A 282,229-nucleotide genomic window follows, 5' to 3' on the forward strand; every position below is an offset into this window, starting at 1 on the left:
ACGTGCCTATAAAAATGTATCAAAAAAAAAAAAAAAAAATTGTATTGATCCCTATGAAACTTGTGCTTTTCTTTCCATCTTAGTCGTATATTTGGGAAAGAACTCTGAAGTAGGCAGCCCACTTTAAAATTTTGAAGAAACCCTTTCCACTGGACTACACGTGGCATTTCTAAGGAGGCGTTTAAATTTTGGCAGGAACATAAGGGCGCAAAATAAATTCAAAACGCCACATATCATATGTAACGAAGAGGGTTTCTTCAAAGTCAGACTTGTATATTTGATACATTGAATCAAATGCAATTTGCAGATTGAAATTTTCATACAATTAAGATAATGATTTTTCTAGGTTCAACGTTGTGGAATAAATGACTGAGATGGGGAGATAATATTTTTTGGACATTTGGAAAGAAATATATTTTTTCCATCTTAGTCGTTTGTTGGACAAACAATGTCTAATTTTGGAACCGTAGAATATTATTCCTAATAAAATGAGAGAGAAGAGAAAGAAAATTAAATAAAGAAGTCAACAACAAAAAAAAGAGAGTCAACAATGTTTGCAACAGTGCATTTGGTACTAGTTACACCAAGTTTATAATTCCTGATTCGAAGATAATTATCCAAACTCATCATCACCAAAGATTCTCCCAATTTCCATCTCTCACTCTCACTTGTTATATATATAACCACATCACCACCTCAATCACCACATACCCAAATATCTTTTCTTTCTTCCTTTCTTTCTAAACTAGCTCACACAAACAACAATGGTGCTGGCCTCTCCTACACCAATTCAAAATAAAAATGAAAAAATCCCGGCCATCGATCTCTCACTAAAGAGGTCTCATGTATCAGAGCTCATTGTGAAAGCTTGTGAAGACTATGGTTTCTTTAAGGTAATTAACCATGGTGTCTCCAAGGAGATAATAGATAGAATGGAAGAAGAAGGGCTTAACTTCTTTGCCAAACCATCTTTAGAGAAGAATAGAGCTGGGCCTCCTAACCCTATTGGCTATGGAACCAAGAACATTGGTTTGAATGGAGATGTTGGTAACGTTGAGTATCTTCTCCTTCACACCAATCCTCAATCTATTTCTCAATTATCCAAAACCCTTTTCAATGACCCAACAAAATTCAAGTACGATCTCTCTCTCTCTCTCCCACACACACGCACACACACATACTATGAACGTATATACCCATATAGAATCAAGACATGAATGTGCATGGGATGTTTTTATACATCTTTCTTTCAAAACTAATTTTATTTGAATTAACTTATTTCTTGTAGTATTCATTGTTGTATAAATTAATAGAAAAATAATTGTGTTCATAATTGATTTGCACCTTTATTTCTAAACTTTTAAGATTGTACATTGATTTATCTCATAGGTTTCTCATGTTCATAAATATTATACTAGAGTTGAAAAGTTGATATTGTTGTGCACTTGGTTCTAGGAAAAAGGTATAAAATTGTGCTATTTGATTGTTTGTTAATTAGATTGATTTAAGTTATGGCTTTTGAAATCCATATTTCTTTCTAAAGTTATTTGGTGATTGAGACTTGCGTACAATTAATTACTTCACAATCAAAGATTTGATGATTAATGGGTCACTACTTGCCCCCCACTGATTAGACTTTATGATTGGGTCTATATTTTATGGCTTAATCTCTTTGTAAATCATCTTTCATTTCATAGTTACCTTGTCATTGTGACATGTGTACAATTAATTACTTTGTGATAGAAAATTCAATGATTGGGTCGATTCTTCTCTCCCATTCACTAGACTATACAAATCGATGTGATCTTAGCAAATATGCTTGGTTACAAACCCAGAGGGGTTGGGTCAAAGGCAATTTTGGACCGATAAATGATTAATGCCAGTAGGTCGTGAGTTCAATACCCAGTATGAGCATTAATTCTTCAGGGGCCACCCGCAATGGCACACCCTTACTTACTTAGTGCGTGTGATGTGTGGGCGTTGCATATGCCCTGGGATTAGTCCTTGGACAAGAATATGGTCTATGGTTTGGGCAAAGCCCAAGTACAGGCCTGGTCCCTGTCTATAGGAATACTCGATTAACCAAAAAAAATACTTGGTTACAGCTTCATCTCTATTGGTTGAAAATTTATCTAGAACAATAAAAATTTTAATTACATATATAATACAGGCATGCACATAATGATCATAATTAATTGATTTAATGATAAACTTACTATAATCTGATTGAGTTGTTTATTCTATTAATGTACACTTTATTACATTGCATCATATTTAATAAACATAAAATAATTCAAATATTTAAAGTCAATCCTACCCAAATAACCAATTTTTTTTTAATTTATGGATAAAACTAAATTTGGTTGAGCTCACCATGTAAACAAAAAGATAAAACCCATAACAATAAAAAAAAAAAAAAAAAAAAAATAGTTCAATTGAATTGTACTTGTAGGAATATTTTTTATTTTTTATTTTTTTAAAGAAAGTTCAGAATGACAAGTGTGAAATCAAGAATGCCCAATCAAATCAAAAGGGAAAAGAAGAAAGAAAGGCAACTCAGATTAGTGGGTTTTTTCTAAATTGAGTAAGGAAAATGGCTGATAAAGTACCAAATTCAGTATAAAAATTTTTGTTGTTCCTTCACTGTGGGCAGCTGCATTGTGAATGATTACATTGAAGCAGTTAGGAATCTTGCATGTGAGATATTAGAGTTGATGGCAGAAGGACTGTGGGTCCATGACAAGTATGTCTTCAGCAAACTCATCACAGACGTTGATAGTGACTCCCTCATCAGGCTCAATCACTATCCACCTTGCAAGGATAGTGACACGTCACCATCACTTCATCAGACCGACAAGATTGGATTTGGAGAACATTCTGACCCTCAGATCTTGACTCTCTTGCGTTCCAACAATGTTGAAGGACTACAAATTTACTTGGAAGATGGGGTGTGGGTCCCAGTTACTCCTGATCCTATGGCCTACTTTGTAAATGTGGGTGATGTTCTACAGGTTAGAATATTAAACTTTTTCTGAAATAATACTAATTGAGTATTTAAATACCCAATCAGATGATCATGATTCAATAGTTGTGGTGATCAGATTTTATGGGTTTTAGATTTTGAAATCTCGATGTGGGGTACCCATCAAGTCGATTAGTCGAGGAGACTATTCTTTTGAGCCCACTGAATATGAATATATCAGCCAACATTTGTGATGCTATGGACCATAGATCAGCTTGATTGGTTTATTTTTACTTTTTATCCATTGAGTTACCAAAATTTTGCATGGATTTTAGCAAATTCTTGTTTATAGTTTACAAAAGTGACTGATATTTTCTGTGTAATTTCATGAAATGGATCAAAATGAGTTAAAAGGACCTCAACAGGAATATCATCACATCTCAGCCGTTCGTTTTGTCATGAGTCATGGAACTTGACCCTTTCCAAAGGTTTAGGTTTTGGTAACTCATAAAAAATGGCACATGGAAAAAATACATAATCCCAAGCTTTTAAACAAAAAAAAAAATCCAATGAAGGAGATTTATCGTTGAGATAAGTATATTCGAGATGTGTATTATTAGGATACATATTAATCCCTACCATTGGATTTCATGTTTACTAGGTGAATCACTGAAACTCGACTCTCTTTGAAAATAGAAACTTAGTTATATTATATTGGAATTTTGCACTAATGTTGTCTTTTTTGTTTATTTTTTGAACTTTATAGGTTTTGACGAATGGGAGGTTGAAGAGTGTGAGGCATAGGGTCTTGGCCAACTCGTCTGTGTCTGTGTCTAGAATATCTACTATATTCTTCGGTGGTCCACCCCTCCATGCATCCATATCTCCTCTTTCCAACATGGTCACACCCTACAAACCTTGTCCCTACAGACCCTTCACTTGGAGCGAATACAAGAAGGCCATGTACTCTCTACGATTGGGAGATAGTCGTCTAGACTTCTTCAAAACACGCACAGAGGAGGACATGTAGCCCAAGAAGCTTGAAAATCAAAATAATCCGTTTTAAGGTTCATGCATCCAAGAGGGAGGGAGAACACAAGCACAAGTACATGAAAGATGGGTTTGATCTTGTTGCTTCCTAGAGGGGATTTTATTTATGTCAAGTGTTTAAAGTATGTTGTTATTGTTAGAATAAAATGCACAAACATGGACAATGATCTCTATTTTTCTTTTTTATAAATGTAAATTTCATTATAAAAAACAAAAGGAACTAAAGAAGGTGGAGGTGACCTACTTAACAAGGAAAAATTGAAACCAAGAAAAAAAAAAACAATCAAAACTAGTAATAAGGCTTCCCAACAAAAATCTTAAAAAATAAAGATTTTGAAACCTTTTAAAAGGTTTGGACCAAAAGAAAATAAGACCTAAAATATTAATGATGACCTTGTGAATCGAACTCTCCTTGCCACTCATCCAAAACCCCTAGTGGTTTGGCTCGGTGGTAAAATTAGCGATAAAGGTTTGCTCCTTTTAGTCATGTGTTCAAAATCGGAAGACTTCCTCTGTTACACAATGGAAAATTTCAGTGGGAATAGGGTGTGGAACTGTAAGGACTAGTCACATACCAAAATGGGGGGGAGGAGAGTTATTTTGTCATATAAAAACAAAACATATTACAAAGATAGTTGTAATGTCTCAGACTCACAATAGTACAATATTATTCATTTTAAGTCAAAGTTTGCATAGTTTTAAAATGTATTATACTTTATAGGATCTGATTTGATGTTATTGATCAAGATCTTAATATTCTCCTGTTCAATTTAGGATTAAGTTTTACACTCTCCCGTCATTCTATCCCACAACATGACAATTTCACTTCGACCACACAATCTTCACAATTCTTTCCACGTCCAGTCAATGACACATTGATGAGGCCGTGACAACAATTCTATTTAATGAATGATTTTATAAATTAGAACCTAGATGATGATGATCATCAACTTTTTTATCATAAACCCACACCTAAAAGATATGTCTGTCATCTTCTATACTAAAAGGGTCCACCACAATGGTTCGGCAAAACTGCATAGCTGTCCAAACTGGATAGTGATGATCATGACATCGAATCAACTACAGGCCCAAAGAGATGGGTGGGGTCGAATTACCTAGATTTTGCCACATTAGGAACGGAAACTCCATAATGTAAGGGGTTCTACAAGGAAATAAGTTAGTAAAGCTTTGTGCATGCTTTGTAAAGAGGTGGCAGGAAGTGAAAGAGGGCAGTAGTAGTACTACAGAAAACAAAGTGAATCTTTTTTTTTTTTTGATTCGTCAAATTCATGAACATTCAAGTACTTTTTAAATGTTTCATGGGGGCTTCCAAAACCAGGGTGCAATTTGATGCTCTCTCCCCTTTTTCTTTCTAGCAATGATTTTGGGTTCTCACTGTTCAGATAAGTAGGACCCCATACTACACCAATCCCTGACCCCCTCAATGTCTATCCATTTCTCTCTTCACTTGTTAGAGCGAAGAAAATTACACTAAAGAAGAACAAACAATGCTACAATCACTCCGGGTGTGGTTGATTGATTTGATAATGTATTCTAAGAAAAATCAATTTTCTAAGAAAATAGTCTTGTGAAAATTGATTTTGTTTATACATTAAAAAAAAAAAAGATTTTCTAACACCTCCCCCCCCTCTTTGACATACACCCCCCATCAAAGAAATGTGGATCATTTGCCTCGGTATACACAGAACCATAAATCTTTTCTTGTGCATCCCGAGACAAATGATATATGATTCTAGAGGGGGGCATCAGATTATCATGACTCAAAAAAAAAAAAAAAAAAATGAATGAATACTCAATCTTTGTCCATGGATGCCTATTTGGACGGTGGACCTTACTACCTTGATTTTCCCTCAAACTCTTTAATCCCCCCTCTCCCTCCTCTCCCATCAATGAAAAAATGAAAAATGAAAACTTCAATCCCTCTTTGACTTTGATTTATTTGGCAAAATTATTTAGAATAAATATTTTGTTTTTTCTCATCATGGATTTAGAATATGAAACAAAAGAGATAATCTAATGATTAATCAAATAGTGAGAACATGTGCTGACTTTTTTAGAGAATATTAAGAGATTTTGGCAAGAGGTTGAAGATAAAGGTATTTGGATTATTTTCTATATAATCGTGTAAATGTTGCATAATTTTAAACATGCAATACAATATAGACATCAAATTAATACGAGCTCAACCAACCAATCAACAAATATAATAATATACTGTAGGGGTGGAGTGGAAAAAAGAACACAAGGGTAACGTTTCTTTTCTTGTTTAAAACGAATCCCCAATCCAACATTTTCAGTTAGAAAATGCTCTTATGTCTCAATATTTTTGTTTACTATATACAGTATTAAAATTAACGTGTGTGACGACGGCCTTTGAAAGATGGGAGTCTCTTCAGACAAGAATTTGCGATCTTGCAGCTAGACGTGAGCACTTAATCCGTCCGGTTTTACTCATCCCACAAATACAGGACTCAAGTAGGATGGGATCCTCCTCCCAGATCAACGAGGAAGCCAACTCTGGATTCTCCAAAAGCATTTTTGAGGTCAGGAAACCAGCGATCGTCCATGTTTGGTATAGTCGTGATTGCTTCCCAATAAACCTCCCATTTCGAGTGTCATAATATTCGGGCCATTGGTCCACTGAAAGCCTCTTCGCAGCCAGTGAGACCGCTTTTTCAGCTAATTCTGGCCTCCCCATTTTAATGCAAGCTAATGTGAACTGAAACATAAACCGAAGAGAAGAAAATGTTAGAGAAGCACAGATATAATGAAAAATAAAGAGAATAGCTTCTATTGCCACACCAATGTTTTGGGGATTTGCATATGAATTGGGGTGGCATTAGCAAAAGTTGGTGAGGCATTAAAATCTCTCAAAATAAATACAAATATTACCTGCCACAGAAGTGTTGGCCAAGATCCACCATTATGATATGACCAAGGGCTGCAAGAATCAATAATTAAAAAGTGAGATTTTCCGTTTATTTCTTCTAATTCAGTATCTTCCCTAATAAATTTTCAACCATTGTCTAACAAATTCTGATGTTACAAATTTCTATCTAAAGTTTTTCCAAGATAGAAGGAAAAATAAAAGACGACACAAAAATGTATTGTGAAGTAGAGATAACTCACGTATTCTTTGGGTCACTGCCAGTGATTATACGCCACTCCTCATACTCCAAAGCAGGGTAACATATCTTGAGCGGCATATGCCCCACGATATCATCCCATTTGGCTTCAATCAAACTCAAAATACCCCGATTCTGACTTGGAGTTCCCAAAGATGAGATTATGGACCAAAGATTGCCCAGTGTGAAGAACCTAAAATCCATGTGAGCAGGTTGTAGGTTGCCGATGAGATAACCGCCTTTCTCCGGAACCCAATCTACTAGCCATGAAGGAATTTGGTCGGGATAAATATTGAATTTGTTTATGGCATTTGTTGAGTATTCTTCTGTCTTGTACCGATATATCTCATTGATCTTCTTCATATCCACCCAATAATACTCTCTGATGTGGAACGACAATGCGCTGAGTCTGTTGTTGATGGCCCGTACCAGATTCCTTGATCCATCATCAATGGTGAGCATCTCACGGGAGCTCCTAAGAGCTGCATAGAACAAAGCCTGTGATAATCAAACTTTGTCAACCAGATGATAATCACAATTTAATGGAGCAAGATTCATGTTTCCAACCCCAAATAGTTTAGATAATTGAGCTGTTATTCTTGTTGAATAATTACCGTAAGGCAAGGCCAATATAAGATGAACATAAACATGCAAGTAAAGGCAAGATCGCTAAGCTACATATAAGATCAACTCAACTTACTTGTATCTCAAGAGGGTGGCCATGAATACCCATCCTTCGGTCTATCATGCAAGAGCCATCAGTGACTAACAGGGATGGGAACATGTCAAAACCATCAGTTAAACACAAATTCAGGATCAGTTTTAAGCCTGTTTGAATATCGATCCTTTCTTGCAATGCATAGTCACCAGTGATCTTTCCGTAAGCTCTCAACAGGATAATCCACCACAATCCTATCAAGGTAAGAGAGATACAAAACAACATTATTCCATGTGCTACCTATGATTTATGCTTATCGTGGGACCAACTATAAAGTGTTAGGCCAAACTAATGGCACCTTATGGAGTGTTGCAAGATGAACATCAAATATGTGACAAATGAACAACTCCTTATGAAATGTTACAAGATAAACATCCAGATATGTGCCCAGTGAAGAACAAACAATGGCCAATAGAACACACTTAACCCCAAAAGAATAGACAATTAGCAGTTGACAATGTATTAGGACTACAGTATACTTACCAGAATCAACAGGGGCAACACGACCAATAGCCGACTCACCGAAATCTGGATCTGAAACTTCTTCGAATGCTTCATTACTACCATCAAGAGGCACAGTTCTAATTTTAAAGCTTGCTGGCATCAACCCTTGCCCTGGGCTGTAGCAGTCCACTGTTTTCTCCCAACTCTGGGTAACGAAGGGGATAATGACATTAAAAAATAAATATTATAAGTGTATAACATTCGAATAAGGCTTAGACCCATAAATCAGTTGGTTTGACACATTGCAAACCAACTTTTAGGTCATGGGTTCAAGTCCCGCTTACCCATAAAAAAAACATTCAAATATATAAAGAATGAAAAAGCTTGAGAAGGACATTCTTAACTGAGTACTCTCTCCTATACACATGATTGGCCCCACTAAAGGAATAAAGTGTTACCGAGGTACTAAATATCAACATGTATCATATCATAAAACCTTCTGAAACATTAGGATACGTAAGACGAACTCATTGAATTTATTCTAATTAATTGTACATTAGGATACAATATTTATTAATAGTTTCATTTTTTAGGGTCACAAATACATTACTATAAAAATACTTAAAGGAGATGATAGCATTTGGGAATTTCTGAATTGCTAAAGATTGACATCGTCTAGGCTAACATAAACAAAAATAAAGCCCCTATACAATTCTCTCTCTCCTCCGTATGTAAGAAAACCATACTAAACCAAAAGAAACACAAAACATCAGCCCCCACAATTAATGGCCATTGAGGAAAATGATTCCATTATCTTCCTATCATGATACCATCACTGCATCACAATATGCAAAAGCATCTCACTTGTTCTTCATAATGCAACAAAATGGACTGCATGGGAGTCTAAATCATCCGATAAATGAGCCCTTCATTCAAAATATAACTTCACAAAAATCACATCAATCAGATGATTCTACCCATCTCATAGGACTTTCTGGCTATAGACCATTTCCACATGTATTTGGGTCAAGGGAATCACCAAGATGGTCCCCTTCAACTCCTGAACATTTTCCTTACAGGTACGCCACTGATCACTAACAACCAAAGACATAACGAACACCAATCGATGGTCCACATGTGCCAAGGCCAGTGAGAACAAATTTATTGTTGGAATGACATGAAAACTTTCCTTATATGTATGCCACTAATCATTTACAAGCAAATACACACAAAAAAATACAATAAAAGTTGCCACTAAATCAGATATACAGAATTGATAATAAAGGGTAAAAGACATTATTCTAAAAAATATGTCAAAACTGAAAGAAAGTTAATCATGCAAATCACCTGCAATTGCAAAGTATGAAGAAGAAAGTTCCTCACAATCTCCCCTTCACCTTTGAGCAAGAAAGCAAGAGCTGACGGGACGAAATCACGAATGAAGACCTGATCGTAATTGAGTGGTTGTTTGTCATTTGGGTTATTCGCCGCAACTGTTCCCACAGGTGTCCCGCAATAATTCACCACCGAATCATGAAGCAATTTCCATGCATCCCTCTCAATACCTGATACCTCTCTTTTAGGGGTCGCAACCTCAACCTCATTCAAACCCACAGAATTCTCTATATTTACACATGGCCCAGTAACTTCTCCAGGTTCTTTTTCATCGTCTTCTTCGTTTTCCCCTAAATCTACTGCAACATTCTCAACCCTATCTACCACCAAAGGTTTCACATTTAAGCCAGCCTGAACGTAAATACTCTCAAAGCTCTTCTCATTTCCATGAGATTCGATAGATGTAGATTGGTGGCGAACATCTGATGCAATATTTGAAATTACAGACACGCCCCTGTTCAATCCAACATGACAACAACCCGAGAAAACCCTAGACTGCCCAAAATTCGAACCGAGTACACGAAAGGGTATCTGGTTTGGATTAGTTACGCGTTTATAACCTAGAATTCGAGGAGAATAGGAGTGGAATTGAAGATTCAGGATTAATTTAGATTGAAAATTTGACATATTATCAATGACTGAATGGTGGGATTTGCAAGGTGGGAATCCAAAAGATGATGAGGATCGGGAACTAATTAGGATTCTCCAATAGGGTTTTATGGTGGAAATTCCCATTGCCCTCTTCGGATTCATACCAGAAAAAATCGAAATTAAGGATGAAAATTCAAATCTTTTTTAGCGAAGAATATGTGAATAACATTTACAACTCTGTTAATTTTGAACATAGAATAACTGAGGTTGAAATAAAGAATCAAAACGAGAATTAGAGAGAGAGAGAGAGAATGAAAATTATAACTTTCTTCACTTACAACTTACAGTAACAGAGGATCTGGTTTCGAGGAGAGAGAGAGAGAGAGACGCGAGGGCTTTCTTATAGCGGAGAAATTGAAATTTCTTATTTCTGTGAAGGAGAAAGGATGTCTTAAAATGCCAATTTAAAATTTGAAATTACAAAAACACCCCTTTAGATGTTCGGAACTTTATAAATAGTCATAGGTTTCCTAGGCAAAATGCAAAAAGCACCCCTTGAGATGTTAGGGATTCCTTTGATCTCTAGAATACTTACCCAATTAACCCCTCCGCTTAATTTTCGGAGTCATTTTAAGGACAAATTAAGAATGGGATCTCCATTAGGTAAATGGGTAAAAAGAGTATTTTTAATATTTTAAATTATTTAAGTGGATGTTTATATTTATTATTTATTAGTATAATTAATTATTAATAATCTAGACTGTCAATGGATACGAATCAAATCTGCCTATATTCGAATTTGAATCTGAAAAAAAAATTCAACATTTGAATTCGAGTTGGAGATCTGACAGATATTGAAAATTAAACTCCAAATTTGAATCTGATTAACAAATCGAATATCCGATATTATTCGATTCGAATTTGGATAATAAAAAAATAATAATCTTTGATTTTTGTTTTGTTTTTTAAATCTAATAAATAATGAAAATTAATAAATTAAATTTTTTATTAAGAAAAAAAAAATGGGAGTTTTAACTTATAGAAGAGAAGAGATGGTTGCAAAACTTTTAATTTTTAATCAGATGCAAGTACATTCATTTTCAACCCTAGATTTTCATCTTCGAATCGTATAAAAAATCCCTCAACTTCAACCTCGGTTAATAATCCATATTTTTTCTCAAACTAATTAATCTTCTACATGTCAAAAGATATTCATAATTTTTCATCCTCTTTTTTTAGATTCTATCTACTTTAATAATTGGGGAACGAATTGAAGATGAAGATGGCAACATCTTAACATCTCTAAGCACAGTTCTACTTCCATATCCACATAGAAAACACAATCTCGATGATAATCAAATCCTAAAAATCTCTCACCTTTCTACACCTCCTCATCTTTCTCATCCGATATTGTTTATAAGGGGAGATGAAAAAGAAATAGGGGAGATGAGACGAAAGGGTTGAACATGGAAATTTTTTTGAAGTGGGCAGCCTGCTTCAAAATTTCGAAACAACCCTCTACATTGGATTACACGTGGCATCTCTAAGGAGGTGTTTCAAATTTTTATGGAAATATTGGTTGTGAAATAAATGTAAAATGCCACGTGTTTGATAACCAGGAGGGTTTCTTCAAAATTGGAAGCGAACTATCCACTTCAAAGTTGGATCGAATCAATCGTTGAACTACGTACAATGCTGAAAAGATGTATAATGATAAATGGGAAAACAGTTGTATTATTTTTAGAATTTTATTTATATATAATATATAATATATAATATGAAAAGATGTCTTACACCTTTTATATATGTAATATAAAAAAGTTGTCTTCCACTATTTATATATTATATAAATTAAAAGTAAAATATAAGTATTTTACATTCGTATCGAATTGGATATTTACAAATCGGATGTATCAACATCCAAATTCGTATCCAAAATTTATTCGAATACTTAGAATATATTTGAATTCGAATTTGATATCCAAAATGTCGAGTACAAATTCGAATCGGATTCAAATTTTTTACTATTCATGGATAGACCTAAAAGTAATTATTAATTATGAAAAGATATTTCAATATTCAATATCTTTTCAAACAAGTAACTTAATTCTCAAGTCTCAATTCTTTCTATTATCTAAACATCCATATTCCCTTCTCTCCTTCTCAAGCTTCAATTTCAAAGAACATAACTACACTCACAAGTTTACAAGTTAGATTTTTCTCATTTTTAAATTTTAATCTTTTAAAGATTAAAACAATACATTCAAAGTTCAAACGGTACAAAGAAATAGAAGAATCCGACTAGCCTTACTAAATTAGTTAGGATTTCCCCATACTAAGGGTCCTTAAGCTCACCTTGTGACATCAAAAAACATGATCCGATGATTCAGGTTTGTTTACAAACCAAATTCTATGAATTTTGAAAAAAAGAATATTAAAAAAAGTTATTTTTCATTGTTCAATTTTTAAAAGTTAGGTAGCCGTCTGTTCTCAAAACCTTGGATCAAGTCACAATTTTTTTTTTTTTTTATCTGAGTTTTTGGATGAAATTTAAAGGACCGTGGAGTTGGATTTGCTAATGTGGTAATTCATTTGAGCAAAACGACCCGTATTAATTAAGTCAAATTAATTTTCTTTTTATCTTAACAGGTTTCCAATGGGTATTGGGTATTTGTTGGATCGGTTGTGGTTCCAAGGGTCTCCTACCTAGAATCGAAATCGATGTTTAAGTTCTGGTCCGGTTTGGGGTATACATGGAACCGACCCATTGACACCCGTATGAGTGATTAGTGACCTATGGGAGTAAAACGGGCTGGGCTGACTTTGCTCTGGCTTCAATAGTATCAGGCCAGTCTGAAGCCCAATTTTAGTTTCTCTGTTTGAGACCAACCCGAAGCCCTATCTATCATAATGTGGGCTTCAAGTTAGGAAAAAAAATTTAAGAAAATCCCAGATTGAAATCCATTGTTTATGGCCTTCTTAATTCGTCGTTTCAGAGGTTTAAAAGGCATGAATTAAAGATAATGGAAGAAACTAAGATATGGGCATCAGTTTTTAAAGTAGATTTGGTGCAATTTAAATGAATTGGGAAAGCGAAATCAAAGATAGAGAGAAAAAGATTGGAAACAGAAATTGAAGATTATAGAGGGAACCCAAAACTAGGAATCTAGAATTTGTAGTGTTCTTGATCCAATTACCTGAAATGGGAAGATAATTACTCCAAAAGAAAAACTTGTGTGGGCTGGTACCTAGTAGATTTGGGCTCAATTCAGTCCAGATTTTAGCACCCCCGGATTGAAGATAGAAGAGCACGAGAACAACATCAAAATGTCAGAGTAGACGATCGTTGTTGATGCCAACTTGTTCTTTTTCATGGGTAATTGTCGATAGTTGCAATTCGTGGCATTTTTATTTTGTGCAAGTATTATGAAGAAAATTTTGATGTGGAAATGTTAATTCCTATTTTAAATGGTGTGCATGAATTTATAGTTGGGAAGTGATAAATATCTTTGTAATTAGGGACTCATAAGTAAAATTTTGGGTGCCAATAAAATTTCTCTTTTACTATCCGTAGCCAAGGTGTAAAATCTCGTTTCGATGTAATATTTTGGTTTAGAAACAAAAATTGAACTGACACCATAAGGAGCCATGTGCAAAGGCACATATATCAAAAGGGCTTATTTGTAATTTTTAAAAAATACTTTTATAATTTAAAAATATACTTTTGTAATTTTGAAAACTAAGCAACTATCGAATGTTTTAGAGGTTTTTTAAACTAAAATAACCCTAATTATATTGAATCTAAGGGTTGCTAAGGGCACACGTTAAAGTGCAATAAATACACCTTGGGAATAAGCATCTGAGGGTATTTTTGAAAAAGAAGTACCATAGAGTTTGAGTTGCTAGTTAGAAAATCATTATTCGTCCAACTTCACTCGACTAGTATCTAATGACTGAGTTAATTAATAAACCAAGTCTACTTAGAAGGCCATTGACATTGAATTGCCTAGGACTGGCCGAAGTTTGGGCTACCAACCAACTATAATAGATGGTCAATGTACCTACCAAGTCAAAGATGAAAGATTTCTACTTATTAATTAATATACACAAAAAGGGGGGGAAAATGGTAATGGAAAATAGTTTGTACTTATACATAGGGGTTCATGAAACATGCAACTTGAAAATTAAGACAATAAAATTTTGCATAAAAACTAAGTCGTACTCAAGAACGGTGTCACGTTCCTATAGAACGTTAGTTGTCTATGTGTCATATTTTTGTTGGAATTCAAACACCTTAGACTGTGTGAACGGTTTGATTAGGAGTCTGAGGTATTTTAAACACCAACTAAAATGTGCCACATAAACACCTATCTTATTTTATAGGAATGGGACACCGCATTGGATCTTGAGTCAAAAACTATAGTTTTGTAAGTTTGTCAAAGAATAAGACCCTCTTAGCCTCTCCAATGTAAGCAATGATTCAATTTGTAAGCCACTTACCCACCACCGTTTGCTTAGGACTTTTAAGAGATAATGATAAAAGTAGGTGATTGACTTATATTAATTAGCTTTTTCAATCTATTTGTTTGTCTCAAATAATGTTACAAATGCAATATAGGCGACCTTTATTCCCACCTCTCATCCCTACCATTATCTCTACTTCCATTATTTGGAGGTAATTTTGTAAATTAAAAGATAACATCTTTTTTATCATCCATAAATTGACTAAATCTACTGTGTAGTATCTACTATGGTACTACATGGTTAGTTTTGTGGGTTTGTGGCAAACAAATCAGATCAAGTATGTGTCTCCCCAACATTTTAGAACCCCATCTTGAATCCATCCCATTGTCGTCAATCTCACGTAGAAAAATTTTGATTTTCCTATCCAAAATTTCATTTTCTACTTCAATAAGAGTTCTTTTCACCCCTCCCTAACGAAATTACTTTGCTATCTCAGTCACCCAAGAGTATTTATCCTTGCAAGGTGATCCCTTGCAAATTCACACAGGCTTCTGTGTGCCTCAAGCTACTCGGGTCTTATTTTATTTTTGGTGGTTTAGGTTTAAAGTATGTAAAAGATAAAATGTTAAGGTCACATAGTTAGAAAAAAATTGCCTAACAAGTTGAAGATGATCTTGGAAAGAAAAAACAAGGTTTTTTTTAGCTAAACGTTCAAGATGAGGCATTTGGGTAATTTTATGATTATCTCTCCATAAAAACCTGAAGTGTTTGGATCCCAAAATCACAATCCAAACTTTAGATTATCCAATGGGTTTTATCAACAATCCTAGGCCTAGACATACTAAGAAAAACAAAGCAGCAAAGAAGTAGTAAAATCACATACAAACACAAAGATTTATGTAGTTCGATGGTGTGCCTACATCCACCGATCAGATAAAAAAATTCAATCACTATATTCTTTGATTTACAGCCCTAGAGGTCTCTTAAAAATAGTGGTCCATGCCAAATTAGAACGAACCAGCATAGGTTGGTTCTACTAAATAAGAACTAGAACTGAACCAAATTCCATTGGAATCAAACCAACCCAAATTGGACTAAAGTTGATTTGGTTCGATTTTATGACTTGCCAATATTCTATAAATTGTAAGTAATATTTTTTAATGAACAAACAAGCGTATAATAAACATAGATTTTCATATAATAAATCACTAATTTATCGATAAAAAGTCATTAGTTTATTCATAAAAGATCATTAATCTATGTCCCAACTTCTTAAATAATTTATAATAATTATTATATATATACATATATATTTATTTGTTACATAAGGGTTCAATTCTCGATTTGGTTTGGTTCGATTCTATACAAGCTTGATCTGAGACTTGAATCAAACCACCCTAAAACTATCAATCTGATTCGATTCTCAATTTTAACCGGATCAAGTTGCACCCTACGTGTAGCCATGTGGTTGCTCAACTTTGCTTAGTTTCAATTGCTTATATAATGTTGTGAAGGTGACCATTACCCTACTCATGTCACCCAAACCCAACCCTAATGTAATATCGTGGGACTCTAACAAGGTCTTATCAAAGTCATCTCAAGTTGATAAGAGAATCCCAATATATACAACACATGTTCTTACCTAAAGTAGAACCTTTACATGCAGATCACCCCATGTTTCTTACGGCTGGGGAAGATCAACTAAACATTTGAAGTCATGACGTACAAATTCAAAGAGTTGAGACTTTGGGTAACCTCTATCGTTCACAAAAGAACATGTGGATACGAAGCTTTAAAGGCAACAATTAAATGTGGACTCTCTTTAGCATCTTTCATTACAACTCTTCACGCAATTGAAAGGAGGGGAAATGCAATAATAAATCAACCACCACCTTAAATTTAAAGAGAAAGATAAAAGTGCAGCTAATTAATGTAGGAGACGGATCATGGGACATATGTAAAAATAATGTAATAATAAAAAAAAATTCAAAATATGGGTTAGAAGTTTTAGATTGATCTGATTTTTTGTGAGGATGATCTTTATGATGAGAAGATCATCTTTAAAAAAAAAATCAGTCTAATCTGAAATTTCTAACCCCATCAAAAGTGATTTAGAATGTGGACCATCGAATTTTTATCAATAATTTGTAAATCACTTTTGATGAACTTACAAGTTTCAGACTGAGTTGATTTTTTGTGAGAATGATCTTGTCATCATAGAGAACATCCTCACAAAAAATCAGCTCAATCCAAAACCTCTAACCCATATTTTGAACAACCATTGTTTTTACATATGCCCCTTGATCCGCCCCCATTAATGTAATGGCATATAAGTATTTTAAAATATTAGTTAATTAAAGATTATATGGTAAAATGTTATTTTTATAATTTTAAAAACTAACCGACGTGATTATATAGTCCTATGATTGTAATTTTATTGATTTTTAATCAAAATGATTATATTAAATTTAAATGTAAAAGCAAGGGTACTTGTAGATTCAAATTTTGGTGTCAACCACTTCTACTAGGCCTTCTATTATTATTTATTAAAATAGTAAAGATAATTATTTTTAGGACAAATTATCAAAATAATAATATATTAATTTAAAATTATTAAAAAAATAATTTTTTTTTTTTAATTTAGCAAAAAGTAATAAATCGGCATTTAGAATATCGATTTTTATTGTTAAATATATAAATTGATCGAAATACTCTTTTGACACGAAATCTGATGCTTTGACTGCCGATTTTCATACCAACCTACTCCCCAATTACGAATCACTTATTTTTAATGAAAATCGACGATTAGAACATCGGTTTTTGTTCTATAGAAAGTGACCCCATGGTCCCCCCCTCTCACTCACTCTCATTTCGACAAAAGATCCTCACTTACTCACTTTCATTTTGATAAAATTGGATAAGAAATATATTTTTGAATTTTTTATATTATTAAAAAAAATTTAATTATTAATTATTTAATAATTATAAAATACTATATTATTTTTGTAACAATTTTCCCTTATTTTTAGGGAAAATTATAATATAATAGTTCTAATTATAATTAAAAAAAATTATTTATAAGTATTAATTACAGTTTTTTTTAGTATAATGATTATAATTATTAAAAATAACAAATAATTTTTATTTCAAGAGTTACAAATAATATATGTAATTATCAATATTATTTATTTTTCAACATTATTTGTAAGTATTAATTCCAAAAAAGTTTAATATAATCAATATAATTATTAATATAATAATAGTTAAAAATAATATATGTAATTATCAATATTATTTGTAAGTATAATAGTTACAAATAATATTAATAATATATGTAATCATCAATATTATTTGTCTTTCAATATTATATTATTAATGTAATCCTAACAAATAATTATTATTAATATAATGATAGTTACAAATAATATATGTAATTATCAATATTATTTGTAAGTATTAATTACATTTTTTAAATATAATAGTTATAATTACTAAAACTAATAATTTGTAGCATTACAAATAAATATTATTTTTAGGATTATATTTATAAGTATGAATTTTAAAAGCTAACCAACATGGTCATAGTCGTGGGATTACAATTTTCTTGGTTTTTACCAAAATAACCTGATACCCGAATTTTGTAATTCTCTCTTTTTCTTAATAAAATTTTGCTTGCTTAGCAAAGAAGAAAAATTATTAAGTTTAAATGTAAAAATAAAGGTAATTGAGAGATCCAAATTTTGGTGTCGAACCACTTCTAATCCAACTCGATAATTATTTTTATTATTTGTTAGAAGGTGTCACGTGCAAAAAACATGTGTTTAAAAAGGGTTTACTTGTACTTAAAACTATCAATTAAAGGGTTTTTGAAGATTAGATAGTAAAAATGATGTTTTAATAACTTTAAAAAGTAACCAACGTGATTACAGGGTCGTAGGATTGTAATTTTATTGATTTTTTACCAAAATAACCCTAATCAATAGTCATAATATATATATATATATATATATGTTTCGTTAGTTATCTTAACCCAAGTACACTATAAATAATGAAGTTAATCTCTCATTGGTCGTAGTATTTTTTTGTAACGCCCCAGATTTTAAAATATGTATCTCGAGGAAATTAGTATGTCAACAAATAGAATATTTGTTTAAGTTAAACTTTTTTGAAATCAATTACACAATTAGATCTGCATCGAAAAATTAATCGACTTTTTATTTAAAATAAAACAAATTGAATAATGACTATTACATCCTTTTAACACTATAAATATTAAAACTCACGAAAATTTAAGAACTAATCTTCTATCTCTCACATTCTCTTCTTCTAAAATAAAATCCTAAAGAAATCTAAGCCTCCACCCATCGTCAACCTAGATTTGCATCTACTTAAAGGACTCGTTAGACTTCAACGTAGAAGAAAAAATCGCTCAATGCCTCCAAGTTTCAAAGGAAATCAAAGAAATAGAGTTTCCGACCACATCCTATACGGAACCTTAGACGCAACTCAATTTTCTATGCTCTTAGAATATTTTTTGTCATAAATTTAAGAAAATCAAGAATACGTAAAATGGAGGAGAAAGAATAGGATTTCATTAGTAGATTTCAATACTGATTAAAGTAGGTTCTCATGATACATCTATTTATATATACGTAATAAATAAAAATTAAGTATATAACATGAATATGTGTTTCTTATGTTCCTATCGATGAATAATGTCTGATAAATTTCGGTGATAAATCTTTAGTTATCATCATAATATTTATGTTGAAACTACATGAAATATTTTTTTTAGAAGATCAATATGAAATTATATAATCATGGACACGTTTTGGAATAATAAATTGAGCAAGTCAGGACTTATGTCCTTAGGTGAAAGACTTTAAAAGCTCTCGAAGAAAGTTTCGTATTTTGGAACAGAGAGTTTATCCAAACTATTGGAAAAATCGGTAATGATGGTTATGACTACGCTGGTGAGAAAATTAGTTATCACTGTATGCATTAATTATTTTAGAATGATTTGGTTACTTGATAATAACATAATCATTTATTTATATTTCTTTTTTATGTATGTATGTGTAGATGCTAGTGTAGTGTTAACTTTCCTACAAATTTTAGCTTTATCGACTTTGTCAAAAAAACTTTTAGAATAATGATCATTGCGATTAGAATTTGGTGATGTAGAATCATCAACGGGGATAGTTTATTTTCTTTTCGTTAGTTGTTTAGGCTATCTAGGATTCAAATTTATAATTATTTTATTTTATTTTATTATATTTTGTTTAAATGTAATAAGTACCCAACATGTATTACTACGCTTGACGTTTTTATTGGATTCTAGGATAATGCTCTCCATATTGATAAGAATTAATTTACATTTATTTTAATTTTTTTCGATATTCAATTGACATAATTCAATGATTCTCATTTCTTCTCATACCCTTAAATTAGGATTTTGAACCAGGTCATAGATTGGGTCAAGATTCAAAATTATTAGAACGTGCATTTTCACATTAGGGTTTTTAGTTATGCTATAACAATTCCATATTCACTCACAATTTGAATATTAGTTATTGGAGAACCTTTCCCATTCTTATTTAACCATCAATATCTGATAGATAATTTTTCAAATAAATTAAATTCGGAACCTTTGAAAGCAATATTATCTGAAATTACAAGTTGATAGATTGTGTCATATATTTTCTACTTGTAAATACAAGACACCTACATGTCACTTGTACATCTAAAAACAAGGGGTGCAAGTAGTTTGAAGTAAAATTGAAACCGAATCGACATATGTTAGTTCCACTAAATAAGAATTAGAATCGAACCAAATTTCATTGGAATCAAACTAACCCAAATCAAATTAAAATTGATTTGGTTTGGTTCAATTCTATGGGTTGCCAATATTCTATAAATTATTAGTAACATTTTTTTAATGAAAAAGTAAATATATAATAAACATAAATTTCCATAGAACAAGTCACTAATCTATAATCTATGTCCTAATTCTTAAAATAATTCATAATAATTATTATACACACACACACACTATATATATATATATACATATATTATATAGGGAAATGTTCAACAACAAACATTTTGACAAACATTTTGGCAAAACATTTTTCAAAACATGGGTTAGTGGTTTTGGAATGGGCTGATTTTTGGTGAGGATGATCTCTACAGTGAGTAGATAATCATCACCAAAAATCAGCCCATTCCAAAACTTCTAACCCCATCAAAAATGGTTTACAAAAAATGGACGGTCCACGATTTTTCTACTTGTAAATTGGGGCTAGAAGTTTATTGTATTAGGATTTGGTTCTCAATTTGATTATCGATTTGATTCGGTTCTTTATTTGCATAACTCGAAATTTAACCACAACTTGTTCCAAATCACCCCAAAGCTCTCGATTTAGTTCGACTCTCGATTTAAACTGGACAAAATTGCGTTCCTACTAAAAACTATGAAAACAGTGTGTCGTTCTGAGCATGAAAGCAAGTATGGCCAGACAAAACTAAGATTAACTTTACATGAACAGAGGTTCATACCAACTTGTTTTTTAATGCCAAATTCTCTTGTGGATCTATTTTATGTATTCAATCCTTACTCCCTATGTTCCACATAGTGGGATTCTCGTTATGGAAAATACTTTTTAGTAATTAAGTCAGTTATAATTAAATAAAAATTTTAATTTCAAAATAGAATGTTGAATGTTTTTTCTTCATTTTTAGACAATTCTCTATCTTTTTTTTATATGTCATGCGGCACCAACATGCCATTGAATCATGGAATTGATTAGAACAAATGGTATCACAACCTCCAATCATCATATTGTGATTTCTCTTTTATAGATTGGCACACGTTAAAGTGGAACAAACATACTTTGGAAATTAGAATTTAAGAGTATTTTGGCAAAAAATAATTTTTTATATAAAATTTAATTTTCAAAGTGTATTTATTCCACTTTAACTTAGAGCACAAGTCAACAAAATCCTTTTAAACCTTGAGATCCAAGAATCAACCTTAGATAGGAAACCGAAACCTTTTAATGCTTGAACCACCACCACCTTCGAATATAATTGAATAGAAGTGATGACAAATTGACTCTTTAAATATAGATAAAATAAAATAAAATAAAAAAACTAAAACTTTCGAACTAGGCATTTGGATTTTAAGTTGCCCACTGAAAATAATAACAAATTAAAATGACAATTACATTCAATGGGTCCCACATTGTAATCCACGTAGGACAAATAATGAGGAAAGTTTGACGGCGTGAAGGCGCTTTAGTAATTTGAGGGTCCCCCCACCTCACCTCACCTCACCTCAGCAAAGTTAAACGAACCGAGGAAGATTGTACAACTGGATAACCGTTAAATGTAAACGTGTTAGAAGCTTAATCGCAATGATTCAAGGGTTGCGGCTGTCAGTGCTTCAGTCTAGGAAACCTTAAAAGAATATATTATTACTTTGAGAATTGCCACGTGTAATCACTTGAACACCTCTTCTTCTGAGGACCACTGAGGAGACTTACTTTACCTTAGGTCACGCTTGGCCAACAAAAATGCCGCCACCACGTTTTCTTTCACATTCTCTCCTCCGCACACAAGGTTCAATTGATCTCATTGTTTAAGTCAATTTCATTAGAGAATCCCTTTCCCCTTACCTAGCCAAGAAAAAGGCCTTACTAAGCCTTATCCATTATCAAGAAGACCTCCAGAAGACCTCGGGATACGTTAAAAAAAATCTCTAACTTTATTATGAATCTCGATGGATTTTTAGACAGTGGATGAGATTTAATAAGATCTTTTTTTCTTATTATCTTGGTAAGGCTAGTCGGACTTATTTCAATATACCATCATGTAATGTGATGATGGAAAGAGGGTAAATTTTTTTTTATTTCTTCTTACATAGGAATTTCGATCTCTTTTTCTACCTTTACCTTTTCTAAATGGTAAGTTAAAATCTAAAGAGCATCTATGATTTAATTTATTAGATGGAAAATGAGTCGGGAAAAAAATATGGTCTAATAATTAAAATATTTATTCTTCAATTAAATATTTTCAAGATATATATTATCTCGATATGTATAAATCTTAATCACTGAACTTTATATTTACACTATTGGGATTGTGTGATTTTTATCTTAATTTATTTTTAATATAATTTTCAAAGAAACACCACGGAGTTGATCTTCAAAGAAAAAATAATTGATCATCAAAATTGGGATTGATTACTCATATTGGAGATGATTATGTGTTGGGTTAAGCTTTCAAATTCTAAATAAACTTAAAGAAGCTTTTTCAGTAGTATAGTGACCAAAGTTGTTAGGCCTCAGCCTGAAAACTTAAAGAAGCTTATGTGTTGGGTTAAGTTTTCAAATTGTAAATAAACTTAAAGAAGCTTTTTCAGTAGTATAGTGACCAAAGTTGTTAGGCCTCAGCCTGAAAACAAAGAAAAAGCTCAGTGTGAACTATGACTGGTCCTTGCTATTATTTGGCAATGCCCACGATGAAAATTCATAGGATATTTATATGTATTTTTTTGTTATGATTTTGTGGTAAAGTGCAAAATCGTATATTTGTGAAGTATTTAATTATCGTTTTCTTCATAACTTAGTGAATTAGTAGCTTCGATTTTTTTCATAAAACTAATATCCCTTTATTTCTGTTCAATAACTCTTTAAAATTTTAAATAAGCATGATCGTGTTGTTAACTCAGTTACAATGTAAAATCATATTTGGATAAGGGATATTTGAACCTATCTCATAAATGTTAAATCAAGAATAATTTGTCTTGGTATCACAGGCGGTCGAATAACTCATGATGCCTTATTTCAAGATGAGACATATCTTTCATATATGAAAAGTCAATTTGTCACTACATAATCTATATATCACGACCAATACACGGATAGAATAATAGATTGGCTTCAATTATTTATTTATTGCTTGAATTGGGCATACCTTTGTGAGCTAATGATGCTAGCTTGTTAAATTGGTTAAAATCTATGAGTATTAATACTGAAATTTGGGATTAAAATTCACCTTCAATTACTAATGTATATCAATTTATAAATAAATGGCATGTTAACATGTGCCCTAAGGGCACACTTTAAGTGCAATAAATACACTTTGAAAATGGATCTTGTATCGAAAATGCCCCTAAGACTTTTATTGTATTTTTACCAAAATACCATCAAATTCCAATTTTCAAAGTATATTTATTGCACTTTAACGTGTGTCCTGGGCACACGTCAACAAAACCCATAAATAAAAGAAAAAGAGACATGAGATGGATTTCTCATTATTGAAACCATTGGATCAAACATGTTGTCAATTGAAACACAGTGTGATTCTATAGTCAATGGGCCAGTGCCATGTGTCCAATGGAGTTTTATTTAGTAGAGCTTTCTTTTGTTTTACAATCTTCGGGTCTAGGATTTTTAAGCTGGTTCAAACCCCATGATCCAATTTCAAAATCCCATGACAAGGATAAAATAGTAAAATATTGAAATAAAGCATAAATTTACAAATTAAGAATAAAATGGTGGTCCAAATAACTATAATTACTCAATTAAAAATATTATATCAACATACATCAATATATTCTAAAGTCGTTTCGTACAAAGTTAATCTTCTAACATTAAAAAAATAAAGAAAATCCAATAATAAATATATTGGAGAGATTATATTGTCTTCCCAACTTTTGCTAACGGCACCCCAATTCATAGGTAAATTATTGAGAATTAACTCACATCTTAAGGTGTCATTAACTTAAGTTGGTGTGGCAATAGAAGTTTTCTTACATTGTCTCAAAAAAAAAACTAATTGAAATCCATAATTACCCTTTTTCCCTTCACAAATTCGCATTGTATCCTTTCTCTCTTTTCCCCTATTTTCACCGTTTTTTTTTTTTCTAGAAAAAAAAAAATTTTGTTCTTTCGTTTACTCCAAGAAAAACATGTCGTCGACATTCCATAAATTGTCCCACGAGCCCTCACCGCCTAACCACGTGTTGTTCTCCTCAGTACCTTGGAACTCTAACCCATGATTAAAGTAACCACAGGGACTAGTTAGGGAATCTGGGTAATTAACGTGGGTAATTTGGGTATTATAAAAAATATTGTTATCAGCATGAAGAGAGTAACAATCTGTGAGGTCTGTAACAGGGGAGACTGATGAAGCATCCGGGCTAGAATTCTCACGTGCGAAACTTGGGTTCACGTGCGAATCCCCAAAGTCGTCGTTGTTTCCACTGCTACTGCTTTCGGGCAGCACCTGACTCGTTTTCAATTCTGGATTGTTGTTGAGATGGTGAGCTGAAGTGTTGCTGCCCGAAGAAGCTGCTGCTGCCCGGATTCTCTCTACCAACCTTGGCATCCATTGATAACGCATGGTATCTTTAAACAATTTGCTGTTAACGTCGCATCGAAGCTGTTTCGCGTGCTTTTGAACCCTTGTTCTCCAGTAGTTCTTAATCTCGTTATCTGTTCTACCTGGTAAGTGTTGAGCGATTTTCGACCACCTAGAGAAGAAATAAAGACAAATTAGACCAAATTAAAGAGACCCAGAGAGAAAATTTTGTGAGAAATAGTTGGAGTTTAGAGAATTTATACCGATTTCCCCAACGAGTATGGAGTTCGAGAATCGTAAGTTGTTCTTCGAGGGTGATATTTCCACGTCGAACATCTGGGCGTAAGTAGTTCAACCATCTTAATCTGCAACTTTTTCCAGTTCGTTTCAGACCTGTTTTGAAGAATTTGGTTAAGATTTGAGATGCAAGTAACCATATTTAGAAAACCCATATTAGAAAATTTGGTAAAGTTTTGGAAACTTTTTTGGTTTTATAGTTTATAACTTGTTCTGTTAATGGGGTTTTCCAAATTGAATTCTTTATGACCAAAGGTAGCTCCTTTTTTTTAATTTCCTAGAAACCCATTTCGAAAATTTCAGATAAATCAATGGAATTCTTTCTTTAATGGTTAATTGAAGAATTAAAATCAGAATTTCTAGATTCAAAATATTTAACAAAAGAAGAAATTAAAGAATTTAAACTCTGAGGATCGATGTTTAATTAATTACCTGCAGAGCGAGCAAGGCAGTTCCATCGACCTTCACCATGGTTGGCAATGTAATTGATAAGTTGAAGGTCTTCTTCAACAGTCCATGGGCCTCTTCTGAGATCCATCTCTTCTTCCATTTGTGTTGGAGAGATGTAATTTAAACCATTAACTTCCATTCTTGTCTTATAAATGGAGAGCTTTTATTGAGAGAGAGAGAGAGAGAGAGAAATGGAGAACTTTTATTGAGAGATAGAGAAAGTTATTTTGAGAAGGATAGAGAAGTGAGGGCTCTTTATAGGGGGATTGAAAGGACAGGATCATAGGACTGAAAAGGTCACATGTGAGAGAATGAAGAGAACACGCCACACGCACGTGGGATTATATTAATTAAACACTTAAACACGGTTTAATTATTTAATTTAAGTTATAAACAGCAGCTAAGAATAAAGATCGTTTGAACTTTGACTCTTTGACCTTTCTCTGGTCAACACTCTTCTGGTTCTCTCCAACTAGTGCGTTTTAATTAATTTATTTATTTCTTTGAGGTTGTTTTTGACTTGCTTCCCTAGTTAATAAACAAAAATTCACATATCTCATTATTTTAAAATGCGTTTTTTTCTTGTTTACTTATGTCTTTGGACTTAATGATCTCATATGGTCGTTGCCAATGGTCATCATCACCTTATTTGGATCACTAAAGACGATTTTCATTCTAATTCTAGAACCCAATTCTAGAGTCTAATTGATTACTTCTTCTTACATTTGATCGTATCTATGGGTCTTAAACCAGGTTTACATTGGTTTGAAATTAATTATCGATAGGTCTTGTATCAGGAATTTTGATGTTAGCGGTATTGGAGACAGTAAAAGAAATTATAATAGAGATTTGGTGGTTGACCATTGTGTTTGTTTAGGCCTGACAACAAATAAGAGTAGGGTCGTAATAATCTGATTACTACAAGTGACATACTCAATCAACTCCCTGACGTCACAAGTTCGAGAAACATATATTTATGTATCTCAAGGAGTATATATCTACGTTTCTTGAATTTGTCGTGTCAAAAGAATTATTGAGTATGTCATGAGAGGTACTCATTTTATCACGATTCATAAAAGTAATGATTTTCTTACTCGCCACATGGCATAATCAAAATACTCTCCTATACTAGAACCATAGATCTTTTTGCCTTAAGATACACAACTACACATATTTATGGGGATGTGTATATGTGTATCCTGAGGCAAAAAATCTATAGTACTAATACATGGCATGTCAGGAGAGTATTTTAAGTATACCATGTGGGAAGTCAAATTATCACGACTCAACAAATAATATGGTAGAAGTCAAAGGTTTATACGAAGGGATTGAATTTTTTCTTAGCCATTGTAATTCTATCCTTGTTTGGACATAATTCTATTTTCATAGATGGTCTAATGGGTCCTCGAAGTTTTAGATTCCCAAAGTTTTAATAGTATATGTATTCTCCCTAAATCTTATAAAATATTTCATACATAAGATGTCTTTACTTGCTTAGCGAAAAAATAGAGATTGATTTATGTTTGGACCGAATTATAAAATGATTCTTTAAGAATATGTTTCTTGTATTTTTATGCTTACGTCGTATTTTGCATCACAAACGCGAAAAAAAAAATGATCAAGTGAACGAGATCTTAAATCTAAATATTTTGAAATAAATTTCAAGATTTGAATTATTAACTTTGAAATTAATGATCCAACCCAAGGGTAAACTATAGGACTTCTATTTCCTGAATTTGAATCCATGTTAACTATAAGGTTTAAGATCATTTTACTTCCAAGGATGTAATTTCATGACAAAAACTTATCATGAACAATGAAGCATATTTGAAATATTTCAGTCAAACAAGTTGTGTTGCCACCTTAGAAGTTAGAACCATAGACTTTAAAGGGTGCAATAGAGAGTTTAGTTCTTGTACACACAAGAGTTGGGTAGTTATTTACTCCCATGTTTTTAGTTTTTACACGCAATGTACGCACACTTGACACTTTAGACCCATTGACTTGGCCCACTCCTTGAGCCTAGGGCTTAAAATGGACCAGGTTCATGTTGATTTAAGTAAATCCATATCTAGATCTAAAAAATTTATTCAAATTTGGATTCACATCCAAATTTGAGTCGGATCCTATTAGCTAAAATCATATCCCAGCCATTATGCTTTCATTAAATCTGGATCTCACTCGATCAAATTAATTGATTCGGATTGGATATTCATATCATTCAATATTTTTTTACTATATTTCTTTTTTAATTATTTTACTATTATAAGTCTTTTATTTTATAAGAATTCAATTATACTAAACTAGTAGAAAAAAGATATTTTGAAAAACATAATAATATAATTTTTAAAGTAATATATCATTCAGATCTAGACGGATATAAGGATTGATCTATATCCAACTCGAATCAAGAGGCATAATTCAACCCATACTTTACTTGGGTCTAATCCAAGAGTCTAAATCCATTAAATTTGAATTCAGATCACTCGAATTTCAAATAAAATCTGACCCATTTTATTCTAAACAAGAAATCAAATTATTTCATCACTTTGAACTTATAACCTAAGGTCTGTCAAAAAAAAAAAAAATGCAACAATATGATGGATAACAGCTACCATCATCAATCAATCAGATTTTGTAGAATCGTGATAATATGACTCATCAGGTGGCATACTCAAATGACTCCATGATGTGATATGTACATCTCGAGATACACTTTTTTATGGGAAAATACAATCGTGTATCCCGAGGCATATAGATCTATTGTATTCGAACTTATCCATGTCACAAAATCATTTGAGTATGCCACCTGGCAAGTCGTATTATCAAGACTCAATTTTTTATTTGTTGGACTGCCTATAAGTGGACGGTGGATCAATTAACATTCATAAAGAAAGTAGTGGCGCCACGTGGGATTAAGAAGAAATAGGGACAACTCTTGAGTGCATAGATTCATCAGTTTGAGACTACTCTTTGGCGATTGTCAAAGGTGCGAGGAGGAGAACAATTTTTTTTGACAAATTCAAAGTAACCTCAAAAGACTCCCGTAAAAAAATATGGGCACGTGATACCTATGACCTTTGGCTTACACCTAAGTCCAATTTGAACTGAGAAGTTACACTTGTTTTTTCACATTTTACTGCTGAGGTTTGCACAGCTGCCATCCCCTAAATAAAATATTTGCTCACCAGCAAATATATGTTCATTTGGCATTGTTAGACTATTAATTGGATGAATTATAATAGACTAATAATGATAAAAGCGAGGTGACACATAGGTGGTTTGTACGCGGCTGACATGGCAGGGGCACAGAACCTTAGATCTTTTCTTTATGTATCCCCAAGAAAAAGATCTATGGTTCTATGTTTTTTTCATGTCAGTCACGTTTATCACGACTCATTATAATAACCAGTATAATTAAAATAATTTGTAAATATCTTTTTGTTTTTTTTTCTCTATTTGATAAAATTTCACCAAAGATTACATCATATATCCCAATTACTTAAGCACTATTACGTAGTGAATCATGAATCGTAGAGAGCTTAAGTGTTAATTTTTAACAAAAAAAACATTAATTTTTTTTTAAATATTGTAGTGGTAAAATCATGGATGTCATCGATTCCTCGAGATTTACCTCTAACAATTGATCTTCATTGTTCTATTTGCATTCAAATGATCAAAAATCATACAAAAAAATAATCAAAGAGAAGGGAAATAGAGAGAAGACAAAAAGCAATATTTGTTTACGAGGTTCGTCAAAAAATCAAACTATGTCTCCAGGTTCCGAAGAGTCATTCTACTATTCTTCAAGCCATTACAAGATTTACAAACATTAGCCTTCTCTCTTCCATTTTTTTTACTCTTAAGAACCCCCTATATAGATAGAGAGATAAACCCTAAAAAAAAAGTTAAAAAAATCATAATTCTCTACAAAATTTATTCTTATCTAGAAATAGATATTCTCTAGTCAATTTATGAGACTTTCTATTTCTAGATAAGATTACAATCTTAATAAAAAATCTAATCAAAGATATAACAATGCCTCGAGATATGCATTAATTATTGTGTGATCAATAATCAATATTCGTCTTAATTACACCACATGTCCAATATCGATTTCACCCTTTACAAGTAGCTCTCATCTTGTCAATGGAGATTGGTGAGGCCGAGATCCACTTACGAGAATATTACATTGCTCACGTGCATTCACTTTGTTTTATGAAAATATTGCCCCTTGTTCTTCCATTGAGGAAACGATGGTCCCTTAGAATCATGTGGTTACTCAAGACACATTGGTTATTCAGCTCCTATTCTCTCATTATAGAATTGTCACTCGGGACATTAGTCATTCGAGACTCTTAAGCTACTCAGAACTACTCTTTCATGCAAGATATCTTGGCCACTCATAACTCAGTTATACTAGGGACCAGGCTCTGCTCTATCTAAATAGCCCCGTTCAATCAACCCAGCTTTACTAGGGATCCAGCTTTGTTCTGTTTGCACAGTCCTACTCAGTCCACCCAACTATAATAGGGACCCAGTTCTGCTTTGTCTACCCTGCTCTACTCTGCATGCACAGTCCTGCTCAGTTCACCAAGCTTTGTTATGTTTACACTGATATGCTCTACATGCATAGCCCTACTCAGTTCACCCAACTATACTAGGGACCCAATTTTGCTCTGTCTAGCATGCTCTACTCTACATGCACAGTCCTACTCAGTCTACCCAGTTGTACTAGGGACTCAGCTCTACTTTGTTTAGTATGTTCTACTCTGCATGCACAATCTTACTTAGCCCACTCAGCTATACTAGGGACCCAGCTATGCTCTATCTATCTTGTTCTATTATGCATGTACAATCCTGCTTAGTCTACCCAACCATACTAGGGACCTAAGTTTATGCTCTACCACTCAAGACATAGCGAGATCATGAAAACCTCTAACCTTCAAAGGAGCCCAACGTAGTATTCTGCCATTCAGGACAAAGCGAGGTCATGAAGATCTTTGACCTCCAAAGAGGCCCAACATAGTGCTCTGCCACTTAAGACAAAACAACGTCATGAAGACCTCTAACCCCCAAAAGGGCTCAATTCATTGCTCTACCATTCAGGACATAATACGGTCATGAAAACCTCTAACCCTCAAAGGGCTCAACTCATTGCTCTACCATTCAGGACATAATATGATCATGAAAACCTCTAACCCTCAAAGGGCTCAATTCATTGCTCTACCATTCAGGACATAATATGATCATGAAAACCTCTAACCCTCAAAGGGGCCCAATCTATTGCTCTGCCACTCAAGATAGAACGGAGTCATGAAAACCTCAGACCCCCCAAAAGGCCCAACTTATTGTTTTGCCACTTAAGACAAAGTGAGGTCATGAAGACTTTTGACCCGCAATGAGGCCCAACTCTGCCCTTGCAACCTATAACTTTTAAACAACACTAAAAAACAATAGCACCTACACAGAATATAACGTGATTATTAGCCCCCAATTTAGTCACGTGATTTGACGTAGTCTCCTGACTTGATCAAATTCTTGAAGATAAGCTCGACTTAGCGGAATCTTGTGACTCATCCAAGTTCATGACTTAAATTAAAACATATCTTATTTTATATCTCCATGTTGTGTATAAACCAATCATCATGAGCAGAAACCGGGAAGGTCTGGGCATACCAAGTCAACTTTTGCTAGTTGGCACTAATCGATTAGAATTGGTGATCTCCCTATGATGTATGTCATCCGAGGAGTATATCCCAATGCCAATTACTCCCACAGAAGCCTAGCCATATCCAAAGTGGTCTGGTGATAACACCCCATAAATTTTTACTCCTTCCTATGAACATTCTCACGTGTAATACATGAATGACACATATACTTGGTCATATCAATAATATCCCTGACTATATTCTCACCCTTAGATGCATTTTACTTTTTCCCTTTCTGTACATCATACATTTCTCATAGTCATGTTAGAATACCTTGGTAGTATCAATAGCATTACCTTTACCTTTTTACCTTATGTATTGATATTTTTTATTCCTTGCAAACTTTATTTCGTAATCTTCACGTTTCTATCTTTCGTGCATCTTCCAATGACTGTTATCCCAGAACAACATTAACGTATCACCTTGTACAACCAATTCATGATAGAGACTCTAAATTGATTATGACTAACCGATCGTCACCACCATAGCGATACAATTCAATCGTTACCTATTATTTCTTGATATGCCACTACTTTTGATCTGATTAAACCCATGCCGACCAAAGAATTTAACAATCAAATCAGAACCCAATAGGGTGTCAAAAATTCCCCCATCGTTCATCGATTTGCCCTACCCGTCAATTTCTTTTAACTATTAAGAGCACATACCATAGTCTTCAATGTAGATTGAGATCATCTTAAAAGCGGTTCTCATTTGATCCCACCTTGTGGTTTTCATGAGTGTTCTTGATTCATTCCCATAGACGACGCTTATTTGTAGAGGTAAAATCACAAATGTCATCGATTTCTCGAGATTTATCCTTAATAATCGATCTTCATTGTTTTGTTTGCACTCTAATGATAAAAAAATCATACAAAAAAATAACCAAAGAGAAGGAAGAGAGAGAGAGAAGACAAGAAGCAAAATTAATTTACGGGGTTTGTTCAAAAATCAAACTACGTCCCTAGGCTCCGAAGAGCCATTACACTATTCTTCAAGCCATTACAAGATTTACAAACCATAACCTCCTCTCATCTTCTTCTTTTGCTCCTAAGAACCCCCTTATATAGATAGAGAGACAAATCCTAAAAGAAAAGTCAAATAAATCAGGATTCTCTATAAAATCTATCCTTATCTAGAAATAGATATTCTTCAGTCAATTTAGGAAACTTTCTATTTTTTTATAAAATTACAATCTTAACCAAAAATCTACTCAAGGATATATCAATGATCGAGATATGCATTAATTATTGTATGATCGATTATCAATATTCGTCTTATTTACACCACGTGTCTAATACTGATTTTACTCTTTACAAATAATTTTTTTTTAGGGAATGTATTTGAACTTTCACAAAATGATCTTTTAACACTAATGTAAATAAAAAGAAATTATTGCATCCCAACCTAATAATTTCCTTCATAGAATAGATGCTTCTTGCAAGACTTTAATTTGTAAACAAATAAAATATTTTCGTTTTTGACTTATCCTTGCGATCGAAATATAATGTGGATGACCTTTGGAATTATAAAATTGAGTTCCTACTTGAATTTTTAATCTTTGTCACAAAAAATCAAAAGGTTTCAATCATCAAATACACTCAAGAATTTTTTGGCAATGGAAAGTGATTACATTAAACAAACAGGACAAGCGAATGCAAATTTAATTTCAAATGTAATAATATATTATTTTTTCATAAAATTATAATAAATCTTTTAATAATAGATTTTTTTTTTATTAGAAGGGTATTTGGGCCAGTTTGCGCACACCAACTATTCCCTCCTCCCCGCACAAGGCTTGCGAAATAGGATTTTTAATCCTGCGATCCGTGGCCATTGATATTAGTAGCCGGTGGGAATAATTTCAAATGTAATAATATATTATTTTTTCATAAAATTATAATAAATCTTATAATAATAGATTTTTTTTTATTAGAAGGGTATTTGGGCCAGTTTGCGCGCACCAACTATTCCCTCCTCCCCGAACAAGGCTTGTGAAATAGGATTTTTAATCCTGCGTTCCGTGGCCACTGATATTAGTAGTCGGTGGGAATTGAACTTGAGATCATAGGAGGAGCACACCCCTTGACCTTGAAGTGCTACCACTCGACCACCCATCTGGTGGTTACAATAGATTTTTCTTGAAAATATTCCATTGAAAATATAATTTACAAAATAAATTTCTAGTATTTTGATTTTTTTTTTTTTTTTTTAAGTTTATGACAAGAGCTTAATTTCAACAACACTGTGTTCTATACTGACTTCCTAGAACATTGCATTCAACACCATTGACATGGTGGTGTGCATGGAACCATAGATGCTTTCACTTGTATCTCAGGGAAAATAATCTATGGCTCCGTATACACCTCCATGTCAGTGTAGCATTGAAGGTAGTGGTGTAGGAAGTGAAAAAAGAAAAAAACTTTGAAGCAACCATCCTACTTCAAAATTTTGGTAGAATTCTCTTAGAAATTCATGTGTCACGTTACGAGGAAGGTTCCTCGAAAATTTTAAAGCGACTCGACCACTTCAAAGTTGGATTCATAGGAAGTCAATTTAGCATTTTTATTTTCCAATGAATCGATTAAATTTCTATCAAAAAACATCATAATTACCATTACTTATGAATTCAAATCTCCAAGTTAATGATTCTGAAAAATGATTACCTAAAAATAAAAGGGTAAGTTCTCAAATAATTATAATTTTTTTTTGATATTTCGTAATGTTGTTAATATTAATAAAGACATCATGTAATATTGACAATTATGTGATAGTTGCGTCAACACATATAACGTTTTTGGTATTTTTAAAAATTTGGAAATTATTTGAGAATTTATCCCAAATAATAAATAAATAGATTGAATGAAGAGTCGCTTAATGGCTTTATTAGTTGAGAGATAAAAGTTTAACTTTAAGCACCATTATTTAGCTGAAATTATTTTAATATAAGGTTTGATTTTTGTGCTTTAGAAAACAAAAAAGTGATTCTAGAAGACTTTTGACCGAGTCCTTACTCCCCAAAAGGAGGCGGAAGGGGTACACTCGAACAAAAACAAAAGTAACTCTTATCTCTTCGGGTCTCCAGACGTAGCCTTGCTTGCCTCATCTCACATTGCTTCGACAACTCAAACTCCACCGCTTATTACCGGTTACACTTCTGTACGGAGGGTATATGACATTATTCTCATCATATCTCTTCAACTTCTCTTCTTTTCGCGAGAAATTTCTTTTTCCACTTGATTTTATCGTCCATTAGATAATTGGGTCTGGGTTACATGTGCCCTAAGGGCACACGTTAAAGTGCAATAAATACACTTTCAAAATTGAATTTTGTACCAAAAATAAAAAAAAATTCGTGCTAAATTATTCGGAACTTAACCACAGCGATTTCTATGGTGCAACTCCATGCTCAATTTCGGGTTGAGTTGGGCTTTGATTGAGCCTATTGGGCTTAGGTTAGTCCACTTACACTTGAATGTTTGACCCACCAATCTGTTTGACCTAAACATGCAAAATCAACTTGATTGGTGATTCTATCTATTGGAATGCAGTATCCAAAGACAAAAAAGAAGTAAGGCAGGACCCAGGCCAGTTATGAGTATATCCATAGTCATATCTAGATCCGAATCCATATTAGATTCTTTCAGAAGAAATCATATCTAAATCATTTTATTTTCATTAAATTGAATCCGAACGTACCCAAATTGTTTGTTATGGATCATGTAAGGTTGGGTTGGGTAATTCCGGATCGTTTAACATTTTTTTTTTTTTCCATTATTTTTTGCTAATTGCTATACTAATCTATTTACCATTAAAATCTTGTTTTATAAGAATTGTGTTCTATTAAAATAATAGAAAATGATAGTTTAAAAAAATTATATAAAATTGTAAAGAGTAATGATTTTTTGCACACCCCCCCCCCATTAACGAACGATAAATCATTTGCCTCGGGATACACATGATCATAAATCTTTTCTTGTGTATCCCGATGCAAATGATCTACAATTTTGTGATGGGGGCGTAGGGGGGCATGTGTCAGAGGGGAGTGTCATATTATCATGATTCAAATGTAAAAACAATATATCATCCGAATATAGGAATGGATCCGCACTCAGATCAAAGGACATCAAATCATATTCTACACATTTTTTATTCAAATCTACTCCAAAAGCCCAAACTTGCTCATTCGGATCTTGGATCACCCGAATTTCGAATAAAATCTTACCCATTTTATACCCTAAAAAGATGAAATATTTAAAAAACAACCTTAAAGGATGACTTTTATTTAGTGGCTCCCTGGTGATCCACTAGTATTTCTTTTATTGGGATCATTCGATGCCGTTAGATTCTTCTTTTTAAGTAAAGATACCAATCTAGACCATAAAATTGATTGGCCCCCACCATGTATGAGGTCCCAGACTAAAATCAGCCTAACCAAGTTGATCCCTGAGCATCAATTAGTGGCATTATATTGGTTGGTCAAAGATGCTAAAGATTAATCAAATAAAATCCAGTCAGCCTCTATCTTACATTCTACCTTACATCATACACATTACATCATTAAATTCAATAAAATCTAATTCTAATCTTCTCACGAGATCAATCAGTGGACGATCGAAGAATCTAATCACCAAAATGAAGGGCCCAAGTTGGTCCACCACACTCACACACCCTTGGTTTTTTTTTTTGTTTCTTAATTCTTTGTCAAAAAGAAGACCCAGCTTTTCCGGGTCCATGTGTACTAGGGGGTATGGACTATATAGATAGAGATATACAGAATGTTCTTAGCTTTATTTATTCATCTAAGCGTCTTTGACCCAAATTTATTCTGTCACTCTTTTTCCACCATTATATACTTTGACCTCTTAATTTATCTAATTTTCTCCTATATAACTATATTTAATGAGGCATTAAATTTGTTTTAAGTAACTAAGTAATTGAAACTAGAAAGTGACGCCCACAAATGTCTCATATCTTAAACGCACGCCTAAGTAATGGTCTTTGTTAAATTTTATAGGGTAAACGTAACTATTTTGGTCTCTAACTCCACTCTATCTTATATATATATATATAAAAGAGATTAAGATGTTAATTTAAGCAACCGTGTCATGATCATCTAACTTATTGCATGATTTGATTGTTCCAAGGAATGGATGGGACCCAAGAGTCTATATTTTCCAAATCCGATTTCACATGGGAGAGATTCCATCGAAAGAGATGGAAAGTGAGGGCCTATGTGATTGTGATGCCTACGTGTCATTTCAACACTTGGCGATAAATAACTGGTGATTTTGACTTTTCGAATGATTGGAAGATGATGTATGAGCCAATCTACCGACTACAACAAAAATCAAAATGATTGAGATGCAATAGTAATAGACTTTGCAGATAATTAATGACCACCAACAAGTACAATTAAATTTTTTTAACCATTAATTAATAATTCATTTCATGAGATCAAATATTGAAGAGTAATGATTTTCATGACAAATTAAAAATACTCTCTTGATGTGGCATGTGCTAGAATCATAAATTTTTCCCCATAGAATACACAACTGTAAATATTTATGAGGATGTGCAAATGTGTATCCTGAGACATAAAATCTATGATTCTGGCACATGCCATGCCATGGGGGAGAGTCAAATTATCACAACTCAATATTGAAATTCTGCATTCTCATTTAAAAAGGATCATGCAATTGCGGAAATGTAATAGAGAGTATGATCGTGTGAAGTAATATAATGTGAAACGTTATTTCTTCTGCATCGATACATGTTGACAAAACAGCTGAGGAGGCTTTTGTCATAATTGGTGGATGATGTGTGAGTAAACCAAACTGGGGTGGCTGATTTGATGGGGTCCAAGTATATTGTGGGTCATAATAATTGGTGATTCATTGATTTAGGTTTAAATAGCTAGGGGAAGCCTAGGCCGTATGGCCTTTAATTTCTTAGTAGGGTTAGGAAGGATATTGTGTTAAAAGTCTTTGAAGAAGTAAATCTCAACAGTGAAGAAGAGAATTTAATCTGAAGAACTACTAACCGTTTAAAGTTGCGTTTTAATGTTGAAAACTGACCATTTAGAGATGGAGCTTTCATGCAAATGTGACATTCCATTGAGGATAGAAAACACGATAAAGGATGTACTCATGAGAAGCCCTTGTCATGTATGCAATGTGCTTGTTTCATCATGGAATAGTACGTAAGAATACCATGTGGTGCACTAATACATCCAATATTGATAATGATGATGATGTGTAATGTTTGTAATGGATGTGTAGCTACAGTGGATACGAAAGCAACCAGCTTCAAGGAATGGATAACATCAAGATGGATAACTACAAATCAGAGTAAGAAATGGAGTAATCCAGATGAACTGGTCTAGATACAATGGTACCGATATGAGTGAACAAAGGCCCACTTTTTTTCTAAAAGTCCCATAGAAAAGTTCTAATTTTAGTCGGTAACAACAAGGCCTATATTTCTCAATATTTGTGATTAATTAGGACACGCTATGGACAGCTATGGACACCAATACACCATATCGTGCCAAGATACCTTCCATAGGACCTGGTTAATCTAATTTCAATTTTTTTTTTCTTCTTAAGAAGTCATTATCATTCGACGTGTCAAATTAACGTGTGGCAAAGTAGTTCTTCCTTTTATATTTTTCAAAAGGAAATTAAATAATTAGTTTTCATGCTTTCTATGTGTTATGCTCCATCTAATGCCATGTGGTTCCATCATTGTCCATCATGCTATAATCCGACCTACCACACAGATTTATTCCACAAAGGTTCATTAATATCTATTCTCTATGCAATTGGAGAATAGAGATATAATTGTTACCAAACACCCCCCTAAAATAATGGATGAAGATATGGGTCGAACTGTCATGCAAATTGTGCAAAACTCATGCAACCTTTGTTCTCATTCCTCACTTTTATACTGTAAAAAATATAGAAAGTTCATAAGCATTTTTTGATGCCTTGAAAAGAATATTACAGCAAGTTCATTGGAAAACCTTTTGTTACTCTAACTACCATCAACATGAGAATTATTTATTTATTTATTTATTTTTACCACACAAGCAACTAAATCTATGTGCTTCTCCATTAACCCAAAGTCTTGAACCCTAGCTAGAACCCTATACTTAAGTCTATAGCACCATGGATTCCTTAATGTTGACAACCAATGACCTTATTTGTCTAAAAGGAAAGCTTGTCACACAAAGATTCCAATTTAAAAATGGCATATAGCTAGCCCCCACAAATCTCGAGAACTGTTCGATGGATCTTGGGATGATCCAAGAAGAGTCTTTCAATGTCAAAGAACTAATCTAGAAATGGAATATGTCCAAAAAGCTACAACAACTATGTCAATGTTGCATGTCAGTTAGCACTAAGACCTGAATTTGTTGACATTAGTGGATATATAGACTTGTAAATTCTAACTAATTTCAATCCATCCCTCTTACCAGTTTGAATCTTTTTAAGTCTTCCCACTTGAATGAAGAAAACCTTTAACAATGAAATGTAGCTAGATTTATAAAACTAACCAAGAAATCCAAATACATTAATTTTCTAGACCGAGAGTTGAGGAAAATTAAGCAAGTTAGTTGCACTCATTGAATTCTGGGTCTTTCATGAGTGCAATTAAACTTATATTAATTAATTACATGTTCTAGAGAACTTTTGTGTATAGTTTAAGTAATAGATCTTGGGTTTAAAATTAATTTGCAGCTTTGAATTATTGATCTTGTTCATTAAAATATGCCTACCATTAGTGTTTGAGTTCTCATTTCTTTGGCTATTAATAATAATTGTAAAGTCATGATAATTTGACTCTTCCTTCCGACATACTCCCCCATACTCTCTTGGCCTAGCATGTGCATAGAACAATAGATTGTTTCATCGGGATACACAATTGCACATCACCATAAATATGTGATGTTATGTATCCCAAGGAAAAAAAATCTATGGCATGCCAAGTCACGAGAGTAGAGGGGAGTCCAAAAATCATTATTCATAATCTTATCATATACACTGCCACCATCATCATTGAAGTCTTATACTAAATATTAATTGAGATCCTCTAAATTAATGAATCTTATTCCTTCATTTAACTTTGTTTAGATATATGTCTTTGCTATTAAAAGTGAGTTCATATAATAAGTCATCACTCCCTCTAACTTACATATTCCTTCTAAAAAGGACTATAATTGACCTTGTTCAAGGTGCTAAAACCATCTTCTTCAATTGATTTTCTACTAGTTTAACACCTATTGAAGTCATTCCTACATTTTTCTCGTATTTTTTTATTTCTAATTTTATCTTTCCTACCATTTCCACTCATTCATTCAACATACTCCTCTCTTTTATTTATTTTCTTGTGTATCGTGGGTATCCCCACCCTTCAGGTGAGTAATCCCACGGTCACACACACCGACCCCTCAAAAAGCCCTAGGTGCAGCTGGTGGAGTCGAGGGTCAATCAAACCCCGGAGAATGGCCCCAAAGGAATTCATTCTTTTGTGGGGTTTGGAACAATTGACCTACCCTTGATGAGGACCTTATCAAGAGCCAACTTGCCACTAGGTCAACTCCTTAGGGTTATATTCATCTCTATTATGCTCAATCTATTAACATGATGTTTCTTGACCACCAACATCCTGCTACATTAACACCAAAGGGTTGGTGAGATGGTTAGGACTATGCCTTAAGGAGCGAGTTCAAACTAAGGGGCAACCCTTGGATTTATCCCAAAAATTAACCAGTGCACGCATGGGGGGAGGGGACAACACATGCCCAAGGATTAATAGTGTGCTCCAAGAGGCCTAGATAATTGGGCCCAAAAAATATAATAATAATAATAATAATAATAATAAATCCATATTTATAAAGCATAGTTGGTCTAATAGTCATCTAGACAACCCAAAAGCGCACTTCTACCTTAACCATCAAGCTTTGATTCTATCAACAACATATTTTTCAATCTCTCCATACTTACACATATAGTACCCAATGTAACAAAAATGACCCTTTAGTATTATTTGTAAAGTATAAATTTTTTGCTGAGCATTCCTCTTTTTGGATCGATGTCAGTGCAAAATTTAAATTCCATGTCCCACAACTTTTCCCTACAATTTTAGTTTTGCCTTGACTTCCTCTCTAATATCATTAATTAATAGAATTTTGTTAATTTGTACCCGAAGGGCACACATTAAGGTGTATTAAATACACCTGGGGAATTTATTTTTCTCATAAAAAATTCTCTCAAATGCCTATTTCCAAGGTGTATTTAATGCACCTTAACATGTGCCCTTAGGGAACATGTTAACAAAACCCTAATTAATACTACACCAACCATGGTTTTAAAACTCATCCGAGATCGAGACGTATCGCCCGAGTTAACTCGGTATCGGAGTTGAATGATACCAACTCGCAAAGTCACTTTTGTGACCAAGATTTACGACTCACGTTCAATTTTTTGATTTTTTGAATGAGACGTCTCAAAAAACTCATCCAAGATGACTCGATATCAGGCCTGGACAAAACAAAATGCGAAACCGAGTTTTAAAACCATGACACCAACACACTTGCTCTTTAATATAAAGCGGTAACTTCAACTATAATTGGATCAAACACAGATTTATTAGGTACATCAGGAAAACATTATTTTTTAGGTAAAATTATTAAAAGAGGGCTCAGTATTTTAATATTTACAAAAAAAAAATCTATTTTTAAAAAAAACTACCAAAACGAATTAAATCGTTAGACAATCCATTGAGTTACTAAAGCGCTAGACCATCCAATAACTTAATTTGTTTTTAGTAAAAAAAAAGAATTAAATAGCTTTTTTATACAAATATCAAAATCTTTAACCCTCTTTGAGTAATTTTCCCTATTTTTTATGGGTCCTTCTAGGATGCAACATTGCTGGATGCTTTCATTTCCAGCCACCAATGAGGTAGGAACGTGTTGGAAGAGAAATATAGGCTACCAAGGCAATCAGTTTCTCATTTTGAAAACTAATGAGGAAAAAGAAAGCAGAACTGGTCCCACATTTTTTGAGATGGATAAGTTTGACTTGAACCAACTACATGAAGGCTGTATTGCAATACAATCAACCAATTTCTATGAGCCCAAGACTTTGGGTCTATTGATCCATAGGGTTGTCAATAAGCCCAAATGGCCTGAATTTGCTTGGTACGGCCCAAAAAGGCTTAGCCTAATAGAAATTTTCAAAAGCTAAGTTTGGGACCGGCCCCTTGACACCCACTAATGACCAATGAATGCATCTCCTAGCCCTTGTTTTTTTTTTTAATGGGGGTATCCGAACCACAGTGAGCTAGAGCCTGGACCAAGGCATATGGGTCCCTCCCATGGGCACATGAAATGCCCACAAATCACACACCAAGTAAACGAGGGCATGCCCTAACGGGTGGCCTCAATGAGCCACTGCTCTACTGGGTATCGAACACACAACCTACGAACTCTCACCACCTATTGGATTCGAAATAACCATTGAGCGAATCCCTCTGGGTTCACCTTACCCCTTGTTGAAACAACACTCTGAAAATCAGACTTTATTTCACCTTGTTAAGTTGATTCCATGGCCTTACCAAACAGCACATTAGGATTTAAACGAAAAGTTGCCAAACCCATATCTCATCACAAATTATTTAGTGGTTAGATTACAACAGATATATCAAATGAAAACAATATTTACAATTGGAAATATAGGTATATATATAAGGGAACGGATCAAGGGATATATGAAAAAACATATGTAAAACCAATGTATTTTTTTTTGCTAACCGAGCATCCGGTCAGCTTGCGTGCACCATGACTAATCTCGGGGAGGACTACCACAGCAACCCACCGATGTAACAATAATAAATTTTCAAAATATGGGTTATAAGTTTCGTATTGAGCTAATTTTATTGAGGATGATCTCTATGATGGGAAGATCATTCGAAAAAAGAAATCAGTCCAATCTGAAACTTCTAACCCCATTAAAAGTGATTTAGAATGTGGACTGTCGATTATTTGGCCAATTTTTACCAATAATTTGTAAATCACTTTTGATGGATTTAGAAGTTTCAGATGGAGCTGATTTTTTGTGAGGATGATCTTCTCATCATAGTGACCATTCTCTTAAAAATCAGCTCAATCCAAAATCTCTAACCCATATTTTGAAAAACCATAGTTTTTTTACATATGTCCCATGAACCGCCCCCCATATATATATGTTGTTTTATATTAAAAATCAACATCATCGCCTTATCCGAAAGATTTGGGTCAGTTTGGAATCCAACTCCTAAATTCCATTGTGCCTAGAGCCATTTCTTTTATTTTTGAATTTGTGTTCACGTTCTTCCCTATCTCTATGACTCCATCCATGTTTTTTTGAATTTTTCTCTCATTCTTTTAAAATCTTCAATTGGAATATTTCTTCTAATTAGAATTGTTATCAACCTTTCTTGAACATGTCCAATCCATCTTAATCAACTTTTCCTTAATTTATTGCATATTGGAGCTAATCATTCATATCCTCTAATGCTTCGCCGTCTGATATCACACCTTGCATGGATTTAGATTGTTTGTGTAATAAAATATAACCATTTTTCATCCTTTCATGCAATTTTCAAGTTGAAATTATATTATTAGAAAATAAACTTGACGATGTTACGAGAAGAAATTAAACAACAAAGAGACCTCGGATCACAGAAAAATAAAATGGATGATTTAGATATACCCCTCTTCATTTTGCTGAATATTTGAGACACCTCTGTGTTTATAAACTGGTGAGATATGCCCCTTGACCTCACTCTACAATGGAAGACGAGTATAAAATTACCTAAGTGCCATCATCTTCAACCCCAAGTCAAATCCCCTTGATTTTTCTCCAAAAAATCTATTATTTTTAGCTCTTAAATCGCTAAGGTAAACTACTTTTAACATATTCCACCTTGTCCTCAATCCATGTTCTTCAACCTGTTATGAAAAACCCTTGATTTTCTACCTAAAAATCCGTCGTATTCTATTATGACCCCAAAGAGACATGGCCTTAAATTTCTACAACACTAAGATCTAGGGACATTGGTTTATTCGTATGGTTTGGCGTTAAAGCCAACACCATGCCTAGAGCTCAAAGTTCAAATTAGAGTGACTTGGAAAAAGAATTATTTTGGGGACCCCAAGAGAAGGATGCTAGGGTAAAAAATCACCACAATGTAGGCACCAAAGGCCTTAGAGGAAGGGGGTGATCTAAGAGTCCAAAAAGAAAAAAAGGATATTAGACTGAAAGTCACTGTAGATTGAACCATCGTGAATAGGAGTGTAACTTGGTCTGGTTCAAATAGAGAAACGAACCAAACCAATAGTTTTAGGTTGGTTTGCTTCGGTTTAGAACATGTTGTGATTCAGTTCTAGGTGAGACTAATCCCACAGTCACACACATCGGCCCTCAAAAAATCCTACGTGCAACTAGTTGAGTCAAGGGTGGCCCTAAGGAATTCATAGCTTTATGGGGTTTCAAACACTTGACCTACCCTTCTTGAGGAGTTTATCATGACTTGGCTTGCAATTAGGCCAAACCCTTTGGGTTTTACATATACATGCGTATGTGTGTGTGTGTGTGTGTGTGTGTGCTGTGTGTGAATTATTTTATCAAGACTTGGCTTGCAACTAGGCCAAACCCTTTGGGTTTTACATATACATATGTATGTGTGTGAATTATTTTAAGAGTTACGACATAAGATTAATAATAAAATTTTATTTTTATTATTTATTTATTTTTATTAAAGATATGTTGTTTCCAAGCAAGTTTATGGGATATAGGCAATGCATTGAATTGAACCAAGCCAACCTTAGTTCAATTTGGATTGGTGCTATTGGCATTTTGGTTCGATTTTTATTCTTATTTAGTGAAATCGACTTACATTGGTTCAGTTTTGATTTGGCTCCAAACAGAATCATGATCCAGCCATAGTCGTGAATGTAATTTGTGTAACATAATGGTATGTTAGGACCCCAAAGAGATGTAGGGTTATCATTCTCCATATCTACTACCTAGGTATTTTTAGTGTATTAGTGGACTGGTCTCATATTCTATTTCCCAAGAGTCATTCTACATTTTTCTTTTTCTTGGCTTAGCCCTCAAAATTCCTATCTTGCGGGGGGGGGGGAGTTTGCTACTTTTCTTGAGGTTGAGGGAGAGGGTGGTGTGATAATCTGTCTCTCCCGCGTGACATACTCAAAATACTCATAGGACGTGGCATGTGTTAGAAGCATAGTCTTATGCCTCGGGATACGCAAGTTACATCTCCATAAATTTGTGCAATTGTGTATCTCGATGAAAGAAAATCTATGGTTTGCGTACATCCCACGTCAAGAGAGTATTTTGAGTATGCCATGTGGGAGAATCAGGAGATTATTACTCAAAAGGAAAAGGTATAGGAATTAGGAAGAGACGTGAGCCGAGAAAAAGTGCGAGGGTTTCTTTTATAAGATAATAGTATTGAGAGAGACGGAGACAGAAACAGAGACAGAGAGAGAGCTAGAGACGGAGAGAGAATGGAGGAAGCGAAGGGAGAGGTGAAACACGTTTTATTGGCGAAGTTCAAGGAAGATATCACAGAGGACAAGATTCACCATCTCATCAACGGCTACGCCAACCTCGTCAACCTCGTCGAACCCATGAAAGCCTTTCACTGGTACCCTCTCTCTCTCTCCTTGTCCCTCATCGAACCCATGAAAGTTGTTCTGTTGTCTTGGTATTAATTTCTATAAATAATGTTAATTTATTTAGGGAATTTTTATTGATCTATAAAGGGTGTTTTACCATTTAAGGATTCTTGTAGCCGACCCCAGATCTTTGGTACAATTTTATGATTTTTAAATGGTTAGGATCTTGAAATAACTGCAATTTTTTGGGATACTTTTAACTCAACCCAAAGCGTAGGAGACTCATTGATGGGATGGTCAAAGATCATGAGCCATATAGTGGACGATGGTCCATATTTTCATGCTTTGGGTACTCTTCCATTTGAGCTACTCTTACTTCAAATTCATTTTCATCAACCACGTGGTTTGTTTACTTTCTCATGTCACAAGAGTTGTCTATAGGAATTTTGTATAAGAGTCAGTGCTGGAGTAACATTGTTTGGGACATTGGTGTGGACAGAACCATACCATAGATGCTTCTCACTCGTATCTAGATGAACATCGCACTCACACACACCAGGTAAGTGAGGGTGCGCTCTCATGGCTGGCCCCTGCCCCTGAGGAATTAATGCTCATAATGGATATCGAACTCACAACCTATGGGCATTAACCGCTTATCAGTCTGAAATTGCCATTAGCGAACCCCTACACTATTATTTGGCACTAAGATTGTTTCTCCTTCTTGGGAGTACTTGGCCAAGTTGGTTTGCGTAGCTTCTGACATGAAGTGATTTCTATTTCATATTCTCGTGTACAAAGCATAACAAGTGGTTGTAATATTAATTGTAGATGCTAACAATTGATGGTCATATGAAAAGATATAGAGGAGTTTAGTTTTGTGACAATCCAAAACAAAGTTTGCCAACTCTTGTCTATGTTTTCCTGCTTAAAAAACTAAAATCTATGTTGGCGTAGGTGTGGAAAATAGAAAAGGGAACTCAAGAAGTTCTACCTACTTAACTGGTTGTACATATACATACAAAATTACAAATAATGACAAAACAACAACTACTAACCTTGCAATCCCTATATGAGTTCATGTATCATACTTAAGCAGTCTAGAAAATAAGGTTTAAAAAAAACCCACAATTGGGGCAAACCTCGTCCTCAGCCACTTTGTCATCAAATGAAACAAGTGTCCATAACTCTATAATATTCAAAACTATCGTTCTTTCAACCAAAAATAAATAAAAATACATGTAAGTGATAAATTTGGGGGTCCAACTCAAAACCAATTGGCTGTGAGTGGAGAAACCCAGGATCTTATAAGGAGAGATACAAGGCACTTTGTGTCCGATGTGGGACTAAACTCAACAGTAAGGACATGCATTTCTTCTTTTTTAGCTAAGTTGGTGTTAGCTAATTATTGACAATAGCATTTTTTTTCTTTTCTACTATTTTCTTTTTATGGAGTGTTTTTCTATAAAGAAAAAAATCGGCATTATTGTTTCATCTATGTAAAATGCGGTCCGTGTTTTTATTCAAATAATAAGATTTGAATTTTTGGCTTGGTACTGTTGAAAACCTATCCTCATCGACCATCTCAAGTTTGATCATCATCTACGCGTTATCCTAATAACTGGGTTCGGCAACACAAATCCTATTTCACTATTACAAGCCATTTTTTATCCTAACTCAAGATCAGTGTAGTGTTCTAGTATGTTTTTTGTGATTTCTAAATCATTGAGCATTTTGATTGAGGTTGTTTATGAAATGGTATTATTTGGTCATGAACATTGCATCAAAGGGATGTAAAACTTATTGGAGAAACCCTTCTTTGAGCTTCTATAGCATATCATACAATTCAAAACGTAAGTCATAGGATTTTAAAATCCTAAGTTAGTGATAAAAACTTGATTTAAAAACAAAAAAGTTAAAAGTTAAAGGAGTTTTCCAATGTACAAAGCTTGCCACTTTTCCCAATTAGACATCAACATCATTGGCATATCTAAGTGCCATCATCATCATCATCTAGGTTGTGTGAACATTCAGTTTGCAAGGCCGATCCAAAGCCCGGGAGGTGCAAAAATAATGTCTATCCCTAAAAAGTTTATCCAAACAAATTCATTAGTGTATCTAAGTGCAAATATACAAAATAACCTTCTTAATGCAGATTTCCATCATTTCAGTTGATCTATGTTTTTTTTAAGATTGCCTAGATATAAGTCAGTTCTTGGATTTTCTTATCGTCAAACTAATTGTAATTGGTTCTCATTTTATTCTGGTTTCTATATATTTTTGTTTCTTGATTATGTGTAATCGGCCAGGGGGAAGGACGTGAGCATAGAGAATCTACATCAAGGCTTCACGCATGTGTTTGAATCCACCTTTGAAAGTGCTGAAGGTGTTGCGGAGTATATCGTGCATCCAGCGCATGTTGAATTTGCAAATGAGTTCCTGCCAACCTTGGAGAAAGTCATTGTTATTGACTACAAGCCCACCATTGTCAAACTTTAAATCCAAGGGTATCGCCCTTGTTTCTACTGTTTTATTATCCGAACAAGAAAAATGGAATGTTAAAAAATAAAAGGGAATATATAATACAATAATACTTCAATGAACAACCTATTGCTTTAAAATCATTTATTATGTATTATAGATTGAATGGATAATAGTCATTAAGTCTACCCCTGATTTTGAGACAAGTCCTTCCGATGATTTTTGACATGTGAGATGGAACTCGCTACTTTCAATTAATAGGTTCTTCTTAGTAGTAGTTCGTTCCTTGTAGACTGAAGATCATCTAAGTTATTGATCTCATTAAAAATAGGCTCTATCCGATGGCAATACAAACATGAAAGCAAGTGATCCATGCCTATTCTTGTGGGTGTAGATGTTGAATGTCCCAACCAAACCCTTCTCCTAAATTTATGAAAAATATTATGATATTTTTTCAATTCTTTAATGAATGAAAATTGGTCTAATAAATCAAATTGAACCAAGTATGTAACTGAACCAATTTTACACTTAAACCTTCAAAACGGTTGGAAATGTCCTCTTTAAGCTTTGAACAAAAATACCTTTTAAGGACATTTTTTTCTAAAAGTATTCTTTTTCCACGGAGAACAGAGTAAACTACACATAAATATTAAAACTCAAATTAAGAAAATAGAATCTCCTTTAATTGAAATTAAAAAAATATATGATACATGATCCAATTTTGCACTTACATAGGCAGTTGTGACTTGTGAGTCAGCTATAAACCTTTCTTCATAGATGTAGAATTGCCAATCAACTTCTGTCTTCCTCACTTCAATCCCATCTTCAAAGATAAGAAAACAGAAGGAATGGCGTCTCTTCTACTTATTGTTAGTCTCATGTTAGTCTCTCTCTCTTCCAAATAATTAGTCAACAAGGTCTTTAGCTATGCAGAGGACTACAAGTTCTGCATTGATACCATCAGCAAAGGTCCACAAACTTTTAACAGAGATGCTTAAGGGTTCACCCATAATGAAGTTGCCCCTCCAGTTTTGTCAGGAGTTACAATGTGGCCTTCTACAAGTTTCAAGAGGCTTAAAGAGCTATGGATTGGAGACCAGATCGTACTGGATTTTATGGATATCATGAGAGATGGGACTAACAAAGGGATTGCTGGTAATAATGTGTTTAGGACCCCACCCATAAAACAATCACCATTGGCCGACGATAATTATAAGTTCATACAAATTGCTGAAATCGCTTTTATTATTACCAATTTACTTCTTTTTATTTTTAAAGAATAAAGATAAATGATTTGGGTGAGGAAATGGGGAGATTGGAATGTTCATCCATCTTAATGGTTGTATAGTTTATGAATGTAATAAATCGTGTCTGTCTCTCGCTAATTCTATATTCCATGATCTATACTCCTTATCTGTAGCCGTGCATGCTTGGATAAACTGACAAACACCAAGATGACCATACCACGATGATCAAGATCGCCAAAATTAAGCTCACTCCAAAAAATTTAAGAGTTTTTTTGTTGTAAACATCTGGGTTTCGGATCCATCTCAAACCACCTGAAAAATAAGCCCCAGGAGGCCTACAAATCATCGGGGGCATAGGTGGTCTACAGTGATGTGATGAATTTGGTGAGGTATGGCATGAAGGCATCTCCTTCAAAGAATCACCCTTGGCAAATGATAATTAGAAGTTTATGCAATTAGGGTCAAAGACAATGACAACAATGGGTTATTGAAGAAAAAACACCTCTTTACAAGAGGTTGAACAGGGCACAGATATCTACATCTATTAAATTTCTACTCAACTCATGTATGGAAAGTGCGACAATAAAAAATTGCGTCGTAACCAAGAAGTTAGCTTTTATATTTGATTTCCTTTCTTGCTATTTTTTCCCTTCCAAAACAATATTGAAAATGCCGTACCATTCATTATCAATCCATAAATCAAACCTCGGAATTTGCATAACTAACACTGTATTAGCCATTCCATACAATCTATGCCATGGCAGTTCAACGCCCCAGCAATGCAACACGATCCTTCTGGATTGCCTGTGAGAGGTTGAGATCGAAGAGTTCACACCGGATTGGCATCTCCATCTCATAGAAGGGGTTTTTCAAGACATAATCCGTGTATAGTTCATAGATGAGTTTCAAAAGAACCTCCATGTGCTGTGTCCCCGGCTCACAGACGACAAAGAACTTTGTTCCTGCAGGAGGAACCCCAAAACAATGATTCCATAAGTTTCTTAAGTAAGGACTATAAGTTTAACTGATTATTTTTATATAAGATCATGATACATAGAGAAAATGTGGCAATTGTAAATATCCATTGAATTACATACTTCATGGAAAATATGAAATTTTGGAGAGAAGAACAAAATGTAACAGAATTGAAGTACCAATTCAATTCTATAACGAAGACGTTTTAAGACTCATCAAGATAACCATACCCATTGAAAATCATGTAACTAGACCCTAGAGATGAGCAAACACTGTTAAAATCGGATTTAGCAGATAAATATCAGCTTTGTATCAGTTAGTTTAACAGTATAGCACAGAATGGGAATGAATATTGAATAGAAGGTAGGTTTAACCACAGATTCATCACGTCATATAACTTCACCACCATGGTTTTAAAACTCATTTTGGCTTCTCGTCTCGTCCATGAACAAGACCGAGTCGTCTCGGACAAGTTTTCCGATACGTTTGAGTCATCTCATTCAACAATGAGATAAATGAACTGTGATTCTAAATCTCGTCCAATACACTTGACTTGTCTATCCGTCTCGTTGGTGGACGATACCGAGACGTATCAGAGGAGTCGTCTCGGTCTCAGACACAAGGAAACTGAGCATAATGTCTTCCTTTGATATCCCCATTGCAATGACACTATTATTAAATTGGTAGCCGGTGGCTGATTTACAGTGAGGGCAATGGGAGCACTTGCCCCCACAACAATTTTTACAAATTAAAAGATTTATATGCTATTGTGACAGATAACAGTGTAGGAAAACAAAATCCGTCACCATTACCCCCACAAAACAAATTTATAACTTATAAGTGTATTAGTTACCCCCATGAAGACAAAATCTCGGCTTCACCCCTGTTGGTGGCACTCAATTTTGTTACCTGTATCAGTGTTGCTAAAATCCTATGAACTACGATTTGAATCATATCTGGCAATTTGAATAAATACAAGAGGCAGATGAAAACAATGACTCCTAAATATATACTTTTGTTGTTTCTAAACATTATATGAAAAATAATGGGTGATTTTTTCTTAATTATAGGGCATTACCTAACACAAATGATGAGAACTAATGTCCATCCTCACGAGCTCAAAATTTAAGAATTAAAAGTATTGTTGAACGGAATTAAGGGAACATAGTCAAATGGGGGATAAGTTGTCATTTTACATTATTAGAATTTTAGGGTTCGTCTTGAGTCTCATCACCACTAATAATCAACTAATCCACCATATATTTCCATGTGAATATTTAATCCAGCAGTGAAAATTGGTTCCTTTGAAACTAAGAAAATAGCAATTATTTTTGTAAACAAATATTTTTCCATAATTTCGACAATTAAAATGAAGAGAATTAAGGGCTACCACTCTCAACCCAAGACTCATTTTTTTCAAAGATGGAAACTTTACTTAATATTAATTAATGAACCCATGAACTAGAAATGATACAAATCATAAAAAACACAATTTTAATTCTATTTTATATAGAGTTTATAATACCTGTAAGTGATTGGAAGCAATTGAGATCGAATGTGTCTGCTTCGAGGAGTTCGATTCCTGAACAACCCACAGTGGGAGAAAGCTGTTGAGAGATGGCGTGCATCGAATGCCATAGACTCGCCAATCTCAAGCTGTCGTTCGTATCCATCCGACCAGCTGATCCATAATCCTAAAGAAATTAAGAAGAAAAATTGGTAAATTTTGTTCAAAAATCTTTTAACACAATAAAGAAGAATAGATCAAGAAAATTAAAAAACCTTGTAGAAAATTAGGCCTCCAGATTTGTTAATGATGAAGAGACTGTAAATCGCAGCCATTGAGAGGGATTTGGAAAATCGAAGGATCCAAAGAGGTTGGGGTTTCTTACGACAGAGATCTGTTTCTGGTGTTACTGAGAAACTCTACAGATTGAGAAATTAGGGATTTTGAATCGGATCGCTTGAAGTAGAAATTGTTTGGTTGATTTAGACATCCCCATACCCCAGTTTTGGTAAATATCAGAGGTACCCTTGTTTTCAAACTGATGACATGCCCTTGACCTAGGTCTTCTATGAGAGATTACAGTAAATTACTCAAATTCTGTTATCATAAATATAAAAAACCAGTCATACTCAACCTTAGAGCATGGTTTTAAATCTCTACTGAGATCGAGACGACTCGTCCGAGATGGATAGACAAGTCAACCTGTCAAATGAGATGTAAATCCACGATTCATTTTTCTCATTGTTGAACAGATAACTCAAACATATTGAAAAACTCATTTGAGATGACTTGGTCCCATTTCTGGATGAGACGAGACGTAAAAACGAGTTGTAAAACCATGCCTTAGAGTAACATGGTTTCAATTTCAAATCTCTGTTTAACATCTTTGTTTCGTTCATGGACGAGACCGAGCTGTCTCGAATGAGATAAATCATTTAACTCGGTAACAATTATTTATATATTTATATGAAAATAGTTACAAAAAAATTTATAATATACGATAGATTAGAAGATGTTTACTCATAGATCATATTTTATTAAGATAATTAATATTTAAATTCTTAAAAAAACAATTATTTTTAATAAAAATTTACAAAATCCTAATTAATTCGGTCAAGATTTTCAAAATATCGTTCTAGTCATCTCATTGTCTCATGAAATGGTATGAACTATGAAGCGTGAGACACACCATGTTAATTCATTTAATTGGTGAACTATAACAAGATGACTTGAACGAGTCATCTCGTTTTCAGACAAGAAAGTGTTTTACCTAGTTTTAACCTAAAGATATTTGTTTAACCTTAATACAGATACACAACTTCGTAGGAGGGATAAATTTTTTCAAAACCAATCATTCTCATCCTCTTAATAAAATATTTTACCCACATTTTCAACTTGAAAATTTTACTTACTTCGTTATAATTGCCCAATTCAATGTGTTGAGTGAGTTTCTTAAATTGAAAAGAGTAGTTTCTTCCTAAGACTCTTTCTAATTTGGTGATGGGGTGAATTAGGAGAGTGATATCTCTATTAATGTGTACTAGAACTACTCCCATCTACTTGTATTGTGTGAGAAATGTTGTTTAATTCTAATCCCTTTTGCAGGTTTTATATTACTTGAAGTTTTTACGTTGTGTTTGGATTGGGAGAAATGGACAGAAAAGAAAAATTGTGAGTTTCTCTTCATTTCTCTTGTTTGAATTGTTAAATGAGGAGTGAAAAGAAAAGTAACAAAGAGAAAAATAGGTCAGTTTTTCCTCTCTTTTTTTCTCTAAAAAAATTGGAGAGAAAAAAGATGCTCATGACTATAAAAAACACAAAAATTACAAACTCTATCATTTTTTTTCTCTCCAAACTTAAGTTTTTCTGTTGTATATATAATAAGATGGAAAGAAACTTTCTTTCTTATCTTTTTTTTTTAATGAATTTCTTTTCTCTTCATTTGTCTCAATCCAAACAAAGCGTTAGAATCATTATTAGAAAAGTTGAGAGTATCTAAAGGAATTCTATTTTATTATTTCTTTATATTTCGTCCTCAAGTTCACAAACCAAACAGTATGTCTTCAAGCCTCAAGAATCTATTATTGTTTTCTTGATTCAATCTATTGGATGTTTGAGAGCTAAATATCTTTGTTAATTGGGTGTTTCATCGAACAGGAAAATCACTTTGGCTGGAAAAAAAAAAGTCTAGAAAAAAAACTCTCAATCATCATATTTCTAATAATCACAATTTCCAGGAGAAATCATTTTCACATCCGAATAAAGACCATTATCTGATGATGGTTTACCTTCCTGATGTTGCACAAGTCTAGATAATTGGGACCCTCCACTTGGTGTATCCCACAAATTTCAAGGCCAATAGTTGATATAAAGCGATGATCATCGTCACCATCAATTTTGGACAATTATAATGATTTGTGATGTAGTGGAGCTTTTATCATAGATAGAGATGATCTTCTAAGTGTAGGTTTATAATCAAACTGATTCAACAAGCAATTAAGGGTGTCGATTTGAGGATCATAGATCTTTCTTTGGAATACTTAGGAAAAAATCTATGGTTTTGTGCACATTGTCGGGCCAATGAGTGTCTTTTGAGTCCATTTAGAATGAATCAAAATTAAATTGAGCCATGCTTAAATTGACTCAAAAAAAAGATGCTCATTGCCGTGGCAATCTGCTTAGAATCACAATTTTTCCTCAAGATACACAAGGAAAAATCAATGGTTCTGGGCACAATGCCAAGTCAATGAGTTTTTTTTTTTTTTTGAGTCAATTTAGTATCATTCAATTAAATTTATAGTTCTTAAGTTGTATTTAATTTTTAAAACTAACCATTTATTATAGAGTAGTTCTAAATTGACTACAATCGACATTGCATTGACATGACAACGTCCCGAGAACCATCAATTTTTTCCTTGAGATATAAGGAAAAAATCTATGATTTTAGAGACACTACCCCATTAGCACAGTATTAAGCACAATCAGTTAAGTATTTTCCTTGGGAACAGTTTGGCAACCCTAAAGTTTGCCAAGTTTCATGCCAAACATTTTTTGTAAATCATTTTTGATGGGATTAGAAGTTTTGGAATAGGCTGATTTTTTGTGAGGACGATCTCTACGGTGAAGAGATCATCCTCACAAAAAATCAGCTCATTCCAAAGTTTCTAACCCATATTTTGAAAAATATTTGACACCAAACTTGGCAAACTTTAGGGCTGCTAAACCGTCCCCATTTTCCTTTATTATAATATTTAAATCATATTTTTGAAAAAGAAAATGTTGAACTCATTTCGTTTGACACTGCATTCAACACTACACCAACATGACAATGCACAGGGGATTGTAATTTTTTTCCCTTTTATCTCGAGGGAAAAAATCGATAGTTCTCTGTGTACTGTCACGTTAGCGCAGTGCCCAATGAAATCAGTTTAGAATGACTTTTTTGAGAATTTGATCCAAAATGTCATCATTATTTTCCTTTATTGTCAGTCTCTTCTTTTGAGAATTTGATCCAAAATGTCATCATTCCTTTCCTTTAACTTTTGATTAATGAAAATTACACTTAAAAATAAATAAAAATAATTGTTTATGTGGTGAGCATTAAAACTTATTGAATAGGGGGGCCAAATACCTTTACATGCAAGTCTTCATATTTAGGGTGACATGGAGTGTTTTTTTATATATATATAAATAGTGTAACATTCATTTCTAATAATAAGAACATTGTTTAAAGCATATTACATAAATAAAATCCCCTCAAGGATGTAATTAAGATCAGCCCATTTCTCTTGTACTTGTGTTTATGTTCTCCCTCTGTGATCCATGAACCTTAAAACCAACCAGATTTTTTTTTCAAGCTAGTTGAGCTATGTCTTCCTCTGCATGTGTTTCGAAGTGGTCGAGCCGATTATCTCCCAATCGTAGAGAATATGTGGTTTTCTTGTATTCGCTCCAAGTGAAAGTTCTGTAGAGACATGGGTTGTTAGGTGTGACCATATGAGGAATTGGAGATATGGACGCATGGAGGGGTGGAGTCCCAAAGAAGATAGTAGATATTCTAGACGAAGATGAATTAGTCAAGGCCCTGTGTCTCACGCTTTTAAACCTCCCATTTGTCAAAACCTAATCAATTACCAACAACAACGACAAAAAGGATATAACATCAGTACAAAGTTCACCTAATTCTGGACCTCTAACACAAATTGATGTAGATTTTCAAAGAAATTTACATATTTGGATATGTTTTGATATTGTTTGTATAAAAAATTGATACCTAATTGATTTAACCAGAATAGATGACCATTGTTTTACTTTAAATTACAAAATTTTCTTTTAGATGCAATAGATAAAACCCCAACAAAACCCATTGTCATAAGGGTACTTTGATAGTTTTAATCGAAATAATGCATTTTTTTTATTTCATTGGACTTCATATTTACATGGTCAGGATCATATGTTCTCTCATGAGTCATTCTTCATGAATCACAGACCCAATCCAAATATATAAACAAATATAAATAATTAATCGAATGTTAACTTTAAATCATTTTTCAATTAGGCTAGATATTTGACTCTTATTTTAATCAACATCTAATACTCCAAATAATTCAAAAAATAAAATACACAAAATTTTTTTTCTTTGTGATGTGTAAAGCTGGGTTTGAACTCACGACTTCAAAGTTGCTTTGCAATATGTGTCTAATCCCTACATGAAAATAATTTTTCATATACAATAATGATTTTTTGATTAAAAAGTCTTCACTTCATCAATACTCGACTGACGTGGCAAGGACAAGAAACCATAGATTCTATCCCCAGGATATACACACCTGTACTCATTCTAAGGATGTGCACTTGTGTATCCCGAAGAAAAAGATCTATGGTTTTATGTTTACCGAGTGTTAACCGAGTGAAGATTTTATAGCAGAAAATCATGACTCTTTCGTATATTATCGGTTAGGTGCAGGTTTGAGCATAACCAACTTACTCTGGATAGGAGTATGGGACTGATTTAGGGTCTAACCCACCTCTTTAGGGTCAGGTTAGGACTCAACCAAACCTGATCCGAAACCACCCATGGAACAACACTTCCTAGTTCCTATACATAACTTGAACAAATTTTATATCCGTTTTTGTAATTTCCAGAGAGATTAATGCTGGAGTGACATCAGCGGAGGACACGCGGGGAACATCTTGACATGTTGGCGCATCCATGTCCGTAGATGGGTCTTCTTGGACGTACGAGTAAAATGTATTTATAAACATACACGCTACCGCATCAAGGTGTCCCCGTGCGTCCCCCACTTAGGTAACTCCAGCACGACTCTTCCAGATAATATTTGGTCAGGAAGGAAAGTATTCAAACCTGCAGAATGTCGCCCACATGTACAAAGAAGGCCATAGGATCAGGAGAGACTGGGACCCACACCCTATCTTCATCTAAGTAGATTTGTAGGCCCTCAACATTGTTTGAACGCAAGACAGTCAAGATTCGAGTATCAGAATGCTCTCCAAATCCAATCCTGTTGTTCTGATTCTCACCATGTAGTGATGATGCTGACGTGTCCCTATTATCTTTGCAAGGTGGATAGTGATTGATCCTGATGAGGGAGTCACTATCAATGTCTGTGACGAGTTTGCTGAAGACGTACTTGTCATGGACCCTGAGACCTTCAGCCATCAACTCTAATATCTCACATGCAAGTTTCCTAACTGCCTCGAGGTACTCATTCACAATGCAGCTGCCCCAGTAAAGTAACAACAACAAAATATTACTAAATTTGACATATATTAACAGCTACTTTCTTTACTACAAAAAACCCATTAGTCAGATTTTTTTTTTTCTATTTTTTTTTTTACTTTTCTCTTTTGATTTGATTGGGTATTCTTGATTTCTCACTTGTCATTCTGAACTTATATTTTTCATAAATTTTCTTACAAGTTCCCCTTAATTGGTCATTTTTCTTTTTTCTTTTTTTTGTTAAATTGTTTATAGAAAAACTTGTGAGTCTTAAATGTGTTTTTAATTAACAATATTCAAAATTTTACAACTGTAGATATCAATGGAAATATCTTAATTTAAAGAGTGTACATCTCAAGCACAATCAAAGTTTTAATTCTATATGGGTATTTTCATAGTGTTTGTATGTGTGTGTGTGTGTGTGAGAGAGAGAGAGAGAGAGTACTTGAAGTTTTCTTACTTGAATTTGATTGGGTCATTTGAGATGACTTTGGATAATTCAGAAATAGATTGAGGATTGGTGTGAAGAAGAAGATACTCAACTTCACCCATATCTCCTTTCAAACCAATAGTCTTGGAGCCATAGCCAATAGGATTAGGAGGCCCAGCTCTTTCCTTCTCCAAAATTGGTTTAGCAAAGAAGTTGATCCCTTCTTCTTCCATCCTATCTATTATCTCCATAGAGACACCATGGTTAACCACCTTAAAGAAACCATAGTCTTCACTTGCTTTCACAATGAGCTCTGATACTTGGGACCGTTTTTGCGAGAGATCGATGATCGGAAGACCGACGGCTAGGATTTTTTCACTTACAATTGGTGTAGGAGAGACTAACACCATAGTTTTTTCTTTGAGCTAATCAAGAAAGGAAAGAGAAGAGAAGAGAAGAGTGGTTTGGGTTTGTGGAGATTGTGGTGGTGAGTTGATGTGAATAAATAAGAAGTGAGAGTGAGAGATAGGAAGTTTGGAGATTCTTGGGAGATTTTTCTGTGGCATATTAAGGAATTGTTGACTACTAGACTTGGGTTTCCTTGTCGGCCAAAATTGTTGACTTTTGCTATTTGGGTTGATTTTTACTGATATTTTTTTTATAGAATTATTGACTTTTTCCTATTTGGGTTGATTTTTACTGATATTTTTTTATATAGAATTATGCGCATTTAGACCCAATTTACTGCACTTAGTCAAAGAGCTGAAATATTCACATATTTTCAATCAACAAAACATTGCACCTATATACATCATTGAATTGTGTGGGCAATACTTTTGATCCTTAACAAATATATGCCACACATGTACAATTATCCAAATGTATTTAAGATATTAAAATAATAAATAAGAAGGGTTTATGGATTTTTATTTCTTTTTTTTTTTTTTTTTCAGACATGCTTACTTCATAACTTGGAAAAAATATTGATTTTTTCATATCCAGGATAATACATGTGTCAGATCGGGTCCAGCCATCCAGGTCTAATAAAGGGTACAAATTTGGTACCACTCCAATCCAAACCCGACCCGATGACAACCATTAATGGACCCATGAGCTGAATAAATTAGGCATTTGGTCTATGGGCCCACCAAGAGGTGAATAAAAAATTATGGCACAAGTGCAGTGTTTTCAAGGGATTATCATAGGAGAAACCCTTACCTTACTAACATAGTGAGGGAAAAGACCTTACTAAACCTCATCAACCATCAAAAAGACATCGAAATGTACAAGACAAGATCTCGAGATTTGTTACCAATCTTAGCATAAAACATTTGGCTGCCCCTTATTAATGAAAACGTCGGTAGCATTCAATGAATTGGGGAAGGGAGTTGGTATGTGTGGTTCATATTTTTTTGACTTTTTATGTCCAACCACCAATGAAGTAGTGAAATGTGGGAAGAAAAATAAAAAGCAATCTAAGGGATCAGTTTCCCTTATTGTTTAAGTTCTTATCAGGTTTCTAAAAAAACACATAGTATAAATATTTTGGTCAAATGTTACACATTATATACAGGTAATTATTTGATATTTTTGTATCCAGCAATAATTTGCAGCAAGGCATTTAATGTGCCAGCTGATTATCACATCATCACTTTCCATTTGATTATTTGGCAAGTAATTCCCATTTGAATTATATAAATATTTTATTTTAGGGTCACGAATTCAGTGACTTGTGGAAAAAACACATGATCCTAACCATTTAAATTTAATATGTAATGCTTGATAGTTAACATCAAGAAAAATATCTCTAAGATGTACTTTTCAAAAACAAAAGAAAAAGTATCTCCGAGATGTGTGTTTTCAAGATACCTATAAATCTCAATCATTGGATTTTGTTCTTACATGGTCAGAATCATGTGTTCTCTCATGAGTCACCGGGTAATCATTTATTTTGATGGATGAATCAATCAATCAATCAATCCTCAATTTTCACCTTAGAATATAGGAAAAATTTACCTATGAACACTCAAGTAGGGATTTCTTTCTGAATACCCCTAATTTTGTGTTGTTTCTTGATGGCTCAATTAGCAAATTTTTTTTTGTTAATTGAAAAAAAAAAACCTTTTTTTTCTTTCTTAATGCCCACTCATCCCTGACGTTCAATTATTGAGATCGACATTATATCACCATCTAGATAAATTATTATAAATTATAATAGTTAATTAATTATCAATTGAAGTGAGGAGGCAAAGAAAGAAAAAGAAAATTACCAATTGATTGTTGAAATTCTGCCCAAAAAACTCGGTGTGCATTTATAAACACATCCCTATCATACGGTCTATTAATTAATTTCTCCTAAAATATGGGATATATATTTGATTTGGATTGGACGGCTTGTTTTGATCAGAAGGAGAGAGTTGGAGAAGAGAATGGCACAAAGTGTTAAACTTGAACTAAATGCAAAAGTGGGATGAGAAAACGAGTTGATAACATAATAAAATTTTGAATACAAATAATAAAATTTTGAATATAATTTGAATATTTTATATAAATAATTAAATAAGTAAAAAAATAAAATTAGATTTTTCAAAAAAAAAATTATTTTTCATTTTTATTTTTATTTTATTTCTCCTAGAATGAGGGGAGAAAAGGGCATTTATGGATTGAGGAGTAAGAGAATCTTAACATGAAAAGTAAGACAAAAAGGGGTTTAAGTGAAGAAAAATGAATAAATTATCTTGAATAAAAATTGGAAATTATTGGAGGTACTACAATGTAACACGGAAATATCACTTTCCCTTCATTGATGTTAGGGACATTTGTGGAGATGACAGCTATGTCTAAGTCTACCTAGAGAAAATGGTTGTTCAGAGTAGGCCCATTTAGAGTTGGGTTTCTTAGGATGTTGTAGGTATGTCAAAGTAAGGAACTCTTTCCAACATGCAAACTCAGCTTCCGCTAATTAGGGGAACTGGTGGGTCACTCAATGCTACTAGTTCACAATTCATGAACGGTTTGTATTACTGCACGTGAAAATGCATGGCAAATGGCATTAAGGCTGGAAATGGGTCAGATGATATCTGCTTGTCTAACTCATCCTACCCAATACCCAAGTTATTTGATATGATTTAAAAAAAAAAAAAAAAATGAACTGTTATTTTTTGACTTGAGCATTTTCACTCATTCTGACATGACAAGGTACAAAACTGTTGATTGGTTTTTTCGAGATGTTTACAAGAAATCAATGAAGGATTTTGTACTTTTGTCCTGTCTAACTGAGTGAAAATACTCGAGTCAAAAAATTATTGACAAAAAAATTTATCTGATTAAAAATTCAAGTAAATTTATCTGTAATTTTGATTCGAATATTTTGAAGGTTGGAAATAGATATGTGTCTTATCCAACAAATATCCAAGTTTAATATGGTAAATTCACTATAAAAATATATATAATCCCAACTTAAGGTTTTTCCATCATCTTCACAATGACGTATATATATTCGACTTGGACATCAATTTGAAATTTGGATACAGACCAGACATGGATACCCTTAAACTTTTTTATTGATTTCATCTTTAGGTAGTCATTTTCGAGACACTTTCAGACAGTCTTTTCTGCTGGTTTCATCTTTAAGTTCCATCATCTTCACAATGATGTATATATATCTGACTTGGATATCCATTTTAAATTTAAATACAAGTTGGATATGGACTAGACATGGATACCCTTAAACTTTTTTATTGATTTCATCTTTAGGTAGTCATTTTCGAGACACTTTCAGATAGTCTTTTCTGATGGCTTCATCTTTAAGTGGTCATTTTCAGGACGATAATCAAGTGTCCGAGCCCATACTCAACTTGATGCCAACTTTGATACGAGTACTATGGGTAGAAGTCACCCTCGAAAATTGATTTGTAAGGAGAGGGAGTCCATGAGCTCGTATACACATTACCCAGGCCCTTACTTGGGCGATGTGACAAATAGATTGTAACATTATGATTGATTGGTAAGAATACCATCTCTATCATATGATGCCTCTAATGCCGAACAAGATTTAAAAATACTATATAGTCAGTCTCTATTTATGGCTGGGAAATTTTGTAGAACCCCGTTGTGTTTTGGTGAAAATTACAAATGCCCTTATATTTTCAAATTGGCATTTTGTCTATGAGTCCACTAAGAGGTGAGTAAAAAAATATGCCACTAGAGAGGCATTTTGAGAGAGATAACATAAAATATTTTATTGATAGAAAAATCAATCCAAGATTTCACAGAATCTCATATTGACTAAAGTGCATGTGTAGTGTATCTCTAATTTACAAAATTATCTTGATTAGACTTCATCATCTAGGATTCTATGAAATCTCGAATTTACTTTTGTGTGAGTAAAAATCTCTTATATATTTTTGTGCCACTCAATAGTAAAATGGTAGGTTGCATTTAATGAATTGGGGGAGGAGAATGAAGGGGAGGTGTGAAGTGGGGGAGGGTTGGATCCAATGTTTTCTTTGTGGGTTTGTGTCCCCAAACACTACCACTGTAGGAGTGAAATGTGAGAAGAAACATAAAGGCTATTTAAGGGGTTAAGTTTCCTTTTTGAATACAATGAGAAATGGATAAGGGGGAGGTGTGAGGTGGGGGAGGGTTGGATCTAATCTTTTTTGTGTCTTGTGTCCCCGAACACCACCACTGTAATAGGAGTGAAATGTTACTAAAATATTTGGTGATGAAAGCTAAACCTTCCTAATGAAACGGTTGCATATGGTCGGTTGAACCTTTTAGAGTTAGGTTTCTTATTAGATGGTGAAGGTTGGCCTAAAAACGGAAACTCATTCCAGCATGACTCACATGCTGACTGGTCCCTATCGTTTGGTTTCAGGACTAGTCCCATTCCACGATAAGAAGTTGGAAATGTAAGGTTTACAGCGAATTTCTTAATTTTGGGGGAGAAATTTTAAATTAGTGACTTGATTTGAGGACAGCTGTACGCTTAACGGATGACACGTGGTTTGTGAGTCCCATTTTGCATTCTGTTTAGCGTTGAAGAGCTTAAAAGATTGATTGATATTTTATGGGTCTTGTTAAGGTGTGCTCTTAGGGCACTCGTTAAAGTACAATAACTACACTTTGAAAATTGGAATCTGAGGGCATTTTGAATATGAAAACAAAATTTTAAGGACATTTTCTAAACAAAATCCAATTCCCAAAGTGTATTTATTGCACACTTTAACGCGTGCCCACCGGCAGGCACAAATCCATATTTTATAGAAAATTTGAACAGGATTTTTTACTAGTAGAAAATGCTGGAACTTTGAGTTCTACAAAAGTTTAATAATAGAGTCGTACTAGGGTGACATTGGGATTTACTGCGATTCTCACATTTCTGATGTGGGGTTCGCACATCAAGGTTACAAAACTCGTCCGAGACCAAGACACATCGCCCCAATCATCTTAGTATCAAGCATGGACGAGATGGATGTACAAGACATTTTTTCAGACAAGATTTAAAACTCCACGTTCTTTTTTCTCATTTTTTAACGATGTCTCAAACATATCGAAAAACTCATCCGAGACGGCTCAGTATCTGGCATGGATGAGATAAGACGCAAAATCAAGTTTTAAAGCCATGGCGCACATAACCGTAAATGTGGTTCCTCGAGATACAAGTAAAATAAGCATCTATGGTTATGTGTACACCTCCACGTCTGTAATGTGAGAATTGCAATAAATCCAATGTCACCCCAGCATTAGTGTTAATAATACTAGGCTGGAAACGATGGATTCAGACTTGCATGAATTAAAAAATTTTATAATGGACGAAAGAGTTTTGGAAGAAAAACTGTGATGATTTTTAGATAGAAAAACAAATGTTTTTGGGCTAAAGGTTGAAGATGACATTTTAGTTATGAACCTTGCTACAATGACTTGAAATAACACCTAATGGTTCTGATTAATTGTATCAATTAGGCGCACAAAACAAAATTTTCCTCTATAAAATTGAGCTGCTCCACCCATGACTCAATTATAAAGTAGCAATTGGGTGTGCAGAGAACTATTGATTGTCCTCAAGAGTCCAACACTACTGTCTCGGGAAAAAGCATCTATGATTTTATGACATATGCACAGGAGTGCTACTTCAAGTGTTATTTCAAATTCACATTAGCATAAAGAGAAAACTGACGTAATAACTGGTGTGGCATGCATGCAAGACTTCACATAAACTTAATTCACCCATTTATTGTACAAAGCCCCTCCCGTGCACCTGTTATATTAATGAAATGGTTGATTGCATTCAATTCGTTGAGGTAGTAAAATGTGGGAAGCAACTTAGGGGAGTTGTATGAGACAATGAGTTTGGAGGTTGTAGGAATGGCAAAGCTAGTTTGCATATGAACCGTCATCAAAGTACTGTCATATATATGGCCCATTAAAAAAAAACTGAAATAAGGGACTATTCTCTTGTATTTAGTGTCATACAACCCATCTAAAAGGTCACTTGCCCTTGTCAAGGAAAATGCGCACTCATACCCAAGGCTTGGATCTGCAATCTAGTAGGTCAAAGGCCTTTTGAGCATTAACATCAGTTCAAATCAAAAACCCTAAAGCCCTTTTATTAATCCTAAGTCACCCTAAAATTATATTTGAATCTAAGCTGTGGTTATTTTAAGAAAATATAAATTTTGATGATATTTATTGCTCATCTTTGCATCTGTGATTTTAAATCTGTCCATTCTAAAGCCGATTCAGGGTGAGTAACCTATTCAGATAAAGATATGATCAGATTTTAACAGAAGTATCAAAGAAGTAGCATTCAACAGCACCATCTGTGTTTAATATTGAAGAAAGATACAAGAATACCTTCTCCCTTCAAATAACAATGGACTGAGACTAACATTGAAATACAATATATTGACCTCTTTGAGGTCGTGTTTCTCTTATATTGACACCCAAGTCGCCTCAGAGAACATGGAAAAGGTTGTCTAATTGCATACCCAAAAAAAATTGACGATCGCAAAAATAACATTTTCCTGCAGTTCTGAAGGATAGAGAACAAGCAAAATTGAATGAGATGTCATGTACCTATGGAGTAGAGCACCCATGCCGCCATGTGTTTAATAGATTTGACTCCAATAGAGCAGAAACAAACGTCATGCTTGCTTTACAGATAATCTCTCTATCAATAGAGCAGAAACAAAACAAAACAAATCAGCTAACAAAATTTAAAATGGCAAATTGAGAATAACTTATACTTTCTGAATCATAAGATGCCAAATGCATGGAAGCTAATTGGATTGTTCAACATCTTTTTTCTTTAAGAAGGATGAATGTGTAAGCCTTGAAGCACAATATCAGAAATTATGGCACACAGACACTGAGTCAATGAGCCTGAATTGCCAGTAACTGTTAGAAGAAACTCAGACTTCTGTGGATAAATCTAGATCCTATAATCCCACACCCTTGGGGAACTTTAAAACATTGTAGGGAATCTGGGTTGTTTTGGGACTATCCAAAATAAGGGAATAAATCAGACGTTAATTTTGAGATGAGAGATTTCTTATTTGGAGATCAATAAATGGTCAATGCCAACCTCGTGTGTGCACCACGTATTCTGATATTGTGCCAACGAACAGTCATTTCTTCTCGATAAAATTCATACTCTACCAGTGTTTAAGGATGAGTTGGGATAGAAACAAATTTGTAAGTAATTCAATCTTAAAAAAGATAACAAAATAAAAACGTACTTATCAGCTCATAAGTAACAATCATAGAGGTCCCATAGAGTGACATATTTAAAAAACGGGGTCCGAACCCTCTATAGAAGCCTCTCCACCCATCTTCACTAATGAGTTTCTTCGTCGTCTTGATAACAGATGGTCTTCCAACACCATAATTATCCATGACCTACAATTTTGAGAGAAAAACAATTGATTATAAAAGATAATTTATTAGCATTGTTTTACACTTGCCACGAGCCAAACCAACAAATAGGAACAGGGTAAAGAACTTAGTTGTGCAGTTTCATTGCGGCCAATAGGCGTAGCAACTCTTGAATTTATTGTAAGAATTAAAAGAAAACTAATAAAAAAGAAGATAATACCAAAATGTCATTCACCTGTAGCCGTGTCTTTATCGTGTCTATAGGGGTAGTAATAACTGAAGAACAAGCACCAGCCACCATTCCCGCCGTAGCCTGAACAATCACCATCTCCATATGAGATGGTCTCTTTTCCACATGATTTTCATACCCCAAGCTCCTAAAATCCCAAAGAAAAAAAATTCACTTATGTGTGTTAGCCTAACAATCCAAGAACATAACAACAAAACTTTTCAGATTACTGGATTGCTTAGCCATACATACCTCCAAATGATGTGTTGAGCAGAACCATAGGCACCCCACCAAAGTGCTGATGCTGGCGTTTGAGTCACTGCTGTTAATCCAAACCCTCTATACAAACCACGAAAACCCTCAACCCTGACCACTTTACGGACTACATCAAATGGCCCATTACAGAACGTAGTCCCCGGTAGGCCTTGGACCATTAGCCTCTGGCAAATCTGAGAAAAAATGCCATACAATTAATAGACTAATAGCATGCACTGCTTGACCTTCTATGGTTCTAAAAATATTGCAACAACTACATTGACTTTAGCAAAGGAAATTTTAATTGCCAGATCGTCGATTGTGGCTCAAGATAGTCTTTTACATTCTCTAATTGAAGAAGAACAAAGAAGCAAGAATAGTGGACTTACCACATCCAAAGGCACATAGTACGCACAAGAGGCTAGATTTGACAGCATGCCTGCCACCCCATTTGCAATACCAATCCGTGTGGTTTCAGGCATACCAAAATCTTCAGTGTACTTTAGCATTGTATCTTTTGATACTTCGAGTGATGTCAAGGCTAAGACCCTACCCGGCAATGACCCAATAGCTGCTGTACCAAAACCTCTGAAAATACCAGGGATACCGTCAGTTTTCAATATATGTCTAAATACTGACATTCCATGCATGTGGGAAATCCCGGATCCATCAACTTGCATTCTTGTCTTTACAACTGCTGTTGGATGTAGTAGGGCCGATTGAGCAGTAAAGAGGAAAGCTCCAATGACATGGAACTTTGTCTTGTCCAACCTTAAGAGGTTCAAGAAAGTAAGAGTTAGTTCCAGCATTAGTTTTAAACAAATAAAAAAGCATACTCGTATTTATAAATCACATACTCAATGCTAAACAATAGATAGAAAAGAAAAAAATGTAATCCAATTATGAAGGAAATTAAAAATAAAATAAAAAAAGCTATTATTAGTAAATTCTATAAAGCAAGGGTTAAGCTAGCGAAATAGTGAAGTGTAGCAATCATCCTCGTCCTATCACATCATCATTCCACTGCCCAAATACAAAGGTGCAAGTCTGAGATACATTTTTATAAATATCCCCATCCATATTAATGTTAAGGGAATGACAGAATCTCAGGAGGAGCACTATATAGAAGGTATTATGACTGCAGGTAACAGGCCCATTAGTCTCACTATGGACAATATTTTCTAGTCATTCTTCCTTAAATAGAGTGCATGTTGCAGAGTGTAATCTTGAACATTCAATATGCTTGCCTCTCCTGAAAACAAAACAACATTTCCCACAAAGCAGGGAAGAAAGCAGTATTGGGTAGAACATAAAAGTATTTCCAGAGTATCATCTTCATTTCTTATTAGAAGTAGTCGACCTACGTGTGAAATCTATGGACCTATCTCTCATTGGATTCAAAAATCAATTGAGTGCTATTTTCGATTCAACAATATCACTTTGTTCTAGGAAAATTAACCCTTCCGATTATCACCAGAAGCCAAGAAAGTTTGGGTGGAAAAAGAATCGACCAAGATTCCAACAGATTCATCAGATGACGGTTTCTCCTAAGTATCTGGGGTGCCCAACATGGTGAGCATCCTTCCTAAGCACAATAGGTGGTGTATTATCGCAGTGGTGCTATTAAAGTAAGATTTGAGATCATGGTTTTAAATCTCGTCCCATACATCTCGGTATCGTCCACCAATGAGACAGATAGACAAGTCAAACATATGGGATGAGATTTAAAACCACGGTTTATGTTTGCCATTGTTGAATGAGACGACTCAAATGTATCAGAAAACTCATCTGAGACGACTCGGTCGTTCATGGAGAAGACAAGACGTCAAAACGAGTTTTAAACCCATGATTGAGATGAATGCTTTAACATCATGGAGAACTAAATAAAGAAGTCAAGAAAATTCAACTTAGTTCCTCCATGGAGTGATTAGGCTATGATCTTCTTGATGTCCTTTAATGAAATTTGACAACTATTTTTCTTGTTTCAATCATGAAGCTTGTGTTCCCAATTTAAATACTTATCCATATTTCTCAATTTCACAAAACCTATAATTTCAAAATTGTAGAGATCATGGTCTTGGTTCATCACACATTGAACCAAGCCCAAGGGCTTGGTGATACAGTGAAAAAATTGCAAAATATATATATACAGAAAGAATATAAACCACAACACGAAATCTTTGAAGATTGATACAAACCCATCATCTTAAAACTGCAAATTTATTGAAAGATCCACTAAACAGATGAAGATCAAAGCAAACATGATGAAACACAAAGCAAAACCAACATGAATAAATATTTCTGGAAATAGTCAACTTAGCAGCTCTGCTCAACAAAATTAAAACTTGTAGAGCAAATGTGCAAGAAAGCCAACCTGTCCCAGTTGATGTCGGTGTCTGATAGAGACAACTGTGGTGTTGGAACCTCAACAGCTTCAACAGCCATCGATTTCCCACCAGTTCTGGCGTTGGATTTCAAAAAATGGTTTTGAATGATTGAGCAGCTCCGCTAAATTTAGCGGCGATTTAGGGGAAAAATGTTCAGAAACGAAGAAGGTTCGAGTTTCAAGTTTCAACCTTTTTGAGTAAATTTAAAAGACAAATGCAACCGCCCGCCCTACTTCTAAGGTCAAGTGGGTTTTGGGCTTTGGACTGTGGGCTGTGGGCAACAACGATGGGATATTGGGATCTCCTCAATTTATCAGCAAATTCTCCATCAAAATCTCGTTCAAAGATCACGTTGTTTTAAAACTCGGAAAGACGACACTCACGCGACGTGTGTCGTATGTCGGCGTGAGCAAGACAAATGAGAGATTCTATTGCCACACCAACTTATGTTAATGCCATCTCAATTCATATGTGAATAGAATTTTTCCCTAAAAGACGCAACTAATGTTCAAATTCCCGTTTAATTCCCAAAACATGTTTTTTTCAGTAAATCCGTCACTTTCATAATCAACGATTTCGTTGATAAATTACTAACGAGATTGTTAATAAGGCAATACTGTTGATATTTTATCAACGAATTTGTAGATTATAAAAGTGACGAATTCATTTTAAAAATATGTTTTGAGAATTAAAATGACCAATCTATCAAAATCAGAATTTCGTCATATTTTGCATGAAATGGGGATTCACCATATGTAAATCACCAAGGATTAGCACACATCTTGGGGTAGTATTGGCAAAAGTTGGTGTGACAATAACAGCTCTCGATCAAATAAACATATTGAATTTATGGAGCTTTTATAAACACACTAACTTTTACTTATAACACTTCCTCAATATGTATTAATATATAAAACCAACGAATTTCAAAATGATTAGTGTGTTGTAAGTAAAAGTTAGTGTCCCCATATGATCTCTAAAAAATATTACAAATTTTAAAATAATATGTTGTTGGGATCCGTTGACCCCTAAGAATGACTCGTGAAAAAAACACATGATCCCAACTCTTAAATACAAAATCAAATGGTCGAGACTTATGAGTATCTTGATAACACAAATCTCGGGGATACTTATCCCAAGGATGAATCTCAACCATTGGATTTTGCATTTGAATAATTGGAATCGTGTTTTTTTTTTTTTCATGAGTCATTCTTAGGAGTCAAAGGGATCCTAACCCTTTTAATAATAAATATATACTTAGTAAGGGTATAAAAATCACATTGTATCTCCATTGTAAACATGACCTCAACATTAATCTTGATGATAATACATGAAGAAATCCAAAAGTAGAAGAAAAATCAATCCCAGCTCCTCTCGTTAGGAAAGCTATCAATCATTGCCCCTATCAACTTCCATTGTAAACTTTCAAAAGCATTCAATTATAAAGAGATTAGAGATCTTTCATCAAATCGTGAATGTTATCATTAATCACCAAAGACAATTTTGAACCACATTGTTATCTGTCATATAGATTTTGTCCATGATCGTGGTTATTAAAAAATGACTATGAACCATGCCACAACTCCAAAAATCAATTATAAAAGAGGGCCCAACGATGGAAATTAACACCTCACGTAAGGAAAAAAATAAAATTGAAAAATAATACTAGAAGAATCACGTAACACAAACCACAGATCTCGTGGTGTGAGAGGAATTTCATCCACAATAACCATTAGAATTCAACCTAGCATATTTTCTTGTAATTTATAGTTTTAGTATGTAGGGATGTCCAGACCCTCACCTTTTAGAGCAACATGTTTGGCCCAAATCCCATGGGAACATGCAACCTCACAAATCATACATACCATGTAAGCAGGGATAAATCCTTGTGGACGACAAACAAGGGGGTTTAAACTTAAGACTTCCCTCTTTTTAGAGGGAGGCCCTGAACACTATGCTTAACACTTGTTGTTTACACGTATAAGCTAGTATTTTTTTTTTTTTATTTTTATTATTTATCTTACTATAGTTTTAAGAGAGGGGTGTCAATACATAGACGAAAATTTGACTTGAATTTGAATTCGTATTTGTATTCAAAAAATTGGATTCAAAACAAATTTAGTATTCAATTTGAGTTAAGATACGAATTCAAATAGCACTACATCCACTCGGATATTTTTCAAATATCTATATTATAAAATGCAATTGTAGGGCCCACCCATGCTATAGGTTTGTGGAGATAAACGATCCCTCATCAACAGTTTTGTATAGTGATAAATCTTCATCCAACCACTTTATGTAAGGTTCACCATTATTTAACCCTTTCAATTTTGTTATATATCCCCCCCCCCCTCTATTTTTCAATAATAACATTCTAACTTTGTTTTATTTTTACTCTTTTGACCCCAAAGAGGATATGGCATGAGTGAACTCTAGTTATATTAAATAAAATAATAAATTGTATTTTTTAAAAGGGCGGTTCATCAGAACACCATATTCCAATTCTTGTTTATTTAATAACTAGAATCTGGTCGTGTAGTCTTCTTTAGAGTTAAAATGGTAAAAGAGAAAAAATATGATAAAATTAGAGGGGTATTACTGAAAAAGGGGGGGAAAGATGAAAGACAAAAAAATTAAAGGAGGAGTGAGAAGAAAGGCCACAAAGTAGGGTTGTGTGGAGCCCACTCCCTTTGTCTCAGTTTCTTACTCTTGTAAAATTGTATCGAAGTGGGGTCCACCGCTATATTTTATTATATAAATTATGTTTAGTAGAAGAGGGTTCATCGAAACGCGTCTTCTCTGATTCTTAGCACAAAATGTATGATTCTATTAATTAGGGTTTGCAAACTCGGTAACTCCGACGATGAATTTATCCGAGTTGACTATGGCGATCGTCTTTTCCGTCCAGGTATTTATCTCTTCTTCTATCTCTCGTTTTCAACATCCAAAAAATCCATTGATTTTTCTATCAAAACCCATCGTGTTCAAGCTCTTTAACATTTGGTGAGGAGATGATTTTTTTTTTTTCCTAAAAAACCTTTGATTTTATCATTAGTACTTTTGGTATGATTTTAGATCTATTTATTTATATTTTTTACTTGCTCAGGAAGGGGATTGATTTTTTAAAAATAGCATCTTCAACCCACCTTTACTCCTAACATTTTTGTAGAAACCTCTCTATTTTTCCACAAAAAACATCATCATTTTCTTCTTCCCGAAATCCCTATCTTAATTTGTAGGAAGAAATAAATTTCTTATTAAGGTTGTATATAACTCGCTTTGATGGTAAAAAAAAAAGATAAAAACTCTAGGGACTTTGACTACAAGGGGTTGAGGATCTAAATATAGATCTATATTCAAACCCTAATTTTTCATATTGATTTGGATTCCTATTTGGTTTGGATCGTACTAACTAAGACCATATCCAGATCCAACTTAGTATGGAACAAATAATTCCGAAACATTTGATTTTTTTTGTTTCTTCTTCTCTATTTTATTTCTTTGCAAGCTTATAATAGTATTATAATTTTCCATTATACCATTTCATTTATAAGTATTCATATTTTAGTAAAACAATATATATATATTTGGATCCGGGTAGACCTAAGAATGAATCAAAATCCATCTCAGATCCGAGTCGGGTCAAACCGATCCATTTTATGCTTGCACGTGCGAAGTCCAGTTTGGTCACACCGTGTAAATGTCCCAACCCAAACGATGGTGGAAACCCTATCACCCGAATATATAGACGAGAAACTCTTTTTTGTTAGTGCGATGGTTCGAATCGAAAGAGATTCGAATTCTTCGTTTTTTTGCTCTCGCTGAGATATCAGGTTCAAAGAAAGACGCCCCTTAGGGTTTGTTGTTCTTTGCACTTCGTATACGCAGAGAAGAGAGAAAGAAAGACGAGGATCTCTGCAAAACCCTAAATCTCGATTTACGGAAGGACCTCTGCGAAACCCTGAATACTAATTTCATCGAAGAAGGTAAACCTCTTTTAAGGTTCTACTGTCCCTTTAAAAAAAAAAAAAAAAAATAATAATTGTCCTTACATGGATACGCAATTATAGAGATAAGCTTCGTTAACACCTTTTAGGATTTTATATATCATGAAAATTTTATCTCCTTTTCATTCATTTAGGGTCTTAGAAATCTTTACTCTGTTTGTCAAGTAATCTCAAGATTTACAGTATAATTTTAATGATTTTCAGTTTTGAGCTCTTGAATTTTAGTCATATTTGGTAATTAAGTTTGGAACTTTAGGAATTCGGCTGGGCTGATGTTTCTTAGGGTACATGAAATGGCGATTTTCATGTAATTTAGTTCACAGGAGCCCGATTTGGACTGGATTTCCATTTTTGTGCTCCTTTGAAGAAACCCGTCCAAAAAAGAGTTCACTTTACATCCTTTTTAGGGTTTTTTAGTCTATTGTTTGCATTTTTTTGGGGGGATGCTTTTTTAGTGGTATTGTATTTGAGGTTAATTCTGTTATATTGCTTGTTGTTTTGGTTCACTGGAAAAGTAGTTCTCGAAAAAAAAAAAACTGAATTTTTTTTTTTTTTTCCATTGGGGTTTGTGGTATAAAAGTATTGAATTATGGTTTTTGTTTTGGCAGTTAGGAATTTTTGTTTATGGCGACTGCAGAGCCAGCCCCAGCTTCACTGGGTCCCCGATATGCCCCGGATGACCCTACTCTTCCAAAACCTTGGAAAGGATTGATTGATGGTAGCACTGGTCTTTTGTACTACTGGAACCCCGAGACTAATATCACTCAATATGAAAGACCGGCCTCTTTGGCTCCTCCTTTGCCACCTGGCCCACCTCCTGGAAATTCTACTCCGAAGCTGGCTCCGATACCCATGGGCCGGACATTGCAATCGAATAGCCAGCAAGTACAGCAAATGAACCAAACCCCACAGCCGCAGGTGCAGCAAATGTCCCAAACTACTCAACCTCATGGCCCACAGGTGCCACCACAGGGTTCACAAATGCCGCAACCTTTACAACAGCAGGGGCAACTAATGCAGCAACAGGCCCGGCAGCAAATGATGCAGCATCCAGGGCAGCAAATGCCACCACAACATCATGGGCAGCAAATGCCATCTCAGCAAGGGCAACAGTTTCCACATCAGCAGTTGCAACAGATGCCGTACCAGCAAACACCCCCTCTTCAGGGGCAACAAATGTCGCAACAGCACGCGCATCAATTTGCACATCAACAGGGACATCAGTTTCCGTCTCAGCTAGGACAGCAGTTTCCACCTCAACAAGTGCAGAAAATGGGATTTCCACAGAGGGATGATGTTGAGTTTCAACCAGGAAAGCAAATTGGAATTTCTCCATCTCATATTCAACAAGATGGGGTTACATCCCTTCACAATATGCCTCCTGGGAGCCATTCTGTTCAGATTCCACAGATGGGTGTTCAATCTGGTAGCTCATCTGTTAATGTTGCACAAACTCAATTGCCACGAACAGGAAATGATCCCATCTATCAACAACAAATGAGTGGACCGATGGTTAAAAATCAGATGGGGCCAGCAATGATGCACTATCAGCAATCTGGTGGGCCTCCTATTGGATTGAATATGGGTAATGAAGAAGATCTGCGTGGAAGAGCAGGAAATGATTTCTTTTACAATGTTAAGAAGGAAAGCCCAGCAATGGTTCCTCAGCAGCCAAAACTTTCGTCTGTTCCCATGGCACGGAATCAACAGGTAAAGCTCCCTTTTCCTTAGTTTATTAGAGGGATTATCTATTCAGGAAACAACAAATGTGAATTAATATTGGTGCACACCTATGTTTGATGTATCACTTCTATTGCTATGTATCAAGTTCCATTAAATTATATTTTGTGTGCTAATAGCACTGCGTCTCATTCTTGTGACATTTGTGGGTTCATTATGATTATTTTTATGTTTATTCTGTGTAGTCCATTACAGTACTGAAATTAATTCCTATGTCAATTATTGATTAGACGAAGTTCAATCTGATTATGTCTAAAACGAAAACTAACAAATACAACTTATCTTGAACTCAAATTAATTAGCTGCAGTGTGGTCAAACATTTGTGTATGCATTTTGCAGGCCACTGCTTTTATTGAAGGGTTCCCCTAGTGCCTGAACCATGTCTCTGGCAGGTGGCATCTGCCGTGGACTTAGTTTTATTCTTAAGTTAATATGTTAGTAAAGTTCTATATAACAAGGGAATTTGTTAAGAAAAATAAAAAAAATTAAAAGAAGTTAAATGTAGCAAGGCTACCCCATGTCCTAAGAATCTGCCTTGTCCGACACATGCCAAAACATACAAGTACAACCAAAGAAAATTTTAATTCATACCTTGGCACCTCTATTTTTTGAATTTTCCCCGTGTTGACAATTGCTGGCACTTGGACACTCCCTATCATGGCATGGCACGGTACAGTACTTCTATACATGTGCAACAAACATAATACGATATCATCAAAGAGTCTTATATTGACACTGTAATTATCAAGGACGTTAGGGGAATTTTCTCTGAGGATTTCCTGGTTAGGTGGGACAGGGTTTGTAATTTAGATATGGGGTAGGTCGGTTCTGTTTTGGGGGCCCTTTTTGATAGGTTGTTATAGTTTCTGTATCTTTTGGCGGTCTCCTCGACCTCTGTTTTTTTCAATGAAATTTTCTTTACCTATAAAAAAGAAAAAGTATCCTTGTACAAAAAAACTATGTAAAGGATCATGTAAATTACCACAACTTATAAGTGAACATTCTTAGATCTTAGCAACTATTTGCATCATATCGAATAATTTAAGTTAGATCTCCTTGTAATTATGCGGGAACTACATTTGACGATTTTGTTTTTAGATGGCACTCCCTTTGTAATTATTAATGTTGTTTTTTTCTTTCTTGCTCTTCCTTGAGGCTTTCTCGGCCTCTTTGTTTCTTGTCTTCCCTTTCTGATCAGTATATTATACTTTTCAAAAAAAAAAATTATGCTTCTAAACAGGTTTCAGTGTAAGAATTTTTATTTGAAAAAAAGGAAACGATTTCAAGCACTTCAAAAGGATTCTAGCCATTGAAAAAACAATAATATTCCAGTTGTTGTTATTATTATTTTTACTTGTTGCCTGAGACGCAGGACTCCTCTCTTTTGAATCATAATTTATTTGGTGCCATGTCTCACTTGTGACTATTTTGGAAGGATGACAAGCTATTTTTTTCCTGTGTTCTCATGCCATTTATTTTACTCAAAAGTAACATGTAAATAATAGTTGGTAAATGGTTGTTATTTTTCACCAGGAATTAAGGGTGAGTGGTGTTCCACCACAAAGTGCTACACCTGGTCATGTTGGTGGATTGAGCTCTGTAGCAGGGCACACAATGCCTAACATGTACCATCACAGTGCTGGTGGTGAAGCATTTTCCAATAACATACCCATGAGACCACCTTCAAGAATGCTCGCCACAGCAGATATTACAAATCTTTCACCTGCTGATGCCTACCGTCGACAGCATGAAGTTACTGCAACGGTTTGTGTTTAACTTATGTTGGTTGATTCCAAAGTACTTGTAACGTAAAATTGTTACATGTCGATTATTTATTTTTAAAATGAAGCAATAACTATGCTTTCTTAGGAATTTACTTATATTTTTGTTGTCGTTTTTTTGTTACCTGTGCGGAACCTTTTGCAATTATGACCCGTTACTACTACTAATTTCATGCATAAGGAACTGTGAAGGTAATGCCAATTATCATCAAAGAAAATATATGGGGACATCAACTTAAATGCAAACAGTTTATGGTGTAGGAACTTCTTTGAGTGAATAAACTCATAGAACACCAAAGAAAACATTCATTGCATAAAAATATCCTTGGAATTACTTACCAATAAAAATCATTGATTTTATTCTCAAAGCTTACTCCCATGGTCTTCAAGTGTCCATTCAAAAGAAGACCATCCAGCTTTGGGGGGTCTTTAGTAGACCCTATTTGAAACAATGGCTTGAGACACTTTTCTCGTGAAGAACTAATCAAGTTTGACCCATAACGAAGACCATTTGATAAACCAACATTCATGGTCTATGTTTATGAAGCCGTTTCTTTCTCCCGTTTTTTGGGTGATAGATAAGCAGGTGCAAGTGGGATTTTGATACCAGGTATTTGGTAGATAACTCCCAGACTTTACTACCTCTCTGAGGTGGCATTTTTATGTTCATGAAGCTGTTAAATCTCACATGGTCTGTTTTAAAAATTCTTGATTCAGCTTCATCTTGAAGTTGGAACATAATTTATGATAAGATTATAACTTGGACATGGAGAAGTGGGATCCAATGGTGTTTGTGTGTGTGCTCCTTTACATCATTCTATTTGTTTTGTTTAGAAAGAAATGCTTAAGACTATTAGTAGAATCCATAACGAAACATGCAAAGTATTGGTGAACAAAACATCAAAATATCATCATTGACAAAGCATTTCCCCAAAAATTTGGGATTGGTTGGGTGTATTATGTTCCTCCAATCAATTCTGTCTAAAGCCATGTCTTATGTTAATTTATGTATGTTTACATGCATCCTCACTGCCTCAATGGACATTTTTTTGGGGTCTTCCTCTCCAATTTTTAGATTTTCCACCCCTATTAAGTTACACTGTTAGGGTTTCATTGCACATGACAAGACCATCTCAAACAACTTCCTCTTGGGGCTACTACATTTTCATGTATTTGTTAATTTTATCCTCAGTTTTTTTTTCATCTATCTTAGCATTCTTATCTATATGATACTCAGTCTTTGAACATCTTTTTTTGAATTACCCAACGTTCAGTTTCATAAAGCATAGCCAGTCTTTTGCAAATTTTCTTGTACTTTGATTAGGATGAGTACGCCACATAACGTTCTTTAATGCACCTGTGCTTTAATTCTCCAGCGCTAATTCTATGGCCAAAAGTCTCCCTGGTCTCTTCATCCTTGTGAATAATTGATGAAAATGGTTGCTTCAAGAAATTTCTTGGCTATCAATCTTATAGCTCCTTCCTCTCTGTTGAATAGATAATAAGTTCAATTTTTCTCTTAGCTTTAGTTTCATAATCAATTGTCTTCAAATAACATACACTTAATCCATCCATAATTAGTGCAAAAGGTATGAACTTGGGGTTGATCCCTGATGCAAGCCAGCTGTTACTGGAAACTCACTAACATCACCAGAAATTGTCTGAACACCAATTAGAATTCCAATATCATCATCAAATCATCCCAAAAATTTAGCTTGGTTAAACAATTGTTCCTCTATTCGATTTTGTATGGTGCCATGTCTTCTATTATTGCAATTGTGTTCGTATCTGCTCTCTCACTACCTAAAAACACTCTCTTTTGGGTCTTCCTCTTGCTCTTTAGAACGTTCAACTGGCACTTTCCTTCCAATGCATATCCTTAATCTATGTATTTTGGGATTTCTCTTTGGACATACCTCTGAATTCTCTCTTTGGAACCTATATGTGTTTTCTAAGTCAACAAAAACACGTATGAATTCTTCTTCTTTTCTTGAAACTTATCCATCAATTGTCCAAGTAAATGATAAGCACAATAGTGGGCATCCATTGCATGAATCCTAACGGGTTATTCGATACTGTTGTTTCTTGATTTAACCTTTTCTCCACCATTCTCGCCCATAATTATACTACGTGATTCATAAGTTTTATCCCATGATGATGAGTGCAATTTTGCACCTTACTCTTTTTTAATAAATTTGTATAATATAACTTCTCCGTTCATGTCATTTTCTTAGTCTCTTAAGTTCTATACAAAATTTAATTAACCAATTTATTCAAACTCCTTCTATGCACTTCCAAGTCTATATTTGAATGCCATCCGGACCTAAGACCTTTCTTATCTTCATCTTAGCCGAAGATTTTCACTTTTATAACTCTAATTCTACTATAATTTAAATGACCTACTTTATGTATAAGATTAATGTTTCCTTGTAGTTCTAAGCTCCTTATATGAACTTTAATCAACAACTTTTTTTTTTGTTGATAAGTAAAACAATTTATGGCATTAGCGCCTCCACCTTTCTTCTTCTCATCCTTTACCAAGATTTTTGGTTTTCACTTTTAATGCACGACTTTGATTTATGTCTTTATGTTTCTGGTCCAAAAAATAACATAAAATTCGTGAATGTCAGCTATAGGCCTATAGCACAATCTTTATGTTATTTATTCATGTATAAATATTTCTCGTACATATTTTTTTTGTTTAAAAAATACACTTCTGCAAACCAAACTTGTTATGGCTTCATTTAAATCACTAAAAAAGTTGCAAATATGCTAGAAATTCAAGTACAATCATCAATAACTGCAAGTATGATTTTAGTTGTGGGATGGCTTCATGCCAACAGTTTAGAATTGCACAACACCCTACTGAAATATGTATCCCAAATGGTGTGTTTATAGAAAAATATCAAATGGAATTTTTCTTATTTTTCGGCTGAACTTTGTGTTGGTGGTTTTATCAGAGTTACACATTATACAATTACTATTGTTATTACATATTAATACTTCATGTTCTTACTGCCGATTTGCACTCCTGCAAGTGGGACCTATATGGATGCCATGTGTTGAGCAGTCCAATTCTATGATGAATTGTTCATGATCGGGATCAACAAAAAGCAGTTTATTCTAGCATTCTCAATCTCATCAAAAGTCGGTTTGTAGTTGCAAATTCCGGACTGTTCAATTAAATTGTTTCATTAGATTAGATTTCCATATAGTTAATAGTATCGGTGTGATCTTGGAGATTTTGGGTCTTGTCTTCTATTGGTGCAAGAGGATTAATGATTTTGCAGGGGTGTTTTTCGTGGATTTTTGGTTTAGATAGGACGTTCTTTGTAATTAGTTGGCACCCTGCTTTATGGGGTGGTGCTCTTTTTCTCTTTTTGTACTCCTGTTTTTTTTTTTTTTTTTTTTAAGGCTTAGCCTTGGTGTATTTTTTTTTCTTTTCTTTTTTAAGGACTTCTCGTCCTCCTTCCTCTTTTGATGAAAATTTGTACTTATAAAAAATAAATAAAATAGTTTTGGAATAATATGATTTTTTTTTGGTAAGTGAAATTATATGATTCGTCATGGTAAGGACATCTGGCTGTATTGTTGCATTGACCAACATGATTTATGGTAATGTTGCAAAATTTCTCTGAAATATTTCCTTTTTTTGCACTGTCATTCTAAATTTAATAATCTTCTATGTCTGATTTATTGAACATTCATATTCCTTGATTATTATGTTGATGAAATTACTGAAGCCTTGCTAGGAAAAGTTTGTTTATTATGGATCTGATTACATTTTAATCAACTTGGGGAATTTTGAAACAAAATTTGCTTAGGGTGACAATGTTCCTGCTCCCTTCATGACATTTGAAGCCACTGGTTTTCCTCCAGAGATTCTCAGAGAGGTAAGTTTACTTGGACCTTGATTAACTTGTTTCAATGGGAAAATTGGTTTTTCAATAATCCTGTAATTAAATACTGGATATGTTTAAAAAGTTTACATTTTTATTCCTTTTTCAATTTCAATTCTTTCTATGGATAATTAAACTCATCCATTGTCGCTTGTCGCAGATGCGATATCTGCTCCAGAAGAGGAGCATATGTCGTAGGCTGCACTGCTATACACACCCAGATGTACAGCAACTGCTCTGCCCTTTGGGGATGAAAAATATATAGTTGGAGCCTTTTCCGTGGACAAGTATTGAGAGGGTTGTCTGCCTTTCTTCAATCATGATGTGGCTGGGGCTTTCCTGCTTCTTGATGCCACCACTTGGTCCAGAATGCCCCCTTTTGCGGCCTCGAGTTGCTTCAGTAAGCAACCGTGCTCATATGGGGTTGTTCTTAGCTATTTCCCCATTATATTTCTGAAATAATAATTGGAAGTAGTGCATGATAATATTTTATGAAATATACATGGGTTTTTCTCTGTAGCTGATACACTTGATGTACCTTGGATCCATAATTATTTTCCTTTTTTTCTTTCTTTTTCAGATACATTTAGCTGGTTTCTCGTCACCCACACCAATACAGGCGCAGACATGGCCAATTGCACTACAAAGTAGGGACATTGTTGCCATTGCCAAAACGGGTTCTGGGAAGACTTTGGGTTATATCATTCCTGCCTTCATTCATCTGAGAAGATGCGGTAATAATTCTCTGAATGGCCCATCAGTTTTGGTTCTGGCTCCCACTCGGGAACTTGCTACGCAAATACAAGATGAAGTTATGAAGTTTGGTCGGTCGTCCAGAGTGTCTTGTACGGTGGGTCCTCTCTCTCTCTCTCTCTGTGCTTGCGTGTGTGTGTGTGTGTGTGTGTTTTGCATCACTTAATTGAATGTTTGATTCTGGTTTTGTGGCTTGATTCCCTGTTCAGTGCTTATATGGTGGGGCTCCTAAGGGTGCTCAGATTCGAGAACTAGATCGGGGAGCAGACATTGTTGTTGCAACCCCTGGCCGGCTCAACGACATTCTCGAGATGAAGAAGATTGACTTCCGTCAAGTGTCTTTTCTTGTGCTTGACGAGGCAGATCGAATGCTTGACATGGGTTTTGAACCTCAGATCCGTAAGATTGTGAATGAGATCCCTCCTCACAGGCAGACCCTCATGTACACAGCAACCTGGCCCAAGGAGGTCAGAAAAATAGCGGGAGATCTACTGGTGAATCCTGTTCAGGTGAACATTGGCAGTGTTGACGAACTAGCTGCAAACAAGTCGATCACGCAGGTAACGTTAATCTTCAAAACCAGACCTTAACCTGTTTGCCTATAGCCTCTAGAAAGGGCATTCTAATTATCTGTGAAAAATAGTTGAATCCTTGAATTCACATGTAGAAATAACATACTTTTTTGTGTTTGAATCTACAGTATGTTGAGGTGGTCCCACAAATGCAAAAGCAAAGGCGCTTGGAGCAGATTCTCAGATCCCAAGAACGTGGATCGAAAGTGATTATCTTCTGTTCAACAAAGAGGTTATGTGACCAGCTTGCACGCAGTATTGGGCGCAGTTTCGGTGCTGCTGCAATTCATGGAGACAAATCTCAGGGGGAGAGGGACTGGGTTTTGAATCAGTTCCGGAGTGGAAAGTCCCCAATTTTAGTTGCCACTGATGTTGCTGCTCGAGGTCTTGACATTAAAGATATTAGGTGAGTTTTCCTTTCATTATTACGTATATGTTGGCAACTAAGGAAGCTTTTCCAAGATTTTTTGGTGTACTAAATCGTTTGTATCACAAGATTACTACTCTCTTATACTTTCCGTTTCTTGTGTTCCAGGGTGGTGATCAACTATGATTTCCCAACAGGAATTGAGGATTATGTACACCGTATTGGAAGAACTGGGAGGGCTGGTGCTACAGGGGTGTCTTATACTTTCTTTTCTGACCAGGACTGGAAATATGCAGCGGATCTGGTTAAAGTCTTGGAGGGGGCAAACCAGCAAGTGCCACCGGAAGTGCGGGATTTGGCAGTGCGTGGTGGCCCAAGTTTTGGTAAGGGTCGGGGAGGGATGAACCGTTTCGATTCTGGTGGTGGACGGTGGGATTCTGGAGGCCGTGGTGGTGAGAGAGATGGTGGATTTGGTGGCCGTGGAGGCGGGAGGGATGGTGGATTCGGTGGCCGAGTTGGTGAGAGAGATGGTGCGTTTGGTGGCCGAGGTGGTGAGAGAGATGGTGGATTTGGTGGCCGTGGTGGGAGAAAGGACTTTTTTGGAGGTCGGGGAAACCGGGGAAGAGGTTTTTCTGGGCCTGGTGGTGGTCCTGTTGGTTGGGGCCGGCATGATCGGTCCCCACAGGACAGGTACAATAACATAGAGAGGCGGGGACGTTATGACAATCGAAGAGGCACTGCAAACAGGAGCAGAGGTAGAAGTTACAGTCCAAGTCCTGATAGGGTTCGGACTTGGGGCTATAGCAGAAGCCGAAGTAGGAGCCGGAGTCGGAGCTGGACCCGCAGCCGAAGTAGGAGCAGGAGCTATAGCCGTAGCCGTAGCCGTAGTCGTAGTCGTAGTCGTAGCCATAGCCGTAGCCGTGATAGATTTGGGAGTTCGGACAGGCGGAACTTTAGCCAGGATCCTATGGTGCCTGGAAATGTGGTGGCTCCAGATTCACGGATGTCTCCTATGTCACCAGGCACGCAAGGTGGTTCATTTCTTGGAGTGGAGTCTCCAGTGCAGCTGCCAATTGCTGAGAGTAGTGGAACTGGAGATCTTGTGGTGGCCGGAGTGGATCTAAGTGTTCAGTCAGTAGCTGATCAGGACTAATTCTTTTTTGGTTTTTTTTTTTTGTCTTCTTTTTAGGCGGTGGACGATAATGGATTGATGTTCAGTTCAGTTCACTTCAATCTGCTCCATTTTGACACCCGAGATGGTTTATTTACTAAAATGGTTGACAACAGATGGTGAAGGATTTTCGTCCATGGTTTCTCTATGTCAGTGAAGGGGACCATGGACTTATTTTAATGTGGGGATCAAAAGACCTAAATGTTTTCATTTTAGTGGGATTAGGGGGCTTCTGCTGGGTTGCGGGGTTTGGATGATTTCCAATTTTTCTTTCTTTCAATGGGGGATATTGATGTATTCATGGGGGTGGAGTTTGAGGATCTTATAGGTAGTTATTTGAGACACTTTACAAGTGATGGGTGGATCATATTTGGTATTTTCTGAAAGATTGGAGGATAATTGTGTGATTTTGTTTTGTTATGTCATGGTAATTAAGAAATATTGGTAAATTTAAATAACTTACAAGGAACTTAATGCTTGTTTGAATGTGCCAATATACATAGAACAACATCAACAAAATTAATATAATAAATTGATGTCCAACATATTTTGGAAACCCTGTTTTAAAAGTTCTTTCTAGCCATCGAGTGTGTAAAAATATATCTATATATTTTAAAAATCCTTTTGAATAATCTATTAGCGACAATAGATAACCAATGTATGCTTTGCATAACAATTATTAATAAAAAAAATATTTTCTCAGTGTAAGAATTTTAAATAATAAAATAATAAAATAATAAAAAAATTAAATGTGCTAATTTGAGATATAACATTATTGGCCATAAAAATTGAAGTTTCTGATGTATTATGAGAAATTTCATATTTGATATTAAATATTAGAATTTTAAGTAATGCTTTTTATTTATTTATTTATTTAGTTTTTGATAACATCAAAATTAAATAACTGAAAAAAAAGAGAGATTGGGTACATGGTTACATACTTGGCTGGAGTAGGTCATGCAACGTACCCACTTATGAGCCCGCTTCATCTCAGATTAATTTTCTGATGTCTCGTTCAAGAATGAGAAAAATGAATTTGAATTTTAAATCTCGTTCACTACATTGACTTATTTATGAGACTGTTTGTCTTGGATTAGTTTTCTGACGTCTCATTCATTCAAGAATATGAGAAAAATGAATGTGGGTTTTAAATCTTGTCCAATACATCGACTTATCTACGTATGAGTAGGATGAGCGGTGGGTATGGTCAGGTCAATGATTGAAGGAGGCAATCCAAATATTTTAAAATTGATGGTGTTATTGCAAATATGCTTATTATCCAGGGATTAAGTCCCAAAATAAAATTATGCTCATTGTCTGCGTGTTAAGGTTAGCACGTCGGTCCAGTCAAGCGGTCTAGCCAGCTTGGACATTACGCATCACCAGCGGTAGGTGTGTGAATGTGACAACAAATAAGTGGCAGTCTCGAAAATTTTAAATTAACAAAACTTCTCCCAAAAAATTCATTTTGAGAATTTTCAAGTAGCGAGAATCGGGAATAGCTTCTCTCTCTCTCTCTCTCTCTCTGCTTCTCTCTTTTACGAAGCTATACTCGTCCCTTCCTTTCACCTAGGGTTAGGGTTTGTGAGGCGTTTCTGCTTCAAAGATGGTGCAGAAATTCCTCTTATCTCTGAAGAGCTCCTCCATTAATCTCAACTTCTCCGTTTCTTGTTCATGCATGACTTGAATTGGTGTTTCTTTTGTACTATTCTCTATCTCTATTTCGTTTGTTTGTATGCTCTTGAAAATTTGAATTCTTTTAGTAATCAAATTTAACTTATTTATGTCTCTTTTTGTTTTGTTTTGTTTGCTTTGGTGTTAGAATTTCCAAGTTCTCGAAGTAATTTTAGAGTTGAATCACTGTTAAATTGGACTTCTTTTAGAAGTTTTTGGAAATTTCTTTGTTTTTCTTCTTTTGGGAATTTCTTCTTGGTTTGACTATGTTTGGTGGTGATTTAAGAGTTTTCTTAATCGCTAAGGATTCACTGAGGATTTAAGAAGACTCTTGCTTGCAGGCGTTGCTATATTTGGTTTGTTTTTATCTATTTGAAAGCGTGTATGGAAAAGTTCCCTTTTTGGGGCAAATAGGTTATTATTTCTTATTTGGCTGGTTTATACTGCTTCTCCTTGATGAGTTTTAATGGATTTGAAAATTTATTTTTCGCATCTTTTGGATGTAAGATAGATGTCACCAGTTAGAGCTGTTTAATACATTTTTTTGTGTGTGTAGAAATTGTTATAAGCAAGGAGTATGATTTGCTCTTTTTTTTGGTTGCAATTATTTTGACAATTTCTTTTTTGCTTGGATATAATTCTTTATGTTATTGTTGTATCTATGGCTTGGCTTGCTCTGAGCTATCTTTGTTTGGCAAGATAATATCTTTTATGAGATTATTTGAAATTGAAATTTCACTTGCCTTGATGGTTTCGTGGGTGTTATTCTATGGACTTAATATCATTTAGTTGAGTTATTGAAGTTGGAGAAAGTAGGATTTTATAATCTATGATACACAGTATTGATTTATTTGTAAATGTAAGGACTGCTCTCATTTTATTCTCTATTCTTCTACAGGGGTGGGAGTCCAGGTATGGAAAATTACAGCGGTTCTGAACGTGGAACTACCGAAACATATTTGGTAATTTTTTTTTTTTTTTGAAATGGTTAATGTTTATTTATGTCATGAACATACTAACGATAGAGATGACTATCAAGAAAGTTAGCTTTCCGGTATACAAACTAAGTCCCATCTGAATAGAGTGTTTCAAAGAAGATTCCCTTAAACTCCTTGAACAATTTAATTCAATTTAATATAATCTCCAAGATGGTGATGTTTAGATCATGGACCAAGTGACCTTTCCCATTGAAGATTAGGTTGGTTCTCGCCTTCTATGGATCCCAGCAAACCGCACAAGAAAGTAAATTCCAATGAATTTCCTCTCTACCCCTAAAGGCCCGACTGTGCCGACTCTAAAGTTACCAAACTGAACGAGGGAAACAACAAAATATACGAAATGGGGGGGGGGGGGGGCATAACTCCACCGAAGAATTGTACAAAATTTATCGGAAATAAAGGCAAGACTTAAAAGGTTGTCAACCCTTAGAATTTTATTCGTAGAGATGCTAACCAGATGGAAAAAGAGACCTTCAAAAGCATTTTTTTTAACTACAAATGGCCACTACAAGATAATTTGACTGACCCAAGATGTGCAATGGGCATTTATAGAAAGATTTGATTAAAAATCTATATCCCTAGTTAAATAATTGATTTTTTTTTTGTCAACTAAGATTTGTATATGTTTCATGAGATTTTAGTTGATTTGGTTAGTGATAAATCTCTAATGGTAGAAATTGCTCCATTTCCATGTCTTTGCTTTTAGTTTCAAGGTACCAAGTCAAGCCATCATTTAACTACAACTCCACCTCTTGAACGAGTTGAAGCAATGGACATTGGAGGTGCCCCTGAGTACATTGTTGACCAGGGTCTATATTATCCTGCTGCCACCAACTACTATGGATATTACTGTACAGGTATCTTTTTAGAGTTTTCTCTATATTTAGAAATGTTCTTCTCATGGTGGCTTAACAATGCCTTTTTCTTTTTTTGATTTATGTGATTAGGATTTGAATCACCTGGCGAATGGGGTGACCACAACAGGTTTTTTGGGTTAGATGGTCAAGATCTCCATTATGCGGTAAGTTGGAATCTCTATTTTTCTTGATCATAGCAGTTGATACTTCTCCACTTATCGTTCCTGTTATTTCCAAATCTCCACACTTCTTTTTCAGGGTACACAAATCGAAAGTTTGCCTTATGCGTATTATACTCCCAGCTATGAATATGCACAGCCACCATACAATTACAATCCATACAATCCATATATTCCAGGTGCTATTATAGGAGTTGATGGCTCGGTTATAGGATCACAACAGTATTACACCGGATCCACTTATGAGCACCCCGCCTCCTCACCTGCTTATGCCCCTCTTGTTGTTCAGCCTAGACCTGATATCATCCCTAACAGTATTCTGACACCTCAGTTGTTGAATACTGGTGCTTCAAATGCTAATAGACCTGATTTCTCAGGCTTAAAACATGGCCCTCCTTCAGTATATGTGGATATAACAAAGGCCCTTCCAAAGCCTCCCTTGGGGGATGTGAGAGCAGAGCCTGTCTATGATGTTTCCAATCTTACTCATTCATCAGCTAAAATATCAGAAAGTTCAAAAGCTAATGTAGTACTGAGTAAGCAGCCTACAGTTCAGACAACTATTACTTCTGGCAATGTTTCCTATTCATCTTCACCGCATGTTACACAGGTATGTAGTTATTATTAAATTGATAAAATTTTACTGGTGTTCTGTATATGTAGCAAAAGATAAATTGGTGGAATCTTTCCTGAATGTCATGAATTGAGTGAAATATCCATGTAAAATATACAATACCATCAACTGCCTAAGGACTATCTTACATGTTTGATTGGTGAGTTGTGGCATTGTGGTAGGTGAAGGTTTTACTTCCGTTGGGAAAATTATGAGAATCTTTTTATCATTTCATTTAGTATTGAGGAGTATATATTTCAGGTGGAGGAATTGGAAGAATCCGTCTTCCATGCCTTTGTTATGTGTGCTGTACTTGCGAGGGGAAACTAGAATCCACCCTTTGAAGGGTCCCACCAAATTTATTTTTTAGTCAAAATTTGACCCAATCTGATGATTGTAATCATCCAATCCACTGGATTTATTTTTATTGTGATGACATGATGGTTTGTACTCCATCATTTCAAAAGAGATGAGGATTTGTGGTCCAGATGAAGGTCTACTGATTGGATTGTTATAATCATCGATGTTTTATGGCATAACCTCCCTTGATGTGACCCATTCTCCTGACAACTCCCAAGTGTGCTTGTACATTTGGCACCTGCTTTTCTTACTCCAATCTTCAAAAACAGGGAATGCTTGGGAATTAGCTCAATAGTTAATGGCTAAGTTTTCTGTACAGATGTTGCTCAGTTCTCGCTGTCATACCTCAGTTGTTTATTTTTGTTGTTTTATTTTTTTAGATCTTCATTTAAATTATGTGTTACAGGGTAGACGTGCCTTTGGCTCCTCTCAGGCTGCAGGTCATTTCACGCTTGGGAGAGATACTTCTCTTCATAAACCATTCAAAGTTTCTCTGCCAGTTGCTAATGGTGTATCTGACTATAAAATGGATGCACGTGGATGGGCTGCGGTTGATAAGCTTAGGCCAAAGATGCACTATAGTGGAGTTACAAATAATGGAAATGGAAGTCTGGAAATGTTGAGTGAGCAGAATCGGGGGCCTAGAACAAACAGGTCAAAAAGTCAATGGATGCCATCCACTTCTGTTAAAGCCTATGGGACTGAGGCAGGAGCTAGTAATGGACAGGGAAACATCATTATTTATTCTGATCAGTATAATAGGGAAGATTTGCGAGTCAACTATGCTGATGCCAAGTTCTTCGTGATCAAGTCTTATAGTGAGGATGATGTGCATAAGAGCATTAAATACAATGTCTGGTCAAGTACTCCCAATGGAAACAAGAGATTGGACAGTGCCTATGAAGACGCACAGAGAATTGCTGCTGGAAAACCAAGTGGCTGTCCCCTCTTCCTGTTCTTCTCTGTGAGTTCCTGTTCTAAATGTTGGATGTTGCATTTTTCATGATTTGGACTTGTTGGTGATCCAAGTGACGTGCCTTGGATCATGTCAAGGCAATAAAAGAATGGGAATATGGTGGCCCATTACATAAATTTTTTTTCCTGCTTGTATTTCGTTTTGCTGATGAAAGTTTATTCAAGTGCAGGTTAATGCAAGCGGGCAGTTCTGTGGTGTTGCAGAGATGATTGGACCTGTTGACTTCTTCAAGGATATGGATTTCTGGCAGCAGGATAAATGGAGTGGTAGTTTTCCTGTTAAGTGGCACATAATAAAAGATGTACCAAACACTAGTTTTCGGCACATCATACTGGAGAACAATGAGAATAAGCCAGTCACTAATAGCAGAGACACACAAGAGGTAGGCCAATTTGGTCTTTGATTTATTGTTTATAATGTCCATTTTCTTGTCTTACAAATATGAGGTGGCTCTGAACTTGGAACTAATACTTTGCTCCCCAGAACGCTGTTTGATCATGCTATGGGTTCAACTGTTTGATTGTCTTTCTTGTGTTAAACTTATTTGACATTTTTCTGGGAAGCATGCCATCATGGTGTGTATATATAGTACATATATACATATAGGTTTAGGTTTCAGTGACTAAAAAAACACATGATCTGTTTGTGGTGGAAGGAACTCATCCTCGGGATTAGTATATTCAAGATTTGTGTTATCAAGATATGTTTAGATCCCTACCTTTGGATTTTGTGTTTATACAAAGTTGGGATCGTTTGTTTACTTATGAGTCGTTCTTCACAAGTTTATGTGTAAATGTTCTCTTATGTGTTTATATATGGTTGGGGATAATGTGTCTTATATATATGATTTTTTTACAAGTACAAAATTTTCTTAGAAACGAAGAAGGGTGTCTCCCTGGACATCTTTTTGTACTAATAAATTTTTTTTTTCATAAAAAAATAGAAAAGAAAAGGTAATATCGAGCATCTATCTGTGGTTGAGTTGTCTATTATTTATTATTGGTATTTCAACGCTGTTTGAGGTTGTGCATTAGTTTGGATTTGGTCTCCTTGCCATGTTGCTTTGAATATGTGATTTTGCATAAAAAGATTGGATTGTATTTATCTTAACTTGAACAGTCTGAACTCTGAAGTGAACTTGGGGATGTTAATGATCTTATTGCTTTCTAAGTCCTAGTTATTGGAACTGATAGTGGAAGTGAGAATCAATGACCCAACTTTGCATGATTGTCAACTTTTGTTGTTTGTTGTGCAGATAAGATCTAGGCAAGGCATGGAGATGTTGAACATTTTTAAGAATTATGCATCAAAAACTTCTATACTTGATGACTTCATGTACTATGAAGAACGGCAGAAGGTTATGCAGGAAGGGAAGGACAGATTACTTGGTAGAAGTTATAACATTATACCTGCATTTGTTCTTCCTGACAAGTCAAATGGTTTGGTCGACCAGTCCCCAAATGCAGATGAGAAACTTATCAAGCAGCATGATCCAAATAGCTCTGGGAGGACAGTAACATCTGTTAACAAGCAATTTCCCTTAAAACCTGAGGTCACCAACTCATCATATAGTGGACAGGACAATACCAAGCACGGCATAGTTGGAAATGCAGACGATCCCACATCTGTCCTTTTAATCGGCACTCTTTCTATTGATCCAAAGCAAGCTGATGCTAAACCATCTGCTGCAGCAGCAGCAGTGACAATTGTTGATTCTGGAGCAGTCGATATTGTCACTGTGGGTTCAATGCCTGTCAAGGTTAATGGGTTTACTGAAGCTTCCTCCAGAACTTCTTTAACAGTGGGGACAATTCCTATTGATCCTGAAGCACTGAAGCTTGATAAGCCAGGCCTTTTCACTTCAGGTGGTCCTCAGCACTGATAAGCATTTACGGCCTATTTTTAATGTTAAGAGGGTTTGTTGTGGGTTTTGGAATGGGTCTTCTTGTAACCCGACCATACTTTCTGCTGTCCGGTTAGTCATAGATTGGTCGAATTATAACCCCTTTAGATATCCGTCTATTGGGTCTATTTCTCTTTCTTCCTTATTTCTGCTGTTATTGGATGCAGCACAGGGTTTAATCCTAATCACTTCAGTTTCTCCAACTTAATTGGTCTAGGGTTCTGCTTTAGGTTGTGGGGAATTGTTTTTTTGTTTTTTGGTGTTGGTGCTGAAATATACTTGGAAGTTGAAGGTTGTAAGGTTATCTTTTCTATTTTTTGTTTCATCAATAGATTCGAATACAGAGAATTTTTTTGGTTAGTCGCAATCTGTCAGATGTATCGTTTCTTACTCTTGTTTTGTTCATCTCTGCTGTTCCCCCAAATGGGAGAAACACTTGACAATATTTAAAACTTGTGTGATCTTACTTCTGCAGTTTGGGTGATTTATATGTGGTAATTTTTGAATGATAAATTTGCAGTATGGGTGGTAATACCGTGTGACCCTGGTTCAAAATCTGTGTCGCCTACTAATTACTAATCTCTAACCTCTTTGCATATATAAAAGATAAATTAGGTCCTACGCTTAGTGTTGCACCTCAGTTGGTGATGTGGGATTGAACAGGCACTGGAACAACCCTAAATTGGTGAGATGGCTGATGTTTTCGAACAGTAGGCAACGATGATTGACAAGGCGAGGAACAATGAAGCCTAACCCCAAAGATTCTTCTTCATCCATTCCTTCTGCCTCTTTATTTTGTTGTGTTATTGAAAGTGAATTCATATTTGCTCTCACTATCAAATTAGGAGGCAAAATCACGTAAAATTCAACAATTTGCTCAGACTATCCACTGATGCCCAGTTTAAGCTGTGGTGGGGTCATAACTGGTAAGGCACATTAAAATGACTACCACCAGCCCTGTCCTCTTTGAGACTTGTTCAACCAGGCAGGTTGAGTGTGTGAAAATGGACGGTTGCGAACTCCCAAACCTAAGATTACAATTCAACTGTGGAAAATAACTTTTTTTGAAAATTGTCTATTTTTTTTCAAAGTTTATAGAATTTTTTTCCTCTACAACCTGAATCATCTATAATATTTTTGGATGCCAAAAGGTAAGCCCAAGGACTTCTCGTTCTTGGTCTGGTTCATTTATGATGACAACGCAGGTGGAGACGAAGAAGAACAGTGCTTCTTCCGACCACTTTGTGGCATCCAAAAACATGATTTGACAGATCACCTTATGGCATCCAAAGACATGATTTAATGCTTTAGAGTTGTAGAGGATAAAATTCTTTGACATTTGAAAAAAAAAAAAAAAATCGAAAAAAAGTTATTTTTTACCATTAAATTATAATTTTAAGTTCGGGAGCTCGCTAGGCACCCATTTTCAAAAACTTGGATCAAGTTAAAAATAATTATTTTTTGAATGAGTTTTTTGATGAAATTTAGAGGGTTGTGGTGTCAAATTGATGATGTGGTAATATATTTGAGCAAAATGACACTTAGTAAGACTTAAAATTTTACTATGTTAGTAAAGAAAGTGTTTAAAAAAATAAAAAATAAAACATTGTTTATTTTAATTTTTATCGATTTGGTAAAAAAACCTTATTTTCAAATACGGTAATTTACCATTTTCAAAATTAATTTGAATAATGCACCGTTTTGGGAATTAATCAATTTTCAATGCATGTTTTGATAATTAGCCTTTTATAAATGTGTTTCTCTTAATCTAAGTGAACTAAGGAGGGAACAAAGCCCTTGGTTCTGATCCCTCATTGTTTGCGAATGGGAGAAGTGGAACCATCTAATTTGGGACAGAGTAAACCCAAAACTCACCCAAATCACCTAGACAAACTCATGGACAAATTGAATGATTTTTCTTATTATTTGATGATTTAAAAAAAAAAAAAGAAAAAGAAAAAAGCAACAAAATCATGGAAGAGGGTTTATAAGAATCCACATACCTCGAGATTCATATCACAAGCAATTCAGGTCAAAGACACTCTTACACTCGAATGAAAAAATAATAATTATTGAATTAATCAATTTCGTTAAAGTTTTTTCTTATTTACAATGTTTCCATCATTTTAGTAAGTTCTCTTCTCTATTGGGATTCTTTCTAATTTAAGTTGGATCACTTTGTCATCTTGATTTCCTAAATCATGAGTAATCTCCTCCCATCTTTGGATAGCTTTTAAATCTTTATTTAGTCAGATTGTTTCATAATTGTTATTTTTTTTGGGGGGGTCACCCCATCTTGGATTTCAAATGTCATTCAAGTCTTGATTTTATATTGTTAAGTATCAATAGTACTTAAATAAGGTTCTGATGATAACAACTACTTTAGCTTTTTTGTTCTGTTCAATAATTTTCTATTCACATAATGAAAGTCTTTCTGAATTCTTTAATGGACCAATTGAAGGGTAGAATAGAAAAGTAGAGAGAATATATCATTTAAGAAAAAAATTGTGAGTTGCTATTGCCACACCAAAATTTACTAATGCCACACCAACTGTGAGCAATTTTTATATTAGAATTGGTGTGGTTTTAATAAAAGTTGGTGTGGCAATAATAGCTCTCGAAAAATTATTATAAAATTAGAAAAGCGTATCATATGGTCAGGCCTATTTTATATTTCCCAGGTTTATATTAATGAAAATAGACCAAAATATCCTTGATTTAAGAGAGTCAGCGTTAGGGGCATTCTAGTCCAAACATGCGAAACTAGTATCTGAGAATATCGAACTTTCCTGACCATAACAATTTCGGTATTTTCAATGCTAACGCACACTGAAAGTGACACGCCACCACCTGCTCTCTCTATTATCTCATTAACTCATAATTTGATTCAACCTTTTCTACTTTCAGGTCTGGGGATAGAGATCGTTCTCAAGAGACCCAAGAATCAATCATCTTGAAAGAGAATTAGAAGTAAGGTTTATTTTTTTGGTGGTTGTTTATTTAGATGCTTTGATATCATCTAGTGTTTGTTATTCAGTTGGGTTGTGAATTCTATGACCCTTTAAGGTTTTGATTAGTTATTCTTGCTTAATTTGTTCTAATTTCAACTGGGTCTTGGTTTTTTTTTTAAACTTTGTTTCTGGAAAATTTGGTATTGGGTATGGGACAAATTGGGTTTTTGATCATGTGGGGGGATTTAATCTGTTCATCTTGACTGTTTTAAATCACTTACAATTGGGTTTCTTCAATTGTAAATTATGACAACTTTATATCCAACAATTCATTATCAGGCTATCTGTCTGTTCTTCTTGGACTCTGGGTCTTGTAATTTGAATTTGTTCATTTTGATAATTGTACACTTTTTTTTTTTTTTGGGGTGGGGTGGGTTTGGGTTTTGATAATTTAACTGTTTATCCAGCATTTCTTGTGAAATAATATCGAATTTAGTCTAAAAGGAAATTCTGAAAATCAAGGAAGTTTATTTTGTAGTTCTGTAATGGTTTCCGCTTTTTTTTTTCTTCTTTACAGGTAATAAAGCTTTGGTTAAGGTTTAGACACTAAGAAATCGGTCTACTACGCCTTTGTTGTCAAATGGGGTCGGAAGGGCCTTCGGTTGTAACGATCCATGTGACGGGGTTTAAGAAATTCCATGGGGTTGCAGAGAATCCAACTGAGACAATTGTTGGTAAACTGAAAGAATTTGTGCAACAAAAGGGCTTGCCAAAAGGCCTGATTCTTGGGAGTTGCAATGTTCTCGAGACTGCGGGAGAGGGTGCACTTGATCCCCTTCATCAGATATTGGAGTCAGCTCTGGCAAAGCCGGACTCTGAATCTTTGAACTCGGGACGGGTTATTTGGGTGCGTTGGTTCGGTAACTCTTTTGAATCATAAAAGCTTTATTATCTCAACTCATGAATGTATTCTAAATGTTATTTTCTTGGACATGTATAAATGGAGATGTTTCGTTCGGTTTCATTATACAAGAGCATTATATTCGTCTATTGGCCCATTGGCTTTTTCAAAGCATATTATACAAATAAAAGTCAGTCTAAACCTAAGATCGGAATCAGTTTTGTGGCACACATGACTTGTAATTGGTATTAGACCAGGATCTATTCTGAAAACTATTAATCTACCTTTTCAAGCAATTTGGAACATGTCTTTATTTTCCTTCCTTGTTCAAACTTTTCTTTCAGTCCTTTGAAGTTGTTTATCGTGAAATATTTACCTTAGTTCTATTAACATGTTCATTTTATTTCCTCATCTCTCATTCGGTGGGGTTATTCTGTGGCAACTAAAAAGTAGCCTAATCCATGCCCATTCCAATAATATGCCCTTCAGCTTCACTTTGGAGTAAACAGTGGTCCTTTGAAGTTATTTATCATGAAATATTTACCTTAGTTCTATTAACATGTTCATTTTATTTCCTCATCTCTCATTTGGTGGGGTCATTCTGTGGTAACTAAAAAGTAGCCTAATCCATACCCGTTCGAATAATATGTCCCTCAGCTACACTTTGGAGTAAACAGTGGTGCAATGAGGTTTGCAATCGAACATCAAGCAGTCAATGAAGCTACTTTCCGCTGTCCTGATGAGCTGGGATGGAAGCCTCAGGTTGGTTGTAGCCTCTTATGCCATTCTAGAATATATTGCAACTTTTCGTCGACTGATCTTCAATATTTTATATGAGCTTTTCGGGTTTTTTGTTTTACAGAAAATCCCTATTGTTGCTGCAGATGGAGGCATTTCACGAACAAGAGAGGTACATGGGATTCTCATGATTCTTTTGGTTTCTATCTATATTCCCAAATGAGTTCTTGTAGGTTTCTTGTTGATGTAGATCACAAATCATCTCCTTAGACAAGAATTAGCTCGAAGAACACTAATTTTGATTTATTAAAAAAACATGGAAGACTCTATATCAAATATGGGGAATGCTAAAGTCCAAGACCTCAAGGGGATGTTAGCATTCTTCACTATATTCACTTTTCAATAATACCCCTGCCAATCTGGTATTTTAGTGAAAAAGATAATGCTATATTGGCCTTTTATAATAAATGCTTATTTACATAATAAATGCTCGATTGTCAAAGTATTTACTGCAAACAAGGCATTTAAATCCAAAGACTAAAATGCCCTTAGTATTTATTATGTAAAAGACAAGCATTTATTATGTGTAAAATCAACATACTCTTGTCTTTTTCACTAAAAGATAAAAGGGCAGGATATTATTGGGAAGTGAATGTGGTGGAAAGTGCTAACGTCCCCATGAGGTGTTGGACTGAGCAGATTAACAACCCCCATAGCCTTGGGATCATCCATGCCTAGATTGCGATATCTATGAAGTCCTTTCTAATTATTTGAGTAAGGGCCTTAAATTGCAATACCATTGCCATGACTCTACATCATAGGCCTAGTGAGGGCACTTATAAGTCATCTCCCCAACAACTTGATTACCAATACAGTATCTGTCACTGGATAGTTGCACGTTATGAACATGGACTCCATTTCGTAAAATTTCCATGTTGTACAGTGGTATGTACTTTCTTTAAATAATTCTCAATATGTTTATGGTTTTAATTCGAATACATATTTTAAATTATCTCAATATATTATTTCTAAATTTTACACTTCACATGAACTGAAGTATTTTAAACAAAAAATATCAAGGGAAATAAATTAATTTTTCCGATTTATTAACTGAATTCTTAAATGAAAAAAAAATCCAAATTATAACTTTTCCAGTACCATACTTTTGATGTATTTCACAACTAGCTAGGGTTCCAACTAGTATCAGTTTGCGGCTGAGTGGGCTTTGGTTCTAGTTCTCCATTTCCATATTTCTGCATCAACCTCATCTGAAGGAATGGAAAGAGATTCTGTCAGCCTTTTTTACTTTGGTGTTATTGAATGGGTTTTGATCCTTATTGCTGTGTGTCAATTTGAGATATTGTAAGTTGCATCATGATTTTGATAAGGGATGCCGGGTTCTTCCTATGCAAACTGAAACCATCCATTTGGAAAATTTCCTCTACTCTCTTTTTGTGTTTCTGTGCAACTTTTTGCTGAAAGTGAGACACCCATGCAAAATCTTTATTTTTCTGTATGTTATGGAAAAACAACTCTGACTGGCACTCCAATATGTGTTTTGGGATTTGGTGCAATATACATTTTGTATGCAATTTTTAAAAAAAAAATTCTTAGAAGGTTTAAAGTAGTAGGTTATGCAGAGAAGCTAGTTACCCAGGAAGCCTATCTTACTTTATTGCAGAAAAAGGGAAATCTTTTCTAAACCAGCATATAGATCTATTTGAACAGGTTTTTTTTTTTTTGAACAGAGGTATGCGGACCTCTTAGAGAACCCAACTAATCCTTGGGGCATGTGCAGTCCTCTGATTTTTTTTTTTTTTGAACTAGAGTGACAGATTTTGCTTTATGGACATTAATTTTCTCTTCTTCACTTATTCTTAAAAGAAATTTCCTTTACATACAGACTACTCTTCCCGTTGATAAGATTACGAGAGCACTAGCAAAGATGGGTTACGATGTGATGACCTCTAAGGATGCAGGCCGGTTTGTATGCAATTATGTCTACTATCATTCCCTCCGGTTTGCAGAGCTGAATGGAATTAAATCTCTCTTTGTACATGTTCCCCTCTTCTTAACAATAGATGAGGAGATCCAAATGCAGTTTGCTGCGTCGTTGTTGGAGGTACTGGCTTCTTTATATTCGTAATGAATAAATGCTCTATTTTCCATGCAAGAAAAGCTTCTGTGAAATCAGTTGGCTCAAGCCGTTCGACACATTATCATGTCCATCGGGTAGTCCAAGTGTCATTGGAAAGTTGCATAAAAATGCAACCCTAGGATGTATTGTCATTGTTGTGTAGCTGTGAGTTTTCTAGATTTGTGCATCCATGCATGGATCGAGGATTACCATGCATGTATTTATGTGGGGTGGACTAATGCACGTGTGATACATACATATATTTTCATTGTGGTGATGTTAACAAGGTTGTTTCCATTTCTCCAAAATTTCAAGCAATCTATCTTCACCATTTGACACAAGGATCTCTAGTTGATGGAATGGCTCTCATGATTTATATGTAGCTGGTTTGCGAGGCTGTCCCCTGGTAACTACTGGCCAAGACTGATTCCCAGCACAATCTTCAATGTATTGGCCTTTGTATGCATAGAGGATGCATTGTTCAAAGGTAGGGACTGACCCTCACTAGATTCACACAAACGTGAGAAGATTGTATGGTTTCAACAACCTGATTTAGTTGATTTTTTTTGTGTGTGGCTTATCTTCTAGGTGGGACTAACATCGATTGGTAGGGAAAATGGCCATCTTAGGGTCTAACCAATGGGTTTTCCAATGATGTCCTCTAAGAACATCATTGTTAACAAGCCTTATCAAGTATAAAGTAGTTATAAGTTGGTTGATTGTACCCTCCCTTGGTGCTTGGGAAGATTTTCTCATGCCGACGAGTTGAAATTTTGGGCATTCTTTTTTTCTTTTTCTTTTTCTATTTTGATGACGTGGGTGTCCAAACCTGTACACCCGACTAGCGGGTGAAGCAATTGGCCTCTTATATGATCATATCTTACTCAAATCCCCCAAGTACATGCAATACACCACAAAGCACACATGCCATGTAAGATGAGATAAATCCCACGCTTGAAGCCAAAGACCTCTCCCTTTTTTGAGGGAGGCCCTGGTCAATTGGGCATTTTTGTTCTTATCTCAAAAATTTGTAGGCAACTAAGTGAAATATGTTCCTCCATTCCACTCTTTGGGGCCAAGTCTAATATTATTAAATATGTATCTGTGGGGCCGAGTCTATATTCGTGTGTGCTTTTTTTTTTTGAGTAATAATTTTCTGACGCACCCCCCCCCTCCCCTCCCCCTCCCCTCCTCTCCTCTCCTCTCCTCTCCTCTGACACAAGCACCACTATTCGCATCACAGAATCGTAGATCATTTGCATCGGGATATACATAATCACAATTCTTTTCCTTGTGTATCCTGGGGTAAATGATCTATATGATTTTGTGATGGGGGGCATCATATTATCATGACTTTTTATTTTTATTTTTTATTCTCTCTCTTCTCTTTCGGAACCTTGAACTTGAATATTTCTTTAAATCGGGATTGTAAGCTGTCTTCATTGGACAAGCCCAAATCGTATCTATTAATGTATTGCTTATTGGATGTATTCTTACATTTTTGGAATGTGTTCATTTATAAATTTTATTTTTTCTAGACTTCCCATTCATCCATCTCAGCATCTTCATTTTTTTCTCTGCTCAATTTATTGACGTAACGCTTATCAACTACCCAACATCAATTCTGTAAAACATAGTTGGTCTAACCACCACTTAAATAATTGGCTTTCCCAATTACTTATGGTAGCATATGATATATAGGTTCTTTTGCATGAAAGGTCGGACATCATAATCAAACCAGAATTTGAACTTTGAAAGCAAACAATGTTGGGACAAGCTACAACTTCAACTGAAATGCTTCATTAATTTTCCTTGTTAAAATGTGGGAAAAAATAGGCTCATTTTCTGTTGTTGCACACAAGCGAAGTGGTGTGCGCAGAATATCATTAAAAAATTGAATCCCATGAAGTATTAAATTAAACTGAAGCCAAAAACACACAAAATATTAGACCAAAAAAAAAAAAAATGGAGCTTCCTCACGATTAATGGAAATTCAAATTTGGCTTTAGCTTAAAATGGAAGAGAGAAGCCATTGAGTTCTACATAATGTTACAATCTGTTGTAGTATAGAAACAGGGGTCAGCAAACCCATTGAGGTTTTGGGAAGATTAACCAAAACCTTCTAATTCCTGCTTTTACAAAGTACAAGTGGGGGAAAACCAAACGAACAAGATATTGGGGCAGAAAAAACAAAGTTTCCTAGTGATAAGCTCTACACACAGTAATTGAATCAAGTAGACCCAAATCATAACCCGAGGAAAGAAAATTGTTTTCTTGCATGCTCTGGGATCAACTTCACCAAAATCTCCATTGGCACTCCCTTCAGTTCTGATCATTTACAGCGGCAGTATCAAGAACAACAATCTAGTAAGTTTAAAAAAAAAAAAAAAAATTATGCATGAGCACAAACAGTTATTCCAAGATTGTTCTTACCATGAGACTTGAAGTTGAAGAGTGGGGGCAGGAAACGTCCATTTGGCAAACGGGTGTTCGGGTCGCGTAGCTCATCGAAGAATGGATGAATCAAGGCCTCCAACTGCAATGGGAGTAAATTTCGTAATCCAAAAAGTCTCCACAATATAACCGAAGAAAATGAAGGGCAGAAAAGAACGGAATCCTAAAAGTTGTTTTTTTTTTTTCCATAAAAAAAAAGAGTATTAAGAATTCCCATCTGAAAAATAGGTCTTCCAAGAAAACTCCCATTTGATCGAATGAGAATATTCCCAAAAGGGATGAAAAGGGCAAAGCAAAAGAATGTTCAAGCTAGAATAGATAACTACAAGATACAAGTATATACTCACAGCTGTGCATCGTAGATTAGGGGAGTATTGCAGAAGCCTTGAAACAAGATCAACAGCTTCTGATGGCATGCGCTTGTGAAATATCTGACAATAAATTAGGAATATGAGTACATATTATTTAATGTTGACTGAAAATAGAGAAAATAAAAGCCATGTAAAGATAAATAACAGTACCTTGTGCCATGGGTGAGCTTTAATTTGTGGAAATTTAAACTCTCTGTAATTAGGGTTCATGCACTTTATTTCCTCCCTTGTTGGAGTACCCAGGACCTACATCCATATCGTGTCAAGTGTGGAATAAGTAAAGGGAACAAGTTACTTGTATCAGGACAACTGGATGAAAAAGCCATCCTACCAGTGCAACAATGCTCACAAATACAAGATAGTTGGTATTCAAATCAAAGAAGCAAGGGGTCTAGCAGGTCCAAGTTAACCCAGTTGAATGATTATTACTTCAAAAAAAAAAATTTCCATTTTTATATTTCAGTATAGAATGTAACAAACTTATTCGAAAGATTACAAAATCTAAATGGTTAATTTCAGGATTAAGAAATCTTTCGTTCTTGCCATCCTGATCAAGTAATCCACTAAGGAAAGATAAACTTGCTATATCAAATACAAGTTCTAGCTATGTGTATTGGAGAATATGTTAAAGAAAATAATAGTCACCTTGATAATTTCAACAAGCTGGTCCACTCCACTCTCGCCAGGAAATAGGGGCTGTCAAAAATTGTTAAGGCATTTTAAGCATATCATAGAGATTGGATTGACAGAAGTATGAACTATGAAGCATGAATATGGGAATGAGAATGTATAAAAGGAGCTAATTACATACCTGTCCAAGCAGTAACTCAGCAAGAACACAGCCAGCAGACCAGATATCAATGGCTGTAGAGTACTCAGTGGCTCCAAATATAAGCTCGGGTGCTCTATAATACCTAGAGCATATGTATGATATGTTTGGTTCCCCTTTCACCTGTTAAAGCAAAAAAACAACAATATCATTAGAAGCTTCTAAGTAAACCATATCAAGATAAATGACCTTAGGGTGCAAGAATATACCAAGACTTTTGCACTTCCAAAGTCGCAGAGTTTCAGCTGGTGAGTATGTGGATTGACCTGGTACCACAAAAAAAAAAAAGGATTTTGAAATATAGCATAGTGGTAATAAGAGATAATCAAAAGTAGTTCCAATTTACTGCGTTGACCACATGAAATCAAATAACAGTAATAAGAGCCACTAGCCACCTGATACAATGGGAAAAAAAGTTAACCTAAATCAAGGATCAAATGTGTTATAATTTTGAAGATACTTGATTTCTTAGAAGATATTCAGTTTTTCTCTCACTGATTACCGAGGTCATCAAATCCCAATTTTAACCTTTTTCAAACCTGATTTTTTTAGCGTTGAGTAATACCTGGAAAGCAAAAATTAGAGATGTTTGTGCATGGGAACTAGAACTATATAGTTTGTCAAAATATTAGAGGCAACAAAAAAATAAAAAGAAAATAATCTAGTTATCATACCAGAAGATTTTGAGGCTTGATGTCTCTATGGCACACTCCAATACCGCCGTGAATATAAGCCAGTGCCCTACAAATCTGCAAAATATTAACACATTATTAGATTCTCTGCTAAAGCAATAGTCCATAGTCTACCTAAAAAAAGGTGCAAAAATGACCACAGCATCACAATAAGAAAATAACTGGTCATCTATATGTTATCACAAAAGAGAAAAGCTGAGATTGCTTCCTTAAAAGTAGAAACAAACTAGAAAATCATATAATATAACATATTAAGAGGCAAATAAAATAATGTCATAATCATAAAGTATCGTAAGACAAAACAACCAATACAACAAGAATTAAACTGCTCCATAGATTTACAAAAAATGTCAAAATTACTACTTTGGCACATATACTTCACCATTAGAAGATTACAATAAATCAACATCATACCCCAGGAAAAATCAAGCTACAGACTAGACCTATGCGGTATCAACTGACAAAAGATAGGGTGATCTTTCCACCAAAGAAGCTCGAGTCTAGAACATGTTTCACATATCTTTTTTTATTGGTACATGTTTCACATATCATAATATTGAGTTATTTTTATTGGTGCATGTTTCACATATCATACTATTGAGTTATTGACTCTAAAACCTACCTGGTAAGTATAAAGTTTCACGTATATCAATGGCATCCGTTGATTCATCTTGTTGTAGTGTTTAATAACACGGTTAACAGTCTCAGGTACATACTCAAGTACCAAATTGAGATAAAGCTCATCTTTTTCAGTTGTTGAAAAGAAGCAGTGCTTCAGAGACACAACATTTGGGTGATCAAGAAGACGCATGGTTTGCAGCTCACGGTTCTTGTACCTCTTGTCTTGAAGGACCTTCTTTATTGCCACAGTTTCACCTGTTTCTAGGCACTTAGCCTGAAACGACCACAAAAGCAACAATACCAATATGAATGCATTATCCAAATCTTCATTCAACCAAAACATAAAAAACAAACGTGCAATTCATTTCCTAATTAAGCAATAAATGAAATTACCTGGAACACAACTCCAAATGATCCTTGCCCGACAACGCGCTCTGACATATAGCTTATGGTCTGCTTATAGAAACAGGTAAGTTTTAGTATAAGTAACTACATGCAATCCAAAATACCCTTAAGCAAAGAACAAGGACACCTCCCATCTGCACCTGCTTTGGCCGGCCATTACCGCCAATGGTTGTCACAATTATATGACCCGTCTCTGTACCATTCCGATCGATCACAGTTGCTCCCATGTCCTACAAAAATTGAGATAGCTTATGTAGTAAATATAATTAAGAAATTAATCAAAAAGAGGAGAGAAAAAACAACTTATCTACCTTATCATCCCTTAATTTCATGTCGTTCATTTCTTCAGGCAACTTATCAACACTAACAGTATTGCCACTGACTTCTCTCAACCCAGAAGCAGGCACTACAGTAACGGAAGCCATTTGCTTAAACTTAAAAATTGAGCAGATCTTATTCAAGCAATTTGTCGAGACACACCCATGTACCTGTAAAAAAGAATCAAATTATTGGTCACACAATCATCATCTTCATGTAAACCTTATCCACATAAATGCAAAACAAAAACTTGCTGTCAAAGTAATCAATAAAAAAAAAAAAAGGTTTTCAAAAAAATCAAGTTAACCTGATAGAGTACACATTAGATGAGCAAAAAAATAATGTCCTTAGTCTCAAATTGTCTAAGCCAGTACATATCAATCTGGGAAAGGATGAGGATGTGATGATGGTGGTATGTCGTGTCGTTGTCTCACTTTTTTTTTTACATTCTCAATTGAGGCATCAAACAGAAATGTTGAACCAAGATATCTACTATATTAAATACAATATGACAGATTAAATTATAATAGGGTGAAAAACTTGAAAATTGTTTTTATTGAAAACATTAACAACAAATAGAGGGTGCAACAAGATTACATCGAGCGGACCGTCCTTCCACAACGCACTTTTACATTGATAAATGGACTTAAATTGATAGAAATTGTGAACTATAGATTGGTAGCCTCAAGAGAACTCTTAATTTGTACATCTTGTAAACCAAACGACAAGAGCATCAAGGCTTCAGTCAGTGTAGGGACCTTAAGAGGTTCCTACTGAATTTAATCATGACCAAATCTTTGACGGATAGAGTGTATGTGGTATTTAAAGCAAGATTCCTCCCAACAGTTCTAAAAATCATAAAGTTTGACTATCTTTAAAAATCACAAAAAAATCATACATGTTGATTATATCCTTGATCAGTAGTGAAATTGGCGAATTAAATCGAAGAGAACACGATAATGCCTAAGGAGACGTGATTTATTTCCAATATATTAGCAAAAAATAGTAGATCGATGAATAAAACTGAACCAAACCCTAGCCAAACTTTCAAAAAACATCAGAAAAAAAGACGACCACGCTCATCTAACTAAGAAATCAAATAATAGGTGTCCTAAAGCAGATCTATATATACAAACCAACAAAACCAGGAAAAAAAATCTTAAAAATTGCGCTAATAACGATAAATAAACTCTGGAAAATATCAAACCAGAGAAACAAAAATACCAAAAATAGTAAAAGAAAACAACGAATCAAACTGTCCTTAGAAATGAAAGATCAACGAAGAGAAATATACCAATCGATTCAGAATTCTCCGGAGATCAATCTGTCGAAGATCTTTATGGAGAATATGATCAGAGAGAGAGAGAGAGAGAGAGGCTTTGGTGCTGAGTTCTTCCCTCCTTTTGCGGTGTTTTTTTACTGTAAAAACAAAGCCCTAAAATTTGCGCATTGTTAGTCTTGTAGATTGCTTCCTCTTTGACCGTTCAAACTAACTTTAATTTCAGGACAGTTTTGTTTTATCGGCAGGACCACGGATCAGGAACCACGTGGCAACATTTCGGATTTTGTTTCAGAGTTTAATTAGCTTGCTTTGCAGCGGTGCTGGCCTGACTTGACGGATATGGTGCGCGAGGAAAACGTTATCTATGTCGGCTAATTTACACATTCTCCCTCCATATTTATGTAAATGTTTGACCTACCCACGGTGTCCTTTCTCTTTCTTGAAAGAACTTCTATTCCCACTCCGACTTTTAGTTACAAAACACCAATCTTTCAAAACTAATAGAACCCATCATTCTTTAGTTTTGGTTATTGCACTCGGTTCTCACTTCTCAATACAAAATAATCATTCTTTCTTCTCCTAAAAGATTGCCAAAGAGAGGATTAGATAATAAAATTTCCATTCCCCCCCCCCCCCCCCAAAAAAAAAAAAAGAAAAAAGAAAAAAGTCATTGAATTGATTGTGAAGACTTAAAACAAATTCAACTACAATGAGAAGAAGAGAGATGGATAATCTATCATCGTTCGGTTTTCAATATCCAATTAATAGGTACAAGGATTTACAATTTAAAGGTCAGATTATCAGATCATATTCAATCTATTGATTAGGGATTTCAACGAGCTAGTTCCACATATACCCAAAATGACAGAATCAGAACCTAAATAAAATTTCGATTTCAATTCTAGATATCATAACCTTAGAATCAAAACCGACCTTATAAATACCCGATACCATTAGGTACTCTTTAAGATAGATAATTCTTTTTTGAATGAGAAAAAAATAAGTATTCGATAAAATAAAAAAATTGTTTATAAATGTAACAATTTAACTTGTTATCCTTAATTGGAAGTTAAAATCAACAATGATGAAATTGTATAATATGTGAAGAATGAATCAACGTTAAGGTAGCTAAAAGGTAAAGATTAAACACTTGAATTTTTTTTTTAATATTTAATTTTATTTCAAGAGATCTCTTTATCAGTATTTAATTAAATTACTAATTTTATTATAAATAAAATAAATTTACTAATCGGGCACCCGAACGAGACTCGATTTTTATTGGTTCCTCAAGATAGCTACCTAGTACCAGACCTAAAAATGATCGGATCCATCATGGTAGATCCAAATCCGACTAATCAATTTTGGGTATATCGAAATCAGGTAATTGGGAACTCATTGACATCCTTAATATTGAAGCATAGTTTTGAAGATTCAATTTCTCACCAAAACTCTGGACCCTGTGTGTGAATTTTATTACTGTATTTGAATCAAAAGCTCCAACACTTTTATCTAGGTATGGTACTTGATGAAATATGCAAGTATACACAATAAAATTTTCCAAACTGTACTTATTTCAATTAATCTAAAAGTGTTTTTAGCTGTAGTGCTAAACGCACATTTAAGGGACTGGGTCAATGCCAAGAACTTTTCAATTTCAATTTGTAGACACCTTACCTTTAGTATAGAAACAGGACACAGTTCTTGATCCTAACTCTTGTTACATTAGTCCTACTTTTACACTGAAGAAACGTACTTCATTAAAGACTTATAGGTGCCACTTGTCTTTCTCGATGGATTTTTTGTCAAAATTTTTTTTCTTCACTCCCACCATACTAGTCAAAATGACTCTCTACAAATTCAACTACACTAAAATGTTTTACTCTCTTCTTTTACCCCTCCCACTTTCTCTTTTTTCAAAAATTTTCAAATTAAAGAGCCACAACTTAAGTGCTTTGGAGTGTTTTCAGAGGGTTCTGATTATGTAAAATGTCAGTTGGGAGAAGATACAGAGCCTGATCCTAATGCGTTGGAGTTGTTTTAATGGGTGGAGATCCACTCTAGCCACATCAAGCGGGACTGAGCTCTCCTTGCCCCTATTGTAAACAACTTTAACCCACCACTCCTCCATAACCCACCCCAAATAGTAGAATTTTCTTTTTCTTTTTTCAAGAATGCCCATTTAAGAAAATTTTCTTAATGTTACAAAAGAAATCTTCTAACTTAATTCAACTAGAATCTCCAACTTTAGAATATCTTTGGGAAACTCCCATAATTACCCAAATTTCTCAGCCGTCCATTATAATATCCCACCATCAAATGAAAAAAAAATCTATAAAATAGTGTCCCCTTGGTACTTTTGGGTTCTCCACCTCATCTCTAAACAAATAAGAATAAGATGATGGCCTCTGTTCTTCACCACTGGTCCTCCTGTGTTCTTCCAATTTTCTTAGGGTGTACTTGTTGTTTCTATTCCTCCATCCCCTCTCAGCAAGACCATTGCAAAGTGTGAAGATCATTGTGAGTTTAGTTAATCATATTTACAGTCAAATTGATAATCCTAATTTTTGTGTACAAGCATTAACTTCAGATTCTCTAACTACCGTAGCTGATCTTCATGAACTCTGTTTGGTATCTATAGCATTGGCTTATGCATACGTGACCGACACTTGCAATCTGATTGATTCTTTATTGAAGAATACATTTGATCCTACCTTGAAGGGGAAATTCTTAGTGTGTCAGCAGGATTATGAGTCCACTATAAATGCTTTTCAAGAAGCTTTGAAATCATTGGGAGACAATGAACACAAATAGTTATGCAAACAGCGTTGTAACATATTCTTTCTTTTTTGGTCTTCAATGGAAGAGTTGCATTCAACCTTTTTAGCTTGTAAATTGACAGTTGGGAATCAACATATGGTCTACCTGGGTGAAATCACGGCCGCTATCTCTAATCTCCTTCCATGATCACTACTGAGATGGGGCCTTTAGACATACAAAATATATAGATGTATAAGAAGATCTTCTTATGTTTTTTTTTTCTTTTTTGGTCTTCAATGGAAGAGTTGCATTCAACCTTTTTAGCTTGTAAATGTGGGGCATAAGTTTTGTTGGAAGACACAAATGGGTTGCTTTGATCTTCTTTGATTTTGTTATATATCACTTTCATGTTTGATTTTCTATCTATTCTACACTACTATCATGTTTGAATCACTGGTTTTGAGGTTGATGGCAGGTACTCGTCCTGATTTTGAATCAATTAATTCATGTTTGAAGCAATGGAGTCACTTTCTTTTATGTTGTCGTAAACCCGATTCACAAAATATCATCTTAATATTAATTTTAGACAATTAGGCATTTACAATTATTATAGAGGATCCGAATATACAAAATAAATAAAAAAAACCATGATGACCACTATGTGAAAAAGGGGTAAATTTGATGTCAATGTCCGTCGAATTTGACTAAATCCAAGCAAATTCGATTGACCTTAGCATCGAATTTACCTCATTTTCTTTTTCTCAGTGAATATATGCAAATATACCCACACTAAATGGGTCAATCCCAAGAAAACTCTACAATTTGAAGAACAAAATCTTAACAATTTAATACACTTTGATCCTGTTGCACTTCATGGGCCAATCCCTATCCCCACATGACTTTTTGGTAGACAAATTTGCTAAAGAATTTTTTTTCCGTGATCAGTATGTGATCTATGAAAACTAAATTTATTGAGTATTCTTGGATGAATATTATGAATTGTGATAGGATATTTATAGGGATTACATCAACCCAGATAAAGAAACCAGCCTAATATAAATATTCTAATTTATTAGAACTTCTTAAGCAACGTGGAATTCATTTCCTAATTAAACAACAAATGAAATTACTTGGAACACAACTCCAAATGATCATTGCCTGAGAACACGCTCTGACAATAGTAAACTCACATTTCAAATTATCAGTCTTAATATGAATGAATAAACAAGCCAATCTATTATAAATAATGTAAATTTTTAAATAAAAAAAACAAAACGAATAGCACTCGAAATAGGCTAATCTTTAATAAAATAGTAACGAAATATCTCAATCTCATAATAAAATAAAATAAATATAAACATGTCATAATATCTATCTTGGTGGTGCATTTGATAAAAAATGACGAGGTACACGATTGATACAAAAGTACCTAACCAGTGTTGAACTCACTGTTAATTCATGATTTTATGGTCGATCTGACAAATTATCATAATTAGTTAACTGTGTTTTCTGACTTAGGTTGACCGTTAATCCCTAACAGAGATCAATAGTTTGATTACTATATATTGTAAATGATCATTTGACAAGTCAACTTCATCATACTTCTGTAATATGCATGTGTCCTCAATCAATATAATCATATACAAACCAACTTTATAATACAATTTATTGTGTTCCAATAAATATAAGATGAGAAAATTTTCAAATAGCAGGTACAATGGTATTCTCAAATAGTATCCTATACTAATGGAGAGAATATCAAATCCCTATTATTTTAAATTAACTGGTTGCTTCTAAAAAGAGTTATCGATTAATCTTATACGTATTCATTACCCCTTTAATAGATAATAAAAATAATAATTATATTTTTTAAAATTAATTTAAAATAAATTTGCAAGTGTGATGACATTTTCAGATGTTCTAAAATTATAAACATGCAGCAGTATATTGAAAGTAGTAAATTATAAAGTAAAAAATATGTAGATACACCGTATCACGATTACCATATTAATTCATCCTATGCTCTATTACTCAATGTTCAAAACCACTCTAAACCTGAAAATTTCTTAACACAAGTACATACAAGTCGATAATCTCATTTTCGATTTCAACTAATCGAGAATCCATTATCAATTTTTAAACAATCAAGACTTTCATTCTCGATTTCAAAATTAAATTTAAATATTTTATTTTTTTAATAGATTATCACTTAATGAAAATACACTTTTAAAATATGACGTCTTAACAATTTTTAAAATGAACACTTTACAAAAGTTAATATGAAAATCAATTTGTTTAACAAATTGATTTTCTAGTTACACTCACTCAAATTCATATATTTTTATTTCACAACGAGAAACTATATAAAATAAATTATTCTTTAATTTGATGTATGAATTTTGAATTTAAATCTTAATAAATTTGAAACTAACTATCAAAAGTGAAATAAAACAGATTTCATTAAAAATTATACTGCGAATTTAAAATTTTAAGGTTTTTTACCTTTGCAAATAGGTTTTACGTGTCCCTGTAATATTAAAATGATTTTTCTACTTAATTTTCTTAGTGATTCAACAAAATATTTTGGTAACTAAATAGATCTCTACGTCGTAGATATTTTTTTCTTTAGTGCCGGATCTTAATTTACGTCTGAAACACATTTAAATCTCGATTGAAAGTAACATACACAAAATCACTATCAAAACCTACTCGTCTTTGTTTCTATTTTTATTTCTGTTTCTTTCTCACAGTATGAATGAACATTAACTTATATTATAATATAATATAATATATTATATTATATAAAAAGAGTATATCTGGATATCTAATTTGTTAACACATTACAACTTATAATATATTATAATATAATAATACAATATAATATAATAATATGTATATTTATATTACACATTATCTTTTTAATACTTCAATAATTTCAAATCTCTCTCTCTTATATAAATAATTATAATTAAATCTATTTTTATAAAATAATTTATTTTAATATTTTAATATTTTAATAATTTTAATAATTAAAAAAATTAAATAATTTTATCATTTCATATATTAATGTCCATTACATTAAACCAACTTAAATTGTGTATCTCGAATTTTTGAAATTTCTTACCGATTTTCTTTTATTGATCAAAATACCCCTTACGTCCTAAGTTTTTTTTATAAAATTAATATTTTCATAATTTATCATATTAAACTTGGATTTAAGTTTGTTGACACTATAAACTGTGTTTTTTGATGTTTTTGAACTCAATGATTACGCCTGTTTGACCAAAAGAGTTTCTTATAAAATTTTGAGTTTTATTTACATCGATTGAATGTTCTAATTCTTCGATTAAAGTCATAGTAAGACTTCCCGAATTGTACATTTTATTTAGTAAATTCTTCTAGAAATCGTTATTTTAGATTGATAATATCAGGATTTATTTTTAATAATAATTAAAAAAAATTTAATAGGAAAACATGCCAATATAGTTGACTTAATTCCTCCATATACATATTAAATTTCATGGCATTACATATATTCTCTAGTAAGTCTGTGGTCAACCATCCTCTTTAGTTAATAGATCCATCCATGAGGGACTACATGATAATAGTTACATAATACATCTCCAATGATTCTTCTCTAAGGTGTATTAGACAAATAATATATAACGTCTATCGTGGAGAAGTTACATGAATGGAAGACAAAATCTGAATTCAAGCTTGGAGTTTTACTTGTTTGATGCTATAGTTCTGGAATATGGCTTTAGCATCTCCAAATCTCCAAATATAAAGTCATGGGTACAATATATGTGGCAATTCTGATACGATTGATTGTTAAATCTACCATGTTAGGTCGCTTGATAGCCTTCAAAACTACAACGATAAAATATTAATCAAGATGCTTCATTTTGAAAGGTCACTCCATTTTTCTTATCAAGCCCTACAATGTTTTAGACTGAGATATCTCTTGCCAGGATGAATCCCACTCCTTGCCAACGAGCAAAAATAATTTTTTTAGATCACAAGGGGTTGGCCTAGTGGCAAGCTAAGCCTTGATAAGCTCCTTAGGAAGGGTAGGTCAAGTGTTCAAAACCCTACAAAGCTATGAATTTCTTGGGGGAACCCTCGAGGATCCAAGTTGACTCTCGACTCTACTAGTTGCATGTAGGACTTACCAAGGGGGCAGTGCGTGTGACCGTGAGATTAGTCTCACTCAAAGAGTGGGGATACCTACTAAGCAAAATAATAATAATAATAATGGAGTAGTATGCTTCATTGAAGATTTAATTGTGGCACCTAACTTTTAGCTGGACATTTTTGCCAAATAAAAAATTTCCCACATCAGCTGAGCTGTCCCTGCCCTTACAATGAAGAAGTTAAGGCCGACCCTCCTCCATAAACCACCCCAAATATTTTCTAGAATCTTTGTAGAACACCCATTTAACGAAATCTCCTTACAAAAAGATTTCTATTAATTTAATATAACATTAGAATCTCCACGTTTAGAACATTAGAATCTAGATTGAATGCCGATTTAAGAAAGAGATCTCCTTAATAAAAGAAATCTTCTAATTTAATTTAACCAGAATCTCCGCTTTTAGAATATTAGAATCTTTATAGAGTGCCAATTTAAGGAAATCTCTTTACAAAAACCAAAATCTTCTAATTTAATTTAACCAGAATCTCCGCTTTGAGAATATAGGAATCTTTATAGAGTGCCAATTTAAGGAAATCTCCTTACAAAAAACAAAATCTTCTAATTTAATTATTATACAAATTAAAACTATAAAAGAGTGTATCCTGGTAGTTTTGGGTTCATTCACCTCATCATCTCCAAATCTCTAAGCAAAGATGAAGATAACCTTTGTTCTTCCAATTTTCTTAGTGTACTTGTTGTTTCTACTTCTACTCCATCCCACCTCTGCAAGACCATTGCAAAGTATGAAGATCACTGTGAGTTTAGTTAATCAGATTTGCAGTCAAACTGATAATCCTAATTTTTGTGTACAAGCTTTAACTTCAGATTCTCGAACTGCTGTAGCTGATCTTCATGGCCTCTGCACGTTATCTATAGCATTGGGCTATGCGAAGGCAACCGACACTAGCAATCTGATCAATTCTCTTGTGAAGAATACTTCAGATCCTAACTTGAAGGGGAAATTCTTTGTTTGTCAGCAATCTTATGAATCCATTACAAGTAGTCTCCAATTTGCTTCTCAATCATTGGGAGCCAATAACTACGATAGTGTAAATCTTGCGGCAAGTGGTGTTCTAAATTTAGTTTCTGATTGTGAAAATGGGTTCAAAAGATCACCAGCATACCCTTCTCCATTGACAGTACAGAATCAAAATGTGAAGGACTTTGCTACCATCACATTGATTATCTCTACCCTTCTTCCATGATGATCACTATTGGGTTGGGGCTCTTAGAACTAGACTAAATACAGATCTATTTTATAGGCAACCACTTTTATATATGGTGTCATTTTGAAAATTCTTGTGAAGATAATATAATTTTTCGTAATGGAAAGAATCTGTAATATTGAAATCTTAAGTGCTTCAATCCACTGTTGAGGTTTTCATCAATCTGATGGTTTGAATGCTACAGATTCTGTTTGATAGAGAATCTCAAGGTAGAAAAAGTCCAAACTTATTTTACCAGACTAATGTAAAAGATAACTTATTAAGTAGTGAAATATTTTTTACATAAGATGATTTAAACCAAGTCAAGTACATATGGTATGTTAGCTAATCGTAGCCATTTACGGTCTTTGATTAAGGTTCTTACAGTGAACTGAGCTGCCTCTGCAGAATCATTCAAGATTTTAAACCCTGGCCATTGAACTCGATTATGTGTGTTTGCACCCGGTCCTTTGTTTCCAAATTCTCTATAATAGACCGTATTTTTTGCTATGCTATTGTCGTTTGTAATCCATCCAGCTGAGTTAATAGATCCATCCATTTGAGATTGCATTATAATAGTCTTGGAATACATCTCTAATGGTTCTCCAAGGTATGTATCGGACCAAGAAGAAGATACTTCTATTGTGGAGAAATCACACAAATGGAAGACGAATCCTGAGGTTGATCTTGGATGAATTCTGGTTTGTGCACTAATTATATTATTTTTTAGCGGGAATGGATTACGAGCCTTGATGCTACAATTTTGGAATATGGCGTAGATAAAGTCATGAGTTCCATATATCTCGCAATCTCGGTAGAATTGAAGGTTAATTCTAGCATGTAATGTGTTTTGATAGCCTTCAAAACTACATCGATAGAATATTGATTGCTATGCTTCATTGTGAAGGACAACTCCTTTTTCTTTATCAGGCCCAACTGTGTTTCTGAATGAAATACCTCTAGCCATGAATCCTTGTCCCTGCACCACTGTTAAAAAGCAAAAATTATTAATTACAAATTACCTCACATATAGTAGCATAAAGGGGGACTGACTCAAGTGAGGATTCATAAATAATTGACTATATTTTGATAATGGATCAAATTTTGACTATGAATCTGATATTTTTGTACACAAATTAACCCATTCTAGAGTTAGAATTGGTGCATACACTGAAATAATTCAACAACTAAATCTAGCTGTGGGTGATGTAATTCTAGCCAACAAGCATCTAAGTGTTACTTGATTTTTGGTGGGCCTAAATGCCTTGGGATGGATTTGGGAGACATCTAAATTTATCCCCCATCTCTAATACTTAATTTTGAGGCCACTCCTTGCTATCCACTTGGGTTAGAAGGAATTATCAGATTTAATTTGGATGCAATTAGTAAGGATTGATTTGAAAGCACAGTGAGCTATGTTCTAGTCCAAACTAAAAGCTCTTCCTTAACCTGTAATTTCCACCTTATCCTTATGTTATTGGTGAGATTTTACCCTATCCAATGTGGCATGTTAAAAACTATTGGATCAATGTTGATGGGTATAAAAATAAATAAATAAAAAGGGAGACCCCAATTATCCAAAAGAGAGAATAGAGGGAGAGAAGACAAAGATATATAATCAAAAAAATGACAAAAAAATAAAATAAAATGGAGAACTTACAAATTGTGGTAAATTGTCTTCCTTCTGGAACATCCTCTAAACTGCGATTAGAAGTGATTATCGTTTTGTCTATACCGTCGCCAACCAAAACAATGTTTTGATTATTTGTACCCACCAAAATATTTTCTTTATATACACCCGATTTAACGTGTATGCAGAATTTTATCTTTGAAAAATGAGGTGCGGCTTCAATTGCACTAGAAATATTGGTACAACCTCCAGTACCATCTATTGCAACAGTTAAATCAGGCAAACACTTGAACTTTACATCTTCGGGCCAGAATGTGACAAATTTGTAAACTCCAACAATTAGTAGAATTATTGCCACACCTAGGCATAAAAGTCCCTTTATTATATCTTCAGGTGGTTCTTCAACAGATGGTGGTGGTGGTAGTGGTTGGTTATCCTCATTTTCCTCTTCAAGTGAAATAGAAGAAGATTGTGAAAGAGAGAGTAATCGTGGATTGATCATACCCATTTCAGTTGAACTGAAAGAAGAAAACCAGAAATACGGAGGTGGTGGTGGTGGTGACAATTGACGATTTTCATCCGTATCAGTATCATCATCAGAAGATGACATGTATGAAAAAGGAGGAGGAGGTGGTCGTAAATGAGGTGGAACAGGAGGTGGATGCAAATTGTTGATATCAATATCAATCCCATTAGAAGAAGAAGAAGAAGAAGAAGGAGATAGTGATGAAAAAGAAAGAGGAAGAGGAGACGAAGAAGATAAAAGAGAGGGTGTTTGTGCATTACTAATTTCACTGTCATTAAAAGAAGAAGAAAGTGGATGAAGAGATGAAGATGAAACACGAGGAGAAGCTGCCTGCAATGGACTATCTGTGTTCATCTCACTAGTAGAATAATAAGAAGAAAAAGTGGAACAAGGAGACAAAAAAGGAGAAGATGGAGATGTTTCTCTACTTGTATTCATGTTAGTGACAATCTCCTACCAAAAACCGATAATAAAAAAAAGTTGGAGAACTAAGATGAAGAATAAGAGATAATTAAAGAAGATGGAGAACTATCATAGCACACATACAACGTACCCACTGAGCAAGAACTGTACTTTAATTTTCACATTAAGGTAGAAATTTCTTTTGGATAGACAGTGTTTGTGTTGCATTGTGCTGTGGATTTGACATAGTCAAAACTTTTTTTACCAATTTTTATCTAATCAAATTTTGCCATGTGTACCATAAGCCTAGATATGTCTACTTTGTGGCGATTATGCCAAATTACTTGTTTTCTACTGTAATTATTAACTATCATAAAGTTAGGAGAATATGTCATAGCAGGCAAGTCTCGTGAGAATGGAAGCCTATAGTAAAAGATAATTGTCCAATTTTTAAATAAAATTCACTAAATTGCCATAACCTTGTATAATGTTTTTAGCTATTAGTGCTACAATGTTATGGTTTGTTTGTTGGCCCAATAATGCTTGCCCTATGTGACTAAAGCATGTCTTATTTTTACAGTTTTGTAAAGCATGGTAATTTGGTCAAAATGGTAAAATATTATTTCTCTAGTAAAACATATCTTTTGTCTTTAGTCATGCATTTTGGCTTTTAGACTTGTACTTCCCTTCTAATAAGTGTGTTAATCATTTTTGCTTATTTTTCATTAAATTAAGAGTTAGTAACATTGTAGGAGGACCTAGGCTGATGTGGATGTGTGTTAGAATCATAGATATTTTTTATCGAGATACAAGTGAGATCTCGATGAAAGCATTTATAGTTCTATGCACACCAATGTTTTTCGCGATGTTCCTCACAATGTTATTTCAACATTATTCTTAAATTAATGTCTCGTGTTCTACAGAGATGCGACTAAGGTTTTATGATTTCGACTCGTTTTCCTAATATGACTGAAATGGTGTTGCAGACTCGATCAAGAGCTTCTTAGACCTGGATTCAAAATTATAACTGGTCAATTTTCCCATTAAAAATTTGATTTTCTGCTTAAATTATAAATTGAAAAAAACAAATAATTAGAATGTGAGTCAAACCCTTTCACACAGGCGGCTGGCAGATCTACAGCTGGCCTACATAGCTCCTAACCAAGCAGGGCCCACAACACCATCACTCCCACTGCCGAAAAATCAAATCGACTCAAAACTTGGCCCATTCAATTTGATTTGACTCAATTGAGTTTTGCATAAATTCAACCTCAAAATTCATTTGGACCAAATCTCCGAGTCTCGAAAACTCAGTCGACTCAACTTGGAAATGAATTGATTATCGCGTAAGACCAAAAACAACTACATCGAATTATGGGAGTATATATTAGCTACTTTTACAAAATATAAATATCTTATACATATTTGTAAAACATTTAATAGAATAAATATTTATTATTGAAAATTCTACATAATCAGAATTTTTTAAAAAAAAGAAGTGGATTGAGATAGTGAAAATTGATACGAGTACTTTTAAGAAAGAAAAATAAAATAAAATTGATACGACCAATTTAGATAAGAGTCGTGCTGGAGTAACATTGAAATTGACATCGTTTGATACATTGGTGCGCACGGAACCATAGAAGGTTTTCATCGAGATAAAAGTAAGAAGCATCTATGGTTTTATAGACACATCCACGTCAACAATATCCCAAATGATGTTAATTTCAATGTTACTTCAACATTTTCCTTTAGATAATAGAAAACATGACATTGGTCGATATGGGTCCTTTCTAATGATTTTATCTATTTGATTCAATTGAAAATTTGCCATAATTTTTGGTTTAGGATCGTGAAGATAGAACACTAATGCTTTTGATTGCAACCTATTTATAAATTTAAGGCTCTAGCTTAGAATTAAATGAAAGAATGTGATTTGTTTAGCCAACCTCAATGTTCAAGGTTAGACATCAATGAAAATGAATATATACGACTCCCCCTTGATGTGGCATGTGTTAGAATCATAGATTTTTTTTTTTTAGGATACACAACTGCACATTCCCATAACACAGTTATATATCTCTAGAAAAAATCTATGATTCTAACACATACCACGTCGGGAGAGTATGGGGGAATATATTAGAAGGGGGAGTCAGAGAATCATTATTCATATTTTATTAGGATAATTTGCAAGTCATCGAGTTGACTCAAGTCGATGACCATGCGAGATGCGAGTCTGAGTTCTAGCGCTACAGTCTCTTCCACATATCTTTACCGACTAATGACCGACCATGTTAAAATAACCTCTAAACGTGATTCAAACGTCATACCAAACGGTCAAAACTACCAGCCCACGTAAGCCATCCATCTAAAACTATCCTCACAAGTAACATTTTATAGATGAAGATGATCCATTATTGATATTTGTTTATAAAATTAATCTCCATCATCTCTATCTCTTAACTCTTAATTTTATTCCAATAGATCCCTTAAAAGTGTGGTCATGGCTTTAGTGATCTACTGGTATGACTTCATCTGCTTCGCCATAATCGCCGCCGCCATTTTCGTCTCCTTATGGGTGCTCCGGCAGAGAGAGGGTATCGGAAAATGTGACAACAGCGTGTATGAGAGCTTGTTGGTTTCACAATCCGATGGCGTGACACAGCCTGGTTATGTAAGCTCCATTCAGCTATGGACCAGTTGTTGGCGTGGGGTGCACCCAATTTGGTTATTGGGTTTCCGGTTAGTATCCGCTGTCTTCATGGCCGGAATCCTAGCGTGGGACGTCCGGCGGTATGACACGAGTATCTTCCTATACTATACTGAGTATGTTATCCTCTCTAGTTCAAGAATTTGGTTTAATTTCAGTTAAATCTACTTTGTGAATCCATGCATCCGAACATAATGTTAAAAGGTTTGGTTTTTTTTGTTTTGTTTTTGTTGGCTAATTAATCTGTTTTCGAACCATGTTTATTAAAGAATAACTACTCTGTAATTGAGCTTGAATTCTTATATGATTAAACATAAATTTTCTTTAACAATAGAGATTGAGGAAGATGTTCATCATGTAATCAAAGAAAGTAAGAAACCATCCTGGTTAAAGTGGAGTGTGCTTCTGAAGTTTTATGTCATGGGAGACGCATACCATAGAATTAAAAGGACAATTTTTTAGACAGAAGAAAGACCCATTGTTTTATGGAAACATCATATTAATAAATTCAGTGTAGCATAGATGAGAATGCTACAAATGAATAGGAAAAATGTAGGAATAGGTCCAAATAGGCAATAAACTGAGAGAAAATCGATTGAAATGATTTGGGCATGTTCAATAACGATCGATTACAGACCCACTTAGAACCATGTCCACATTGAAATGTCGTAAAAGAGAGGGCAGAAAAGACTTGTCTAGCTGACCCCAAATCTTTGGGATGGATCTTAGTTATTGTTGTTGTTGTTGTTGTTTTAGGCTAAGTACTGTTTCTTTTATTTCCATTGTAGTATGCTAGATTTAGTAAAACTTTCGAATAGAAAGAGTACTTATAACATGTACTTATGCAGTGCCCTTTACTACATATGCACAACAGTATGAACATCTAATGATCATTGATGGACATGTTTACTATTTTTGGTTCCACCTGATTATACCTCTCTAAGTTCTTGGTTTGTTCTCATTACAATGAAGTAAAAAATTCTTGATTTTGTCTTGGGGAAACTCTGTTTTAATGCACTGCAGTCCTGCCGACCTTCTTGTGTTTAATCCATATTTTTAGCCCTCACAGGACTCCAAACAATTAAAATTAGCAAAGAAGTTTAGGTCCTTCTTGGGGTTTTATGACATTTTTCTTTCTTTTTATCTCATTTTTTTTATTTCCTCCAAATCTTTCATTTGGACAAAGAAAAAAAAAATAATAATAGTGTTAGGCACTATTATTATCTGAAAAAAATAAAAATGAAGCAGTGCAGTTTGCTCCTTGTAGTTTCTTGTTTGTTGATTTATTTTCTTCGTTCCAATAATTGTGTCACCATATTGTAGAACCAATGTCACAGATTTAAAAGGATTTAACTTTTTATTTGTTAAGAAGATATACATTCATGTAGATTGTTATTGTGAGTTAGAAATCAGTGGTATCTAAACTCTTATTGTCATGAAAATTGATCTACAGGTGGACCTTTTCGTTGACCATTATCTATTTTGTGGTAGGTTCTACACTATGTGTCCCTTTGTCATGTTAAGAGTGAGCCACACTAATTTATTTAACCTTCTTGATCTTAACATGTATTGTGATTGTTTGTAGCTTGGCACTATTGTATCTGTTTATGGATGCTTGGAGTATTCAAAGACACCTTTCACCAAAAATGAGGAAAATGAAGGATTCCTGAAAAAGGATTTGGAAGAGAGCAAATCTACAACCACCATAAACTTCAGAACAAACAAAAGCGAGAGCACCAGCAATTTGCAAAGCCATCGTGAACATAAGGAAATTGAGCATAGATCTGGGTTTTGGGGATATCTGATGCAAACTGTATATCAGGTTAGTTTGTCTTAAAAGCTTCCTTCCCTAATCCCTACATGGGTCATTTGCTTACCGAGTGTTTGGGAGCACATTTGGGGTCACTCACTCTGTGCTTCTAGCCACCAAAAGTGCTTTTTGATTGAAAATTAGCATTTGATAACTGATATTAAATTCAGTTCTTGCAAAATGGCGAATAATCCCTTCTTCTAACAGACTTGTGCGGGAGCTGTGATCCTCACAGACATCGTGTTTTGGTTCGTTATAGTCCCATTTATATCACTTCAACATTTCAGCCTGAACCTTGTGAGTTTTCTTCTCTCATCACTACATATCTGAATAACTTGACCAAGAGTTGTAATGCCGGATCTCAACATTGTTTTGAGATCCACTAGTTCCAAAGTCTATTTGGTCAGAAAACAGTTTTGTATGCCTTAGAAAACAATGGAATCTTTGATGGAAAGAGAAAAAAAAGGATTATCGATGGATGATAAACGTTGCATGTCTTGCAAGCAATAAAAGATAAATTAAAAGAACACATAGCTCAACAATTTTTGTGTGGTTTTTGCATGGCCTACCACAATTTAGACTTGTATTTTATGCATAAAATTCAAGTTTCATGATGCTTAGGAGTCCTAGAATTGTGCTAGTTTTAATGCCAATTTCAAACAAGAACTTTACTTGGTGAAAAAAAAAATACCTACTGGATTCAAGACATCTATCACAACATTATATATCTTGGAAGCACTAATCCAATTCCTGAGATGCATTCTTATTTTTTTAGTCCTTTTTGAGACCAAAATATCATTGAGTAATTACAGCTCTCATCTCTCTATCATTATTTTGCCGATTTCTGCTTGACAGTTGATGGGGTGCATGCATACTTTGAATGCTTTGTTACTTCTCCTCGACACTGCTCTCAACAACCTTGTGAGTATGAAAAGCAGTATTATATTATTCCTTCTGTAATCTGAAAAATCTGTCTCACCAATTTCCATTGATAGAAAAGTCATCATCATAGTGTACGCAATGAGTACCTTAGGTTTGCCACACTTATATTTTTATACCCATTTTCTTGGTTTCCTTGAAGAAGTGAAGATGAATCTCTTCTTTGTTTTCAGCCATTCCCTTGGTTTCGACTTACATATTTCGTGCTCTGGAGCTGTGTATACGTGATTTTCCAATGGGTTCTTCATGCTTGTGGTTTTTCATGGTTAGCTCACTGAACAACTATGAACATTTTCCATTCTATCCCTCGGATGAATATCAAGAACATATAGTCACTTAATGTTGATGGTTTCAATGCTTGTTTAGGTGGCCTTACCCTTTCCTTGAGCTTTCAATTCCATGGGCTCCTTTATGGTAAAATAAGATATCCCTTCAACTCATTTCTTCTGTTTAGCTCATTTTTGCACGAGTCGTGATAATATGATGCCCCCCTTTGACACACGCCCCCATCACAGAACCGTAGATCATTTGCCTCGTGATACACAAGAAAAGATTAATGGTTGTGTATCCCAAGGCTAATGATCTACAGTTCTGTGATAGGGGTGTAGGGGGCGTTACAAAATCATTACACGTTTTGCACTCAGGGACACTTATGTATTGATCTTGCAGGTATTTCAGCTTGTCTCTGATTCACATCCCTTGCTATGGCTTTTATGCTCTGATTGTGAAAGCAAAGAATTCATTTTTTCCAAGATGGTTCCCCCATGCTTATGTGAGGCCTTATTAGTATCTTGCTTTGACATTAGTTTGACTAATTTATATAGTACAACCCATAAACTCAAGAACCTTTTATGGTTCTATATATTATATAATTTGTGCAACTTTGAGCGGATTAAGTATTGTAACTTCGAATTTGTTAGTGTTAATCCATTGGTATAAGATCTATGGATGCTTATCGATTATTTACACTTACGAGATTGATTCTAGTAATGCTAGAAACATTTCTATTTACTCTTTTCCTTTAAAGGGTTGAAGGAAAATTCGTGTGGGGTACTGAGTAGTCTGAAACCAATGTTGTATTATTTGTATTACATTTTTCCCAAACTATTTGCATCTACTCGACTTAATTTGCTTTTAATAAGTTATTGATCGAATCTATGCAAAGGATGGTCTTGATGTTTAAATAGACAGCCTGAGGATCCTCAGGCTTGGAATACACTTTTAATAGATCAGTTGGTTGACATATTGCAATACACTTTTAAGAGTATGTATTCAAATCCAGCTCATCTATTAGATTTGCCTTAGTGGCTGTGTAGCATAAAGAACCCACAAGTCTTTGGGTATATTCTGAACTGCGTGTACAACATGAATTTTTTTTTCTCACGGTTATGGAACTAAAGATTTGGGGCAAAACAAATCAAATGCCTTGTGATCAATCAGAATGCACGGTAACAATTGAATAGCTAAACAACCAACTAATTCAAGAATCCATAATCAGTGACGGCAACGTAAGCCAGTGAGAAATATATATAAACTCAATCGGTCACAAGAAACTTATTCTCGTTAAATAGACCACCTTGGTTTTGCACTGAGATGCACTATTTGGATGTTGAAATCCAAAATCAGGTTCACCCTTCCCTCTCAAATGGCATTGTTTTATTTTTGTTGCAGCTAAAAGAAAGGTCCCCACCTATTCATGGCCTAAGAAAAACCAAAGCCAACATTTAAGATGGGTGCCGATGAGGAAACAACTTAGAGAAGCTATCACCTAACACAGCTCTGCACAAAAGAAAGTCCCCCATCCATTCATGGCCTAAGAAAAACCAACGCCAACCTTTTGGATGGGTGCAGATGGGGAAGCAACTCAAGAAATTATAACCAAACCAAATCACACCCCTAATGTAAAGGCCAAACTATGATGACTGTTTTGTCTATACATCCAAAACCACACAGACAATACCCACCAGAGCATATCTTTGTACAAATAACCAAAATTTTAGTTTGGTGAAACAAAGACCCACTGCAACAACACCGAAGATTATAATGTAGTCACCACTACCATCATTCCCAACTATTAAGTTGGACTTGAATTTAAAAGTTAAAACTTGGGTTGAGGTCCAACCATAATAAGTTGTACATCACAAAACTATGAGAATTATTATCACATCTCTGTATTCGTGTACAATTCTCATCACATCTCTGTATTTGTGTACAAATCTCCTTCATAATCTTACACATTGTTATTTAGCCGACAATATAATGATCGATTACCCCCCTTTACATCTCTATACAATAGAAAAAAAAAATGAAGAAAAAAGACTAATGTTGTATCATCTATATATGCTCATCTAATAGATAGTTTAATGATAGAAAAAATATGAAGGAGCTGATAGATGGTGCTAGATGACCATACGTATCCATATTGATTTCATCATCAAGACAAATAGGCATGGAAAAAGGTGATTGCAAATAAAGAGGAAGGTTTATCGTGTATAAATCATTAATGTAAATATTGATAAAATTTTTTATTTAACGTAGATCTTTAATGTCAATCTTCAATAAATAAATAAATAAGAAAAGAAAAGAGAGATGACGACAATGAGATACAATAACTAGAATAATTATTTAGTATGCTATCCCATGATCTCTTGTTTCCACTACTTTTTTTCCCTTTTTATTCATCATTAAATGAGATTCACATAGATGATGCAATCCATCACCCTTTCACATCATCTTCCTTCTTTTTCTTCATCCAAGATTGACATTAGTGGAACCATGACCACCTCCATCTCGTCATTGTTCTTTTATAGATGCTCACATTATAAATTCACACCAACCCATTATCCTCATTTATGATCTCTTTTTTTTCCCCCTTTTATGTATTCTTCTAGTGAAATTGACATGGGCTAGAATGACCAATTATCACCAGCTCTCAATATTTCTCTCTTTCTTTTTTTCTTCTCACCTCAAGCAACACTAAGATGATTTGAAGTAGTATACATATTTTTTGTATTTTGGACATCCAAAACTAAGATTTCAATATAATACCAACTTAATAATTACAAACGAAGTTCAGGGTGACTATTACCATTCCTGATATAGTTGCAACCGCGCCTCATTTTTCACCATTATGATTAGTATACACATCAATGCAAGAGTGTATGGAGACACTGTTTCAATAGAATGCCATCTTTGTGAAAGATGGAATAAACAAAATAACAATAACTTAGCCTTCACATCGTGTGTCCATGAAGATAATGATAAGTTCTTCTATAACCTTCTTGGATCATCTATAGAAGAAATTACTCTAAGAATCTTTCTACAAACACTGCTAATACATTGGAATACTAATACCTAGAGTACCTGAGTTCTTTATACAATCACCTGATCTCAAGGTCTCTTCATAGAGTCCAACCACCCAAAGCAAAGATCATCAATGTATGAAGACAATCTTTGTATCATTCTACAACCTTTTTGATGAACTAGCAAGCCTATCATGATACGAACCCAGAAAGATCTATAATAGAAATTACTAAGAAGTTCTATACAACTCTTACATATGCTAATCTATATGAACAAAAAACACCAAGAGTGCCAGAGTTCTTTACTACACAATCACCTCATTTGCAGGGTTGCTTAACAAACTTCAATACACCATAGAAATGAAGAAATAAAACAATGAAGTTCTATATTTTACAAAAATTTGACTCAAAACCCAGCCAGGATAACTCATTCGGTAATAGATTGCATTTCAATCAACTCAGTCAACTTGACTCAAAAATTTCCCCAAGACCGATTAGAAACCAAACAAAGTTGTTCTACATTTAATGCCCATTTTAATAAACAAAAAATAAATATAATTCTAAATTTTAGAACTCGACTTTACTCAACTGACATCCTGAGATTAGTTTTCAAATTTTAAAATAGATTTGGATCCCCAAAAGTTTGCAATTCTTCTTGTCGTCTTTAAATATATCCTACTATTCTGTAAAAAAAAAAAAAATAACTAAGCTTCTATGTCAAGGTCTCACATTGAACCCAGTAAGATCTTAATTTCTAAATCCCAATATTCACAATATACCAGCATGTCATTCGTCTGAAAATGTCTCTACCATTGAAGGTAGAATAAATAAAAAACATAATTATAAAAGCAGCTATTTTAAACTCAGCCATCCATCCAATCAGATATCTTTGATTGCTAAGAATATCACAACACATAAATAAAGCACAAATTAAGATATAAACCTTAAACCATTCATAACCTGTTTTCAAAAGAGCTAGAAACCAAATCTCACTTCAGTTTCAACGAGATAAACCCTAATTACCATTCAGACTCAGAGAAATTAAATATAAAATGCAATATCTTTCCTAATTAACTCAAAGCAAGAAATAACATGGATCCAAACAGAATTCTACCTCATTATTGAGGAAAATTTAAAAACAGTACCAACTACTCAAACAGGAAAAAAAAAAAAACTTAAAACCAGTTCTCCATATTATAATTCTCTCTCTCATCCAATGATCATTTACTCACCTCCGGCCTTCTGGTAAACATAGGTAAGCCCACACTTACCACAGTAGTGACGATCAAAGTGGTTCGCCATGAACGTCCCCGCGCCACACTCAGCATTCGGGCACTCCTTCCTCAGCCTCTGAACCTTACCCGAGTCATCCACCTTGTAGAACTGCAACACAGCGAGCTTGACCTTCTTCTTCTTGTGCTTGATCTTCTTGGGCTTTGTGTAGGTCTTCTTCTTTCGCTTCTTCGCTCCTCCCCTCAATCGAAGAACTAAATGAAGCGTTGATTCCTTCTGGATGTTGTAATCAGCTAGGGTTCGACCATCTTCGAGTTGTTTTCCAGCGAAGATGAGGCGTTGTTGATCTGGAGGGATGCCCTCCTTGTCTTGGATCTTGGCCTTGACATTGTCGATCGTGTCTGAAGATTCAACCTCTAGGGTTATTGTCTTCCCCGTTAGGGTTTTCACGAAGATCTGCATCTTCGCGCAAAAGGGTGGAGAAACCGAAAGCAGATTGGGATTTTTGACTTAAAAAGATAACGAGGTAAGGTATTTATAGGTCTAGGGTTTCGGGTATTATATCGTAAATTACGAAAAGATCCCTAGACAAATTTTTTAATTCTATGGTGAGTATATCGTGAATTACGAAAACATCCCTGATCAAAATACTGGAATGACACAGGGCTTTTACTGCGATTCTCACAAGTCTGACGTCAGAATTGTGATAATCACAGTAACTTCTGAGTCACCCCAACACGACTCTAATCTTTGACAAGTTTTAAAAACCATTTAAGGTCATCTATCCATGCCACGTCAGAATTGTGATAATCACAGTAAATTCTGAGTCACCCCAGCACAACTCTAATCTTTGACAAGTTTTCTAAATATCTGGGATGGATTAGAAACTTCTAGCTGCACTTGCGTTCCATGCAACCATTTAAAATAGAAAATAAAAAAATGGTAAAATAATCAAATTACCTTAATAAAAGAAAAAAAAAATTCACATTACATTAAAAAAAAAAAAAAAACGTAACTTTTTTTTTGTTTAGAATGAAACTGTATAAAATTTTCATTGTGAGTATGATATTATCAAATCTAGTTGAAAGTACTTAGTATCATATTATTGAATATTATACAACAGGTTTCTATCATATCTTTTTGAATTGATTAGTGGAGCAATTTGATTTTGCATCTCAACCATTTTAAGGGATTTTTAAACATATAGTAAGTAGTATTTGTTTGATTTATCCACTCTACAACTCAAGAGCAAGGTTGAATTCTCTATTTGATGAAATCTTTATATTGACCTAATGAATGAAACTTTGTTTGATTTTTTTTTTTTTTGTGTGGGTATTTTCAAATAATCCCTAGATCAATAGTTGAGATTTCCTTGGTCATTTTTAGTATGCTTTGTAAATTCTAAGGATATTGCTTTCTCATATCATGAAATGTTCGTTGAAACTTTTGTAGATGCAAATAAGAAAAAGAGTCGTGATAAATTGATTTGGCAAAACATACACAACTTGTATGTTGTTGACATGGCAAGGATACAAAATCATAGTTCTTTTTTTTAGGGATACACACAAGGAAAAATAATGGAAGTGTGTGAAGTAGAGGACGAACGAACGAGGGGGGAGCAAAAAATGGTGGCGAGAAAAAAACATATATCAAAGAACTATAAGGATTACACAAAAATAAATATATAAAGTGATCCAAGTTTTAATATAAATATTTAAAAAATATATATATATATATCTATATATATATATATATTATATATATTATATATATATATATATATATATGTATAAACTATTTCTTATCAAATTCAAATATTACTTTAGTTAGACTAAATCAATAAATGATATCTTTTCCACTGTTAATCAATTTTTTTTTCCTACAAAAGAGAACTACTATCAACACCCCAACTTTTACTAATTACACCTCAATTTTCTAAATTATTTATCACACACTAATTAAAGATGAAAAATACACCATTCAAACATCACAAACAGTTTGGCTCAAGATATTACTTCAACTTACAAAGCATTATAAAATCCTAAATCTAACCAATAAAAATCTAAAAAAGAGAGTTTATCGAAACCCTTAATTTTACTTATTTTCATCTATTGACTTATTTTTTAGAGAAACTTTTGTAAATGTGCATAACTTAAGGCAAAAAAACAATCCTAATACACTGTTCATTTTAATTTTCAAAATATATTTTTCACCGAGATCTTCACTTTTATAATCATCGATCTTGCTAATAAATTACCAACAAGATTGCTGATAATTCTAAAGTGGCTTGTCTAATCAACGATTTTGCTGATAAATTATCAACGAGATCGTAGGTAAGGTCAAAGTTAAATACCCTTGATATTTCTACTGACAAGAATGCTAGTAATTTATCAACGAGATGGTTGATTGTTAAAGTGACTCGGGAAAATTTGTTTTCAAAATTAAAATAAACAGTTTACTGGAATTGAAATTTTGTCATATTCAGCCCATGAATTGGTAATTTACCAAATTTTATTAATGGAGTGTAAATAGTAAAAGTAGGGTGTCAATAGTAGCTCTTCAAAGAAAATGAATGTTCACGATACGACGAGGGTATGAAAACTTAGGAGATGGAGATGGAGATGGAGATGGGTAACGCTGTTGGAGTTGCCCTTACAGTTCAGAAGAAAATGGAGACACCACGGTGCAACTGTAATTTCTGGCTCCCCAGGAAGAATCGATTCTGTGCAAACAACCCACTCAAAGATTCTTTGTAAATCCCTCTCTCTCTATCTTTCTATTTTTAATTTCAATATTGATTTTCTTCGACATCTGATTTTGCGTTTTTCTTGATCTAACGACATAGATTCTGCGGAAACCATAATCCCAAGTCAGAAGAACAGAGGATTCCATGCCCAATAGACCCATCTCAGTAAGCTTTTCTATACTCTCAAGTAGATAAAAACTAATTTTATCGTTTTCAAGCTTTTAGGGTCTGTTTGGGTTGTTGCATTTGCACACATATATATGGGGGCGGTTCAAGGGACATATGTAAAAACAATGGTTTTTCAAAATATGGGTTAGAGATTTTGGATTGAGCTAATTTTTTGCGAGGATGGTCACTATGATGAGAAGATCATCCTTACAAAAAATCAGCTCAATCTGAAATTTCTAAATCCATCAAAAGTGATTTACCAATTATTGAAAAAAATTGGCAAAAAATGGATGGTCCACATTCTAAATCACTTTTAATGGGGTTAGGAGTTTCAGATTGGACCGTTTTTTTTTTTGGGGACGATCTTCCCATCATAGAGATCATCCTCACAAAAAATCAGCTCAATCCGAAACTTCTAACCCATATTTTGAAAATTTATTAATGTGACATTATTTTTACATATGTTTTTTCACATGTCCCTTGATCCATTCCCTATATATATATATATTTGTACAAAACTGCTATCCAAACGGTCCCTTGAAATGTTAATGCCATATTCTCTGTTTCTTGATTTTTCATTGTTGTTTCACTTAAATTGAAAAGCTCTGTACTTCAAGAAAATCTCGAGGCACATATTAAAAAATGCCCACTTTTGAAACAAGCGGAATCCTTGAGACTGCAACCTTTCTACAAAAAAGGGATTAATGGCGGCATTGATGAAGAAGATCAAGAAGAAGAAGAAGATCCCGTTTTGGGGAACAACGAAAATATTGCCTTTTCTATTAAATCCGGTTTTGGGTCTGCGGATATTGTCACCTCAGACATGAAAAGGAATGCTGTATATAAAAGAACTGTGCCCGAATTTTCTGAACTAATTAGAAAGATCAAATCAGTTCATCCTTTGATATGTTCAGGTCTTAGAGACTCGTATAAGAAACCTGAAGCTTGTGGTATATGGATGAACAAAGAAGTAGACCGGTAAGCAAAGTTAGGTTTTCAACTTCTATAATAGAGTACATTGTAAATTACCAAATTGATGACATGGGTTGATTTGATTGTAGGAAACTGCCCTTTCAAGAGAAGCATGTTGTACAACAGGCATCTATTCTTGGAAACTTGGAAGAATTTGGAGTGTTGGATAACCCCATTAAAAATGTAGCTGGTACACATCTTGGGGAACAATTAGACTGTAATGGGCCATCTGAATATGATAATGGTGTCCCCGCGATAGTTGAGTTTGGAGCTGGGAGAGGGTATTTGACACAGATGCTAGCCGATTGTTATGGAATCAAGAAAGTGTTTCTAATCGAAAGGAAATCTTGCAAGCTGAAGGTAACTTGTGTTTGACACTCATAATTGCATTTTTTTTATAGAGGCAATTTTTCTGGTTCTTTAAGTAACTAAACCTGAAGATTTTTTTTTTTTTAGGATATCGTGGGTATCCCCACCCTTTGGGTGGGACTAATCCCGCGGTCACACGCACCACCCCCTCGGAAAGTCCTGTGTGCAACAGGTTGAGTCAAGGGTCAACTAGACCCTGGAGGGTGGCCCCAAGAAATTCATAACTTCATGGGGTTTCGAACACTTGACCTACTCTTCCTAAGGAGCTTATCAAGGCTCGGCTTGCCTCTGTGCCAACCCCTTGGGGTTAACTAAACTTGAAGATATGTTCTGTAAAGTGAATACTAGAGTTAGAAAGAATTCGTAATTTAAGTAAGTTATAGGTTTCACTGGTTTACCAAACTAAGATTAATCCAAATTTCATCTTTCTTGTTCGTATGTTAATGGAACGTCTAGGCTGATCGAAGTCTGCGACAAAAGGAGAGCTTGATATTGGAGCGGTTGAGAATTGACAGTAAGCTTTCAGAATTCTATTATTTCCAGAAATTTATGTGGTTCTAAAATTCTTTCTTTCACTTTTATGACTTATAATGCGAGGATAGATACTTGATTTGGTCAAAAGATTACTGTAAAGGTATTGCAGATACTTGATTATGTCCAAAGATTACTTTATTGTACTTGTAACATTTGCAATAATCCTTACAAAAGCCTTTCTTAGAAGAAAAAAATAGTTAACATATAATTTCATTTAAGAACATTTGCCATTTATTAAAGGTTAAAGAACTACTCTTCTTCATTATTCCCACTGTAAATGTTAAATTTCGTCAGGTTTGTCTGAAGCCTTTGATGGATCAATTAGTCATACCTTTGATAATATTAGCCATCGGTATCACTTTTGAGCCTTCGTAAATTTTCATGTTGTTGAAATATACCCATACTTAGTTAACTATTAATATATCGTTCAGTTTATTACAGTTTTAGTTTCTTAGTGGAGAAAACACATCCCTCAAGCAATGACTTTGTATGAATGCTCCATTAGATTTTGGTGCAGTTCTTCATGACTTCCATTGTTTTACTTCAAACTTCTATTTCACACTTAAATTTGACCTTTGCAGTAGAGGATCTAGACTTGAATGCCGTCGAATCTTTGAAGGGAGCTCCTTACCTGGCAACTGGGAAACATCTTTGTGGACCTGCGACAGGTAAACACCTGATTACGTTCTTCAACTTGACCTAAAGGAAATAAGTTCACAATTCATAGTGGTTTTACGAGATTATTTGCAATTTGAATTTGATTTAAGATTTCCATCAAAATTATTGGCGCAGATTTGACTTTAAGATGTTGTCTTCCCCAAAAATGTAACCAAGATAAGACTGCACTTTCAAGTAGTAGCTGTAATTTGAAAGGCGTTGCCATTGCAACATGTTGTCATCATCTTTGCCAATGGAAGCACTACATAAGTAATCTCTCATTCTCCTTGTAGATATATGAATTCTTAGTTTACATAATCCACATTTCTTCTGAAAATCTGGCCGTCTTTTATCTTTTTTGTGGGTTTTGATATTCTCATTGTAGCCGTTAAATAATTTGTTTTGGCTGTCTGCAGATAAAAGTTACATAGCTAACATGGGGTTCACAAAGGACGACTTCCATGCAATTACATGGTTTACCAGCTGGGCAGTAGATGCAGATCATGGCTCAGATCTTTCTGATATGGTCGATAGGGGTTTATCTCTAAACTCCATGTATGTAATTCTACTTATTTCATGTTGCTCTAAATTCTTTCTAGGAATAGATTACGAGGAAATTGAAAAATGCCTCTTATCTGTTAAATCCAATCATACTGAACGAGTTCTTGCGATCTTTGTTAGAAATTCATTTCTAAAACAAGAAAATATAATGCTTTTTTGACTAAGTGATCATTGGTTCTTGGTGCAGTAGTGAGAAGAAAGACTGTGGTGTGGATGTCTGTGGAGTTGAAGAAATTGTGAGGAGTATTCCTGCAGTAGAGAGAGCAGTACTGGGGTTGATGTGCAAGGAGATCATCGACATGGGGAGGCTTATGTGGCTTAAGGAGCGTGGTTTGGAAGCACAGCTTGTGAAGTATGTCCCATCAAACATCTCTCCAGAAAACCATTTACTGATTGCCAAGAACACCAATCACTTGTAATGTGTCGAGGCATTCTCATTCCTTTTGTGAGTTAAATGAGGAAAAAACTGAGCCGTCCATCATTCACATTTTTATCATTAATGAAATTTTTGAAGAAAAGATTGATTCTCTGTAATCTGACTCCTTGAGTTTCATCGAGTTGAGTTGGCTGCGTTTCGATTCGACTTGGTTGAGTTCTAAACTATGTTTGAGTGGGTTTAATGTAATAGTTTTGAGTTCTAAATTCTAGTATGAATAATGAAATGAGTAGCTGAGATGGGAGGGAATTTCCCCTATATTTTTTCTTTGCATTGCAGTGGTTCGTCGGACTCTTAAGTGTCCAACGTCGTTGGACCCAAAAAAAATCCATTTAGAAATGATGATGATGATGATCTGACGGCCATAAACCTGTCCACAACTACTGCCACGTTCTCCTCATGCACCGAACAAGTTAAAAACTATCAAACAACCCCCCATATCTCCATTTCTCCTTTGAGAGAGTCTCTATTCTTAGTTCAGAACCGTTACGTATCGTTTTGGGTACTGAAAATGCCGGGTCTGACTCTCGGTGGTACTGTTCCGAACCTGGAAGTGGAGAGCACTCATGGAAAATTCAAGATCTACGACTACATTGGACACAGCTGGGCTATCATCTTCGCTCACCCTGGTCTCTCTCTCTCTCTCTCTCTCTCTGACTTATTAAGGTTATCGGTTAGGTTGATTTAATTACATGTATGGTTGTGTATGTAGGTGATTTTAAGGGTGTAAGCACAACAGAATTGGCTGAGATGGCAGCCTATGCAGTAGAGTTCGATAAAAGAGGGGTTAAAGTTTTGGCCATCTCTTGCAACGATCTCCAATCACATCAAGATTGGATCAAAGACGTCGAAGCCTATAGGGTTAGCATCTATCTGTTATTATTTGAGAGAAATATAGAAGAGAGGTTTTGATTAATATTTGAGATGCCTGCCCCCTTGTGTTTTTTCAAAGAATAATGATGAATGCATGCAGTCTTGGTACGATCTATGGTCGCTTACCAAGATCGCATGCATTCATCACTGACTCTTTTTCAAAAGGATGACATATACTCTCCTATGTTAGACTAATATTAATTAAAGGAAGATCTGAAGTACCATTGAAATTGACATTGTTTCAGGCATTGTTGGCCTGGATGTGTCTATAGAACCATAGATGTTTTTCATCGAAATATGAGTAAGAAGTATCTATGGTTATGTGCACACCAACGTCTCAAACGATTTCAATATCAATGTTACTCCAACACGACTCAATAGTAAAAGTGTTGTGATAATCTGACTACCCTACGCGGCATACTCAATCGACTACCTGACGTGATAAATTTGGTAATCGTAGATCTATGCTCTTTGGGATACATGATTCCCTCGAGATACACTTTTATGGGGAAGTGCAGACATGTATCCTGAGGAGCGTAGATCTACGGTTCTCGAACTTGTCACATCAGGATGGTTGATTGAGTTTGCCATGGGGTAGTTAGATTATCACGACTCATATTAAAATAATGGAAAAACCTCCTCCCCCAATTTCTTTCCAAAATCCATCTTTTATATTGTGTATGATAGGATTGTTTAGACTGTTTCGAGGGGAAATCAATGGTTTTTGGCAACGAGTGTTTCAGTTGTTTTATGTTAGTCCCTTATAGAAAATCATGGTCAAAGGGTAGTAAATGCAATGTTATGTCAAATATTGGCATGATTGAGAGGGGTTTTCTAAATAACCAAAATATTATAACTTGAGCCTTAGAATTCGTTTGAACCAACTCACTAGGTCAGTTGAAAGTCTTTCGAGTCGGTTAAAACATCGATTTCCTAGGGGTTCTGTTGGTGGAATCTCTATGAATATGCTCTCTTCGCAACTGTACATTTGACGTTCTAAGGGTAATATAAAAAAGATGATAATGGTTAAAAAAATTTAAAAATTGTTTATCATCAAAATACGTGACTGCACTTTTGGATTTACCATTTCATTACTTTATGATCATAATATCCTTATACTTTGTGATAATCATTGAAATGTCATAAAAAAACGAACTATAAAATTTCACTTCAACATGTTTAAGGAGATGTTTGTTGGGTAATCTAATATGTTGTTTGCTTTAAGAACCTTTTCAATTTTCTTGAGATACGCATAAAATTTAAATTTAAAAAATTAATAATAATAAAAAAAACCCTTTAAACTTAATGAAAACTACAAAAATACCATGAACAAATTATTAAAAAGCAAGTGTCTTTACTCACATTTACCAAAAAATCTAATAATGATGTGATTGAATTTGTGAACTATCCAATTTTATTGAGATATATATTGTTGTTTTTATCAAAAAAATAATTTAAAAAAATTAGTAACAAAATCTGAAACATATTCTAAGTGATGTTAATCATAAAAATGATTTGAATCGAACAACTGAGAATTATGTCAAATCAAAATTAAAAATCACTAGTCTTGTCAATCTCTAAATAATGATTTGTCCTCACTTAGAGACATGTATGTTAACACTATATATTAATGGATATTTCATAATCTAATCATTGAAGTAGGATTTACTAATATTTTGTTATGTTTGAAAATTCATATGATCATGAGACTATCAAAACTCTTTATGTAATTATTTAAGATACTGTGTAATAAACATTCCATCAAACATGGTCAAGTTAGAAGTCTTAACAACTTTCGACTTACAAATGAAACTTTAATTGATATTTAAAGATTTGTTAATTGTCTAGGCCAATTATTTTTCTTTGATCAATTTGATTTAAGATTTCTCAACCATTTATGCCAAAGTTTGTCAACATTATTTTCATGACTTGTCAATTTTGTATGAAGTTTCGTTGATAGTTATCTACAAATGTGCTAACTGCTAACGAGTAAAATAGGCATTGATAATTAGAAGATGTAATAATGGTTCTTCAGATTGTCAATTGCTACAAGATCTACGATGATGGCCCAATCACTTACAATTCGAACAAAATGTGTTATTAATTAACATTATTGGATGAAGATTATTCTTATAACTTTTCACAGAAAGTCTAAATGTCCAATAAAATCATTGAAAATGCTTTTTCACCCTAATAATGACAATATCGATGAAGGCATCAATATCACAAAGCTTCGACTTAGTAAAATAGTTCATCAACAATTGGTAGAATTCACCATAATTACTCTTGATCTATTAATGTTAAATAAAGAGTATGTCAACACTGGATTAAGATATTGTTAACATAATAAAAAGTATAAGTCAACGCTAAAATTTCACAAACTTTCCGTCAACTACTTGGGAGATGTCTGTGTAAGATTTGTCAACATTTAAGTACAAGTTTGTCAAACTCTAAAGAATGATTTATCCATTTTAAAGTAATTTTTATTAATTCTTAAGGAAATGTCTTACACCATTTATCTCAATATTCTCTCTTGTGTTTAAAGGAGTATGATGAACTTTTTCATTGACATATTTTCTTTCTTCTACATTCACTTATGAAATGTTAATATTTTCTCTTGTATATGTAAACATGAATTTTTTTTTATTAAAAATCCATTCTCTACTTGGATTTGGAGTCGCCACCATTCTTTTTTAGAATAGGGTGTGAATGGGCGCCCGAAAAATAATTTTAGAAAAATCAATTTTTGTCGTAGTGACTCTCTTACAGATATGATACTAATCTACCTAAGATCTAGGTAAGAATGTCCATTTTAAGAAATAGGAAAGGTGTTACGCATCATATTCCCTTTGCCATGGGTGGTAGCCTATGCATTTGTCATTTTTCATTTTAGAAAATCTAGAAAGAGAAAATGGTGGAAATAAAACTTGTACTATCAATTTTTGAGGGATTTTATTCACTTCATCAAGAGAGGAATCACATGGTGAATAGACTACAAAAACTTACAATTTAAAGGAGATGAACTTTCAAAATCAAAAGAAAAAGAAATGTGAAAGGGGGAGATAGAAGATGGAAATGGAGAGGGGAGAGAGGGAATTATTTTCCTACACTCACCTTAAAGCTTTAAGTTTCTTTTTCTTCCTTTTGAGTCTTTGATCCAAATGTTTATGTTAGATATATTTTATTTTGTCTTTTGAGAAAAGAGTAAGAGAAAGGGGGTATGTAGATTAGTAGAGAGATGAATGAAATTAAAATTTTTTTTTTGAGAGGTTGAAGCTTGAAAGAGTAGGTTCAAGTCTTGGGGGTTTGTGAGAGGGGTGAGTTTTTATAGATTTTAAGAATTTTTTAGGGGTAGAATGGTATGGAAAAAAATAAAAATAGAAAATGATGGTAAATGATTTGAGATTTGTGAATAAGGTGTAGGGAATTTGTAATTAGGGGACGGTAAACTTGGTAAAAGGGGTTGAAATGGATTACTTGACCCATATGGGTTGAGAGTTAGGTGAGATTAAGGGGTGTGGGTGTTGGTTAGAAGAATGATTATGTAAGATGAATAGGTTTTTTGATTTTGGGAAAGTGAAAGATATGGTGATACATGACAAAAAGGTATGGAGGTGTATGGGTTATGTGAGTTAATTAAGGAGTAGGGGTGTGAGGGTTATGGAGATGACTTATACAGTATTTTGAGGAGAATGTGATAGGGTTAAATGGTGGCATGTGATATGATGTGGAAATAGTGATGGGATGATGAAAATGATTTCTTTTGGGAGATTGGTTGTGGGGTTGTGTCCACCTTGATAATCAAAGGTTATATGAATCTTGATTGGTTATAATTATGAACATGAATATGAGTTTGGACTAGAGTAGGGGCTTGAACTTGGGATTGAATAATGGTTTAGGTTGGGTTGTATTCAGAATTAGTTTAGGTCCAATGGGCTTAGTAGTTGGATTGGATCTGATATGTATAGGATTGGATTGGGTTGAGATGGATTTGGTGAGAACTTGGACTTGAGGTTAGATTATAAATAAAGATAGGTTTTAGAAATTAGGTAAACCTTATAGTAGACTCATATGACTATTTGAAAGTCCTAAGACTTTTATTTTGAATAAAACATCGAATTTTGAATATCTGGACTCTTATATCTGTTGACGATTTTTTGACAAAAATATGTCTTCTTTTAGCCCTTTTTAAGTTGGATCCATTCAAATTGAGGTGTTTACAGTATGCATTTTATCTATTAATCCAAACAATGATGTGTGTATATCATTCGAAGTGTATTATTTGATAAAAATTGACATAATGTATTACATGTGGCATGCAGCCCGGGTGCAGGGTAAGCTATCCGATCATAGCCGATCCTAACGGAGATATCATCAGTCAGCTCAATATGGTGGCCCCAAACGACAAAGATTCCCATGGAAACCATCTTCCATATCGAGCTCTTCTTCTTGTGGGATCCGATATGAAGGTATTGGAGTTTCCTTTGTTGTCCATTAGGTCATTTACTAATATAACCCTGCAATATTTTCCAATTATCTCCCTCTATTTCTTCAAATATTTTATGGGAGAGTTCTTTTTAGTAAAATAACAATGAATGTAAAATTTTATCCATAATGGAATATTGTTATCAGATATATTTTAAAAAAGAAAAAGGAAGATTGTTCTCGTTGAATCAAATCATTCTTTATAGAATGGTTTTATTCATTTTCTTCATTAGCAACGTTATTGTGAGGTACCTAATATTCCTAAGTTGGACTTCAAGAGGCTAAATCAAGAAAGAGGGTGAGAGTTTTACTGTGTTTTTAGTAAAAAGTCTAAATGAAACTTTATTTCCGTTTTGTTTCATTTCAAATTGCAGACTCTAGAACTGAAATTTATAAGTTTTGAACCAATGATGGGGGGATGCTGGATAAAACTTCTGAAGTCAGATATTTAGTTTCCAGACTTTAGAAGTGTTTCCAAACACAATTATCATTTTGATTGCTCTGTCAGTTTTTTTTTTGTAGCTGAGAGATTTCAGATCTTACAACTTATCATTGTTGATAGTAGATTGTTAGCTCTTCTTGTAGGTAATTACCATTTACCAAACCACATAAATCCTTGGGTTCTGTGTGTTTGTTTCTTTGTTTTTTTTCTTTTCTTTTCTTTTGTTTCTGTACAATAGACCTCTATTGCCACCATAAAGTATTTATATAAAATAGAGCTCAAAACCTTTTATTTCCAATGATGGGTAATACCAATTTTTATTTTTATTTTTCTATGTTCCAAGAAAATAAGCCTATTTACTTTGGGAATTTGTTTTTGTATTGGAGGGGGTTGGTGTTCAGGTTAAGCTGAACTTCGTCTACCCAGAGAGCGCAGGGCATAACATGGAGGAGGTAATGAGGGTGGTGGTGTCCCTGCAGAAGGTAGCTCAGCAGAAGGTGATGACTCCGGTGAACTGGGAGGATGGTGATTTAGTGGCGATACACCCATGTGTGCCGATGGGTCGAATAAGGGCAATGTTCCCTCAGGGTTACATCACCTCTAATAGTCCTTCCAACAAGAGTTATCTCCGCTTCGCCAACATCTGGTGATATTCATCACCACTTCACCTCTCTACTGCCCTTCCTTTCTTTTCTAAAGGTGAATGTTGTCTAGAAAACAAACTTGGTAGTTGGTTGTATATGACAAAGTTCATGGATCATGTTGAATGTTGTCTAGAAAACAAACTTGGTAGTTGGTTGAACTACATAAATAATAAGATTATAACAAAGAACTCAATTTAAGTTTCATATTAGATACAAACGCAAGATCAGAGGTCACATATGATCACAGTACTGAATCACGGTTCACAAAATACAAATCACTAATCACAGTTCATTGACAAGTGACAACTACCGACAGTCCAGAAATCTCTAGATTTCTGATAATATAATTTAATAATCAAAGTTCATAGATCATGTTGATGCTCCCAATGACCCCTAATTATGTTTATCAGCAATGTGTCAGCAAATAATCACAGAATACTTACCACACAAACCCAAATCGATTTTCAGCAACTACTTGGATTTTCTTCATGGTTTAAGTACCTTCATAAAATGACAAGGGCTTGGTCAGATCCCACGTTTTACAAACATGGCCTCAAGGTTTTTGTTTCTATCCTATGAAAAATACATGACATGTCATGATCAACGATCTCACTAAAAATAAAAAATATAAACAGTTGAATCGGGTAATGGGTACTATGAAGTATGTACTCTCAATTTCTTTGAAAAGGAAAAATAAATGAAGACGGAGATGCAACTTCTAGGCTCTAGGCATAGAGGCGATATGCTACAATGTGTGGGTTTGTATAGAAAAACAATTCATGCAAAATTAGTTATATTTATTTACAAAAAGATATGATATACTTTAATGCTAAAGATTTTACAACTAATCAAATATTTGCTCCTAATAACTTTGTTGATTTATTTGTAGTATATCTTGAACCAAGTAATTATCATCAACTAGTTTCATTTTTCTTCTTTCCCGTTTTTGTTCTGTTTTGTTTTTTTTTAACTGTAGAAATTGTAATGGATCCAAAATTGTTCAGCAATCCAATGCTACGAATCAAGAGGATCTAGGGTGAAAATTCACAAACATAGTGGCTCAACTCAGAATAAGTATAAAATGAAAGATTAGTGACAATCAGATGCAACAAAGAAAAGATGTATGATGCCAAAAGATTTTTTACAACTTATCAAAATTTTCTTCTTAATAACCTTACTAGTGAAACAAAATAGTAAAATTAGTCAATTAGTCATCAAAACCTAAGGTGGTGGTATCATTATTAATTTTCCTTTTTTTTTTTTTTTTTGCATTTTTCTATAACTAGCAAATGAGTCTATTTTTTGACGTGTGTGTGTGTGTGTGTGTGATGTTAGTTATTGACATTTTAAGCCGCTGATCATATTATCCCTATAGTTTTATTCCTCATTTCATCTAATGTCACTTTATCATCACAAAAATTAATGGAACAAGTATCCACTACTTATTTGATCTTTAGTAATTCATGCATAGCACGTCGTTGGAATTTTCATATATGTTGAAAATATGTTATGGACAAAAAATATATTCCTCTATTGATGATAATAGGTACTCAATTTTTTAATAAGCATTCAACTAGAACACGTCAATCATTCAGTCTACAATGATTTATTAGTGGAGATCAAACCATCTTATAAATTGATTCATTTATATAAATATATAGATCATTTGTTATATCAAATATAATCAACAACACATGTTAACAATTGTTGATTCATGGATGTTTAGCACAGACTCATAATTTAACAATGAAATTACTAAAATCCAATATGGTAAATTTTGACATTGTTCATACCATCATATATTTAGTAAGTTCAAACAACCGAATGAATTAAAAAAAGAAGGTGAAGGAGAAACAACATAGAAAGAAAACTAGTTAGCGTAATATTTATAAATATAAATTCATGAAAAACAAGAGAACAGAAACCTCAATAAATAATTCTGGCAGATCTCTTCTTCTTCCTCAACAGCTGATATCATGCTTCAATCCTGCTCTCAAAGACTCGTCCTAAGAATGAAGTAGAACACAAGTTTGAGTAAGTTACCAAAGCATAAATTAAAATCCCAACTTGATTGACCCAGCATTTTCAAGTAAAAGTTTATGTGTGACTCTCAACTCAAAGATCTCCTGGACCAAAATAGGTTGGTCAGGCACGTTGCCCATGTTTTAAGACTAGAACCATAAACAAAATCAAGTAGTTTCTGAAAAAGGAAATATATTACTGGCTAACCTTGGTACAGACATAAATATAATGGACTTCAGTATGATTTCCTAGAACGTCGTCAGTCGAATCCAATGGCAATGGGTTGGTCAGGTCCCATGTTTTTTGCTCCGAGCTTCCCTCAGCAACGAGTTTCTCTGATAGAATTGGCAACACTCAGGCAGATTAACCCTGACTTGGGCCCAAAGAACCTCAAAAGAACTGCTAGTAGTAGTGGAAGCTCATAAGAGGTTTTGGACATGAGTCACAATTTGGACGTATAGAAATGCAAGAACCCAAGAAAGTCCCACAACTTAAAAAATGGGAATTTCAACAATTCTTGGCTTCTAGGTTGCCAAAGTTACTAGATGACAAGAATTTTGTAGAATTTGCATCCCAGTTGTAGCGGGAACACAGGATACATATGTCACTTACATAACATTTATATTTGAAAACTGAAGTGTTGTATATGGTTAAAGCATCCATTTATTGCAACAATGGTATGATGAAAGCAACCAGAAAACAGCAGGCATAATATCCATCAAGAAAACAAGTGAAACATCACATGGAGTGTTCTGAAAGGAAAAGAACTGCCAATTTCTAAGTGAAGCAACAACAAAAAAACTGGAATCTATAAGAAAAGATAGAAGGGCAAAAACCAGAAATTTATCTCAGAAGTATTGGGATCTACATGTCCAAAAATACCAAAATTTGAATATTTGAGATTTAGTCATTCAGAAAATTCATAAAGATTTTGGAGCATACATTGATTTAGTTATCCAAAATAATATGAATTAAATTGGGTTGGGAACATTTGAAAAAGTGCTTTGGAAGCTTGTAGTACAATTTAACAGAAAAAAAAAAAATCCAGGTTTCTGGAAGTCTTCAGAAGCGTCATCATAACCTTCTGTCATGACATCAAATTTCCATGCAAACAATTTGATAAAAAATATGGCATGGATCACCAAATTGAAAAAGTTTGGTCTTGGTCTAAGGTCTCATATATCAAGGACAAACACAATTTCAACTATAGAAATGTAAGAGAAATACAGTTAACTACTACCTTTACCCAAAGAAGACTGCAGATGCAACTAACATAACAAGAAGAAAGTTTTTCAAGTATATTTTCATTCAGGCAACATTACTAATTTCACAAGTGTTAAAAAAGATTCGTAAGTAGGACCTTATGAAAATTCTTTTCCACTTGGAATCCTAGTATAATACGACGATTATACTAAGAACGATTTTTGCTAACCTATTACATGGAGTTTTATTGTCCACAAGCACTGCTCTCTCAACAAATATAGCCGATACATTGGAGCTCCATAAGTAATCTGCATTTGTAAATAGTGGGTATACTCATACTTGTAAACATCCTTCTTTCGCAAGCTGGAGTAGTTCAAAGTTATTTTGAAAAAAAAAGAAAAGAAAAGAAAAGAAACTGCTATCGTGTTTAGAAGAAGAAGAATGTAAACATACCAGAATGTACACTCCATTATCCTTGAGGACCCTGATAGTGGCATTTACTGCTTTAATATACAATGCACAGATCAAGAAAAGGAGGGAAAAAAGAGAGATAACAATAAGAAACAATTTTACTTATTGATAGTTTCATCATACCTCCCAACCTCTTCGAGCATTTTAGTTGCGTTCTGTGTTGAGTTATGCCCACACTATTGACAAAGTTTCTTATGAGTGATTAATTCTCCAAAAAAGATTGGATTATTTAAAGTATATAATACTTACCATAATAGAATCAAAAGTTCCTGAAAACATTAAGAACACATAAGAAACAAAACTCAGCAATTGATTTTAAGTCTTTTTTAGGTTCTATAATCAAATAAATGATATAACTTGAGAAAACGGAAAGTTAAAAAGAAGCCGAAATGTAAGATTAAAACGTGGAGAAGAGAGCACTACCTTTATCAATAACAGAATCGAAAGAACCCGATTCAAACCCACTCATGTCTCGAACGTCCATTCTAATATCTGCTTGTGTTCAGAATAGCAAAATCAAGATAACACAAAATCTTATCATGGTACCCTTATAGTTACACCCTTGTAGCTAGCTCCTCCCACCCCACCCGGAAGGTGGGGGTTTGGGAGCGGAACTCCCGAAAGAAATTTTTCCAAGGGTTTTTTTTGTAATTTCACTGGTGCTTGGCAAAACCTTAGTTAGGTTTTCCTTGGGGTATACATTTCTATTTTCGATGAAAGGGTGTAATCTATAACTGCGAATTTCTCTTCAAAGTGGAATCAATGTGATCCGTGGGCGTACCTCAATCTTGAGGGAACCACGTAAAAATCTCTGTGTTTTGTGTGTGTTTGCATCTTGCTTTATTGTTCTTGGATCGATTTCTCTATAGGTCCAATTTTTTTTTGTTTTTACTAGAGTCAAGACCATAAGTCGCATGTTTCTTATAGTAAAACCCTACATGCATTGGGAACTACTTGTGGCTTGTATCCATTCACTTTTTTTATATTTATAGATAGAAGAAGATTCAGAAGAAATAGTGACAAATAGTCCAACCTAATAAGCATGCCTACTTGTGGATGCTTTTTACGACTTCCACTCCTTGAGATGTGTAAGATCTTCGGACCAATTGACCGACTAATCTACAATTCCCCGACTTTTCCTACTGATCTTTGATCTCCCGACCTTTCCCCTTGATTGGCGCTAACAAGGTAAACCTTTGGTTCTTTGAAAGGTTAAAAGAAGAAGGATGTGACCTCGGTGTGATGCCTGCCAAAGATTCTCCAAAGATTAAGTTAGTAAAATATACAAAAAACTAATGGGGAAGAAGAAGTTTGAAATGGGGAAGATGATGAATAGTAATTTTCAAAGAATTTTTCCTTCTTTCTATGTGTAAGAGATGGTTTTGTGAACCCTCTCTTAGTCCTTGAGAAGGGGTTTTATAGTTCGGACTTCGGGACAGGTGTTACATGGTCCACATATTTTGCCAAGTGGGACATGAGCTGGCTTTGGGTTGTTGTCTTCACCTTCGAATTTCGTGTTTACCCCTCATTAATGCTAATACTCGAGTTTGATTTATAGTGTCTCAGCGCATTAATTGCTGAGTTGACTTGATTTCACTATTTAGGGATGGATGAGTAAGGGAATATCACCATCATCGTTGTTTTAATAAGTACTTGTAAATATCGCATTAAATGAGAAGATTTGACACATGGGAAGACTGTGATCATCATAAATTATGTCTTATTAAGTTTTAGATTTATTTGCCTGAATTAATAAACCTTCTGACCTGAAGTCTTCTTCCAACTAATGAGGCTTACCGACCTCCAATCCTGTTATTACTCTGATTTGGGTGATTTGACTTTAGAGTTGACTGGATTGTACACCGACTTCAATGGTTCACTTGATTGTTGTCTACTCGACATTTCTTTATGACAATCCTACGACTTTGCTAGACATTGCTCAATGTTTTAGATTGGGCCCACTAAATTTGATGGACCACGTGCCATTATATCAGAGCGTGGCAGAAATGGGCTCCATGCTACTCACTCACTTTCATCGAACCAAGTAACCCTTGTAAGGACTGTACCATTGACAATTTCATGGGCAATAATGGTGAAGACAAGATAAAGTATTATTTCAGTGGAGCCTGTTTTCGTCACATCTTGAGATAAGGACACATGTCACCTATGACCTGACGGGTCCAATTTGAATATCAAACACCCCCGACTTGGGGGACCGCATAGCTAGCCAAGATATTAGGTCATCCGAGTCAAAGTAAGACGATATGGATCGGAGGCCAGTAAGTCTAATTAATCGAGAAAGCATCTCAAAGTAAAAGACTCTAAATAGCTTGGGTATAATAAGATAAAAATCTCGTGACGATCAAAATTTAATAAGGTGTTAAATCTTCGCATTTAATGCGATATCTACGGGTGTTTATTAGAACAACGTTGACAACAACATTCTCTGACTCACCAACCCCCAAACAGTAAAATCAAATCAGCTCAACAATTAATGCGTTGAGACCCTTTAAATCGAACTCGAGTGTTAGCATTAATGAGGTATGAGTGCAAAACCCAAAGGCAGAGTCAGCAACCATAACCAGCTCACACCCTATTCAACAATACACCTGGATTAACCGTGTAATGACATTTTTCCCAGAATCGAAACTATAAAACCCCCTCTCAAAGATTGAGATAACATTCTGAAAAATCCCTTCTTCACACTCGAAAGGCAGGAATACACTTTGCAACTTACTATTCATCATCTCCTTCCTTCCTAACTATCTTCATTCACTTCTTTTTACATATCTTTTACTGACTTGCTCTTCGAAGGACCCTTGGCAGGCACTTTACCAAGATCTCAGACTTTTTCCCAAAATCCTTCAAAGAACCAAGAGTTTGCCTTGTCAACAACAACTAAGGGGAAAGGTCAGGAGATCAGAGAGCTTGGGACTTTGGGAAATCTCAGAACAACCAGTTTGACCATGAATTTCTCACATCTCAAGGAGTGGGAATCCAAAAAAGCCTCTACAATTTCACTCACAATAATAAAAAGGATACATTTGAGTTGTGGACGATCGCTATACTTATTTTGCATAACTTCAATCACCACAGAGGATATATCAATGTTGACAACATCCTCGTAACCATCGTTCACCATGTCTTCGCTGAGCACTGTCACCATTTTTATTTTTTTATAAAAGTTTCAGTGATTCGAATTGATCAACATAGTTGTTTAATTACAAGAATCATAAACATCAAATCAAATCAAACAACTTCAACACAGAAACATTATGAATCATATTTGAAAACCTAGATCATTTGGGGCAATTTCAACATTAGATCCACCAATGAACTGGAAACACAAAAAAAGGGATCTGGAGTTTTAAACCTCTAAAAATAATTGAATAAAAAAATCACGCAGCAATTACAAATCTAAATACCAAACACATTATTTTGCGAATCTAAGAAAAATCTGAAGAAAATTAAAATCCTCCTAAACAGAGCAAAATCCGAAACAAATTATCGGTAAAATTACGGCATTGTAGCAAAAACATAGAGTCGAGATGTGGACCAACCAACCTGCGTTACCGCATCCAACGACGAGGATTCGATGATGTCGAGGGACGTAAAGATGGAGAAGCGGAGCTAAGGAGTGATATTTCTGGTACCAATCAAACGGTCCTGGATCTTGGGTGTACCTATTGTCCCAGTACGACGGTTCTCCATACGCCTGCGTCGTCGCTCCCAATGTCATCTCTCTCTCTCTCTCTCTCTTCGGAGCGAATTGTTTTTTGAGGTAATTTCTGTGTAAACTTACAGTTTTTGAGGGGTGGGGACTAGGGAGGGAGGTGTTACAACTTTCAAGGGTGTTTTGGTCATTTCGAATTAGGTGTGACAGTTTGACGTTATTAATGAGGGGGGACATTTTCGTCTACGTAGATTGGGTGGAGAAAATTTTGGCTTAAGAAATGGGCAGCAATTTTTTATACCCATCCTCAAAACGTCACCTAATACAATTTACTTTTATTGGTGATTGGTGGTTTATGAACATTTGAGTCAAATGTATCTTTTATCATATAAAATGCAATTTGATATTTGGTGTTTAGGTTCGCTAAGAAGTGGGCCAAACACAAATAGTATCAAAAGAGTATTCCACGTGGCATCTTAATGTTCATTTACAGCATAGTATAAACTCATTTGTTGGTAGCGAAATCTCGCTTTGGTGTATTTGTATTGATCCACGTCTTCTTACTGTAGCGTAATTCCAGTAAAATACAAGGCGAAAGTTTCAAGAAGAAAAAGACGTGGAATTATGTAATGTTAACCAACTCCTGGAGTACACAATCCACACTACGTTTAGCTGAGTTGGAACTTTGGAAGTTATCTCTACTACTCATTGCGGAAACACACACGTCCATCACCTCCCCTCTGTCTCTCTCACATATTCTTCTCGTGTGGGCCGTGGCGCAATCGCTGGATTTAGGTAAAACTAATCGTTTTTTTTTTCTTTTTCAATTTGATTTCTAATATAATTGTTTCAGCTATCGATCTTTAGATAGATTTGATAGTTCTTAAGATTTACAGAAATCTGCTAAAGTAATGGCGAGGAAGAAGATCAGAGAGTATGATTCCAAGAGACTTCTCAAGGAGCATTTGAAGCGACTTGCAGGGATCCCATTGGAGATCTTCTCTTCTCAGGTTTTGATCTCTTTCTATCTCTCGTAATTTAATTTTATTGGATTGTTTGTCTTCTCTGTTTTCTCATTTTTTACTTGATTAGTTTCGATGAACATAAAATTTGTAATTTTGTTAGTTCTAAGTGCTATGTTGTATGTATAAGAATGATGATAAAAGAAAATGAATTAGAGAAAGCTTTCTGTTGTTAATTTTCCATTTTCCTTTGAAATTCTTTTTGGCTGAAGTAATGTGTATGTGTTGTTTTTATCCATTAAGGTTAATGAAACAACGGACTTCGCTGAGTTAACAAACAAAGAACCATGGCTTTCGTCCACAAAATTGGTTGTGAAGCCTGACATGTTGTTTGGGAAACGTGGAAAGAGCGGTTTAGTAGCTCTGAACTTGGATATGGCTCAAGTTGCTCAATTTGTGAAAGAACGTCTCGGCGTTGAGGTGAACTTTTTGACAGTATATGCACATTAAAGTTATATTTTTTAGTATTATTGTATTGCGTTTACATAGAAATTAAATGTTATTTAGGTTGAGATGGGAGGGTACAAGGCACCGATAACCACATTCATTGTTGAACCTTTTGTTCCCCACGACCAAGAATATTACCTCTCTGTTGTCTCTGAGAGGCTTGGTAGCACCATAAGCTTTTCGGAATGCGGGGGTATTGAAATTGAAGAGAACTGGGACAAGGTATGTTGGCAAATCTAAATGGGTAGTTTCAAAGTGTTTTATCCAATTTTAGCCATGTTCATTGTGACATGTATATTTGATGTTGGGTTGTATGTATTTGATCTTGGGTCATACAGGTTAAGACTATATTTCTGCCAACCGAGAAGCATATGACTTCTGAGGCATGTGCTCCACTGATTGCTACTCTTCCTTTAGAGGTATGTTCTTTTGGTGATTTGGGTCTTTCATTGTTTCATGCTTCATGATGTCTAGAATGGAAGTTTTATTTACTTGGAATCTATTTACATGTAACATACCCTTCTGAGGCAAAAATTGCATCAGTCAAATAGTGCAATTGTTGGCAACATCTCGGATGGGGCCATAACCCAGAATTCCTAGAGGTTGGATGTATTTGCATTCTATGTAAACTCGAAAATATTTGAAGAGCCGGAAAGAAAATTATGTACCAGTCTAATAGACATCAGTACATTTGACAGGGAAACTTCACATTTTTTAATTTGGTTTACTTTTAGATATTGTAATCAATTCATCTCCTTGGTGGTAAGGAATGAAAAAAGACATTTGTTTAATGATCGGAAAGAAGTCAATGCATCGGGAAATTAGGAAAATTAAGATTGTTTTATTTGTTTTGCTTTTGAGTAGTGGAAAGCCAGAAACAAAGCCTTGCCTAGTCTTCGTGTAGGCAATTTCTTCACTTGGGATCCCTTTCATTTGAAACATAGTTCAAGCTTAATCTAGCAAAAATTAACGCAATTTTAGAATTAAAATGTATCGGTTAACTTTGTTAAGGACTAAATAGGAGAGTACTATATATGTTAAACATGCATCTTAGTATAGGTGGTGATAGTTTCTTCCTCTTTGAAGTGATAACCCCACCCACACCAAGAAGTTGAAGCAATCGAGGACAAAAAGTCATCTTTTTTGCGGATCCAACAGGAACCACTGATCATGATTTCTATTCTTCTTGTTTGTGGAAATAGTAAAATATTTATTGCTAAGCTCTAAACCTCTTCATCAACCTTGTGTATGCAAGTAGGTGTGTGACAAGGTCTGTTGTTGACTGTTGTGTACAACATTCAATTTATCTTTTTTTTTTTTTTTTTTTGCTTTTTTTTTTCTGCATCTATTTAATTATTATGAATTTATAACCAAACAAAAAAAGAATCCAAATTTGGTCACCTAAGCAATTGCCCGGGGAATGCCTAGGCGTGAGGCATCTGGGGAACCCCTTTTACTTACTTATCATTTGGTACCTTTGATTACTCAGCTTTCATGTATCTCCTATCCAAGAGGTGGTCCAACATGCAGAGTCAAATTATTGGTGGTCCATGTGTACTTTTAGCATGAAGGAACAACTTGGGAACCTTTTGAGGTCTCAAATACTTCCTTGTTGCATTTCTATATATTTCCTTTTCAAACTTATGCATTTAATGTTTTCATAGCATGTGACTGTCAAATTTGAACGATGAAAATCAATTTATTTACGCATTAATAAAAAATATCATAAGAATTATGACTTCAATTGTTCTTGTTCAGCAGACAGACTGATAGTCCTTTCTCATCAATCATTATTAGATTATTACTAACTCACAATGTTTTGTTTCTTTGCTTGAGATTTTCTTATTATTTTTCTATTTGCTCAGATTCGGGGGAAAATTGAGGACTTCATAAAGGGAGTGTTTGCCGTATTTCAGGGTATGCTTATGTCTACAAATGAAAATCTGGTAGTTCTCCACCTTACTGAAAACTAAAGATGGCACTTGTTAGGAAATTTGAGTGCTCCTTAACTCTGTATTAAGAGGTTGTACTTCAAAAGTGCTAACAATTTTTGGATTTGTATCAATTAGAAGTGATGTTAGTTTTTTATTTATTTATTAACATGACCTGAAATAATTCTGACATTGTGCAGATCTCTTGGGATCCATAAATGTTCTTCCTTGTCTAACGTTGACATTGTTCTCTCAAGCTGATAAATGATCTTATCCACAGATTTGGACTTCAGTTTCTTAGAGATGAATCCATTTACATTGGTGAATGGAGAGCCGTACCCATTGGATATGAGGGGAGAATTGGATGACACTGCTGCTTTCAAGAACTTTAAGAAGTATATATAGTTGTTTGTCGATTCACTGCCAAAGTTTTTTTTTTTCAATGAATTGGATAGAGGATGACGTTTTTAATAAATTGTGATACTGTGCAGGTGGGGTAATATAGAATTTCCTTTGCCTTTCGGTAGAGTTATGAGCCCTACAGAAAGCTTTATTCAAGTATTGGATGAAAAGGTGGTTACATATATATATACAAGCTTGTGTTTTGATATTTTATCAGATTTCTTTTGATTGTATGCAGATCATACTGTTCAAGATATCTTTATTGTTAGATTATGGGAGATTTTCGTGTCACAATGAACAGTTGCTGACAAGATATACATGGAACCAAAACAGTGCTCTAATGCATGGAAGTCAAGATTGCTAGTTTCTATTATTTTAACTGTAACTTTTGGTACCATATATGCTGTGAAATAAAAACCGTTGAAGGTCTTCAGAAACTTAACCATCCCAATTATGAGCAAATGAGGATGTCTAAGATGTGTAAGCAAGCCTATGTTATTCACAATCCTTATGTCTTTTAAATTTACTTTGGGCAACAAATTTTAAATTCTTGAAATCAGTTAGCTCTAGCATCTAGCAAAAAAACCTTGGATTTCTACCACAGGAGTCCTTAGGTTCCTTAGTTTGTCAGCCCCAAGACATTGATTCCTTAGGAGCGACTTATTGATAATAAATTCATTTGTTTAATTTTTGTTTGTAATAAATAATCTGAATTTGTCTCTCTAAGTAAAGAAAGGAAACATTAACTAATTAAATCCTCATGATACTTCAATCCTTACTGTTATGTTGCAGACAAGCGCATCATTGAAATTCACTGTTTTGAACCCCAAAGGACGCATCTGGACCATGGTAGCTGGAGGTGGGGCAAGCGTTATATATGCTGACACTGTAAGTTTATCCACATCCCAAACCTTAAGAGTCTACCTGCCCTACTTTGCTTGATTTATTGGGGTTTCTCTATTCATGTACTTCCTTTCACCGTTAGAATGTCATTCCACCATATCTACGTGAAAATGTTCCCAATAGTACCTTTTTTCTCCATCCCTTAAAATATTTGAAGGATTTTTAGTGGTGCTAGATCACCATGATTCACTATATTTTGTGTCTACTTAGGTTGGAGATATAGGTTATGCATCGGAGCTCGGGAATTATGCCGAGTATAGTGGTGCTCCAAATGAGGAGGAAGTCTTGCAATACGCTAGAGTTGTTATTGATGTAAGACTTTCCTTGCTGTTGGATTCAGTTCTTTTTTATGGATTTAGCAACTAAAACACTTCCCACTCATTGTAGAACCTTAATATATCCTTCTATGACGCTGCAGTGTGCTACTGCAGACCCTGATGGTCGTAAGAGGGGTCTTCTAATTGGAGGGGGTATAGCCAATTTCACTGATGTTGCCGCTACTTTTAATGGCATTATTCGGGCCCTGCGAGAGAAGGTATGTTCAACTTGAAATATTCAAATTGCACTTTTGATTACTATAGTTCCTTTTTTCTACATTTTACACATACCTCGTGATTTGGCAGGAATCCAAGCTAAAAGCATCAAGAATGCACATTTTTGTTCGAAGAGGTGGTCCGAACTATCAAACCGGTTTGACTAAAATGCGTGCTCTGGGAGAGGAACTTGGGGTTCCCCTCGAGGTATGAAACAATAATCTGGTCTTGGAAATGAAAGCACTTATAGGCAGCTTTACTCAATAGAGTTTCCTTTTTCTTTTTTCTTTTTTCTTTTTTTTTCCCTTCAAGCCTATAAAAGGAAGAAGCTTATTAATATTCCTAAAGCATATAGAATATGAACCAATGTTTTTAGACATTGAGGCGTGAGGCAAGGCGCTCGAATGGCCAACACCTCAAACCGTAAGCCTCATATGTATGATATTTTTAAATAAATAATATAATATTTAAAATAATTGATATTAAAAAAAATTAAAGAATTAATATAGCCATCAAATTCTAAATCTCGAATTCACACAATCGAATTTCAAGGTTTAATCCTTTACAATAAATAATGATATAAAATATTGTTATTTGATATTTTAGCAAAATAAGAATATTTTGTATTTAAATAGTTGAAAGTCTCTACAATAAATAACTATTTTATATCTATTGCAAAATGAAATAAAATTACGTATTATTTTTTAACAACTTCATCGGTATAATACTAAATACTACAAAAAATTATTTATAAATCAACTTGACTAAACAATTTTGTTTTTATATATGTTACTATTTTGTATTTGAATTCATTTCTAATTATTCTAATTATATAACATAATAGTAATAAGAAAGAATAGAGTAAAAAAAAAACAGAAATTTATAAAATCTTGCTTAGATAGCAAAAAAGAAAGAAATCAAATAAAAAGTATAAGAAGAAGAAAAGAGAGAGAAATACAATAGTTAAAAAGAATAAGAAAAATTAACGCAAGGTGTATTCCTCACACTGAGGCATGTGCCTTTTAGGTGCCTCATGGTTTAAAGTGTAGCCTTAGCTGCTTTTATGTTTTAACCTTATGCCTCAGGGCGTTGAATGAGCCTCAGGGCATTGAATGAGCCTCAAGGTGTAAGCTTCACATGCCTCCAAAGACATTTATATGAACGACCAAATTTTCTTAAAAACATTAAGCCTCTATTCCCTTACACTAAGCTTGAGTAAACCGAGGTTTAAAGTGTCATGACACAGGCTGCTTTGGTTTAAATTCCAAAAGGAAGCCTCTACTGTTTGGATTTTGAAGAGCTTTTTTACCCCTCATTTTGACTGTTATCTTTCAAACGGAAATTGGAAAGTTTTACAGATCATGACTGCAGCTTCTTCGTGCAGGTTTATGGACCTGAGGCCACTATGACTGGAATTTGCAAGCAAGCAATTGATTGTGTCATGTCTGCTGAGTAAGTTATTTCTCATTTTCCTTTTATCTTGACGAGTCCAAAGTTTCTTCAATGTGCAACAATAAGTGTTTTGAGTTCAACATTTTGTTTCAAAGTGAGGGCACAGGATCTGATAAATAACCAGACAGTTACAGCCCTTTTTTTCATTATATATCTTTTGTAACTCACATTATATTTGGTTTTGCTTTTTTGTGACAACGTTATTTGTGATCCAAGGTCTGGCATTTGATGAATAACCACAATTGGCCACCAATAATTACATGTTTTCTAATTGGGTAAGTAGTATTGGGACACTTAATTGGACCCGTTCCTTGGAGAGCTTGAAAGTACAAGCAATAAAGCAAGAATGCCACATAAATGCTGATGTATGGATCAGGTTTTTTATTTTTATTTTTAATATTCTTAACTCAACTGAGAAGAAAAAAAGAAAAGATCAGGAGAACGCTCTCATTCATCATGATCAAAGCCTTACACTACGTAGAAATCTGTATTGATCTGTTATGCAAACTATGACCTGGGTACATTGCTTAGCTTATTGATCCGATATCATTGTTTTTCAGAGAGAGAAGATTTTGGGTGTGGTTTATTACAGACAACATTTCGCCAGAGAAAAATGCTACACATAATGATATCTACACACTTTTTTGTTTTGTGTTTTTTTCCTTAATGCATTGAGAATAGAAAATGTTAATTACGAATTTCAGAATATTTTGGTCATAATGTTTATATAGTATTTACGGAATTATTATGTATTTACAAGAATATATAGACCCCAGACTAAAATTTTTAGTTTACCCAAAAGTTTTCTTGCTACTGTATAACTCATGTAAAGAAACCCATCTTCACCCTTGAAAGATTCATAGACCTTGTCCAGGACGCTGGCTGCAGATAAAAGCCAATAAATGGAACACTTCAGCTACTTCATCCACTGAAAGACTAGAGTCCAAATGCATGAAATATATAGTTCATCCATTTAAACACCTCGGGCTCTTAATCAATACGTGCATGCAGCCACATGTGTATAGTCACCAATGAACAATGATTTTTGAACTCAACCTGGCAGCCAAACTCAAAAACACAACTGATGTGTCAGACACAAAGAACCGTAGATGAGTTTTCTTGGGATACACAACTCCAGATGGCAGTTCGTTGTATATCCCAAGGGACAGAATCTACGGTTCTTTGCCCATGCCATGTCGGTGAGTTTTTGAGTTCCCCTGTCAGGTTGAGTTCAAAAATCAGCGCTCTTCTCCAATCCAAACTTCTCAACACCAATTCCATTGCTACTCATAATAACCAAAAAGAAATAGTGTAGTTTCTAATAAATTTAGAGAGCATATATTGCCACACCAACTTTTGCTAAAGCCACTTCAAGATGTGTGGCAATAGAATCTCTCTAAATAAATATATAGCAGTACTTTCACTAGCCAAAGCCTCGAGGCATAATCTTATTTATTTACTAAAGTTCATTGTGCCCACATGAATTTGCAATGTTAGGTTTCCAAAGTTCAATTTGTGCTTTAGTAAATAAATTTAAAAAAAAAAAAAAAAAAATCAATATCTGCTCAAGTAGATGTAAGAGCATTTGGTAAATGATAAGCATTTTGAGGTTTCACGCACTTAAATCAACATTAATTCACTAATCTTATATCCTTACAAAAAAGGAAACTACACCTAATTTAATAACAATAAACAAAAACCAAAACTACACCGAATTTTATAACAATAATCAAATTCCTAACTAAAAGTTAAACTAACTAATTCTTACTCTAATACTTAAAATTGATTTTAACAAAAAACGAGAGTGCTTGTGCTTCATCTCCAACAATGATTGTATTCGTGCCCGATGGCAGAACATTGTAAGCAGTATTCTGGATCAAATTCAAGCTTTTGCATGCGTTGAACACAAATTTCACTTTCTTGCTCTGACCCGCACGCACAAACACCCTTTGGAATCCAATAACTTGCTTAATAGGAGTCGCTGCAGTTCCTGGTGGGGGTACCGAATAAACAATTACAACCTCACTTCCATCTACAACACCTACATTTTGAACTTCTACCTCGAACTCAAACTCCTCTTCACAAGTCAGATCATCAATCAGCACAGCAGGGCAAGGAGGTGGGGGTATACCATCCTCATAAGCAAGATGGCGACATTGTTGCAACTTATTCAACTTAATGTCTATTGATGTCCGCGAGTGTGTTAATTGGTAACTGAATTGAGTGTAACTCAGACCGTAACCAAATGGGTAGACGGTTGAACCATTGAAAAATTTGTAAGTCCTTCCAGGATAGCCCAACTCGTCTACGGGTCTTAGTGGCATAGAGGTCATGGGCAACAAGTCTGCATAGCCAGCTTCATACCACGTCAAGGGTAATCTTCCTCCTGATAAACATGTAATAGATACATTAGATAAAGAACCAAAATTGTGTAAGTAAAGATATATAATTGATCACACTTACCAGGATTGTACTTTCCAAAAATAACATCAGCAATTCCGCGGCCTCCTTCTTCACCAGGATAACCAACCCAGAGAATAGCGTCGATGTTAGGATCATCCCTAGCAAAAGAGATATCAACCCCACCAGCAGACATGACAACAAGAATGACTGGACCTGTAGCTACTGCAGCAACCTGAGTGATAAGTTGATTTTGATAACCAGGTAAGACGAGATCGACACGGTCCAAACCCTCACTCTCAACTGACAAATCCAACCCCACTAGAATGATTGTAGCATTTGATGTCTTCGCCACACGCATTGCTGGAAAGATCAATGTATCATTCTTGCATGCTACATCAGCACATCCAAATGAATATGTGACATTCCCATATGTAGACAAGGCATCAAGAGGACTGGTGTACTGGCATGGAACACCTGGGCACAATTTAAGTTAAATAAAAACACTATAGTCCTAGATTTAATTCAAAATTAAAAATAAAAATAGATCTACTATATACCTGCATAGTTTCCAATCATGGTAACAGTAACGTTAGCGTGCGGTCCAACCACTGCAAGGTTCTTATAGGTTTCAGAACTTAAAGGCAATGTGTCATTTTCATTTTTAAGTAGAACAACTCCTTCTCTAGCTGCCTGAGCTGCTAATTCGATGTTGGCATCAGTGCACACATCCTCCTTCCCTAGTGAGACATAAGAAGAGATTCCATCGAAGAAACCAAGCCTCATAAGCACCGTGTATAGATACCTTAAGGCCTTGTCAACTTCTCCTTCTCTAACCTTTCCTTGCATTACTGCACCGTTAGTGAAGTTGGTGTAGTAAATTCCACAATCCAAATCCAAACCTGAAAAATAACAGACAAATACTTAAGTAAATAACAAAAAACAAAAATGGATAAAAATATACTCTGTTACAGGTAAAGGATTTACCTGCTTTTAAACCTTGAGCAGCGGCATCCTCGTGGGTGTCATGGAGCCATTTATGACCATTGACCATAACTTCCAAAGAATCACAATCAGAGACAATGTACCTAGAAGAGAATTGAACAAATAATTAGTAAATACTAATGATTTTCTATGGATCTTAATAACAAGTCTAGGATAATTAAGAATATATAGTACCCATGAAGATCCCAATCTCCTCTTATTGTTTCTTTCAAAAGCTTGGGATCAGCACATGTAGGAATGCCATCTGCACGGTTATACGAACACATAACACTACTGACATCACCATCCTTGACACACATCTCGAAAGGACGAAGAAATGTCTCCAACATATCTTGCTCAGTCACCTTCAAGACATAAACAACACATTTAAATAAATTTCTTCAATATTATTTGAAAAATGAGATTAATATTTTTTTTGTAAAGAACTTACCTTTGCATCGAAATGAAAACGATCAGTTCCCATCCAATTATCAATGTCATAAGCAGCATAATGCTTACAGCAAGAAGACACCTTTAAAGGCCTAGTGTTCAAATCTGTGATGTTTTCAGATCCCTCCACATCTTGCAAACCTCTAACATAGTTTGTAGCATATCTACCAACCACGTATGGGTCTTCGCCTGGTGTTTCTAGTGCTCTTCCCCATCTTGGGTCTCTCACTACATTAATGTTAGGACTCCAATATGTCAAACCAGCACGCCCAAGGTTGTACATGGCTCTTGCCTCAGTTGAAACAACCTACATAAACACATTTAAATTAATAAATTTTATAAAGTATATATATAACTAGTTAAAAATGTTAACATTGTGTTAATTACCTCGCCTATATTTTTCCATAGTGACTCATTGAAAGATGCAGCCAAATGAATAGGTGTCGGAAAACTAGTTGCACCAGGGACAATGTCGTCGAAGTAAGTACCAGGACCTACATCCGACACACCATGGAGTGCCTCGGACCACCATTCATACTTGGGAAGGCCAAGTCTAGGAACACCATAAGCCTTATCTCCAAGTTGATTAACTTTTTCAGATAAAGTCATTCTATCAACCAAATCCTTCACTCTAACTTCATACGAAAGAGACGAATCGCAATACATGAAGGTTGAGATGTCCAACCCCAGTTGGGCAAACCTTTTGGAATCACAGACATGAGTGTAATTATCTTCTGTCAAACCAACAGAAAAAGAACTAGAGGATTGAGAGGGAATATGCCTAGCCGTGCAAGAAGTAAAAAAGAAGACGAGGGAGAGGAGAAGAAGAATTTTTGCCATTTTATTTAGTAAAATAAAATGGCCTACTTGGTTTCTTGATCAGCGAGGTGGGAGAAACATCTATTTATAAGAAAAAAAATGAAAGAGATTTAACAAAAATCTGTTACAGAAGTTACAAAAAAAATGGTAAAAATTAAATAATAAAAAAAAAATGTGGGAAAAAATCGAAAAAATAAAAAATACAACAAATCTTTTATCTATGAAATAGAAGACGGAGTAGAAGTGGTACTGACTCAGGATCCTCGGGTGTCTACGTGGCATGCCTTAATTGGACTTTAAAATCCGTGTACGCATTATTATTAAATAAAAACACGCCACATAGGACCGTACTGGATATTCTCTACTAACGTGAAGATTTTATTTTCGTCAAAAGATAGAAGATTACAATCCCAGCGTCCCAAAATTCACGTTAGTTAGTTCCAAAATAAAAAAAATTGAATTATCTTTAAAATTACCTTAATAATTTTTTAAATTATAAAAACAGAGATTTACCGGATTATCTGTTGCGATTTTATTTAAAAAACTCTCTTACTTACGCAAGTTTGTTACCGAAGAAATCTTATCGATAGCATGACTAACTTTGTAAGTTTTCAAATCATAGTAAGGTTCGTTGTGCCCACATGAATTATCAAATTTGCAATCCAACCCCACATACTTTTAGATTTCATGAAAAAAACTCAGATTAAAAAGAAAAATAAAAGTCTTTTTCATTGAAGCTTTTGAAAATGGATGCATGGTTGAATCCCAAATTTAAAACTAAAAATTGGACAGTGATAACCTTTTTTTAGAAATTTTATATTTTTGAAAGTTCTTAGAATTTTTTCCTTTATAATTCTTTGTGATCAGATCATTGGATACCACAAATGATGTGATTAGGATCCACTCTAAGGTATGTCATGTGACAAATTAACACATCAATTTTAATTTTATGGTGTGGATTCTACTCCAAGTTTATTGGGTAACTAATTTGATAAAGTAAGGTTGTCTTGGATTTCGAGTTCTCAGAACTCGTGAAGAGTTTTTTAATAAAGATGTTACAGTTAGATTTGCCTAGTAAATCTATCTTAATAAGTGCCTCTACGCATAAATCATTTTTCTAAAGCATATGAGTTTGCCCAATCTGCTAATAGTGATGGCAATGGGTTAGTTTCAATTTGATTTCTGGGGAACTTAAAACTATAATCATTGTATTTAGTTTGATTCTGGTTCTTATCAGTTTAGGATCTGATTCAAAATAAATAGAATCGAAACTACAAAAATCATGAGAAAAAATATATTTCAAATCATTATAAAAAATAACATATTATCAACAAAATTATTTACTTATAATTTGTTATACTAAAAATATAAATTAATGATTTTTTTTGAAAATAAAAAATTTATCTTAGTTAAAAAAAATAACAAAATTTAGAGTAACTCATTTTAGGCCCCAATCCATAATTTATATATAAAAAAATGAAGATTTTTATATAACATGCATTTAATTTGAAATAAAGAAATACCTTAAATTATGGGTAAATTCCCAAATAATTATCAATTTTTTTGGAATTTCCCAAATGTTGCTAATGTTGACACAACTTCAACGTAATGTTGACAAAATGTTATCAAATTGTCAACATTACATGATGATTTTATTAACATTAATAACATTTTAGAAATATTAATTTTTTTTGTAAATATTTGAGAATTTACCCTTAAATTATATATAGTATGAAAAGAAATGATAAAATAAATCGGTTCCAAGTACCCATACGTACCTATTGGATAAAACCTAACAGTTCCAATTCTTATAGTTTGATTCCATTTTAGACCTAATTCTAATCAATTCCAATAAAAAAGGAGTCAGAACCACAAGGTTTTGGGTTCCGATTTTGATTTGATTTTGGTTAAATGGGTACCCATTGACACCCCTATATGCTATTGCTCAAAATATAAATATACTATAAAAAATTATATAAAACGATATTTTCAAAGTTTTGTGATTAAGCCTCCACTTGAAAAAGTGGGGAATTTTGTTAGTGTAACCAGTATATTTAGAAGTTAGAATCATAAGCATTATATATATTTTGAGAGCGTTTCCATTAAATTAATCGAGATTATGGATGTCAAAGCCGTTTTGAGGTACTTAGAAGTTAGAACTTTATATATTTTTTTGGCCATGGTTCTTGTTGATTCTGGCTCCGACTCTAAAATAAGTGGAATCAAAATTGGAACCACCAAGAAATTTGGGTACCCATTAGTTCTAGTTCTCAAGATTTAATGATTTTTTAAAAATTAAAATTCATCTTCTTAAGAAAATAAGAACTTCTAGAAGAGATGGTATATTTAAGCAACAATGCATAGTTTTTAAGAAAAATCTGAACGTAATTTGTATTAGTTTAAAATGTAGTATAACTTTAATCATTTATAATATAAAAATAAATGACAAAAGAAATCAGTTCCGAGGACCCATGGGTACCCAATGGATAGGACCTATCGGTTCAATTACATTTTAGACCTAACTCTAATATTTTGTCGTTAAGTCATGCTGGAGAGACCTCAAGATTGGACCTCATATCACACATCTTGTTGTGAGAGTGTATAGGAATCATAGATGCTTGTTCACTCATATCTCAAGAAAAAGCATCTATGGTTCTCATGCAATTTCACGTCGGGGGCACGATGTGAGGTGTCATTTCTTTTTGTATTATAAATGATTAAAGTTTTAATACATTTTAAATTAATGCACATTTTAAATTGCATGTCACACTAATCCTTATAAAAATTACTAAACATTACCCAGCTAAGTGAGTGAGTTGGGTAGTGGATAATGTAGTTGAAGCAACACCTGATATAATTTAGTGAATAGGTAGCTATGATCGATCATTCATTCAAGTAATGGATGCACATGGAAATATACATTGGAGGAAGCAATAAAGATTTGAAATATTTCACTACTTTGAAAAGGATATAATATTATGACAATAATCAAATTCCTAAAACTAACTACTACGCCAATGTTCTTCTAACTCTAATACTAAAAACTGACTTGAACATTAAAAAAAATGAAACTATCTAATACTTAAATCCGACATTAACAAAAAATGAAACTGTTTCATCTCCTCCAAGTGTAATGGTATGTGTGCCCGATGGTAGAACATTATAACCAGTATTCTGGATCAAATTTAAAGTCTTGCATGCGTTAAACGCAAACTTTACTTTTTTGCTCTGACCCGCATTCACAAACACCCTCTTAAATCCAATCACTTGTTTAATAGGAGTACCTGCAGTGCCTGATGGAGGTTTCGCGTAAGCCATGACGACATCACTTCCATCCACACTACCTACATTTTGGACCTCCACTTCAAATTCAAACTCATCTTCACAAGTCAGGTCATCAATTAACAAAGCAGGGCAAGGAGGTGGGGAGACACCATCTTCATAAGCGAGATCGCGACATTGTTGGAACTTATCCAACTTAATTTTAAGTGATGTTTGCGACTGTGTTAGCTGATATTTGAATTGTGTGTAACTCAAACCATAACCAAATGGGTAGACAGTGGAGCCATTGAAAAACTTGTAAGTCCTGCCAGGATACCCAAACTCATCTACTGGTCTTAGTGGCAAAGAGGTCATGGGAAGCATGTCGACATAGTCGGCTTCGTGCCATGTTAAAGGTAATTTTCCTCCTGAATAAAAAAAGTAATAAACGTATAAGATAAAGAAGCAAAATATAAAATATGTAGAATTTCAAATTAGTATCATTTTCAACTAAATTCAAACCAAAACTAATTGATCACACTTACCAGGATTGTACTTTCCAAAAATAACATCAGCAATTCCTTGGCCTCCTTCCTCACCAGGGTAACCAACCCAGAGAATGGCATCGATGTTAGGATCATTCTTCGCAAAAGAGATATCAACCCCACCAGCAGACATCACCACAAGAATGACTGGACCTGTAGCTACCGCAGCAACCTGCGTGACAAGTTCACTTTGATAACCAGGTAGGAGGAGATCGACTCGATCCAAACTCTCAGCCTCAACTGACAAATCCAACCCCACAAAAATAATGGTAGCATCTGATGTCTTGGCAACACTCATTGCTGGAAAAATATCGGTTTCGTTTATGCATTTCACATCAGCACATCCAATTGAATATGTGACATTCGCATATGAAGACAAACCATCAAGAGGAGTGATGAACCGGCATGGAATACCTGAAAATGATTTAAATTAAATACAATTTTTTTATATAGATTTAATTCAAATTTTATAAAAACAAAGACCTTATAGATATATACCTGCATAGTTTCCAATCATGGTATCAGTAACATTAGCATGTGGACCAACCACCGCAAGGTTCTTATACATTTCAGAGCTTAATGGCAATGTGTTATTTTCATTTTTAAGCAGAACAACTCCTTCTCTAGCTGCCTGAGCTGCTAATTCAATGTTAGCATCAGTGCATATATCATCCTTCCCTAGCGACACATAAGAAGGGTTGCCATCGAAGAATCCAAGCCTCATAAGCACTGTGTATAGGTACTTTAAGGCCTTGTCAATTTCTGCCTCTCTAACCTTTCCATTAATTACTGAAGTATTCACGAAGTTGGTGTAGTAATCTCCACAGTCCAAATCCAAACCTGAAAAATAACAGAGGAATTCTTTAATATAAGTTTTTTAAAAAAAATGTGGGTAAAAGTCATAATCTGTTACAGATAAAGGTTTTACCTGCTTTTAGCGCTTGGGCTGAGGCATCCTCACCAGTGTCACCAAGCCATTTGTGACCATTGACCATAACTTCAAGAGAATCACAATCAGAGACAATGTACCTAGAAAATAAAAGAATTAAAAAAAATTATTAGTAAATCTTGATGATTTTCTATGAATATTAATTAAAAGTATCAGATAAGTAATTAACAATATATATATATAGTACCCATGAAGATCCCAGTCTCCTCTTATTGTTTCTTTCAAAAGCTTGGGATCAGCACATGTAGGAATGCCGTTGACACGGTTATAAGAGCACATAACGCTACTGACATCACCATCCTTGACACACATCTCGAAAGGACGAAGAAATGTCTCCAACATATCTTGCTCAGTCACCTTCAATACATAACAACATAATTAAATAAAATTCTCCAATACTCTTCAATGCGTAACAACATCATAAAATAAAATTCTCCAATACTATTTAAAAAATGAGATTAATGTTTTTATTGTTAATTTACCCTTGCATCGAAATGATAACGATCCACGCCCAACCAGTTATCAACATCATAAGCAGCATAATGCTTACAACAAGAAGACACCTTTAGAGGCCTAGTATTCAAATCTGTGGTGTTTTCGGATCCTTCGACATCTTGCAAACCTCTAACATAGTTTGTGGCATACCTACCAACGACATATGGATCTTCCCCTGGTGTTTCTAGTGCTCTTCCCCATCTAGGGTCTCTCACTACATTAATGTTAGGACTCCAGTACGTCAACCCAGCACGTCCAAGGTTGTACATGGCTCTTGCCTCTGTTGAAACAACCTTCAATAAAAACACATATCAATTAATATAATTTATAAACAATATACAACTACTTAGTAATATTATTATCTAAGAAAATTAAAAATTTTGTTAATTACCTGGCCTATATTTTTCCAGAGAGACTCATTGAAGGATGCAGCCAAGTGAATAACTGTTGGAAAACTGGTTGCACCAGGGACAACGTCATCGAAGAAAGTACCATGGCCTACATTCGAAACACCATGGAGCGCCTCAGACCACCAATTATACTTTGCAAGGCCAAGTCTAGGAACACCAGTAGCACGATCTCCAATTTGATTAACCTTTTCAGATAAAGTCATTCTATCAACTAAATCCTTTACTCTAACTTCATACGAAAGAGAAGAATCGCAATACGAAAAAGTCGACATGTCCAACCCCATTTGAGAAAACCTTTTAGAATTGCAAACATAAGTGAAATTATCCTCTGTAAAACGAAATGAACGAAATTCATCAGGGAGATGTCTCGCTGTTGTAGTAGTGGTGATGAAGAACAAAGTTAGAAACAAAGAAAGAAGAAGCAACTTTGCCATTTTATCCTTATAAATAAAATGGCTTGCTACGAGTGGTATGGAAAATAAGTTTGTATGCATGTATTTATAGACGAGTTTTGATTCTAATGAGAGAGAGAGAGTTTTTGGAGACTTTTTGATAATGTAACTAAAGTTAGTTACAACAGTATCGCATTTTTTTTGTTTTACAATTTAATTATTTTTAATATTCCTAATTTTTTAACAATAAGTTGTTAAAAAAATCTTTAAAAAGATGAAGGTTAGATCTTTTAACTGTCCATAGTTTATGTTTTATAAAATTTTAATTTTAAATTTTATAGTATAATAATTTTTATAACCTGTAAATAACATTACTTACAAATAAATATTATTAATTTTCTTTTCTCTATCAAACTAACTAATACGTGGCATGTGCAAACCCACGTCTCGAAAATTTTGTAATTTATATGTGCATTTAACCTTAATATTATTGAAGTAAATTACTTCAAAACATATAAACTAATCTTTTTATAGACGGTAATTAGTCATTATATCTAACTCAAACAACTGCCGTTTAGTATCTCGAGGGAAAAATATATGATTGTTGTACATGCCACGTCAATGAGTTTTTGAGTTTGTTAAAATTTAGTTAGAAAATCATTACGTACACTTTAAAATATTATTAAAGTAATTTTTTAGATAATTTAATTTTTTATTTTGAAAATTAACTAACGTAAATTTTGGGAAGTTGGGATTGTAATCTTATCTTTTCTGATCAAAATAAATTTAAAAATAAATAATATTTTTATAACCTCACACGATCTTAGGAGTCTGTTAATGAGAATCAAGGTGGAATTTTGGTGGGATTTAGTTACGGATATTTTGGTTATTTAGATTTTATAAAGTTTCTACTATTTGAAATACAATAATTTTTTTGTTTGACTAACTTTAGTACGACTCAGTAATCAGTTTTAGACGATATTTGAATTTGGTATGATTCATTTTCAAATATAACAAATGATAGGGAAGAATCACATGTAAAACAAAGATGATTTGAATGGACTCTCCGTCATCTTTTGTAAGCCGAAGATTTAGAATGTGTATCGTATTCCAAATGACTCGTTTGAGATGATACATCATCCGAAATATTTTGTAAATATTAATTGAATTAGTAAAACTTAATCGAATCAATTGGTTTCCTAAGGAACTTAGAAGTTAGAATCATTCCACTATATTTCTATCGGTTTTGGGTTCGATTCTAAAATAAATGGAATCAGAATCACCATTAAATATGAGTATCTAATGAGAAAAAAATATTTCAAATCATTATACAATTTTTTTTTTTTTCTTTTCAAAAAATTAAGATATTAACTACAAATTATTAACTTAGTTATATTTGTTATATTAAAGATAAATTCATGATTTTTTTTTCAAAAATAAAACTTTATGCTAGTTAAAAGTAATAAATTTTTAGAAGATATAACACATTTTAAACTTCAATAAATAATTTATATGAAAAATACAAAAGGAAAGACATAATAAGTCGGTTTCAATATCCTTTAGATAGAAATTAGTAGGTTTCTATACCCTTTGGATAGAAATTAATGGTTCTAGTTCCTATCAATTTGATTCCATTTTAGATTCAATTCTAATCGGTTCCAATAAAAAAGGGAATTAGAATTGGGATTTTCGATTTTGGTTCTGATTTGGTTAAATGGGTACCTATGAACACCCCTAGTTAGCATCTTCTAATAAATAAATTGTATTATTTCAATATAAAATACATTTAAAAACTTTATTTGCAATTATAAATCATTTAGTAACTTTTTTTTTTACAATTATATAAAGTGTGCAATTATAAACCATTTCGAAATTTAATTTTTTTCACAACTAATAAAAAAAAATTATATGATAAAGTGTGAACATAGACTGCATTTCAAGCACAAATTTTCCACAACCAAGTTTTGATTGTTCGGATTGTTGAAAACCAAGTTTGGATTGTTTGGATTGTTGAAAACCAAGTTTTACTGTAAAAATTTGTAGATATGGTTTTGTTGATAATATTTGTATTTCATTTAAGGGGTAATTTTAGATTTTGATTTTAAAGTTCTTAATCATTCATAAATAATGCAAATATACTTATTAAGTTAATGACTGTTTCATTTACATGAATTCTTCATGAGATTCTCATTTTAGGTTAATTACAATGTATTTTGTATGATAAATGCCATTAGTTGAAGTTATATAATGGTCATATTCAAATTATATACATATTCTTATTTGCCTCATCGTCGAAACGAGTTCCAAACAAAATGATGTTAATTGAGATATCAGAGTAAATTGAAACATCTTTTAAAAATATTAGCCTTTGATCGGTTGTAAATCTTGTTAAATAAATGCAGAGATAGAGATTAAGAAATGGACTTTGGGTAAGTCGAATTCGTTCCACAGGGACAATGAAGATTCAAAGATTCATTCGATTAGAAACTAAAATAGAGTTTTAAAACAGATTCTTTAAAAACAAAACTGATTTGTTGCACAAATAAGATAAAAATTAACTTGCAATTTGAATTAAAACAGAAACTAGAGGTTGAAGATGAAAGAAAGGGATATTAGAGAGTTCAATGTAGCCTTCACAAACCATCCATAATGTAAATTAAATCTGAATCTAACTCAATCCATGTAGCGAGTCATTACTCATGGATCGGAAAGTGGAGCCGTTTAATCATTGAATGTAACTAAGGATCATTCATGAAATACTGATTTAATTAAGATTGCTCAACCTATATTTCAGTTCTTCACAGAGCATAGCCGTTATTGAACTTATCTAAGTAATGACTATCAAAGCTTGAATCATAAACATAAGCTAAGGGATCTAATCAAAGGAGAATTTATAGAATGATTAACAAGACAAGCAAAAATAATGAATTTAAACTACATTAAATAGATGGACTTGCTTTGGCATTATTGAACTCTCTAAGGAGATTCTAGCCACTCATTGCAAGGATTATAGTTGTAGAAAATAATAAAAGAAAAGAGAAGATGGGAGAAGAAGATGAAGATGCAACTTGATTCCTTCTTGAATGGATCTCCAAAAAAGTTACAATAAGAAATAAAGAAACAATTGATCCTCTCACTACTACAAAAACTCTCTCTAAAATAAAAATCAGGAAAAATACAGAGAAATTAGGGAGAAGAAGAGGGTCAAGAGGGACCCAAGAGGGGACCCCTTCTTTGAAATCAACCCTCAAATTTATAATGTTTGTATTCGGGTAATCGGGGTGATTTGACGGATAATTCGATTTGAATGACCCAATCAGTTACAACCACCGAAGCTTCTGTAAAAATTTCGAGGACAAATTCCTCGAAATGACCGCGGCGCGATCTTGCCTAGCCGCGATGCGGTGACGTGGTGCCCAAATTCCTCGAGATTTTGCCGGATGCTTCCTTTTTACTCGCATGTTGTAATAGTAATTGTTACACGTTTTGTTGGTTTCTGAATGTACCCTTTTTACCTGAAATTAGTAACAAACTATTGTTAGCTACATTAATTTGAGATTTAATATAATTTATTATTATTTTAAGGGAACTAGTGTTAAAACTTTGATAATCTTGGTGAAATTAAGGTCCCAAAATGAGATTATTGGGACCTTATCACACCCCCAAACCTCAATTTTGCTAGTCCCGAGCAAAACTTGAATCTAAACAACTCCTCTTTCGTAAGGTTCCCGACTGCATTTAGCTTATGCAGTAAGCCCTTAAACCCCTAGTGGACGAGTTTGACTCGTGAGGGTTTGCAGTGAAAGAATATACCCACAAAATTTTAACATTTTACAAAAATATTAAAATCAAAATCAAAATCAAAGTATGTAAAGTGAACATAACGACATTTCATAAATCAGTCAAAGGTCATTTATGTTTGAACAAAGTTCTAAGTTTTTATTTCTCATTTTCAGAAAATTTGAAAGATAACTTGAGTGCTTGTGTGATTTTCTGATTTTTTTCTTTTTAAAAGCAACATCTTTTTAGGAACAAAATTTCACCTCCTAACTGTTAAGAATGGTCGGTTCTACCTAAGTTTTAACTCGAAACTAAGCATCCTGTCTGGGATTGTAAGAGGTGTGGATATTCACTTTAATACCTCTAAGGGGCTTTATCTGTAATATTCCAGTTTACTCACGTTTTTACCATTGACGGCTTTCACCCTACTGCACTATTTGGTCTTATTGGACTATTTTTTCATTTTTGCAGTTCTAGACATCTTTGACATTTTTCTTGTATTTTCTGCTTCTTTTTTAGATTTTTTCACACTTCACCATTTTCTAGTGTTCTTTTTACAAAAAGCAGGTAGCCCTTTTCAAGGTACCCAGTCTAATCCTATGGTTGCTGTCCAAGTAATACTAACTTCAATTCTGTTTTTCTTCTAACCAGCCAACCAAAGGACAAAGAAGTCATAGTTGACTAGACTAGGTTTTCCCTAACACTCTAGACAGAGAAGAGGGTCAATCAGTTACAACCACCGAAGCTTCTGTAAAAATCTCGAGGACAAATTCCTCGAAATGACCGCGACGCGGTCTTGGCTAGCCGCGGTGCGGTGACGTGGCGCCCAAATTCCTCGAGATTTTGCCGGATGCTTCCTTTTTACTCGCATGTTGTAACAGTAATTGTTATGCGTTTTGTTGGTTTCCGAATGTACCATTTTTACCTGAAATTAGTAACAAACTATTGTTAGCTACATTAATTTGAGATTTAATATAATTTATTATTATTTTAAGGGAACTAGTGCTAAAACTTTGATAATCTTGGTGAAATTAAGGTCCCAAAATGAGATTATTAGGACCTTATCAGCCTTCATTCAACTAAGTTCATTACAACAATAGAACTGAGTAGAAGTTATTACACGACCATAGGCATTAGCCATTGATAATTGAGAGGAGTGGAATTTCTTTTAAAGAAATGACCCCAATATCCAACATGTAAGTATGATTAGCAAAACAATATCAATCTAGTGGGTATGGATAGTTGTATCACGTGGCATGTAGGCCAAATCGATTAGAGGTGTCAATGGGTACCCAAAAACCCCGATTCCGGTTCTCTTTTTATCGGAATTGATTAGAGTCGGGTCTAATATGGAATCGAATCGATAGGAATCGAAACCATTAGGTTCTATCTGATGGGTACCCGGAACCAATTTATTTTGTCATTATACATGATTCAAAGTAATCCTATGTTTTAAAATTAACATATATGATATAAAATTCTTCAAATTTCATATAAACTAAATATTTGAGTTTAAGAAGAGTCATTTCTTTTTAAATTTATTACTTGTAAATTATTTACATGTTAATGTTTGAAAATAAAAGTCAATAAATCATCATTTTAATGGAACAAATTATTATTAAGGTAGTGTTTGTTTGCGTTATTTTTCAGTGCTTATTGCTGGAAAAAATTAAATTTAGCACTTTTTGTTAAAATAGCGCGTTTGTTTATTCTATATTTTCAGCGTTTATTACTGAAAATAAGTGAAAAAAATTCAGCATTATTTTAATGTTGAAAAAAAGTGTTGAAGCGGTAAGCACTTCATTTTTTCAACACGGACAAATATACCCTTCATTTTTTTGAACATGAATAAGTATGCCCTTATTCTTAAAAAGATATTACCTCTTATATCCCATGGATAAGTATATAAACACCCCACAAATTAATAAACCCACACCATGGCTAAATTATTTTGCCTTATATGAGTTAAAAGTTTTGGAATGAATAGATTTTTGGTGAGGATGATCTCCTCATTAGTATATAACCACTCCACAAATTAATAAACCCACACCATGCCTAAATTATTTTGTCTTATATGGGTTAAAAGTGTTGGAATAAGTTGATTTTTGATGAGGATGATCTCTACAATGAGGAGATCATCCTCACCAAAAATCAGCACATCCTGAAACTTTTAACCCTATCAAAACAAGTTCTATAACTGTAAATCGTCATTTCTTTTCTTTTTTTGAAAACTATTTTTGACGTGTTAGAAGTTTCAAAAAGTACTAATTTTTGGTGAGGATAATCTCTACACCATATAGACCATCCTCACTAAAAATTTGCTCATTCCAAAATTTTTAACCCATATAAAACAAAAAAAATTGGCTATGGTGTGGGTTGCCCTTATTAATTTATAGGGTGCTTTATAATTACACATCATTCATTTCCATCGAAAATTATTCATCCAAAATTAAGTTCTTTTAATGTTGATTTCAAATTTTTGTGACTTGTATGACATTATTATTTTTAATTTGAAATTTGTGGGCTTTTATAAATAGAAATTATTATTTATAAATTGAAGATTTGAGTATTATTTATTATTTAAAAATGAATTGTATTTTAATTTTATAAAAAATAATATATTTTATTGTGTTTAATAAGAAATAGGCATTTGAAACATGTAAATAATGTATAATATGATTGTAAGGGTAATAAAGACAATTTACCAGCTTCACCAATGTGTAATAAATATGATTCAGCATCTAAACAAACAACTTTTTCAGCACTTAAATTCAGCGCTTATAAGTTTCAGAGCTTAATGCAAATAATGTATAATATGATTGTAAGGGTAATAAAGACAATTTACCAGCTTCACCAATGTGTAACAAATATGATTCAGCATCTAAATAAACAATTTTTTCAGCACTTAAATTCAGCGCTTATAAGTTTCAGAGCTTAATGCTATTCAGCACTTATTTTTTTCAGTTTAACAAACAGCACCTAAGTTGATACTTTACAAATAATATGTTTTTTTTAGAAGAAATTTTTTATTATAATGATTTTGAAATAATTTTTTTTATTCGATTATTGAGAACCGGAACCGACAGGTACCCATGATTTTTGATGATTCCGATTCCACTTATTTTAAAATCGGAATCGGAACCGATAAAATATAAAGATTATGATTTCAAATATCATAATAATCGAATCAGAACCGACCCATTGACACCCCTAAGATAGATTATAGGCCCTATCCAAAGTATGCCTCACATTGTCTGGTCTTGTTATCCCAAATATGTAGATGTGTTTCAAATTTTGAGATCCCCATTTAAAATTAACGTTGAGGATAATGATTCTAAGAGAATGAGAGAAGACTGAAAAGAACATAAATACTATATCTTGGCCGTTAACCTCATTTTTTGAGTTTCTAACTTAAAACCTTCAAATAATTTGAGAAGATAACCTGAAATCACTACAATTTACTTTTTGATTTCCTCAGTGTAGATTAAGATTCCATTTTTCCCAGACACAGTGGATTGGGCTTTGATAATGCCCACCCCACCAAATTAGATGCAAAATTTATACGACATGATCACTACATTCTCCCCCACTTATGGTTCATCATCTTCTCATTCAAAAAAATCTTCCAATCTTGAGGCGAAGAGAACCTTCTGTATTAACACTGCTAAGGCGACCATGGTAAGATCTGTAGGCAGGCTCTTTGGAAGGGACTTGCATTGGATAGTGTTGGTCAGCTCACCACAGTTGTAGACCCTATAAATGAATGTCTCATTGTGCTATACCGATAGAATGATCCCACACAAGCGAGGCCATATCTCTCTACAGCTTAAATTATGGATGCAAGGTTGACAACGAGCTCATTGACATGAAAGAGTGGCATTTACCTCCAATTGTATAAAAAAATCACTTTTATATTCATGTTGATTTAAAGCTGGAAATGTTGATTTACCCTAAAACATATCACACACCAAATATGACAATTTTACAACGATTAACATTTAATTTCTTCATTTCACTTTCATAATTAACACATTTAGAGGAGGGCATTCGTAATGACCGAGGGGTCCAAAAAGCGATAGGGCTGCAACTTGGGCGGGGTGGAGGGTAAACTCACGCTCAACCTAAGTATAGTAGAACCCTCAACTAGGGGTGTCAATGGGTACCCATTTACCCAGAACCGAAACCAAAAACCCCAGTTCCAATTCCTTTTTTATTGGAACCGATTAGAGTCGGGTCTAATATGGAACCGAATCGATGGGAACCGGAACCATTAGGTTCTATCCAATGAGTACCCACAGGTACCTGGGACCGATTTATTTTGTCATTTATTTTTACATTACACATGATTCAAGGTAATCCTATATTTTAAAATTAACATATATAATATAAAATTCAAATTTCATATACTTATTTTAAAATCAAAATCGGAACCGACAAAATATAAAGGGTTTCAAATATCATAGGAACCGAACCGGAACCGACCCATTGACACTCCTACCCTCAACCCACCCATCAGGCCTAAGCTCCCTAACCTAAACTCAAACCCAGCCCGAGCTTGATCTTCTAAAATCGGGTTGAGCTTGAGTTGGGCCAAATTAAGTAATTTTAGGCGATTTGGTCAGGTTGGGCTCATTGAATAACCCCATTTTTATTTTGATTAGTAAAGAAATTTTATATTAAAAAAAAAAATACAACATCAAAAAGAAATTCACTAGTAAATAAAATCAAATACAACATTCAAATCCATCATTAAGATCATATTTAGACAAACCATACTAAACCAAATCCTATATTAATAGTTTTCAATTGTCAACATGCCATAATAATAAGAAGAAAAAAAAAGATCTATAACTAATATAAAAATATTTATGAATTAGGATGTAGCATTGGATTCAGTTTGAGTTGGGTTGCCCAAACCCTCAACTCAAATTGAGGTCGAGTTGAGATAGTCTAACTTAGGCTCAACTCATTTTCTATATAACTCAGCCCAGACTCGCCCATTAATTGAGTTGAGGTCATGCCAGTCCACCCAAGTTGTAACCCTAAAAAAGCGATAGTTAGTTATATCAAGCATTCTTCTTATGGTCATATCGATTTTCTGGTCCATGCAAAAAGGAGAAAAGGAATTTCATAATCTTCCTTCCAAGAAGGGAGGATTAGGAAAATCTTATTGATTGTTTCTTTCTCCAAATCCTCAAGAAAACATGATTTTTTTTTTTTATCACTTAAAGTGTTGAATTAACGAACTTCTATGGACCGGAGTAGATGATGAACTAGAAAGACAGTACTAAAATAAAATGGGTGTCCTTAAATGAAAAATCATGTTTAATTTGATCATTTAGGCGCCGTAAAAATTTGGTTTGAGAATATAAGGTCAGGGCATTCTAGAATTTGATTATTGCTTACTATAAAAAAGACTATCCCATAATAAAAAAAAATCTAAATTTTGTTCCTTGAATTTTTTGGCTTAACATATAATATTTTGCATCACAACTTTAGAAATAGGATCAACTAAAGGAAATTATAATTTTAGATTCAGAATTCACTTTTTAGAAATATGCAATAGTTAGCTAATATTTTGGATTTTGAAAATAATGATTTTGTGTACACATTAAATGTGTTTGGTTGGTATTTATAGTTAAATAAATATACTACTTTTTTTGTTTTTTTTTGTTACAAGATAGATCGTTCGAACCTGGTGGGTCCTTGGATAAGACCATAATCTATGGATTGAGTAAAAGCCCAAATATTTGCCTGGCCACTGTATACAAGGATACTCTGTTATAGAAAAACAAAAAAAACAAAACAAAAAGAAAGATAGATCGGCGGATACCCAACGACAAAATTTTAGTTTTACATAAATCATAGATATTAAATCATAAAATATCGATAATTTTATGTATTAAAACATCCAAATCCAATTGATTGATCGAGTTTTTATAAACTCAACCAAATGATCCTGCTTTTGGATCAAGATGACTCACCCAAAACATCTCACTCTTGGACAACTTTTGAAACCATGATCTGTAGTGGCTTATAACTACAGAAGAAAAAATAACTCTCCCATATACAACATTCAACTTTCATTTAGATAAGAATGAAAATGGCGTGAATATTAACTTACACGCGTTCTTTTTGTTGAGTTGGATTCTCGTGTCTACATCTTTTTAATGAAAAAAAATTTATTATGGACAACTTTATATTAATCGCTGGTCACTTTGGGATCTCTACGTTTATTTGCTAAGAGAAAGCTGTTTGTCTATTCGTTTGAGTCAGAAGCCACCAACAATTTGAAAAGCATTTGTTTTTCGTCACCAACCGCGTTACTGGTACGTGTCAGTCGCCCAACCTTTTGGGAGCCCTTTTACTTCGTGGAAACGCACTTAGCGTAGCTCATAACAAATCTCAACTGCCGCACTTTCTCAAGAATCCACCTGATAATTGCCACGTCATTGAACCTTGGGCTCTGATTATTTTATTTGGCTTGTTTGCTCAGCAGCATTACTTGAATGGTTGGATGAAATTCCTAAAGTACCCCGTAAAATGTTTGGTGGCCACCTAACGCGCCCATCATATTTTCGAAGAATTTAACAAATAGGACTTTCAATTTGACTGGATTAACTCTCTTTGCCCATCCGAAGACGTTACCAACCCCAACCCCAACAAAATATGGACTTATTTTATCTTTATTTAACATGACAATGATGCTTACCAACTCGAAGATAGATTTGTTATCTTGAAAGTTATGTGCTAAGTTGATGAACTAATGGCATGACACCATGTGTACTGAATTAAAAGTAAAATACTTAAACTGTTCTCAAATTTTCTCTTAGCGACCAATCACTTTTGCTCATTTAATACACATGGTGTCACGCCATTGGTTCATCAGCTTAGCACATAACTTTCGAAACAATGAATCTCAATTCTACCAACTCTATAAAATTTGATGCCACTTGGATGTAGAAGAAGTTTGATTTCCTTAATTTTCTCTTTTGTATGATTTATAAATTATGTTGGGGGATATTTTTTAAAAATTGAGATACTTTAAGATCCATGTCACAAATGCTCCTCAAATTCTTACCAATTATAATACTTGACAAAGGTATTTTGATGTTCAAGTTTAAAAATAAGCCAACTATTTATTTAGCAAGAATTGAGTATTTGACTACTTTTTTTATCTACATTGGTTCGCATGACAAACAACAATCAAGCAACTACAATAACTAACAAAAACAAGAGAAAGCGATCAGAAAGGAAATGAATAATTTATTGATAAAATAAGCAATTTTAATTATTAATATAACCAGTAAATCTATACTTTTAAGCTATATATTGCAATAGAGATAAAGTATCAATAAAAATAATTCAAATATAGTCCATTGTTCATTTGTTATGAGATTTGGGCATACTTTCTATCATTTTTCTAATTGAAATGAGTGTTCTTATGATCTTCTATATTATTTTTATTAAGTGAAGTTTTCTTGTGTTCTCTAAAAGGAATAAATTCTTTTCGTTCATTCTTCCATTTGAGGTTTATTGGGGTCTTTGGAAGGAGAAGAATAGAAGAGTCTTTCATAGGAAGGAGAAATCAATTTTTGATGTGATCATGAATATTTTAGTCTCTTTAGTTTCTTTGTTCTAGTAGTGTGTTTTTTTTTTTTTTGGAAAATGCTGAAATGACACAAAGTATTTACTGTGATTCTCACAAGTCTGACGTGGGATGTGCACATAACCATCTATGATTATATATGCATGTCAACGTCAGAATTGTGAGAATCACAGTAAATCCTATGTCACCCCAGCACAACTGTTTTTTAGTTTCTTGTTAATCCTTTTGTACAAAAAAGGGTCATCTTATCCTCTTATTGTTAAAAAAATATGTATATATATATATTACTTTTATAAAAAAATACTTCATATAATGTGCTTATTTATTATACTTTTTTTATTCATCCCTTAGTCAAGAAAAAGTCCACGTACACTCTTTTTTACCACATTAAGCCCACATTCATGTATTATGTAACCATAATTGAGTCTATATGCATTACATAGGAAAAAAATAAAAAAGAAATAAAAAAAACCAACTAATTAATTGAGAAATGATAATGATTTGTAATGAAATTGATTATAAGAATTTCTAATATCCCAATTCCCATTTGCACATTTTCCTATGTCCTCCACCCATTCAACATCTCCATTGTCAGTTGTTGTGGGCCCACTTAATTTGCTACCATAATAAACACAATGTGTTTGATGTTGGTAACTCTTCACAGTGATTTAAGGATTTTATTTTTTTCTCCAGTTGATACACATTAACATAGTACCATTTCTCTATTTTACGTATAGGTTTTTTTTATATTTTATTTATATAGAAAATTTCCCACTTTTAGAAGATTTATTGGGAGGATTAATAATTTTGACAAAAAATTTGTAGAAGTCAAATATTTTTAATATATATTTTTAAAATAGTGGAAATTGATTAACTTGAGGAATGAGGCCTTGACGAATAGTGTGAGACTACTAATAAAAATCAAAATGTCTCTCAAAAAAAAAAAAAAAAAAACTTTAACAATCATGAAATAGATGACGTTAAAAATGGGCATTTATGTCTTTTTACCCGCTTGAAAATCTAAACCGTTACTAAATGAAGCCAAGCCTATTAGCTTCGCAGCCGAGCCAACGACTGGTTGGGTTGGTGGATCACTGGCTCTTGCCGTCAAATCTTACTAACCGCTGCTACAACATAGTTTTGTGGAGGGGTCACTCTCGTCCACCGACTACAATGAATCTGAATCGTACGATATTCTATTATTCAACGGATGAAATTTAACGATGGAGAAAAGAAACATCAGCCGTTGGATTTGGATCCCACCGACCAAGAACGAATCCAGAAGAAAATCGAAATGCGATTTTAGGGCGAAACGTCTATAAATATGGGTGTGAGAGCTCAAGGTAGGACTCACAGCGTTCCGAAACAAGGCAAAAGTCAGCTACCGGAAGAACGTATCTGCAGACTCCTCAAGTTAGATTTCTCATCTTCGTGGTTCTTCGATTTTTTTCCTCCTTAATTTCGTAGATATTCGTTTCTTTCAGAGTAAATGTCGTGTTTTTCGGTTTTTTTTTTCTTTGATTTTCTCCAATTTTAAAGGAAATGTTGTGTTTTTGGGCTATAATTAGCCGGATCTTGTCTGAATCCTTGCTTAATTTCGGTCGTTTTTTTGGAAGATGAGTTGAAATGAGTTTGTTTTCTGGAAGTTTGATGGAAATGCTTGCAGATCTGATTGTTTACGCTGGTACTTTTTTTTTTTTCTGAGTGCATGATTCTAGTTATTAGTAACCGATTTTTAGTGGATCTTCAGTTTGTATGTTGAGGTTTTGAAGGATTTGCGTTGGGGATTTTGAGATCTGGTGGTTTTGTAGTTTTTTGTTCAATATGAACAAAGTTTTGTGACCGAACTGTAAGATTCTGTTCTGAAACTGAGATTTCTATACTTGTTTTCTGCACTTCTGTGTAGATCTGAATTGAAACTGGATTGATATTTAAATATCATCTTGACTACTTGAGGTTGGTGTTTGTAGATTTGATACGCGTTTAAGTAATTCTCCTTTCATTTTTCTATTCAGACTGAGAAAAGTATCTTATTGTTAGAAATGAAGTATAAGTTGGCAGATCTGATGGTGATTTTGGTCAGCTTGCTTATTCTGAAATAGTTTTATGTTTGGAGTTCCGATCTGTTGTTTTTATAAGTTGACCACCAAAATATATGAATGGTAGTTATTGTTGAGCTAGAACTAGATGTTTTATCTCTTGTTAGGATTTCCTATGGAGTAGGACTGAATTGGAACGTCCATTATGATTTTTACTGTAAGCGTTTAGGACACTGATGAGATTCTTTTCTGTTTTCTTCTATTTATGCAGCTTGATAGAATGGAGACCTTCCTATTTACCTCTGAATCAGTAAACGAGGGCCACCCGGACAAGCTGTGCGACCAGATCTCCGATGCAGTGCTCGATGCTTGCCTTGAACAGGACCCGGAAAGCAAGGTAGCCTGTGAGACCTGCACCAAGACCAACATGGTTATGGTCTTTGGAGAGATCACAACCAAGGCTAATGTCAACTACGAGAAGATTGTGCGTGACACCTGCCGTACGATTGGGTTTGTATCCAATGATGTGGGTCTTGATGCTGACAACTGCAAGGTTTTAGTTAACATCGAACAACAGAGCCTTGATATTGCCCAGGGTGTTCATGGTCACTTCACTAAGCGCCCTGAGGAGATTGGTGCTGGTGACCAGGGCCACATGTTTGGCTATGCCACAGATGAGACCCCTGAGCTGATGCCCTTAAGTCATGTACTCGCCACTAAGCTCGGGGCCCGCCTCACTGATGTCCGCAAGAATAGCACCTGTCCCTGGTTGAGGCCTGATGGCAAGACCCAGGTCACTGTTGAGTACCACAATGAGAATGGTGCCATGGTTCCCCTCCGCGTTCACACCGTCCTCATCTCCACCCAGCATGATGAGACTGTGACCAATGACGAGATTGCTGCTGATCTTAAGGAGCACGTTATCAAGCCCGTCATCCCTGAGAAGTATCTTGATGAGAAGACCATCTTCCACCTCAACCCATCTGGCCGTTTTGTCATTGGTGGTCCTCATGGTGATGCTGGTCTCACTGGGCGAAAGATCATCATTGACACCTATGGTGGTTGGGGAGCTCATGGAGGTGGTGCTTTCTCCGGGAAGGACCCCAGCAAGGTTGACAGGAGTGGTGCTTACATTGTTAGGCAGGCTGCCAAGAGCATTGTTGCCAATGGCCTTGCCCGTCGTTGCATTGTGCAGGTATCATATGCTATTGGTGTTCCGGAGCCCTTGTCGGTGTTTGTTGACACATATGGCACTGGAAAGATCCCTGACAAGGAGATTCTCAAGATTGTGAAGGAGAGCTTTGACTTCAGGCCTGGGATGATTTCCATCAACCTTGACCTCAAGAGAGGTGGCAATGGCAGGTTCTTGAAGACAGCAGCTTATGGGCACTTTGGCAGGGATGACCCTGACTTCACATGGGAGGTTGTGAAACCCCTCAAGTGGGAGAAGGCATGAGTTTAAGATCCATGGATTCCATCCTCCATTTATATGATTGCTTTATTGGCCACCTGATAATTATGATTTGCTTGCGTCTTGGCACTGCTCCGAAGGAAGAAACTGCCCAACTTTTTTCTTTTAATTGTTTCATGTATTTCCCTTTTGTTGCTTTTTTCGCCTTTCTCTTTAGCTTGTGAAATTTCAAAAGAAAAAGTAATGTCTTGCTCTGTATGTTTCTCAATGATGAGAAGCCTCTTTACAAAAAGGCTTGCAGCAATGTAATCTATGTCAATCGATGTGGAGCCAAGAGAATTTATTTGTTTCTGCTATTACAATCTATGTCTCTGTTCGTTTTGAACCTACTACGATATAATTAATTATTGGAAAAATTACTTAAATGATCCTTGTGGAAGGGTTTCTTTTTTAATAGTCCACAAGTTTTGAGTGTTTCTGTCACAGTGAACCCACTAATGAAATGATTAGTTATTGAAAAAATTATTTAAATGACCCTTGCAGAATGGTTTTTTTTTTAAATAATCCTTAAGTTTTGCACATTAGCTTAACATGACATTTAGTAAATTTATTTTTTTCTTAATGGTCTCTCGTTCCGTCAAGTTCATAATTTTTACTGTTGAACTTGACGCTTTTTTATTAGAACTCACAACTATTTATTGTCGAGTTCACTTTTTATTTCCTTTTGAACTCCACTTTTTTAATTACTGTTGAGTTAACCATTTTCAATTTTCGAGTTTTGTAGACTAAAATACATGGAAAGATCAATTAAAAACTTGAGATAACGACTTGTTTAAACGATTTCAACCCCAAAAAATCATTATTGATTTAATTGTGCGGGGTTGGATCACTCCTAATTGCTGTCCTCTTTGTATGAATGATGGGGAATCTGTCGATCATATGTTGATCAATTGTTCATTTTCTTATAATATTTGGTTGCATTTCCTTGGTCTCTTTGGTTTTAATTGGGTTCCTCCTCGTAAGTTCTCCTCGTTGTTAGTAGAATGAACTAGTAACGTTTTCCATACCAGAAAAATGATCCTTTGGGCTTTGCTCCCCTCGACTATCGCTTGGGGGATCTGGAACGAAAGAAACAACAGAGTGTTCAATAATAAAAGTAATAACAGTTTGTTATACCTTTGGTCAAAGCAGAATATAGAGTTCGCGGGAACTACTTTTGACGATTTTGTGTTTAAATAGCACTCATTTTGTAATTACTAATGTTGTTTTTCCTTACTTTGTTGTTCTTTTTTTAGGCTTCCTCGGCCTCTTTGTTTCTTGTATTTCTTTTCTGATTAATATATTATACTTTTCAAAAAAAAAAAAAAACTAAGAAAAAATCCTAGTTTTTTTACATACATCTTCAAAACATTTGAAAAAATCATTGAAAATGACTTTTTCTTTCTTAAATCCTTTCCGATGGAATGAAGTCTCCAAAACTCGATTGTGCTGTCAAAAATCTAATTTTTGAATGAAAATGATGAGTTCTAATAGTTAGAGCATTCGATCGTAAGAAAAGTGGGATAAGGAAAAGATTTACTAAATGTCGTGCCAAGTAACCGCTGAAAACTTAAGGACTAATTAGAAAGAAGTCCCTCTGCGAGGGTTCTTTAAGTAATTTTCCCTCAATTATTTCAACATTACAAATCACCTCTTTCCCATTTCCTTATTTCCCTGTTGGAGAGGATATTGGTAAGCAAATATGAACACAAAAGAACAAGAATGTACAATATGAATTATTTTTGGACTACATTTCCTACTGTTCTACACTTTCAAATGACCCCATGTGCCAATATTCACATGCTTCAAGATTCACTAACAATGAACTAACAGCCCTCCCCTCTCTGTGCTTTGAATCCTCAACTTTCAATCTGTTAAGGTGAGATGGGCCAATAGAAATATTTCTGCATCTCATTCATAAGTGAGCCCCTCAGTGATTGAATCCACTGGCAATGATCCCAAGGGAAATGACGTCTCTGCCTCTTCAAATGAATCACCAACATTGTCTTCATCTTCATTATAATCAGTGTCTGTAATTGAGCTACTGACATCATCCTCACTTGACAAAATCAATGCTGGGTAGGAGTGTTCCGTGGCCTGTGAAATGCCCTCAAATGCCTCAACCTTCTCTAGAAGAGCATCTGGCCCAAGCTCGACGCCATCCACCAGTAATGCCTTGCTTGATTCAATTGCAAGCTTCCATAATGACACGAGTCTAGGGGTAGATACCTCCTCCATCTCGGTGACTGGTCTTTGAATTCCGCTATCTGATTTGCCTAGAAAAAAAGCCCAAAAACAGTGTCAGGTCTGGAATTAATACCAACTATCGAGTCACAACATTAACAGACAAGGAAGAGGGCAGCAATTTGCCATTCTCCCATTGATTCCTATGAATATAGGGAACTTGTTCTCATTCACAAATCCATCTCTGCTACTTGAATGTTTTTTTTTTTTTTTTGGTCCTCTTAGTGGTAGTAGAAATGAAAAACGTGCACCACCAATCCACAATGAAGAAACTTAAAAAAGGTACAGAAAGCAGGCATAAAAGAGGGTCACACTATTATGTGTTACACCTAGTTCCTGGATGATCTCCTAGGCTGAAAATTTACTAAATAGGAAATCCTAATCTGATCTATAGTGTAAATTTGAGGCCAAAAGACATAATCAAACAAATGGCTAGGATCATCTAATTGATTTCTCCAGTCATTATTTTTTTGATCGAGATCATTTTGGTAGAACTCAGCCTAAGGTTGAAGATTGTTTTAGGCCAACAAATTATGATGTCAAGTAGTCTACTCTACTGTTCCAGCTATTGTGATCTTGAGTTGGCTTTACCGTTTGTTTAATATCATTCTTAGTTAGAGATAATGAAGAGGCGTAGACAACACTAAGTTTTGATGCAAATTAGTACACTATAATCTGTCATTCCAATCTCTAGTGCTTACCTGAACTATTCAAAGCAGATGCAGTGCCATTGTTGGAGGCGTGAATGTCTGAAACCAAAGCGGGAGCTTTGGGGTACATGGATTTCCAATCTTTGCCTCTCCACATCAGTATCTGCTCCTCATCGAAAGATAGTAGAACACAAGGAACCAATTCCTGTTGGTGGACAGCAAAACAATAAACAGTTCGTAAATCAGATCCTAATAACTGCACATGAATTTAACTATTCTTCATCCAAAATAAAATATCATTTTATCTCATCTAAGAAGCCAACGAGGGTGTCACATACCACCAGGAGTAACTTTGAAAGCTATCATCTAATTTTTATCCAATGGTACAAAATAAATTTGAAGCATATGATCCAGTTAATAGTGTTACTCCACTGAGTGCAGAGTAAGAGCCTAATAATTTTATGGGGCACTGCAAGCCAGTTGCAGATACCTGTATAAGAACCCTTGTGATACTTCCATCGACCTAAAAGATCTAAAAGGTGAATGAAGTGATCTAGTGATCCCAGGGTAGCTTTGTTATAATCTAGGATGAGATTATGGGATCATGGGGCCAATGAATGAAATTAAGAGGTCATATATCAGAGAGTTGTGCAAAGTAGTCTGTGGTGTTAAAATCCATGTACCCATTTGCACCATTGTGTTTTTGTTGCTTGTCCTGGTAGCATATGTGCAAGTCCCCACTAATCAGAATTTTTTTTTCCAATACATGACTTCCTTGGGCATGTCTTGGACCTTGTTCTTTCCCTCTCAAGGAGCAGCACTAAGTCATGCATATATTCAGTTCTAAGCCAAGATCCACTGAATCATTCTGACAGATTATATTTATATATATGATCTAATAATACTGAGGCCAGAGATTTACTTTAAAGCTTAGATATTCATATCTTGTATTTAAGGAAATTTAAGTTGTGAGATGAGCCATAAAACAGGATCACCAAGCAAGGAACTTGCCCTGAAATAAAGGAGGAGAAGCCTGGTTATCCTGAAATAAAGGTGCAGAAAACTTTATGGACTTACTAACCAACAAGAAATTAAGACCAGGTAGCGTCACAGGAGTACAAAGAGTTGGAATATCAGAACAAGGTATACAAACCTTGAGCTTCGCACCTATCTTTTTATAGTCACTTGCATGCATCCCTTGGCAGTCAATCTTCACCAAAGGGCTTCCCTCAAAAGCATTCCTGACATCCTCAACAAGATTAATGTAGGCTCCATTTTTTGCTGCATTCAGAAAGAAGAGATTAGCAATAATAAACTAAATTGCACCAAGACTTTCCAGAAATTGAAAATCTTAAAGAAAACAAGAACGTGAGGAAGAAGATAAATTAGAAGACAGAATAGAAATATGAATCTAAATAGTTTGGAACCAAAAATTAAACACCAATGTATTCATGTGATTAATATAATACAAGGAAATAGAGTACTAATCATATCTTTGATACATCCTTTATAGGAACTTCCTTATCTCAGCACTCAAACTTCTTTAGCACCAAATGCATATCCCTTGCTTGCAACTTATGATATTCATCTTGAGGAAGTGGCACTTGTGCATACCCATGAAACTGAAAGAAACCTTTAGAAGACAAAAAAATAGACCAGCCATGCTTTATGGAGTTGAATGTTGTGCAGTCAAGAAAAAAACACAGCACTAGAATGAGCGTAGAAAAAATGAAGGCGTTGGCACAGTTGCATGAATTATGAAAGACATAATCAGAAATGAGAACATTTGAGAAAATTTATGAATATTCCTACTAGGAAATAAAATAAAGTCATTAGCGAAGTTTTTGGGAATGTACATAGAGGATTAATAACAGCATCAATGAAAAGGAGTGCACTTTGGTGCAAATCGAGGGATTTAAAAGGGAAAGAGGTTAAAAATCACATTGATGGGATAATAAGAAAAGATGTAAAGATACATGTTTTGATTGAAGATATGACCAAGATAGAGTGGAATGGCGAAATAGGATTCATGTTGCCGACCTCAATATGTGGGGTAAGGTGTAAGATGGTGATGATGATTTTGAATGGGTTTTCATACTTCGACCAAATATACCTTTCCATTATAAATACCGGAACCAACAACGCAAAGATGAGATATAAAAAAAAGTCATATTTCCGACTAGATAGAAACACTCTCAACCACCATTTAATTATTTTCAATTTCCATAAGGTTTTAACCTCTATCCATTACAGGTACACTGAACGACAACCCTTCTGATTACAGGTCAGATAAAAAACTGGAAAAAAAAAGGAGGGAAGAAATCCTGAAGTGCAAGCAAGACCACTATGTTTACCTAATTTACAAATCGGTATTAGACTCTTTCCTTTCTTTCGTAAATCGTCTGCTTCAAATTTTGTCAATCCTTCAGGAGCTTCTTGGATAAGTTTTGGATAAACAGGAGTAGCTGGCTTCCAAAGCATTACTGGATACTGTGGACGAGAACGATAGTTATAGTTTCTTCCACGGAAAAGATAAACAACAGCACCAACTCGATGAATGATCTTGCCACCTGTTTTCTCCTGGCATCATGAGTAACACTTCAGCTAAAAGCAAACAAGAGTCTATCTGGTCTTTTGTGATAAAATCAATGCATGTGGCATATGTTTGCAGTCTAATCATCATTGTGGTCAATTCATTAACAAGTGAATAGCCAAACTATGAATATAAAGGACAAGGGAACAGAATTCACATTAAAAATGTATTTAAATAGGTTTTAATCATATTAGTAAAAAAAAAATAGATACTCGTATTAGAATAGGTTTTAATCCTTGTTTACTCAATTGTAATCCAACACGGTTGATAACTTTCTTCTAATAGAAATTACAAGAATGACTATTATCATAAGTTCAGGACATCAAATTCATGTCACTTTGAGTAAACTTTATAAGTTGTAATAGTCTCATCACGGGATAGTATTTCGGTTCAGAAGTTTTAACAAGTCATAAACAAGAAACCGTAAAGTTAACTCAGGTTGAACGATAAAAAAAGGAAAATCAAAGAAAGATGAACAACTATAAAAATAAAATAAAAAAACTGGAATTAATTTATGGCTAATAAGAATCCATAATATAAGTTGAGAATGACAACCTCAAGATGATGGCATACATTGTCCATATCAACAGTGGGAACACCTCTACATTTAACCTTACAAACCCGTTGTCGTTTCCAATGTGAATGAACTAATTCCAACATGTTGTGTGTTAATCCATCTCTTCCTACACATTGTAGTAAAATACTTAGAGCCCAATTTTCAAGATAACTAACTCTACCCATCAAACAATAGCACTTATTGCATTGAGATAAGAATGGAAATTTGAATTAAAAGCACTGACCCTTACCAAGATTCACCTGTCGATTATGAGATAAGTGAGGTTTAACCAGCATTCGAACTTCAGATTTTGTTAAAGGTTTTCCAAGAATCTCCTCCCTCGTCTTCCCTTCCTTCGGAAACTTTCCGAGTGGAAACGGCCCCGGCATCTCTACATGTTTCACACCCTTCATCCCCCGCGGAGGTGGATTAAATGAATCGAACAATGGAATGTTCTTCTTCGATTTCTTCAACGGAGCTTTTCCTGTCCACGGCCTCGGCATCGTAGGAGGAGCAAAAGGTAAGAAAGCTGGTTCACGAATGGCCAAAGGTTTCACCTTTGGTGTCTCCGAATAGCTGAATTGGAACTCGAATGGAGCTCCAGGGAGGAGATAGGAGACTCCTGATTCTCCAATGACGACCGATCGGTCACCATCCGAAGCAATTACTCCATCAGAGACTGGTTTGTAGTACTTTGTTCGACGATGAACGGTTTTAAAGGCGGGATTTGGGGATTGGTTGGCTGGTTTATTCGATGGTGAAGAGGTTTTTAGGTCTTTTTGGATTCTAGGGTATTTGGGGATTGGGATTGGAGGTGATGGAGGTTTTGAGGTATTGGAATCGTTGATTCGAGGGTTTGAAGGAGGGGATGAGAACAGGTTGAGGCCTGGTAACCTAGCCAGAATCGCCATTTTAACGCTGATTTAAGTCTCCACAAAGAGAGAGAGAGAGAGAGTGTGTGTGTGTTGCAGATTTCTGTTTTTTCGGTTACAAAGGATAGACGCTGTGGAGCTCTCGTAACTTGTGACGGTGGAGGGGAAGATAGGGTGGGTCTATTTACACACACCCAAAACAGCTCATTGCACCCACTTAATTGACTATGGTAAAAAAAAAAAAATTCCAATTACCATAATACCTGCTTTTTTCTCCTTCGTTCCTTCCTTCCCGTTTTCTTCATATCTTCATTTTCTTATTCATATCCTTCTGAATTTTGTGTGAAGTATAATCAATGGAGATTTAGTTTTAAATTTTATTTTTTCTATCTTTCAAGTTATTTTATTTCTTCAAAGTTTCTTTTACTTTTTTTTTATGTAATTACCAATGAAGATGGAAAAATTACTATTAAAACCTCAAAACAAAAATTTTCAATTGAAATCATATGTTGACCCTTGACTCAATCAGTTGCACGTAGGACTTTCCGAGGGGGTAGTGCGTGTGACCCTGGGATTAGTCTCACCTGAAGGGTGGGGATACCCACAATAAGTACACGTACAAAAAAAAAAAAAAAAAAATCCTTGACCAATGTTTGTAATCTTCTACATGTAAATTATGAATTTTTATTTTTCACCAAAAAAATGAAAGCTAGATGTGTTCTTAGTGAGAGATTGCTTTGGGATCATGGTTTTAAGATTCGTTTTGACGTCTCGTCCATAAATGAGATTGAGTCATCTCGGACGAGATATCCAATTTATTTGAGTCTTCTTGGACGAGATTTTAAAAAACACCTTACAATAGAACAAACCATGTCTTTGAGACGACTTATCAAGTCATCTTGTAGGTGAACGATACCGAGACAACCAGGGGCAAAATTAGTAAGGAGCTGGTGGGGGCAATTGCCCCCACAGAACTTTGAGACATCCCTACATTTTCAACTAATTACATCCCATATGTCCCCACTCCCTCACCCTCACCCCCCTCAAATTTTTGCCCCTTCTCTTCAATTTTTTATTGATGACATTGCCTCTTTGTCGGACCTTCTCATATACTTATTGGAAATTACCTAAATAATATCATTTTCTTCAACTTCTAACCAAAAACCTATTCTTCCTAAAATCATTCATCTTCAAGTTCTTCAACTATACAACTAGCCATAATTTGCACCCACTACAAGAAAATCTTGGCTCCACCCCTGTCCCTAACTAAAATTATCTATAAACTTCACAAAAATTTTAGGATGCAAAATCATATTCATAACTTTGTAGGCCTACCACCTACATGCTACTAAATTGAACAAATCACCAACCGATAACATGAATTACTTAAGCTTATTACCTCACCTATCTACTTGCAAAGAAATAATAATAATAATAACAATAATAAGAGAAAATTAAAGACGCTTTATAATCGTTGAACTCGACAATTGGAAAAAGTTGATCTCGATGATTAGATAAAAAATTGATCTCAATGATTTGAATTGTCGATATTTCCAATTTGAATCATCAGTCTCACCAATTGAAAATGGGTGAGGGGACATTAAAAAAAAACAGGAAAAAAAGTACTAAATGAATTGTCAAGTTACCATGAATTAAGTAATTTACTTTTTCTATTAATAGTATCTCATTTAATTTATCTATAATCTTTTCATAGAAGAGAACTTTTACTACCGCACCAAAATTTACTAATAATAATCTTTTTCATGTTAAATGATTTGCCCAATTTTAAATAGACTTCTGTTTTTTCTTCTTCTCTAAGAAAATCATGGAACCCATTTCTTCTCCAAATGCTCTCTTTGAGAAGAGAGACAAATGGATAAATGTTTTGGAGAAATTTTTAAATTTAAGATTTCTTTATAGGAAACTTTATTGCTTAGAAAAATAAAATGAATTTTTAGAATCAAAGATTTATTGAAATCAAATTCATTCTACATCTATCCATTCCTCATTATCCCTCCCATACCTCTCTCTTTCATGTTCCCTTCCTTTCTCTCTCTAGAATTCTTCTCTTAGAATCCTAGAAGATGACTTTGGCATCTTGATTAATCTTATTTGGTGTTTAATGTACAATTCATTCATTGTGAGTCAGAAGCAAAAGTTGATTGCCATTATAAGTTCTCATCCATTGTCTTCAATCCTTATCTTAACATATCCACTGATTCACTAAATAAAATTATTTAGATTTTTTTTTTTTTTATAAATCTCAATGGCTCTTAATATTTGTTGTGTTTTCTTCTCTTTATGTTGTAGGTGACTATTGAGATTCCCTATATCATACTCAAACAGTTCTGTTTGTGATCATTACATATTCAACAATAGGTTACGAATGATCAGTTTACAAAGTGCTTTGGTACTTCTATGCCGTATTTTGTTCGTTGCAATTGCAATGTTTCAATTATCTAGGAATGATGCTTGTCTCAATGACTGCTACTATCCAAGTAGCAACTGTACTGTCAAGTTTCTGCTATACAATGCTGAATCTCTTCTCAGGGTACCTGATTCCCGAACCTGTAAGCCAATTCTACTCTTCTCTTGCTCAACAAAATTATTAATTGCTTCTATTTGGATTAAATTTCTAAATATTTCCATTTCCACAAGACTTGACATGAAATTCAACCAGCAATTTCATTCTTTATACATATGAGGAGTGTTGTTCTGAGCTCCTAAAGAGAGCCAAACATTTTTCAATATATGGGTTTAAAGTTTCGGACCGTCAATTATTTGTAAACCGTATTTTATTAGGTTATAAGTTTTAGAATGGACTGATTTTTCCTTTTTATTTGTTTGAGAATGATCTCCTCACCATCGAGATCATCCTCACAACAAATCAGCCCATTCCAAAACTTTTAGCCCATATCTTGAAACATGTTTGGCTCTCTTTAGGGCCTCTGAACACTTCCCTATATATATATATATATGGAAACAACTATTCATTTCGTAAAATATTCCATTCTCAATGACTTTCAACCGAATTACCCATGTAATCAGTTTTAGGTATAAAAAGGCAAGACTTAAGTGGAATTATTTCGATCAGCAGTAAACTTTGAATGAAATATTTTTTTGCTGAAAAAATAATTCTAAAAAAATTATAAAGTTCAGCTCACATAAAACATACAAATTACAATATCAGAATTTACAAAAATTATAAATTCTTTGTAGAAGGGACTTCTAAATTACAAAGTCAACTAATAAAAATTTACAACCCTTCAATCATGATTTTACTCACTCCACACTGCTCGAAATATTTCTATTTTCAAGGTTGACCAATATCGAAATTTAATACTTTTCGGGAAATTTCCAAATGAGCAATTTCAACAATCTTTCAATTTCTTATTTTACTATGTTCAACTCTGTGTATTAATTCCTCTATCCGTAGAGTACATTGAATGTACAGAAATGGCTATAGAAGAGTTTCTATCATCCGTATTAACAACTACTCTAGGAGTGATGTTGGCAATGTATTAACAACCAAATTTTGGTATTTTTTTATTTATTTATAGGGTTGCAGCAAATCCCCAAATGGTGGATCTGGACATATTGGATTTGCCCATGTGCTTGGACCCTTAAAGGTCTCCTTACTTCACAGTATGGATAAAGGGTGATGGCTATAGTCCTTCTTGCAAGATCATTTTGGGTATCACCACCAAGAATTAAGGGTGGTGGCTATAGTCCTTCTTTGCCATCCACTGGTAATTGCTGCTCTTTTTGGATGTTTTATGGCAAAACTGAACTTTCAAAGGAGGTGAAAGCATGCATCAGTAGTGTATCATTTACATACACTCAGTTTCCATGATAAAATAGGGGTGCATGGTGTATTTTCTTAATAGTTCAAAAATCTAAATCATGCCAAACTATCTTTGAGTGGATTATAGTTATAAGACTCGGGAATGCATGTCGAATCAGGTTTCTAATCAGACTTGATCCATTTTCAAGTTGGTGCTACAGAGTTTTCGAGCTGACTAAACAAGTTGATTAAAATGAATTTTAGATTTAAACATCAACTGATCAAAATTCAATCAAAGTCGAATCGAATTGGTCAAGTATCATTTTGACTTGATCAGTTTTAAAACTATGAGGTGAACCGCTTCTTAGATGGACAACTATCATGGTCATCATTACCCTTAATGTGTGTATCTGAACTTTGTTTTACCCTTTAATCCCATTTGAAGTTATTTGTTTCTACAATGTATACCATTGTGTTTATATATTTTCTTTTCATCTCAAAACGTACTTTAATTTTTAATATTTTTCTAATTTTTCAAATAACCTATCACTCTAAGTGGTCTTTAGTTTACATGTGCAAACCTTTTCTATGTTAATGGATTTAATTTTTCACAAAAAGCTTCTATGGCTCCTATCCACTTTCATGTCTGGATATGCCATATGAGTTCTAATCTTAAGGTCACTCCAGCATTATTCTTGTTTTTACCTTACCCTCCAAACCCCACCTAACTATACCATGTTTGGTCGTAAAATTAGTGTCAAATCCAACTAATGTGGATTATGATAAAATTTTATTCATGTTACCGACCCCAATATTTGAATTCAACAATTAGATTTATGTTGCCAACCACGTCAATGTCCGCTGAATTTAAACAGTTCTACACACGACCTCGTTAACTTACAACTACAACAACAACAACAACAACAAAAAAGTGTGAAATGAGATCAATCTTGAGGCCACTTTAGCCTTATTCTCATAAAAATAGAGAGCTGCCATTGACACCCCCAATTTCTTAAATTATTAATCACACTCTTCTAACATTACAATGGTTTGGCTCAAATTATAATCTCAACATTAGAAAACATTATAACACTTGTTCAAACAACTTCAGTAATTGTTTATCATTTTGATTAGTCTCGTATAAAATCCTAAACCCAAATAATAGAAATCTAGAAGAGGAAGAAAAAAAATAAAAAAACAGCCGAGGGAGATTCTATTGACACCCCAATTTTTACTTATTCTTGACCTTTCACTTATTTTCTTTATTTTTAATTTGAGATGTAATAAGTAAAAGCTGGGGTGCCAATAACAGATCTTTAAAAATAAAATGTTAAATGATAAAATAAATGACTGATTAAACAAACCACCACACCCTGTAAAGATAAGTGGTGGATGGACCTGATCTAATTACAAGACAAATAATAGGGTTAACATTCCAAAATGAAGTTCCCAAATTAAAACTATCAAAATGTCATAAATGTTCTTCTCAATGAGGACTTCCGACAACACCCACTGCTGTCTATACGGATGGGTCCTGTCTCTTTTATGAAATGAGAGGCCAAAACCATATATAGGCTAATGATTTTATGAAGGTCCCGTTCAGCACCCTAAGCTTTACCACACATTTTAACAGACGTGTTTTGTCTTACATGGGTTAAAAGTTTTGGAATGGGCTGATTTTTGGTGAGGATGATCTCTATGGTGAGGAGATCATCCTCACCAAAAATCAGCTCATTCCAAAACTTCTAACCCCATCAAAAATAGTTTACAAAAAATAGACGGTCTACGATTTTTCAACGTGTAAACATGGGGCTAAACATTTCAGAATGGGCTGATTTTTGGGGAGGATGATCTTCTAATCATAGAGATCATCCTCACCAAAAATCAGCCCATTCCAAAACTTCTAACCCATGTAGGACAAAAAACGTTTGTTAAAGTGTGTGGTAAAACTTAGGGTGCTGAACATTTCCCTTTTATGTATTTATCCACATATTTTTTTTCCTATAATCGATACTAAGATATCTCAAATGAGTCATCTCAATCACTCAAAAGAGGTAAAAACTTTATTATTAGATGAATTATCTCCATATTATAATTAAAATAGTGTAGATTAAATACCCAAAGTGTAGAGTTGTAGTAAAGTAATAAAATTACAGGAGTCTAAGATCTATTCACAGGGATTATATAAAATTTAATATGTGATTTAAAGAAATTTAACATAAAATATTGAAAGATGACTTTTCATACTTTCGTATGGAACAAAAAAGAAATAAATTTGAGACAAAAATTAAAAAAGCATTAAGGCATCGTGATTCACTAAAAAATAACAATTTTATTTTGTATCAACTTTTTTTCTTGATTAATTTCAAATAAAAATTCTTTATAACTGGATGATATATCAATTAAATAAATAAAAAAATTAATATTTTGAAAAATCTAATGTTGACATGTGTACCATAGGATTCTCTAAGTAATTAGTGTAATATTCATTGACAATAAATCAAGAAAAATTTTCAAGTATTTAATATAATGATCATAAATAAAAATTCAAAAAAAATTTATAAATATAAAATTGAATTAAAACAATTAACTTACCTTACATCAATTTAATAATATGAAAATTAATCCACCAATGAATATGGGTATAAGTCGGTTAAAGAAAATTTTGTCACAATCAGACAAAAACAAAATAGGATTGCTGATGAGGGTGCTTTTAATAAGCCATTCTTTGGTGACAGACTGACAAAGAGATGACTATTAACAACCCAACTAAAATAAAATCTTTTAATTAGCAGTACTTGTTTTGTCATTGAAAGTCAACTCTAATTCTTTGTACCAGTCGTGATCGATCTTAGAGACCTCACTAGATTTCTAATTGTCTTAGGACTTAAAATTCATCATTCTCATGTACATTTGGTATTTATTTATTAGTTGATTTGACACATGTGGGTCCTAACCTGATCTCCTCCGAGCATATCATCAACTGCCAATCACCATTCATCCTGGAATGCTCATAGGTAATTGAGGAAAAGTCAACATTATACATTCTAATCCCCACTCCAAGGTTAGGTTACCACTAACATGTGATCAAAATATAAGAACTCATCAGAAATAATTGTGAAAACTTATGCATATAGAGTAGTGATTGAATTTTTTTTTTTTTTTTGGAAACAATGTTAACATTTTGTATAAATGCTATGTGTTAATAACATACTGTGGAGTAGATCCTAACCGCATCAATTTGTAGCATCCAAAAACATGATCTAGTGCCATGGGTTATAAAGGAAAAAATTCTAAAATTTTGAGGAAAAATGTTAATTTTTATCGTTGAATTTTAATTTAGATTTAGGAGTTCAGTAACCATCTATTTTTAACACATTTGATTAGGGAAATTTTTTTTTTTTTTTTTCTTTTTGAATCGATGTTTTCCATGAAATCCAGAAGATTGTAGTGTTGGATTGAAAATTTGATAATCCATATAAGCCCAATGACCTTTAGGAAGATTTGAAATCTTACTAAATTAGTCATCCTAGCCTAATTCATAAAGGAGGGTTTATTCAACAACCAACTTGATAAAGCAAGGGGGCTTTTTAAATAAAATTGCAACAGATGGCTTTGCCCAGTAAAACTCTCTTCAACTTTTTTTTAAATTATTCGAAGTCCTTCTAAATTTTAAAAATTTGTGTGTGGACGAACGATTTACAAATTATTTTAAATTATTAATAAAGAGTTACTATTGCCACACCAACTTTTACTAACACCACACCAATTCCTATATAAATCACAAGAGAATTCACACAGTTGGTTTGTGTTAGTGAAGTGGCAATAGCAACTCTCTTATTACTAACCAATTAAGGTCGTCAAAAATTTTATGGGGGACAATAAGAGATTTTAGAAACATTTTTGGGGGCAAACTCTTAGGAAATCAAATTTTCATTATACATTACTAATCTGTAAATCCGCCTACGACCATTTCCCTTGGACGTTCTTTTTCTGAGAAACTGTTTTCTATACAATCATATACACCCTAAGCTTCCATAATTTGGGAATTTTTTTAGAATCCATAATGGACAGACGTAAGCTTCTCTTTTCCTTCTCCTTGCTCTTTTTTGAGGTGTATCATATATATAGAGCACTTGGGCTGCATTTTTGAGAGGCATATCTATGGGTATCCATATCATCTTCGCCAAAAGACACTGAGCACCCCAAGTAAAAAAGGTGTATCTATGGAATAATTTTGGGGAGCATAATTTCCATGGTGAGGAGACCATCCACACATGTATGTGCACGCATTCCCACACAGGTGGATTTACGGTGGGGGCAGCTCTCTCCACAAGAATTTTTAAAATTTATAAGATTTATAAGGTATTACGACAGATAACAATGGCAGAAAATAAAATCCACCTCTATTGGTCTCATAAGAATTTTAAGTGTCTTTACTTGCCTTCGCGTAAATAAAATCCTGGCTCCACCCCCTTTTCCATACATATTTCTTGTATTAAAAGATGAAAAAATGGGATTTCGTTGCCATTGTGCAATGGCATCATAGTAAATATTGCATAATCTAAAATGGTTATTAGATGTCTACGGGATGTTAACAATCTCCAACATTTTTTTTTTATAGAAGTGTTTAAAAAATAATCAGTCTTCTAGTAGCAAAAGAACGGATTTTATTTTATTGTGCAATGTTTTTTATATTTATTATTAATAACCTTTTTTATATTTAATAAAATCTTTTTTTTTTAATTACCAGAAGAAAAAAATATATACATGTGTGTGTAGGGATAGAATAATGGGTTAACCATTTACTTATTTTTGTAGAGTTGGTGTGAAATTGCCTACTTTGGAGTTGAGATACAAGGATCTATGTGTGGATGTAGAGTGTGAAGTAGTTCATGGGAAGCCCCTACCAACTCTATGGAACTCCCTCAAAAGCTATGTCTCTGTAAGTGGGCCTCTGTAAGTGGGCTCCTTTTCTCCCAATTTAATATTTTTCAAAATATCAACAAATCCCAATACTAAGTTTAGTAGGTTTTCCTACACTAGTTTTTCTTTATGAGTGAGTTTTTTTTTTTCCTTTTAAATCTTGCTTGAAAACAGAGGTACATCCAAGTTGCTCGCTTGGGCCAAAGTTAAACATGAAGTAAAAGCTGATTGGAACTTGTTTTTTCCCCAAACAGTTATTCAAATAAACTTCTTCTGAATCACTTTGCATACATAGTGAATTTCCTAGTAGTTGTTAGAGATCACTGTCTTTACTTGTAATGGGCTAACAAAAGTAGCTATCTATTAAACAGGTTTTTACAAAGATTACTGATTGCAAGTCACAAGAAGCAAAGATAAGCATTCTCAAAGATGTCAGAGGCATCATCAAGCCTTCAAGGTTGATACAGAAAGGAGAGTAGAGTCTTAAAAGGAAAATAATATTTACAGTTTGTTGCATTAAGATTCACTTACAGAGGATTGTATGCATTGCAGGTTGACTTTATTGCTTGGCTCTCCAGGGTCTGGGAAGACCACCTTGTTACTTGCACTTGCAGGGAAATTAAACCAGCCTCTCAAGGTTTTTATTTTTAATGCCATTTGTTTCTTTAAAACTCGGTGAAGGATCCAACAAGAAGCATAAACATGCATGCAATGGGCAACACCAATCATGTACAAAAGATTTAAGAAACCTCTATGCAGCATATTTCATTATGATTTCATTTGAAAACAGAATAACAGTTGCACTTTTACATAGAAAATAATTTTGGGTTACAATTTCTAACAGAATACATCCCAAAAAAAACCCATATATAAAATATGAACAAGTTTTTCATTGGAGAAATGAAGTTAAAAATTGAAAAAGAAAAATGGTGTATATTATTTTAAATGAATAATTTCATATAACATAATTATAACAGTGCTGGTATATAAAAAAAAAAAAAAGGTAATTTCAGGTCGCTGGGGAAATCTATTACAATGGCTACAGACTAGATGAATTTGTTCCTAAGAAAACATTGGCTTATATCAGCCAATATGATCTGCACATGTCAGAGATGATCGTAAGGGAAACATTGGACTTCTCCGCACGTACATTGGACTTCTCCGCACGTTGTCAAGGTGTTGGAAATAGAGCAGGTAGGTTTCTAGTACGTCCATGACACAAATATTCTGGTAATTGTGAATGTGACCCTTATCAAAATAATATGATATTTTACTAACTTGACTTCTTGTGAAGAAATTATGATGGAAGTTAGTAAAAGGGAGAAGCAAGCTGGAATAATCCCAGAATCAGACATAGACACTTACATGAAGGTAATTAATCTCAAGAAACTAAACTCTTTTTCGAACCATAAATGCCCAATGTTGATGACCAACCAACAGAGCAATGTTGGCATGTTTTTATTATTCTGTTGACAATCTCTTAGAGAAATGAACCGTGTAATAACAGGCAGTATCTATTGAAGGAATAGCAAGGAGCCTTCAAACAGACTACATCTTGAAGGTAAGTTATCTTCACTATAGCTGACACTATAAGAGGTGGAGCAGATCAATGACTATTGTGTGAATTGCACTTCCTTTTATTTGATGGTCATTCTTCTATCATGCCCATGGATATTCAGATCCTTGGACTTGCCACTTGTGCGGATACAATGGTTGGAGACACCATGAAAAGAGGAATTTCGGGAGGTCAGAAGAAAAGATTAACAACCGGTACTGTACTAAAACTTTGCACCCCTTGTTTCCTACTAAGATTTCTTTTAGATTTGTTTGATGATCCTACTTAGCATATTAACTTTGGATAAGATTGAGTAGAACCCATTTTCATTTGTCATAATTGACAATAGTTTGTTCTTCGCTATGTGAGTTAATATTTGATGTTTCTATCTGGTAGGGGAAATGATCATTGGTCCAACAAACGCTCTTTTTATGGATGAAATATCAAATGGCTTAGACAGCTCCACTACCTTCCAGATTGTTACCTTCCTTCAACAATCGGTACACATTACAGAATCAACCATGTTGGTTTCACTTCTTCAGCCAGCACCTGAGACCTTTGATCTTTTTTATGACATCATCTTAATGGCTAAAGGGAAGATCATATACCATGGACCTCGCAGTTGCGTTCTAGAGTTCTTTGAGGACTGTGGCTTCAAGTGCCCAGAAAGAGAAGGCATTGCTGACTTCCTCCAAGAAGTAAGTAATTCCCCTGTTTGAGTTTATCTTCCATGCTCCATAGTTGCTTTGGATTGATGCTACTTATTGGTTTGGACTTTGGAATTTGTATAGGTAATCTCAAGAAAAGATCAAGAACAGTATTGGTACCATACCGATCTTCCTTACAGTTATGTTTCCGTTGATCAGCTAATAGAGAAATTTAATGCATTTTATATCGGTCAAGGGCTAGCCCAGGAGCTCTCAAACCCAAACAATAAATCGGAGTGCCATAAAGATGCCATAGCCTTCAGCGTGTACACTTTGAGCAAATGGGAGTTATTTAAAGCATGTATGGCAAGAGAATGGCTTCTTATGAAAAGGAATTCATTCGTTCATATATTCAAATCCATGCAGGCACTGGTGTTTGTAAGTGTTCTTGTTTGTGTGTTGGAATTATTTGACCATGTAAATGTTTGACGACATGATTGACACTTTACTCGTGCAGCTTGTTGTCATTGCACTCATATCCATGACAGTATTTATACGTAAAGAGATGGATTTGAACTTGGTAGATGCAAACTACTATATGGGTTCTTTATTCTATGCGCTTATCAGACTCATGACTAATGGAATCGCAGAGTTGAGCTTGACTGTTTCTAGACTTGCAGTTTTCTACAAACAAAGAGATTTATATTTTTATCCTGCATGGGCTTACTCCATTCCAGCCATCATCTTAAAAATTCCATTTTCCTTGATGGAATCTTTTATTTGGACAGCTCTTACGTACTATGTTATTGGGTACAGTCCTGAACCACAAAGGTGAATGTCACGTTCCAGCACATTTCTTCGAATATTTTAGGCAGACAATCTAGTCCTAGACTAATCCGATGTGTTTGGCTATGATTTTTAGGTTTTTCTGCCAATTCCTTTATACTTTTTGCTCTGCATCAATCATCCACATCCATGTTTCGTTTTATTGCCCCAATTGCCGAAATCCAGTTATTGCTACAACTTGTGGTATTTTTACTTTATTAGTAATGTTCTTATTTGGCGGATTCATTCTTCCAAGATGTAAGACCACCCATGACTTTTTTCACTTTTAAGTCTAAGAACCAATTCAAAAGACTTACTCAACCTTTCTTTGCCACAGCCTCTTTACCAAGTTGGTTGGAGTGGGGATTTTGGATTTCTCCACTCACATATGCAGAGATCAGCGCATCAATAAACGAATTTCTAGCTCCAAGATGGGAAACGGTAAAAGACAAACTAATCATTTGTTGGTCTAGAGGTTGAGATATAAAGATATGGTTTAAGATAGTAAGTTTTGTTTTACTCCTTCACAGGCATCATATGCAAACACAACTGTAGGGCAACAAGCTCTAATAAAACGTGGTCTGAATTTTGACAAACATCTTTATTGGATATCACTGGCAGCATTGTTCGGATTTTGGACAGTGTTCAACATTGGCTTTACCTTGGCGTTGACTTATTTAAACAGTAAGTTCATCTTGTCATACATAAACTTGAAAAAAAAAAAAAAAAATGAAATGTTGGATCCATCACTCACTAACATGCATTTATTGACATGCTACACATTCAGCTCCAAGGACGTCCCGAGCTATAATCTCTTATGAAAAGCTCTTCCATCTAGAACAAAAAGATGTCAACAATACACAGCTAGATGACAAGTCATCTTCTACTGGTTCTCCCACATCTGTTGCAGAAAAACAAAAAATGGGTGAGGAGCTGTTGCATTTATCTAGTATTCTTTTTAACAAGATTTAAAGGATAAACGAACATACATGAACTCCAAACAGAATATGAGTTTGTACTTATTTATTGATTGATTAGGGAATTTTTAATTAATAAAGATAAACACGGTTGATACTGTAGGAAGGATGATCATACCCTTCGAGTCTTTAACAATAACCTTCCAGGATGTTCAATATTTTGTTGATGCTCCCAAGGTAATAATGTTATGGTAAATATTCATAGTTTGTATGCATTGGAAGCTATTTAAGTTAATTAAATGTTCTATTTGTACTTGGAGGTAATGAGAGAACAAGGTCACGAACAAAGGAAACTCCAGCTTCTTAGAGATATTACAGGTGCATTTAGACCTGGTATTCTTTCAGCTTTGATGGGTGTTAGTGGAGCTGGGAAAACAACCCTCATGGATGTTCTTTCTGGACGGAAAACCTGCGGTACTATTGAAGGAGAGATACGAATTGGAGGGTACCCGAAGATTCAAGAGACGTATGCTAGAATATCAGGATACTGCGAGCAGACTGACATACATTCTCCACAAATTACAATAGAAGAATCAGTGATGTACTCAGCCTGGTTACGACTGCCACCTCAAACTGATCCCAATACAATATATGTAAGATATCCTCTATTGAGTAGCCTTTGTACATGTCACATTTTAGTAGAATAATCTTTTGAATTAACTCGACTATTTTTTATACAGGAATTTGTAAAAGAGGTCCTTGAAACAATTAAGCTTGATGAAATTAAGGATGCCTTAGTTGGCATTCCTGGTATAAGTGGTATATCAACTGAGCAGCGTAAACGGCTAACAATAGCTGTGGAGTTTGTTTCAAACCCTTCAATAATATTTATGGATGAACCAACCTCTGGTCTTGATGCTAGAGCAGCGGCAGTTGTGATGCGAGCAGTGAAGAATATTGTTGGCACAAGGAGGACAGTAGTTTGCACTATCCACCAACCAAGTATTGGTATATTTGAGGCATTTGATGAGGTAATCAACTAATGCATAATTTTTTTGGTGAATATGTGAAGATGAAATTGAATTTCCCCCATATATTCTAGCATTTCAACACTGGGAAAAAGCTATCAATATTTTTTCAACATTTTTATATTGAAATTATTTTTTGAACATTTGTAGATGCTTATTGTACACGTTTGGTTGATTGTCACTCACACAATAAATGAAGGGGTCGGAAGTATTGGGATTTTATATGAATGGAATTTTAAGCATTTTAAGTTCATGATAGGGATAACTTTTTGCGTATTATTTACATTGTGATAGTATAATCATTTGCAGAATATTGGGGATTACAATGAGTTACAAAAAGAATCTGTTATGAGTATATTTGTTGTTAGGTTATCCTTAACTTAATGATTTGACTCTTCATGCAGTTGATTTTGATGAAAAGGGGAGGACAAATAATTTATTCTGGACCACTGGGTGTCCACGTTCAAGTAAACTTATAGAATATTTTGAGGTATGCTGCAATAGTCTTACTAAAGGTAATGTCGTTGTCTTTTGTAGGTTAAATTCATTTTGTCATAAGCAAGGTATAAAATTTTGTGTCAGAGGAATGTTAAGCTCAAAGAAAAACCAAATCTTCTTCTCCTCATGTAGGGTCAAGCTTCGGGTTATTCAAGACCCAACTTGAATTTTAAAACAATAAAATTCAATAATGTATACAAATCCAAATCCATCCTCATACAAGATATTAGCAAGTTCATCATTAAAAGTTGGATGCCTCTCTTGAAATTCAAAAGAGATGTACAAAGGGATGTCAAATATCAAATATGGAGAAATCAATTTGTGTACTCACCTTGCTCTCTATGGGAATGCATAAACCGTTTATCAGGCAACTGCAGCACTTTAGTTTGAACCAACTCTTATACTTTGAATATGTCTTTATGATACAAGTTGAAGAACTTTAAAAATAGCTTGAAGTTCATGAACAATAACATATTATTTTCGGCAATCCAGCTGCAGGACTTCATCAATATGATACCTAATGCCGTTCCACCCATTGAGGCTGGCATCTTCATCATTGCCTTATCCCAACTGTTTTTAGGCAACATGAATCAATGTTCCTCCATTCAAATTTATATTGAAATGAACAAACCAGGATTCACGTGAAAGTATTTGGCATAATTTTCTGGATTCCAAACTAATAAAAACCCTCCTATTCCACCTGACTTGCGGCCATGTGTGACTAAAGCTTGATACTAGTGGACCTAGAGAATAGAGGAAACCATGTCTATAATAATCTTCATTGTAATCTATACCGATAGTGTTTGGATATTGCACTATGTTTATGATCAAGAAGGCCTTTTTTCTCTCAAAGTAAAAGTTGTAAAATTGATGATACCATATGACTTGTTGGATCTTTCCTTAATTTCCATCCTCTTTCTTTGGCAGGGTATTTCAGGTGTGCCAAAAATTAAAGACAACTATAATCCAGCAACATGGATGCTAGAGATTACTGCCCCATCTATAGAAGATCAACTTGGTCTAGACTTCACTCAAATTTACAAAGAGTCTCTTTTGTTCGAGTAAGTGTGACCATCAATGCTTTTGTATTCTCAACTTCGTATTAGGCATGAGTAACAATAATAATAAATACGCAATAGTGTCAAATTTGTCTCATATTCAAAATAAAACTAAAATATCATTGATGCTAAGATGATAAACCTTTTTAGTGAACAAGAGCCCTGATGCATTCGACATATATCAAATCCTCTAACTAATCTGTGTCTCTTTTTTTTCTCAATCTCTCTCCTTCTCCCTTTTTTTTTTTTTTTGAACTTTTGGTGTATACAGGGAAAACAGAGAGCTGGTTAAAGAACCAAGTATCCCAGCACCAGGTTCAAGGGATCTGCATTTTCCTACCCGCTTCCCTCGAAATGGTTGGGAACAGTTCAAAGCATGCCTCTGGAAACAACACTTGTCTTATTGGAGAAGTCCTCAATACAACTTGGTGCGCTTAATGTTTATGAACTTTGCTTCTGTGCTGTTCGGAGCACTCCTCTGGCAAAAAGGGATGAAAATGTAAGCCATTTATTGGATTCAGTTTGCTTCACATATGGTGCTTGTATAGACAGGTTTTTCTATCCAAAACACTATACACTATGAATAGGTACAAATATAAATGAAATTCAATAATTTTCTATAAAGATTTTATCATACAAATATAATCCTTGATCAAAGCTGTTTCATCTTCATGAACCAAACCAAAGAAAAATGTTTCCAAGCTCTTAAATGTAATTTATGTATCCATATTTTTCACCAAAAAAGGTAAGTTTGATTTGTTCTCGGTGAGATTGCTTTAGGATATATGGTACTGAAGTTTGGAATGAAAAAAGATACTAAAATATTATCTTTTCTTTGGTTGAAGAAATAATGAACAGGACTTGTTCAACGTGCTTGGATCAATGTACATTGCAGTGCAATTCTTGGGCATAAGCAACTGTTCACCAGTTCTACCTTTCATAGCAAGAGAACGCATCGTTTTGTACAGGGAAAAATTTGCTGGCATGTACTCTTCGTGGGTATATTCATTAGCACAGGTTCTTTATATTGGTAATCCTTATCTCAACATATCCATTGTTTCACTTATTTAGAATTATTTGGATTTTTTAAATCTCAATGGATCTTAATATTTTTGTTGTAGGTGACTATTGAAATTCCCTACATTATACTTCAAACATTTGTGTTTGTTACCATAACATATCCAGCAATAGGTTACTACTGGTCAGTTTACAAGGTGTTTTGGTACTTCTATGCGGTATTTTGCACGTTGCAATGCTTCAATTACCTTGGAATGATGCTTGTGTCATTGACTGCTACGGTCCAAGTAGCTACTGTATTGGCAAGTTTCTGCTACACTATGTTGAATCTTTTCTCAGGGTTCCTCATACCCGGACCTGTAAGTCAACTCTATTCCTCTCTTCCTTATGGAAATTATTAATTACTTTCATTAGTATTAAATTTCAACATATTTCCACGAAATATCGAAAAACTCCCATGAGACTCAACAAGAAATTTAATCAGCAGTTTTTTTATGTATTTCAATGGACGTCACAAAAGTCATTTTGCAAAATATTCCACTCAAGGTGAATTTTCAACCAAAGTATTCAATTTAGGTATAAAAATGCAACACTTCAATGGAAATATTCTGATCAATAGTAAACTTTGATTGAAATATTTTTTGCTGAAAAAATAATTATAAAAATAACAAAACTTATAAACTGCTAGGAGAAGGGACTTGTAATTACAAATAGTAAGTCATTAACATATAAAAAGTTACAATATTACAATCATGAAGCATTGTATTAATTCCACAGAGATCGAAATATTTCTATTTCCAGGTGACCAAAATCTAAATTTAATATTTTGGTAAGGTATTAACAACCAAGTTCAGTTCACATAAATATTCAATATCCACAAATAGAATCAAAATACACACCAACTGCAATTTAGGTCATCTTTATGGTACCATTTATCTCAACTTTACCAATATTTAAATTGTAATAAGAGAGTACCATTTCTAGGGATAAGATAAGAAACATAGAGTGGACATCATATCAACACAAGATTTAAGACTATAACTCTTTAAAGGATCATGCATTTTCCAAGAGACTCATGACAAGTTTGGGTTTTCAGTGCTAATAGTAGTTTTAGCTCACCCACTATATAATTTTTTTTCTCCTTTATCAGCATTAGATCTAGATTAATTCAAACTTACCGATATTTTGGTTTTTTTTGTTGCAGCAAATCCCAAAATGGTGGATCTGGGGCTATTGGATTTGCCCAACTGCTTGGTCCCTAAAAGGCCTCCTCACTTCACAATATGGAGATATAAACACGGAGATAACAGTGTTTGGAAAACGTCAAGCAATAAGTTCCTTCTTACAGGAGTATTTTGGGTATCACCATGATAAATTAGGGGTGGTAGCTATTATCCTTCTTGGGTATCCACTTGTATTTGCTTCTCTTTTTGCATATTTTATGGCACACCTGAACTTTCAAAGGAGGTGAAAGCATACATCAGTTGATTATAATTTTCTAGAAATAAACACACTAAATTATTCGATCGTCACCTTTTTCGCACAAAGTTTTTCAGTTATTTTTAAGTTTACTTGATCATCAACCCAGTGGTCCTGAATAAATTATTTGTCCTCCCCCTTTCATCAAAATCAGCTGCATGAAGAGTCAAAACATCAAGTTAAGGATAACATAACGAAAAATCATACACAGAAGGTTATCCTTAACATGAACTTAAAATGTCAATTTGTCACGCCCCGAAATCCCAACACGAATCCCTATGATTCATCGGTTAGAATCTCGAGGTGTGAGGTAATCAATCACACAATCTGACAGAACATTCATAAATAATAATACTTATGAAAAGAAAATATACGCAGCGGAATAAACATTTAACTAACATCTATACGAGAGTCTAGAGTAAGCAGAAGAAATCGACAACACTGATATAAGTCAAGATCTTTAATCTCATAATTCATCAGGTTACAAAAATTTCTAAACTAACATGTTTCTTATCTACAACCAAAAACCGCTAGGATCCTCTACTAGTCCTCAAAGACATGGCGGCGGCAAGACATCAATCTGATCCTCCTCAAGGACCTCTCAAAAGACTCCTCAAAGAACGGTTCTTCAAAAGTTGAATAATCTGAAAGGGGAAGGATAGGGTGAGTAACAGGGGAATGTTACTCAGCAGGATGAACGCCGTTCTAACAACGAGTCATACATGCACGAGTAATCAGTTGAACATTAAATAATGTAAGTTTTTCATAATGTAACATACGATAAATGTCTAAGCATATTCAATAAACAGTTAAATAATTTCAACCTATCATTTCTATCATTTAAAGTAACCTATGCATCTTTCAAATAAAAACATCTACCAAACATCACAAAATAAGAAAAGATACATAATAAGAACACGGCGGGTGTAATCGATAAGAGAGCAGAGGAACACGCCGATATAACCGCCTCGGCTATGGCAATACGATATTCCAAACTTAACCTCCGATGTGGAATCCCATCGTTATAATCTGATTTTGTGGCCGGTCTAGCATACCACGGTTGGATGACCATTTATCCGGCTCAGACTGGCCGTTGACCAAGAACCCAATACTGAGTTCAACTAACGGTGAGGTCGACCGTTTGACGACTACAGACTAATAGTGATCACTAACTAGCCCAGGAGACCCCTCGCGTCGAAGCCTATCAAGAGGCAATGCATGTGAACCCCGCTTAGCTCTACACTATACAGAGACCGCCTTTACACACAACGTTCCCCAGGAAATAAGTAGGAGAAATTCCCGGATTTCATAAGCTGTAATATGCTCTAAGGTATCCCATACTACCGAAGAGCATATGACATCTAGTGTTATCCTAGATTGACTCGCCGCTTCGGATACACAGCAACGCGTCACTCTTTATGGGTTTTCTACAAACCTTTACTGGTAAACAAAATAATTTATTTTGTATAATATATCATTTCTTTTTAATCGAAAATACAAACAAAGTCTGGTAGTACCCTCCAGTGACAGTTATCTGTCATTTCCATCCATCAACCATCTCATCCCTCTATCTATCTATCACGTTTTACGTGGCATGGCCACTACGTAGAACTGGAGGCACTGTCCCATCAATCAGTCGAGAACATACGTTCTCTCTATCCATCCATCAATTAAATCGATCAATCTATCATCTAATTTCCTACATATCTATTAAAGTAATTTTACTTTTAAAGTAATTCGAAATCCATAAAGCATCAACCAATTCCATTCGATGGTTTTGGTTGAGTCGAGAGACTCGAAAACAAAATAAAACCATAGGCTGAAAATCTGAAATCTATGAAAATTTAACTAAGTGTTGAAAAATAATTTTTTCAAAGTCGAAATTGAAAACGAACTATTTATTTATTTATAAGAAGAACTTAAAGTAATACTTAATTAGTTTTAATGAAATAAATGTAGGAAATGGGTATACATACTATATGGAAGCAACACAAAACAAATTAGAACCAAACTCAACATTCGGATACTTTTCCGAATTGCTGATTTTTCGTCGAAACTCGACCAAACTCGATCCAATATCATATTAACTATGAAATGCTTATATTACATCAAATGAACTAAAACCAATCATAAATAAGCATGTAAACATGATTCAAATCGTTCAAATATGTATAAACTTAATGAAATAATCGATTTATCAACAATCATATGGATTTTCTATGAATTATCGCATAACTAGAAGGTAGAAGGGAAGGCAACCTACTTCAAGCTATTTTCAACGGTTGAACGAACTTTAAAATCGCCTCCGGCCAATCTCCAAAATTTTCTTCCGGCGAAAATCGGATTTCTTTGCGTCCACGCGTAACCCTCGGCGAGAGGAACAACTTTCCTTCTTGCGCCTAAGCTCTGATCGTTCTCGTTTGGCATAGATCTGAGTTTTAAATATTGAAGGAAAATGGTTGAGATTTGTTTGGAGAGGAGAATAAGAAAAATCTGATTTTTCTAATAGAATTTAGATATTTATATCACTTAAGTTGGGACATACTTGTCATTTTGGGAATTATTTTTCCAAATGCCGAATTGGACAAACTTATACTCTATTTCGGGTGATTTTTCGACACGAATCTAATGATATGATCGATTTCCTCAAATTACGTCTCTAAGGTGTCATTTACCTATTGTAAAATATCTAACGCGAAACTCGAGGATTTGATAACTTTTAAATCAATGCACGAATCTAAAATTTTTTCCTCGAGATACATTTTAGGTTTTCAGGTCATTACACAATTCTTCCAACTCCTTCATTTATTTTGTTAGTGACAAATCCATAATTAGTAGAAGTGATGTAGGACATCTACAGTTCTAGTTAGAATCCAAAGTAGTTTCTTAATTCTAGTCAGATTATATTTTCTAGTTCTAGTAGGATTTTTATTTTTTAGTTTTAGCTCCAACACAAAATTATGGCAAATTTATTTTCAAATGTCTTTGGTTGGGCATTTGCGAGAAATAGTTAGCGTTTCCATGGAAGAAAAAATTATTTTATCCAATTTCATAATCCTCAAAAGCCAAACCAATACCTGATAGATCATATTATAACAAATATTTTTTAGGTAAAAATGTACAGTTACCTGATAGATTGTACAGTTATCAACTGAAATTTTCAATTACATACTTCTAATTTCTTCCTCATATTCTTAAAATGTAATACAACTACTTCTTATTGAAAGAGGATCTAAATGAAAGAATCCACAATTAATATAACATTAAACTTTACTTACTTTTTTTTTTTTTTTTTTCTCAATTTCATGAGTAGACACATGATACTTCAATCAGATTAGAAAAAGGGACAAAGAAATTAACAACTACTAATAAAATTAAAGTGTTTCAAGATTAGTTAAAATGTTCTAAGTAATATTTTAATCATTTTTTAAATAAAGAAAATCAAATATTCTCAATATCTTAAAGACTTAGAACTTTTACTAACCTTTTTTGGTGGTCCACCCATGGTGGAATTTTTCCCAAACAACCCATCCCGAACTAAAAAATACACATACATACTTCTTTCACTAGCAACCATCTTCTTCATCAACAATTCTTCAAACCCTAATAGATTTCATTATCATCAATTTGAGTTTCTGTGGGCATCTCTAATTTGAGGAAGAGAGAGAAGGAGAAAAAGAGAGGGAAGAAGAGGGCCCAAAAACTTAAAAAATGTCTTTTTTTTTTTTTTTTTGACATTTTGGCCCGACAGTTTCTCACTTTCTTTGTGTGTCAATTAAATTTCATTTTTTAGAAAATCCAGTAAAAGAACCCTTAAAGAAAGCTTTACCTTAATAGTTCATTTACTAAAAATAAATAAAAAATAAAAAATTCTTTCTTGATAGTACCTAAACCAATTAGTGTTGAGTTCACCATTTTTTATTGTTTAGTTCACCACTGTTTTATTGTTAGTTCAACAATTTTTTTTTGTTAAAACATTAACAGTAGTTAAACATGACTTAAAAAATGACAAATTCATCAATAATTATAAATGAACTCGATGATATTTGTTAAATTATTGATGAACTCGACGGTTTTCACTCATATTTAATTATTGTCGAGTTCAACAATAAAAAGTGATGAGTTCGACAATAAAAATATTGATTAGAGTTTGGAAAGTAGTGATCTCAACACTAATCAAGGACCATTGAGAAAGAAACTATTTACTAATTAATGAATTATTAAGATTTTGTATGAAAATTAAAGACTATTTAAAAAGAAACCCTTCCGGCAAAGTTCTTTAAGTAATTTTCTCAATAAATTATTATTTTTTAATTGGAGTGTGATAAATAATTTAATAAATTGATAAATAAAATTTAGGTGTTTATAACAGCTCTCTTAAAATTTTAAGGAGATAGAAGTCGTATAGATTAAATAATAATCCTTTAATTTTATTGTCTTTTCTCTTCTTCTCCATTTTCGATAATATTTTTTTAATTTTATTTTATTTCCTCTTTTACTACCTTAACCTCGGGCACCATTATTTCTAAGAGTAAGTCTTAGAAAGATCTCACCTCGTGGCATCCAAGAAATAGTACTTCCTCCAGGAGATGATCTTACTAGACCAACGAATTTAATTTGCAATACCTGTCACAAACCACAGAGCCGACATAAAAGAGCTGCAAGTCGTAAAACTAGTGATAAATCCAACTAATGTGGATTATGATAAAATTGGATTCATGTTGCTGACCCCAATATTTAAATTAAACAATTAGATGTATGTTGCCAACCCCATCAAATATCTGCTGAATCTAAACAGTTCTACATAACACCTCATTAATTTAAAATAACAACAACAACAACAAAAATTAATACGGTTAACTAGGCGATTTGACCTTCACCAGCCTTAGATAGTTCCGTATTTCAACAATTCCCATCTGAACGGGAACACATACATAACTTCAGGTGAGCTTTTGAAGAACAGGCTAACACAAACACAGACTGCAGCAATGGCCACCATTGAGAGCATTACTGGTCTGTACGACCAAGATCTTCTAGTGTTGCCGTAAGTGAGCTGTTGATCACAGAGTTTGCAGTAGTGCTGGATCTGAATTGGTCTCAATTCAGTCTTGTTTATCTGAAAGCCAGTTACCTTGGCTGAGTTCAGCCTCTCTGTTTGCTTTTGGTTGCTATCACCAGGAATGTCAAGGACCACCTGCCCCGTTTCTGATTTCTTGTTAATTTTCCTGTGGACAAGATGTATGTAAGCATGGTGACCTCTCAAGCGCGCATAATCTTCAGGTGTGAAACCTGTGTTGTCACGGGCACTCTTCCATGCTTCAACTCCAACCTGAACGCGGACGACAAATTGTCAGCCACTTATAAAAGTGAAATTAGTCATTTGTAAGTGGTTTGGTACTAAGATCCTGTAATGAATATTTACCATAATGTCCAGATGTCTATTAAAATACATTGCTGGCAATGCCAAATTAGTGAAACTTTAGCATTCTGATCCATAGGGAACAAAAATAAATGTTACTGGCAAATTTTCATTTCAATGAAAAATATATTTTCTAGTTTTAATACTTTATAGCCATATAAAACTTACAGAAAAATAAATTTGCAGTAAATAAGACATGTAAAGATAAGCCTATTATGTGTTATTTCAAAAAATTAGTATATATCGAATACAATTGGTCACATCTAATTTCAAAATTAAAATTATTTTAAATTAAATTGTTAGGAAGAAGTAGTTTATGTGTCCATGCGGACCTCCTTGGTTCTTTGGCCAATGGTCTTTTTTAATTTATCTAGTAGTATTGACATGGTTGTGAGCATTTAAATGTGCAAGTTAGACTACATGTATCCAGCCATTGAGTAAGCATGTACCAACTTTATTGAACACCTCTTTTCTTACTGCAAATGCTTGTTGATTTAGTATAACACGTTATGACTGGACTTTCGTGCCTTTTTTTTAACATTTCCATAAATTTAGAGGATATTTTCTATATTCTGTGGATCCTATAATATTTATTTGACAATTTTTTCATAAAAATCGAAATTTAGAACCATGGGTAGATCAATGTAAAAAAGCATGGGTGAAGGACACGATTTGTCTTGGGGTATTGACCATCTATAACTTTCTGTTATGTGTGTGAACTGTGGTTTCTGAAAACTACGCCAACTCTAGAGCCTTCCACATTATCTTTTATGGTCAGAACTATGCTACCAGATGTATAAAAGGGAGAAGGAGTTACCAATCCAGGATCATTAATTAACGCATCCAGTACATTCTCAGAACCATCTCTACTGGCCGCGGCATGAAGAGGCGTCAAACCAGCAGGGCCAGCTGTATCAGGCCTGAACAAGAAGCTATCAGACCCTTTTTCGACCTGTTGCATGGGTTCAGATCCTGCTGTAGCAGAAGCTTTATTTGGGATGTATCTCAGCAGGAGTTCCACCATCTGCCTACAGCTTCTCGTCACAGCTCTGTGAAGGAGGCCCATCTCTGACAAAGCAAGCTCGATGGAAGAATGCTCGCCTGAAACCACAGTTCCATCGAATAGAATATCTAGGAGTTTCTTAACTATGGCACACCAATCACGATCCATGGAGAACTCCATGAGCCACCTGAATCGTGTGAAAGTAAATACGCCTGAGTTAGAATCAATGTGATCAAATCTAGACCTCAAGCGACTCCTATGAAGAAGCCAACCCATTTCATGGATAAAGTCGAGAGCTTGACTCTTGGCTTCCATTTTTCCAGTCGTTCCCTGATTGTCATCCCCAGACTCAAGCACCTCTATTGCACTCTCCAACATACGGATTTCGGAACACACATCCTCTTCAGCCACTATGAAGGGAAAGAAGCCACCGCTGAGACCATGGTCTTCAACCTGGATGGGGTGAGAACAATCAGAATCCTAGATTACAATTAGCAAAAATGAGACGAAGAGAATATATGGTCTGCAAGACAACAGGAACAGTAAGGGAGAAGGTGCCAACTCAGCGAGGTGGTAAAGTCTGGAGTGGTAATACCATAGAACTGGGATCAAAACCCTACCTTCACACGTTAACCTATCAACAGAAAGAAGAGGGGGGGGGGGGGGGGGGGGGGGGGAGGGGCGGCTAAGGGAACACAAGAGATAATCACAGACCTCAATGAAGCCTCTCCCAGGTACATCCGGGACATAGCAGGGGAAGCTGAGACACTGGAGTTCATCATGCTCCTTCACAGTTTTAGTGTCCACCAAATCATGAGTAGCTTCCTGGAGCAGATACTTCCCTTCTAATGCACAAAGTAACCTGAAAGGCCAGAAGAAAAAAGAAGGGATTCAATCTTCAGATAATTGTCTGAAACAAGCCCTTTTTTACGGCTAAAGGAAAATGTTGGCATGGAAAAAGAACATAAAGGGTCGAGAAGACCTGCCTAGGAACAGTGGGGGAAAAAGGAAAGGCCTAAGAATTTCAAAGTGATTTCTATCTAAACAGAAAATCTTCAAACCTAAAGACACCCTTGGACCAAAAAAACCCACACTGATTAAATCCTGCCTTGGCTTATTGGAGTGAGAGGATAACAAAAAGAGGCAATACACACAAGAAGGAGAATGATGGATACCTTGTGGTGGGCTGAGACAGATTAAACCCCTTAACTATAAACTGAGCTCTCTGAGATACAGAAACTGCAATAGGAGTGACACTTGAGATCCTACAATGATCATGATTCCCAAGAGGTAAGGGCTTGTCCAGGACAACCTGACCTGCAGCAGGAAGTACAGAATCAGATAGCTTGATCATCCATAGGAGGTGACAGTTGGTTTCCCTTTTGTAGGGTGGCCTTCTCGGTCCCCTTCTCTCTTTTATTAATATATTTCCATCTTTACTGACCGAAAAAAAAAAAGTAACTAAAAATGAAGAGAGAAAGAGAAACAAACCATTGTAAATAAATGCTATATGATGCTGCACCATGGTAAATACCCATCCCGTTGTCCAAAAAGTGTCGGGGACATCCAAAAGCCTACCCAAGCTGGAGCTCAGATCACTGGAAAGCTGTTAAACAGTTGAGATTCGGGAAGTAAGTGGTGTAGCTGGAAAAGGAGATCATGATTAAAATACAAATTAATGTCATCAATGCATTTGTGTACCTCCTGCCATTTGGACTCTGCCAGGCGAAGGTAAAGTGTTAGAATAATACAACCGGGCCGGATGTAGCCCTCGATGTCTGTAGGACTGTGGGATAACCAGTCAAGGATCTGCAAATATATAATATCTTGTAGCATCAATCAGTCTGCAGGAGCAAACAATTAACAGTTGCACTCTGAAACAATTTCAAGGCTCAGAAAATACCTGTCCTCTCATAACAAGAGGAAAATCATTTGGGTCTTTGCCAAAAAGTTTGAAAACAATTCGATCTGTGCGGCTCTGGAGTAAAGAAAACACAGATGTTAAAAGAAAAATGGCCAGTAGATGTTACTTCTACATATTTTCGAAACCTAGCAACCAATCTTACCTTCTTATCTGCATTTTACTTTTCACAGAAGTTAAAAGAAGTGATGTCTAGTTAACAAAAGTGCAGCTATGCATTGTTTGAACAGAACTCAGAAATGCATAAATCAATCAAATTCAGCTATAAAAAAAGGGAAAGTAAGAAGCAAAAAAAAAGAGCTAATGACCAGAGAACCATATCAACAAATTTCAGGAAAAATTGTTGCACATGCACAAATTATTAGAGTTTGGCTTTTTGGTTCCCTTCCTAGTAAAATCTCCATTACTTGTCAAAAGAAGAAAAAGAAAAAACAGAGCCCACCACAGAAACAAAAGTAATGACGCCTTACCATACACATGCCCCCTCCCATCTCAAAATCAAACAAGACTGCTCGACTGGTGGGCAACCTCTATGGTGGGTCACATCCAAAAAAACATAACAACTGGCTACTTCAAACTTCCATTCAAGAAGACAATTGGGTATCCAGAAAAGAGGTTCATCGGTGTAATCGTGTAGAGAAAGAACAGTATGGAATGTTAAGTGTTTTTGGATATACCCATCAAAGAGGTAGCTCCAAACCAAACAATCTGGATCAATTTGTATAAGCTATCTGTATGGTAACAAGATTTTTTTGTGTCTTGCAGGGACAAGTAATTTATTCCTCATATGCAACATAAAGCGATCTACAGAAAGTTTAAGTGAATTCAATAAATTCTAGAAGCTCTCCATGACAGATATATTGGGAATTCAGCAGCCATATATAATAAACAGAATCAAAGCCCTAGCATCGAATGGTAAAAAGATCACACCACATTTATGTTGTTTAAAAGAAAATTTGTGTGCAATGCATAACATAATTATACCTGGACGTCTCCACTGGAGCTAGATAGTGACTGGGCAGAAGCTGAATCGGAATTCCCACTTGTCTGGGGTGGACTCGACTGGTAAGAGTTTTTCTGCAGCAATGGAAGGCAATCTAGAGGACCAATCCCCAAATTGAGAGGGGATTGTGACCTCTCTAAGCCTTCTACACAATCTAACGAGTCATTATAGATGTTATTAAGATCAATATTATTCAATCTAACTCTCCCCACGGTAGAATCTGGGGGTATTACTTCGGTTGGAGCCTTTGATGGAAACAGGGTTGTTGATTTGGGAAAAGGTAAGGTTTGTTGAGCTCCATCTGGATCATAATCTATAATAATTCCCTCCAATGGAACTGCAGATGCAGCAACAGTCACATTTCGATCTATAGTCCCCATCTGAGGGCATTGAGCAGCAATGTTGCCATTCATTTTAGAGGTCGAACACAAAAGGCTGGAGGATTCAGGACCACTTGAGAGCAAAGCTGGCACCATTTCTGAGGATGTCCCAGCAGAAATCCCAGCATTGAGCAAATTTTGAGATTCCTGTAGTAACCCAGATATATTCTTTCCATCAATTGTACTGGGAAGGCTGGACAGGCTCTTCAAAAGATTAGACAAAATATCCTGATCCTTTATCTGGTCTGAATTATTTGCTGCAGTTCAAAGAAGAGAGTTTCGGTTGATCCAACTGCCAATTATGAAAGAAATAGCAAACACCAAGATAAAATGAACAGAACATTATCAAGGTCAAGGAACTACTTCAGAATTTTCTTGAAGTATTAGCAATTTAATGGTTGTTACCTCTTTCAAAAACACAACTGTGTCCAGAAAATTCAACAAAAGCTGATGCAACAATTGATGAATAAAGAGTGTAATCAAACCCATGAGATTTGCCAACCTGTTTCTTTACGTAAGAGACGGGCAAACTTCCTGGAGGAGATCCATTGTACATTTGAAAGAGTTTTTGTTCAACGGCACTTAGGGAAGTAAGCAACATTCATACATTCACAATTTCCAAAGGATTCACATGAGTCCCCTCTTTGGCAAGAGAGTCGGTATAATGGTTGGCATGCAGAGATGATGGTTAAAAACTTGGACTTATTTATAGTGTCCTTGGTGCAATTTATAAGTTGGTAAATTTTCAAGAAGCATGATACATAATTGTGAGAAGCTAAAGAGGAACTTACAATGCATGTTTGAGAGAATTCTTAGTAAACTAATCAATAGATAACCACTAGCTTGGTCATCATTCAAGGAACTTCCATTTACGACAGATTCAGGATGTGTTTTCCTCCTCCGTCTATTATGCCCCGCCAAACGCTTACGACAGCTTCTCTTCCCTTCATCAAACTCTTGAAGATAATGAAATCTGCCCATATTAAAAAAAAAAAAAAAAAAGGGAGAGCATTTAACGAAAGTGTGCAAATGCAATTACGGAAGAGAAACAGTCCACAATAAATTAATAACAAACAAACCATCAAAAACGGAACTTTGAGAAAATGTTGCATAGAAAGCAAGTATGAAATCTTAAGCCTTAACAAAGCCACCAAACTTTGTAGCCCCTAATAATAATTGTAAAACAAGCTTCAACCCAATACTGACCTACTGCATTGCTGACAGAATCGCTGCATAATGTTTCCTACAAGTGCTTGACTTGCCTTTGAGTGCATTTCACAGACTTTATGTCGTCTATGATAATCTCTAGCATTGCTAAGACTAGTCCCACAATCCTCCACCTGACAAACTACATGATGCAAATTAGCCCCCAAAGACTTGGTTTTCTTTCCATTCTTCTCATCCAAATTCACAACCTCTCTTTCCAGGATTGGATCAACATGCCCGCCGAGCTTCAAAGTAAGATTCTCACCTCCATCATTCAAATCATTATCTTCAACCTCGACTACTCTCCTCCTCTTCTCCAATTCCCTTTTTCCTTTCTCAGTCCCCAAATTAATCTCATCAGAGAAGGAAGAGTTACTGTTAGAAAAACCCAAAGAAGTCGGAATTTCCCGAACAGGAGCAGAATTCAAAGGGCTTGCAGTAAAAAGATCGCCATCCCATTTCCAATCATTCAAATCCCACTCCAGACTCCTCTTCCCATCCCTCTTCAAATCTTTCTCCCTTAGTGCAAAACCCGGTGCATCTGGGATGTAAAAGTGCTGAGCTTGACCTCCAATTCTAGTCTCCATCTATCAAAACCCACAAATTCAGAGATCTAGAATCCAAAAAATACAACAAAAACTCTAGAACTAAAAATTCCCAAATCTTAAAAACCTAGAGTACCCTCATCTTAATCCACTTCACTACACCCCCAGAAATCCAGAAACAGTACACCCATACACCCACGGATCCAAACTAGAGAAGTCCACATAACACAAAAAATCGAATTATTCACACAATTCCCTCAACAACACACCATCTCCACCACAAAAACCCTAGATTCCTATCCTAATTTCCATATAGAGCTTCGACCTTCGATCAAAGATGACAAACAAGCTTTAAAAACAAATCTGCAATTAGTTAGAACAACTGGAAATTTTAGCTAGAGACATTCCAGAATTATGATTTTTTGCTAGAAAATCGATTCTTCTGAAGGTCTTATAATGGAGATGAGGGGATTCGGAATAAGTCGGAAAGTATGTAGTAGCACCGATGACTGGTTCAAAGGATATATCCTACGTTAAAAGCTCACTTTAAGGCTGTGTTTGGATTGAGGGAAGGGGAGGGAAGGGAAGGGAAACTCATAAAGGAAAGGGAAGGGAAGGGAAGGCTAGTTTCTCTTCATCCTGTTTGGATTGAAAGGGAAGAGAAGAGAAAAAATCAAGTTTCTTTCTTTTGTTTGGATAGGATTCATAAGAGAAGAGAAGAGAATTATTCTTGTCAAATGACTATTATATACCTTCATAGTCCAAAATATCAAAAGAAGGTTTCAATAAAGAAGAAAGTTGAAACCTTAAGATTTTTTAGAGGAAAACTTCAAATTTTTTCCAACTTAAAGATAAAAATGTATTTTAAATTGAATGAGATAGGATTTATTGTCTCGCAAAATATCTGACCTCCTAATTTTACTTATTACACACCACTTCCAATAAAATTAGACTTTTAGATGTTACTTTTTACAAAAGAAAGAAAAAATGATGTCTGCATAAAAAACGAGGGTGTTGTCTAAAGCTGTTTTTTTTTTTTAAATACCAATAGCATTGATATAGTGTATCTCATGGACATTATCATAATGCATACATCTTACCTTTTTCAAGGTAATAGGTACCACAGTATTCGTGCAAAATGAATTAGAAACACCAGCTAATCAACTCATAGGTGTTCCATCGTCAATAAAAAACGATTACCGTTTCCAATTTGAAACAACTTTAAGCCGTTTTAAGTAGCCATTCCTGTTTGCCAATTTTAACAAAGGAAATTTTTACCTAGAATTCTGCAAAGAGTTCTTAATCACTAGTTTAATCAAGTCGTTGTATTACATGTAAATTACTTAGGAAATCAGTGGAACGGCAAAATCAAGGCCATACACGATGGAATGGAATATTGCAAATACAATTAATAAAACAAATGTGATGTTAAACATAATTTTTTTTTACATTTTTTTTTTTTTTTTGAAGGCAAGATAACTCGGTCCACAAGCCTACAAATTACCCCAATGTAAAGTCTGTTGACAGGGCGGACAACCGGGTCGGGATTTGCTTTTGTCAATTGATCTAACCTAAGAACCAATCTGTTGCTGTGCAAGCCCGACATGGCTTGGCCTAGGCTAGCTCAGCCCAATTGGATTCCTATCTAGGCCTATAGGGTTGAAACCATGCACGACACCTCGTATTCTCAATCATTTGGTGGGTCTCAAATCTCAATCATTTATGAAAATATTCCTTTGAGATCGTCTGTTTGGAATTTGTTATCGAAGCCTTTATCAGTCCAACTCAACCAGTGTTAATATAGTATAGGGTGGAGCCCTCATCATGTGGTGTTAAAGGCACGTTTTGCTGAACCACTTCGTTCCTCTAGAATAGCCGGAAATAAGAGCTTCAATAGCATGCTTGTAAATGGTGTGATATCAGGGCCAATTTTTTGAACTAATAAGCCAATAAAGCTGGCAACACCCACCCTGCAACAAGATCAATAAATGTAATTAGAGAGGTCATATTTCCATAACAACTGCGTTAATATGTACTAAGTCAATGCACAAAGGTTGTCTCTGAGAAGGGATTATCTTCTGTTAAACTCGAGAATTATCTATTATCTTCTATTTTACAGCTACAGATTATCCTTTAAGCCTTCTTCTCAAAATAATAATAAATAACTAATAAAATACTTAGAAAGTTGACTAACATATGTTATTGGATTGTATATCACATTTTTGTTTAATTTTTAAGTCCTCATGGCTACATGGCCAATGATGAAATGCATGAATACAAAAAATGAGCAAAGTGCATATTAAGGATTTTAATGAGGCAACAGGTGCATAATTTCTCCACCAACATCCTTTTTATACAGACCCTGCTATTGTAATTAGTAAGTGAACTTTAATTAATATTGTTGTGCATCAACTACGTGGCTGTTCATGGGTATGAGGAAAAAAGTAGACAAAGCATATCAAACCAACCATGAATTAATAAGTATATGAATTCAGTATATCCACACACCTAGTGTTGAGGCCGACTCCAGATCGAATCATTTGAGCAAGACGAGGAACCAATAAATCCAATGATTGGGTATCAACAACTTTAAGGCATAAATCAAGAGTTTCCCACATTGGAGAGTCCTTTGCAACTGCAATTCGCAAATTTTCAAGCTTCTCTGCGTGGATTCCAATATTCGATGCATGCAACTAGTTTCACAAAAAGAAAAGGGAAGTAAATTCATGTACAAATTAAGAGGACAAAGGATAAAAAAACTTAAGAATTCAAAAGTCTTGTTAAAGCTTGTATACACAGATAGGTGCACTCCCTCCAATTTACAGAATGCACGTAGCTGTGTCTAGTGCCATGCAGGGTGGCATTCAACCTGATTGACGGCAAGAGGCACGCGTGCTACTTCTAACAAATCCCCCAACTTCTATGATGAAAAATTGCTCACACCAATAGCACGAACCTTGCCAGAATCATACAGTTCCTCCATTGCTCTCCATGTACTCGGTGTATCATGTAGGGTGAAGTTTTCAGAATTAAAGCCAACAGAACCTTTTTCATGGAAACTAGCCAATGGATCTACAAGAATTTCAGCAACCCAGTTGGTTACAATGAAAGTAAATTCTGTGTATAAGTCAGATGAACCCTTGCCTACTATCCAACACAATTGAGTGTCATTATGATGCATCATTATGAGAATACTCCCTAAGCAACCCTTGTCACTTAAGATCATAACCGGGTTTGCAATCCTTAGAACAGCCAAACATGAGTTCAAGTGAACAAGTTCAGATCCCTCGTTAAGTTTTGAAATCATTGTGTTGGGTGTCAAACTAATGCAACCCTGTTATATGCAAAGCTCGGGACCACCAATGCAAGACAACCTACCATATGCAATGTGCAAGCAAATAAGCTTGGACCACAATTGAATTGAAATGTGTTGAAATTTTGGAATTTTCAATAACTGCTGCTGACCTGAAAAAATGATGATCATTAATTTCAGCTTGATGTCCCATGTCCTAGACAAAGTGTATGCACTCATGTGAGAAAGGGTAATATATTTGTTCTTAATTACACTAATGTATGAGGAGGAATATATTATACCCTCCAAAGCTTCTCCTCTAATAACCCCTTGTCATTCTTTTGTTTCTCCGCCTGTCGGTTTAAGGTTGTTTCACTTCATGAGATCATTTAAGCATGCGTCCTCATCAATTTTGTGGATACATTTTTATTTGAAAGAAATCGGTTCATAGATTTCTGGATCAATTTAGATCTCTCTTCTCCTCAGATCAAGTCTGGTAAGCGAGCTCACTTTTATTAGCAGTGAGCAGCAGGTGATGGGGCTTTATTAGCAGTGAGTGGTAGCAAACTACCATGCATGATTTTGAAACTCATCCAAGACTGAAACATATGGCCCAACAATGAGGCGGATGGACAAGTCATATTGGACAAGTTATAAAACTCACGTTCATTGTTCTCATTGTTGAACAAGACAACTTGGTCTTATTCACGGATGAGATGAGATGTCAAAAGGAGTTTTAAAACCATGCTAACACGATCCTTATAAAAGGAAGGTGTGGGTAACAAAGCTGTACAATTATCTAGCTCCCTATTTGTAAGGGCATATGTTATTCTCACCCTTTTTTGACTACTCTACTCGAAAGAGGCAAGCAGTAGATTAGATTCTTATAAAGAGCCCAACAACCCCAAGCATCCTTCTTTCATTGAAATTTGCCCTTGGTTATTTCTGATTGTTTCAGTCTCCCAGAATTCGCTTCTAATCCCAAGAGATCATAAATTTAATTGTGTTCTCCTAGTTTTTAACTGACACATCTTTCACTTACTAGCATGACAATTTCACAACAAGCCCAATAGTTCCAAGTAACTAAAAGAATCCTATTTTCTAGATAACTAACTTCTTTACCCACACTTGTACATCCTAGTGAAGGAACCCTTGCCTACTATCCAACACAATTGAGTGTCATTATGATGCATCATTATGAGAATACTCCCTAAGCAACCCTTGTCACTTAAGATCATAACCGGGTTTGCAATCCTTAGAACAGCCAAACATGAGTTCAAGTGAACAAGTTCAGATCCCTCGTTAAGTTTTGAAATCATTGTGTTGGGTGTCAAACTAATGCAACCCTGTTATATGCAAAGCTCGGGACCACCAATGCAAGACAACCTACCATATGCAATGTGCAAGCATGCATGTGTTTAAAGCCAGCACAAGTATGTATACACATCTTCACGTCAGTTCTGACTATCAAATTCAATTGAGGTCAATTACCAAAATAGCGAATCCATATAATGAAGTTCCAATGGTTCTGGTTTTAATACTAAAATGGTGTTCTGGAAAAACAGCTACATAAATAATGGTGAAAAAGATAAGTCAACACCATGCAAACATGACTACATAAATAAACCATAGATTCTCAACAAAATTCATGGCAGATCATGAATAAAAAAGCATCTAGAAGGAACAAACTACTAATGTTAGATGAATTATCAATTAACCATGTATCATTAGCTCTTTGGGTATTATATCAGTTGTGAATTGAATATTTGGAAGTACACCAAGTTAGTTGGAACAATCTGAATTACCAAAGTATCCTCATTAAGTAAAACCTTCTTTGTTACACACATTTTAAGAGCATTGAGTTTATTTAGTACATTTAACTCTATATATAAGGAATCAACCATCTCATTAAAGTTGAGTTGAAAACCACATCGGGATTCTTCTTTTTTCTATGCCCCTACTCCATCTCCATCTTCCCAAACTCTTTTTATTCAATGGTTATGACAAACATTGGCTACCAAAATTTGTGGACTCTATAACTTTCGTCTTAAAGAAGGCCATAAGACGAAAACATCAAGTGATAGATAAGTGGGCAAATTTGAGTTTAATATGCTAATTAACACTCAAATCAAATGCATACACATACGCATGCACATGATGCAAAATGGACTATGTAATAGAAGAACAAAATTGAGACTATAAAATGCTTCCCTTCAAGATCTCCCAAAGATGTCCAAATCTTTTTATTATTTTTTGAAAAATACAGTCAAGCAAATTAGGTAAGATTTATCACAGATAAAGGACCAATAAACGTTTATTATAATCAACCAACTACCATGTTCAGAAATGTTCAAGATTGAAATCAATTAATCCCAAAAAACCCAAATAAAAAATACGAGAATGGTGACAATTAGAAATAAGAAATCCATTTAAAAAAACTTATTTTCCTTTTTTGTGGTATTTCTAAGTTTCCAAGATTATTGAAGACACTTATTAAGCAAAACCCAAAGCTCCGATACCAAATCAGTAATCTATTTTATGAAGTAAAACCCAAATATCTAAATTACAAATTCTCAAATCAGCAATCTATTTTATTAAACAAAAACACAAATCTTTGATACCCAACAATCTATTTTATTAAACAAAACTCAAATCTTTGATACCAAACCAACAATATTTGATACCAAATCAGTAAACTCTCAACTCAAATTCTCAACCACTAAACACTCATAAACCTCTAAAATCTATAGAAAAGAAATTCTAACCCAAATCAACAAACACATTTTAAGTACAACCTAAATTACCAAACACAATTTTGGGAAAAACCTAGATCACATCAACTGATACAGAAACACACAAATCTAAATAAAATGACTAAATTTCAAAACTTTCAAGAGCAAATGCAGCAAACCCAGACCATCAAAATGGGGAGAGAGAGAAAAAAACCATAATATTTGTTAATAATATTGATTTTTTGAAAAAAATCAGAGAATGAGAAAGAGAGAGAGTATACCTTAGTTCGTCTCCTAGTCGAGCTCGTCTCTAGTCGAGTTCTTCTCCAAGTAGAGGTCGCCGCCTTCGTCCCTTCTCTAGGATTTCTTCTTCGTTTTCTCTAGGTTTCTTCTTCGTCTTCTTCGTCCATTCTCTAGGGTTTCATCATATCTTATAACTTGGGGTGTAACTACTAATAGTTGGCCTGCCAATATCAAATTTTTTTGGAAATTTTGAGAATGTAGAGGACAAATTTGGAATCGAAATTTTGTTCCCTTCCCTTCCCTCCTCGTCACTCCGATTTTGGGGGGAACAAAATTCTATCAATTTTCCCTTCCCTTCCCTCCATTTTTCTTCTCTTCCCTCCTCACTTAACAATCCAAACAAGAGAAGAGAAGAGAAAACAGCATATTTTCTCTTCCCTTCCCTCCCCTTCCCTCAATCCAAACACAGCGTAAGAGAATAGTAGAGGACGACGGTGGAGTATCGTCGTCCCTAATTATAGACTGTTAGATGTTTCAAAGATTTATTTCATCAATCTCGAGAATAAACGGTCCTAGCCTAAGACGACGGCTAATAAGGATGACGGTAACACTCATCCTTATGCTACTAAATCATGAGTTGTTTGTCGCTAGCTCTCATGGTAGATGGTTCTTGGGGATGGGGACCACCCGCTTCAGGATCTAAGACAAGTTGAGAGTAATTATCAGGTGTTACACAACATTACGTTTTCTTCACTGCTCCCTATCTACGTTGGCATATCTGAATCACCAATCGTAACCTTTGGACAATTTGATCCTCTCCTAAGTTGGGAGCCACTGATGGACGATCCTGATTAATGAAAATGTGAATTGGTTCTTTAGTTATAGGTATTATTAGGGATGACAATGGATCGAGTCTAGGGTTTGAATTTCAATAAGGATCCGATGTTATAAGATTCTGATCCATTAACCTATTCTTAATCAACCATGTCTCAATTTGATAAATTTAAGTACATGAATTATATTATATATTAAATCGAATTTGACTTGATCAATCACGTCTTAATTTGATCAGATCCGAAGCTACATGGTATTATATAATAACCATAGTATAGAAATAAGAAATCATTTATTAGCAAGTAATGGATACTATAAACATTAACTGCCCACTCATAAATTGGGGTTTGAGCATTATTTCCAAAGCATGTAATATTTTATACTTAAACATACCTTAAATTATTTATGTTTGAAATAATCCCTTATTTTGATAATTAAAACAGTCGTGATTGTCTGACTCCTCCACATGGCATACTCAAGATTAAAGTGCAAAATTAAAATAAAATAAAATACCATTTGAGAACACATATAAAAGGATAATCCTGAAGTAACCTCAAGATTGCATCTCATATCTCACTTTCGTGACGTGAAAATGTGATATGTTTTTCAATCAATCTTTATGAAAAACATCTATGACTCCTACACACTTCCATGTCAGGAAAGTGGGATATGAGGTACAATCGTGAGCACTCTTAAATTTTAAATTGCCACTAACTGCAAGTGTAAGAAGCACTTTCTATCAAAAGCCCAAATTAAAAATAGACAAAACAATGCAAATAGTTGAAGCACTTTCTATCAAAAGCCCAAATTAAAAATAGATAAAACAATGCAAATAGTTGCTCAGATCAGCTTTTAGGCTTCCAATAATTTTATAAAATTGACATAATTTAAAGTTATAGATTTTCGGTAGGATAATGTCTGATTATTTGGTTGGTAACCAAAATATCTTCTAAAGATATTTATAAAATATTAGGTCAATGATGAAAAGGATGAAAACTTTTATGCAAAACCAATTATAATATCAAATGTACCATCCAATTGCGTAAAGACACTTCGATCCAAAGTACCTCTATATGTACAGGGGCGGATTTACAGTGAGGACAATTGCCCCCATACAAATTTCTAAAACTTAGAAGGAGTTAGTTAAAAAAAAAAATTTAATCTTTTAAAGACTTTGCCCTTGTAGAATTTTAAAATTGGCCCATAAAATTTTGTAAACTTTGAAAGACTTACTTATAAATTAAAAATATTTAAGATCGTCAAAGAATTTGTCCCTAACAAAATATTTTTTAATTTTGAAGGAGTTAATAATAATTTAAAATTTTTATATCAACAATGCCCCAAATTAGAATTTTGCCCCCCCACAGAGAAATAATCCTCCTCTATAAATGATAATTAAAATAATCATACATTTTTAAATGCACCAACGGTAAGTAGTTTGTTTATCTTTGATTGCATATGAATTCAGATTTCAACAAAAATTTATTCAAATTGACTTACCTCCAAAGTGTTAGCTTAGTAATAAAACTAACGACAGGGATTTGCTCATTCTAGTCATGTGTTAGAATTCAGGGTGGTCACTTAATTTATCCTGATGTACATTAAAGAAAGAGTTGGGATGTGCAATCACAGAAACTAATTCATATTCCAAAAGGGATGTAGGATTTCTTACGTTACTTGTGTAAGAGATTTGTATTTAAATTTTTTTCATTTAGCGTCTAAACTTGATCTTCTCAAGTGATAAGAAAATAATAATCCTATGATTATAGTTAAATCACATTTTCCTGATTAATCAATCTCTCAATTAACTTTAAGGGTGTGTATGATTACATGGAAAGTCATTTTCCATGGAATTTGAAATCCATAAAAAAATTGAAGTGAAAAATAGGTAGGGTGGAAACATCAAATTCTATTGTTTGACTGTATTTAAAAAATACTAGGGAAAAATAAACAGAGGAAAGAGAGAGAATGGGATTAGGACAAAAGGAGGATAAGGAGAAAGAAGGATGAGAATAATCGTTGATGGTATCGACAACAACTATGACACTGATGATGATGGCAATTGTGATTTTGAGGTGATGGTGGGGAAAAAGAGGGGAGGAGGTGTGGTGGTGGCAGCGGCGAAGGTGAGGAAAGAAGAGAGAGAGAGAGAGAATGAGTGTGGCCGGCAATGGTGACAACAACGGTAGTGATGGTGATAATGACGATGGTGAGGTTGAGTGTGATGGTGGTAGTGGACTTTTTTATTAGAATGAAAAATGAATTTTTATGAACATGTGCAATCAAATACATGAAAAATGTCATTTTAAATGAAAATTGATTTTTCACCCCATTTTCCATGTGCAAACAAATATAACCTAAGCGTTTGATGTATTTCAAGTAAATAGTAATTTCAAAATGACTGAGTCAACTCAGAATTTTGGAGGGCAACATCCATATCTTATGGAGATACTATCTTCCTGAGGAAGGACAAAGCTCCTTAGCACTATTATCCCACTGTTCCCAATTGGCATCATAGATGTCTGCCAATGGATGCTGACGTGTCCTCAACTGAATGCCAGCTGTGGGTGGTGGTGTTATCTTATTGTACTGTGGTCAACATTTGATAGTAGCGGAGCCTGTCATATTAGCTGGAGTCGTGTTACTCACTCATTTGACCGGTCCTTCTCGTTCTACTTTAGGGAGGTTATAACTGACGAATGAAAAGCGTACTGTAAAGGGGCCCTGATAATGAACCTTAGTGGGCCCAAAATAGTACATTCCTCTTCACGTGCATTAGATGAAATGGGCCCACTTAAGAAATAGCCCAAGATCAAGCAACCGACCAACTGGTTCGCACCTCATGTTGATGGTACCAAGTAGAGTCCGACTTTGAAGAAGAGGCCTGGCTCTTTCAAAATTTTGGATAAACCCTATCCCTCATGACTCATGAGAGGTGGTCCCTTATATTTGTTTTAAACCCATTACAAGGCCCATGCATAATAAATAACCTCAATGCCCTCCTCATCAGGGGGGTTGGCATTCTTATCATTGTCATCGTCATTGTCGTCATCACCATCATCATCACTATCATATCAAAGAGGTTGAAGATGACGAAAGAAAAATTAAATGTTCGGAAAGAAAGGTCAAGGATTTTTAGGTCATTTTTTATTATTTTTGTAAGACGAGGCAAAAGGTCTTATATGGGGATGCCATTAGAATGAAAACATATGGATATCTCAAATATCCATCAAAATGTGGAGGGACCACAATCAAAGAAACGGTTCGGCTTCATCAATTTTCTGGATAACAAGGACAAGGTCCACTAAAGAGGTCAAGAATTAGGTTTTGGTATCGATTTGGACTGTACCCTTGTTAGCAATTCGAAATGAGGCAAAATTTTGATACGTGAAAAATTAGAGTTCTATTCGACTTTTGATTGTAAAAGTTCGGTCAAAATTTTGATAAATAGAAAATATGTGACATATGCTTTATACGTGCATTATCAGTCTCATTTCAAAAATTCGAAAACCAAAATATTCAATAATATGATAGTGATGGTGATGATGAAATTAGTAATGTTAATGGTGAAGGTGATGATATAGTGGTGATGGTAATAATGAGGGCATTGAGGTTATTGTTTCATTGATTTATAAAAAAAGACCAAAGTCAAGAGACAAATTATCAATTTGAAAAATTAATGTATAATCTCAAATAAATGTAGAGAGTCATATCATTATATATATTTTTTAAGATAAAAGAGACATTTGTAACCTACAAAGGTATATTCCTCCAAAATTTGCCCATTTCAAAGTCAACTAGTGTTACACATCACAACTTATAAGTATACACTTTGCAACATACAACAAGTTACAGTAGCATTTTTTTCGACTGAGTTTTTAAAAATTCTTAAAAGTCGTAAAGAAATGTGTTTTATTCTTTTTTTAACTTAAAATTTGTGAATTTTTCAAGAATTACATGGGAGATTGCTAACAAGGGACCGGACTTGATCTATTTCAATGGAACTCTACACAATTGTATTTAAACTTTCTTGTGCAATTATTATAATAAACTTACTTTTAGTAATTTCAAATAATAGATAGTTTACGAATTTGATATTACCACACCATTGCACTACATTCATACCCAGTTTTATAATAGGGCTACAATCTTGCAACACAATTGTAATATGAATTCGCACCACAAGTGGTTTTATTATAAAATCACAACATATAAAATGAGATTTTATCATTGTAGCATCAATTCACTTAAGTTGTGATTTTTACAATGAAATCACTTCTGGTGTGAATTCATGTTATAATGGTGTGGTAATATCATTGTAAAATTAACTAACAAGTGTTGGGCACAATGGCCAAGGCATCCCTCCAAAAGGGAGAGGTCTTGAATTCAAGCCCCCTCACCGTATAAGTGAATTAATTATTTTTAAAGGTTAATAAGCACTCTATTCATTTAAGGTTTGTTGAGTTTGAAGAATAAATTCTAATTTTAGAGATATCGTCGTGTTTCAAATAGATGGTAATACCAACTTTTTCAACCTAAAAATTATATCTCCTTCAAGCATCAAACCTCAAGAACAAGATAGCACTTTGGGAGAGGTTGAGGATGTTGGGTATTTGGTAAGAATAATTAGGGATTTTTGTCAAAAACTTGAAAAAGGCTTGAGGAATGTCAATAAGTTAAAGAAAATTTATCTTAGCAGTTGAAGATAATGGATTTTTTTTTTTTTTTTTTTTTTTTTTGCAGTGGGGGGGGGGAACAAAGGTAATTTTCATAAGACTAATTATAAGGGCATTTTAATCATTTTATGTTAGTCTCTCATACAAGACCAAAGTTAAAGGATATGTCGGTCTCTGAACCTAGTGTGCTTTTAGTCTTTTTTGAAAGAAAAAAAAAACACACACACACACACTTTTTAGACTATTCCACATGGCATACTCAATCGACTACTTGACGTGACAAGATCAAAAACTATAGATATGTGCTCCTCAAGATACACTACTCCCTTGACATACACATTTTTATGGGGAAGTGCAGCCATGTATTCCAAGGAATGCAGATCTACAATTGTCAAACTTGTCATGTCAGAGTAATTGATGGAGTTTGTCATGTAAGGTAGTCAGATTATCACAATTCAATTTTAATTGTTAAAGGTGATTAATAAAAATAAAAACAAAAACTGAGTCAATCAACTCAGCCGAGTTTAGAGGTGGGATAAGGCCGAATAAAAGAGCAATAATTTTCATTTTTGTTCTCTATTTTCTTCCTGACATTGATAGAGCAATATAAATAAAGAAAGCTGATTTCCAATCAAACAATATATGATTTTTCACAATTTAGCTTGTAGGATATTCTATTCCAAATATCAAAAGATATGCCACTAAGGGGCGAAATCATTTTCAAAGATATTTAGTTATATATGGGTGTGTTGTTATCCAACCATCAAATTGTAAGTCCATGATGGTAAGGACCTAGTTTCCATTATATAATTAAATTTCTTATAAATAAATCGTACATGTATTTTCGTTGAGAGGAGTGAATACATGAGCATTGTGGGGTGTTTGGGAAACATTCTAATTAAAACGATATCACCTGCTAGATCTTTCACTCCCACCCAAAAAGACAAACCAATTGGCCAACATTTGAGAGAGAGAGAGAGAGAGAGAGAGAGAGAGGTACTTCATTAATATGGCATGATATGTTTGGTAGGTTTTTTTTTTAATCTTTTTTTGCAAGATATATTTTTTTAATAATGATAAATGCAGGCGGTTGGGTACGCGGCTGATGTGGCAAGGGCAAATGTACGTGATTGATGTGACTAAGACACAAAATCGCACATCTTTTTTTGTGTATCCTAATGAAAAAGATCTACCATTCTGTGCCCTTGCCACGTCAGTTAAATATTAAAATCACATGCATTTATCACGACTCAAATTTTTTCTTTTAAGAAGTAATTGGTTTGTAGATGAAGACAGATTTTGACCCCAAGTCGAGTCATGTATCAAGACTTATAGACTTAAACCAATTTAATTTAATAAGGTGGCCCCTCTTTTGTTAACCATATGATATGTTTAGTTACTAAGCTTAATATGATCATTGATATTTGTAATTTGTGGTTTATATTATTTGATAAATTGAGTTTTTGAGTTTATAGAGTATGATTATATGTTTTTCGTTCCACAAATGGTTTGTTGAAAAATTGAAAATGGTGTTTCAGTCTAACCAAACGAGAAACTCTAGAGCTACACCATTTTTAATTATATGGCCACGTCACATTTTTATTATTGCACTCCACATCTCTCTCTCTCTTTACATGTGTGCACGCTTCATTTCATCTCCAATTAGCATCGACAGAAAAGGAAATGAAAATGAGACTGAACTCCATTGAAACACTGAACTCGCAGGTCGGCAATGACCTTCGTTGAAGGAAAATGAGAATAGTTTCCTAAATGAGATGTTAAATCTCAAGCTTAGATTCAATGGTGTGTTTTGAGACACCCAAAGGGTTTACAGGAGAGGGGTGGGGAGCAAACAACTAACGCACCCTATCCGTGTATTAGGCCCTAACCCGACCCTAATTTTGTGGGCTTTAGCATTTTGAGACTGGCCCACTTTTGGAGGCTCAAGATCAAAGCCCTGGCCCTTATTTTGGGGGTTGGGCATGATAACTTATAAAGGGCTGTCTGGGGTCAAGTTTGGGCACAGTTAGCTAGGGTTTGGGTCTAAGTTTGGGGGAAATTTTTTTACATAGACCTTAGATTGCCCAATTTGCACAAATTTAATAGGCTTATAATTTAAAATTAATTTTAAATATCTTTGTTTCCTTCTCATTCACAAATCGTATTTCAAATTATTTAATTATCATCATTGTTTTCTTAAGTTTTGCTTATGGGTTGGGATCCATTGACTCTTAAGAATGACTCATTAAAAAAACACATGATGTTAACCTTTCAAACACAAAATCCAAATGATTAAGATTTATGAATATCTTGATAACACAAATCTGAAATATATTTATCCCGAGGATAAATCTCAACCAATGGATTTTGTATTTAAAGGATTGAGATCATGTGTTTTTTTCATGAGTCATTTTTAGGTAGGAGTCGAGGGATTCTGACCCTTTGCTTATAATTTCATGTATGAGAACTTTGAAATGTAATTTTAGGAGGTGGCCCCCTCAACTTTTAAGATGATTTAGACTTGGCTCTATTTTGTTGTTTATTTGAGAAACCCCCTATATTTTCAATTGGATGGCTGCCCCTTGATATTTTAAATACCCAAGTGTGTTTTTAAACTTATAATCTGCCCCATGTGACCTTGGTATCCCCTCCCTTCAATCTTTTGAGTAATTTAAAAATCCCTCATACATTTTGATGAATATTTGAGATATTCTTATATTTTCAAATTAATGACATACCCCTTCTAAGCCTAAGGAGGATGCATTATGATACACTAATACTTTTCTTAGTAAGATTTTAAGTCTTACTAAGGGTCATTTTGCTCAATTGGACTACCACATTGGCAATCCAACAACACAACCCTCCATATTTAATGGAAAAACTCATATTCAAAAAATTAATTTTTTTAAACTTGATCTAAAGTTTTGAAAATTGATGGTTACTGAACTTCCACCTAACTTCAAATTTAAAATTAAAATTCAACGGTGAAAAATAACTTTTTTTGGAATTCATTTTTTTTTTCAAAGTTCATAGAATCTTTCCCTCTACAACCTTGAAGCATTAGATCTTTATTTTTGATACCACAAATTGAACCTAAGGACCCTTAGTAAGGGTGAAATCCTTACCAACTTAGTAAGGCTAGTCAGAATCATTATGATATACCCTATCATACATACAAAGATTAAGATATGTGTAATGATTAGATTTTATTATATTAGCTAAAATTTCTTTATAAAAAACCAGTTCATTTACATTTATGAGACTTAAATTATTTCACTTGATCGAATTACATTGAACATTGATATTGTTTATAATAAAAAATATATATATAGAGAACAATCAATATAATAAAACACAATTGTAGGACCCTTTTTTATAGATGATAAACTTCCATCCAATTAAGATAAACATTCCATCTAATTATAATTTTTGTGGAGTACATTTTATTATCTCTTCTCTTTATCCCCTTTAACTCTACTAGATTTCATTTTTTACTCCTTTAATTTCATTTGATTATTTTTTATACTATCTTTTATCCTTTAACCTCAAATTTTTTTTAATACCCCATAACTTCTTCTTTCTTTTCACTTTTACCTCATTAATCCCAAAAAAGATGTCCGTGCAGTAGGTATGGCGAACTCTAGTCATAAATAAAAACAAACTCAAATTAATACTAAGATTTAATAATGTATTATAATCTTAATGAAATATAATATGTTGTACCACACATACAATTTATTACATGAAAGTGTTTACTTGAAAAATCTGTTTCAGCATAGTCATTGATCTCTCGTTAAAAGCAGGCTCATCCAATGGCAACATCAAACTCTTGAGTTTAGATCCATAGCTCATATGATTATAAAAAGTGTAACGATTTGCTAACGCCCTCCTTTAACACATGCCCCCATCATAGAATCGTAAATCATTTGTCTCGTGATACGTATAATCATAAATCTTTTTTTTTTTGTATTTCGTGACAAATGATCTACGATTCTGTGATGGAGACGTGTGAATGCAAAGGGAGGATCATATTGTCACCATTCTTATAAAAAAAAAATTATTGTGGGTAGAAGTTCAGTTTACCTATAAAAACAAATAATATATATATAAAACGTATTTCATTGCATCATGATCTAATGAAATAGTCTCGATACAGATCATGTTGATCTTTGACCAAGAAAATCTCATGGGGTGGGACCCATTGTTAGAATGGCCATTACTGAAATATCGATGATTATGTCGAAGGAAGGAATTTTCAAAGAGGCTCGAAACTAGAAAGAAATTCTTTCTAGTTTCTAAGATTGTCAAAGCTACCATAACGCGGTAGGCAAAGCCATACTAAGTTCACGACCAAACCCACTCAACGGACGCGTTACGGACACTAGACTTTTCGTTGTTTATTTCGGTCAAAATTTATAATCTCTTTTAGTGTGACGAAACTACCCTCAGGAAAAAATGAAAATACAATTCTGTAATGGAAACTGGTTCATTAAATATTTTCCATTCATGAATGAGGGGAAGATTAAAGTAATAATTCTCTCCTAGGAAAAATATAAGATGCCACCATGAACACTTGAGCTAAGATGATAAACACATATTTCCTCGATATTAGTACAAATCTTGTAGGGATTATTACAATTTTTTTTTCTTCTAAAAATACATTTTTCTTAAGAATTCCTAGTATCGCAATCGTATGATCAATGGAGAGCTTCAACCATATGTTTAGGCTAGTGATTTTCTTTTCAAAATTATATAGATTAGAAAATTGATCACGATCGCCATAGTCAATATTATTAACCCAACAATGTGATAACCATTTATAATCATTCAACTCCATCTCATGTATCTTCATTTTGTACTTATTACCTTGACAACAATCTTATAGGGGTAAGAAATTATTTATAATTTTTTTTTTATAATTAAAAAAAATATATTAATGAAGAAAAAAAGAGATCAAATAACCCATAAACAAGGGAGAATAAAACTAAAAGCAACAAAAACAAAAAACACAAAAGAAATTAGGTGTTACACAAAAAATTTCATATGATTGCAAAATCCTAAAAAGAAGTTTTTTAAGAAATTCCTGCTCAACTTAGATCAAAAATACAAAAAGACCCAAAATCTCCAAGAATACAGTTTAAAAGTTCAACTTGTCTATAAATCTTTATCATACATTTGAAAGTTTAAGATCAGTATTCTCAATTTCAACTTCTAAAATGATTTAAAATTCTATGATTTGATGGCAAAGCATCATCTGAAGTCTCATGATATATACTCTTGATTTGTATTTATAATTTATCATTAAATACAAAAAATAAGAGAATTTAAATCATTAGATAATGTTTTAAAAATTTTTTTATCTTTTTTAATAAATATTTTAAATACTTCTAAAAAATTTATTAAGATTTTTGACATTAAAGTGGCATCATAAAAGTACTAAAAGATCTTTACATGTGAAAAAAATTGTAAAATGAAACTTCTATGATTATACTATGGTACTTTTGTAATATGTTTTAGACTTATTAGTTATCTTATTGTTGAAACCATTTTCGCATAAAATAGCAAAATTGAAAGGATCCATTTGTCTTTTAATATAGATGGGAATGCCTTTTTGGTAAATTAAAAAAGATTAATGACCAAAAGTTCTGACAGCTATGCCACGTGGTTGATTCAATAGTTTAGTCTAGTCCAACGAACTAAAGAAAAACCTTAAAGCTTTAAATCAAGGATGATCAGACAGATCAGACAGACGAACTACCGTTTCTCTTGAATTTCGCTTTATACTACGCACTTCTCGTTTGCTTATCCTGCGCACCTTTGTCAGTTTCGGATTCTTTCACTTAGTACGCGAAGATCTCTCTCGACTGGTTGGTTCGAATAGTAAGCAAAAAAAGAAGCAAATACAGATTAAAAAAAAAGGTGAGAATTTCGTAGTAGAAACCCTAAAATTTATGGTTGAAATCGATCCTTGAAGTATACTTATTTTGCTTGTAGAACTGTAATCTGATATATATTTGATCAGTCTTATAGTAAGAACGTTGTTTGATTTGTTTCTGGACAATTTGACCTCGAATTGGTAGTGTTTACTGTAAAAGAAATCTAACTTGATTATGTAATTTTGATATTGAATTTCGCAGTTTTACTCTATTTTGGCTGTAATTGAGTTGTTTTTGCTAGTATTTCATCGATCTGTTCTTCATCTCCCCTAATATTGTTACTTGTAGACAATTTGGAATAGTGTTTGTTTTGATTTTGTTGCTTCTTCTAGTCTTGCAAGTGTGTGAATTGGATGACGGATAGGTGGAGTGGTTTGATTATGTGTTAAAACTTAGTACATCAAGTGAAAATCTGTATCTTAAAAAAATCCAATTTCTGAGTTGACTTTGTGGTTGATGGTTACGTTGTAAAATTTTGTCCCAGACGTGTTCTGATGCAACAATCTCAATTTTTTTTTTTTTTTTTGTGAGTAAAGAGGCATGTAGTTGTGTGTATTTTAGTATAAATGAGAGTTATAAGTATCATGAGCTTTGGAAGAATCCCCCCCCCCCCCCCCCCCCCCCCTCGTTTGGGAGTATTACACAGTGGTGCCCATCCTATTTTTCAAAGCTTAATCAAAAGAACTGTTAATCTTCATTGTTTAAATTGTATTTGTGTTATCATCTCCATTTAGATATACACAAGGTTTCTTATGTCAAGGAGAAGATAATTATAAAATAATTTATAGTTTCCTCAGAGTTTTGTATGTATTTCTTATAATATATATATATATATATATATATATATATATATATATATATTAATGTAGGTAATGCTTGGTTTGTACAGGAATATTGTTAATTATTAATAATTAGCATAAGAAGTCTGGGTTCAAGGGTTTGAACCTAGGACCTAGGACCTAGGAACAATCTCCACAAGTCTTACCACTTAGCTAAGTGTCACTTCTTAATTTGTTACAATATTTTCAATTGGGTGGAACTCATGTTTTGGTTTTTCTTTTGCTATAGAATTTGGAACTGATTTTCTTGGGAATCTTCCATAGATGAATAAACTTACTAAATACATAAGTGAGTTTTGTTCGAACTAATTGGGAATGGTGTTTCCTTTAGCAGACTGAGACAATGTTTTCTCTTTCTCAGTTGCCCTCCTGGATACCTAAAGAAATTCTGATAAAATTTAATGAAGCAGACCCCAAACATTATATGCATGTAAGATCATATAAGGAGGAAGGGAACATCTTCTCTGAACACGATATTTGTTCTGACTTTGGAAGGTTTAATTTGATTAGTCTTTAAATGCTTGGTTTCTCCAAATTTCTGCATGAAATCAGTTGCATTTTTTAAGGAAAAATTCATACTAGTCTCTATGTACTTTAATTTTTTTTTTCCTTGAAATTTTCGTCATCAAAAGCTCTGCAATTGTTTTCCCAGTCCAACAACGCGTGCTAGATTTGTTATTCTAATGCAAACTATTGTTGGCCCTGAAAGGGAGCTGCGTTGAGGAAAAAGGACAATGGGCTTCTTCAATTGCTGCAGAGATGATGACATCCATAACGGGGTCGAAATGGGAGGCCCGTTCATGGTGCACAATTCAGCAGGTAATCTATCTTACCCCAAAATGCAATTACCTTAATCAATCTATATGACATATATGTTATAGCTAATGCCAATTCCCAATGCCCCCAACTCTTTTAGCATTCAGCCAAGTTATACAAACACAGTGCTTGGTTGGTTTGTCAGATGCGGGTTTTTTTTCTCTTGGGAGAAATGATGGTTATTTTCCATTGCCATAAGTTTGAGTTATGATGCACATTTGGAAGTTTTTAATATGCATTATCATAATGGTATTTTATGGCTAGACATGAAATGGCATGATTTTTCGTTTTCTCATAGTAACAATAGGACTTGAATATGAACTTTGTGATACTAATAAAAAAAAAAGAACTCTGTGATTCCTCCTAAAATTTGGTGCTTTATTTTCGAGTTATGTATTTTTTCATTTTGCCTCTTTAAATGTTGCTTTCTATATTGTCTGCATTACATGGGCACAAACGTGTGTTACTCATTTTCACTTTTTTTAGTCTGGGCTCTGGATCAGTTAGTTATATCATTGTAGTTGTCAGATGTCACGACTTTCGTGTCTGGTGGGTGGTCTTCTTTATGAAGCTTCATAGAGTTCTGTGTTGTGTAAAAGTGCCTTTATCACTTTCCCTTGTGTTCATTTGCTTCTGGAATCTGATTTAAGTTCATCATGCAGGCAATGGTGGAGGTTATCACTCAACAGATCCGCCATCTAAGGGTGCCCAGACTGTGAAAGTCCAGCCTATTGCGATTCCCTCCATTTCAGTAGATGAACTGAAGGATGTAACGGATAACTTTGGGACAAAAGCTTTGATTGGAGAGGGTTCATATGGGAGAGTATATTATGGTCTTCTGAGAAATGGGCAGGCTGCGGCAATCAAAAAGTTAGATGCGAGTAAGCAACCAGACGAAGAATTTTTAGCACAGGTTAGGTTTCAATCCTTACAGTATGTCCCTTGCATCTTCATTATATTCATATGTATCTCTTGACATAGACTTATTCATTATCTTACTTCATAGGTTTCCATGGTGTCGAGACTGAAAAATGAAAATGTTGTTGAGCTGCTTGGTTATTGCGTAGATGGAAGTCTCCGTGTCCTTGCCTATGAGTTTGCTACTATGGGATCTCTTCATGATATTCTTCATGGTATGTAAAATCCCATCCTATTGGTATTGATTGAACACTTTACCACCGACACTGATTAATAGTGAGTTAAATCCTTCGTGAACCGCAGACTACAATAATGTATTTGGTTCCTTTTCTCTTGTATCACAATAGATAGTGATTCATTCTATTTCAATTCTCTATGTATAGTTTGTTGCCGATTGTCACTTTTCAATATCTTAGAAATAAATTGGTCATGCGAGAAACACAGTACCGTAGGAACTAAAATAGCAGGTCTCCCACATGTCCACAATAATGCAACTAAAATTGTGGGATTTATTGATGTAGGTCGAAAAGGTGTCAAAGGGGCACAACCAGGTCCAGTTCTATCATGGGCCCAACGAGTAAAAATTGCCGTAGGTGCAGCAAAAGGACTGGAATACTTGCATGACAGGACACAGCCTCATATTGTTCATCGTGACATTAAGTCCTCCAATGTACTACTTTTTGATGATGATGTTGCTAAGATTGCTGATTTTGACTTGTCAAACCAAGCTCCTGACAATGCAGCACGTCTTCATTCCACTCGTGTTCTTGGGACCTTTGGTTATCATGCTCCAGAGTAAGTTCTTTCTGAGTTCTCGTAAGTAGATGCTTGTCATGTTGTTTCCACATGAAAATAGGGAAGCTTGGGCATTTCTGAGATAGACCATATGGGACAGTGTACCAGCCAGATTGCAACACACACAATGTGGAATGCAGGGGAGTAGAATCTACCATCAATAGTAACATCCAGAAGATCTTCTAGGCCAAGTTGACTACCAGATTAGGCTAACCGTTTAATACCACCTTGTGTTTCGTAGGATAAGAAATAACATGTACAGTTGTTCAAGGAAATTTGCATGATCAGATGGTTAGAATCATCTCATCTGGTCAGTGTTCTAAAACCCATAAAATGATGTGTCCCATGGCCGTCACATGGACCTCCATGCGACTTGATTGTCCATCACAATGACCTATCCAACTGGTTGCTGAGGTTTCCTCCAACAAATATGTTATCCACAGCGCTCAACTGTCGAATGGTAAAAAATTACAGTTGGATGCCTACATTTCCTCAATACTGCACCAATGACCAAAGTTTTCTGATTTTGGATGACAGATATGCAATGACTGGACAACTGAGTTCAAAGAGTGATGTTTACAGCTTTGGAGTTGTCCTGTTGGAGCTCTTGACTGGCCGTAAACCTGTTGATCATACACTACCAAGGGGGCAACAGAGTCTTGTGACATGGGTAATTTTTTTTCGTCTACATGCTTTGAGAATGCTTTAGTTGGAATTAAAAAATCTGTTTCTTTTCCCTCGTATACTCATACTGATTTCTGGATATTTTGTTACAATTTAGGCCACACCAAGGCTCAGTGAAGACAAAGTAAGACAATGCGTCGATCAAAGACTTGGGGGAGACTACCCTCCCAAGGCAGTAGCAAAGGTAATTACTTTTCTTCAACTCACTTGCTGTTCCCATTTCTTCTCACGGATGCTACTTATTTATTAACCATGCTAATACATTATCGAGCAATGCCTTACTGGAAAAACAAGTAAAAACAGTAAACAACATGCTGAAAGCATGTGCACTAATCATTTGCAAATGTTTATGTCTGAATTTCATGAATTGACGTATAGTTTGGACCTAAAAATCAATTGAGTTGTTCCATTGATATCCAACAACGTATATTTATATTTTTCTAGGTACACTAACTTCTTTTGGAAGAATATAGATATATCACGTATATCTAAGTCATAAGTAAGTTTGTATCTTTTTTGCATTAACTATCACTGCATTGAGAAGTCCCTTGCTTTATGTTATTTGCAGATGATGTAGTTTTGGTCATTGAAACTAGAGGAGTAATATCAGAACTAGAACAATGGAAGGATACCTTAGAAATTAAGGTTTTAAGATTAGAATTTATTGTTGTTGTAGTAGCACCACGATAGAATATTGTAGTGCAACTTTATTAAGGACACTTCTAGGGATGAAACACTGTTTAAGATTTAGCTTGAGGGGCAATAAATACCCCAAAGAAATCGTTTGCAGTATCAAATTTCAATTATCCATATGGTTGTAGAGATTCATGAGAATGTGATCCATATGGTTTGGGTAAAGGCTTAGATGACAATGAGAATCATTAGTGCACTGCCCTTTCTATCTTTATCTGCTTTGTGTATCAAGTTTTTTTTTTTTTTTTGATAAGTATGTCTATCAAGTTATTTGAATTATATTTGCAGTTTATCTAAGACTGATCTTTTTTATTTGGTTGTCTAATCCTTTTGTTCTGTCACTGGAATTAGATGGCTGCAGTAGCTGCCTTGTGTGTGCAATACGAAGCTGATTTTCGGCCTAATATGAGTATTGTAGTCAAAGCTCTCCAACCTCTTTTAAATACTCGATCTGGTCCTCCTGGTCCTGGTGAAACCCCGAACTTGTGAATTCTGTCTGGCAAATGAATCATAATAATGGGGTGACTGTAGAATATGTACAATACCCAGACGCTTCAATTATCAAAAAACTTGTTGGGTTTGATTGATTTCATTTTTAAGATTATTTACAGCAACCCACTAATGTAAAGTGGCAAGGCTGCTGTTCCCGAATTTAGCTGATCTTGGCTTTCCTTTTTCTGCTTAAATGTGATGTATTGCAGGTTTTGTCTTTCAAGTATTTGGTATTATAACTTAAATGTATGTCTTAACCCCTTAAAAATACCATACAATTTCTGAAACTTTCCGACTAGAAGTACTCAAAGTACTCAAGATTGCTTGTGTCGTCCTTCTCAACCTAAAGCTTATATTCTCCCAAAAGAAATTTCAAAGGTACATTTTTTTATGTTGATGGGACTGGTGAGAAGATACATGGTTGGAGTTTACTCCTCTATATGGCTCACAATTCACCACGTACAATTTGCTCTGGATTTACATAAACCTCAACATTGTTTGTTGCAATAAATGGCCAGTTGGGTTAGGATTTCATGTCTACAAAATGAAGCTATCACATGTTGGTACATAGGTACCAACACGTATGGGTCAACTCATATATGGTCGCATAGGTGTCGAATTCAGATAGTTATGATTTGGTTAACAATTCTGAATGTCAACCAAGAAGCATGCTTCGAAACTTGAAAGATTAAGAATAAGAGTTTTTGCTTTCAATTTGGTAAAAAAATCCTTCACTATCACAAAAGATTGGGGTGGTAGAGAAGGGTTGAACCCTCAAACATGCAATTTAGCTATGGATTCATAACCATGTAAGGGGCAGGGTCACGTTAGTTCTGCAAAGCCTCTTGTAGCAAACATGCACTTATCAGAAGCAATTGCCTTTTTTTTCTTTTTTCCAAGGAACCAAATAATATTTCATAAGCAAATCCTATAGAAGCCATACAACTGTAAATATCAGAAGCAATTTCCTCTTCTTTTTTTTTCCAAGGAACCAATAATTTTTTCATCAGCAAATCCTACAGAGGCCTGTACACACCACCACCAATGATTTGGTTTCTTATACTAAGACCAATTTTCATAAACCAAACAATCTTCTCTCCAAAATCTAAAATCAAGTAACAAAAAATACCCCAAAAGACAAATTACTCAGGACAACAGAAAGTTTGAATGAATGCAGAAACTGCTCTTCGGTTTATATAGTCCTTCTCAAATCCTCATAACGGCTCACTTGTTCATTTGTTTCCGATGGTTCCTTCTGCTTTCTGATTTTGAATCTGGATTATCACTCTTGTCTGTGTCGGAGAAATTCTCCCTCTGGGATTCAATATCCATGCTTCCAGCCTGACTTCTACGGTGTCTCCGATCCTGATAATTTGAAAAAGGAAACTCTCATTCAAATGGTGTAATGGGTAATTTGTAGGAAGTTACTATCTAGTGAAGAATCAATTAAACTAAGGTAAAAGATTAATAGGACACAAGGATGGTCTACCGATGGTGTAATATGGTACCAAAACCATATCCAATCGTGTATGGGTAACTGTTGTAATCAATCAGTCAGCCCTATTTGGATGGGCAGTGGTATTTTCTGATGAAAAAGATTGCAAGGTTGCAATTATCAGATTGTATCTGTTTTTTAGCTTTGATCAAGGCGATCTCCTTTGTGAAACAAATCAAATGGTGCCAAGTGGACTAGTTTGCTAGTGGTACAGTCCACAGGATGAGGGGCTACCACAGATTATAGAAAATGAACCAAGAAATTGAAAAAGAATCTTATTCTAGAGATGAATAAAAGGGGTCCCAGAAAGATCTAAAGTGTGAACATGGAATTCCATCTAAGAGGAAACAAATAAAAATAAAATGAAAATGCTTTTGGTTCAAACATCCAAGTAACTGCAACTAAAGGGTGTTACGGTTAATAAGAGAAGATATAGGTGTGCAAATACTAAATTTTCTGTTGATTTTTGAAAAAAAAAAGAAGTAATGGCAACTAAAGGGTGTTGATTTTTAAAAGCAGCAGCAGCAGCAAATGAGACATGGCCTAAGATAATATTGGATGCAAATACTAAATGTCATTGTTTTAAAGAAATTTCATTCTATAAATGTTTTAAAAAAAGCTTTATTGAATATGATACTGCTTGATGTTTTGAAATTGAGAACAAATTCCAAACCTCTCGGGGTAAGGGGTATTCCTCCGATTCAAGCATGCGTACAACTTGGCTCATCTTTGGCCTCTTTTCCGAGTCTGGGTCTACACACCGCAAAGCAGTCAAAAGGGCACGTTTGAGTGCTCGTGTCGATGGCCTAGTCTCCATGTTTGGGTCCACCACTTCTTCTGAGCGCCTACTGCCAACCATCATCTTCAGCCAGTCAACCAGATTTACCTGCAAGCACCACCATATCACATTCAATGAGACTCAGGTAACTGACTACCCATGCATATTTTGAATATTGGAAATGTCGGATGGTGCCTCTAACAACTTTACTCTCTGATGTTTAACACCCCAATATTGTTTGACCTAATGAGTCAAATCCAAGGGCGAGTGTACTCTCCTTGATCATATATGATCCAATGAGTTCAATTTTAAACGACATTATTGTGATCCAACTCTCACGAGTTCTTCACAATTTAATCAAGGTTTCTAAGGTATTATAAAGATTAACTTGAATCAAGTATTGTTGAGTACACTTGAAATTTGTCCAGTACTGAACCAAGTTCTTAAATCCTGTTCATCATCTTTGCTTATCAACACAACTAGTGGAGCAGAGAGAACACATCCCAAGGACTAAGAATAAAACTACAAAGGAAGCCAGTATGCTTGAAGATGAAGCAAATACACCATAACAAAATCAATCTGAGAACAGGCCAAAAGTGGCAAAAATCTTGGATACGAAAACATAAGCCATCCAAAAGCTTTGGAATGGAAAATATAACTACCGTGGACCAGAATCCACAGTGATTGAAATAAGCCTGAATAAATGTACACGATCATATTTTCATCTCTCATGGAAAACTAGAATTTTGGGGTAAGTGGATTGTACTACATCTTTCCAACCAATAGAAACCATAACTCTGGCTTTGCAACAGTTGACATAATTTCATGTTAAAAGAATAAAATTCTTGTGTACCTCAGGGGCAGGACGCCCATAGTCAACAGGATCTCTTCCAGTGATTGCTTCCAAAAGGACAACCCCAAAGCTATAAATGTCACTCTTTTCGTTCAACAGGCCTGTATTTGCATATTCCGGAGCAACATATCTGCAAAAATTAATAAATTACAGATGATTATTCCACTAATTTTGTCATTTAGAATACATTATTTGGGTGTGAAAAAGTGAGGAACCAAAATAAATGGAGGAAGAACAAGATTTAATTTATGCACAAATTAAGTACTTGGTTAGTCCAATTAGAAAAAATTACCCAAAGGTACCCATAACTCGAGTGGTAATATGGCTTTTCCCAGCACCCAGCAACTTGGCCAGACCAAAATCAGATACTTTGGCATTGAAGTCGTTGTCAATCAATATATTGCTGGATTTTATGTCTCGGTGCACCACTTTTGGCTCAATTGCCTCGTGCAAGTAGGCAAGCCTGCAAAAAACATTACATGCCTGTAAAAGATAGATATAAAATGAAATATAAGGACTCACCAATTCAGTATAGAATGAATGGACTTACGCCTTAGCTGTGCCAAGGAGAATCTTTGTACGGGCCTCCCAAGTAAGATACCCATGCTGACGCATACCTCCATGAAGCCATTGCTCTAAATTCCCATTGTTGACATACTCATAAACCAGCATCCTGAACATTTTTTTAATAATAGGTGATTCCAAAGTCGATATGTTTTGATCTAGTATTTATTATTAAATAAAGTGAAGATATTATCATATAATAATTAGATTAAAATAGACTATAGAATGAATAGAACATATGCTTGAAGATATAAAACTATTATCAAAGCAAAGAAGAAAATTTTCCTACAAAGGCTTTCTAACTTCTAGTAAACAATCTGTGGTATGTTGAGGGAAAAATTGAAAGAAACCAAACAAAATTGAAACCCAAACACTATATAGAAATTAGAATAATCCTTGAATGTATAGATCAAACAATCCCCACAAGATTTTGGCAAAGGACCCCAAAAATATTGTAGAGTACCTGTGAGTGCCTTCCATACAGTACCCCAGAAGTCGAACTAAATTTTTGTGGCGCACGTGACCAATAGCCTCAACTTCCACCCTAAATTCCTTCTCTGCTTGGCCTCTATAAGAAACGCATCCCATAAATTAAATAAACTTCTGAAAAACTAGCAGAATCAAGAAGGAACAATTATAACACAGTTTTTTAAAAAAAAAACAAGATCATTTGTGAACTTACAGATTGTTGAGGAGCTTCTTAACAGCTACTGGAGACCCGTTAATCAGATGGCCACAGTAAACAACTCCATATCCGCCCTCCCCAATAACATTTTCCTTTGAGAATCGATTAGTCGCGAGGTCTAGGTCCCTCAATGTGAACCAGTGACCCCAACCAAGGTGAGAAAATTCAGGCAATCCAGTTAGAGGCGACGGGGCGGTTATAGGATTCGAAGACTGTTTGAAAACAGTAAGAGTGCCAGAATTTCCTTCTTCCCCTGATTGGGACCCAGCAATATCCTTCTCCATTTGATGAAATGAGCCCAACTGACTGCTGTTTTCCCCGTTTTTCGTTTTTCCTGTGCTCAGATTGACAAGAATTCTATCTGTATCTTTGTTGCTGGATTTGTCGTGAATAGTGAGAATCCCTTCGCAAGGAACATATTCATTGGCTGATATTTGCTCCACCCTAACCTCTTTGATTTCCTTTGAAATGCTTGGGATTTTGCTAAAGGGGATCTTATCAATAGCCCTTCTCGATTTCTTGCGTGAAGTAAGACATAAAGATAGCACACATAGAATAGTCACAATAAATGCCCCAACAATGATCCCAATAAGAACCCAAACCTTGAGGCCAAAAATATCTGTTTTCTTGGATAGTTCGGCATTAAGATCCATTGCCATTGTTATCTGATGCCAAGAAGCCTATAAGATTTAAAAAGAAAAGAAAGTGAAAATGTAATTCTAAGAATATAACTTGTATTTCACCTATATTATGCCTATCAATTTTCTATCTTGCAAAGATGGATCAAAGCACACACAATAGTGAATCGCATGAACAATATTCATTCATCAAATATAAACTCATCAAAAACATGAACAACAACAAATGTAAACTCATCAAAAACATAAACAGAAGTACCCATTTTCAACCTGCAAGAATCAAATCAAGAACACTAAGGAGTAAACAAGAACCACAGAAATATATATTTCTTCAATTTCCTTCCCATAAACAAAATTAATCAACAACACTAACAAAATCCATTTCCAACCTCATGTGATACAAACAAACAGACAATAAATAAATAAACATAAAATAGAAATGAAAACTAAACCTTTTCAGGAGTTCATTCACATACCTGAGTTAGGATTTACAAGATATGTCTCCACAATCTGAATCTCTGAATCTCCTCCTTCACACCCTCCCCCTTAGAAAAATACCCAAAACCTAACTCTAGACCTCTTATGAAAGATACCCGACTACCCATGCTGGTACAAAACCAACCCAACACGCCCAAATCAATCCCATTCTCAGTAACACCAGATAAATAGCCAATTGGGTTGGATTTCCCTTTTAGGGTTTCTCTTTTGGACAAATGGGTGTCTGAATGTAAGCTCAAATGGAGCTTTCTGACACCACACCTGTCCCCTCTTGAAAACCCTAACCCTAACCCTAGAGTACAATAACAATGATATTCTCCTGTAGTTGAAGGGATTTGCAGATAGTACATGAACATGGAATTCTGGGTGGGTATAATAAGAAGAGATGGAGTTATCAGCGGTAGGTGATGATGAGTTGCCTTACAACATCCAGTAAAAGAGAAGCATAGAAATGTATGGCTTCTTGGGTTTCCTTCATTTCTTTAAATGTGGCTTTTGAAGAAGACTGATTATCAGAAATTTTAATTAAAAAAACTCTTAAATTTTTTCAAAATCTTGCAACGAGGGCTTTAATTGAATTTTTTAATGATTTTTTGTTGGTCAAACATCAGTGAAATAGGTGTGATGATGATGTTGATGGACTCAAGGAGAGAAGTCAGAGTGAAATCTAAGAATAGGTTGGATGGTCAAAGAAACAGATGGGTTACCAGATTTCCCAAAACCATTTAGTGCCCTTAAGATATTATTAAAAAAATTACAAATACATCCAATTTCATGAAAATTGTGATTTTTTTTTCCAAATTACAATGATAGTCCAGGGGCTTCCTTGACTTTTGGGATTTTTTTTTTTTTTGTGAGGGAGTAATGAAACTAAACTAATAGCTTAGAACATTGGATCAAAGATTAAAAACTAGCCGTTACGTTAGAACTTACAAAGCTCATCAATAAGACTAAAAAGATTCAAAATAAGGTTTTATAATACTAATGCTTGGACAAAGTAAGAGTTTGTACAAGTGAAGAGATATTTTAATATAAATTATTTATATGTCCTAAGATTAATTAAGTGCAGTTGTGCATCCCAAGGAAAGAAAATTTACGATTCTATCCCATTCCACGTCACCTTGGGAGAGTATAAGGGGAGTATGTCAAAGGGGGGAGTTAGAAAATCACTATTCTAATTAATGAGATTAGTAAAGGAGTCAAACCAAAATTAATAAAATTATAATATAATATCATAAACAAGACTTTCTTTACCAACTTAGTGAGATTTGAAATCTTATTATGGGTTGTGACAATTCAACACAACATCCTTCTAGTTTTCATGAAAAAACTCATATCCATAAAAATAAAAAAATAAATTATTTTTTTAGCTTAACTCAAGGTGTTGAAAATGGATGACTACCAAACTCCAAAACTTAAACTTAAAATTCAACAATGAAAAATAATATATATATATATATATATATATATTGCAAAGTCATTAGAATTTTATTTTTTAGAAGTATTTGACATCAAATCATGTTTTTAGATTCCAAGATGTGGGGTCATGACTTTTAGTAAGATTTTAATCAATTTTCAACAAATGAAAGATTTATTATGTCCCGTGGAGCTCTCAACAAATTTAGACTAACCAAAATAATATTTGTCAATTTTTGCCAAAATATGCTCTATATTTTAAAAAGCATTATTGTAAATGCTCTAACAATAGTTCTCTGGACAAATTAATTTAAATGGAGGAACACAATCCATTCAGTTGATCCAAATTTTTAGGGTAAGACGTTAATGAGGGGGAGGAATAATTTCATGTATTCGAGACATACTATTGGCATATTTTGCATAAATTATTCCAAAAAAATAATTATAATCACTACTAGTATTTTAAATATTTCTTTTTTTTTTTTTATTCAACTTATTCAAACAAAATTTTGAATAAAAAACCCCCAAATTACAATTAAACTGTATTCTTGAAATTTACACAAAATGGTTCCTATCAAAAAGTAATTACATTAACAATAAATACTCTAACAAGTATAATAAAAAAATAAGGATTGAGATACTAATACATATGTTTTAAGATTAATTACACTCTTAGTTAGTTAGAAGGAACACATAACTTAGGATTGTAAACGAAGAAGAAGGTCAAAAAGAACATGAATTGAGATAATAAACATTTGAGCTAACAAAAGACATGACTTAGACACTTTGGGATAAGACTTACATGATTTGCAATATCAAGTGGGATCTGTAGAAGATTCTCTACCTGATGCTCATGTATAATATGTTACATAAGAACAATGATTAGGCCATTAAAATATCACTAATGATTTTCTGACTTGAAAATTTTATCTCAGTCTATACTTGGTTGATGTGGCAAGGGCACATAACTATTGATCTTTTCCTTGTATATCCCAAAGAAAAAGATCTATGGTCCTTGCCACATCAATCGATTATAAACTAAGTGAAATTTTTTTTAAATATTTTTAGAAGGCGTGGTAAAGTGTTAAAGTGTGTGGAAATACCACAAACTTGGGTTCAAAGAGTCACGACCCAAAACGGTGTTATGTTCCTATTGCAACACAAGGTGTTTACGTGGAATGTTTTTATTGGTTGACAAAGACATCAAGTTGGTTAGTCACGAAAATGGAGTATAGGTTTAAAACGGCAAGCAAAAACTTTATAAAAACATACAAAACAGGAAAAAAAAAACGGAAAAAAAATGATGAAACATAAAATATAAAAAATATTTTAGAGACTATGAAAAATGTATATATCTAATAACACATAAAATATTTATTTTATATATTTCCAATATAGCAAGTACTCAAACATAATTGTACATGTTATGATGCCAAAAAATGTTTACTCATCAACATATCTTTTATTCAAAATAATAAACTATTGAAAAAAATAAAAATTCATAATGTTTAGATATCATCAAATCCCATATTTCTACATTTATGAATGATCAAATTCTATTATGTATCAAATCCCACTTTAAAAAAAGAAAGTGCTTAGTTTGTTTAAAATGAAAAAAATGTGACTTTCTTCAACAATAAAAAGAACTCAACTTTTTCAAAAAATTACATTTTTTATTATTTTAATCATCAGAGGTGTTAGAATATATTGTGTGGCCATTGACCTCATGTTTAGTGTTTCTTAATTGCACAAGGATTCAATAAAGATAATAGATATCAATATCGATAAGAATCCTAATATCATTGGAATTAGATAGTATTCTTTTAAGGTTAGTAATAAATCTTTATAGATATGAATCTTACTAAAAGAACAACTTTAGGCCATCAATTTTCATCTATAAAAAAAGATCGGCAATCCCATATTTATAAGTGTGAAAAACACACATAAAATAGATAGTTATGAAACATAGTATCCATCAATTACTAGAACCCTAGTCGTTTCATATAGAGAGGATGGAGAAGGTAAGTCTAGAACATAAATGATTAATACAATTGGAATTTGAACTCTTTGACAAACACGTGGATTGCAAAGACACACCGTTAATAATTATTGAATCAACATTTTATTATAGTATAAGGTAAGTATCCTAATTCAATTTAAATTTACATGAATAGTATTTTTGAGATAAGTGATAGATTTTAATCCTATTAAGAATCATAGTTTCTGAAAGTTATGTTAAATATTTGAATGTGTGAAATCTAATAAAAGGTACAAGACGCGTTTTTTTACCATGCATGTCATATAAAAATTGATTTATTTAGGACTATGTGCTTTAAATTTTAACTAAAACATGCCACATAGACAATATTCTAATTTTGTAGGACCGAGACACCATACATGATCTTAATTTGGGTTCAAAACTCTGCCTCGATACTCAAACATTTAAAAAAAAAAAAAAGGGTTTGTTAGCGAAATTAGTTGACTTGTCTAATTCCATCGATCATATTATTCAAAAGTTTGTTTTATTTTTTTTTGCATAAGTTATTATTATTATGACAGACATAATGCTTTTTAGCCAAAAAAACAAGGATTAGTTTCTTCTAAGTTAAGTTAATTGAGTCTTTTTGAAATACAAGATTGGTCCAACGTAAAAAGAAAAGGGAACAAGACAATGCTTTCAAGCATTATGAAAGGCAAATCTAAATTAAATATTACTGGCTAAACAAAGTATGATTGCAGCGAATCCAAGAGATACCAAGTAAAACACATGTTTGTCACCCATTCGAAATCATATTAATGCATCCTAAATCAGTGGAAATGAGCCTATGAACATAAAGCAACTTTACTTTATTTTTAATAATATGCATAAATCTTATAGAGGTACTTTTGTAAGTTTTTTAAATTCCAAAGAGTACATTCTCATGCAGCACTAATCAGTTTTAATTCTTAATCTTATTTGTGTGATTATGGCAAACATTATCACCAACCCAATGTTTCTATAAAAAAAAGAATATTAATTTTCTGACGTTGCCCTCAGACACACGCCCCCTTATACATCCTGATGTGGCATGTGCTAAAATCATAGATTCCTTTCCTCGAGATACACAACTGCACATATTTATGGGGATATACATTTGTGTATTTCAAGGGAAACAATATATGGTTGTTGCCTCTGCCACGTCAGGGGATCTTAGAAAATCACGACTTATATATATCTTGAAATTGCGGGAGATAATCCCATTCTCTCTCACAACTCTTCAAAGATCCCTTGGTCTTGGGTTGTGGGATGAAATTACACGTTGAATTCCAATAATTTCGTGTATCTAACACATTTCAACGATCAAGTCAATCAATATTTTAACAGAGTAAAATAATAATTTTTTTTTAGAAAGAATGATATTTTATATTTAATTGTGTCTTTTTTAATAATCAAATATCTATTTAGCAATGCTTCTTCGCCCTATCATCCTTGCTTCCGATGCTGAATTTGTTGTACTCATATCTCTTATAAGAATAATTAAATATAATTGAAATAGATTGATATTTAAAATTTAAATTTAGAAGAAAAATATAATATATATAAATATATTTTTTTTCAATAAAGCACATAATAAGTGGGACAAGAGTCATTGACCTAAAAAGAGAAACCAAATAAATAAAGCTGACGGAAATAGAGAATATGTTTTTGAAGCCAACCAAAGATGTAGGTTAAATGCAGAGTTCCAAAGAATAGTAAGTGTAAGAGGGCTGGTCCATGTCGGTTTGTCCAACATCAAGAGTACCAAATTATAATTAAATAAGAGGCTCTTAAGTGCTTAGAACTGACAAATTTGCCTAATTTTTTTTTTGTACATTTTAGGAAAAATTTGATTACTTTCAGACTACAACAACAAATAAACTTTATTTCAATGCTTTAATTGCATCAAAGAATTTGATGATTCTTTATAGTTATCCGTTGATTCTACTTAAGACTATGATGATCATATCTTAAACGAAATAATCCAATTAACTACTTTGATGAGTGATCCAAAACATGGGTTCACCAGTCAACAATGGCGACTTAGACCAACCACGCATGGGTATCAGATTAAAGGTATTATTTGTTGTATGTGCCGTCCCATTGTCTCCTATGGTCCCATCATCCATCACCGTACATGCTATTGTTACCCACCAACTCATCAATCAAGATCCACACAATCTGCTAAACACTTTAGGGTCATGGTCCAAGATTGAGGCTGGTTGGCCATTTGATCTTTTTCACATTTTCATTGTGCTACACTTGTCCTATTAGATCATCAAATTATTTTACATAATGAGTTGTTGAATATTATATGGGCCATTGTTGTATTTGTTCTAAACATTTTGATTTCAATCAAGACCAGAACAAAATATTTTCACGGAAACATTGAATGTTTTGGATTGTCTTATAATATCTTAAAATATCTTGAAAGGTAGGGACAATTTATGTTTGTCTCGTTATCGTGAAATTTTAATTCTTTAGAAGTCTCAAACATCGACCTATCATTACATCAGGCTGGTTGTTGATGTAAAACATTGCAAAATATATTATTGATTTTTTATTTTTAATTGTTGGAGTTGTTCAGTCATGTCTTTTACATTTCCTTGATATCCATACCAACCAGACAACTACTGATTATCTTTCGACGTTGAGCTTAAGAGTTTTAAAACAAGTATGAATATGAGAAACATGAAAAATCTTCTTAGCTCATGTTTGTCTTGTATATTTATTTATAGATTTCGTAAAGTTAATATTTCATAATCTTGCTCTTGGGTTTCTTGTCGTGAATTCAAGATTCATTCTTTTTCAATCGTATGGTTCTCATATAGCATTAATCTTTATTTAGATAATTATGTTGAGCCATAACAATCTAGGAATCTCTATAGATCTCGCCAAACGTAGAGCTCTCAGCCTCCAAGTTGGGTTCTAATGGGACCATAATCTCTTTTTCGAGTTGAGACATGAGATAATACTTATTTTGAGGTAACTCGGGTCCATTAGCATACAAACAAATTTTTGCCTCTATAGTAACCATTCAATAAGTTTTTGAATCATCGAATTTGGGATTTCAAAAGTGTCCCTACTTTTTTAACATTTAAACTTAATATAATTAATAGGTCATTTTAGTCATAAACAAGAAAATTGAAATCCCAAGATACTAAAATAAATCACGTTGGCTTGTTGTTAAAATTATAAAAATATCATTTTTACCATGTAATTTTCAAAATTAGCCTCTAATTAATATTTTAAATTACAAATAAACTCTTTAGATAAATGCGCGTTTTCACATGCCACACTCTATCTAGTGTAAGATAACGAAAGAGTAATGCTGGGGTGAGATTGGAATTTACTGCGATTCTCACATTTCCGACATGGAGGTGTGCACATAACCGATGCTTTTTACTCATATCTCGAGGAAACACATCTATGGCTATCACATCAATGCAGTGAAAAACAAAATCCCCCTGCACCAGGATTTTCCATAATGAAAATGAATGAAAATGGTTCATATAGTGGATACTAGAAAATCAAGTTTCAGTTGATATTGAAGAAATATAATTTATTTCACTGGTTTAGGTTCTTGTATGTAAAAATACAAACAAAATTTGAATTAGGAGAATTTTACAAAACATAATTTATGATAGAATTATTTGAATGTAACGTGGTCACCTAATTAAATAAAGGAAAATGTGTTCTAAGGAAACAAATTCCTATATTTTAAAACAATCTTGAGTATGATTAAAGTGTATTATTATTGATAATCATCTTAAATAAATAAATAAGAAGGTGGTATTGCTGCATTAGGATCTGGCTTCCACATGCTTTAATGCAAATTTCGTTAATCTCTTTTTATATGAATCAAAACTTGAAAGAATGATTTTAATCATTGTTCTTCTATTTTGCAAAGAATGCCCACAAATATGAGAAAAATATTGGTTTAAGCAATGTATCTTTTAATAATTCCAACGATACAGTACTCTTCAATCAATATGTAATGAAGTCTGTGGACTTGGAAAACAAAGCCGCATAACAAGCCAAACACCTTGTATTTAAAATAAAATTATTGACTACAAATACACACCTATATCTCCTAACAATCAAATAGGATGGACAGCCTCGTCCGATACGTCTTGGTATTGTCCACCACGAGATGGATAGACAAACGTATCGGACAAGATTTAAAACCATGGTTCATTTTTCTCATTGTTGAACGAGATTGGAAAACTCATCTGAGAGAGACAATGCGTCTAAATGAGTTTTAAAACCATGTGCTGCACGCTCACAATTCCTTTGCCTTTCAAATTTTAAGGTACAGGCGATGCATTACATCCCATCCTCTCTTCATTTTAGTTTTGACCAAAGCACTCCCAACACAAAATAGAATATACAAAAGTATTTCAAGACACACTGGCACAAGCCATGACATTAACCGAAACTTTGATTCCTAAAAAAATCATATTAAAATATATCAATCTATACATTCTGAATCATGAACACAAAATCACATACTCTATAGGGAACGCTAACACCGCAATCAAAACCTAATATTAAGTGGGGCCACTCTCGACAAGGTGTCTGAAAAATTCTTTGAAAAGGAATCTCGGAAAAAGTAGCTGCGGTGGTCCCGTTCTAGTGTTTAGCTGAAAAAAGAGTTAGCTTTAGATGAAAGTGGCCAAGTGGGGAAATGGGCATATTTCCAATTTCTAGCTTGGGCAAGGGTGGCAGAGTAGAACCAAGTCATAGATTGGTCGAAAGATTATTCTTGCAGTTTTCAAAACCCCACATGACTAATTCCACAAGGCCTGATAGATACAGGTGCCATCAGGTACAAAGGGCATATTATTGAGATAGGGTGGAAGCTGTTGTTTATTGATGAGTATGAATTTCCCTTCTTTTTTTCGGTTCACATAAAAACAGTATTGGATGGTTTAAAATGTCAATCATAGCATGGCATGGCACATATAGGGGGCGGCAAAAGAAAAGAAAACTTGAAAAATACGATTTACACATGTAAAGAACGAATCAAAATGATATGCACATCTCAGCAAACAAGAATAACACAAGGAAAAAGCCCTGGTGAATGGCCAACACAGCATTTCTCCTACCTCCACGTGTTCCTCTAACGTAACCAATCATGATGTAAATGGTGATACAAGGATCACTCTCCCTTTAAAACGAGACCACTACTCAGAGAGTCCCATAGCTGTCACAGACAGTAACCTCCTTGCCGGGGCTGGAGGTGCCAATCCAGGGATGTCTCTGATGTCTTTGTTATTTGGGTTCACAATCTAAAAGAACACAAATAGCACTTAGAATAGAGAATTGTAAATGTATGGATGCAAACACGCCATATGTGCACACACTCATGTACCTACCTATATAAGAAAGCATGTATGCAAATGGAGCAATCACAGTGATGTAGTGATATCCTGATGAAACCCAAAAGGATGATACAGGCGTCGTGGATATGAAACGAATTTTCAAGTGTATTGATATGGGGATCTTTCTCAAGAAGCTAAATCAGCCTACATGGAAGATTTATTGGATCTCCCAATCTTTGTATCTCTAGGGGGTATGTCCCTATTACATGTGTATCTTTTAATTTTATAATTTAATTCTCTTGCTTAATTGGCAAAAAAAAATTTGTGTAGTGAGATGGGTTAAGGTGGAACAATGGCTTAGATTCCAAAATATATTATATGATTTCCATGGCATGCAATGATGCAAATTATGGACCTTTCTTCTTTTGATTGCCACGTGAAGCTGCATTTGGCCCATATATTTAGTATGCTATAGCAGAGAATCACATAGCCACTGGTCCAAGCATTTTCATTACCATAGGAATATTAAATAACAAACCCAAGCTCTGACAGAAATCTCCTTTATTTAATAATAATAAAAAAGTCTTGCAAAATTTTCATAGAAATAAAAAACATCAATTTTTCTCAAAACTTGCAATATTTTTGTAGAAAGAAAAAACATCAAACAAGATTTTGATATTTATAATGGTCACAAACAGAAAATCATGTATTCTAATATCTAAGAGAGAGCTCATTGAAGGCTTTTTACTTCTCAAAATTTGCCCATAAAAGATAGAAAATAATAGTATCTATCAAACAAATTTTTTAACATGTTAGGCAGACTTCTTCAGATGCATCATGTAGTCCAACAATCTTTTTAGATCAATACCATTTTTTTTTTCTTCATAAAAAGCAATTAAAGCTGGAGAGAGACTGTACCTTGACAATGATGATGGCTATTACACCACAAACAATGACAAATAGAAAGAGCATGATACACTTATCAGTAGCCACCTGAAAGCAAAGATTTGGTGATTGGTTGAGACTAAAAATAATGCCAATAGTATGATACACATCACTGAGCATGGGCAAATGAATAACCAACCCTTCTACCAATCTCCTTCACCAGCTGAGAGGCCTTCTTGATCGAGAACTGAATTGTATCCAAATCATTAGCAATACGGCCCATTTGTTCGGTCTGCACAATTTTGAGAAAAATGAAGCCATGTAAAATACCCAGCCAACAGGAAGCTGGAGGACAAAAGCATATATGAAGATTACACACCTGACCCTTCAAGGTCACTGCAGTTTGAGTTCCCACTTCAACTGTTTGCTCCACAACCTACACATCAATCTTTGAGGTGAGGACACACTGATCATAGCAGATTATTAAGCAAAAAATAAAATGTTTCCAGGTCAATTCTACACCATTTTTGAGCGTTCAATAGCCTGATCAGTCTCATTCATCTTGTTTCTCCCAGCATCAATAAGCTCTTGATTAGACATTGCTACAAGACAATCCAAGTCAACAACAATGAGATGTATAGACAAAACCAAAGGCACTGTAGGCAGGCTCGCCTCAAGGCAAGGCTCTCATAAGGAGAGGCATTTTCCCCCAAAAGCTTATGTCGATTAGTCTATATCAATATTCAAGAGCACATACCATGAAGTATTAGTTGATGAGACCACAAAGAGAATCAACACAAAACTAGAAATCTACAATTATGGAGCGGATGTTGGAGCACCGAATCTAGTGCTAACACCCAAAAGGAAGAATGTCCATTAAAAAATGATTCTCTAGAAATACCCTGAAGCGACCACTTACGTTATATGGGGTCAATTATAGATAGGGATGTAGAATGAAGAAGATATTTCCCACAGAAACAGAGTTGGATGGTTAAATTAGAGGTGTGCTTCTAGAGTTCTATGTGACAACTGCATACCAATCAAATTAAAAGACATTTTTTATAGAACAACAATAAGACTAACTATGCTTCATGGAACTAAATGTTGGGTAGTTAAAAAGCATCATATTTAAAAATTAATCGTGGCTGAGATGAGGATGTCGAGATGGATATGTGGAAATACTAATGAAGATAAAATTAGAAACGAATGCATTAAAGAATATGTACGAGTAGAGAAAGAAGACTAAGATGATTTAGGCATGTTCAATGAAGGCCAATTACAGTCCTAGTTAGAAAAAATATTCATGGTTCCAATCCAAAATCCCAAAAGAACATGGATGCAGATGGTGAAAGCAGATATGAACATTCTCTCATTGGGATAAGGCTCTGGTAATGAGGCTTAAATTTTTGCTATTTGTTTGCTAGTATTTTACATTGTTTATCCATTTAAAAACACCCGCGTGCAAGGACCAAACCTTACTCCTTAGGCTTTGGCTAGTGAAATGCCTTAACGTTTTAAAAACCAAGTGACCTTTTAATTTTTTTAATTTTTTTACCAACTCCTAGACATGTGATATATATATAGTACAATCTGAGAGATAAATCAAAGACAGATGACAAGAACATAGGACATAAATAAAATCTCACATGATGCCATTTGAACGTTGTCCTCAGCTACAGGGTCACTACCTCCAGCTCCCATATCAAAGAGTTCAACCCTTTTATTACCAAGGCTACTCATATACCTGCGGTGCCACCAAATTGAACGATAGGTTTTTGAGACATACATAAACCGGGCAAGCAACATTCAAAGAGAGGGCAAGCAAGAGCTAGTATAAAAGCACATAAAAGTCAAAGAACATGAAGGATGACCTAATTAACTCGTAATGATGGAAGGGGCTTTTGTTTAGATTGCTTTCTCCAAATTTTTTTGGACAAGTAAAAGAAATTCATTGCAGGGGGTCGAGGAGACCCACCAAATACAGAAAGGATTTGCTTTCCCCTACTTAAAAGTTGAATAAAAACATATCACACACAACCAGCCCAACCAGCCCAAAAATTAGTATGGTATAAGCTTGCAGGCATACCAGTATAGGGAAATGAGTTTAAGGATTTGTTATTGCATACTAACAGTATAGGGACTGAATGAGGAACTAGTTCAGCTCAAACAGGAAAATCTTCCGCTTAGAGTACCAGCACCACTCATAATCTACAAATGAGTTTAGGTTCTAAAACAGATTATTCCTGCATTCTCTTACCATTTAACCTCCCCATGTTGAGATTTCATATAGAAATACCAAACTTCATTTGTCCAAAAAACAGAGCAATCAAGTCACAACAATATGTAATAAATGTGAGGATAGAAATTTGGCATCCCATGTTTATGTATCAGTTAGTAGGTTACTCAGCACATTGACATCCCGCATCTGTATCAATATCAAAATAAAAATAAAAAAATTCACTTCTAAGTTTCTGATATAACACCACCAGCATAATCCTATGAAAATTATCAACCTCAAAACAGCACAGAAACTGACTTGCTGATTTTTGAAACAAGATAACTGAATAAGTGAAAACAACTTACGTTTTTCTCAAGGCTACATATGAATTCAGCTCTTTGATCTGCAACAACACAGTTTATTCAATTACAAAGGGTATTTAATAGAAATCTAAAAAACCATGCATCACAAAGAAAAGGAGATTCAAAACAACTAACCAGAGATTGTTTTCTCTCATTGAGCTGCTTATTGACTTCAGGAGGATTTCCACTTTCCTCATCTTTAATTTCGCGATCAAACTCTTTGATCAACCTGAAACAAATAATTTGAAGTCGGCAATATATAAATTCCTCACAGAACACCTGAACAAGATATTCCTCAAAAGTTTGAGACTAGTAACTTTATTGTACAACGAACTTGCCAAATTATAATAGAGAAAAGCAAAGGTCATAAGTCATGTAGTTGATCTGACACACCTCTTACATTCCCTCATCTTCCCCGTGAGGTCCTCCAACTGTTTACTTTGTCTATTGGGATCTTTAACTTTATCCAGCTTCTGAAAGCCATTTCTGCAAAAAAGCAAAGAGGCAAATGTAATTCTTTGTAGACTTGTCCCAACTAAGTGCAATTATTGTTAAATGAACCATAAACAATGGTCTTACATGAAAAATACAACTCTTCAACATGTTTGACCGTTAAAGAATGAGATGCAACCTTCATAGCCAAATATAGGGTTTTCAAAACCTTCATGAGCTCACAGCAAACAAATTTGCAGTTTACATACTAAAGGCACTAGAATATCGCAGAAAAAAAAAATCAACTATAGAGGATGAAGTCAGTACTGACCAAAAACCTACAATATCAACTAATAAAATCTAAAAAAAAATCTTGCCTGTTCCACTCAGCAGACGTGCAGTGATTGGAAGGAGTAAAAAGCAGAAATATAACAGAAATCACTTGGCATTTGTATGTTTTTTAATTGGTAATTGGTATCACTATACTTGAAAATTATAAAGTAATAATAAGATGGTGCTTATAAAAAAAAAAACAAAAAAAAGATGGTGCATATGACAGAGAGCATAGAAAGAAACATAGACATTGGGACATGAATGCACAACCTTAACCAAGCTCTACTACTTAAGCAAGAAGCTTGAGATGACACCTCTCCTCCTCTCTCCATTTCTTAAGCTGTTAACCAAGAAACTTGAGAATGAAACCAATCGTTTACCAGCAATATCTTCATCATTTATCACATTCTCCAAAGGGGCCCAACTCATTTCCAGATGCCTTTCACTTGTCTAATCACCAAGAAAGAAATTATCGAAGAGTTCTCTAAGCCGTTCTTTTTTCTCCCTTTTCAATCATGAGTTGGTTCCATAATTCCTAATGCCCCATAGTCATGTATTAGGAAAGGATCTAAGCCAAGCCACCTTCCATCCCAACACTTCATCTGAAGGCATACTTCATCATTCCAGATTTATGGCATGAAGCTTAGTTAAGTTGTGTTTCTATCAGATGATAATGAATTCTTTTAGCAACACGTCTTTGATCATTCATTAAATATGACACTAACACCAGCCCCACCCAAATTTTTGTGATAACCACCCTCTTTAAGTTGGCATTATTGAATGCCACGAACATCTTCAACCTCATCAATGCTTTCCACATTCATTATTCATGCTTCAACTATCTATAAATCTCCAGAGCACACAAAGAAAATATCGTCAAAATTTAAGCAGCCGAATATATGGAGATGCATTTGATGAGATAATGTTCTTTTTAGGATAATTCTCTTACGACCAAAATACATGGTGCTACTCATGGGGTCCAAGGTTCTAAATCTCACCTTCGTCATAGTTTTTTTTTTTTCTGGGCAAACCCAAAGAGAGAATCATTCCATATCATTCATAGCCTATTCATCAACATCAACTCAAGAAACAATCATTCAAAAAAAAAAAAAAATAGATCTTAAACATATTTTTCTGACATCTGTAAGCCAAACATGAAACTAAAAAGGAAAAACAAGGGGAGGACGTTAGGGCCTTCTTCGGAGTGCTTTTTTTCATCTGGAAAAGATTTTAAACATATTTTTCTGACATCTGGAGCAAATTGGTGATCCAAACGGTTCCTTAACGAATCTAAAATCAGTTCCAGCTCTCTTTATTTCCCTTAATCAGCTCTAAAGATTCAACACATACCTAAAGAGAACCTACATTTACAACTCCTTCACTTCAAAGTCCAAATTATTTCTGCTAAAAATTCACTTTTTCTATAAGACATTATTCAAGACAATAAGCAAAAATAAAAAGAACTTCAAAGCTAAATTGAATCATGGAAAATCTTACTGTAGAGCTCGAAAATTGTCGCGAATTTCTCCATCGATCTGCTCCAGCTGAGGACTCATCTGCAATTCGTTCGCCATTATCTCCGGAACTTGAAAATCGAAATCCAGTAGTAGCCGATTTACAGAAATATAGTCGAATTTCAGACCTCAGACCATCTCCAAAACACAAACAAACATCTGCTTGAAGTACTCTGTTACACCGCTGAAACGAAGTCCAGTACACGATGAAGAACGAAACCCTAATTCTTATAAAATTAGAGCTCCAAAGATGAATTTGAAAGCTAATGAATTGGAATTTGGAAAGGCAGAGAGAGTTTCAGTTTTTTAGGGTTGTTGGGGAAAACAGGTGGAATGACGAAAAAAAGGGGGAAATAGAAGCGCGTTAAGGATTTTTTGATACTTATTCACATATGGTTATGGCCTGTACGCGGTACTAACTCCCCCTATTTGTAATTTGTATCCCCATTTAACAACGAAATGAGGTGCCCTTCTTCAACCCAAGCATCTTTGCTTAATAATTTAGATTTGAAGTTAGAAAGATCTGAATAAATTGATTTTTTAGAATGTGATATTTTTTATAATAACCTAATATAGATCCTGACCATTGGATTTCGTATTTATATGATCAAGATTTCGTGTTTCGCATTTGTTTTTATACCAAGGAGAACCTATCTATGTGAATTGCATGTCCATGTGATATCCTAAAATATGATGGAGTGTCATATGAACGTGAACGCAAAACTACAAATTAAATAAGAAGTGTTAGACGTAGTGACCAGGTCCTCCCTTTAACAAAAGAAAGGTCTTGAGTTCAAACTCCATCGTTGGCCACTCATATGAATTTATCCCGACTTACCTAATATGTGTGGTTTGTATGTATTTCATGTATTCAAGTGGATTTTGACGAGATATGGTACTCTAAGAAACTAGTTGCATGTTGCCTCATCTTTGCTAATCAAGCCTATGAGTTCGGACACTCCAATCATTAACAAAATCTATAAATTTAAAAAAATATTTTTCTCAACATATTTTTAATTTGGGAGTTCACTGCCTTCGAAGTCTTTTGATTGGGAAAACAAAGATTATTTGGATGTAATCAAAACCATGAACCTAAAGTGCTAAAGTATCCTTTGGGTCAACAATATAATCCACATGGTAAAAATGTGGATCGCACTCCATGTTCTACATTGTCTTTCAACACATGTAACCTTTTTTGTCGAATGTAAATTATGAGTTAGTGTCATATGGGCAGTTGCAAAAATTACTTTTCAGCAAAATGGTTGTCACATGATTAAAAGAGGTTAATTTTTTTTTACCTGTTTGTAAAGATATGTCATTTAAAAAGAAAAGTACAATTATTTTATTGTTTTTTTTTTTAAAATTTTACAGCATGACACCAAGCAAAAAATATTGCAAATATATCACAAATTAATATACCTAAAATTTGTCCCTTCTATCTCTAAAAGAGATATTTGAAACCAAAATCAACGATTCCCATGACCTTGGTTCGAACAATTGTCCATCTAAGACTAACTTTTGGGATTTAATAGAAAATGGAAAGATTTTGGGGGTATTGAATACTTGTCCTTCACCACCTTACCATCTCACCAGGTTGCATTTCAACAAAATTGTTGTCTCGTAACAAAAACAGGTGAAATGGTTCGTCCATTTGTCAAAAAGTATTATGGTTATTCAAAGTGGGAGTATTTTTTCGAACATAAATGCTCACCTTAGTGGTGGACTAGAAGCCTAAAAATATCTTGATTGGTGATTTGTAATTCTTGATGGCTGGTCATGTTCAACAAAAGTTGATTCTAATTCTAGTTAGAAGAAATATTCAAGTCAGAGGTCTTAAAAAATATGATAAAGACTCAAAAGAATATATACAAATGGAGATAATAAAATAAGTCATTCTAAATTGATTTTGTTGGACACTACGCTCAATACAAGGGAAAAAAAAAACCTATAGTCAGCACAAAGTCCAACAAAGTCAAATCAACATTTTCTTAAAAATAAATATGAACCATTTGCAATAATAGAAGATTTGCCTCTAAACAGAGTAAAATGGAAGAACATGATTCATTTAATTGAACCAAGGGAGCGTGGAGAAGATGATCTGCAATGTGGGAAGGTGTTTGATTAACTTGGAAATGCCATTCACTTGAAAAACAACATATGATATGGATGTTCTCATTGTTTCATTGGTTTTTGAACCTAAGCTTGACTCAACATTGGGCGTTGATTCGACATTCCCGTTGAAGTATGGATCACTATATCATATATTGTGATCCCATTCACTTTGTTTCATACATCGGCATTCCCACGTCACAGACACTCCTATATTTGGGGGTAATCTATAAGTCCCACTAAAGTATGGATCACTTCAGGCACGGCTCAACTGTAAGGCAACTTAGAGGGTTGCCTAAGGCCCCGGTTGAGAGGAAAACCCCCAAAAAATCTGTCAAGGTTGCACATGGGAGTTTTTTTTTTAATTATATACTCTTAGAGTTGTGATAATCTGACTACCTCACGTGGCAAATTCAATCGACTACCTGACGTTCGGGAACCGTAGACCTGAGTTCCTCAGGATACACGGTTCCCTCGAGACACTCTTTTTATGGGGAAGTGCAGCTGTGTATCCCGAGCAGCACAGATCTACTGTTCATGAACTTGTCACGTCAGGATAATCCATTGAATTTGCCAAGTGAGGTAGACAGATTATCCCGATTCTTATTCATAACAGTCCTTTGCACATTGATAGAATTCTAAAAACAAAAAAAAGCCCACAAATTTCCTAAAAGATAAAAAAAGCCCACAAATTTTTTCCTTAATGGGCCCTTGGACGAACTCAAATTCATTAAACACAAAGACAATTCTTTACACCCACTAATAAAAACCCCTCTTTTATATCCCAGACCATTTTAGTTCTCTCCACACACACACACACACACACACACACACACTCTTAAAAATAAATAAATAAATTCTTAGAAGGCCCATTAGAAATTGGAAGTTCTTAAAAAAAAATATGAAGAAACATATTTTGTGATTTGAATATTGAAGGAAATAAAATTGTGAGGGTGAAGAGTAAAAATGTGGTCATATTCTGTGATTTGTCGATAAAGCGTGGATTAATTCGTCAATTCACTGGTTTAATTAGTTAGTTCCTTATTCGGAGAATTTTATGAATTTTTGAAAAAATTGGGACAATTTTGTGACCCTGCTTCCGAGTTTAAGAAAAAAAGAAAAATAGAAAGAAAAATGAAATAATTTATATTAATACACCAACTTTACTTTCATCACACCAGTCCTTTTGAAACTATTAGATATAAATTGACGTAACGTTAAGTAAAAGACCTCAGTTATAAATTTTGGAAAAAATTACTTAAAGGACCTTCGCAGAGGGACTTTTTTTTTCTAAATAGTCTCAAAGTTTTCAACTATTGCTTGTAGGACATTTTAGTAAATTTTTTCTTTCTAAATGGTCTTTGGACCTCATCTCCCACATTTTTCATGATTGAATGTTGTAATCGTTTTTATCAAAAAATTAGATTTTTGACATCTCAATTGAGTTTCGGAGACCCCATTCCATCAAAAAGGATTTAAGAAAGAAAAAAAAGTCATTTTCAAGGGTTTTTTCATACATTTTAAAGATATATGTAAAAAAATTAGGGATTTTTCACTTTTTTTCTTAGTTTTTGGATGAAATTCGATCAATAATGATTCTTTTGGGTTGAAATCATTTACACAAGTTGTTATCTCAAGTTTTTAGTTGATCTTTTCATGTATTTAATTAGGAAAAAATTCGAAAATTAAAAATGGGTGGGTTTTACTAGTGTCAAGTTCACCACTTTTTATTTAAAAAAAAAAATGATGAACTCGACGGTAATTAAAAAAACGTCGAGTTCGACATTAAATAAAAAGTGGTGAACTTGATAGTAAATAATGATGAGTTCGATAGTAAAAAAATATGAACTCGACATTAAATAAAAAAGTGTTGAGCTCTACGGTAAAAATTATGAACTCGACAGTACGAGAGACCATTAAAAAAGAAAAAATTTACTAAATGTCTTATCAAGTTAATGTGCAAAACTTAGGACTATTTAGAAAGAAAACGTTTCGCCCAGAGCCCTTTAAGTAATTTTTCCTTAGGCCTCAACTTGTATTAAGCCGGCCCTGAATCACTTCAGTCCATACTTATGGAAACATGCACGAGCATAGACACACAAATATTGGGGTGTATGAGGGGGTGGGGTGTGGCTTATCCAACTTTTGGAGTGGGTGGGTGTATTGGAAAGGAAAACAAGTGTGGGTCTAACATATAGTCAATGGTGGAGCATTCCCTCGTCTATCATTGGGCATGACTTTAAGTCGTCAGCTCGCTTCAAAAGTTTGGTGGAGCCCTCCTACTTCCGTGACATGCGGTCACTTAATATTTTTAAATGGATGACATGCCCTTTTATTTATTGTGAATATTTGAGATACCTCTTTATATTTTCAAGCCGATGATATACCCTCCTCGATCTTGGTCTTCGCTTATGGACTAATGAAAATAATAGTGAATGCCCTCATCATCATCATCATCTTCTTCGTATTATAACCATCATCATACATATTATAGCCATCATCATTATTTTTAAGTCATTTTGATTTGTCTATTCCATGGTCAAGGGGCATGTCACTAATTTGAAATTATAGGAATATCTCAAATATTTATTGAAGTGTTGGGCATGCCACACGTCATGAAAGGAAGAGATTTCCTCCAAAATTGTGAAGCAAGTTGTCCGCTTCAAAGTTTTTTCAGCTATTCACAACGTGCCACACCTCGATGTTCTTGTGCATGTAGGAGATACTCCCATGTTTTCAGAGTGAGACATACGCCGTGATCTTGGTCATTTAAAAAAAAATTAATTAAAATACTCTGATTTTTTCCTTCAAACTAGTCATCATCATGATGACGATAATGATAATGATGATAGTGATAACGGATATGAAAACAATGATGGTGAGGACATTGAATTCATTTTTGATTAGTCTATAAGAACATGCCAGGGTCAAGGGGACAGTGGCAGGTTTCTCCACCACCATCAAATTAAACCTGCAAGAAGAACCTCAATGGGCACTTGTGTGTTACTTGTCAGAATCACAATAATCAGTTAATCGAAATTGAATTGAATTTAATAAAATATTTATTTATATTTATACCTCCAAGGTTTTCTTTCTTTCTTTGAGTTTCTTCTCGCATTCCTTTTTGTTCATAGTTCAACTTCATTCTATATTGGGCTTAGACCCATAGCTCGGTTGGTTTGACACATTGCAAAGGAACCTTGAGATCGTGTGTTCTAAAAAAATTTCATTCTATATAGATAAGATCGTGTTCTATCCTTTAATTATTTCTAAAATTCTAAGGATTTAGGCTCAATTGGCAAGTTTACCACGATTCCCGAGCTTTCTCAAGAAGGGGAGTGGCTTCCTCCACCATTAGTTTGTCGGTTGGCAATCATAGTCTTGACATGGGATCTCCTATTATTGTCTTTCCTAGCCTATCCCCCCAAAGTCTCACTTTCATATGATTATCCTACCCATGCCTTTTTGGGATATTCTCATTTCCACATTATGTGATATACATATCTTTAGAATAATCTTGTGATCTTAAATGGATACTGAATTATACACGCACAACGACCCTGCCATTGGTTTGAAAACATAAGGTACAAGGTGGCACCTCAAATATTAAATGTTATGGGGCATGTCATCAAGTTCAAAATTTAAGGACCACACGTTCGAGGACCAAACCGACATTTAAGGGGAGGTTTCTACCAAAATTTTGAAGTTGGGTTATGGCTTTAAAGTCACACCCAAGACAATGTGCAAGTACCTTACCAAGGAAGCCGATCCTTTGTAGCACATGATTCCTATAGCACCCTAGTCCATGTAACATGGTTTCAAGGATTTAAAGAGTACCACATCAGCGACACAATTAGATCCGACACTTAAAAATATTAGGAGTTTAGTAGTCGTTTATTTTTAAAGATATGAATTTGCATTAAAAAAAAACTTGTTTTTTGATTTTCTTTAAATAAAAAAAAAAATCAGATCTAAGTCATGATCGTAAGAGATTGAGATGTAATTTTTTTTTTTCTAGAGTACCTCTCTCTCATCCGTTGAAACTATGCTACATGGTTGCTACAAGAACCAAGTGCTACAGAGGATCCGCTTCCTAAGAGGAAAAAACTTGTGTGAAATATGTTAACGACAAATCGTCCTCTAGGTGTCTTTGTAATGCATGCGTGGCATACTTGAAGGGCCAATGAGAGCCACCAATTAATCTTTTGTTCCGCTAAAAGATAAATTTAAAAAGGCCTGATAGAATGAGCAGGACCATCCAATCCATTTGAGTTCATTTTCTAAGATAAGTGGACAAAATTTCGAGATCAGTTATTGAATTTGATTCCTTCATTTTCATTCCTTGCAATTCACAAAACATCTTTTCATGTAACATGATGTATTATTGACTTCTTTTATTATTTCAATCTAACATTATTATAATATTATTAGAGTCGTGATCATCTGACTACCCCACGTGACATACTCCACTGACTCCCCTGACGTGACAAGTTTGAGAATCGTAGATCGAAACTCCTCGAGATACACAATTGCACTTCCCCCTAAAAAGTGTCTCCCAAGGCATACATATCTACGATTTTCGAACTTATCACATCAAAAGGGTCAATTGAGTATGTCATGTGGGATACGGTTCTTGATCTTGTCACGACTCTTGTTATTATTTTCATGATTAGCTCATTTCTTTAACTAATTTTCAAATTACTTTGACATTTTTTTTTTCTCAATTCAAATTTTCCCATTTACGCGATTGCACTATTTGTTTTGATACCACACATGATGAAGGTTGGTTACGATCTCAAAAATGTGTAAGTTCAAGATTCTAAAAGAATTGAAAAATAAATATAAATATAAATTGAGATAGTGAAAATTGATATGAGCATAGTAAAGTTGCAAGAAGATGTAATTTTAGACTTATGTTGATAAAAAATCAAGATCTCGAGGCAGGTGAGTGTTTAGATTTAAATCAGTCTTCTTCCTTTGCAATCTTTTGGTTGTCTCCTCTTGATACTTTACCGATCAAGTCAATGGTAAATTTGACAAAATTTCAATTAAAGAAGGCAAATTAAGAATGAAGAAAAAAGATTTAAATAGAAGAACATAATTAATTCGTTTTGATTGGTCATAACATAAGTAGGTTGTGGACAAGTAAGCGGGATGGATTTTAAGTTGGTTTGTCTGGAAATCTTATTTATTTAAAAATAAAACCACATGAATTTCCCATTTTTTTCCAAAAAAAAAAAAAAGTTCTCCTTTAGAAATTGTAATTTCACAATGAAAAAATGGAACAATTTCAATATAAATGAATTTTGAATTTTAAGGATGTTCACCTAACATTTGAATAGTTCTTATTAAGAAAACCACGTGCAAAAAGAAGGCACAAATTGACGATTTTTAAAAAGTAGAAGAAAATACATGACTATTTATGCTTGGGTTAAGAGAAGCCATGGGAAGAGAAATCCACTAAGGTTGTGTGTGGATTGAGAGAAGTGGAGAGAAGAAAAACTCATTAAGAGAAGAGAAGAGAAGAGAAGAGAAATTCAATTTTTCTTTATTTTGTTTGGATTGACAAGAAAAAACGTGGGATAATTTTGAAATTTTAAAATACCTTAAAAGAGATTTAGGGGTAGAGTTGATATTATAAAATATTTTAAAAGAGTTTCTCTCCTTTTCTCTCTTCTTCTTTCCATTTTTGGAGAGAGAAAATTCATAATTTTTCTCTTCTCTTCTCTAATTTCTCTCAACTTAATAATTCAAACAAGAGAAATGGAGAGAAATTCATTTATTTTCTCTTCTCTTCTCTTCTCTCCATTTCTCTCAATTCAACCTTATCTTGGAGTTTGATTTCAGTTATTGGAAATATCTCTAATAAGAAACTAATTGACTAAATGATTTTTCAGTTGCAACTGTCCAACATTAGTAGATGTTATAATTGACAAGTTAGAATTGTGTCAACATCAGGAAGTTCAAATGTTACAAGGCAAAGAATACAAATTGAACGAAAACAAAAAATTGATAAACTAGCAAATCTAGTGCATCTCATCATATGAAGAAGAAATGAATACAAGCCCCAAATCATAAACCAAATATGATAAAATCAACTAGTTGATTGAGGCCATTTAATCGATTGACTTGTGATATGGCATAGAACACAACCATTGGGAGTGAGGGTGTGGTGTTCGTCACCAATGGCATGGCCTTTTGTATATGAATTAATGGGATAAACCTAATCTTACCTCTCAAAGACATTACCGAGAGAGATCCCTAAAACATCTTTAATTATTTTATGTTAGGCTAATGATTTTTTCACTCAATCAATATTTAGTTGATGTGGTAAGAGCCTAAGGAAAATGTTATATGGTTATGTGCCTTTGTCACGTCAGCTGAGTACTAATTGAGTGAAAAAAATCAAGTCAAAAAATCACGACTCTTTATATTATTCAAGTCTAATATTTATTTATCTATATTATTTCTGTGCCTTTGATCTAAAAAGAGATATCAAGGGTTTAGAGGTTAAGTTAAATGTGCAAAAAAGCATTTTTGAATATCGAAGGTGAATAAAGTAATAGAAAATTTGCATCTTTGATTACGTGTCATTTTCTAAGACCTTCGTAGCAATTTTGTGTAGGAGGAATTCGCATCAAATTCCAACTTGTTCTCTTCGAAATCCGTATCAGTTATGTGACTCCTGAACGGTCCGTTAACTTTATCGGGAAAAAAGGAAATTACTCGGAACTGTGATACGACCCTTAAACAGGTGCGAAAAGAACCAACCCAACATGGTCCAATCCAACAGATCAATTAGCGATAACACGTGTCGGATACATAGTATATCATTAGCACGTGCCAACACTTCTGAATGTGAGCCACACTAAAAGAAAGCGATTTTTTTAAACTATGGACTCAGGTTAAAAAGTAATCCTGGTTAAACAAAATCACGACACTTCTCTCTTACAGACTGTGTGTGTGTGTGTGTGTGTGTTTATGGAGTGTGGCCGCTACCACATAATAGCTCTTATTAACTGCTATATATTTTTCAAGATTTTATAACGCATGTAAGCTTTTCTTCGTGTGCTCCGTCTTGGGCTATATTTGCTATGTCTGCATGTTGAAGATTCTTCAATTTTTTTTCATGTTCTTCTTCTACTCTGTTCATCCATGGCGGCTAAGAAGTTATCAGAGTCGTTTTCTAAGGCTTTAATTGATGAGGTGCAGAGATGGGGTGGAATGAAACAGACTGGTGTGAGCTTGAGATACATGATGGAGTTTGGGTCTAGGCCCACTGAGAGAAACTTGCTGATTTCTGCTCAATTTCTTCACAAAGAGCTTCCTATAAGGATTGCAAGGAGAGCTACTGAGCTTGAGAACTTGCCTTATGGATTGTCTGAGAAATCTGCTGTTTTGAAGGTACTTGATTGGGTTAGTGTCGTTTTTCGACTTGATTTCATTGTTGGATTTTGTTTTTATGGCGTTTGGTGCGATTTTCATAAGTGGGTTTTCATTTTTAAGCAGTTTTGTGGTTTTTTTCTCTCTGGGTTTTGTGTTTTGTAGCGATTCTGTGAAAGGGCTTTGTTTCTTAGAGCGTTTTTTTGCATTTTTTAATTTTTTTAATTTTTTTTTGTACTAAGTGTAATTTATAAACGAACAATAGAAGTTCAAAATTGTAGGGGCTAGAAGATCAGAAAATATACCAATGACTATGTCTGTGGATTGATAAGTTTGGACTCTTAAGAGGATTTTTTTGAAGGGTTGATCTATTTTGCTGCATTGGCTTAGTTTTCTTATTTTAATTTTTTTTTTCTGTAGGAATGGGTTTAGATTTCGTGTAGTGGAAATCTTCTAGAATTGTTGTGCAGATTGAGATGAATTAGTTTTATGTAGTGGAAGTCACTATGAACTTTTCTGTAGACATGGGTTTTGATTTTCATTATGTTTGGTTTAGATTTCATGGATTGGTTTTGATCAATGCAGCACTTCTTAGCTTGATTCTTAGCTATTCTTAGCTTATTCTGCTTCTATCATTTTTAATTTTTAATTTGCCTTTGTGGGTGTGATCTAGAAATATGTTTTTATGAGGTAATTGAATTCATTTTTTTTTTTTTTTTTTTTTTATAGGTGCGAGACTGGTATTTAGATTCTTTCCGTGATCTTCGATCCTTTCCTGAGGTCAAGGATACTAGAGATGAGTTGGCTTTCACACAAATGATTAAGATGATCAAAGTTAGACACAACAATGTGGTCCCCATGATGGCGTTGGGTGTTCAACAACTGAAGAAAAACTTGACTTTGAGGACCATGCCTCCTAATCCAGACGAGATTCATGAGTTTCTTGATCGTTTTTACATGTCAAGAATTGGGATTCGCATGCTTATTGGTAAGGGTTTTTCTTCCTCTTTCTCTTATTCTCTTTGGTTGGTTTCTCTGTTACACGTTATGCATTTATATAATTATTCCTCAATAAAATGATGTTCTTGGCGAGTTTTTTCTTTCATTGACCAAATCTTCAATTTTGGTTGAAATTCAGGGCAGCATGTGGCTTTGCATGATCCCAATCCACTACCTGATTGTGTGGGTTACATACATACCAAAATGTCACCTGTTGCGGTAGCACAAAATGCCAGCGAGGATGCCCGTTCTATTTGTTTACGGGAGTATGGGAGCGCACCTGATATAAATATCTATGGTGATCCCAATTTTACATTCCCGTAAGTTCTTTGGTTCATGATGGTAGGTTTTATTCAATTTTTTGGTCTTTCTTGCATTTTTTTCCACGGACTGGTATATTGTCTTCTTGTTCCTTTTTACTCTTATTACATGATTCTAAATTTTACCAAAATTCTCAAAATCTGGAGTTATTTTTTTCCAGTTACACTGAAAAGAAAATATAAAAGTTTCAAAACTTTGTACCCCCTATTCAAAACCATTAAGTAGTGATAATTAAGGATTTTTTTTCACTAATAATGGCATAAATTAATATTTCCATTATTTGAAGGAATTAATTAAGATACATATTTCATTTATGAGTTTTCCCAAAATTAACTGAAAGTCTTAAGATTTTGGTTTCCACCAAGGTGGAAATCTTGATTAAAATTGAAAATTTAAGATTTTCTCCATCTGGTTACATTTTCATGTCCCACCTTCCTTTTATTGTTGAAACTTAAAAACTCAGGCTACTGGTTATGTTATTGTCATGGAAGGAGCTATACAGACGTGGTACCGTTGCTTCTTGATTTAAAATGAAAGGTTTCAAAGTAACTAGAACATTGACTTACCTTGACCACTGTTCCCTTGTAGACTACAAGGGTCACACAGTTGAGGTCAGGGTTGTGACGCAACTTTGGTGTCCTAATCTCCAAGGGTTCAAAGACCTCATTATCACTGTCTTCATCATCTTCCAAGCTATATCCCAACATCTTGCGGTTGGCTGCACGAATGCTGTTCCACCATTTCATTGAATCCGACGGCCCTATCCTTCATTAGTGAATTAATTTTAGACTATTAGTGGTGCCTTCTCTTGTGCTTTTTGGTTCTTATAGTGGTGAAAATATGATATAAGTTTTGTTTATTGATTAATAACAATGTTTAGTTCCATCCAAAGAGTTTATGGATTCTGATGGATTTTAATATGTGAAAGAATTATAGTAATTGAGCTTTGTTGTGTATTTTTCTTGCTTGATTTTATAACAGGTATGTTCCGACACACTTGCACCTTATGGTATTTGAGTTGGTTAAGAACTCCTTGCGTGCTGTCCAAGAAAGGTTTATGGATTCCGACAAGGTTGCACCTCCCATTAGAATCATAGTTGCTGATGGGGTTGAGGATGTCACAATAAAAGTAGGTACTCAATGCTTAAATTTAGAAAGGTTTTAGTGGAGTGAATTATTATATTTTAATTTCTCAGCTACAAAATGGGTGGCGTATTAATGTCAAGCATTTGTGCTTGCCTAGTGGTTTATGGCTATGGTCCTGCAATGCTAGCACATGACTTCTATCCCAACTTACCCAAATGATGACGCACAAATACACACACATGCTTACTTTTGTACATATACACATGTAAACACATGCACATACTTAAATTTATACTCTCTTGTATCTATATTTCCATTCTGAATTTATGTGTTTACTGTGTACATGTAACAAATTAGTTTTCTTTCATATTGTAGATCTCAGACGAAGGTGGAGGAATACGAAGAAGTGGTCTTTCCAAGATTTTTACGTATCTTTACAGTACAGCAAAAAATCCATTGGACGAAAACTCGGATCTTGGATCAACTGATGGGGTGACGATGGCTGGATACGGATATGGACTCCCAATAAGCCGCCTCTATGCTCGATATTTTGGAGGTGATCTGCAAATTATCTCCATGGAAGGATATGGTTAGTTCAATATTTTTCTCAGCTGTGCCACTCAAATAATCCAAGAGTCTCTAGCTTTATGATGAACTGTGGAGTGTGGATTGCTCTATGAACCAGTCCAACAATGTTTTGGTAGTCATGCTGATATTAAATATTATAGGTTCATGACCTAATCATATTGAAAAAGTTGGGGTTTGTAGATAATTGGGCAAGGGAAATTTTCAGGAAAAACTGGCAGAAGTTGGAAAAGTTGGGAATTTTTTTATTAATTATGAAAAATTTAGAAGTGTGTATTTCATATATTAAACAAAAATACAAAATATCACATTATAAAACTGCATTATTCACATTAATTATTAATTTAGAAGAGTTTTTTGTTACTATGGACCTAGTAATGACGGAATAGCTATAATTCTTGGCATTGGAATTTCCCACCTAAAACTACAATATTTCATGTTTTGAAAATTTTTCTCTATTACAGACCCATAATATTAAAATATTAACATAGTTTCATGCAATATACCAAAATATTTCCATTTACACAAGGTCCAATACGAGATTTAATCAACAAATTCTTTTTGTATATTTCAGCAGAAATCACTATTCATTTCACTAAATATTTCGGTGGAAATATTTTTGATGAATGGTAAACTTTAACTGAAATATTTATTGAAAAAAGAAGTTATCCAACAATATTAATAAAAATTGTAAATAAAACAAATATTATAAATGGCTTGTAGAAAGGACTTGTAAATTACACAATAATAATGTTTATTAATAAAAAAAAATTACACTAGTTAGCTTAAATGACTTACAATTAGTTAGGTATTTATATCATCTTATCTTGATGCATTCTAAGATTATTGGTGCGATCATGTAAGCATGCATACTATTACCCATGTTCTAATTAGTTAGATACATTAGTAATTTATTCATGCATGTTTTCAAAATAAAAATATAATAACATATATATAGCAGGATGTTGTTGATCTTCATTTTCACACTAAATATGGTGGTTTATTGTATTTTGACGACTTAATGAGAGTATTTTAATGTCTGCTTTATCATTTCCCACAATTCATGTCAGTATTTTTGTTACTTCCACTACATTTCCATTATTCCAAAAATTGTGTTAATTTACACACTTATTGATATATTTCCATTTCAAACTGACCGAAATAAACATTGAAGTACCAGTCATAATATATTTTCTCCCCTTCATAATTTTGTTGGTATCTGCGGAACAAGTATTCATGACCTAATAACAATGGAATAACAATAATGCTTGGAATGGGAATTTGCTGTCTTTACAGGGACTGATGCATACCTTCATTTGTCTCGTTTGGGAGATTCGCAAGAACCCCTGCCGTGATTCCAGGCTTGGCTTGGAACTTTAGACCTTTTATACTTGTCAGGCGACATAAAGTGGGGAAGGAGGTTTATGGTTGATAAGAGAAGGCATGGATGGCTATAAGATTTTCATGTATTCTGTTGAGTTGGCATATTTGTTGTTCATTCTTTGTCCAATTTATCAGTTACATGATGATCTTCCATTCATTTGGATGGAAGTGAAAAGACCTTACATAATATTTTCAACTTCAGTTTGTACATATTCATGTTAGATTGGATTTTGTGGGCACCTTGCAGTACTTTTCATACTTAGTGATCTTAGAAGTTTTCTTCTAGGACATTTATATTTGGGGGGGGGGGGGGGGGGGGGGGGGGGGGGGGGGATAGCTGAAGGTTGATGAAGAATGTGGCTTTTCTACATCTACTGCTTGCACTAGTAGCTGATGTTACAGAGCTGAGCTGCACAAGCACCATTTGACATTTGTTTCAAAATTGAAAGCCAGTGTTTGTTTGGGTGATGATTATGATTTCCAAATTGTAAATAAGGCGTCCAATTGATAACATTGGATGAGGGGACTCCGAAGCGGGTACTAAAAAGTTTAGTCATTCAGTTTGTGTGTTATAGCGGTCACATTCAATACTTCCTAGTGTTTGACAAGGATCCAACACTCTCTCTAACTTAGTGTTGGACTTGTACTGTTTGAGTTCAAATTCTAAACCAACCCCCAATTTTTTTAGGGAGAGAAGTTGCAAAATCTCTCATATATGCCTCTCCCAATCCGACGACAATAACTAGTCAACTAGGATGGTTCAGAAGACCCATGTCCATCATCAACTTCATCTTTACTGTATCCAAGACAATGGAATCCAAGTTGATGCAAGTTACAAACAACATAAATGCCAAATCAAAATCTGGATTTTTGTTAAAACTGCGCGTCTATCGCTTTGATTCCAAATGAACTTGGGATTGAGGGTGACACGTCAGATTTTAGATCGATTGGGGTCAATATACAAGATTATTTGGAAGACTTTGACCTGAGTCTTATAGAAGTTATTCCATCATGTTTTTTAGGTACTAAGCAAGGAGCTATTATTAAAGAGTGTCAAATCCTAGATAGGGTCTTTGGGTAAGGTTGATCTTCTTGACCTCTTTTTTATTTTTATTTTCTCTAGTCATTTAAAAAAATAAAATAAATCTCAGTACTGATATGGTCTTGCTCCAAAAAGACCCAAATCAATCATCAACATCATCTATAATATGAACAAGATCCAAGTCAAATAATGTTGTTGGTGACAACATCACCCAAAGTCATTAAGTGCCAAATGCATCTGCACTGCTTGTTGCTGCAGCAAAGAGTGAATGGGTTTTGGACAAACCTTCTAGGTGGACTGTCACCCACACCTCAGTTTGGTGATAAGCAACAAATTATCCTACACCAATATGTCACAGTCCCATAAAGATGAATCAATCTGCCTGCAGTGCTGATACTAGCAGTGTTTATTGATAGGATCACATTAAATTGTGGGCATGGATTCAACAAGACCTCGCTCAATAACATGCTCTTCACACCCCCCACACACAAGAATCCATGTAAACACAAGCCAAAATCAAATTTCTGAAGAGTTTGGGTAGTTTGTTATGCACGAATAACACTAATAATCAGGTCTTGCTTGATTCATAATGTTATTCATCGAATTAGAGCTGAACTTTAGAATACTCCATAAGCACATGTTCATTAACACCATTGATACTAATACTATGGACAACATTCTTTTCAATCTTTCCATCCAATAAAACCAAGGTACCCATATATTGAACAACAAATTACATCAACATAAGTTCTCTCTCTGGCAATTTCAAAGCACAATTCTCATCAATATTCTGTTACACTACGTGTTTAAATTTACTATTACATTAATGTGTTTGACGGGAAAGGTTAACCAATTCTAATCAGTCAAATCAATGTCAAGAAAATCAAGATCATCATCATCTTCATCGTCAGCAGCAGCAGCAGGATGAACCGCCAAAGGTTCGACCACATTTACCAATGTCTCCACCTCCACCAGTCCATTTCTTGCATCTGCATTTCCATCTTCATTCGCATACATCTCATTTTCATATGCCTGGGGGGCATGCTCCATCTCATTATCAAGGATCCCCTACAGCCAAAATTCAAGGTTTTTAGGAAGTTTTCCATCAGTGAAACTGAAACCTAATTAATACTCAATTTTTTTTTTCCAAAGCACAAGCTCAAAGAAGGGTTTAGTTTGGAGAGTACCTCATCTTCCTGCAAGGTTCGATCCTCTGTCTCCACTGTCCAGTCAACCAATAAGCTTTCTAGGACACAGTCAAGGGACACAGAACTGTCGGGTTTTCTTGTTAATTGGCGCTCTCTTAGACGCAAGTTGTAGTGAACATAGATAAGGTCATTCAACCTTTTTTGAGCTAGATGATTACGCTTTTTGCTACGGAACTGGTCATATGTACTCCAATTATGGTCACATCCGAATGATGAGCATGCTTGACTTAATATGCGAACTGCTATCCGTTGCAGATCTAAGCAATTTATTCCATGTTGTCGCCACCATGCAGCTAAAACAGCAAAAAATCAATCACTAATAAAACAAGCAATATTTTCCATGCAGTATTTGAAGATGAACATCTATATAATAAAACACAACTATGGGTGCCAATCAGCTCCAATTTTGTAGGCGGATAAAGATCCCCTCTGCCTACAGTTATGTAGACCCCACACTATCCACTTTATTGCCTTTCCTCTTCACCCCTTTCAACTTTATTGTTTTTCCTCTCCTCCTCCCCCTTTTTCAATAATATCTCTCCAGTTTTACAGTTTTACTATATTTCCTCTTTCATCCATTTTTCAATAATATCCTTCTAACTTAAATATCTTTCTTCTTTTACCCCTTTAACCCTGAAGAGGATGCCCATGCTGTAACACAAGCAAACTCTAGTCTATATAATAAAACATAATTGTAGGGCCGCCCACTTTGCTACAATTTGTGTGGTCCACCCTACTCACTTTATTGCCTTTCTTTTTCACCCCCTTCAACTTTATTATCTTCTCTCTCCCCCTCCCTTTTTTTAGTAGTATCCCGCCAATTTTCCTATCTTATCTCTTTTAACACTTTTCAATAATACACATCTAACTTTACTACCTTTCCTCTTTTATCCCTTTAGCCCACTTCATTGTATTTCCTCATCTCCCACTTTCTTAATAATACCTCTCCAACTTTGCTATTTTCCGTTTTTACCTATTTTAACTTTAAAGAGGATGCCTGTGCTGTAGGCACAGGAGAACTCTAGTGATTGAGAATGAAAGAATTATCACCTGGATCAAGCTCTGTTCTTGTACTTATAGCCAACTCGGTACCAAAATCGGCTTTCGCAGAAATAAAATCATAAATCTGAAACAGTAGGTATCCATATTAAAAAAAAACACAATATGTTCAGAGGTTCAATATTATTGAAACCACATGTGAATTATAATCATAAAATGAAATAACTGATACCTGCATGGAAGCAGAAATCCTCCTTGCATTATCTGGTTCTAGTCGGACAATACATTCATTTAGTCCACGAATAACCTCAGGAAGCTACAATTAAGTAGAAGCACATACCACTTTAGATTTGGGGAAAAAAGAGAAGATAAAGATAATGAGTTAAATAAGAAAAACAAAAGATATTCTTCATACTGCTAAAAAATCAGGACGATAACGATACGATGGATTGAGGAAGTAAGCTGCAAAGTACAAAGGATGGAGGAACAACGAGTTCCAGTGGTTGTCTATCACACTCCAGAATGGTCCATATTTTCGCAAATCGTCACCATGAATAGCTCTAATTGCATGCTTTGCTCTATACATGTCATTGTAAATGGTTGGCATCGACGGGATTCCATCACTATCTACCTTCTGAAGCACTTGCATGATTGGATCCACAGATTTGATTACATATTGCATCTTTTTCCAAAATGTAGAATTTAAGACGATTTTGCCCACTTCCTTTCCATCTTCCAATTTGGAAAACCGGGATGAAAGCCATTTGTTTGATTGGAACATTCTTTTAAGACCAATCCTATTGTCCAACAAGCTTTGCAGAGTAGCAAAACTAGCTGCAAACCTTGTAAAAGCTGGCCTTAGAATTTCCCTTCCCCCTGTAAATTCTTTTTTCATAAGATCTAATACCCAAGCACGGTTATAAATGAACTTTGTAACTTTTTTTCCTTTGTCCATGCACTCTCCCACCCATTTAATCTTCACAAAATCTTCAAGCATTTGATCAATACAATAGGCAGCACAAGGTGTCCAGAATAAATTCCTCCGCTTCTCCTCAAGCATCTTCCCGGCAACCTTATAACTTGAAGTGTTCTCAGTAACGACCTACAATGCAAGTTGGTACAACACATAAGGGCCTCACACTGCTAACCGAGATAAAGTTGAAAGACTTATAAAGACAAGGAACAAGTAATGGATGAGTACCTGAACAACATTTTGCTCACCCACCTCTTCCACAACTTTGTCCAATAACTTAAACAGATTAGCGGAATCTTCTACTATGAATGTTGCATCGACTGAGGAAACAAAATACACACCACGTGGGCAAGATACCAAAAAGTTGATTAATGTCCTTCCCTGTGAATCTTTCCAGCTATCTGCCATAATGGTACAACCCGTAATAGTCCAAGAAGCCTTCAATTCCACAAGATACTCTTTAATAGTTCCTATTTCATCTTGGAGAAATTGACCAGATATCAGTTGACTTGAAGGGCCTTTTAAACCTTGTCCATATTGACTAACCAACTCTAGCATCTTATGGAAGTATGGGGAACTGGCTGCATTTGAAGGAATTCCCGCATGATAAAAGAATTTGCAGATTGCAGAGATCACTTCCTTATGATTTCTTCTATCAGATCCTGACTTAATCATTAGTTTCTTGTAGGATGGTGGTGTATGGCTCTTCGGCGTCTTTACATGGTCCAATCTTGATCTTTTCAGTTGCGCTTCAGTACCCATGCCAGGGGATCTCCCCATAAGTCTCTTCCTTGTATCTTTTCCAGAACTTTTATCACCAATCACCAGATTTTCCTTACTTCTAATATGTTCAGGATCTTCCTCTTGCTGCTCCTCTTCATCCTCGTTATCCGAATGCAAAGAGAAAGCTGCGATCTCTTTAGCTTCGGGTCTCTGGGTTCTCCTACCGGTACGATGCCATTTCATGTTCTCCTTCATTTTAAGATAAACTTCCTCAGGAGCATTTTTACAAGACGCAACTTCTCCAGGGATCCTAGCTAGATGTTGTTTAAACCTGTTTATACCTCCACTAACTGTTTTTTCACAATAACTACATTTTACCTTTTTTTTACTTTTATCTTGAGCAACACCATGTTCCCATCCGGGGTCTACGTATCCTAATGATCGAAGAGGAGTCCGACTCCTACCTAAATTCGCATCACCCATTACCTGCTTTCCCTTGCTATTATCACCAAGAGGTTCATCTTCCCCTTCATCATTAGATTGCATGTACAATGTCACCACCCCACCATCTTCAGCAGCTTGCGTTTGTTTCTTAGTAGATACGTATCCTTCCAGATATTCTTTCATTTTCAGGTAAACTTCCTCTGGGGCCTTTTTGCAATGTGTAGCTTCCCCGAAAATTCTAGCTAAATGTTGCTTTAATCTGTGAATTCCACCACTAACAACTTTCCCACAGTAGTTGCATTTCACCTTCTTTTTCCTATCATCTTGAGCAGTGCCGTGCTCCCATCCAGGGTCGACAAATCCAGCGGAACGAAGTCGGGCCATCCCTTCGACCATTCAGCACGTTGCACATCAAAAACTTTTGCCCTCTTTTGATTCAGCCGCTGCATAATTGGGAGGAGGGTGGTCAGTTACATATAAAAGGAAGTACAGTCGACACTATACTTCCAGCAGCTTAAAGCATTGCTCGTTTTTAGAGAACAGTTTAACTCAGCAAGCACCAGCAGATGATATTTTTTTGCAACACAACATAATTAAAGAAAATATGAAAAAAAGTAAAGATGATTTCAAATACATTATTTTTAATAAGATTGTGGTGTTTTCTGAAATCCATTGTTGAAGCCTTCAAAACCCCATACATGAGAAATAACAACGAAAAGACAAAATGCCCAAAACAAACTTGATTGTTGAGAAAGATCTATTTAGTTTTTTGAATGACAACTGAAACTCCACTCGCACTTTGTAACATATAATACACCTAATCTAGAGAATTTGTGATAGTTTTGAACAATAATTTTAAAATTTTCCAATTAATATTTGAAAGAAAAGGCCGTATAAATTAAAAATATCATACAGAAATAAAATTACTGCTATAAAAAAGATAAGAAAAATTCATTCAAATGGGAATAGTATCCAGGAATTGAACTTACGCCTAAAAATACATCTTGCATCATCAATGAGTTTCATTATTAGTCTAATATTCTTAACCTCAATGAGTGAGTATAATCACACTACCTCACTTATGCCTGAATTTCGGCACTAGTGAGAAGCTAATCTGATAAACTATCAAATGATTCCAAGATTATGCAGTTCAATAGGTAAGGTAGGCCGTTTGTTTTTCTTCTTCTAAGAAACGTAAAGAAAAGAACCCAACATTCAGATTCCTTGGGAAGGTGAATCAGCCTCCCAACATGTTATGTACTCAAATTCAAATTCTTCTCCTTTCCCCAAAGGTAGGCTACATCAATGTATAAGCTTCAATTGAGTTTGGAATAGCATTTAGGGGCCGGCTTTCAGATTCATGCATTCAAAAGCACTTGCTAGAGACTAGAGAAAACGTAAGTTTGGTGGGCACTCAATTTCCGGATTCATAAAAACCAGAAGCCAATCTCAAATTTTTTTATTTTGTTTTTTTTATGAAAGCTGGACAGGATGAAAATTATGGGATTTGTAGTAAAATGTCCCCATTTATAGAAAAAACTTCCCCAGATTATTTCCACCATTATTTCTATCGTCTCATCTTCACTCTCCACACATTGTAGAATGCAAACAACTACTTTTTTAACTTGATTCCACCAAACACCCCAACAGCTTCTGGAAGTGCTTCTAGACTCCAAATTACACTGCTTGAACACAATCTTCAAACAATCAATGTCACAAAAAATATTTTACAGTTAGCGATTGCACAAAAGCACTTCGGTTGGAAGCAGAGCTACACCAAATAGGGCCTTTGTAACTAGTTGAGTCATGTGACTTTGGATTTTGGACGTTGAGCAACAGAATGCAAGAATTGCTGGATGTTTAAGACAGCGCTATGCACCCCTTGAATTATTTATAGCTTCTTTTAAAATGTTGGATCTTCACTTCCGAAGAGTAGCCTCTTCAACTCTCATCACTATCAACATGGTTCCACAGATACTAGTGCAAGGCTCTGATACCAAAATGATGGGAATCTAACTAATTTGTTCACTTAGGATGGTGTATCGGCCTCCTAACATACTAAGCACACATTTCCATAAACGATAATTAAATAATAGATAATCCTACATGACTTACCCAAGTGGTAAGATTGTCGATAGGCAAAGCAAAAAAGAAAAAGGCTCTTCAACAAGTCCAAGACATGCAAGATGTCAAAAGGAGGTATATTTGCAATCTAAACTATATCCACACATATCATACAATCTAGGATACCAACAGTACATGCAAGTTCATTGAACTGCATGGGTCCCACGTGCGAGCATGAATGTGTTCTATTACAAGATCAATTTTTTTTTCACCCATCATCAGCCCTTTCCAGCATCCAAGCACTCTTACTAACCATGTAATTTTTCGTTTGTGGGTAAGCTGGGATTGAACCCATTACCTACTGTACATCAACCAATTGAACATGGGTACGAACTGAATGAAATCACCACTCACCAAACCTAAGAACCTGAATGAATTAGAATCCCTATAATTGATCTAGAAATCCTACACCTTAAGATCCCAACAAAGAAACTATTAGGTTTTAGTGAACCAATTGCAGCTAAAAAAAAATCAATTGAAAGAATTTCATCTGTATCCCGATCTCTATAAAAAATTTTCTTTTTAACAACTTGTCATGCAAGGAGCAAAATTTGACCAAAAAATCGAGAAAGATTGAAAATTTAGACTTATTTTTCCGAGATTTGATGAAATTAAAGTGGAATTGTAGATAGATTAATGAAATTTCTAATTTCTCCGTACCTGCAATGGAATCGGATGCGAATTCGGTGAAAACCCTAGAAGTTTCCTCCCTTCATCGCCCTGCATCTTCTTTGAATCTTTGTTGCCATTTCGAACACTTGTATGATAAAAAGGTCGAATTTTTTAGGGTTCTTGTTACAGTGACGACGGTGTGCAGAGTGCCACCATCTGCTTCGAGAGAAGAATCGTTTACGTCGTGAGTCGCGACTCGTGAGTTATTGAGTGGAGAGGTTAGTGCAGCCAAGTCAATGCATCTGGTCAAACCCGATTTGATTAAACTATGTGGAGTTTGGACTTTGGAACGAGGCGTTGGACTTAGATCCATATGGATAGACCCCGAAAGTTACAGGATCTGTTAGAGGTATCAATGGGCCAAGTTTTGACCGGGCCCATTGACAATTCTAACAACATTAGTTGGTGTAGTTTTATTTTTTATAATATCAATTATTAAATTTGATCAAGTCAATTTTATTACAACACACTATATATTCTTCACATGTTTTATTTATGACTAATGATAAAATAACGCGTTAAATTGTACGTGATTGACGTGGCAAGTGCACAAAACTGTAAATCTTTTTCTTCGGACTTTTACTTTGTGTATCCCGAAGAAAAAGATCTATGATTTTATGCACTTGCCACGTCAACTGCATACAATTTAGTGTGTCATTTTATCTTGACTCTTAATTTATCCCTCTTAAAAGTAGTTTTTTCTTGCTAATCAATAATTTGGGGGGTTTTGTTAGGGCACATGTTAAGGTGCATTGAACACACCTTGGAAATAAGCATTTCAGTATATTTTGCTAAGAAAAAAATAATAATAATAATATTGAAGTTGAGCATCATAAATAAGAAGATGAAATCCAAAAGAATGTATGTGGAAATGAAAAACAAATATGAACTCACTCTCAATAACATTTTGTTTAGTTAGCCCCAAATCTATGGAATCAGATTACTTGTTTTTGATCGATTAAAATTTAGGGTTGCAAAATATTTTTTTTAAGTAGTTTGTATAATTTTGGGGCTTTCCTCAATATCCTTAAAAAAATTATTTACCATTATAATAAACAGTATATTTATAAATAAATAAAAATCTTATTCACTCCTAAACAAATTCTTTTGAGACAAAGCATGAAACATTCAAACTTCTATCATGGGAAGATATTCTTAGATTTTTCCTTTTAAAAAATAAATATGTAAGAAATCTATACAAATCCTTAGGAATTACATATTTTTTTTTCTCCTCCCTCTCCAGTCTTCACAATAGTTTGAATTTGAAGCTAGAAAAGTCTTATAGATTGAGTGGGTCAAGTTCAAATCTTAGAGTACTTAACTTTTCTTTATTAAATTAAAGGATGCATGTCAAATATGCCTTATTATCCTATCCAAGAGGGTATATATATAAAAAATAAAATAATAAGGACAACATATCATCAAAATTAAAATTATTTGTTGGAAAAGCTAACTTATACTGGACAAGATAATCCAAATTCAACACCACAATCTCAACCTACCTACATGTACATTAAATTTAGGTAGCAAAGTAGTGAGACCAGGAGTTGTTACAGGAAAACCAATAGAAAGTACCAACAATACAAACTGTCTCTCATTTCCCAACCTCACGTAACCACCCTAAATTTAACTATCAGTATTATCTCATCCCATGCACACATAAGGGTTAGTACCCTAATTTTGGCACCCCTTACATCCTATAACATCCCCTCACCAAAATCTCCTCACACCCCCCCAATTCTTTCTTTTGGGGCTACGACCAATTGTCGTAGCCGAAACAGTACAAAAAAAATAAAAAACAAAATGACAGGTAAGGTGGTTGCGGTGGTTGTTTCGATCATCCTTGTCGTGGGTGTCATTATTGGTGTTGTTGCAGTTGCAAACCATGGTGGCAACTCCTCGACTTCAAGCACTGATAGTGGTGGTCTATCCACGGGGATGAAGGCTGTTTCCGCCATTTGTGCCCCTACTGATTACAAGGAAGCTTGTATAAATAGTCTTAGTCCAATTGCTAATAATGGTACCGTTGACCCGAAAGATCTTCTAAAGGCCCTTATTGAGGTCACCATTGAAGAGGTGAAGAAAGCATTTAACAACTCTGGATCGGTCGGTAATGCCACTAATGATTCCACCCAAAAGATGGCACTTGACGATTGCAAGGACTTGTTACAATACGCCATCGATGAGCTCCAAGCCTCGTTCTCGATGGTTGGAGATAGTGAATTACATACAATGGATGAGCGGTCTGCCGAACTTAAGAATTGGTTGAGCGCTGTTATTTCATACCAACAAACGTGCATTGATGGCATTACCCACCCCGAATTGAAGTCCGCAATTCAAAACGGGCTCTTGAATGCCACTCAACTCACGAGCAATGTCCTTGCTGTTATCACCGAGATCTCCGAGATCCTTGGCACATTTAATATCCCAATTAAGATTAACCCCAACTCTCGACGACTACTTCAAACTGAGACCGATCAACAAGGGTATCCTATCTGGTTTTCTGTGGCTGATCGTAAGCTTTTGGCATCCCGGAAAGGGGGTCGAGTGAGACCTAATGCAATAGTTGCAAAGGACGGTAGTGGACAGTTCAAGACTATCGCTGATGCTCTTGCCGCATACCCGAAAAACCTCAAAGGAAGATATGTAATCTATGTTAAAGCTGGGATCTACAATGAGCATATTACAGTGACAAAGGATCAAGTTAATGTCTTCATGTATGGAGACGGGCCAAGGAAGACTATCGTCACTGGACATAAGAACAACCATGACGGTGTCTCAACCTTCCAGACGGCCACCTTCGGTGAGTTGATATATCCATTAGTGTACTTTCTTAATGTTCTTGTTACTGTAATTTACTATCTAAATTTTTAGTCTCTAATGGCTTCATTGAACATTATTGTTGCAGCGGCGATTGGAAAAGGATTTATAGCCAAATCCATGGGATTCCAAAACACTGCTGGTCCTGAGGGACACCAAGCTGTTGCTCTACGTGTCCAATCAGACATGTCAGCCTTCTTCAATTGCAGGATGGATGGGTACCAAGACACATTGTACGTGCAAGCCCATCGTCAATTCTACCGCAATTGTGTCATCTCTGGCACTGTCGACTTCATCTTTGGTGACTCTGCCACAGTTATACAAAACTCATTGATCATTGTAAGGAAGCCCATGGACAACCAACAAAACACGGTGACTGCTCACGGACGGACTGACAAACGTGAGACCACTGGTCTAGTGATCCATAATTGTCGTATAGTTCCAGAAAAGAAGTTGTTCCCCACAAGGTTCACGATCCCCACGTACTTGGGTCGCCCATGGAAAGAATATTCTAGGACGGTTATCATGGAGTCGACTCTCGGAGATTTCATCCAATCGGAGGGATGGATGCCTTGGGCGGGTGACTTTGCATTGAACACATTGTACTATGCTGAGTACGCGAACCGTGGTCCAGGTGCAAGGACCAATAGGAGGGTTAGATGGAGAGGTTATAAGGTGATCACTAATAGAATGGAAGCCCTTCAATTCACAGCTGGTCCTTTTATACAAGGAAATCTATGGTTGAGATATACAGGTGTGCCTTTTCTCTTGGGGTTTAGGCATTGAAGACATGTTTGTTGTATTAAACAAAGAGAGTGAGAGGGAGAGAATTGAGATTTGAGAGATGAGTGAGATAAGAGATTATTAAAAATTAAAAAAAAAAAAAATTCCTTCTAATTGTAGAAAGTTTGAATAAAACTTGGTGGAACAGACTTCACACATTGTCATAATTTATCCTTATTATTTATTTATTTGTTTATTATAATTTGATTAAAATTAAAGTTGTTTGCTAGTGATAATTGTAAGAAGATCACAAAGTTGATCACTTAAAGTCTATCTTAGAAGATCAAGGC

General features: G+C 34.5%; 31 protein-coding genes across 52 annotated transcripts; 15 read left to right on the top strand and 16 right to left on the bottom strand.

The window, feature by feature from the left end:
* The first annotated feature begins 551 nt into the window (after positions 1-551).
* Positions 552-4,240, top strand: LOC147402581 (gibberellin 2-beta-dioxygenase 2-like). The gene is made up of 3 exons (XM_086444279.1): positions 552-1,135; positions 2,654-3,011; positions 3,729-4,240. The coding sequence occupies exons 1-3, from the start codon at positions 765-767 to the stop codon at positions 3,990-3,992; spliced, it is 993 nt and encodes a 330-aa protein (XP_086300405.1). The 5' UTR covers positions 552-764; the 3' UTR covers positions 3,993-4,240.
* A 1,877-nt stretch (positions 4,241-6,117) lies between these two features.
* On the bottom strand, positions 6,118-10,727 carry LOC147402582 (alkaline/neutral invertase A, mitochondrial-like). The gene is made up of 6 exons (XM_086444280.1): positions 9,668-10,727; positions 8,360-8,525; positions 7,859-8,070; positions 7,163-7,656; positions 6,926-6,974; positions 6,118-6,752 (listed from the first exon to the last, which is right to left on the bottom strand). Exons 1-6 carry the CDS (start codon positions 10,466-10,468, stop codon positions 6,426-6,428), a joined length of 2,049 nt encoding a protein of 682 aa, XP_086300406.1. The 5' UTR covers positions 10,469-10,727; the 3' UTR covers positions 6,118-6,425.
* Positions 10,728-24,327: 13,600 nt separating this feature from the next.
* Positions 24,328-26,095, bottom strand: LOC147402583 (transcription factor MYB108-like). Its single transcript, XM_086444281.1, has 3 exons — positions 25,865-26,095; positions 25,399-25,528; positions 24,328-25,307 (listed from the first exon to the last, which is right to left on the bottom strand). Exons 1-3 carry the CDS (start codon positions 26,019-26,021, stop codon positions 24,728-24,730), a joined length of 867 nt encoding a protein of 288 aa, XP_086300407.1. The 5' UTR covers positions 26,022-26,095; the 3' UTR covers positions 24,328-24,727.
* A 19,013-nt stretch (positions 26,096-45,108) lies between these two features.
* HS1 (heat stable protein 1) lies at positions 45,109-47,886 on the top strand. Its single transcript, XM_086444284.1, has 2 exons — positions 45,109-45,312; positions 47,590-47,886. Exons 1-2 carry the CDS (start codon positions 45,173-45,175, stop codon positions 47,777-47,779), a joined length of 330 nt encoding a protein of 109 aa, XP_086300410.1. The 5' UTR covers positions 45,109-45,172; the 3' UTR covers positions 47,780-47,886.
* Positions 47,887-49,606: 1,720 nt separating this feature from the next.
* Positions 49,607-51,975, bottom strand: LOC147402585 (SNARE-like superfamily protein). The gene is made up of 3 exons (XM_086444282.1): positions 51,766-51,975; positions 51,509-51,677; positions 49,607-49,970 (listed from the first exon to the last, which is right to left on the bottom strand). Exons 1-3 carry the CDS (start codon positions 51,823-51,825, stop codon positions 49,774-49,776), a joined length of 426 nt encoding a protein of 141 aa, XP_086300408.1. The 5' UTR covers positions 51,826-51,975; the 3' UTR covers positions 49,607-49,773.
* A 3,109-nt stretch (positions 51,976-55,084) lies between these two features.
* Positions 55,085-58,135, bottom strand: LOC147402586 (gibberellin 2-beta-dioxygenase 2-like). The gene is made up of 3 exons (XM_086444285.1): positions 57,691-58,135; positions 56,856-57,231; positions 55,085-55,612 (listed from the first exon to the last, which is right to left on the bottom strand). Exons 1-3 carry the CDS (start codon positions 58,068-58,070, stop codon positions 55,343-55,345), a joined length of 1,026 nt encoding a protein of 341 aa, XP_086300411.1. The 5' UTR covers positions 58,071-58,135; the 3' UTR covers positions 55,085-55,342.
* Positions 58,136-64,450: 6,315 nt separating this feature from the next.
* LOC147402587 (uncharacterized) lies at positions 64,451-68,684 on the bottom strand. Its single transcript, XM_086444286.1, has 6 exons — positions 68,397-68,684; positions 66,412-66,793; positions 66,020-66,216; positions 65,774-65,915; positions 65,403-65,562; positions 64,451-64,834 (listed from the first exon to the last, which is right to left on the bottom strand). Exons 1-6 carry the CDS (start codon positions 68,465-68,467, stop codon positions 64,809-64,811), a joined length of 978 nt encoding a protein of 325 aa, XP_086300412.1. The 5' UTR covers positions 68,468-68,684; the 3' UTR covers positions 64,451-64,808.
* A 2,514-nt stretch (positions 68,685-71,198) lies between these two features.
* LOC147402588 (DEAD-box ATP-dependent RNA helicase 40-like) lies at positions 71,199-83,107 on the top strand. 2 transcript variants are annotated; one of them, XM_086444288.1, is made up of 8 exons: positions 71,199-71,317; positions 73,025-74,126; positions 75,691-75,921; positions 79,763-79,831; positions 80,418-80,687; positions 80,800-81,150; positions 81,291-81,568; positions 81,698-83,107. In XM_086444288.1, the coding sequence occupies exons 2-8, from the start codon at positions 73,041-73,043 to the stop codon at positions 82,680-82,682; spliced, it is 3,270 nt and encodes a 1,089-aa protein (XP_086300414.1). In that variant the 5' UTR covers positions 71,199-71,317; positions 73,025-73,040; the 3' UTR covers positions 82,683-83,107. The 2 variants fall into 2 exon arrangements, with proteins under 2 accessions (XP_086300414.1, XP_086300413.1); XM_086444287.1 differs by lacking the exon at positions 71,199-71,317 and adding an exon at positions 72,162-72,395.
* A 1,050-nt stretch (positions 83,108-84,157) lies between these two features.
* LOC147402589 (YTH domain-containing protein ECT2-like) lies at positions 84,158-90,624 on the top strand. Of its 3 annotated transcripts, none has more exons than XM_086444291.1 (8): positions 84,158-84,402; positions 85,273-85,336; positions 86,079-86,229; positions 86,320-86,393; positions 86,488-87,018; positions 87,788-88,345; positions 88,527-88,739; positions 89,613-90,624. In XM_086444291.1, the coding sequence occupies exons 2-8, from the start codon at positions 85,289-85,291 to the stop codon at positions 90,237-90,239; spliced, it is 2,202 nt and encodes a 733-aa protein (XP_086300417.1). In that variant the 5' UTR covers positions 84,158-84,402; positions 85,273-85,288; the 3' UTR covers positions 90,240-90,624. The 3 variants fall into 3 exon arrangements, with proteins under 3 accessions (XP_086300417.1, XP_086300415.1, XP_086300416.1); XM_086444289.1 differs by having other exon boundaries at positions 84,158-84,391; XM_086444290.1 differs by lacking the exon at positions 84,158-84,402 and adding an exon at positions 84,855-84,876.
* Positions 90,625-93,076: 2,452 nt separating this feature from the next.
* On the top strand, positions 93,077-97,328 carry LOC147402590 (uncharacterized). The gene is made up of 5 exons (XM_086444294.1): positions 93,077-93,230; positions 93,789-94,118; positions 94,770-94,874; positions 94,975-95,022; positions 96,754-97,328. The coding sequence occupies exons 2-5, from the start codon at positions 93,852-93,854 to the stop codon at positions 96,994-96,996; spliced, it is 663 nt and encodes a 220-aa protein (XP_086300420.1). The 5' UTR covers positions 93,077-93,230; positions 93,789-93,851; the 3' UTR covers positions 96,997-97,328.
* Positions 97,329-98,969: 1,641 nt separating this feature from the next.
* On the bottom strand, positions 98,970-104,262 carry LOC147402591 (glycogen synthase kinase-3 homolog MsK-3-like). Its single transcript, XM_086444293.1, has 13 exons — positions 103,972-104,262; positions 102,671-102,847; positions 102,500-102,589; positions 102,348-102,407; positions 101,956-102,228; positions 101,316-101,390; positions 100,851-100,907; positions 100,624-100,764; positions 100,458-100,508; positions 99,963-100,058; positions 99,789-99,872; positions 99,421-99,523; positions 98,970-99,315 (listed from the first exon to the last, which is right to left on the bottom strand). The coding sequence occupies exons 2-13, from the start codon at positions 102,782-102,784 to the stop codon at positions 99,233-99,235; spliced, it is 1,227 nt and encodes a 408-aa protein (XP_086300419.1). The 5' UTR covers positions 102,785-102,847; positions 103,972-104,262; the 3' UTR covers positions 98,970-99,232.
* A 7,302-nt stretch (positions 104,263-111,564) lies between these two features.
* Positions 111,565-112,116, top strand: LOC147402592 (pectinesterase inhibitor-like). The gene has a single exon (XM_086444502.1). The coding sequence runs from the start codon at positions 111,565-111,567 to the stop codon at positions 112,114-112,116; it is 552 nt and encodes a 183-aa protein (XP_086300628.1).
* Positions 112,117-117,066: 4,950 nt separating this feature from the next.
* LOC147402593 (protein rolling protein) lies at positions 117,067-121,099 on the top strand. Its single transcript, XM_086444295.1, has 8 exons — positions 117,067-117,500; positions 118,838-118,871; positions 118,970-119,206; positions 119,402-119,491; positions 120,050-120,115; positions 120,307-120,398; positions 120,500-120,547; positions 120,803-121,099. Exons 1-8 carry the CDS (start codon positions 117,178-117,180, stop codon positions 120,918-120,920), a joined length of 1,008 nt encoding a protein of 335 aa, XP_086300421.1. The 5' UTR covers positions 117,067-117,177; the 3' UTR covers positions 120,921-121,099.
* Positions 121,100-124,476: 3,377 nt separating this feature from the next.
* Positions 124,477-125,192, bottom strand: LOC147402594 (ubiquitin-ribosomal protein eS31 fusion protein). The gene has a single exon (XM_086444296.1). The coding sequence runs from the start codon at positions 125,128-125,130 to the stop codon at positions 124,660-124,662; it is 471 nt and encodes a 156-aa protein (XP_086300422.1). The 5' UTR covers positions 125,131-125,192; the 3' UTR covers positions 124,477-124,659.
* A 2,067-nt stretch (positions 125,193-127,259) lies between these two features.
* Positions 127,260-131,255, top strand: LOC147402595 (methyltransferase). 3 transcript variants are annotated; one of them, XM_086444297.1, is made up of 9 exons: positions 127,260-127,420; positions 127,514-127,579; positions 128,186-128,560; positions 128,644-128,914; positions 129,380-129,437; positions 130,039-130,125; positions 130,250-130,384; positions 130,531-130,669; positions 130,863-131,255. In XM_086444297.1, exons 1-9 carry the CDS (start codon positions 127,278-127,280, stop codon positions 131,092-131,094), a joined length of 1,506 nt encoding a protein of 501 aa, XP_086300423.1. In that variant the 5' UTR covers positions 127,260-127,277; the 3' UTR covers positions 131,095-131,255. The 3 variants fall into 3 exon arrangements, with proteins under 3 accessions (XP_086300423.1, XP_086300424.1, XP_086300425.1); XM_086444298.1 differs by having other exon boundaries at positions 130,866-131,255; XM_086444299.1 differs by having other exon boundaries at positions 130,042-130,125.
* Positions 131,256-131,550: 295 nt separating this feature from the next.
* LOC147402596 (1-Cys peroxiredoxin A-like) lies at positions 131,551-137,759 on the top strand. The gene is made up of 4 exons (XM_086444302.1): positions 131,551-131,740; positions 131,824-131,972; positions 136,307-136,453; positions 137,313-137,759. Exons 1-4 carry the CDS (start codon positions 131,623-131,625, stop codon positions 137,559-137,561), a joined length of 663 nt encoding a protein of 220 aa, XP_086300428.1. The 5' UTR covers positions 131,551-131,622; the 3' UTR covers positions 137,562-137,759.
* Positions 137,731-145,042, bottom strand: LOC147402597 (S-adenosyl-L-methionine-dependent methyltransferases superfamily protein). 3 transcript variants are annotated; one of them, XM_086444300.1, is made up of 10 exons: positions 144,816-145,038; positions 144,294-144,407; positions 141,675-141,743; positions 141,501-141,520; positions 141,375-141,427; positions 141,234-141,264; positions 141,010-141,088; positions 139,785-139,912; positions 139,481-139,561; positions 137,731-138,056 (listed from the first exon to the last, which is right to left on the bottom strand). In XM_086444300.1, exons 1-9 carry the CDS (start codon positions 144,988-144,990, stop codon positions 139,517-139,519), a joined length of 714 nt encoding a protein of 237 aa, XP_086300426.1. In that variant the 5' UTR covers positions 144,991-145,038; the 3' UTR covers positions 137,731-138,056; positions 139,481-139,516. The 3 variants fall into 3 exon arrangements, 2 of the variants coding, with proteins under 2 accessions (XP_086300426.1, XP_086300427.1); XM_086444301.1 differs by lacking the exon at positions 139,785-139,912 and having other exon boundaries at positions 144,816-145,041; XR_015178927.1 differs by lacking the exon at positions 137,731-138,056 and having other exon boundaries at positions 139,533-139,561; positions 139,785-139,976; positions 144,816-145,042.
* A 542-nt stretch (positions 145,043-145,584) lies between these two features.
* Positions 145,585-151,829, top strand: LOC147402598 (ATP-citrate synthase alpha chain protein 2-like). Its single transcript, XM_086444305.1, has 13 exons — positions 145,585-145,719; positions 145,821-145,934; positions 146,190-146,366; positions 146,454-146,615; positions 146,732-146,812; positions 148,259-148,310; positions 148,605-148,719; positions 148,816-148,897; positions 149,519-149,614; positions 149,840-149,941; positions 150,048-150,164; positions 150,253-150,369; positions 151,547-151,829. Exons 2-13 carry the CDS (start codon positions 145,836-145,838, stop codon positions 151,616-151,618), a joined length of 1,272 nt encoding a protein of 423 aa, XP_086300431.1. The 5' UTR covers positions 145,585-145,719; positions 145,821-145,835; the 3' UTR covers positions 151,619-151,829.
* Positions 151,830-153,200: 1,371 nt separating this feature from the next.
* Positions 153,201-156,338, bottom strand: LOC147402599 (putative beta-D-xylosidase 5). Its single transcript, XM_086444303.1, has 7 exons — positions 155,836-156,338; positions 155,450-155,755; positions 155,194-155,363; positions 155,002-155,102; positions 154,575-154,916; positions 154,078-154,491; positions 153,201-154,000 (listed from the first exon to the last, which is right to left on the bottom strand). The coding sequence occupies exons 1-7, from the start codon at positions 156,286-156,288 to the stop codon at positions 153,384-153,386; spliced, it is 2,403 nt and encodes an 800-aa protein (XP_086300429.1). The 5' UTR covers positions 156,289-156,338; the 3' UTR covers positions 153,201-153,383.
* A 2,903-nt stretch (positions 156,339-159,241) lies between these two features.
* LOC147402600 (beta-xylosidase/alpha-L-arabinofuranosidase 1-like) lies at positions 159,242-162,384 on the bottom strand. Its single transcript, XM_086441639.1, has 7 exons — positions 161,909-162,384; positions 161,505-161,810; positions 161,210-161,379; positions 161,002-161,102; positions 160,572-160,913; positions 160,074-160,487; positions 159,242-159,956 (listed from the first exon to the last, which is right to left on the bottom strand). Exons 1-7 carry the CDS (start codon positions 162,359-162,361, stop codon positions 159,343-159,345), a joined length of 2,400 nt encoding a protein of 799 aa, XP_086297765.1. The 5' UTR covers positions 162,362-162,384; the 3' UTR covers positions 159,242-159,342.
* Positions 162,385-174,962: 12,578 nt separating this feature from the next.
* LOC147402601 (S-adenosylmethionine synthase 5) lies at positions 174,963-177,520 on the top strand. Its single transcript, XM_086444306.1, has 2 exons — positions 174,963-175,121; positions 176,019-177,520. The coding sequence occupies exon 2, from the start codon at positions 176,028-176,030 to the stop codon at positions 177,201-177,203; it is 1,176 nt and encodes a 391-aa protein (XP_086300432.1). The 5' UTR covers positions 174,963-175,121; positions 176,019-176,027; the 3' UTR covers positions 177,204-177,520.
* A 1,255-nt stretch (positions 177,521-178,775) lies between these two features.
* On the bottom strand, positions 178,776-184,262 carry CAF2 (RNA-binding CRS1 / YhbY (CRM) domain-containing protein). Of its 2 annotated transcripts, none has more exons than XM_086444307.1 (6): positions 183,485-184,262; positions 183,240-183,367; positions 182,446-182,671; positions 181,245-181,372; positions 180,143-180,296; positions 178,776-179,473 (listed from the first exon to the last, which is right to left on the bottom strand). In XM_086444307.1, exons 1-6 carry the CDS (start codon positions 184,149-184,151, stop codon positions 179,109-179,111), a joined length of 1,668 nt encoding a protein of 555 aa, XP_086300433.1. In that variant the 5' UTR covers positions 184,152-184,262; the 3' UTR covers positions 178,776-179,108. The 2 variants fall into 2 exon arrangements, with proteins under 2 accessions (XP_086300433.1, XP_086300434.1); XM_086444308.1 differs by having other exon boundaries at positions 183,491-184,261.
* Positions 184,263-192,697: 8,435 nt separating this feature from the next.
* Positions 192,698-201,899, top strand: LOC147402603 (pleiotropic drug resistance protein 3-like; the record flags this gene model as incomplete). Its single annotated transcript, XM_086444503.1, is given in 24 exon segments — positions 192,698-192,841; positions 193,194-193,279; positions 193,375-193,459; positions 193,836-194,016; positions 194,117-194,193; positions 194,330-194,383; positions 194,502-194,592; positions 194,774-195,075; positions 195,169-195,462; positions 195,542-195,855; positions 195,947-196,107; positions 196,187-196,290; positions 196,380-196,533; positions 196,637-196,774; positions 196,930-197,003; positions 197,087-197,419; positions 197,507-197,797; positions 198,199-198,255; positions 198,258-198,284; positions 199,220-199,353; positions 199,622-199,849; positions 200,196-200,367; positions 200,472-200,726; positions 201,572-201,899. Coding segments are annotated over 24 exon segments (4,023 nt in total), but the record flags the coding sequence as incomplete, so codon positions are not given.
* On the bottom strand, positions 199,450-213,840 carry LOC147402604 (squamosa promoter-binding-like protein 1). Of its 7 annotated transcripts, XR_015178930.1 has the most exons (15): positions 212,779-213,840; positions 212,364-212,545; positions 211,174-211,829; positions 210,172-210,246; positions 209,970-210,077; positions 209,760-209,874; positions 209,444-209,585; positions 208,983-209,130; positions 208,083-208,721; positions 206,721-207,175; positions 206,400-206,472; positions 205,331-205,449; positions 201,901-202,000; positions 201,546-201,817; positions 199,450-199,828 (listed from the first exon to the last, which is right to left on the bottom strand). XR_015178930.1 is itself a non-coding variant. In XM_086444309.1 (10 exons), exons 1-10 carry the CDS (start codon positions 213,363-213,365, stop codon positions 206,732-206,734), a joined length of 3,096 nt encoding a protein of 1,031 aa, XP_086300435.1. In that variant the 5' UTR covers positions 213,366-213,839; the 3' UTR covers positions 206,546-206,731. The 7 variants fall into 7 exon arrangements, 1 of the variants encoding a protein (XP_086300435.1); XR_015178933.1 differs by lacking the exon at positions 205,331-205,449; XR_015178932.1 differs by having other exon boundaries at positions 201,714-201,817; positions 205,331-206,472.
* Positions 213,841-214,709: 869 nt separating this feature from the next.
* On the bottom strand, positions 214,710-219,839 carry LOC147402605 (uncharacterized). 4 transcript variants are annotated; one of them, XM_086444311.1, is made up of 4 exons: positions 219,629-219,839; positions 216,280-216,395; positions 215,832-216,016; positions 214,710-215,293 (listed from the first exon to the last, which is right to left on the bottom strand). In XM_086444311.1, the coding sequence occupies exons 2-4, from the start codon at positions 216,304-216,306 to the stop codon at positions 215,146-215,148; spliced, it is 360 nt and encodes a 119-aa protein (XP_086300437.1). In that variant the 5' UTR covers positions 216,307-216,395; positions 219,629-219,839; the 3' UTR covers positions 214,710-215,145. The 4 variants fall into 4 exon arrangements, 2 of the variants coding, with proteins under 2 accessions (XP_086300437.1, XP_086300436.1); XR_015178935.1 differs by lacking the exon at positions 219,629-219,839 and having other exon boundaries at positions 216,193-218,870; XR_015178934.1 differs by lacking the exon at positions 219,629-219,839 and having other exon boundaries at positions 216,119-218,870.
* A 10,992-nt stretch (positions 219,840-230,831) lies between these two features.
* On the top strand, positions 230,832-236,496 carry LOC147402606 (pto-interacting protein 1-like). 2 transcript variants are annotated; one of them, XM_086444315.1, is made up of 8 exons: positions 230,832-231,019; positions 232,585-232,694; positions 233,354-233,604; positions 233,698-233,824; positions 234,131-234,404; positions 234,942-235,074; positions 235,186-235,272; positions 236,133-236,496. In XM_086444315.1, exons 2-8 carry the CDS (start codon positions 232,610-232,612, stop codon positions 236,268-236,270), a joined length of 1,095 nt encoding a protein of 364 aa, XP_086300441.1. In that variant the 5' UTR covers positions 230,832-231,019; positions 232,585-232,609; the 3' UTR covers positions 236,271-236,496. The 2 variants fall into 2 exon arrangements, with proteins under 2 accessions (XP_086300441.1, XP_086300442.1); XM_086444316.1 differs by having other exon boundaries at positions 230,832-231,016; positions 232,581-232,694.
* Positions 236,497-237,225: 729 nt separating this feature from the next.
* LOC147402607 (putative receptor-like protein kinase At5g18500) lies at positions 237,226-242,468 on the bottom strand. 2 transcript variants are annotated; one of them, XM_086444312.1, is made up of 8 exons: positions 241,763-242,459; positions 240,646-241,328; positions 240,427-240,531; positions 239,950-240,072; positions 239,692-239,862; positions 239,400-239,529; positions 238,442-238,654; positions 237,226-237,638 (listed from the first exon to the last, which is right to left on the bottom strand). In XM_086444312.1, the coding sequence occupies exons 2-8, from the start codon at positions 241,305-241,307 to the stop codon at positions 237,498-237,500; spliced, it is 1,545 nt and encodes a 514-aa protein (XP_086300438.1). In that variant the 5' UTR covers positions 241,308-241,328; positions 241,763-242,459; the 3' UTR covers positions 237,226-237,497. The 2 variants fall into 2 exon arrangements, with proteins under 2 accessions (XP_086300438.1, XP_086300440.1); XM_086444314.1 differs by lacking the exons at positions 237,226-237,638; positions 238,442-238,654; positions 239,400-239,529 and having other exon boundaries at positions 239,688-239,862; positions 241,763-242,468.
* Positions 242,469-250,059: 7,591 nt separating this feature from the next.
* Positions 250,060-256,763, bottom strand: LOC147402608 (putative plant SNARE 13). Of its 2 annotated transcripts, XM_086444318.1 has the most exons (10): positions 256,269-256,754; positions 254,400-254,492; positions 254,142-254,235; positions 254,010-254,047; positions 253,073-253,170; positions 251,949-252,028; positions 251,806-251,862; positions 251,626-251,718; positions 251,460-251,534; positions 250,060-250,508 (listed from the first exon to the last, which is right to left on the bottom strand). In XM_086444318.1, the coding sequence occupies exons 1-10, from the start codon at positions 256,343-256,345 to the stop codon at positions 250,404-250,406; spliced, it is 810 nt and encodes a 269-aa protein (XP_086300444.1). In that variant the 5' UTR covers positions 256,346-256,754; the 3' UTR covers positions 250,060-250,403. The 2 variants fall into 2 exon arrangements, with proteins under 2 accessions (XP_086300444.1, XP_086300443.1); XM_086444317.1 differs by having other exon boundaries at positions 251,626-251,862; positions 256,269-256,763.
* An 8,595-nt stretch (positions 256,764-265,358) lies between these two features.
* On the top strand, positions 265,359-270,400 carry LOC147402609 (pyruvate dehydrogenase (acetyl-transferring) kinase, mitochondrial-like). Of its 2 annotated transcripts, none has more exons than XM_086444319.1 (6): positions 265,359-265,810; positions 266,507-266,765; positions 266,916-267,096; positions 268,079-268,226; positions 268,559-268,772; positions 270,065-270,400. In XM_086444319.1, the coding sequence occupies exons 1-6, from the start codon at positions 265,550-265,552 to the stop codon at positions 270,121-270,123; spliced, it is 1,122 nt and encodes a 373-aa protein (XP_086300445.1). In that variant the 5' UTR covers positions 265,359-265,549; the 3' UTR covers positions 270,124-270,400. The 2 variants fall into 2 exon arrangements, with proteins under 2 accessions (XP_086300445.1, XP_086300446.1); XM_086444320.1 differs by having other exon boundaries at positions 265,360-265,798.
* A 1,488-nt stretch (positions 270,401-271,888) lies between these two features.
* On the bottom strand, positions 271,889-278,617 carry LOC147402610 (uncharacterized). Its single transcript, XM_086444321.1, has 7 exons — positions 278,325-278,617; positions 274,602-275,983; positions 273,816-274,502; positions 273,633-273,716; positions 273,452-273,527; positions 272,381-272,694; positions 271,889-272,261 (listed from the first exon to the last, which is right to left on the bottom strand). Exons 2-7 carry the CDS (start codon positions 275,934-275,936, stop codon positions 272,049-272,051), a joined length of 2,709 nt encoding a protein of 902 aa, XP_086300447.1. The 5' UTR covers positions 275,937-275,983; positions 278,325-278,617; the 3' UTR covers positions 271,889-272,048.
* A 1,522-nt stretch (positions 278,618-280,139) lies between these two features.
* On the top strand, positions 280,140-282,123 carry LOC147402611 (putative pectinesterase/pectinesterase inhibitor 21). Its single transcript, XM_086444323.1, has 2 exons — positions 280,140-281,139; positions 281,245-282,123. The coding sequence occupies exons 1-2, from the start codon at positions 280,140-280,142 to the stop codon at positions 281,940-281,942; spliced, it is 1,698 nt and encodes a 565-aa protein (XP_086300449.1). The 3' UTR covers positions 281,943-282,123.
* The last annotated feature ends 106 nt before the right edge of the window (positions 282,124-282,229 follow it).

This window comes from Akebia trifoliata, chromosome 5 (assembly GCF_017979445.1).
Source record: "Akebia trifoliata isolate Shusen 1 chromosome 5, ASM1797944v1, whole genome shotgun sequence".
NCBI classification, from domain to species: domain Eukaryota; kingdom Viridiplantae; phylum Streptophyta; class Magnoliopsida; order Ranunculales; family Lardizabalaceae; genus Akebia; species Akebia trifoliata.

Excerpts from the sequence above, each read along its gene's own strand:
- LOC147402581 (XM_086444279.1), top strand. The coding sequence starts at position 765 with ATGGTGCTGGCCTCTCCTACACCAATTCAAAATAAAAATGAAAAAATC. Across the intron at positions 1,136-2,653 it reads AATGACCCAACAAAATTCAA|CTGCATTGTGAATGATTACA; the intron begins GTACGATCTCTC and ends CACTGTGGGCAG. Across the intron at positions 3,012-3,728 it reads ATGTGGGTGATGTTCTACAG|GTTTTGACGAATGGGAGGTT; the intron begins GTTAGAATATTA and ends TGAACTTTATAG.
- LOC147402582 (XM_086444280.1), bottom strand. The coding sequence starts at position 10,468 with ATGAATCCGAAGAGGGCAATGGGAATTTCCACCATAAAACCCTATTGG. Across the intron at positions 8,071-8,359 it reads TGTTGCCCCTGTTGATTCTG|GATTGTGGTGGATTATCCTG; the intron begins GTAAGTATACTG and ends TTACCTTGATAG. Across the intron at positions 6,753-6,925 it reads GGCCAACACTTCTGTGGCAG|TTCACATTAGCTTGCATTAA; the intron begins GTAATATTTGTA and ends TTTATGTTTCAG.
- LOC147402583 (XM_086444281.1), bottom strand. The coding sequence starts at position 26,021 with ATGGAAGTTAATGGTTTAAATTACATCTCTCCAACACAAATGGAAGAA. Across the intron at positions 25,529-25,864 it reads CTGCCTTGCTCGCTCTGCAG|GTCTGAAACGAACTGGAAAA; the intron begins GTAATTAATTAA and ends TCTTCAAAACAG. Across the intron at positions 25,308-25,398 it reads CATACTCGTTGGGGAAATCG|GTGGTCGAAAATCGCTCAAC; the intron begins GTATAAATTCTC and ends TTTCTTCTCTAG.
- HS1 (XM_086444284.1), top strand. The coding sequence starts at position 45,173 with ATGGAGGAAGCGAAGGGAGAGGTGAAACACGTTTTATTGGCGAAGTTC. Across the intron at positions 45,313-47,589 it reads CCCATGAAAGCCTTTCACTG|GGGGAAGGACGTGAGCATAG; the intron begins GTACCCTCTCTC and ends GTAATCGGCCAG.
- LOC147402585 (XM_086444282.1), bottom strand. The coding sequence starts at position 51,825 with ATGGCTGCGATTTACAGTCTCTTCATCATTAACAAATCTGGAGGCCTA. Across the intron at positions 51,678-51,765 it reads GAGGCCTAATTTTCTACAAG|GATTATGGATCAGCTGGTCG; the intron begins GTTTTTTAATTT and ends TAATTTCTTTAG. Across the intron at positions 49,971-51,508 it reads TTGCTTCCAATCACTTACAG|GAACAAAGTTCTTTGTCGTC; the intron begins GTATTATAAACT and ends TTCCTCCTGCAG.
- LOC147402586 (XM_086444285.1), bottom strand. The coding sequence starts at position 58,070 with ATGGTGTTAGTCTCTCCTACACCAATTGTAAGTGAAAAAATCCTAGCC. Across the intron at positions 57,232-57,690 it reads AATGACCCAATCAAATTCAA|CTGCATTGTGAATGAGTACC; the intron begins GTAAGAAAACTT and ends TTACTGGGGCAG. Across the intron at positions 55,613-56,855 it reads ATGTGGGCGACATTCTGCAG|GTTTTGACAAATGGGAGGTT; the intron begins GTTTGAATACTT and ends GTAATTGATTAG.
- LOC147402587 (XM_086444286.1), bottom strand. The coding sequence starts at position 68,467 with ATGGCTGTTGAAGCTGTTGAGGTTCCAACACCACAGTTGTCTCTATCA. Across the intron at positions 66,794-68,396 it reads ACCGACATCAACTGGGACAG|GTTGGACAAGACAAAGTTCC; the intron begins GTTGGCTTTCTT and ends GAACCTCTTAAG. Across the intron at positions 66,217-66,411 it reads ACTATGTGCCTTTGGATGTG|ATTTGCCAGAGGCTAATGGT; the intron begins GTAAGTCCACTA and ends ATTTTTTCTCAG.
- LOC147402588 (XM_086444288.1), top strand. The coding sequence starts at position 73,041 with ATGGCGACTGCAGAGCCAGCCCCAGCTTCACTGGGTCCCCGATATGCC. Across the intron at positions 74,127-75,690 it reads CCATGGCACGGAATCAACAG|GAATTAAGGGTGAGTGGTGT; the intron begins GTAAAGCTCCCT and ends ATTTTTCACCAG. Across the intron at positions 81,569-81,697 it reads CTTGACATTAAAGATATTAG|GGTGGTGATCAACTATGATT; the intron begins GTGAGTTTTCCT and ends CTTGTGTTCCAG.
- LOC147402589 (XM_086444289.1), top strand. Across the intron at positions 85,337-86,078 it reads GAACTACCGAAACATATTTG|TTTCAAGGTACCAAGTCAAG; the intron begins GTAATTTTTTTT and ends CTTTGCTTTTAG. Across the intron at positions 86,394-86,487 it reads GTCAAGATCTCCATTATGCG|GGTACACAAATCGAAAGTTT; the intron begins GTAAGTTGGAAT and ends CTTCTTTTTCAG.
- LOC147402590 (XM_086444294.1), top strand. The coding sequence starts at position 93,852 with ATGGGGTCGGAAGGGCCTTCGGTTGTAACGATCCATGTGACGGGGTTT. Across the intron at positions 94,875-94,974 it reads AGCTGGGATGGAAGCCTCAG|AAAATCCCTATTGTTGCTGC; the intron begins GTTGGTTGTAGC and ends TTTGTTTTACAG. Across the intron at positions 95,023-96,753 it reads GCATTTCACGAACAAGAGAG|ACTACTCTTCCCGTTGATAA; the intron begins GTACATGGGATT and ends CTTTACATACAG.
- LOC147402591 (XM_086444293.1), bottom strand. The coding sequence starts at position 102,784 with ATGGCTTCCGTTACTGTAGTGCCTGCTTCTGGGTTGAGAGAAGTCAGT. Across the intron at positions 102,408-102,499 it reads GTAATGGCCGGCCAAAGCAG|ACCATAAGCTATATGTCAGA; the intron begins GTGCAGATGGGA and ends TTCTATAAGCAG. Across the intron at positions 100,059-100,457 it reads AGCTTGTTGAAATTATCAAG|GTCCTGGGTACTCCAACAAG; the intron begins GTGACTATTATT and ends ATATGGATGTAG.
- LOC147402592 (XM_086444502.1), top strand. The coding sequence starts at position 111,565 with ATGAAGATAACCTTTGTTCTTCCAATTTTCTTAGTGTACTTGTTGTTT.
- LOC147402593 (XM_086444295.1), top strand. The coding sequence starts at position 117,178 with ATGGCTTTAGTGATCTACTGGTATGACTTCATCTGCTTCGCCATAATC. Across the intron at positions 120,116-120,306 it reads ACACTGCTCTCAACAACCTT|CCATTCCCTTGGTTTCGACT; the intron begins GTGAGTATGAAA and ends CTTTGTTTTCAG. Across the intron at positions 120,548-120,802 it reads ATTCCATGGGCTCCTTTATG|GTATTTCAGCTTGTCTCTGA; the intron begins GTAAAATAAGAT and ends TTGATCTTGCAG.
- LOC147402594 (XM_086444296.1), bottom strand. The coding sequence starts at position 125,130 with ATGCAGATCTTCGTGAAAACCCTAACGGGGAAGACAATAACCCTAGAG.
- LOC147402595 (XM_086444297.1), top strand. The coding sequence starts at position 127,278 with ATGGAGATGGAGATGGAGATGGGTAACGCTGTTGGAGTTGCCCTTACA. Across the intron at positions 130,126-130,249 it reads TCTTTGTGGACCTGCGACAG|ATTTGACTTTAAGATGTTGT; the intron begins GTAAACACCTGA and ends TTATTGGCGCAG. Across the intron at positions 130,670-130,862 it reads GGTTTATCTCTAAACTCCAT|TAGTGAGAAGAAAGACTGTG; the intron begins GTATGTAATTCT and ends TTCTTGGTGCAG.
- LOC147402596 (XM_086444302.1), top strand. The coding sequence starts at position 131,623 with ATGCCGGGTCTGACTCTCGGTGGTACTGTTCCGAACCTGGAAGTGGAG. Across the intron at positions 131,973-136,306 it reads AAGACGTCGAAGCCTATAGG|CCCGGGTGCAGGGTAAGCTA; the intron begins GTTAGCATCTAT and ends TGTGGCATGCAG. Across the intron at positions 136,454-137,312 it reads TTGTGGGATCCGATATGAAG|GTTAAGCTGAACTTCGTCTA; the intron begins GTATTGGAGTTT and ends GTTGGTGTTCAG.
- LOC147402597 (XM_086444300.1), bottom strand. The coding sequence starts at position 144,990 with ATGACATTGGGAGCGACGACGCAGGCGTATGGAGAACCGTCGTACTGG. Across the intron at positions 144,408-144,815 it reads CGTTGGATGCGGTAACGCAG|TGCTCAGCGAAGACATGGTG; the intron begins GTTGGTTGGTCC and ends AAATGGTGACAG. Across the intron at positions 141,521-141,674 it reads CGATTCTGTTATTGATAAAG|GAACTTTTGATTCTATTATG; the intron begins GTAGTGCTCTCT and ends TAATGTTTTCAG.
- LOC147402598 (XM_086444305.1), top strand. The coding sequence starts at position 145,836 with ATGGCGAGGAAGAAGATCAGAGAGTATGATTCCAAGAGACTTCTCAAG. Across the intron at positions 148,720-148,815 it reads GCTTTCAAGAACTTTAAGAA|GTGGGGTAATATAGAATTTC; the intron begins GTATATATAGTT and ends GATACTGTGCAG. Across the intron at positions 150,370-151,546 it reads AACTTGGGGTTCCCCTCGAG|GTTTATGGACCTGAGGCCAC; the intron begins GTATGAAACAAT and ends TTCTTCGTGCAG.
- LOC147402599 (XM_086444303.1), bottom strand. The coding sequence starts at position 156,288 with ATGGCAAAAATTCTTCTTCTCCTCTCCCTCGTCTTCTTTTTTACTTCT. Across the intron at positions 155,756-155,835 it reads TATGGAAAAATATAGGCGAG|GTTGTTTCAACTGAGGCAAG; the intron begins GTAATTAACACA and ends GTGTTTATGTAG. Across the intron at positions 154,492-154,574 it reads CATGATTGGAAACTATGCAG|GTGTTCCATGCCAGTACACC; the intron begins GTATATAGTAGA and ends AATTGTGCCCAG.
- LOC147402600 (XM_086441639.1), bottom strand. The coding sequence starts at position 162,361 with ATGGCAAAGTTGCTTCTTCTTTCTTTGTTTCTAACTTTGTTCTTCATC. Across the intron at positions 161,811-161,908 it reads TCTGGAAAAATATAGGCCAG|GTTGTTTCAACAGAGGCAAG; the intron begins GTAATTAACAAA and ends TTTTTATTGAAG. Across the intron at positions 160,488-160,571 it reads CATGATTGGAAACTATGCAG|GTATTCCATGCCGGTTCATC; the intron begins GTATATATCTAT and ends AATCATTTTCAG.
- LOC147402601 (XM_086444306.1), top strand. The coding sequence starts at position 176,028 with ATGGAGACCTTCCTATTTACCTCTGAATCAGTAAACGAGGGCCACCCG.
- CAF2 (XM_086444307.1), bottom strand. The coding sequence starts at position 184,151 with ATGGCGATTCTGGCTAGGTTACCAGGCCTCAACCTGTTCTCATCCCCT. Across the intron at positions 183,368-183,484 it reads ACAGGTGAATCTTGGTAAGG|GAAGAGATGGATTAACACAC; the intron begins GTCAGTGCTTTT and ends TACAATGTGTAG. Across the intron at positions 179,474-180,142 it reads ATCTGCTTTGAATAGTTCAG|GCAAATCAGATAGCGGAATT; the intron begins GTAAGCACTAGA and ends CTTTTTTTCTAG.
- LOC147402604 (XM_086444309.1), bottom strand. The coding sequence starts at position 213,365 with ATGGAGACTAGAATTGGAGGTCAAGCTCAGCACTTTTACATCCCAGAT. Across the intron at positions 209,586-209,759 it reads TATAGCATTTATTTACAATG|GTCAGGTTGTCCTGGACAAG; the intron begins GTTTGTTTCTCT and ends TTCCTGCTGCAG. Across the intron at positions 208,722-208,982 it reads CTGGGAGAGGCTTCATTGAG|GTTGAAGACCATGGTCTCAG; the intron begins GTCTGTGATTAT and ends CACCCCATCCAG.
- LOC147402605 (XM_086444310.1), bottom strand. The coding sequence starts at position 216,630 with ATGATTTCAAAACTTAACGAGGGATCTGAACTTGTTCACTTGAACTCA. Across the intron at positions 216,017-216,279 it reads AACTGTATGATTCTGGCAAG|TTGCATGCATCGAATATTGG; the intron begins GTTCGTGCTATT and ends TTGTGAAACTAG. Across the intron at positions 215,294-215,831 it reads GGAGTCGGCCTCAACACTAG|GGTGGGTGTTGCCAGCTTTA; the intron begins GTGTGTGGATAT and ends ATCTTGTTGCAG.
- LOC147402606 (XM_086444315.1), top strand. The coding sequence starts at position 232,610 with ATGGGCTTCTTCAATTGCTGCAGAGATGATGACATCCATAACGGGGTC. Across the intron at positions 233,605-233,697 it reads ACGAAGAATTTTTAGCACAG|GTTTCCATGGTGTCGAGACT; the intron begins GTTAGGTTTCAA and ends CTTACTTCATAG. Across the intron at positions 234,405-234,941 it reads TTTGGTTATCATGCTCCAGA|ATATGCAATGACTGGACAAC; the intron begins GTAAGTTCTTTC and ends TTTGGATGACAG.
- LOC147402607 (XM_086444312.1), bottom strand. The coding sequence starts at position 241,307 with ATGGCAATGGATCTTAATGCCGAACTATCCAAGAAAACAGATATTTTT. Across the intron at positions 240,532-240,645 it reads AAGAAGCTCCTCAACAATCT|AGGCCAAGCAGAGAAGGAAT; the intron begins GTAAGTTCACAA and ends CGTTTCTTATAG. Across the intron at positions 238,655-239,399 it reads ATGGGCGTCCTGCCCCTGAG|GTAAATCTGGTTGACTGGCT; the intron begins GTACACAAGAAT and ends TGGTGCTTGCAG.
- LOC147402608 (XM_086444317.1), bottom strand. The coding sequence starts at position 256,345 with ATGGCGAACGAATTGCAGATGAGTCCTCAGCTGGAGCAGATCGATGGA. Across the intron at positions 252,029-253,072 it reads CAACGTTCAAATGGCATCAT|CAATGTCTAATCAAGAGCTT; the intron begins GTGAGATTTTAT and ends ATTGTCTTGTAG. Across the intron at positions 250,509-251,459 it reads TAGCCATCATCATTGTCAAG|ATTGTGAACCCAAATAACAA; the intron begins GTACAGTCTCTC and ends GTGTTCTTTTAG.
- LOC147402609 (XM_086444319.1), top strand. The coding sequence starts at position 265,550 with ATGGCGGCTAAGAAGTTATCAGAGTCGTTTTCTAAGGCTTTAATTGAT. Across the intron at positions 268,227-268,558 it reads TTGAGGATGTCACAATAAAA|ATCTCAGACGAAGGTGGAGG; the intron begins GTAGGTACTCAA and ends TTCATATTGTAG. Across the intron at positions 268,773-270,064 it reads TATCTCCATGGAAGGATATG|GGACTGATGCATACCTTCAT; the intron begins GTTAGTTCAATA and ends CTGTCTTTACAG.
- LOC147402610 (XM_086444321.1), bottom strand. The coding sequence starts at position 275,936 with ATGGTCGAAGGGATGGCCCGACTTCGTTCCGCTGGATTTGTCGACCCT. Across the intron at positions 273,717-273,815 it reads ATCGTCCTGATTTTTTAGCA|CTTCCTGAGGTTATTCGTGG; the intron begins GTATGAAGAATA and ends ACTTAATTGTAG. Across the intron at positions 272,262-272,380 it reads GAACCTTGCAGGAAGATGAG|GGGATCCTTGATAATGAGAT; the intron begins GTACTCTCCAAA and ends TTTTGGCTGTAG.
- LOC147402611 (XM_086444323.1), top strand. The coding sequence starts at position 280,140 with ATGACAGGTAAGGTGGTTGCGGTGGTTGTTTCGATCATCCTTGTCGTG. Across the intron at positions 281,140-281,244 it reads CTTCCAGACGGCCACCTTCG|CGGCGATTGGAAAAGGATTT; the intron begins GTGAGTTGATAT and ends TTATTGTTGCAG.